We start from the raw sequence: 206,869 nt of genomic DNA, 5'->3' as shown, positions 1-206,869 counted from the left end.
TTATCAAAGAAACTTGAACCCAGTTAATAGTCACTTTCCATTCTTGCTTCCTCCCAGCCCCTGGCAACCACTAATCTCCTTTCTATCTTTATAAATTTGACTATTCTGGGTGTTTCACATGAATGGAATCCATATAAACAGTCTTTTATGACCAGTGTCTTTCCCTTAGGGTAATGTTGTCAGTGTTCATGCATATTGTAGCATATACTGGTACTGTTATTCCTTTTTATGGTTGAATAATATTCCATTGCATGGATATACCACATTTTGTTTACCCATTCTTCAGTTGGTGAACTGGATTGTCTCCAGATTTTATACATTTTATAATATATAATATAGTATAATAGCCAAAAACTATATTATATATATTATACTGTACTGTTATGAACATTTTTGTATAAGTTTTTGTCCTCACCTGTGTTTTAAATTCTCTTGGGTATATACCTGGTGGTGGAATTGTTGGGTCCTATGGTAACGCTAAGTTTAACTTTTGAGGAACTGCCAAACTATCTCCCAAAGTGGCTGCATCACTTTATAGTCTAACCAGCAGCATATGAGAGTTATGATTTCTCTACATCCTCCCCAACACTTGTTATTGGTTTTTTAAGTCTGTCCATCCTAGTGAGTGTGCAGTGGTATCTCATGGTGATTTTGATTTGCATTTCCCTCAAGACTAATGATACTGAACATTGTTCCCAGGGCTTACTGGCTATTTATATGTATTTTTTTGGAGAAATGTCTGTTCAAATCATTTGCCCATTTAACAAATTGGGTAATTTTTCTTGCTATTATTAGTTTGTAAGCATTTTTTATATATTCTAAATATTAGATTCTTATCAGATGGATGATTTGCAAACATTTTCTCACACTCTGAAGATGCTTCTTTTACTTTCTTGATAGTGTCCTTGGGAACATAAAAGTTTTTAATTTTGATAAGGTCCAATAAATTTTTTTTTCTTTTGTTACTCGAATGTTTGGTGCCCTATCTGTAGAAACTGTTACCTTACCCAAACTCAGGAAGATTTACTTCTGTTTTTTTCTAAGAGTTTTATAGTTTCAGCTGTTACATGTTGGTCTCTGGCCCATTATGAGTTATTTTAAATATGGCGGGGGTCCAATTTCCCCCTTTTGCAGGTGGATATCCAGTTGTTCCTTATCATTTGTTGAAGGCTATGCTTGCCCCCATTTAATTGTCTTGACACTTGCAGAAAATAAATTGACCATAAATGCAAGGGTTTATTGCTAGGCTCTCAATTCTATTCCACCGATTTTTATGTTTGCCTTTTTTTCCAGTACCACAGTCTCGATTACTGCAACTTTGTAGTAAATTTTGAAATTGGGAAGTATGAGTTCTCCAGCTTTGTTTTCTTTTTCAAGAAATTTTCTTTTCCAAAACTGTTTTGGCTATGTAGGTCCGAAATGAATTTTCATATCAGCTTGTCAATGTCTGTCTGCAAAAAAGGCAGCTGGGATTTTGATAAGGATTTTTATTGAATCTGTAGTTCCCATTTGGGGATTATTACCATCTTAACAATTTGCCTTTCATCCATAAACATGAGATGTCTTTCCATTTATTTAGATCTTCTTTAGTTTCTTTCAGTGATGTTTTGTAGCTTTAAATGTACAAATCTTATGCTTTTGTTAAATTTATTCCTAAGTATTTGTTTTCTCAATTTCATTTTTGAATTGTTCATTGCTAGAGGGTAGAAATACAACTGATTTTTAGATTTTGATCTTGTATCCTGCAACCTTGCTGAATTCATTCATTAGCTCTAATTGTGTGTGTGTGTGTTCGCACGCACTTGTGCACATGTGTTTCCTTAGAATTTTCTATATATAAGATTATGTCATCTGCAAATAGTTTCCTCCTCCTCCTCCTCCTTCTTTTTTGCAATCTGGATGCCTTTTATTTTATTTTTTTTTATTTTTCTTGCTTAATCGTCCTGGCTAGAACCTCCAGTACAATACTTAATAGGAATAGTAAAAGCAGACATTCTTTTCTTGTTCCTGATCTTAGGGGAGAAGCTTTCAGTCTGTCACCATTAAGAATGATGGTAACTGTGGGGCGCCTGGCTGGCTCAGACGGAAGAGCATGTGACTCTTGATCTTGGGGTTGTGAGTTTAAGCCCCACATTGGGTATAGAGATTACTAAAAAAAAAAAAAAAAAAAAAAAAAAATGGATGTTATCTGTAGATTTTTCATAGATATCGTTTATCAGGTTGAAGAAGTTCCCTTCTATTCCTACTGAGTGCTTTTATCATGAAAGGGTGTTGGATTCTGTCAAATGCTTTTTCTGATTCTATTAAAATGATCATATGGTTTTTGTCATAATTCTATTAATATGGTACCTTGACTGATTTTTGGATGTTAATGCAACCTTGCATTTCTGGGATAAGTCCCACCTGGTCATGGTGTATAATCCGTTTTATGTATTGCTGGATTCAGTTTGCTAGTATTTTGTTTAAAGTTTTTGTGTCTATATTTATAATGGATATCTTTGTGGGGTTTTTTTCTTGTGCTAATTTTGTTTGGTTTTGATATCAGGGTAATACTGGCCTCACAAAATGAATTAGGAAGTGCCCCCCCTTTTTTATTTTTTGGAAGAGTTTGGATTGATTCTTCTTTAAATGTTTAATATAATTCACCAGTGGAGCCATCTGGGTCTGGACTTTTCTTTGTGGGAAGATTTTGACTACTAATTCTTTCTCTTTACTTATCATAGGTCTATTCAGATTTTCTATTTCTTCTTAAGTCAATTTTTTTTTAAAAGATTTTATTTATTTATTTGACAGAGAGAGACAGCGAGAGCAGGAACACAAGCAGGGGTAGTGGGAGAGGGAGAAGCAAGCTTCCCGCTGAGCAGGGAGCCCAATGTGGGACTCGATCCCAGGACCCTGGGATCATGACCTGAGCCGAAGGCAGACACTTAACGACTGAGCCACCCAGCCGCCCTTCTTAAGTCAATTTTGATAGTTTGTGTCTTTCTAGGAATTTGTCCATTTAGTTTAAATTATCTAATTTGTTGGTATACAGTGGTTGGTAGTATTCCCTTATAATCCTCTTATTTCTGTAAGGTTAGTGTTCTTGGTACTATGTTCTCTCTTTCATTTTTTATTTTAGTAATTTAAATATTTTATTTTATTTTTCTTGGTCAGTCTAGCTAAAGGTTTGTCAATTTTTTTTTTTTATTCAGTAAATATTTATTGAGACCTACTCTGTGTCAGGCATTATTCTCTTTCTTTCTTCCTTTCTTTTTACATTTTTTCCTTTTTAAAAAAATTTTAATTCTGGTATAGTTAACATACAGTGTTATATTAAGAAGCTTGTCAATTGTGTTATCTTTTCAAAGAATCAACTTTTGGTTTTGTTGATTTTCTGTATTGTTTTTCCATTCTCTATTTCATTTATTTTGCTTTATTTTATTTATTTATTTTTTATTTTGCTTTAGTTTTTATTGTTTATTTCCTCCTGCTTGCTTTGGGCTTAGTTCGTTCTTCTCTTTATTATTTCTTTATTTTTTGATTGGGATATAATTGATATGTAACATTATATCAGTTTCAGATGAACATTATAATGATTTTACATATGTATATATTGTGAAATGATCACCACAATAAGTCTAGTTAATATCCATCATCATACATAGTCACAAATGTTTTTCTTGTGATGGGAACTTTTAAGATCTGCCCTCCCAGCAACTTTCAAATATATAATACGGTATCAGTAACTATAGTCACCAGGTTGTACATTACATTCTATGACTTATTTTATAACTGGAACCTTTTACTTTTTGACCCCCTTCACACCAACTTCACACATTTCTTAACTTTTCAAGGTGGAAAATTAGGTTATTTATCTGAGATCTTAGTTCTTTTTAAATATAGATGCTTATAGCTGTAAATTTCCTTCTAAGCACTGCTTTAACTGCATCTCATAAGCTTGGTACATTGTGTTTCATTTTTACTCATTTCAAAGCATTTCCAATTTTACTTGTATTTTTTTCTTTATTTCATGGGTTAAGAGTGTGTTGTTTAATTTCCATATATTTTCTTCTGTTAATTGATTTCTGATTTTATTCCATTGTGTTCAGAGACCATACTTTGTATTACTTCAATCCTTTCAAATTTACTTGTTTTATGGCCTAAAGTATGGTCTGTCCTGGAGAATGTTCCTTGTGGACATGGGAGGAATGTGTTTTCTGCTTTTTTGGGTGAAGAGTTCTTTAAATATGTTAGATCTAGTTGGTTTATAGTGTTGTTCAAATTTTCTATCTCATTGCTGATCACCTGTCCAGTTATCATATATCCTTGTTGAAAGGGGGTTAAATTCAATATCTGGGCTTCCTTGGGGATATTTTTGATTGACTGCTTTTTTTTTTCTGGGTATGGGCCAGACTTAGTGTGTCTTGTAATTTTGTTGTTGTTGTTGTTGAACCGTAGGCATTTTCAATAATACAATGTAGGAACTCTGAAAATCAGAGTCTATCCCATCACTAGGGGTTGTTATTGTTGCTATTTGCTGGACCAATTCTGTGAAGTCTGCAATCTTTATCATGTATGGCCCCTAAAGTGTCTGCTTGTTAGGCTATGGGTCAGCTAATGGTTGGACAGAGATTTCCTTAAATGCCAGATCAGGTAAGTCTCTCAGACTTTGACAAGGGGCTCTGCATGTGTGTGCTGGGGCATGTGTTCAGTGTGCTGGTAGACAGTTTACAACTTGGCCTTTAGCCTTCATTTCCTTGTGTGGAGGCTCAGTGTCAGCCAGAGGAGAGAGGTTAAGGCCTTCTTAGATCTTTCCTGGGTGTGCTCACAGCCTTCTGCATGTATATGGAATTCTAGATTCCCAGGAATATATCGGCACTTTTCACAACCCTCTATGGACGTTTCATTCTTGTGTCTACTTTTAAGTTTTTGGCCCTGAGTGGGGCTGGGAGAGCAAAAAAGAGGAGGGAAAAGGAGCTAACATTTGATGAGCACTTACTATGTGCTAGGCCCAGTGTTAGTGCTCTCACCATGAACCTCTTTACCTGATTCTTATAAGAACTCAGCTTATTTTTAAAAAGATTTATTTATTTATTTGCGAGTGAGAGAGAGAAAGGGGGAGGGGGGAGGGGCAGAGGGAGAGGGAGAGAGAGAATCTCAAGCAGACTCTGCGCTGAGCGTGGAGCCCAACACAGCGCTTGATCTCATGACCCTGAGATCATGACCTGAGCTGAACCCAAGAGTTGGTCGCTTAACCAACCGATCCACCCAGGCGCCCCCAAACTCAGTTGATTTTTTTACTGGAACATTTACTTTATGGATAAAAAGGCTGGGGCTCAGAAAGGTGAAGAAATGTGCCCAAGGGCACATAGCTGGTCAAATGGTGACTTCTTTTCTGTTTCTCGTGCTTCTACCATACAGTGTTTCTCCATCACAAGATGATTTGAAGTACTATATAGATAATCACTTAACAGCTTTAATTGCATATTTGTGTGTATATAATTTGTATACCCAATCCATGCCTTTATGTTTAGGACAAGGCATAAATCTACAGGGTGCTTAGGTGGCTCAGTCGGTTAGACATCCAGCTCTTGATTTTGGCTCAGGTCATGATCTCAGGGTCCTGATATCAAGCCCCGTGTTGGGCTCCACACTCAGTGCAGAGTCTTCTTGAGATTCTCTCTCTCCCTCTCCCTCCGCCCCCTTCCCCCACTTGCATGCACACATGCTCTCTTTCTCTAAATAAATAAATAAATAAATAAACAAGTAAATAAAATCTTTAAAAAAATAAAAACTAAGAACAATTATTAAGTAAGACATGGTATAGGTGGTGTATGGTCTAGGTGGTATGCTGTCAGGGCAAATTTGAGCATGTTGGAAGTTGGCATGATACCACATTCTACCCAGAAGCCCTCCACTATGACATTGGGAGTTAGGGTGGGGGAAGGCAGGAAGGGTTGTCCAAATGGCACCGTCCAGTAGGATTTTGTGCAATAATGGAAACTTTCTTCTCTCTGTGCTATCCAATATGGTAGCCACCGACCACATCAAATACTTGAAATGCGGCTAGGATGACTGAAGAATTACATTTTTACATGGTATTTATTTTTAATTCTTTTAAATTCGAATTCAAACAGCCATGTGTGACTAGTGGCTGCTCTAATGGAGAGATCAAGTGCAGCTCAGCGGCTCCACAGGTCTGCCAGCTTCGCTGAGCCTAGAGTCGTGGTACGTGGAGCCTGCGCCCAGGAGACAGCAGACAAGGGTTCTGCCCCTAACCCTGGGCTGTGTGCTTATGCAGTCTTGCCCAAGGGACTTAGCCTTTCCATGCCTCAGTTTCCTCATGTGTAAAATAGGACTAATAAATCCTGCCCCGTATATCACGTTGGCTTGTGATGAGGGTCATGTGACTAACACAGGAAAGAATGTTTTATACATCATTAAATAGTAGAGAAATGGAAAAAATTGTCTAAAACTATTTTCAGAGTAGATGAGTTTCTTGGAACCAGTGTGGTCTGGCTGGGCTGAGTATGGGGATGCAGTGTGAGTGAATTGGGGGTCGTGGAATCTGACCTGTCATACAGCCTGGACCTAGGCTTGTGCTCTTGGCCACACAGCAGGGGGCTGAACTCACATGTGGGCTGTTCAGGCTCAAGGCACCAGGTGATCCGATGAGAGGCCGTCAGGGAATGGGTTCTGACCTCAGGCTGGATCCACACACTTGTTCCACGGTCTCCCCACCTCAGTAAATGGCAACTTGATCTTTTCACGGGTCCTCCTTGAGGCCTTTCTTACCCTCCCAGCCCACCCCTGTCCCTGTGGGCTTGACCTCTACCCAGAATCGGCCACTTCGTATCATCCTCACAGGACCACCCAGAGCCACATTACCACCACCTCACCCTGGGGGTAATGCAATATCTCCTTTCTGGTCCCACCTTGACCCTCTACAATAGCATCTTTTCCACTATAATCAGAGAGATCCTTTCCAATGCTACATCGGATCAGGTCTTGCTCAAAACCCTGCAAAAGGCTTCCTGCCCCATGGGGGAAGCCTACGTCCTCCCAGTGGCTGACAGAGCCCTCCTGTTCCCTCTGACCTCATCTCCAAATCCTCTACTCCAGCCATAGAGCCTCTTGCTGGTCCTGGAACACATTAAGCCTCGGGGCCTTTTCACTTATGATTCCCTGCCAGTCAGCCTCTTGGCTCACCCCTACTGCCTGCAGGTCTCTGCTCAAATGTCACCTGAACAGAGAGGCTTTCTGTGTACACCTGACAAAATGGTCAGCTCCTGCCCTTGTATGCCAACTTCCCAAGGACAGTGTCTGGGGCATAGCTGGTGCTCAGTCATTCTTGCTGGATGAATGACATTCTGGCAGATGAGATCACTGGCAGCTCGGGACACTTGCTATGTGGTTTGGACGCACTGCTTGCCCTCTTTGGACTGCAGATGCCCCATCTGCACTATGAGGCCTAAATAAAGAACTGCCCAGTTTTGAAGATTCCTTATAGTTGGAAAGAGTCTGTGGCCCTCAGCGCCTTAGGGCCCCCTGTTCTGCTTACTAGCTGGTCTGATGGCTCAGGGAGGTGGCCCTCCAGAGGAGTGTTGGACCTTGGGCTGGCCGAGGTGTTGCTTAGGAAGGAGAGGGATGGGGTCTAAATCGGGGTCCCTTGGGTGGGGACTGTAAGGGCAAGAGGACAACTGCAGAACATGGGTCTCTTGGAAGCAGCTCCGTGGGCCTGGGTTCCTTTCAGACACTTAAGTCAGGGTCGCCTGGGCCTTGGTGTGGTTTTGTTTTGTCTTTAATGTACTCAGGGGCTCCTCCTGTCTTTCTTGCGTGGAGGCCCTGCGGCCTGCCTCTCCCCTTCTGGTTTATCAGAGTCTAGCCCCCAATACTTCCTCTTCTCACTCCCTGAGCAGTATTTCCTTAGGGTTCTCTGGCTTGACGAATTTGTGGAGTCCTGATCTGACATTCCTCCCTCCTCTTTCCTGCTCAGACCCCAAATTGCAGAGCCCCGCTCCCCCTGTTTCTCAAGAACATGGGCAGGTGTCCAGGAGCCAGGACCCCCCCATCCTGTCCCTCCCTTTTCTTCTCTGGGCCCCAGAAGGGACTGGCTGCTGCTTGGCTATTTTTACCCCAGGAGCTTTCTCAAGGAGAGAGCAGCGTGGTCCCTGAGCCAAAGCATGGGACTGTGTCCCTGTGGAAAACCTCCCCTCATGGGGAAAGAATCCGGATTTTTTTGTGTGTGTGTGGGGGGGTGTCCTGGCTTGAAGCCTTCAATTTTTGTGCATTCCTTGCTAATTTATCAGGGTTTCAGTTGTTGATATGGTTTGTTTTTATAGGAATGAAAGCAGCACCAGATTATGAATCAGGCCTGGATGTCTTGTGCAGTTGTGATCAGCCTGGGTTTGGGGTTTTAAAAAAAGCTTCTTACCTTATTTGTGTCTTCAGTGGAATGGAGCGAGGAGGTATAATGAGGCAGGGGTGGCCGCGCAGAGCAGAGCTAGTATGTCCTGAACACCCTCTAGCACCAGATCCTATTTTCTATGCCTATAAGCTCCCTAGGAAGAAGGGACAGCTAGTGTCTAGGTTTTATATGGGGGGCAGTGGAGACTCAAAGAAGTCAAGGAACTTGCCCAAAGTCTTCCAGGAACATGTGAAAGCGCAGAGATTTACCCCCAGGGCTTAGAAAGCACCTGATTGCTCAGCTTCCCGGGTTTAAATCTCAGCCCTGCCACCTGGTAGCTATGTGACTTGAGGCAAGCGGCTTCACGTCTCTGAGCCTTGCGTCCTCACCTGTAAAGTAGGGATCATATGCTGGCCTAATGGGCATTTGGGAGGATCCAGTGAGATGCTGTGTAAAGAGACTGGGGCAGAGAAGAAAATGAATGTTAGCATCTTTCCTTCTGGGGACGCTCCCAGGTCACGTCAGTTCCTGAAGAGCCGGGTGTCTGTCAGGCTCCCCAGGCGTGTCTGAGGAGGTTCCTCCACCTTGTTTTTCTTGTCCTGGGAGTTGTCCTTTTCAGTGGCCTTAGAAAATCTGAAGCCTGGACAGTCGTGCCCTTTGAAGATGCCTCTTTTTAAAGAGAGAAAAAGAGTAGGGAAAGAAAGGGAAGTGTCGGCTGAGGTTCCAGGGTTTGAGTCTCAGACTCATCCCTGTGTGAGTCCACGTCTTCTGAGAAGCAGACGCCACAGTGGGATTCAAGATACAACGTATTTGTTGGAGGAAACACCTGTGAAGCATAAGGGGGAGGGAGCGGAAGCAGGGGGAGAGCCTTCAGGTGGTGCCATCCTGGTAAAGAAGAGAGAACGAAGGGGAGTTGGGGCAAGAAGAGTCTTGCATTGCAACACAATTCCAAGAAAGGCTCAGCCAGGCCGATGGGGAGTCCTTGAGCCAAAGCAGACTGATGGAGGAACCCCCACGTCTCCCGGGAATGACCCCGGCCGGTTCCTTGGTACTCCATGGACTGGGGGCAGCCTGGGGGGAGGAGAAATGGGCCACAGGGGGAATGCACTGGTCCAGGCGGACAGGAGCTGGGGCTGTCAGTCCAGTAAGCCCCCCAACAGGAGATAAGGGGTCCTTCTCACAGCCACCATGCTCGCTTATCGCTGTGAAACCTTGGGAAACACACCGAGGCTCCCTGAAGCTCAGCCTCAGCATCTGTGAAATGGGGGTAATAATAATAGTATCCAGGTCTTGGGGTTTGTTTCAGTTTTCTACCATTGTGTAACAAATCATCCCTGGCATTTTTGGCTTAAAATGATGATTTATTATTTCTCATGATTCTGTGGGTTAACGGGGCTCAGTTGGGTAGTTTCTTCAGCTTCATACATTATTGCCAAGATTACTCATGGGGCTGAAATCAGAGAGGCGCTCCTGGCTGGGACTGGAACGTGCAAGATGCCTCTCACCGCCCAGGCTGTCTCTCCGCATAGCCTCTCCTGACTCCATAGGCTAGCCTGAGCTTCCTTACAGCATGGCGTGGCTTCTAAGGGCAAGCCTTCCAAGAGGACGAGCCCCAGGGCCTGGGCACTTGTCATGCCCCTGCTTATATCATGCTGCCTAATGTCCCAATAGCCAGAGCACATGGCATGGCCAAGCCCAGAGTTGGCACAGGAGGGGACTACACAGGGGCATTCATCGAGGCCACCAGTGTTACTCGCTGCCCAGGGCTGTGTGTGTGCAGGAGGGGGGCGGCGGGGGCGGGGGTGGGCGGGGAGTGATAATGTTGCTAAGTGCCTCAAACATGTGCCCAAAAACCAGTGGCTGGAGCAGGATGAAACTGCTCTCTGAGGGGCTCAGGGGGTGGAAGGAGCCCTCTCTGGCCCTGAGGGGAACTTAGCAGAGTGGGCTGGTGGGATGAAGGATGCCAGAGCCTTGTACCTGTCCAAGAATTCCTAGGAAGAAGGGAGGTGTAGGGACCAGCTTCAGGGAGTCTGGGTATGGAGGGAGACCCAGGTCAACAGAAGCTCAGCAAGTCAGGGCAGGCCTTTCAGGGGACAAGAGGACTTCCTGCCTAGAAGTTTCCCAGTGGGAAGGATATCACACATGTGGTGTGACTGGAAGGAAGAGTCCTGTGGAAGCTCAGCTCATCGACTCCCAGGTCTGCTGGGAGGAGTCGGCTCCCTCTGGAATATTCCTTGTAAAAACTTCAGTCTCAGGAGACTGGCGATCGTGCAGTGGGTCTTAATAGCCATGGATTGAAAGAATGGAAGTTTAAATAATCGGGCGGAAGAATGGTCTGGTGGATAGCTGGACAGAATTTGGAAGGGGGGAGGCTCAAACTTATATTCGTTATTTCCTGTAATCCCCTCAACCTCCTTCCCTTCTGTCTTCACAGATGAGCAACTGATGCCCAGAGATGCTTAATAACTTAGAGCCACACAGGGTGGAGGTGGCTGAGCTGGGACTTGAACCCCAGACCCCTGACAATAGCTCCTTATAGATCACACCCCACCATACCCCATCCAGAGAAAGGGACCTCTCAGGGCATCACAGCAAACGGGGCCAGAGAACAGGCAGATGAGCTCAGTGCCTGCCGAGGCCAGACTGCACCGCACCCCCCCACCCCCGCCAGGGAGCCAGGCCACCCAGTCACCCCACTGCTGTCCGCCAGCACACCCAGGACCAAGGTCACTCTGTCTCCCTCCCAGGACCTGGGCTCTCAAAGGGGGCCCCTTCCACTTTGAAGTGTGGGTGACACTGGAGCATGAAACAAAACCCTTTTCTTTGTGCCCGAGGCGGGATACTGAGCCCCAGGGAGGGGGAGAAAAGGGTGACTGGGACAAACTCCTCTTTGATGACCAGAGCGGGAAGACCTTGGGGAAAAGCAAACAGAAAGGGCCCAGAAGAGGCCGACTTCACTGAGCCACAGCTATGGCAGGGAGGACAGCGTATTCGTGTTTGAAGAGGTATTGAATGCTGGTGGCGTACTAAGTGCTAGAAGGAAGGGGGGCGCTGCCATCCAAAGAAATCTAGGCAAAGTAAGGAACCCGAGGAGCCGGAGGGGAAGGCATTGGCAGGAGGGGGTGGGTGGGGAGGGAAGGAGCAGGAGGGCCAAGGGGGCAGCCAGCATGCTGTGGGCTATCATTGTGTTTTTCCCTGGCAGACCTGCTTTGTTTGCCTTGGAATGTGAATCTCGATCTTTGGGGGAGTCTGATGAAAGCTGTGATCTTGATCATCCCTTTCCCACCAAAGGTATGTGGAGATAAAGTGTGGGGTGGGAGGAGAGGCCCCCTGAGGCCCATCCACAGCCCCTCGTAGACAGCGGTTCCTAACGAGTGGCATTCATCCCCAGGCCCACCCCGGAGACTCTGGGTCAGCAAAGGCAGAGGTGGAACTCGGCACTGGTTTGGGGAAAAGCTTCCTGGGTGATTCTGACAACATAGCCCCTGGTTGAGAATGTGGTCCGGGGGCTTCAGGAACCCCGGATGAAGACCTTGGGCTTTCAAGGAGCAAAGGTGTTCTAAGCTAGCAATGAGAACAAGTGAATCCAAGCCAGGAAGGAACCTCAGACAGCCGGAGGTCCCCTTCCTGGTTTGGGATCCCCCAGCCAGCTCTACAAGGCAGTTAGTGACTCAGATACCAGCTCTGGAAGAGCTCTACTGTCTTCCCATCATGCTCAGATTAAAACCCAAGGATCTTAACAAGGTTCACAAAACCTTACGAGGTCCTTCCCTTAAATACAGCAAATATGTGCTCCCACCTCAGGGCCTTTGCACTTGCCATTCCCTTTGCCTGGAAGCCCATGTCCCTTTGCACGCTGTTCCCCCAGAGATCCACACGGATTGATCCCTCACTCCCTGTGGGTCTTTGCCTAATTACCCTCTCTAAATAGCATTCCCTCTTGCTCTGGATCCCCTCCCCAACTTGGGTCTTCTTCACAGCACTTACCCAATTAGATTTATTTACATATATTGTTCATTTTCTGTCACCTGCTTGAGAAGGTAAATCACAGGGGGGCGTATCTGTTCTGTTGCCTTCTGTGTTACCAGCACCTAGAAGAGTGGCTAGCACCTGTCAGGTGCCCAAAAAATATTTGTTGAATGAATGAATCATGTGAATTTGCTCCTCCCTGTTGTCCAACAGGACACAAATGTTGTTTTCCAGGTTCCTCAAAAACTCCTCAGAAACAGAGAGCTGCTGTTTGGATGTATTTTCCCATGTAAATAGTAAGCAAGTAAACACAAAGCAGTTACTTGACACCTACTGTATGGTCAGCCCCCATGGGCTAAAGGGAGGTATACGCAAAGAGTTTCTCTCTTCGAGGTCTTTATGAAGCAGTCAGGGGGGAGCGCTAAGGTCAGAACACCTAGGTGAGCCGCTGCTTGGGACCTTGGACAGGCGTTGTTGCCCCGAGGAGCTGGAGCGGTCAGCGGGGCTTTGTGGAGGTGTGCCCTTTGGGGAACAGGACCCAGGAGGCAACCATGTGGGAACTGGCCTCAGGTCCTGTCAGAGGAAGATGGGGTGAGTGGGCCAGAGCCACCGGCCCCCAACATCATGGCATTCCTCCTCCTCAGTTTCCCTACTCCAGGTGACCTCATACGACCTGGAGACTGGGCCGAACCTCCCAGGACGGTTAGGGTCCAGGTGCTGTGGCCCAGGAATCTGGGAAGAGAACACACTAGGCCTAGATTCAGACATCCCTGGAGTCAGGCCAATTCAAACGGCATGAACTTGGACAAAGTTGAGGAAAACTTGCTGGGCCTCAGTTTCCCCATTTTTAAGGTGAGGCCAAGGACACTTTCCTCCCTGGATTGTTGGGAAGCCCGGAACGTGGGCCTCTGGGCCATGTCAGCAAAGAGAGCCTCTCATTGCAGACTCCCGGGTTCTGGCCACAAGGGTGCATAGGCCAAAGTCTTCTCAAACCTTCTGAGACTGTGTTTCATCACTGTCAGGGGTCCGGGGACCATTTGCAGTCTCCTCCCCCTCCTGCCCTCCTCTTTGTGCCTGCCAGGCTCCTCTCTCTGAACTGGATCTGCATGTGGCCAAGTGGCTCCTTGGGAACTTGGGGGGACTGAAATCAAGGGAACAAGAGTGATCCCAGCCCAGAGGTGGTGGGGGTCAGGGCAGCTGGGTCCGGTGCTTGGGGGAGGAGCTCTGCCTTTCCCCCACCTCCCACTGCCTTCCTCCTCGCTTTCCCAACCTGGAAAAAGAACCCCAGGGCCCTCTAAGTTAGGCCAAGCCAGACACTGGACTTGGAATCTTGCCTTTGCTTCTGGAACAGAGATGCCAAAAGGAGCTGGGGAGGAGGAGTGGAGGGAGGGAAAAACAGGGCTCCCCACATCTGGATTCTAATCCTACCACTGATGTTTTCTAGTCGTGTGACATTGGCCAGGGCACCCCACCTCTCTGAGCCCGGGGTTCCTGTCTGCAAGCTGGAGACCCCAGGCGAGCCTCGGAGCACAGGGCTGCGGTGGGTTCAAATGGGTTGTGTGGCCCGCCCCTGGCTCGGTACCCAGGCTTCACGGGCGCACACTACGTGCACGGGGCCTGGCTGCTCTCGGAGGGCACGGCCCATAGCCCACCTTTCCTTGTCCTCTCACCCCAGCTTCGCTGCTGCTGTGGAGGTGGTGGCCCTGTTTTCCGTGCCAGGAAGGAAAATAAGGGCTTAGTGCCCCCTCTTGGCGAGTCCTGGTTACAGCTGCTGTGGTCGGAGGAGGAGGGCACAGGAGAGGGGCTCCAGCTGTGGCAAGTTGTGGGCGATGAGGGTTTTCCTCTGGGCAAGTCTTCAGTCCACCGTCAACATTCACCTGGTGCCTACAGTTAATTGATTCCCTCAATCCCGCCTCAATTACTGATAAGTTGCCAAGAACATTGAACAAACAATAACCAAGAACCAGCCTCCCCCCGACCCCCGTGCCTTGGAACTATGGCAGAACCTGAGAAGCCTAAGTGCAGAGGGGGAGCCAGACCTTAGACAATTGCATTATGGTACTCATCCATCCATCCACTCCTTTATCCATCCATCCATCCATCCATCCATCCATCCATCCAACCATCCATCCACCCATCCATCCATTCATTCATCCACAAATGTTACTGAGCTTCCCTAAGGGCCAAGCATGGTTCTTTGCATTTGAGAAACATCAGTAAACAAAACAACTGAAGACCTTTGCCTTCACGGAGTTTATGTTTTAGAAGGGGGACTGAAAAGAAACAATGCATATAATGAATAATAACGTATATGGTACGTTTGGAGGGGAAAAGTGCTGTAAAAAATGGCAGGTAGAATGGGGGAGGAGGCACCACGGTGTGGTAAGGGTGGACGCGGCTTGTGAAATGAAGTTGGTGGTCATACTAGGCCGCTGAGAGAAGGTGACATCTGAGCAGGGACAAGGAGGTGAGAGAGTGAGCCAACAGGGTTTTAGGGGCAGGGCAGTGCAGGCCCAGCTGGAGCAAAGGCCCTGAGGCATGCTGCCTGGCTTATGTGCTTTTTACCCTCTGTTTGGGCAAAATGCGTGGGGATATAGGGCATGGGCTCCTCAACCTACCTGGGGAGTCAGGGAGGGAAGATTCCTTGGAGGAGGTGACACGCATGTGTAGACCTGAAGGAGAAGCCGAGGTCTGCCGACCAGGTGAGTCTGTGAAAGGGCTTTCTGATTGCAGGGAACAGTAGGTACAAAGGAGGAATGAGAGGTCATGGTGTTCTGGGAGAGTTAAGGAGGGTCAGTGTTTGGGCTTGTCGCAGGCAGTGGGAGTGGGAGGGGTGTGCAAAGAATGAGATTAGGGAGGTAATCTGTGATTGATGATTCTAGAGTCTGATATGCCACATGAATGAGTTTGGATTGTGATGTTGCAGACTGATGGCTGGAGCTCTGACAGAATCTGGTCAAACCATGCTCACAGTGCTTACTTTTTTTTTTTTTTTTTTTAATTTGATGCACGTAGGGAGGTTATGCCGGCTGCATTTAGCCAATGCCCCCAATCTACCCTTTGCCTTAAGCCAGCTTTGTGCATTTGTTACTGTTGTGTCCCTGAAGATATTTGACTTTATAACCCCTGTAGGGTGAAGGGGAGCCATGGGAGGATCTTGAGCACAGGAAAGATGTGATCAGACTTTTCCACTGGGAGGTGTTCTGGGGCTCCTTGAGGCCAGGGACCTTCTCTTTCATTCTGAGAGTCTCGGGGTCTAACACAGTCTAACACAGGGTCTAACACATGTAGTATGGGTACATAATAAGTACCCGGTGAATTGGTTCTAGTTTTGTGCTTTAATGAATGGGGAGTGAACAGATAAATGACAGAAGGGATGGGCCGTCAGTACAGGCCAGGCTGGGGGATACATGAGGTCCTAACCCTCTGGGATAAGGTGCCCACCCACAGCTCAAACTTCCTCTCACGTGGAGTCCGCTAGGGCAACGTCTCTCCAAGAGTAGTCCATCATCACCTGCCATGCTTGTTTTAGAATGTAGGCTACTATGCCCAATTACAGACCTACCGAGTTGAAATCCCTTGGTGGAGCCCAGGCATCTGTGCATTAGACAAACACCCACTGAAGTTGGAGAAGAGTCACAAGGCAGGGCATTTTCAGACCACAGGCTGCTTTTGGCCTTGTTTCTGTTTGTTGACCCTCAGGGAAAGTGGGACAGAGCTGCCCAGGATGAAAGCGATAAGCCCACACAAAGAGTTATGTGGTAGTTCTACCTACCCTACCATCCTCCCATTTAGCCTTCCCACCACCCTCCATGAGGTAGGTTTCATGACCTCCCCCTTTAACCAGGGAATCACTGGAGACCAGCAAGACCTGGCAAGAAGGATGCAGTCAGGTAAGGCTGGGGGGATTGGGACCAATCTTTCTGGCACTCATTCCAGGGTGTCCTTGTCAAGTTGTCCTTCCTGCCCTAGGTTAACCCACTTCACCTTGTTCTCAATCATGGCCTCTCCAGAAGTGGGGAAAGCTAGTAGCTCATTTGTTCTTTAATTGAGATTTGATTGCTCCAGTGGTTCTCAAATGCCGGTAGTATTTGAATCACCTGGCAGCCTTGAGCTATTACAGGGGCCCAGGCAGTAGCTATTCCTAGAGCCTCTTGCTCTTTAGAAGCTCTCCAGGTGGTGCCAATGCCTCCAAAGTTTGAGAACCTTGGCTCCAATGGATGGCCCTTCCATGTTTGGGTGTCGCTGAGCCTTTCTCTGTAGACGCAAAGAAAGGCCCTTTTAGGTAATAGAGAATGCTTGGGGAGATCCCCTTGGGAAGGAAAAGGTGGCTCTTATTATTGCCCTGGAAACCACCTTGTACTTAAAAGCAGAGCATGGGTGCCCAAAGCCGTAAGCAAGCTTAGTGAGAGGCGGAGGGTGGTGGAGAGGTCTCTGAGCCCTGATGATCAAGGGTAGTTTCATCAGGCACAATAGGGATTTTAGACTGGAGAAGAGATGAGTGGAAATAGAGACAAAGGTAAATGTGGGATAGTGGGGACAGGGGAGCCGCGGCATGTGGAGCGGGAGAGGGGCTTTGGGGCTTCAGCTGGGGCTCCTGAGCCCCCTGGTGGGGTAGGGGGCTTCTGGATTCCCACAAGTGAACGCCAAACTTTGAAGGTATGTGCAGCTTTCCAGGAAGAGGCCTTGAGGAGGGATGGTTAAGAGGGCAGTTGGAGCCTGGGGTTAGCAGGCTTGGGGTTAAAGCTCCCCTTTCCCATCCTACTTGTGTGAGTCATCTCCTTCTTTGGGGCCTCTGTTTTCTCATCTGTAAAGTGAGGCTAATGGCGGTACTCTCCTAACAGTCGTTTTGAGGATTAAATCACCCAGACCAGAGCCTGGTTCAAGGCAGTGCTCAAGCAGTGTTAGCTGTCATTGATCATATTGGAGTTTTGGAGGGTCATGTGTCCCCCCAAACAGCTTACACCATTCATACCTATTCTGGATATATTGGGGGGCCTTATTAAATTCAGTGGACTGTAATAAATTATGCCCTTAGTTGGTCCTTCTGAAGGCTGGGACTAATTCTTACTTCCTAGCAGTTAGGATGAAATGCTGCATGGGGCTGGGGCTGGGGCTGCTGGGCAGTTGTTAGGCGCACTCACTAGGTAAGTGACCCGGGGTTGAAAGTACCGGTCTAGTGTTTACTACCAAAGTCTGGTTGGCATATATGTGCAACAGAGGTGTGGCTGTGTTCCCATAAAACTGTATTTACAGAAACATGGGTTGGGCCTCCATTCTATAACTACACTAAATTCTCTTGTAGATCATCTGCCAATTCTCTAGTGTCTTCCAGGCAGAGAGTAGTAATCTGTAGATAGCAGACCTCCAAATTCCCTTGTTCTAACTCTAGTTTCTTTCCTTGCCTAATATTCTCAGCTGAGACCCCTGGTACCATGTTAGATGTTTAACAGTGACAGTGGGTAGCCTTTTCTTTTGTTCAGGATTTCCAACCTTTCAGAGTTTGCCGATTGAATAGGAGGCTGGCTTTTTGGCTGAGATGTGTCTGATGTTAAAGAGGTATCCATTCAGGGCGCCTGGGTGGCTCAGTCGGTTAAGCGTCTGCCTCCGGCTCAGGTCATGATCCCAGGGTCCTGGGATCGAGCCCCGCATCGGGCTCCCTTCTTGGCAGGAAGCCTGCTTCTCCCTCTCCCACTCCCCCTGCTTGTGTTCCCTCTCTCGCTGTGTCTCTCTCTGTCAAATAAATAAATAAAATCTTAAAAAAAAAAAAAGGTATCCATTCATCCTATTGTCTAAGTCAAGAATGGGTGTCTGATTTTGTCAGATGTCTTTTTAGTGTCTATAGATCAAGTGATTTTTATCCCACTAGGATCTATTAACTATAAACTATGAACTTTATCAAATCCGTTATTGTTTAATTATAAAATGTGGGTATATTTCCTTTTCTCTAGAATAGTTTAAATAGCACTGCAATAATGTAGAGTTTCTGATGAGACTGTCTGGGACCGGTACTTTTTTAGGGAATCAGTTCTTTGATAACTTCTATGTAAATTGTTTCGACTTTCTCATCTGGAATTAGGATTAATAAACTACATTTTTAAGCTAAATTGTCAATTTCATCCAGACTTAAACATTTTCTATATGTGCCTTTTTGTGTGTGTGTGTGTGTGAATTGGCTCTTCGTTTTTTTTCTACTATAGATAATTCTGTAAATATGCTCCTGTGTACTTGGCACCTGCCCCCGTATTGGTCTTCCCACTCGATGGGCTAGCATTGGAAACAAGCTTCACTTTGCTATTCATATCCTAACAGTTTTAAGTTAGCTACAGCTGCATTTAAAAAACCCAGTTCCTAAATATAGTAAAATTCCTAAGTGTACAGTTTGAACTATGACAAATGGTTATGGCCATGTAACCACCACCTCATTAAGTTCTAGATCACGTCATCTCCCCAGAAAGTTCCCTGCACCCCATTATAGTCAGTTTCCCAACTCTCTCCCCGGGCAACCACTGTTCTGATTTTTATCACTCTTGATTACTTTTGCTAGTTCTATAAGTAGAACTGTACAATATGTACTGTGTCTGGTTTCTTTCACTCAGTTGTCTTTGAAGTTTTTAAAGGCAAACCTACTTGTGCAGATTAGTAGTATTCTCCACACAACTCCAGTTCCTCTATGGGGAGGAATTGGTACTGCCTAATGAAGTATTGATGCTTTGATGGCTACAGGTTTCTAGGTTGGGAGCTATTTTCTTTCTGTATATTGAAAATAACATTTCATTGTTTCAGGTTTCCCCTGTTGGCTGAAGTCAGCTTCTGGTCTGTTATTCCTTTAAGGGTAATTTTTTTTTTCTTGGCTGCTTTTGAGATGTTTGCTTTTTGTAGATGACATATATATATATACATGTATTATCCTAAATATATATGTATGTACATATATGTATGTATATATGTAGATTTCTTTATTCTAATTTGCATTGGTTGGGCTTCTTGAATCCATGCTTTGGTGTCTGATTATTTGGCACTGATAAAACATCTTATTCAGATTGATTCTGCTCCATTTTTCTCTTCCTTTGGGACTCCAGATGAATATGTATATGTATATTTTAGATTTTCTCATATCTTCTCTTAACTTTCTTTTGTGTCTTCATGTCACATTCTAGAAAGTTTCTTCAGCCTCTTCTTCTGGGTCACTAATTTTCTCTTTACGTTTATCTAATATGAGAATAAACCCTTCCAGTGAGGATTTTCACTTTTGGTCATTGCATTTTACCCTCTAGAATGGATTATCAAAAGGACAGATTTGAAAGAAAACAATTTCCAATCTGCCAATTTTCAGACTTGGGTTTTTATCTCCTTGAACAGAAAAGTGATTATTTTACAGTCTACCATTAGTAGCTGGAGTCTAGTTAGTCTTTCTGTTGTCTGCACTGGTCTTACCTCATGCTCTTTGTTCATGTGTTTGGATTTTGTGTTTTGGACACTGTATTTGAAAAGTGATCCTCTGAGAAATGCAAGTCTAAGGTAACCACATCCAGAGTATTTATTAGCTTCTGCCCGGGGAATTTGAGTCACGAACAATAGAGGAGGACAAAGTTGTTGGATGAAGTTAATCCAACTCCAGAAATTGAGATCTCCTGGGCGTTGTGACATGAAGCCCAGCTGCTGTCCATTCAAGGACTGGTTTTCAGCCAACTTACGCTTGTTCCCAGAAGTTCTGGACTCAAGTGGGAGGTCTGAGGTTTAAAATCCTGGCTCTCCTGTGGGACCATGGAAGTGACTCATCTTCATTAATCTTCAGTTTTCTCACCTTGAATTGAGGCATCTTCCTATCTAACATATGGAGAAACTGATGCCCAGACAGGAAGATAATTCTTGCAACATGCTACAATTGGTGAGTAGGAACTCTAAAATATAACCTAAGCTCTTCAAGCCTGCTTTTACCTGAGATTTCAGTTTTGCAACTTGTGTTGAGGGGTCTCTCTTCCCAACACCTTGCTTCCCAAGCACATAGAGGAGACTCTGCAATCCTTATCCTACTTACCATAATAAGAAGGAAATATCTGAATTAGGTCAGAGGACTGGGACACCAGGGGAGGCTGGTACATGGCAGAGGGAGGGAAGGTTGGAGGGCAAGACAGAGCTACAAGAGCTTGTAGGGTACTAGGAAAATTGACATAAAAAATTTCCTGCTGTAAAGGGTATACCCATGTACTGGCATTGCAAACAAACAGGAGACCAGCTTGTTCCCAGCTCATTTCCTGTGTTCACTCCTTCTCAGCTTCTACTATTTGCCAGCCTTTTCAGAGGGCTATTGCTGTCTGCTGAGCTGGCTCTGAGACACTGCTTCTAGCTGTTCTAGAAGGTCCCTGAGTGTGACTTAACAGGTAGATGGTTGGAAGCTGGGGAATACTGAAACCAAAGGTACGTACAAGAGGACTTGAGGAAAGGGTTGGTATACCCCAGTACAATTTAGGGACATTATTGCCTTTGTGGGCCAACGTCTTTCACAATAGACTTTTCCTATAGCAAAGACAAGTCTTGGCAGAGGCCTAACTGCCAGGTTTCCTCCTGGCCTTGCCACATACTTCCTTTTTTTTTTTTTTTTAAAGATTTTATTTATTTATTTGACAGAGAGAGACACAGCGAGAGAGGGAACACAAGCAGGGGGAGTGGGAGAGGGAGAAGCAGGCTTCCCGCCGAACAGGGAGCCCGATGCGGGGCTCGATCCCAGGACCCTGGGATCATGACCTGAGCCAAAGGCAGACGCTTAACTCAGGCAGACTGAGCCCCCCAGGCGCCCCAACACATACTTCCTTCCTTATTAGAAAATACATTCTGCCAAGAAAATACACTTCTTTCAGGTACTTGCCTTGGCACCTATTTGTTGTTCCATAAGCCTGTCTGAGAGGTCCTCATTCTATCTGCTGTAAGCAGTCTTTCTCCTCCAATGGCTTGTTGGGCCGCACTGGCCTCCGGTTTCCCTACATGATCCTGATTGCTATTTTCTTTGGTCCTAGAGTCCCTGGCTGAGAGCTGGGTAGATGGGGCAGAATCGTGGAACTTTGGTAACATCAAGGACTTCCAGGGCAAGGAGTCCAGCAGTGCCCCTAATTACTGCTTAAATTCTGGGGCCATGTGCTGGTCCAGTGGATACTATGGAGCTGTGACATCTTTGATTTTGTTATTAAATTGACACAAGACAAGACCTTTAATATGTGAGAACCCAGCTCTGGAAGAAAGCAGACCCGCCCCCCCCCATCGATAACTTCTTGCCCATTGAAAAGAGATCTTGTCCACCATTGTGACCTTCCCACCAGCACTCCCCAGGACCAACAGAGATGATAGGCACCACTTTTTGAAAGGCAAAACCACAGGAATCTCTCTTGACCCTTAACTACCCCTCTATGCGATCCAAGTATAGATCCCTCTTGACTTATGAGGGGGTTATGTAATGATAAACCCATTACAAGTTGAGAATGCATTTAATTAATACACCTAAACTAATGAACATCTTAGTTTAGCCTAACCTACCTTAAATATGCTTAGAACACTCACATGAACCTACACCTGGGCAAAATCCTCTAACAGTCTACTTTATAATGAAGTGTTGAATATCTCCTGTAAATTATTGAATACTGTACTGAAGGTGAAAAACAGAAGGGTGGTTGGGTCCGGGATAGTTGTAAGATGGTTGTTGACCTTCGTGATTGTGGGGCTGACTGGGAGTTGCAGCTCACTACCAGTGCCCGGCATCATGAGACAGGATCCTCCCACATATCCCTGGCCCAGGGATTCAAATTCAAAATTCCAAGTACAGGGGCGCCTGGGGGGCTCAGTTGTTAAGCGTCTGCCTTCGGCTCAGGTCATGATCCCAGGGTCCTGGGATTGAGCCACTGCTCGATCCCTGTCCTAAAAGCCCGAACGTCGGGTTCCTTGCTCCGCGGGAAGCCTGCTTCTCCCTCTCCCACTCTCCCTGCTTGTGTTCCCTCTCTCGCTGTGTCTCTCTCTGTCAAATAAATAAATAAAATCTTTAAAAAAACAGAAGCAAAATTCCAAGTACAGTGTCTACTGAATGCATATCATTTTTGCACCATTGTAAAGTTAGAAAAAAAATCATAAGTTGAACCATCCTAAATTGGGGGGATGTCTGTATCCGGAAGGACAGCATGACCTACCTACCTGCAGAGTGGAGAGCCCCATTAAAATGACCTTCCTACTTTTAAGGGAGGGAGTTTGGGCCACAACAAAGCTTTTGCTTGTGGAACAAAGGGTTAGCCTAGGCATGAGGGCTTATGTTTGTTCCATTTCTTTCTAAACAGTATGCATGTTCCTAATTCTGGTGAGTGAAGTTCTTTGTATCAGTGTTGATGAGAGGTTGGCACCCTAAGTCAAGACTTGGTACGACTTTGTCCTGTGGCTGCATCTGGTCATTGCTCCATCTTCTATAGCCAAGTCCTCAGTTAGGGCTCCTGTCTTCATGGACTCGGCAATATCCCCGTGGTTGTGCCTCTCCTACTAGTTAGCTAGGTGCTGGGCACTGTGCTAACGATATCGTGATGAAGGCTGCCCTGGGGAGACCCTGAACAAGGAACTGTATTAAGTGTCATTCAGCGGAAGTACTAGTTGCTCTGGGAATATCACAAGCTGACTGAACATGGTCGGAAGAGGTTGGGCAGAGTGTCCAGTATTTGGGTTCACTGAGGCTTTAAAAAGGTGTTTCTTAGGTCCTACCCATCATTTTGACTTCTCTTCAGAGGAAAGGGTGGTTTGAATGTTAGAAGTTCTCAAAGCAGAGTCTCAGGAACTCATTAGAACCAAAAATTCCCAGCCCCCACCTACTGAATGAAAGTCTGGCAATGAGGCCTCGCCATCCCTGTCCTAAGTCCTCCAGGTGATGCTGGTGAAGTCTGAAGTTCAAGAACCATGTATCACGCCCATGGTTACTAGTGATGAATGTCTAAGGTGGCCGTCCCAGTGAGCAGGTTGAAGGCATTTATAAGGAAGGGACACAAGGGAGGAGTGGAAGGACCGAGCTTTGAATATCTGGTACGGCCAACTTAGGAAAAAGAGAGAAAAAGAAGGGCTGATTCTAGGATAAGGGATGGCAGACTTTTTCCATACAAGGCCAGATGATGAATATTTCAGACATTGTGAGCCATATGGTCTGTGTCCCAGCTGTTCCACTCTGCCATTGTGACGTAGAAGCAGCCAGAGGTGATACATAAACCAACAAATGTGACCGCGTTCCCATAAAGCTATTTACAAAGAGGTAGCTGGATTTGGCCCTTGGGCAGTAGTTTACTAACCTCTGTTCTAGCAGAATAATTTACTGAGGCTTTTTATTTTCTGGGTGTCCAGGTGTTTGGGTCTCTCCATCTCTCTCTCTCTCTCTCCAGCTCTCTCTCTCTCTGTCTTCAAAATCCCTTTTTCTTAGAACCCGTAAAGCAGGAATTGCTCTAATTGAGGCACAGGGTGGAGCCCCCAGAGCCTACCTGTTCAGTTTCCCCTTTTTCTCAAAGTGGGTCCTAACGCTTTTTCTCAGGACACATTTTAATGTCATTGAAGTACAGTGCTCCAGTGTCTGGGCTTGGGGCCACTTAAGCATTGCCGTTGAATGAGTCGGTAATTCTTCCTGAACCAACATGGGCCTGTACCCCATGCGTGGAAGTAGGAGGAGGCAGTGAGGAGCCGGAGATCAGGCCTGAGCCTGAGGGTCGAGGAGAGTCTCCTTTGCTGCAGTGCATGGTCTCCCTCTCTATCTGCAGGTTCCAGCCAGCCTGCTGAGGCCGAGACAAAGGCCCAGAGCATGAGTCACCAATCAGACACCCTCCATCTGCCCTGTGGTCAGATGAGGGGTCAGGGCCTCGGAAGCCAGGGCACCCGCACCCAGCCCATGGAGATGATGCACTTGCAGCAGACCATCGAGAAGCATATCATGCAGTTGGCCACCAGGCACCAGCAGCAGGATCTGGTGCTGGGGGACCAAAGGCATCATCAGGCCACCGGGGAGCAGGAAGCCCTCCTGGGCAACTTAATGTCCCAGTTGGTCAATCTCCTACAGTCTGGGGCCCCGGGTGGCCTGGGGCTCCAACCGTCTTACCCTCCCCTGGATGTGAGGGGGGATGTCGGAGGTGGGCAGGGGGCCCAATCAGCTGGGCAGCCTGACCAGCCAGTTCACCAACTGAAGGATCCCGAAGCGACATTTGTCAGCCAGCACCTGTCTAACCGTGGGATCGAAATCTCTGCGTCATACCAGGCCAGCTTCCAGGACTACGAGATGTACCAAGGAGACAAATACCATGAGGACAAGAACCCCTTGGTGAGGATGGGGGTTGCGGAGAGACACCTCCTCGAGGGCCCCGATCACTAGGATTTACTGAGTCCTGTGCCAAGTACTGGGCTCTCTCTCACTCTTCCTAGTTCCATGAAGTAGACACTATTGTCATCTTAGAGATAAGGGAATGCGCACAGGAGCAAGGTGACAATGCCAAGAAAGTTAAGAGCGGTGTCTGGGTCCTTCCCGCCCCCCTCTTCCGCATGCTTTCCCTCAGTCCCTGCTCTTGCCCACTAGGTCACAGTGGTCACAGTGCTAAGCAAACCCACCCTCATGGAACTGAGTCTAGTTGCTGAATATTGTCTGGCACTGGGGAAAGGAACATTGATAATAACAACCTGAGAGAAGTAAAGGGAGGCCTGATTGGGTGGTCTGAGGTGTCTTAAAGGCTGAATCAGCCAACCATGTGGTAGGGGCGGTAGGGGGTGGGAGGGGGGTCTTCCAGGTAGGAGGAACTGCAGGTGTGAAAGCTTTAAAGTGGGAAGGGCTTGGAGTGATGGGAAAATGAGGCTCCTGAGGCTAGATTGGGGAACATGAGTGACGTGACAAGAGTTGTGAGGTGTTAGGATGGTGAGGTTAGGATAGGGAGCCAGTGAGAGGCTCCCAGCAGGAGCCGTTCACAACACTCTCTAGCCAGAAGGTGGAGGACAGCCCGAATCCTACCTTCTTTTCTGTTTCTAGCTAAGTGATATGTGGTCAATGGTCATCAGCTTTTTCTGGGGACCAACTGAGTCCTGCATCTCCACTGGACTCTGAAGAACTATATCTCCTCCAGTAACTCGAAGGGGCCTCATATTGATATGGAAGTAGCAGAGATGGGCATGAGGCAGGCCCTGGGGCCAGGCAGATGGCGTTCTGCCCGTCCCTGAGGTCATGTGGCTAGTGGGGCAGTCCACATTTCGGAGCCTCCCTCTCTTAAAGTGAGGATCATAATAGAACCTTTTTCTCAGGAGTTATGAGAAGTAAGGCCACTGCATGAGGCACTGAGTCTAGGGCCTGGCACATAGTAAGAACTCAGTGCCTGCTCTCAGGGATAGAAGTACTGGGTAGCTCTAAAGGGGGAAATTGCAAGCTGTACGATTTTTGAATCTATGGCAACTTTTCTAACACTTGAAGCTGTTAGACATGGAGTGAACTGCCTCGTGGGGTAGTGAGATTTCCATTTGAAATAATCTAAGATGAGTCCTTACTGGAATGTTTAAGGAGGTCCCTAGAGGGCAGGGCAAGTGGACTGATCGATTCCTTCCATCTCCAGGGCTTCGTTAACCTTGACATCAGTGAGAATAAGCTCTGCCTTGATCTGAAGACTGAAAGGGTAAGCCAAGTCTTGGGCCATGCTGGGACCCACCATCAGGTCCAGTCCCCCTAGACTGTTTCTTAGCATGTGGTAGATACAGGAATGGGACTTAGGAGTTTAGGGAAGGGAGTGGGGAAACAGCTTCTTGAATAACACCTCTGACCTCCTGGCTTGCTGTGTTTAGGGGTGTGCTCTGGATGGGTATATGGTGGGTAGGCTGCCAAGGGAGACTCTGGCCCAAGTGTAGGGTTGTGGAGGTCATCCAACACTCCTCAGTGAATTCTCTTTGTGTAACCTATGACAAGGAGACTGGGGGCTCCATTCATGAAGGGGCATGTGGCATGTTTCCCTATTCTTCTTCCATAAGGCCCTGGGTTGTAGGGCAAACACCCATACGCATCCTAGCAGTAGGATGAGGCAGGTTGGTCTTCCCTGGTCTGGCTGTCCTCATGCTCTGTTTGTCAACAGTTGAGTCAGAGTGATATGAACTTCATTGAGGATGTCCTGCTGCAGTATCCTGATTGGTCAGGGCAACCATTGTAAGTAATTTCTAGATCTAAAGTCTCGTGGCCCCCAGACACCTATTCTCAGGGAGGGAAGGACCCCTGGCACCAGATTCTTGGTTGGCTACCTCCCTATTTCTCTGGGTAACAACTTCCAGAAAATGTCTAGAGTGAAACCACCTCAGGAGGGAGCCTGGTGTAGTAGAAATAGCACCTCCCTGTATTCAGAAGGCCTGAGTTCTAGTCCAAACTCTCACACCTATTGTCTGCATCACCTGGAGAGTTGATGGCGTCAGCCAGTAGCCCTGTGACATGAGGTTGGATGCCTTGCTCTTTGGAAACGACCGTAGGCTAGACCTTGAATAAGGAAAGGTCCCTGGGCCTGGGCACCACACAGTCTCTCTGGGTCTACCCACAGCCTGCGGGAAGAGGTGGCCTGGTTCCTGACCTACTACTGCAAGGTACCTGCTCAGCTCGATCCAGAAAATATGAGTCCATTTCCAAGCCTCACTGCCACCCTGGTAGAGGACTGTATTCTTGGGGGACTCGCTGCATTTTCTAGAACCAGCAGAGACCCTAGGGCCAGGGCAGAGCCAAGGCCAATGGGTCACAGAAGAGGAGGTTCCTGGTGCCTGTCCCTCCTAGGGGGAGGGAGACAAAGGGGCTAGACCTTCTTACATGGGGATTGGTTTTTGACTTCTGCCTTCTGTGCATCTTCAGGTAGTTGTTCTAAATGGCTGCTCCTCTGTATTCTCCACACTGGCCATGGTTCTGTGTGATCCAGGTGGTAAGTCAGTGGGCTCTGCTTTCCCTCAGGAAAAGAGCAGCTCGTGGGCACTGGTCCTTAGGGAAGAAGAATATCTTGACTCAGAGGCCTTTCCCCTAAAGTGCTGGAACTTCTACCCTGATTAGAACATCTTCGTACTATTTCCATAGGAGTGACAGATTTGGGTCCCCATTTAATATGGAAGGAAAACATGGGACAGTCCTCAAGGAGGTATGCCTCAGAAAGAGTGACAATTGGAGCCAACTCATTATATTATTAGCTGGGCTTCTGGACTCAACATCAGTACAGAGAGCCCTGGTAAATTAGCTTAGAGCAGTTAGATTTCCTAACTCCTGTATCCCCCTCTGCCCACCCCCCAAAGGCAAATTAGTTCTAGATCAAATAAGGCCAAGGGATCTGTTCTCAGTCTCCCTCCTAACAACACCCAAACAAGAGTCTCCGGTCTTAATGAGCTCTTGCTGCGTAGAAGGAAGTTACCCAGATGGCCAGTTTCACTCAGAGGAGTAGTTGCTTGGTTGACTCATCCGTGAGGCCAAAGGAAGGGGAAGGAAAGAACCCAGGAGCTCACCAGGTGCAGGTAGCCTGGGCCATGCAGAGAGATGAGTGCCCTCTCTTGGCACAGACCTCAGCTTCTAATGTTTGGACAGGAGCTGGTGAGACCTGCTGGATGACTAGCGCTCTACCCGCTAGCAAGCCCGTTTGGGTTTGTAACCTCAATTCGGAGCCATTCCTAGCAATATTCTTCCCCTTCTCTAGTGTTTCCCCACATAACATTTATAAGAATGTAACTTTTATAGAGCCTGAGGCCAAAAATTAAGCCCCAAGTAGGAGGGATTGCCAAACTAACCTTCTCTGTCTGTAGTGTTGCTACTTGTCTGTGGGGGGGCACGGCTGGCAGGTTCCGACTGAGATGCCCCCCCCCCGACTGACAGTGTTGTCTCCCTGTGCTTCCAGAGGCCTTGCTGACCCCCACCCCCTTCTATGGCGGCTTCGTCTTTAGTTCCCACCTGTATTCGAAAGTTGAGCTGATTCTCATCCACCTGGACAGTGAGGTCAGAATGGGGCCCCTTCCCCCCCAGACAATGGACCGTCCTAAGGGCATTTGGAAGGGGTAGGGGACCTCGCTCTCCTCCCATATAAGTGACCCATATAAGTGGGGGAGGATGGGGAAATTAGGGCAAGGAGGGGCGTGTGGGACTGCAGGCCTGGGTGTGAGGTGTTGGGCGATGTGTAGAGGAGCGAGGGACCAGGGCTTAGAAGCTTAGTAGGCGGTGCTCAGGCAGCGTGTTTGCCTCCAGAGCAGGGACGCGAACCCCCGCCCGTTGGAGCTCACTGTGGACAAGCTAGAGCAAGCTCTGCTTGAGGCGACGCTTACAGTAAGGAGGGACCCATGTCTTCAGGGTGGGTGCTGCTGCCCCTGAGAGGGGCTGGGTCCGGAGATCCGGGACAGTGTTCTCACCAAGGTGTTGTGGGCTCCTTTGAAAGGGGCTGTGTCCCAGGGGCGTGTCCCCCTAGGAGCCCTGAGCCCCTGTCTCTGGGGGCAGCCCCCAGAGCTCCTCCTTGCTCCCCCTCTGTGGGTGCTAAGAGAGCTGAGTGTTCCAGATCCTACCTAAGTTGCTGAGACCCCAACTAAAGGCCTCGGGGGTAGAGGGGATGTGTCCAAAACTGGGTATCCTGACTTGACCTTTGGCTGAACTTGAGGTAGACGTGAGGGACCTATTATGTTCACCTCAGTGATGTTTTGGGGGTGTTTTGTTTAATTTGGGGTTTTTTTTTTTTTTTTTTTTTTTTAGGGGAAAATGGTCAGAGGTCTCGTGCTAATCAACCCTCAGAATCCTCTGGGGGATGTCTACTCCTGAGATTCACTGAAAGAATACTTGGAATTTGCCAAGACGTAGGTGTTTCACCCCTTGAGACTACACGAAGTCCCTGAACAAGGTTCCTAGAAGTCAGAACCAGATGTCATTTACCCCAGTATTTTTACTGCATAGTATACTTTGCAAAACTATGTACAACTCACTGAAATTGAAGTAAAAAAAATGCACCCACATGCTTCAACTGAACGTTTTTTGCCATTTTGCCTTTTTTTTTTTTTTTTTGGCCCAGGTACAGACACCTACATAACAATTGTGATCTGGCTTTTTTGCTTTTCCTCTTCTTGTCATGTAACCACTTTCTCCCAGCATCCGTTTCCCAACTCCTTGGCCTGAGGTACCGAGGCAGCCAAATTCTCAGACTTTGTGGGGTGAAGATGTGTTGCCAGAGAACCCTTATGTCCCACTCCCACGGACATGTTAACATCAGTTATCTCTGGAGTCTTGAAATAGCCCTATTCAATAGGGGGTGCTAACCTCCCCATTTTCTAGAAGAATCACACTTATCCAAATTTGATAACTCTAATCCAGACCAATTCATGGCAGAGCATGAGGACAGCACTGCTTCAGAGGGCTGTTGGGAGAAAAAACAACCTGCATTAACACTTAGCCCACTTAATGCCACTATTCAATCTGGACCCTGGGTGGGAGCTCCTGCCTGTACCAGATATAAAACTCTTTGGGACACGCAGCCCTCCCCATTGCATTGGTCTCTGCTTGACGGCTGAAGGGTTAGATGTTCTGTTGAGTGTCTTTGGGTCCTATTCCTTCCTACCCCCGAGCCAGGTCTAAGGTGTATGCCCCTTCTGCCTTACCATGCCCCTTGGAAGGGTTGGATGGGCTGCCAGAGCAGTAAGAGTATCTGAACTGTATCCAGAGAAGCCCAAGAAAGAAAGGGAGTTGAGATGAGAGAGAACCTAGATAATATTCTCCCTCTTTTGCCCAACTTGCAGGTACAACCTACATGTGATTATAGATGAGATTTACATGCTGTCTGTGTTTGATGAATCCATCACATTCCACAGCATTCTGAGCATGGAAAGGTGAGTTTGTTGGCCTCAATTGGAGTTTGGAATGCAAGCCATGAGGTTCCTGCTTTTGCAGGGTGTATTCATGGGCCATAAACTTAATTGGCTACGTGCTAGGAACTGGGGCCAAGTGCCACTGGGAGTGTGAAAATGAGCAAAGCATCCTCTTTCCTCCCACGTGTCTTTTTGCAATGCTGTTTTGTACATGAGATAACTTGAAGGCAAGGTAGAAAGTGCACTGTCCCACGTCTACATAGAGCCCCACAGAAGGTCAGGGTAGGAACTTCTTTATAAGTAGTGCATAGGGAAAGAAGAGAAATAGGGCAGAACTTTCTTAAGGGTAGCATGTGGCCCTAAGATACGATCCCAGCAGCCAAAGCAAGGCAAGGCCATGCCGGGCAGAAGGAACAGCTTTATCTGAAGTGGGGCAGTTAGAAATAGGTGAGCATATTTTAGAAACGGTGGGTGGCCCACATGTGTGAAGAGCTGATTGCCAAGAAGGTGGCTTTGGACCAGCTGCAGGAAGGCTCTGAGCCAGGCTGAGGGGCCTGGGCTTCATTCGGTGGGCACTCGGGAGCTGTCCCATCTAGTTCCCCAAGGATACCTTTTGCTGACTCCCTGGCTGTTAACTGGGGCAACTGTTTCTTGAACTTTGGGCCCCATAGGCTCTTATGTCTAGGAATGACCTCAAGTCTGTTTTCCTCTCTTGCCCTCGTTGACCCCAAGTTTTCATCCTTTCAATATGTCTTTATACCCTTGATTGTACTGTCTCCTCTCCAGTTTGCCTGACCCCAACAGGACCCATGTGATCTGGGGCACCAGTAAGGTAAGCCCCAGCTTCCTGTATTTGGGTAGGAAAGGAAAGGGGGCCAGGAGGCGGGCAAATTGGGTATTCCTCCCTCTACTTCCTTTCCTCTAGGATTACGGCATCTCTGGCTTCCGCTTTGGTGTTCTTTACACGCACAACAAGGAGGTGGCCTCTGCCGTGAGCTCTTTTGGCTATCTCCACAGTGTCTCTGGCATCACCCAGTACAAACTGTGCCGGCTGCTTCGGGACTGAGGTAGGCAGCGAGTCCCATCCCGGGCTGGGATCGTGGCTAGGCCTCATGGCCATGGGGGAGTCCCTGGGTCTGCTTGGGCCCCTGACATACCTCTAATCCACTGAGACCCTGTTTGTGGTCTTGGGTTTAATGGAGGCAGGACAGGAAGTTTGAAGGCAGGCAGGCTGTAGCTCAGCTCGCGCAGTAGGCAGAGACAAGACGAAGCTGCTGGCCTGAAACACAGATGGGCTTTCATGTTCGGGAACTCGTGCTGTGCCTGGAAAGGCAAATTGTTCTCTAAGGCTTGAAAGACAGAAACCAGTCTCTATGCAAAGGTCAGTTTTCCCTCCCCAATGCCCGGCTTGCTGTAGGCAAAGATGACCCAAAAATGCCATGACTCCTTGAATAGGACTTGACTTCATCTTCCAAGGTGGCCGAAGGAGAGCTGCCATTTGGGCAAGTGGGTGTGGCTAGATCTATGGCACCTGCATTCAGTTTCCTCCATGGGTCACAAGTGAATCCTGGCTTTAGAGGAGACCTCCCCCAACCCCCTCTATTTAAGGCTATCACCCAAACTTAGATAAGGCCCCCCCCTTCTTTAATTCCCTATAACAGGGCAGATGCCAGGCTGGAGGATTTAAATTGAAAGCTGGGATATAATGATACAAATTAATGTAATTTGATAATCTGGTTTAGAAACAATTTGCTTTCAGCTTTGGCAGGGGGAAAGGGGTCGATAGGAGAAATCCAACCAGATGGCTCCGTGCATGGTGCCAGGCCCTCTGATATGTGGCAGAAACCAGGTTCTTAGCCCTTTGGACACGAGTTCTCCACCTTGGACACATGGGAATTATCTGGGGAGCTTAATGCTGATACATGGGCTCTATCCCCAAAGATTCTGGTTTAGATGATCTGGAGGTATAACCTGGGCATCGGGACTTTTAAAAAGCTCCCCAAGTGGTTCTAATGTGCTGCCAGTGCTAAGAACACCTGGGCTAAGGGCCTCCCCAAGCATATCTAGGTTTCTCGAAGTCCACTATGTGAGGCTCTGAGTATCTGCCCAGTTGGCAACAGCAGCATCTGTCCCACTTTGGGGGCACCCCGACTCTTTGTATCAGAACATTCCTACTGGACTATTGAGAAGGTGTGCTGGGTATGGCTACCGTCAGCGCAGATATAACACAGAGCCCGGCTTGGATAGAAAGAGCTGGTACAAAGCCCAGGGAGGGAGCCTTTGATAAGCCTGCAGATCTCTGCCACCAGACCCGTGACGGCTATCTTCCCCCGACCCGTCCAGAGTGAATTGACGGAGTGTACCTGCCCACTTACCACTCCCAGCTGCAGAGAGCTCACAGATATATCACTAAGAAGTTGAAGGCATTGGGGATCCTTTTCTCAACCGTGGCTCTGGCCTCTACGTCTGGATCAACTTGAAAGTGGTGAGCTCTGGGAATGAGGTGTGGTATTCTTGGGCAGCCCTGCCTGATGTGTCTTTGGCTCAGCCCTGTCCTTCGGCCTTCCCTAGTACCTGGATCCGTGCACCTTTGAAGAAGAGCTGCTGCTCTGTCACCGCTTCCTGGATAACAAGCTGATCTTGTCCCGAGGCAAGACCTACATGTGTAAGGAGGCTGGCTGGTTCCGCATGGTCTTTGCGGATAGGCCCCTCCAACTAAAACAAGGTGAGTGGTCCCGACCTCCCGATCCTGGCCTCCTTCAAAGATGCCCTGTCAACTCCTCTATCGCCCAGTTCCTGGATCTTCTCTTGTTTTTGGCCTTCAGCAGCCTGTAGCGCCAGCCCTGCTATGACATCTGTTTCTACCTTCACGTCCTCGAGCTCCTTTGCAAATAGGAACCCATAGATAGGCCCGTGAAGAACACCGCACTCTTTGGGTATCTGTTCTGTGGCTGCCTGGAGCAGGGCATTGGGACTGTGCACTAAGAAGAAGTGGTACACTGCCCTTTGGGGCTAGCGGTACGGCAGGGGAGAGAGGCCGGGAGGGCCGTGGGGGTCCCTATATATTACACTGCGGAGTTCAGAGTCTCCTCTGAAGGTTTTAGAGAATCTGACCTTCATTTTGCCAATTTTCTATTGCGTCTCGCCACGTGCCAGATACTGTTCTCCCTCTGGGAATAGACCTGTTAACAAGAACATTTATGTCACAGAAATACCTTTTGGAGAATGGACTGAGCAAATAGAGGCAGATAGAAAACCTGATGAGGCCAAGGCCATGAGCCAGGTTACAGGATTTGATATGAGAGCTGAAGGTGTCCAGCAGGCAGATGCTGGGATAGTGAAGCTTCATGAGAGCAGGTAGACTTGGAAATCCATCCCAAAGAAGGGAGGACTGAACGTCAGCATCCCTGAGAGAGGGGCTCTGTGGTGGTCTGCCAGGCTCTGGGGATGTCTAGGGCCCACCCACAAACCCACTAAATCTTCATTTCTCTGTCCGTGTTTGGACCCTCTAGCCATATATTGGTTCTACCAGGTGCTGGAGGAGCAGAAGAGGGATCTGAGAGTGAAGCAACTGGAGAGTGCACAGAGAGAGTGAGTGGTCTGCTTCCCACCCAGTGGCTGCAGCCAGTCACATGCTCAGGGACTCCCTGACATCAGCCTCTGGGCCAGAAGCCTGGGGTTTGGGCCTGGTGTTGTGACTGAACCAACAGTGGGCCCCTCTGGGAATGGGCTCCTCTGACCCAGTCATCAACCTTCTCCAGCTGAGCATCTGTCGCTTTGGAAGCTTTGCATCTTTTTAGTCTTTGCTAGCCATGTATGTGTACATGAAATGTTTTTATGGGGGTTGGGGTGGGGGCTTGCTGGGTCCCGATTTTATGGTTTTATTTTTGTAGTCCGCATCTAATAAATTTCATATATTTCATATAAATTTCATATAACTTAAATTCTAGGCTTATTTTCTTTTTTACACTCTTTGTATCACCTCTGGGAGATTTTTTTGGGGGGGTGGGGGTTTCTTTTAAATTCTAAGGCAAATTGTATGTGAAGAATACTGTCCAGGGAAGGTGAAAAAGGAAGGAAAAAAGTGATCCCTAATTGACAAAGCACATTCTAGATGTCAGGATCCTATGGGACATCGTATCCCACAAGATCACACCCACCTTGCTCATGTGTGGCTGCAGTGCAGGATAAGGGTGTAATGCCAGATGTTCCTTCTTCCAAACAGGAGTTCTTTGCGCTTTTTCAAAAGGCTTTTATTAATTAAAAAAAATTTTTTTTTAAGTATTTTGAGAGAGAGCGCGAGAGCGCACAAGCTCGGGGAGGGGCAGGGGAAGAGGGAGAAGCAGACTCCCCACCAAGCAGGGAGCATGACATGGGGCTCAATCCCAAGACCCAAGATCATGACCTGAGCTGAAGGCAGATGCTTAACCAACTGAGCCTCCCAGGCGCCCCTCAAAAGGCTTTTAAAATGAATCTCTAGTGATAAACCTGAGGTCTTCCATTTTCATCTCTAGTGTTTGCAGCCATTCAAATCACAACACCTGGGAGTTTCTCTGTAAAGCTCTTGCATATCTGCACTTCAGTCGGAGGACTGAGGCTGTGACGTGGGCCTGGCACAGATGACCACATATTATAGATGACGAAAGAGCTTTTAGCACCAACTGATGGCTTTGGTCAGTCACTTGGCTTTGTGACCATCCTCTCTCTTGGGTCCAGATTTGGTGGTTCTTGTTCTTCAATGACAATCTTTTTCTTTTCTTTTTTAATCAACAAAAGCAGTATTCCAGCAAATCCTGAGTCTTTAGGTTTTTTGTTTTGTTTTGTTTTATACCAGACAGTGTTCGTTAGAAGTTGACTAATAGGGTAACGGACACAGAGCGGGAATTCGCTGGATGAATGAGGGAGCTCATGGGACCAGAGAGAAGATGCAGATGTGAAAGATGAGAGGCAGAGGTGCTCTTGGGATCTCTGTAATGGGGCCTAATAGTCTCATCAGGACACTGCCCTCGGTTGAAAGGGATGGTGCCTTCCATGGAAGGGATAGACTCTTTTGTATTCCATTCCCGTCAAGATTTGAATGGTTGAGTGGAGAAAACTTAATATCTCCCTATCCATGAGCATGGAATCTCCTTCCATTTATTTAGGTCTTTAATTTCACTCAGCAAGGTCTTTGTGGCTTTCAGAGAACACAATTTCGTCCTACACACATCTTGTTTAGTTTATCCGTATACTATGCTTTTCATGTTCTGCTAAAGGTATTGTTAACTTCATTTTCGAATTTTTTTTGCTAGTGTGAAACAATTGATTTTTGTATCTTGTATCTATCAAGAGCTTTGAAGGCTCTTGGCAGAAGGCATGAGAATTCTGGGTCAGAGAATTACTACTCACAACAGTAGGAGGAATCAGAGTATCAGCTTTTGATTCCCCAAGCCCTGATTACTGCAGGGAAAAGTGAGGAGGACCCTCTGATGACTGCACCTGCCGTGGGGTGTCCTGCAGAAGAGCAAACCCAAGCTTAAGGAACAAGATTCTTTTATGGTGAGCAGTAAGCTTGCCTGAACTCTGGCCCCCAAAGGAGACATTATCTTTATTATATTGAGTAATAAACCTACACTTTGCTCTGGAGAGACACACTATTGCTATCATCCAATGCTGTTCACTCTACACATGTGTGTATATATGTGTGTATGTACGTGAGTGTGTATCTCCTTGAAGACAGCCTAGAACAAAGGCAGTCAGTGCCCCTCCTTGTAAGACAGGCAGAAACATGAGAGACCCAGGAAGAATCCTCTCCTGACAGTATCTTGTGAACTTGCTAAACTCATTATTAGCCCTAGTAGCATGGTGGGGGGAGGGGATTTCTTTGAATTTTCAATGTATACAATCATGTTGATTGTGAATAAAGGTGATTTTCCTTCTTCCTTTTTAATATTTCTAATTTTTCTGTTCTAATTGCATTGCCTAGAACCTCCAGTACAATGTTAAATAAAAGTAGTGAGGGAGGACATTCTTGTTCTCAATCTTAGCAGGACTGAGGTCACTCTCGCCTTTTTTTTTTTTTTTTTTAATGAGGGGGGTGGGGAGCCAGAGGGAGAGGGAAAGAGAGCATCTTAAGCAGGCTCCATGCCCAGTGAGTAGCTGATCTCACAACCCTGAGATCATGACCTGAGCTGAAATCAAGAGTCAGACGCCTAACCGACTGAGCCACCCAGGCACCCGACTCTTAAGTACAATGTTACTGTAAGTATTTTTCATACTGCCCTTCACCAGATAAGAGTTCCTTCAGTTCCTAGTTTGCTGAGAGTTTTTCCCATGAATAAGGGTTCAATTTTTGTCATATGTTTTTATTTATACCTCTAGAGAAGATATAATTGTTTTAAGTGTTAGTGTGGTAAATTACACTGAATCTTTTATTATTATTAACATAATGTATTATTTGTTTCAGGGGTACAGGTCTGTGATTCATCAGTCTTACACAATTCTCAGCGCTCACCATAGCACATACCCTCCCCAATGTCCATCACCCAGACACCCCATCCCTCTCACCCCCACCACCCCAGCAACCCTGTTTGTTTCCTGAGATTAAGAGTCTCTAATGGTTTGTCTCCCTCTCTGGTTTCGTCTTGTTTCATTTTTCCCTCCCTCCCCTATGACCCTCTGTCTTGTTTCTCAAATTCCTCATATCAGTGAGATCATATGATATTTGTCTTTCTCTGATTGACTTATTTTGCTTAGCATAATACCCTCTAGTTCCACCGTCATTGCAAATGGCAAGATTTCATTTTTTGATGGCTGCATAATATTCCATTGTATATATATACACCACATCTTCTTTAACCATTCATCTGTTGATGGACATCTACGCTCTTTCCATAGCTTGGCTATTGTGGACATTGCTGCTATAAACATTGGGATGCATGTGCCCCTTCGGATCCCTACATTTGTATCTTTGGGACTTACATTGAATCTTTTAAATGTTAAGCCAATGTCCTATTCCTGCAATAAAGTGCACGGAGGATGCATCCTCCTCGTATATATTGTTGGATTTGGTTTGATATTAAGAATTTTACATTGGGCGGTGGGCTCCCCTCCACCAAAAGAATTTTACATCTGTTTTCATAAGGAGTATTGTGCTATAATTTTCTTTTTAGTAATGCATGGTTGGTTTTGGTATCAGAGTAATACTGACCTCATAAATGTTTTGGAAATCTTTGTTCCTGAATTTTCTGGAAGTTTGTGTCAAGTTAATTTTTTTTTAAATTTTCAAATATTTGGTAAAATTCACCTGTAAAGCCATCTGTACAGGAGTTTTCTTTACGGGAAGGTTTTTACTCATAAATTTAATTTCTGTAACAGATATCAGGCGATTCACATTTTCTATTTCTTGTGTCAGTTTTGGCAACTTGTGTCTTTCAAGAAAATGTGTCCATTTAAGTTCAATTCCTGAGAATGTTAATGTTCCAGACTGACCCTGACCTTCAAGGCCCTATCAAATGCATCCCTATTTCCAAGACTCCACCCTCTCACCAGCTAGCCAGGACTTACCTTTCAGAACTCAGCCATCATTTCCTTAGTGTTTATAGCAATTATATGTGTGTAGGGCTTCCCATGTGGGGCCAATGCATGTATTGGGGTTGGGGGTGAATCTCCCTGCTGCTTGCTTCCATGGCACGGGTAATCTCTTTAACAGTCCTCCCATTTGGGGTGCGTGGATGGCTCAGCCGGTTAAGCGTCTGCCTTCTTTTCTGGTCATGATCCCAGGATCCAGCCCCGTATCAGGCTCCCTGCTCAGGGGGAAGCCTGCCTCTCTCTCACACTCCCCTTGCTGTGTTCCCTCTCTCACTGTCAAATAAATAAATAAAATCTTAAAAAAAAAAATTAGTCCTCCCATTTGTATGTCTGCCTTCCCAATCAACCACAGGCCCACTGTTTGTTTTGCTTATCACCCTATCCCAGCACTTTGCAGAGATCTGGCACAAGACAGGCATTCATTAAGAGTACTTAACCAGAATTACATAGAATATGACTTAAATGGAGAGAACTGGCTTGTTTTACAGAACATCACACAGAGGACCAACAAAGTCATGAGAGCTGCTTAAGGTCACAATGTTCCTGGCAAGGCCAAAGAGAAAAGAACTGGAGTGGTCAGAAGACCCCTAAGTCTTCCCCGCCATACTTGTATTGAAGGATCCTGCTTATTTCATGGGGAAAGGAGACTTTTTCGACTCAAGGCTCTGCGCAGGCTGGGGCCTGGGTAGCCTAACTCACTGCCGAAGCCCCAGAACGTGTAGGGGTCTGTGGCAGAGTTCAACAAATGTCCCATGGAGCGAAAAGAGAATTTCAAATGCCAGTGGAAAAACTCTCCTAGGGGAAAGATGTTTTAAGGATGCCCTCGCTTTAACCAGAAAGGCTTCTCCGTGGGTGCAAGCAGGCATATGTTTGCCAAGTAACCTCCGGCACTCGAACTGCTTCAAACTCGGGAAACTGAGGCCGGGAGGCAGAGGGAGGCGCCCCCACGTGCCAGCCAGGAAGACCAGGGCCCGCAGGCCGACCCTTCGCCGCCGTGGTCTTCTCGGCTTCTGCTGCCGCCGGGAAAGGGGTTGGCACAGGGAAGAGTGGGGGCGGAGGCAGGGATCCGGCACCCGGAGCGGCTGGACCCCCCTCCCCATCCCGCCAGCGCGGGAGTCACGCCGGGGCGTCCAGGAGGCCGGGTCCGGGCAGCGGAAGGGGCCCGGGGCGCACGGTTCCGCCGCGCCGGCGCCCGCCTCCCCAGCGCGGCCCGGGGCTGCGATCCCGCTTTGCCGGGCAGCGAACGGGGCCTCCGGGCGCGCGGGCGGCCCGGCCCCCACTTCCCCGTCCCGGAACCGCAGCCGGCTGGTCTCGCGAGGCTCAGCCGCCCGCCGAGGCCTCGGTCGTCCCTCCGCGGCGCCCCGCCCCCGCGCAGTGCCGCAGCCCCGCGGCCGGAACCCGGAGCCCTGCGTTCGCGCTCGGCCTCCCTCCCGCCGCGCCGCCCGTCCGCCGGCCTGCGTGTCGCTGGTGGGGAGCGAGGTGAGCGCCCGGGAGAGCCGGCCACGTGGCGTGGGGCGGGGAGGGCGCTTCGGGGAGCAGTGTTTGCCCCCGGGAGCGCCCCGGGGGTCGGGGCCGCTGGCTGTTCCCCGGCGCTCGGTGTGTGGGCTTGCCTCAGGACCCGGAACTCGGCGAGGAGCGAGCATAACCTACTTTACCGAACTGGAGCCACGAGCCCGGTTTGGCTCTAAGCGCTTTCTCTATCTACGGAACTCATACATTTATAGCCTCCGGTGCCCTGCGGTTTTACGCGCGCTCTGCCCATGAGGAAGGTGGCTTAGAAAGTGGAGGAGCGCACAGCCGCCGGCAGGAGACCACCCTCTCCTGACGCCTGGGCCTCCCTCCACCTGCGGGAGGCCGGCCCCTGGAGCTCTGCCGGGGTGCCTGCCCTTGGGAGACGCCCAGTCGTCCTCCCCTTGGTCCCCACCCACCGCCCGCTCCCGATCACCAAGCGATCTCCTGCCCTTTAGCCCCGCTGACATCGATCACCGCAAGACCCCTGGGGCTCCCGGGCTCTTTCTGCTTAAGTCAGAACATATTACCCTGGTGTTTTGAAGTTGAGGTCAGCAAGAATGGAAAAAGAACGTTGGTGACCCCTCAGGCTGCAGAATGAAAAACTCCCATAAATGTAAAACAAGCGAAAGCAGCTGTACGTGACATCATATAAAAGTAGCAAGCCCAGCCCCTGGGCCTGAATAGATCCTTAAGAGGATTTACTTGTTGACGCCATTGTACACATGGTTACGACTAGTAAGGGACACAGGAAATGGTGATACATAAACATAAAGGAACGGGCAGACGGAGAATGGGAAGGACCTCTTGACTCCCAATTCAGGTTTGCTGCTGTGAAAAGCCCTTCTTTTCTGAATGCTGAATTCAGGCCCTGAATACTTTTGTCCTTTTGCAGATGTTCACTCTGCCTCAGAAGGAATCTAGGGCACCTGCCACCTGTCCGGGCCCAGCCTCCACACAGGACCTGGACAGTAACTACGAGGATGGTCTGGAAAGAGAATGCTCCAGAAAACCGGACCGGAAGGTGCCAGAGTTCTGTGGAGTGGGTGATCCCACTGCCATGTTATCCTCAGACAGCTCTTACCTGTCCTCTAGGGGAGACATCATTAAGTGGTTCTGGGACTCGGCAGAAGAGGGCTACAGGACCTACCACATGGACGAGTATGATGAGGATAAGAACCCCAGTGTGAGTGAGACCCCTGTCCCCACTGGACCCCAAGGGAGGACTGCAGGGTGGGATGCCCTACCTTGACCAAGAGGTTGTTCTAGATGCTGGGGTTACATCCGTGAGCAAAAGCAAAGTTCCTGCCCTCATGGAGTTTTTGTTCTACTGGGGGAGGCAGATGGGGAACAGACCAAAAAAAAAAAAAAAAAAAAATCCCTGTAATAGATGGTGATAAGTGCTGTAGAGAAGATAAGGCAGGGTAAAGAGGATAGAGAACGATGGGGCGGTCTGGGGATGTTGCGGTTTTATGTAAGGTGGTCACAGAGGGCCACTTTTCTAAGGTGACGATTCGAGTAGAGACCTGAAGAAAGCAAAGGATTGTATAGTTATCTGTTGCTGTGTAACAAATTACCCTAGATTTCAGCAGCTTAAAAGAAACATTTCATAATTTCTGGGATTCAGGATCTGGGTGGGTGCCTCGGGCTCAGAATCTTCTGTGAACTTGCAGTGATGCCAGGGTTGTGGTCTCATCTTAGGCTTGACTTGGTGGGGGGCACGGGAGAGGATCACTTCCAGGCTCGTTCTTGTGGGTGTTGGCAGGCCCTAGTCCCTGGTCACATGGGAAGCTCCACAGGACTGCCTCATGACATGGCAGCGGGCTTCCCCCAGGGCAGGCGATCCAAGAGAGAAGGAGACACCATGAGTACCCAGGATGGAAGCCAGGGACTTTATAACCTATTCTTGCAAGATGTCACATCTGCATATTCTGTTCGTTAGAACTGGGTCACTAGGTCCAGCCCACACTCATGGGAAGGCCAAGGAAGGGTGTTTGGAATGGCAGGACCACTCCCGCTTTGCCTTTCTGCCTCGGTGTGCATCTCGGGCCTTCCTTTGGGACCCCTCGGCTATGCTCACCGTGCCTCCGTATCTCTGTCTCCAGGGCATCATTAACTTGGGCACCAGTGAGAACAAACTCTGCTTTGACCTGCTGTCCAGGCGGGTAAGTCCTGGTGCACCTCTGAGTGGCATCAATAGCTCCCAGGGACTGTCTGCTCTTGGACTTCCCTTGAAGGCTTCCCTGACCAGAGCCTGCCGCTTGCCTCCGCAGCCCTGGCCTGAGTCAGCCCACCCCGGTTCCAGATCTGCCTCAGGGACAGCTTTCTCTGTGGTCTTGGGCGAGCCACTTCCCTGTTCTGGTCCTGCTTCTTCACCTCTTCCCCATACTCAGTCCCTCCTGCTCTCACGGCTGGGGAGGGGGGGAGCACTCAGTGGGGTGTGGTCAGTATTTATCAACCACGTCTGGGGTAGGGAGGACTCTGATTTGCAGCTTTTGCTAATTCCCGTAGTGTAAATACTCCACCGTGGCTGATTTCAGGCCACGGATGTGACATCCCTGCACACAAAGTTGGGCAAAGGGGGGTTGTGGCACCCATTATGTAGTGTCCCCACCATGTAGACACAAGATGGAAATAGCTTCAAGAACACACATAAAATGTAATAATATACATTATAACAAGCGTCTTCCTTCGGCTCAGGTCATGATCCCAGGGTCCGGGGATCGAGCCCTGCATCGGGCTCCCTGCTCAGTGGGGAGCCTGCTTCTCCCTCTGCCTGCCACTCCCCATGCTTGTGCGCACTCTCTCGTAAATAAATAAATAAAATCTAAAAAAAATGTAGTAACATAATCAGAGGCAGTGATGTTTTAGTTATTACCTTTGTTTTTAGTGTAATTTACTTATTTATACATTTATAGAATTTAATTTTTTTAAATGGCTGTTTTTTTAAAACACAGCATATAAAATTCCTGGAAACTTAATAGTTCGAGCCATTTCTAGCAAACCAGTGAAAATGCCTGATAAATGTGTCTCCCAAGGCCACACACTCAAAGTTTGGGATGGTAGAGAAAGCGACGGCTAACCCAGAGGAACTTATTTCCGAGGTGACAAATCCAAGACCCAAGGGGAGAGGGGTGTAGGAAGGGGGCTTAAGATGCATGTTCTATCTAGCCAGTTCCCTGCTGCACTGTCCAATAGAAGTAAAACGTGAGCCACGAATATAACTTAAAATTTTCTGTCAGGTAAGTAAAAAGAAATTGGTAAATTCATCTTAGTAATATATTTTATTTAGCCCCATACATCCAAAATAGGACCGTTTCAACATGTAATCAATCTGAAAAATTAAGATATGTTACGTACTGTTTTCATATCAAGTCTTTCAAATCCAGTGGGTCTCAGTTCAGACGAGGCGCGTTCCAGGTGCTCAGGAGGCACGCGTGGCCACGGCCTTGCTGGACGGCGCGGCTCCCTGGGCCGAGGGAGAGACAGAGAGGCTGGCGTCATAGACGAGTGGCTGACCGCCCTTCTCCTTTGGTTCACTCCCCCAGACTTCTGCCTTTCCTTGACGTCGTGTCTGTGATGCCCAGCGAGTTACTAACCCAGCACCTGGTCAGGGTGGGGACGGTGTAGAAATGGCCACACTTTCCGAAGCGTAAGGTGGAGCCGAGCCTGTAGGAACACAATGGCCCGAGTCCCTCCAGAAGTTGGAGCCAACACCGAGGTGATGGCACCCAATTCTGGGACGCCTTTTGTCGCCCCAGGGAGAAGCTGAGCAGCATGGTCTCTATCCCTACCTCTACAAATCCACCCCTCTGGGTTGTTTATGTATTTATCTATTCAAAAGATTTATTTATTTATTAGAGAGAGAGAGAGAGTGTGCACAAACATGGACGGGGCAGAGGGAGAGGGAGAGAGAGAGAAGCTCAAGCAGACTCCTTGCTGAGCACGGAGCGCAACATGGGGCTCAATCTCACGACCCTGAGATCCCGACCTGAGTGGAAATCAAGAGTCAGATGCTTGACAGACTGAGCCACGCAGGCACCCCCACCCCTCCAGGTTTTGAGATGGCAGTGTTGTTTAAAGAGCACTGGATTAGGAGTCAGACCTTCTGGGTTTTGTCTCAGCTCTGCCACTTGCCAGCTCCATGACCTTGGCTGCGTCACCTCACTTTTTTGAGCCTCGGTTTCCTCATCTGCAAAATAGGCAGAAGCCGTGCCTGTGCTGTCTTTCTGCTGGTTTCTCTGATGAGCGGACCGAGGCCGGGCTTTACTGGCCTGGGTGCAGTGTGGATGCGGGGGCAAGCGCCGGTGGTCACCAAGAGGGTGTGTGGCCCTCAGCCCCGCTCTTCCTCTGTCCCCAGCTGAGCCAGAGCGACATGCTGCGGGTGGAGCCGTCCCTGCTGCAGTACCCTGACTGGAGGGGACATTGGTTGTAAGTAGCTGCCGTGGGCCGGTGGGTCTCAGCCCTGGGTGGTCTTGCTCCCCAGGGGACCTACGGCATCTGGAGACACTTCTGGTTGTCACAACTGGGAAGGGGCTGTTACTGGCATTTACTGGGTAGAGGCCAGCGATGCTGCTAAACCTCCTACGGTGCCCAGGATAGCCCCCCCAACAAATAATTATCCCACCCCAAATGTGAATATGGCAGGTGGAGAAAGCCTGCCTTAGGCCGAGGGCCCGTCCTGGGGGCCTGGCGATCCTGGGGTCTCCTGGAGGGTTTGCAGGGATCTAGTCCCTCTGCTGTCCTCCCCAGCTCAGGAGCTCCGTCGCTTGCGTTCCCTAGGTCTGAGGCCTGCGGAGGGCCTTCAGGCATGGAGTCCTTGTCTCCGCTCTCTCAGTAGTTTTACAGGAACCAGGATCAGCCTTGGGGGGCTGCTGGCGAGGGCGTTTTCCTCCTGGTCAGATGGGGTGTGCTAAATAATGCTAATTGGAGTTGGTACTTAGTGAACACCTGCTGGGGGCAGCCGCTGTCCTAGGGGCTTAGTGGCCAAACAGGACTTGGTTCCAAAGCGCATGTTCCTATAGTGATGAGGATGGAGGGCCCTGGAGACAGCCTGCTGGCTCGAGTGTGGACTCTGCCACTGACCAGCAGGTGACTTAGTTCCTTCAAGCCTCAGTTTCTTTGTCTGTAAAATGGGAATAATAATGGCATCATAGGGTTGTTATAAAGATTAAATGAGTAAAATTCCCCAGGTAACTCCTGCATAATGCACATGCTCCAACAGTGACGCTGACGCTAGTTACTGTTACAATAACATTATTGCTATTAGCTAGATCTACATGTAGATGGAGCTGCTTTTGCTATCCCTGAGGCCTGCGGACTAGGTGGGTCGGGCGTCCTGGAACTACAGAGAATGCAAGTCTCCGTGTGTGGGTAGTGGTGGGGCAGGGGGCTGGTGGGCCCTGCGACGTGGAGGCCACGCTCACCCCACTGCCCTCGTGGGAAACCAGAGAAGGTTAATGGCATCCGGGTGAAGGTTCACCAGAGGAGCTTTGGGATGGACCGTAGGTTGGGGATCATCTGACAAGCGCTGCCCATCCTCTGTCTGATCTCTAGCCTCCGGGAGGAAGTGGCCAGATTCCTGTCTTTCTACTGCAAGAGGCCTACACCCCTTAAGCCAGAGAATGTGAGTAGTCCCCTCCTTGGCTCTCCCCTGCTCTTCTGCCCACCTCCCCCAACCCATGCAGGGGTAGGGTGGGCTTGGGATCTGCCTTTCACTCGGTTTTGACCTGTTTCCAGGTGGAATTAGGAACACCCCCTCCCTTTGTGTTCCTCATCCTAGATATTTAGGATATAATTTGGTTACAATTTCTGCTCCAGTTTGTTCTGTGGTCCCTCGTTGCCTTCATACCTTCAGGCAAGACGCTCTGAGTGACCAGCTCCCTCTTCCTTGCTCTGTTGATCCAGAGCGTGGTCCAAAGAATAAGCTACAGATGCACTTGGCTGTTAAGAGAGGCCTTTGGCTTCCTCTGGTGGCTTTGCTGTGACAGAGGGCACTGTCCCTCCCTCTATGCCAGCCTGGATACAGCTGTAGGTCCTTGCTCCCTCCTGGACGGATATTCATTTTTATCACATGGATGTGTCACCTGCAGGTGGTTGTTCTGAATGGCTGTGCCTCTCTCTTCTCGGCTCTGGCCACAGTGCTGTGTGAGGTCGGGGGTAAGTGACCCATGGCCTGCTCAGCTTTGGGAGCCGCCCTATGCCTGCAGGGTCCACAGTTACCTGTCTTTGCGGGCTGCATCAGAACGCCTTTGGCCACAGTAGACTACGAGACTGCAAGGGGCTTAATGAGTGGCTTGACCAGATACCCGGATGTCGGCAGTTTCAGAGGTCAACGTGATGCCAGGGTTCGGGGCCTGTCTCTGGGATGACCTTGGTTTTTCCCTTCCTGTGATGGCTGTCGCATCCTTACATGACAGTGGGTCCTAAAGCAGGACAAAGGGGGAAGGCTGTGCCTTGCCTGTGTCTTTGTTTTATTGGGAGGGGGCAGGGGAGATACTCTTTCCTGAAGAAAGTCCCAGCAGAGCTCCCCTTACGTGTCACTGGCCAGAACCGCCTCACAGACCCGTTCCCAGAGCAGCCCCTGGTAGACGGGTAAGAACCACAGCGGACTTCAACCAAACGTGGTTCATCCCCAGGGGCTGGGGGAAGAGGCCCTCCGTCCTCGGACTTAGTGCTGGTCATCCCTGGGAAATCTGGTGCTCTCTTAGCCAGGAAATTGGAATGGCTGTAGAGTAGGCAGCCAGCACAATCTGCTAGAGGAGCCATAGTGGGACTGAGAGCGGGTTCCGGTCAGGGGTTATTGTCACCAGAACAGAGGCCCACTCACACCAGCTTTGCTGACAGTGATCATATGGGTGAGCTTTACTGACCACATGCTGTGTTGCAGGCACTGGCCTAAGGCTTTATACACAGGCCCATTTAATCCTCACTTCTCCCCTCTGAGGTAGGTCCTGTGCCATCCCTATGTCCCAGATGAGGACATTAGGGCACAGGGGGTTAAGTGACTTGTCAGATTCACACACAGAGATAAGAACCAGGATTTGAACCATAAGAAGAAGATTCATCGCAAGGATAGGATAGGCAATTTCCTACCCATTCTCGAACAGTCAAGAACGGGATTCAGTGTCCCACTCTCCACCTCTCAAGGGGTTAGACAGTCCCTCCTCCCCCTCCCCTTTGTATGTGCAGACCTCTCTCTGGACCTTCCGCAGCTGCCCCAGCTCCACCTGCTCATGACCTTTCTGCTCAGGTGCACGTTCTCACCCCCTGAGTGTCTGTGCTTCCTGGAGCGAAGTCGTGAGAGAGAGCATGCACGTGACGGGTTTCTGGCCAGCTGGTGGTTGGCTCCCTCGGGTCCCTTGTTTCCCTCTGGTCCACTCCCCGTGGCTGGGGTAGGGAACATGTAGGACAAAGCTGCCCCTTCCAGAGCTGTGAGTGGGGCAGACTGGGGGAAGGGAGGGCAGCTTGACCTCGCATCCTCTTCGGAACTAGGGGAATGCCTGCCTCTGCATTAGGGTACACCTTGGAGGTCATCAGCCCCCCTCTGCCCCTCCAGCTAGAATCTTCCGCATGACATGCCTCCCAACCAGATGGCCTCAGCCTTGTGTTTGAATGTCCCCAGGGAGGGAGAATCCACTCCTCCTGAACACACTCTATCTCTGGGCAATTCTGTATGCCGTCACGTTTGTCCATTTGTTGAGCCCAGATCACCCCGCAGCTTTGACTCACTGGATCCCGGTCTGTCCTTGGAGTGAGCGGGCACGTGGAGTGCTTCAGAGGGATCCTCTGAGGTTCAGTGTCCTCATCGGTAAAGTTAGGGTGACAAGAGTACTGATGTCCCAGAGCGGTTGTGAGGCCCAAATGAGATAACACACAAACACACGTTTAGCCCAGTTCCCAGCACGTAGTAAGCATTCAGTACATGTCAGCTGCAGATGATCAGAAAGGGGACTCATACCAGTGGATCCAGGTGTTAGTGAGAGCTTGGGAGTTGAGAGACGGAGTGTAGCCCCGGTGTTCCCCCAAGGGCATGGAAGGCTGGGAGGGGTGTGGAGCCTGTGGGCGGGGTTGGCTGGGTGTTCTGGCCAGAGGGTGACAGGCCCTGGCCCGTTCCTGCCCTCAGAGGCTTTCCTGATCCCCACACCTTACTATGGAGCCATCACACAGCACGTCTATCTCTATGGCCACGTCCGTCTGGTCTGTGTCTATCTGGACAGTGAGGTAAGAGTTCCTGAGACCCTGGTGGGACCCGGGCCTTCCCGTAGGGGAAGACTTTCCTCTCTCCGAGTTTGAGGGCAGACATGGGAGGAATCCGTGCTGCAAGGGGAGTAGACCCTTCTGCTGCCCAAGGCTGTCCGTACCTGGCTTCCCCTGGGGCTCCCCAGGTCCCGGCTCTGAGATCTGGGGTCAGTGTAGAAGCCAAGGGCAGCCGCAGGGAGACTACATCAAAATGGTGGGGTGAGGATGGGGCAGAGCAGACCTCAACGTGTAAGTTCTTAGGCTCTAGTCAGAGGATCTGTGGGGCCTCTTCCCGACTAAGAGTGCGGAGGTGTCCCTGATGTGATGGGGTGGGCAGCAAGGAGGGGAGTGACCCTGCCAGAGTTTTTTCAGAGACTGTTCTAAGGAGGCTAGAGATGATGGGTAGGAGAGGCCCCAGAAGCTCAGGTTTGGGGGATCACTGAATTGGGCTGGTGGCTTTTCTCCGTCTTTTTCCAGGTCACTGGGCTGGACACACGCCCCTTCCAGCTCACCGTGGAGAGGCTTGAGATGGCCCTGCAGAGAGCTAATTCTGAGGTCTGGCGGTCAAGTCAAACCCAAGGTTGGGAGTGGTGGGTCTGAGCAGGGCACGGACTTCCTGTGGCTGATCTCATCCCCACCGTGGGGTTGGCGCTCCTTGATGCAGTTGGGGTGTCAGATGGTCACAGGGAACCATTCTGGGGGTCAATCAGGAGCCTGTGGAAGGTCTTCCCACTAGAGAAAGACTCTGAGACCTGTGTACAAAGAGTCAACCAGGGAACTCGATGAACACCCCCCACCCCTGCTGCACCCGAGTTTGATTCAGTGGGTCAAGTGTGGAGCTTAGTGGTCTGACGTTCAGTGGTCTCCCTGGTCATTCGAGGAGGTCATTCCCTTGTCACGATCCCCTTTGAGGACACCTCCTGGAGAAAGGCAGAGACGAGTACCACTCCCGTGGTTCCTTTCCAGTCCGTCCGTGGCCCTTACCGTCATATGTGCCTGCTGTAGGAATTCTAAAAGTGCAACCCCCGCCCGTTATTCTACCAACAGAGGCAGCCTTTACTGCCATTTGGGCCTGTTGGCCTCTGGGCTTTGTTCTCTGCCTCTGGTTTCCTTCCCGGTTGACGCGATGCACATATGGATGTCTGCTGCAGATACGTGATTCTCTGCCCTTGCCGCTTCACGCTGGGTCGTGGATGTGTTCCCATCCCATTTCCCCAGGGGCCCGCCCAGCCGCAGGCCCCATTCAGTGGGAGTGTGTGGCTCTGGCCTTCAGGAGCAGCTGAGCGTTTCCTGCCCCACTGATGGTTTCAGGGTGTGAAGGTTAAAGGTCTCATCCTCATCAACCCCCACAACCCTCTGGGCGACATCTACTCCCCAGGAGAGCTGCGGGACTACCTGGAATTTGCCAAGAGGTGAGGCCCCCCCACAGTCACCCCACAAAACGTCCTGGCAGACCAGGATACCGGTGTGGGCTTTGGTACAGACTCTTCTACCCTGTCCACTCCCCTGTGGGCTCCCGCCTGCTTTGGCCCTTTCCCAGCAGTGGGGTGGAGGGGCCAGGGGTTTGTGGGGTGCTAGTTCTCTCTCTCCCTCTTTCTTTTTAGGACAACAGCTGTCCTATATTGTATCCCCCCAGGGGCCGGGTACCCTGCTAAGCTCTTCACATGCCGTATCTCATGCAGTCCTCCCAGTCACCCTATTAGTCATCATGCGTCATTGTCCCCAGGTTGCTGAGCCTTAGAGTGAGCAGTGGAGCCAGACTTGAATCTGGGTCTGTCTGTACATACCTGTGTGGCACTCAGTTGGGCCCTTCTTCCGTGGAGGTGCCCGAGGCCTCCGCCTCTCCTCCACAGTTCTTCAAAAGCCCCACTGTCATCTGCTTTGTGTGTGCGGCTTCCTGTGTGAAAATTGAGACATGAGAAAGGTGTCTCTGGAAAAAAGTTTGGTAGCCCTGGGCTCGACCCTAGTCCCATTGGGTTTCTGAGTCATTGCTTCCCCACCATGGGGGACCTATCTGGCCTGCAGAGCAAGCCGTCTCCTCCCCGGCTCTGCCCCCCCAGGCACGAGCTGCACGTGATGGTGGATGAGGTCTACATGCTGTCCGTGTTTGAGAAGTCGGCGGCCTACTGCAGCGTCCTGAGCCTGGAAGGGTGAGTCTGCCCTGTCACAGCCAACTCTGCCAAGCCCCAGTCCCTGGGCCCCTGTGGCTCGGCCCACAGGGCATGACCTGTCCTGGGGCAGTTCCTCTTCCATCCAGCTGGTCCCAATGTCCTCAGATCCCCTAAAGAGAAGATGGGAGGGCCGGGCTGCATCAGGGGTTTTCAAGTTGTTCTGTGGGGTTTCTGAGAGAGCCGTAGGATTCCTGGGGGTGGGGTGGGCTGCGAGGGTGGGAACTGGCCGGTGCTGTCCCCCTCATTTCCAGAGTAGCTTCAGCTTCATCATCCATCTGTCCACTCACTCACTCACTCACCCATTCAGCAAATCCTTCTGCAGCCCCAGGCATGTGCCAAGCACTTCTAGCTGTTTGGGCTTTTTCATTAGATTTAGTCTGAGCCAAGAATCTGCGGCTGCAACAGCTTTGGAAACTCTTAGACCAGATCACCTGTGAAGTCTGTAAATGTGACATTGAGAGATTCTAAGAATTCCTGTTACTTGTTCAGAACTTTGGACCCCGTGAAGTCCTTTCCATTGGTTCTCTCAGCTGGTCCTTATGAGGCTCTGCCAAGTGGACGGTTGTTACTCCTGTTTGTCTATGGATTAGGAAAGTGAGAGGCAGAGAAATAGCGACTTGTCATCTACTCTGTGCCAGACATGCTCGGTGCTGGGATCCAACAGTGAGCGAGAAAGACATAGGCCCCCCTCAGGTGGAACTTTTGTTTCTAGCCAGAAAAAACACTTTAAAGATTTTATTTGAGAGAGAGAGAGTGAGTGAGCAGGAGGGAGAGGGAGAGAGAATCTTAAGCAGACTCCATGCTGAGGGCAGAGCCTGACTCGGGGCTCAATCCCACAACTGCAAGATCATGTCCTAAGCTAAAGCCAAGAATTGGATGCTTAACCGACTGAGTCACTCAGGCGCCCCCAGAAAAAACATTTTAGCAGCTAAATACACAGTCATTTGATTGTGGCTTTGATAAGTGCTAAAAAGGACAAGTCTGGGGAGGCATGAGGGGATCTGCTTGGGGTCCCCAATGGGCCCAGTCTACTGGGAGGTGCTCAGAGAAGATCTGTTTGAGGAAGTGGAATTTGAGCTAAGCTCTAGATTGGGGGCCAGCAAATATTTTTGGATCAGATGGCAAATATTTAGGCTTTATAGGCCTACGGTCTCTCACTCAACTCTGCCATATAGCACAAAAGCGGCCATAGACAGTATGTACATGAAAAAGCATGGCTGTGTTCCAATAAAGCTTTATTTGCAAAAACAGGCTATGGGCCGGGTATGGCCTGCAGGCTGTAGTTTGCTGACCCTGGCTCTAAAGGATGTGTAGGAATTGGTGATTCAAGAGATGAAACCAGGGTTTCACACAGACCCAGAACCAAATCCATCCAAACACGTATGAGCTTTTGTGGATCTGTGTTGCCTCCGTTCCCACACTGTGTTCTCTGCAGGTTGCCTGACCCCCAGAGGACCCACGTGATGTGGGCGACCAGCAAGGTAGGTTCCTGGCTGGCCTCGGGATGTCAGGGAGGTGGGAGGGCAGAGAGGTGGGTGGAACCAGCTTCCCCGGTGGAGGGCTGGCCACTGCTCAGGCTGCCTTTCTCCGTAGGACTTCGGGATGTCTGGGCTCCGCTTTGGCACGCTGTACACGGAGAACCGGGACGTGGCCACTGCGGTGGCTTCCCTCTGCCGCTATCACGGCCTCAGTGGCTTGGTCCAGTACCAGATGGCGCAGCTGCTCCGGGACCGTGGTGACTGCCTGGGCCTGGTCATTTGAGAAGTGGGGGGGAGGTTATAGTCAGTCGGGGGCGGGCCAGGGATCATGGGTGCTTCTCTCATGAGAAGAATTTAGGGTGGTGTTCGAGAACCCAGGGCCACGACTGGGTTCATAGCCGACTCCATCAGTTCCTGGCCGTGTGGCACATTCCTTCACCTCCCCAAACCTCACTTCGTGTGATTTGTCGGTTCGAATGATACCTGGGATATAATAGGCACTTAGTCAACACAAACTCATCATTATTAGCTGTGAGTCCTTGAAGAAAGAGAGAGTAGAAGCAACAGAGGGAAAACGGTTATAATGGAAGTATCTCTGCCGACGAGGATCTCAGATAGTGAGTCTGGATAGCAAAGGCGATCTGTAATTGCCACCTTTTATTGAGCCCTGCTAGATGTTCTCATTGCACCAACTCATTGGTCCCTCCCCAGAATCCTAGGAGGCAGATATTCCTGTACTTTCTCCCGGTGTTTTATAGATGTGGAAATGAGGACTGGATACTATCCACCTGCTATAACAGCTAAAACTTAAAACAGTAGTGACACCGTCATGTGTTGGCAAGGATGCGGAGCAGCTTCAACTCTCACGCTGCTCTGGGAACGGAAGGGGGCGCGGCCCCTGCGGAAAGCAAGGTTGCTTGCAGAGTTAAACACATGCTTCCCAAATGGCCCAGCAATCCCACTCCCCGCTGTTTACCCTTATGGTCACACAAAACCCACCAAGTGAGTCTTTATAGCTGCTTTGTTCATGATCACCCCAAATGTCCTTCTGAGGATGAAGGAGGGGACAAGCTGGGGTGCATCCACACAGTGGAACACGGCTCTGCAGCGGGATCCAGGGCCACACAGAGTAAGCTCATTGTGCTGAGTGTAAGAGGCCAGTCTCAAAAGGTGACATGACGGTATGATCCCACTGCTGTGACATTCTGGAAAAGGCAAAACCGGAGTGACGGAGAATGGACCCCTGCTTGTGGGGAGCAGGGGAGTGACATGACTATGAACAGCACGAGGGTGTTCTTTGGGGTGAGGGTGAGGGAACAGCTCGGTGTCCTGCCTGCAGGGGGTGGGTTACACAGATGTGTACATGTGTTAAAACTCATCAAAGGGGGGTGGGGGCGCCTGGGTGGCGCAGTCAGTTAAGCATCCAACTCTTGGTTTCCAGCCCAGGTCATGATCTCAGGGTTGTGAGGTCCAGTCCCGCACTGGGGTTAGGGTTAGATTCTCTCTTTCCCTTTCCCTTTGCCCCCTCCCCCTGCTTGCACACTTGTGCTCTCTCACTCTCTCAAAAAAAGAAACATCAAATCATTTAAAAAAAACAAAACAATTAAGAAACCCTCATCAAATGGGACACCAAAGAAAGTTAATAGAAAAGCTGAGGATGGGGAGGTGAAGTTGCCCCAGGCCCTGCGTCTTGTCTTTGCCTGGGATCTGAACGGCAGCATCTGTGGCTTGGAAGCATCAGTGTGTGAGTGGGCCATCCTTCAGTTAGGATATGCACCCTGAGGGACCCTGTGTCCGCGGGCCTGGGAGCTGTGAGGCCAGGTATCTGGATTTCTGGTGCTTTCTACCGGACATGGAATATTCCTGTGGCCCCCATCCACCAGCTGGGGAAAGGGTCTTGGCAGCTCGTGGCCTTTCTCTTGTCAGCATTTAGACTCATGGGACAGCGTGGAGGATTGGTGAGAGATTTGTTTGTTGGCTTCTCTTTTCACCCAAACAGACTGGATCAACCAGGTGTACTTACCGGAGAACCATGCCCGGCTCAAGGCTGCCCACACCTATGTGGCAGGAGAGCTCCGGGCCCTGGGCATCCCCTTCCTGAGCCGCGGGGCGGGCTTCTTCATCTGGGTTGACCTGAGGAAGGTAATGCAGGTGGGACCGCAGGCCTGGGGGTAGTTGAAGCCTTTCTCTGGCAGGTGAGGGGCAGGGGTGTCTCGTCTGCAGCCTGAGCCCCTGCCCACCCTCCCAGTTCCTGCCTGAGGCCACCTTTAAGGAGGAAATGCTGCTTTGGCGCCGCTTTTTGGACAACAAGGTGCTGCTGTCCTGTGGCAAGACCTTCGAGTGTAAAGAGCCCGGCTGGTTCCGCTTGGTCTTCTCGGACAAGGCCCACCGGCTTTGCCTGGGTAAGTGACCTCCCCACCCCGCCGCACCCTTCATTCTGCGCTCCCCCTTCTCGTCCCACTTGTGGCTCTAGCAACCTCAGCCTGCCCAGCCTTGCCCTCTCAGCCATCCGTGCTACGGGGCTGTCACTTCTCCTTCCCAGGGATGCAGAGGGTCCGGCAGGTGCTTGGGGGCAAATCCCAGGTGGCCGAAGAGCCCCGTTCCTGTCAGACCCAGGAGCCAAGGAGCCAGCGCAGATGAGCTGGTCGTCGCTGGGGGACAGCAGGGCCTGGCAGCCACCGCCAACCCGAGCCATTTGGGGCTGTGAAGACTGACGGCGGATGGGCCATTTGTCAGGCGGGTACCCGACGTGACCTCACCCCCGAAGAAGAACCATTCCTGGCCCCTCTTGGGCAGTGAGAGACTCCTTTGGCTGTGCTCTGCTTCAGCCCCTCCCCCTCTACTAAACAAAACTGGGAGAAACTAAAAGCCTCTGTGGTGAGTAATGTACAGAATGGAGGAGTCGTGACTGCTCTTAAGCACAACCCTTCGCCCCCTGAGATCATGAAAAGAAAACAACGTGTACCTTCTTTTGACTGTACCGTCCTTCCTCCTTTTTTGCCAAAGAAACAAGTCAGAGGAACAACACATGTAAGAGAGAACATGCCCAAGAAATAAACAAGGGTGATAATTCCCAAACTCCAGGAGGAAGGAGTTAATTCTGTGTGTTCCGATTGTTCTCCCCCCATGAGGGTGTGTGGGCCCACAGGACACCTGGGACCTGGGACAAGCCTCCGCTTGGGCTGCGGTGGACAAGACCCCATGGGGGTAGTCAGGAAGAGCTGCCCTGTCTCTGGGATCCTCTTCCTCCTTCTTCCTGGCCAGGAGCTGCCTTCACCGACATCTCAAACCCCAGTGATCTAGCCACGACTACTGGGCGGGGAGATAAGGGCTGGACTTTGAACCCAGGCTGGCCTTTCCACCCTAAGCAGGCAAAGGGCCACTCAGGCCATCCTCAGGGCTGCTTGAGTGAAGAGCCCAAGTGGGCTTTCTGAACTGACCTTAAAGCTGTGTGCGGAGGACCCTTCTCTGGGGTCTCCACTCTGGTGTAGAAAAGCGGTCTCTTTCCTTGCTTCTGTTTTAAGATAATGTGGGGGCAGTCAGGGTGTACTTTCTGCAAACCATAGTATTTGATATAGGATTTGCTTTCCTCTACCTTTCTGCCTTTCCTCCATTCATTCCTTCTCCCTGTCTTTTCTTGAATACCTTCTATGTGCCAGGCACTGGGCTGGTAATTTCTGTGCATTATTTCTAACTTCGACAATCCTGGGAAGCTGACATTATCATCCACCACTTGAGAGATGAGGCCATGGAGTCTCAAAGAGCTGGAATGACATTCTCAAAGTCATGTAGCTAGAAAGTGTCAGAGCCGGGATTCAAAGTCGGGTCGGTTTCGTTGCGAATCCTGTGGTATTTGTACCCTGCCCAGGTACCAGCAGGAACCAGCAGGATGCTCTGACTCTTTCCAGTCCTGAGAACCAGGCTTTGTGTTGTCGTTGTCAGCACCTTTAATTGTTGTTCAGTGCCTTTGGCCAAGTATCGCTCCTTTCTATTTCCACTTCCAGGAAACACTGGTACTAGGATTTGTTGGTTCTGGAAAGCTTTCAGGTTTTATGGGTCAGAATAAGAACGGCCGCATCGCCTTTGCATCCCCTTTAAAAACCTCTGTTGTGACGCTGCCGTTGTGGTTCAGAGTCCCCCAGGGAAGGACCCCTGTGATATATTCTGTTTAGAATTCTCAGAAGAAGGCCTCCTAGTTCTTCTTTAGAGGGAATCCAAGCTGGCTCCCTCGCAGAGGCGGACCGAACCTGGGATCTGAGCCTGAACCGAGTCCGTACGAGCCCAGCTGGCTGGTGCTGTGTGAGGGATGTGCTCCACATCTCTCTCTGTGGAGTCTGGGTCTGGCGTAGTCTATACGCATCTCAGGTCCCCCTTTGTGCTCACCTTTCTGCTTTTGCTCCTTACGACAACCAGCCAGCCGTGCGTGAGCATCGCCCCGGGGGCCCCTCGACTGCTCCAAATGTCACTTTCTGTCCCAGGCTTCTCTGACAGCCTCATGGGGCGCGTGCAAACTGGGAACGCTGAGGGAGTTAACACGCCTGGGGCGATCCTTGAACAACAGGGGACGGGAACCAGGTCCACCTGCGTGCAGGTGGACCGCTGTGCAGTAGACAATTCTGACCTTCTGCACGGCTCCTGGAAGAGTGCCGCTGGGATTGGGCCCCAGGTGCCCAGGGCAGCAGCCTGCTCTGTAGCGCACGCTGGCCAGGCTTTCTTTGTTCTCTTCGACTTACTCCGATCTCTCCATTCCCTAGGATTGCTTCCCAGAATAGCTACCTGCATCAAGACTCAGTCTCTCAGGGAACCATGCAAAGCAGAGTATACATGAAAGGTCAACAGCATCCACCGTGTGTCTCCTGAGCTCAAGCTACTTTCCCCAACAACTCAGATGCAGGTCCCGGTTTGGGCACCAGAGTGATCGAATGCTTACCTAGTGATTTCTGTGAGTCTTTTCAGGAACCATCTATTGTTGGCAATTACAAGGGGAAATGTTTTTCATAGGGAAATGTTTCCCTTTTCCGATCAATGAAAATTCCTAAGCTATTCTATTACTGAAGTCTCACTTACAAATGACTAAAAATGGTAAACAGAGCTCACGGGTTAAACAAAAGGGGGGTGGGTTTATTGAATTAAGCAGGAAGGGGAAGGGCAGATGTTTCAGGCAGGGCTCTAGCCCGGAGTTCAAATGATGCCATCGGATTTTGTGCTCTCTCTTTCTGCCTTCCTCTCTTCATTCTCAAACATGCTCCATTCAGGGGGTGGCAGGATGGCTTCCAGACCGCTCTGAGCTCCAGAGTCCTTGTAGCAGACACCTACAGGGTATGGGAATGATAGAGAGACACCCTTTCTTCCTCAGCATTCATGTCTCTCCTGTTCCAGGAGGCCAATTGGCTTTACCTCAGTCATCCGCCCATTCAGGAGAATGTGGTGCTTGGAACCGGGGTTTTCTTCATCTGTCCACTCTGCCGTCCTAGTGTGTTGGACTTTTCCCCTTCGAGCTTCCTTCCTCATGGTCTCAGTACAGCTCCAGAAGCTCCACACATCACCTCCTCACCAAACACTTCCAGAGACAGGAAAGAGAATATGGTTTCCTGGGCCTCCTTTTCATTTTATTGCAGTCATTTATTCCCTCATTTATTAAAAAAAATATTTGTTGGGCCTCACATTTCTAGGGGTTCTTTATATATTTTCCAAGTGAGCACTTTGCCAGATACTCTGAAATTATTCACATTCATACTTTGAGCATTTTCTTTATCCTCCTGAACATGGAAATGACCTGAGAGCATTTAACTCTTACTCCTTTATATTCATCTCCTGTGACATTGTCAGCGAGCATTTTAGTTCATGCCTAGGCTGTTTGTCAGTTTGTTTGTCCCTTCTTCCTCCAGAAACTGCTTTGAAGAGTCATAACTACCCCAGTTTGGGTGAAGACTGGGCAAAATAGAACCTCCACTTTTCACGCTAACATTTTTAATAACAGTGCTAATGCTACACAGCTATCAACAGGATGTTTCATGTTTAACGCCGTGTTTCCTTGGACTCCGTCACCCTAGTAACAAGAGCCAGGCCGTCCTTCAGAATGCTGGGGAGGTAATGGTAGTCCCTCCAGCCACGGACCACTTCAGCAAGTACGCGTGTGAGCAGACCCATCTGAAGATACCCCAGCTCCCAGCCCCTCCAAAGCTTAACTTTCACATCCGGGAGTCCTGGGATTCAGGCATCACGATGGTGAGGTTAGCCCTGTTGTTGGCTCCCTCCAAGGCCCACGAGTACTCCAGGGAGGGCTGGGAATTCCAGAAGGAGCCAACCAAGTAGCCTCTCAGAGGAAGCCACCGGCCCCCGTCAGGAACAGGGACAGGGACACCATAGACTGGGACCCCGTTCCAAGGGCAGCTCCCAGCCTTGCCGACTCAATAAAGGACTTTGGAAGTGTTAAAACAAAAAAACCTATGTAGGCTACATCCCGAGGAGAGTTACAGATAAATTTGGTCTAGTACTGGTCTCAGACATCTCTTGAACTTCTGCTGAAACACTGCTTTCTATTAATTTTTAAAAATGGAGGTAAAGTTGACATACAGTGAACTGCACAGGTCTTCATCGTAAGAGGCAATGACTTTGGCCAATGTCCCCATCAAGGTGTACAACAATTCCATGGTTCTGAGTCTGCCTGTAGGTAACTGCTATTCTGGTTTCTCTCTCCATGAAGCAATTTCTCAATCAAAGGAACCGCATAGTTGTTCCCTTTTGTGTCTGGGCTATTTTGTTCAACTTAATGTTTGGAGAGTCATTGACATTGTTGCATGTATCTAGTACATTCTTCCTCTCTTTTTGGCCCTATCATAGTAATATCCCCTTTTTCATTCTTGGTATTAGTAGCTTTTGCTCTGTCTGCTTTCATTTTTGTCATGAATAGTCAGCTTTATGATGATTTTATTGATTTTGCTGGTTTTATTGGTTTTTTTCAATGAACTGTTACTTTTGTTAATGCTTTCTATTGTATATTTGCTTTCTAATTTAATGTTTTGTTTTGTTTTGTTTTTGCTTACATGTGAACTATGATTTTTGTATAAAGGGAAAATGATTATTTTTTGCTCCTTTCTTCTGCCTTTATGTTTTCCTCACTACTGGCCATAGTCATTGTTATTCCCTGATATAAAGAAAAAATGCAAAATGTGTGTACCTTATTGTGCATAAATTTTACCTCATTAGAAAAAGGGAACTGGAAAATATTGATCTGTAGTTAATGACATGCCTTCGATAAAATATTCAGATGTTAGCTACTTGATAGCTGCAATTTATTTTGCAATGCAGCAAAAAATGAGGGGTCAACAATGGGTGGATCAATATGTGATAAGTACCGTAAAATATTAATTACATAGTAGAGATGGTAGATATGTGGGTATTCACCGCAAACTTCTTTCAACTTCTTTCTTTTTTTTTTTTTATTAAAAGATTTTATTTATTTGAGAGAGAGAGAATGAGAGACAGAGAGTATGAGAGGGAGGAGGATCAGAGGGAGAAGCAGACTCCCTGCCAAGCAGGGAGCCCGATGTGGGACTCGATCCAGGGACTCCAGGATCATGACCTGAGCTGAAGGCAGTTGCTTAACCAACTGAGCCACCCAGGCGCCCTCAACTTATTTCTTTTTTTTACCTTTCACCCCCTTCACCCATTTCTCTCACCTCCCATCCCCACCTCCAGCAACCACCAGTCTGTCCTCTGTATCTATATGCTTATTTTTCTAAAATTTGTTTGTTTTTGTTTTTAGATTCCAGTATAAGAGAGATCACCCAGTATTTGTCTTTCTCTGTGTGACTTATTTAGCATGATGTCCTTGAGGTCCATCAATGTCTCTCTTGTTATGGCGGAATAATATTCCATTGTAGGGGGGCACCTGGGTGGTGCAGTTGGTTAAGTATCTGACTCTTGGTTTGGGCTCGGGTCGTGATCTCAGGGTCATGAGATCTAGCCTTCGCATAGGGCTCCGTGTTGGGTGTGGAACCTGCTTAAGATTCTCTCTCTCCCTGTGTCCCTCCCCCTGCTCTCTCTCTCTTTCTAAAACAAACAAATAAATAAATAAATAAATATTTTCTTTTAAGATTCTATTTATTTATTTATTTAAGATTTTATTTATTTGACAGAGAGAGCACAAGCAGGGGGAGTGGGAGAGGGAGAAGCAGGCTCCCCGCGGAGCAGGTACCCTGATGCAGGGCTCGATCCCGGGACCCTGGGATCATGACCTGAGCCGAAGGCAGATGCTTAACCGACTGAGCCATGCAGGCACTGCAAATAAATACATCAATCTTAAAAAAATTTGTTATAAAAAATATTCCATTGTATGTACCATATCCCCTTTTCTTTATCCACTCACCTGGTGATGGATTGTTTCCATATCTTGGCTATTGTAAATAATGCTACAGTGAACATGGGGATAAACATCTAGTTTTAAATTTCCAAATTTGTCATTTTTATTTTTATAGTTTTATACAGTCAGTATTTATAGTTGTTGTTGTTTTAGTTGGTATTTGTTTTGATTTACCCTTGAGTTTATCAGTTTATTGTTTGCCATTCACACCTCATCTCAGTACTTTCTTCTGGTTCTAACATTCTTTTTCCTGAAGTACATCTTTCAGAAATTCTGTTAGGAAGGGTTTATTGATAGTAAATTCTTTCTTTTTGTGTTTGTCTGAAAATGTCTTTATTTCTTATTCTTGAAAGATGGCTTCACTGAGTCTACAATTGTACATGGACTACTAGCTTCTCTTGGCCTTCTTATGATTATCTTAATGCTTTCTGTGTTTTGTTTTTGTTCTTATTGAGAAGTCTGCTGTTAGTCTTCTTGTCCACCTGTTACAAATGGTCATCTCTGCCCAGTGATGGAAAATTCTCAGCTAATCTCTCCCTGGATACTGCTTCTTCATTCTCTCTGTTCCCTCCTTCGTGATATATGCTGGCCTTCCCGCCTCTGTCCTCCCTCTCTTTCCACATCCTCGTCCATCTCTTTGTTTTCTCCTTGATCTGCATTCTGGGTAGTCTATTCAGATCTATATCCCAATTTACTAATTGTGTCTCATCTACTGCTTAACTTAGGCATTGAGTTCCTGATTTTTATGTTTAGTGCTTTTTCAAATTTCCTCGGTCTTTTCAGAAAATATCATCTTGTTTCTTTCTAATGTTGACATTCCATTTTTCAAGTCTTTGAGCACCATAAACTTACTTATTTTTTATTTATTTCTCATAATCCAATTATCTGTGGTTCTTGGAGGTAAAATTTGTGCTGTTTGTAGTTTCTTCTGACTGGCTTATTTATCATGTGCTCATTCTGGATTGTGTGCTTACATTTGTTGGGGTTTTATCTGTTGGGATCCTGAGCAGGCTGTGTGTGAAAGCATGACCCTCCAGCTGGGGGGGTTCATGTGTCCTTCTTCAGATGTGACCAACCTGTGTTGGTAATACTTTGTGTTATTCTCTAGGCTTGGAGCTTTCTGGGCCATGCTGGTAGATATAAATTCAAATCCCATATGGTTAAGAAGCCTGATGTTAAAGATTCTCAGCAGAGACTACTGTTCTCCATTCTCTGGACAAGACAGACAGTTTTTTGGTTTGTTGTTACTGATGTTGAGTTGGTTCCCCAGCCTTCCACCTCAGTATCCTGGCTTTCTGTGAGCCTCTTGGGATCCACTCCCCCACCTCGCATGCCCTGTTGTCGCTTCAACACTCAGTTTTCTCCCTGTAGCTTCATTTCTGGCCCCTGTATCTTTTCTTTACTATTTTTGTGAGCTCAGCTACCCATCAGACAGAGTGTTCATTATATTTGATCTGGGCTTGATAGGTGTTTTCTAGTTCTCCAGGCTGCCCAGCAGTGTCATTTAAGCTGAGCCAGCAAAAAATACCATACAATGATTCTTTCACAGAGTCTTTTTCCTTGGAGATTATACCTTTCTCCATTCTTGCAAACCACCATCATTTAAAGGAAGCGGTAAATCTGGGATACCACTGCACGCTAGCAATTCCTCCTGCCCGTAACCTTGCTTTCCCTTGATGATGCCACTTGCCTGGAAAGCCACGCTTTGTCTAACTTCCACTTTTGCTTTTCCTGACCCCCTGGGTCGGCAGGGATCTGCGCAGTCTCTGGTTTTTTCTGTGCCTTCAACGTGAGGAATGAAACATCTTTCTACAGCCTCACCTCTTTTAACCACTGACCACTGAACTTTTCTACCTTCTCAGGGACTGTGGGTCCTGGCTTCTAGTTTTCTATACCAGTCTGCTCCGCTGTCATCCTCAGCTGCTTTAGCATCTCTACAGCTTCTACAGTCATGGCTCTGTGCTTACTTACCTCCAATCACTGGCATGGTTTCTACCCCTGGAAATGTAGCCACATCGTTCTAGTTAGACTGGATGAAAAAAAACACTTGGTCTTTCTGATGGCTTCTTCTTTACATCCACTGCTTTTGCTCATGACTTTTTCTCTGCCTGGAATGCCCTATTCACTTCTCTACGTGCCAAAATCCTAACTATCCTCCAGGACCAGCAAAGATATTAACTATTGTGTGTGAAGTCTTCCCACATCTTTGCAACTGGATGTGATTGCTTTCTCTTTTGAACCCCGTAGCACTTTATTTATATTCTCCCAGGCTACATTTCATCCTCTGCTTTGCCTAATATTACTCGTGCATTTGTCTTCTTTCTACGGAGCTCCTCCCAGTGTCTGGGCACCCTTTATTCATATTCCTAGAGCATTTAACTATGTCCAGGCACTATTCATGTCTAGGGTTATAAGAAGTAAATAAGATAGGTTCCTCTGAGGCGGTGCCTAACACAGGTCTTTAACAGAGAAAGTCCTCATTTAATGAACAGGTGAATGATTAATGAAGATATACATATATTTATATATACACACAACATATATTTAATTCAGAGAAAGGCAAGAAAACAAAATACTTTCCATCTATCCTGTTACCAAATGGGGTGAATGTGTGGTAAATTTCCTGTTGTCTTGGGGGCATGTGGATTTGGAGGGCAGGGCAATGTTCTCTTGGATGTGGAGAAGCAAAATGTAGGTTTCCCATCTCCAGAACACTCTCATCCCAATATCCCTGGATCAGTAGCCAGCAGGCATTAACTGACAAGAATATTCCTGGAATCTCTTGCTGCTGGAAACCTCAGTCTCCAGACTCAGAATCTACTCCCTGATTACTTAAGCTGTAAGTAACAGCTTCCACTAGATGGCGCTATGGGATAGCTGGGCCCAGAACGGATTTGGCTTCTGCGGACTATTACCTGCAAACTGCACGGGCTCTGTGGGGTCATCTCATTAACCTCCCAATTACAGCACTCTGCATTTTGATAGATTTTTTTTTAGGCTTCACTTATGCCTTATGACAGGGGTTTTGCTGTGCATATGTGCATATGTAAGGCTAGATCATGTGAATAATACGGAAAGAAACAAAACAAAATCTCTTTCCCCCATTTCTATCTCCACCATTATTCCTCCAAAACTGTTCATTGCTTCTTGGATTCCCTCCAGAAAAAAATATTATACATACGCTTGAAATATAAACATCTGCATGTATATTTTCTCTCTCCTAATTTTGCATATACATAATTTTATGGAAAAGACCATATTTACTCAGTTTTAGAGCATGCTTCCATATTCACACACCTTCGAGATATTTCTGTACCGACATATATATGCATTCTCACATGATTCCATTTTAGTCATAATTTATTTTGATTACTATAAATTTTCCCATAGTTCATTTTGCTTGTTTCCAGTTTTTAGCTATTATTTGGAAAAACGCTGTAATGAGTATTTTTGGTAAACGCTGTTGAGAATATCCGTAGGGTAAACATACAGAGGGATTGGTGGAAAGGTTGCGGGCATTTTACATTTGATGGATATGGCCCAGTTGCCCTCCGGGAATGCTGCACCACTACTCACTGTAATAAAACGTTTACATTTGTGTCAGTTTTATAAGTGAAGCACGGTGCTTCGCTGCTTGGGCCTGCAGTTTCTTTAATTATGAATAAGGCTGCAGGTCTCTGCGGGACCAAGTTTTAGGGTGGAGCCTGAGCTTCGCGCTCCTGCCTGGGAGAAACCCTACGCGGGGCCCTGGCTCCTCCTGTCCAGCAGGGGGCGCGGGCCCGGCCGCTCCCGCACGCGCAGTGCGCTCGGTGTCAGACGTCGCCGAGCCCGGTCGCTGGCGCCGCTCTCCCCGCTCGCTCGCGCAGACCCGGCGCCGGCGGCCGGCGACTCGGCGCGGTCCCTCCCGGGCGGCCGTGGCCCGCGCCCTGCGGCATGCCCCGGTGACCGAGCGCGGGGCCGAGCGGGAGGCAACCGTGGCCGAGGTGAGCGCGGCGCGGAAGGGCCTCCGGGGCCGCGGCGGAGTCGGGCCTGGCCGCCGGGAAGCGCGGGCCGCGCGGAGGCCTGAGGGCGGCGAGGGGCGACCCCACCCCCGCCGGGGCCGCTCGCGGCGTCTCGCGCTGTGGGAGCGCTTGGATCTCCGCACCGCCTGGTCCCTGGTAACCCGGCCCGCCCCGCGCTTTGCGGCCCACTTGCGTCCTCTGCCCCCGCCCGCCCCTTTCCTCTCTCGCGGGACCCCGCAGCTGCCTTTCCCGCGGGGCCCACGCTGCCCCGGGACCTCTGCCTTCCCGCTGCCACCTCCTTCCCGCGAGCTGCGGGGATCGGGTTCTCCCCGCGGCGATTTCTGGCGCGCTGGGCTCTCCCGCGGCCGGTGGTAGCCCGTGCGGCGCAGGATGCCAGGGCAGGGCTTGGGGCACTGTGCCCTCAGCGCGGAGAAAAGCCTGGGTGGGGAAGGTGGTCCGGGGTGCCCAGGCCCTGGGCATCAGAGCTCAGAGGCATTTGGAGGTTTGCTACTGGCGGTGGGAGCCAGGTCAGTTTTGAGACTCAAATGATTGCTTGGTGTAACTTGTTGGGAACTGCTAAGCTAGAAGGGTCCTTGACTGGCTGGTCTGAAGATGCCTTTAAGTGGAAATATGTCAATTTTAATTCTTCGGAGTCAGCTGAGTGCTGTAAGGATTTGCACTGGGCTCGGGTTTGTGAATGTCAGGGCTCAAAGGCTGTTCGTGTTAATATATGACTCAGTTTCCAGCATTCCTCACTTCCGCTGTCTTAAGCCTCTCGGTTGCATGTGCTCGTATGAATAGATAAATTTGGATCCGTCAAGTTATGCTGCCTTTGCTTGTTGAGTGAAAAAGGTAGATCTAATCTAGGCTTTCGTAGGTAATTAGGCGAGGCTTGGAGGTTAGTAGCTGGGGCTCCGGAGTCAGACTGCCATCCTCCCAATCCTAGCCTTGGCATTTTCTAGTTTTGTGACATTGTGCAAGTTACTTAGCCTTCCCCTTGCACTTTCCCTATCTGTAAAATGAGGATAATAATAGCTTGTCACATGGCACTGTTAGAAAGATTAAATACGTTAACACAAAGTGCTTAAAACAGATGCATGTAGTGAGTCCTCAGTATAGTTTAGTTATTAGTTGTTATATACATTATATTAATTATAGTATAATTCTCACAATCAAGGAAACACTTTTTTTTTTCCCCATTGGAAACCATTTTTAGGGATGGTTAGTCATCATATAACTTTAATTATAAAGAACCCTATCAAGGAAGGCAATGAATCACAGATCTTCCTTCTTTTGCTAATATTTGGTTCCTTTGTTTTCAGGCACAGCGGGGTTAAGTTCCAGTATTGCAGTGGCCCTGGGAGTTCAGTTGTGAGGGCTTTTCTAAAAAGGTTAAGACGAGATTGTGATTCAGAGCATCAGACTAAATGGATTGGATATAGCCTGAAGCACCAAGGATAGATTTTCAGGCACATTTTCGGGATAAATAATTCCAGGAACAGAAAATGCATCTCATCCTGACAGTAGAGAGGAGTTAAAAGATTTTTCCAGTGACTCAGTGCTCGACAGTTAGACAGATGATTCCAGTGTTTTGCAGGGACAGGTTTGATGTGTTTCAGGGAGGTTAAGTTTGTAAGGCTTTGCTGTGAAATTCTCGTTTCATATGGGTTATGGTATTATGTGAAACATTAATTAGTAGAAGACTCCTTTCAGTCCTCTTCCGAGAGGCTCAGTGTCAGGGGCATTGAACATGGTGGTGGTAGCAAGTGTCCTCTTAGGATGGGAAGATTATGACTCGTTTTCTTGGATGATGGTTTTGGGGACATACATCTTTCTGTGCTTCAGTGTGTGGAAATTGACTACAAGAAAATGACAACCAGTAGAAGAGACAAACTTGCAAATACTTAATATAACATGGCAAATGTTGGGATGAGGTATGTGAAAGGTACATGGATGCTCACCAAGAAGGTTCTCTATCTCTAAAGCACCATTTAGTAAGGGACTTTTTTCCTCTCATCTCTCATCCTTTGCTTTCCTTTTTCATTTAAGGCTTTTCCCCTCCCCCCCCTTTTTTTGTTTAAAGATTTACTTATTTGAGAGAGAGAGAGAGAGAGAGTGTGAGCACGCAAGCAGTGGGGAGGGGCAGAGGGAGAGGGAGAGAGAATCCCAAGCAGACTCCTTGTTGAGCGCAGAACCCTATAACCCTGGGATCATGACCTGAGCTGAAACCAAGAGTTGGACGTTCAACCAACTGAGCCACCCAGGTGTCGCTCCCCTCGTTTTTAGTTTTACTTCACCTCAAATACTCACCATATCTCCCACCTGTTTGGCAAAGGCTTGTGGGAGCTTGCTTTGGCTGTGTAGGCGTATCTCAAAAATGTGAGTTTACATCTGGGAATAGCCCTCAGCCAGTAGGGGATGGGCTTCAGTGGATGAATGCCATCATTTCCTCTCCTTCAAAGGGACAGTTCTGAGGTGTGTTCTACATAGTTCTGCAGAGGACTGAGCCCCATTCCTCAGCTCAGTATGGTAATCCTCATGGCTTTCCGTTCTTCCCTGACTCCCCTCCTTCGTCCCTCACTCTGGCTCTCTGGACTCATCTTCTGCAAGCTCCCTGCTTTCCAGTTGTTTTTTCCTAGTTTGGTGGAACATAAGCTAAGACAGTTGGTACTAGAATGGCTCTGGAAAGCCGACCCTGAGAATAGTATTGTAAAACTGGACTCCCTCACCCTCAGATGGCAACAAGGGCCCCTATGCAGCTGTTGATAACCCCTGGTACTCTAGCATCACAGTTGTGTGACTCTTGCCAACGGTGGGTGGGATGTGACTCAGGTAGAAGGGAAAGCATTGGCTAGTACAGTAGCTCTAGCACGTGGGCAGGATATGGACCATGGGAATGATAAGGCTAGTGGAGCTGGCTGTCTCTTGTCATCTTTCTTCGAGCCTTGAGGTAAGGTCAGGCTCAGATCAGCCAGGTATCAACCCCAGGACACACTGTGAGCGACAGAAGGCTCTGTGGCAGCATCTCCTGCAGTCAGAAGCCAGACTGTCGAAAATCAGGCGCGGAATTTAATCATAATTATGGCAAAACTGCAGAGGAGGCTGAAGGCGCAGCCTGGGACAGGTGGCCTCTGCTAAAGTCAGGGGTGAGGCCTGAGATGCAGCTGTTTGGTAGAAGCATGGAGAACTCTGAACTCCCAGATTTCCTTAGATCCTCGGGGCTAGTGGAAGTATCCTCTGGACACTCTGCAAAAACCTTGCTGAAGGCTCTTGCCTTGCAGGATGGTACTTATCCTCTCAAGATCTGCCTCCCCCTCCCCTCGGATCTCAGCATTGCCTAAGCGGGGAAGTACAGTCCCTGCTACTGGACAAATAGCTTTTGTACTGGAGTTGTAGGACCTGGCTCCTGGGAACCAGCGGGAGCTGAGGGCACACATGTGCGAGTGAATCTTGAGGGTGTCAGCTGAAGAGTGGGGTAACGGTGGACCATAAAGCTGCTTGGGAAAGGCTGTGTCTCTTTAGGAGCATTCTCTCAGGATTAGGGGTTTAATGATCTTGCAAGAACAACTGGAGCAACTGGGCAGATTCCTTGAAACTTGGACATGACCATGATCTGCACCACTGGTTCTCAGGTAGGGGTGATTTTGGCTCCCCCGGGGGTATTTGGCAATGTCTGGGTATATTTTTGGTTCTCAAAACTGGGGGTTGTTTCTGGCTTCCCACAGAAAAGGATGATCTGGCCCGAGATAACAGGCCAGAAACTGCTGGCCTGTAGGAAATGAGGTGGAGATGCCAGAGCTGTCTGGGGAGAGTGTTGAGGAAGGGATCAGAGGTATTGGGGGGTGGAGATTTGAAATAGATTTATTATTTGAGGCCAGAGATGTACACCTGCCCATGTTCCCGGGAGGGCTCACTCCTATAATTCTGGCAACATGGAATGCCCACTGGAGGCCAGCATCTTTGAGAAGCTCAGTGTGGACTGTTTCCTGTAGGCCAGAATTGGCTTTAGATGTGATTGGGGAACTGGGTTCCCAAGTATCTGTGAGGGTGATAGGATTCTGAAATAGCGGAGGCTGGGTGGCATTGACCTTCAGTGGCATGGTAGACACAGTCCCCACAATGGCCAATAAAGCCCAACTTGCTGCTGATGTGTCTTGATCCACAGTGATGCTAATAGAGTATAGTATCCTTAAGGACAGTATAGATGGGCAGCTAACTAAGGTATTGCTTGACTTGTATAACCAGAAAAAAAAAACCAAGAGCGGGCAAGTAGAAGGCTGATGTCAGCTGTTGCAGTGGAAAAATCACTGTTCAACCCCAGTTTTCAGGCAGGAGCTCAGACCCATATCCCATGGATTGAGAGGGAGCCTGGGTCTCTTTAAAGAGGTCTTTGAAATGTTCCTGCAGGTATAGACAGACGTTCACCCAGTCCTTCCTCCAGGAACTGCAGCTCTTTATCAGACTAATGGTACATTGAGGAAAGGATAAGATCCAGACCTTTTGAGGGTTGTTGAGTACAGAGTATGAGCTGATAATAGTACCAGACAATCTCAAGCAATAGTGGGCGGGAGTTGGGAGATCAGTGCCTTGGCTTCTCATCCTTCTGAGGGACAAGTTTAGTTTTTGTGGTTTTTCAAGAGTTCCTAGCACTCCCAAGAGCCCCTTTTGCCCACCTTACTGGCTGTCCCTGGTTCTGTGTCTCTCTCTCCTTGCTGTTTACTCTGGCCTTCTGAGATCACCTCCCAAGTAAGGAAACTCCCTGTACCTCCATCCTTGTCTCTGGTTCTTTTTGCAGGGGGCCAGGGGGACCAAACTATGACAAGTAGGAAGCGCAATGTGATGCTTAGGACTCTAACATAGGGGCATTAGCCCCTCTTCTTTCCAGCCCTCCTGCTGACCACTTGGGACTCAAGCCTGTTCATATACTCCTACCAGCGGAGTTCAGTGGCTCCAGGCCCTGCCCACACCGGGTGCTGTTTGACTCTTTCGTTTTCTTGTGTTGGCGGCTGGATGGTGTCTCATTGTCGTTATACGTTCGCTGACCATTGATGAGACTAAAGGTGGTTTTCAGGTGTCGCTGTGCTGATTTTGTGTCCTCTCCTGTGTAATTCCTGCTTAAGTCTTCTGTCTGGTTTTCTCCTTTTTGTTTTCTTGTTCTTTGTTTGTTTTTATTGTTTTGTAGGCATTCTTTATTTGGCTTGCTAGTCCTTATCAGTTATATGGATTGCAGGTCTCTACTAGTTTATTGATTGTCTTTTTACTTCTATATGGTATCTTTTGATGAAGAAAAATTCTTAATTGTAACACAGGTTTTATCATTTTATCTTTTTGTGGTTTGCACTTCTTGTATTTTGTTTTAGAAATCATTCTCTGCCCAGAAGTCATAGAGATTTCTAAGTATTTTATAGTTTTGCCTGTTACACGTAGTTTTTTAATAGACCTTGGATAGATTTTTCTCCCCTCTGGCTGCTTTTAACATTTTTTTCTTTAGCTTTCTTTTTAGTTGTTTTACTTCGACATATCTAGGTGGCTTTTTTTTTTTTTTTTTTTTTTTTGTATATATTCTGCTTGGATTTGAGCATTTTTTTTTTAAAGATCTTATTTCTTTATTTGAGAGAGAAAGAATGAGAGAGAGAGAGAGAGAGCATGAGAAGGGGGAGGGTCAGAGGGAGAAGCAGACCCTCCGCTGAGCAGGGAGCCTGATGCAGGACTTGATCCTGGGACTCCAAGATCATGACCTGAGCCGAAGGCAGTCGCTTAACCAACTGAGCCACCCAGGTGCCCCAAATTTGAGCATCTTGAATCTGTGGGTTGATATCTTTCATTGAATTAGGAAAAACTTATCAGAAGACAGCTGGATTCTCATATCTACTTCTGCAGTCTTTACAATAACATGTGTCACATGGCCTCAAAAATGAAAGTGAAAAAATCCTGTCAGTGTTGTTCAGAGCCTTTGAAAGGGTCATGGGGACTCCTGGCATCAGACGTACTTTGAGAACCACCAGTGTGAGATTTTGGTATTAAGGTTATGCTAGCCTCCTAATAGAAGCTGGGGAGTGTTTCACCTTTCTTTCTGGACTTGGAAATAATTTGTGTAAAATTGGAATTATTTCTTGAATGTGCAGTAGAACTTCTGGGCCTGAAATTTTCTTTATAGGAAGATTTTTAAAGTTTTTATTTATTTTTTAAAGATTTTATTTATTCATTTGACAGAGAGAGAGACAGTGAGAGAGGGAACACAAGCAGGGGGAGTGGGAGAGGGAGAAGCAGGCCTCCCACCGAGCAGGGAGCCCGATGCAGGGCTCAATCTCAGGACCCTGAGATCATGACACGAGCCGAAGGCAGACAGACGCTCAACTGACTGAGCCACCCAGGTGCCCCTAAAGTTTTGTTTTTAAAGAAGTTTTCTAGCTCATCTAAGTTTTCAAATATATTGGTGTAAGTTCATTGATATCATCTTTTAACTACAGGCAGCATTTAGAGTTTTCATTCTAGATATTTATTTGTGCCTTTTTTTCTTTATCTTGATTAATTCTACCAGAGTTATATCAAATGTCAATTTTATTCACCTTTTTAAAAAAGCAACTTTTAGGGGTACCTGGGTGGTGTAGTTGGTTAAGTGTCCGACTTTTGGTTTCGGCTCAGGTTGAGATCTTGGGGTTGTGAGATCAAGCCACACTTTGGGCTCCATGTTCAACACTGAGTCTGCTTGTGACTCTCTCCCTCTGCCCCTCCTCACTGCTCACGTGCATGCTGTCTTTTGCACGCTCTCTTTAAAATAAATCTTAAAAAAAAAAACTTTAAAAAGCGACTTTTAGCTTTGTTGATCCTTTCTGTTTTTTTTTTATTAGTTAATTACTGTTTTTGTTTATTACTTATTTCCTTCTATTTGGGTTTATTTTGTTGTGATAGTGCCTTTTTCATAGTCTGTAACTCTTGAACATTTGTAAGCTCACGTGGATTCTATTTTTGTTCCATTAATCCCAGTTTTATTATATATGAAATCAGTTTTTTTCCAAACTGTGCGTGACCCATTATCAGGTGATATAATTCATCTCATAGGTAAGGCCAGCATCAGTAGAATAACAGAATAGAAAAATACCATGTTTGTTCCATGTTCTATGGCTAGTATTGTATACTAAGGTTAAATACTTTTTTGTGAAGCTTTTCTTTCTTTTTTTAATTAAAAATTGTTTTAAAAGATGTATTTATTTATTTGAGAGAGAGAGAGAGAGAGAGAGAGAGAGAGCGCGCGCGCGCACGAGCAGGGGGAGGGGCAGAGGGAGAGAGAGTCCTGAAGCAGACTCCCCGCTGAGCAGGGAGCCCAACGTGGACTCCATGGACCCTGAGATCATGACCTAGGCTGAAATCAGGAGTCAGCTGCTCAACCAACTGAGCCACCCAGGGGCCCCTGTGAAGCTTTTATTTAAAATACACACACACCTATGTCTGTATTGGGTCACAATATAAAATGTATTTCTTATTGTAGGTTTTAGTTAAAAAAAAAAAAAAAGGTGTGAAAGCTACTGTGTTAAAAGGTAGTTTGTCTAATTTCAGTCAAGATTTCAAACCTGATGACACAAAAAAACACTGAGGAGCCTGCTAAAATGCCCGATTCGGTGACCCTATTTTAGACGGGCTAGTACAGACCTCCGGCACCTGGGCCAAAGACTCTGGTTCAACAACCTGCGCCTGTGATGCTCACCCTTTGGGTGTTTGAAAACCACCGATCCGGGGATAAATGTACCTGGAGAGCCTGCTGGGGAGTTCTGACTTGCCGCCGTGGAGCGGGTGGCTCCTTGCCTGCATGTGTGCTGAGCCTTCCTATCTTCTAGCTCCCGCAGAGACAGAGAATGCCAAGAAAGCTACCTGGGGGGGGAGGGGGACTGGAGGTAGTAGGGAGTAGGGGCAAGCTGGTGGTTAGAATGACAGAAACACTGAAATGGTTCTCATGCCCATATTTCTGTCCTGGAATCAATGAACATATGTGAATGGTTGGTGATGTATGTTCCCCAAAGATGATAATTTTTAAGCTTAAAAATATATGCACCTTCATGCAGTCATGTGTGACCAGCAGATTTCTTACATTCCAACTGATGGTCACAGGAGATACAAGTTGAAATCTTTTGTGACTGTTTACATTTTGCCCCCAAAGCTGGTGCGATTGCAACATTCAAGGCTTGGCAGCGCCCCGCCAGCTAGGCCGGAAGCCGTTTTGCCATGTGGGCAGTGATGCGGGAGAGCGCCATTTAGCCAAAGTAAAAATGGTTGCTACCCTTGAAGATGGTCCATGAACTTTTCAGTTTTTTCCCTTTTTATTAATAGCTTTTCTGAAATACCAGTGAGTAGAATGAGACCATTTTGTAGGTTGGGACTTTGACACGTGGCTTGCCCGAAGCAGCTTACCGCAGTGACATGGTGAGTCTGTGACACGTGGTGCAGTCCCACGGCTCTGCCCTCCCCACACAGTATCCAGGCATCCAATGGGGCAGGCTTGTTTGGTAAGGATCTTAAGTTGTGATCTACAGGGAAAGTCCGTATTTTCAGGTGAGGACTAAGAATATCTTTGTATCATTCAGAGATGCTTACTGGCTGTTTCATTCAGGTATTGCTGTATAACAAACCAACCCAAAATTTAGTGACCCAGGCAACAATAACTACCATGTATTTGCTCAGGATTCTGCAGTCTGTGCAGAACTTGCTGGGGATGGTTCCTGTCTGTTTTATTCAGTTTGCAGTGGGGTCTCCCTGGCGTTACCTTCAGCTGGGAGCCCAGCTTCCTGATGGCACGGCAGCTGGGTTCCCAGAGGACAGAACAGCAGCTACAGGTCTCTTAAAGCCTGAGCTCAAAAGCCCGAGAATGTCACTTCCGCCACATTCTCCTGGTCAGAGCAAGTCACAAGGCTAGCCCAGATTCAGGGGGGAAGAGGAATAGATTCTGCCTTTTGATTAGAAAAGTGGCATGCACATTCAAAGATGTGAAGAATTGTTGGCATCAGTCTTTGGAAATTGATCCACCACATTGACCCTTCTTTCCCTCGCTCCCTATCTCCCTATGCTTTTCTACTTTCCTTCCATCTAAATGTGTCAATTTGTCACCTTATGAAACATCACTATATTTTATTTAAAGAGTAATCTAGCCTAATAGTCCTTGGCACCTTATTGATACTTTCCTAGTGATATTTTTACATTTTGCATTTTGTCATAGCTTTGTCTTACCTCCCTCAGTAGAATGTAAGTTCCCGTAAGGTGGAGTCTTTGCTTTCTTCCTCGTTTCTTTTCTTTTTTTTTTTTTTTAAAGATTTTTTATTTATTTATCTGACAGAGAGAGACACAGCGAGAGAGAGAACACAAGCAGGGGGAGTGGGAGAGGGAGAAGCAGGCTCCCCGCAGAGCAGGGAGCCCGATGCGGGACTCGATCCCAGGACCCTGGGATCATGACCTGAGCCGAAGGCAGTCGCTTAACCAACTGAGCCACCCAGGCACCCTCTTCCTCGTTTCTTGCACAGTGCGTGTTCGGTGCTCGCTCATCACAGGGTTGACTGAATAAGTGACTGAAAACAGATTTTAGGATAACCAAGAGCCAGTTTGTCCAGATGAAGCATCAGTTTATGTTAGGCAAGTGGTTTTTTTTTTAAAGACTTTTATTTATTTAGAGACTGGGGGGGAAGGGCAGAGAGAGACTCTCAAGCAGACTCCCTGCAGAACGTGGAGCCCGTGGGGCTCGATCCCACTACCCTGAGATCATGACCTGAGCCGAAACCAACAGTCGGAAGCTCAACCGACTGAGCCACCCAGGGGCCCCATATGTTAGCCAAGTGTTTAAAAACGAAATAAAACAACTATCTTTATTCTACTTTTGACTTTCTTCCTTGGTCAGCGCCCCTCTTCCTAGGCCCCACGCATTTATGACTTATGCTTTCATTGAATATATATTTATAGGATATAGTTAAATTTATCAACATTTGTATTTAGTGTGTACAATATGAAATACTAAATATGGCGTATAGCACACATTTAATACACAAATATATATTCGAATATATTTACGAGAAGGGTCAAAAATCCCTTTTCATTATTTCCTCAAACCGCTTCAGGGAAAGAAATAGGATGCTGAGGGTCAGACAGTCCTTTCAGGGGTCACTTGCCACCCTGCCTGCTTCATTTTTCTTGTGTCTCCCCCTGGAACTAGGAGTGGGAGGAAGAGGCTGTCTGTGTCATTATGTGTGCGTCGGTCAAGTACAATATCCGGGGTCCTGCCCTCATCCCAAGAATGAAGACCAAGCACCGAATCTACTACATCACCCTCTTCTCCATCGTCCTGCTGGGCCTCATTGCCACCGGCATGTTTCAGTTCTGGCCCCATTCCATCGAGTCCTCCAGTGACTGGAACGTAGAGAAGCGCAGTGTCCGCGATGTGCCGGTGGTCAGGCTGCCGGCCGATAGTCCCAGCCCTGAGCGCGGCGATCTCAGCTGCAGGATGCACACGTGCTTTGATGTCTACCGCTGTGGCTTCAACCCAAAGAACAAAATCAAGGTGTATATCTACTCTCTGAAAAAGTACGTGGACGACGCTGGTGTCCCCGTCAGCAACACCATCTCCCGGGAGTATAACGAGCTGCTCACGGCCATCTCAGACAGCGACTACTATACCGATGACATCACCCGGGCCTGCCTGTTTGTCCCATCCATCGACGTCCTTAACCAGAACACGCTCCGCATTAAGGAGACAGCACAGGCACTGGCCCAGCTCTCTAGGTGTGTAGCCCGTTTACAGACGGGAGCCAGGGCCTTGGGGGAGCTGGAGGGAAGGGCGGGGAGAGGGGATGGGTCTCCTCTTGAGCTGGCCTCCAGCTGCTGTCTCTTTCCTCGTGGGAGGGCATGTGTATGAGCGACCGACTTGGAGCGTGAAGCTGGTGCCGGAAGCACCTCGCCTCTGTACCGGTGAAAAGCCGTCGGCCAGCCGACCTGTTGCTGTGGGCTCCCACCTGCATGGAGTTTAAAACCTCGGGATGGCTCATCCTCCCATAGCTTTCCTGTTATATTGAAATCTCCCCCCACCCCTTACTACTTACGTAATATATTAGCATGTTCACTGTAAAAAGTCTGGAAATACAAGTAAGCAAAAAGAAGCATGTAAGATTCGTTCCATGATGCCACCTCAATGATGTTACTTCCCAGTCATTTTTGTAAAAAAAATATACACGTACGCATGTGTATATACATTTTTGTATGAAGTAGGCATATGCACGTGTACACGTTTCGTCAGAAATGGGATTACACAATTCTATACTCTTGTGCTGCCTTTTTTCCTTAATACATTGTGAATGTATTTCCAGATAACTTCATGTTCGTTTACTATATAATTTTAAGGGTTGTATAGCCTTCCATTTTATGCATGTTCCATGATGTACTTAACCAGGCTTCTATATTCCTTTTTTGTTTCTTTAACCAAATGGTGAACATTCAGATCGTTTTTGGGTTGTCATTATCATAGGCACACCTGTAGTGGCCAAGCTCGAAGTACACATCTACCTGTTTTTCCTTTCGAGGAGCCAGCCTAGTGTCTGATGTACTCTTGGGATTTCTAGGAATTCACTTGGCACCCCGGAGAAGTAGCCCTAGTTGGGGTTGGGGATACTTGCTGCTTGTCATCCCAGTAACTGATTCTTGTTTCTGTTCCTTCGTAGTTGACATATAAATTCAACTACATGTACATGTTTCATTTCTTAATAGGTGGGATCGAGGTACAAACCACCTGCTGTTCAACATGTTGCCTGGAGGTCCCCCAGATTATAACACGGCTCTGGATGTCCCCAGAGACAGGTAAGTGTATTTGGGGCTATCCCAGTGATGGGTTTCTGAGGGTTAAGGAAATGCAAGACCCTTTCTTTCATGTGAAGTCCTATTTCCAAGGCTAGTGGGGCAGACTATGTAATCAGAATTGTCAAAATAAAACATTGTCCTAGGCATTTCCCTCCTTGAGACATAGATGTAGTGAGACTGGACCTGCTTAAATCTGTTACGGAGAACCGACTAGAACTTATGTTATAGCAAAGCATTTTATTTTTTTTTAAAGATTTTATTTACTTGTCAGAGAGAGACAGACACAGAGAGAGCACAGGCAGAGGGAGCCGCAGGCAGAGGGAGAAGCAGGCTCCCCGCTCAGCAAGGAGCCCGATGCGGGACTTGATCCCAGGACCCTGGGATCATGACCCGAGCCAAAGGCAGACACTTAACCAACTGAGCCACCCAGGCGTCCCTAGCATAGCGTTTTAAAAAACGATCTTTTTTTCTCAGTCTGAGTTTTGCTCTCCTTAATGCAGCACCCCCAACCCCAAGGCCCGTTTCATGCCTGGCTTGTGTCGGCTCTGTCCGAATTTGGGAGCATTTGTAAAAAGTGAGCCGCAGTTTGCTGTGGGAAGGGGGCACGGAGGTGTGAAAGTGACACCTAGAGCCTGTCATGTCAGGGGAACGAGAGCACTCTGGTTCATTTACTCTCCATTGTCTCGGTCAGTGGGGTCTTTCCTTCTGTCCTCCCATCCCTCCTGGCCCCCACCCACTTCTTTCCTTCCTCTCTTCCTAATGAAACCTTCCAAACAGCACGTGTGGTGTGGGGTGGTTGGGATTGCGGGATTATGATTGAGTCTGTTCACTCTGTTAATCACCCCTTTTCCACATCGACTGAACTGCTTGGGCTGAAGGCTTCCCAGAACGCTCAGGGATGGGGTACCGCGTGAGGTTCCTTTCCTAGTACTGGGTTCAAGGCTTTGAGGAGAGCAGAAAAGTGAGGTCCATGGTAGGGGTCCCGGGCAATACTCAAGGTACAGCAGTGTTGTGAGTTGACATCAGAACTCACTCATAAGTCATTTTATTACAGTTGATGTTTCACTCGTAAAATCACTGTTACGGGTTAAAGGGTAGCCCGAGGCCAGTGGTGTTCTCAGCTCGCTAAAGGCTGACACCAGCATTTATGAAAATCTGCACTTGGGACTACTTTTCCCTGGAAGATTAAATCCAAGCCTCTTTACCTTAAGTGGTTATTATGTAGGGTCATTGTTGTGTTTCTATCTGGAAATACAATTACCACTAGAAGAGACCTACACTCCAGGACCCCCCTCTCACCTTTGGTGTAGAAAGCGTTTTGGTCGATAGAGGGCAGTCAGGCTACACAAATTCTATAGAACCCGGCTAAACACAAGGGGAGCCCTGGTTTGGCTGTCAGCCTCAGTGTTCCTGAGTGGGCTACTGTTTTATGGATTTGGTTGCTCTGGGAAAGTGAAATACTTTAGGGAACAGAGAAGGGAGGAAAAAGCTGTTAGGAATGCTGTGTCTTCACCTGCTGTTCTGGGTTTATTTTGAGAAGGGCTTATTTCTGTTTGGGACATTTCACTTTTTGCTGACATTTTGGTATATGTATTTGCATGGGAGAAGGATTTTATTTTTATCAAGTGCACATGTTAAATGGGGTTTCACTTCTCTGCGGGGAAGTGTCAAGTAGTCAAGAAGAAGTTTGAGTTCTTGCTAGTGCTTAGGTGTTAAGGATCAGGAGGGTTAAATCTTTTTCCCTGTGGATGTATTTTTGTAAGTGATTATAGGCAATCCTATAGCAAGTAATGAATCACTGTGTTCCTTCTTTATCTGTGCATGTGGGAAATTTCATTTTGAAACCTAGGTGGTCTTCTGGTTGGAAGGAAGAGTAGATTTTTTGTGAGTTTTTCTTATCATTTGTCCTTGTTCCTGGATTCAGAGGAGGCAAGAACCATGAGGACAGAATGGTTTTAGCAAGAGCTGCATATCAGATTATTTGGAAATTAGAAAGCAGACAGGCTAGATTAGACTGCGTCAAGGGTCTGCTGAAATCTAAGGTCATAGGTGAGATTGCTTGAGAATGATTTTACTCGGGGAAATGTAAGGACCAGGACAGAAGGAAATGTCTGCTCAGCATATATATCTTTTGTGCTGCTTAAATCTGTTTTTATTTCTCTTCCAATTTTTAAAAATCCTACACATGCTGCGGGTATACTTTCTTTGTACAAGATTGCAACAATGTGCAAGCGTATAAAGAGTAAAATATAAACATATGCTTCAGATCCTCCTCTATTTTCCTTCCCTACTGAAAGGTGGTCATTGTCCTCAAATACTCTGTATTTTTCTAGCCTTTTCTTCTATGGATTTATACACAACATGTATAAATATGTGCATGTGCATGTCTGTGTGTGTATATATATATATGTATACACACACACATACACACACACAGACCCATTTTAAGTGGGAGCAAATTATACCTCTTCAGTGCCTTACTTTACCAATCTTTGTTTTCTCATATATGTTCTGTAATACTGTTACTATGCCGGATTGTTATTGTGTCTTTGCACATCTCTCACAGATTTCTACTTCGTGTGGGTTTTATTTAACTTGTTATAGAAAATTTTAAACCTGTATAAAAGAAGAGATTAGTATGGATAACTCATGCCCCTCTGTCAGCTTTGGTAATTATCAACTCAGGGCTGGTCTCCATTGGTTTGTACTCCTACCCACCCCCTACCAGGTTATCTAGAAGCAAATTCCAGATGTTATATCATTACCTCTGTAATTATTTCCGTTTGAATCTCTCCACGATAAAGGATTTTTAAAAATACAACTATAGTACTATTTTCACATCTAAAAATTTAATAGGAATCTAATATCATCAAATATCTAGCCATTGTTCAGATTTACTTGGCTCATACATATTTTTTAAATAGTTTGTTTGATTCAGTAAACAAATAAGGATGATTAATAGAATTGGTCAGCTTTTTTTTTTTTGCGAAATTTGAAGCTTTATATTTGAGGAATTTGCAAGCCTGATTGCATGCATGGTTCAAAAGAAAGCAAAGGATGTGCTTGCAGACGAACTGTGTTTAGGCCCTGTGGACACTCAGATGGGAGGAGGACTGGGAGAACATCTGAGGACAGACTGGAGCAGCGATGGTGGAGTGTGTGAGGCCGTGCAGAGGGCTCTATGACAGAGGACGTGTCCTAGCGTCAGGAAGGCCTGCAACGTGCTAAAAATGCTGCAGGACACTTCGAGTGACGTGATGCTTGACCTGGCATAAGTCTGATCATCAGATTAATGCTTTTTTAGCTGCAAGTTTTCTATTCAGTCTCTTGTAGCTTTGGAACTGATCTCTGATTTGGGGATACATAATAGGAAAGCAGAATGTGCTTTTCAGAAATGCATTTTTCACTCAATGCAAAACGTGTTCTGTAGAGCAAGGGAAGCTCACGCTATTGTCTCCATTATCATGGTGTGGAGTCCTTGGCAGAAGAAGATACAGGGACTTGAAGTCGAAGTCTTATCAGTAGCAGGGCCGGTGTGAGGTCTGTTTGACTGCAGTCCTGGCCCTTGCGGAGGTCACAAGTAGAGATCTCGAGTGTATGATCTGTGACGTAGGACGTGCTTCCGAGTGCATGCTTTCCCCCTACCAGTGCATAACCCCCAACCTACTATCCTGGAACAGAGTAACAACAGTTGGGGCCCCAGGGACAGAATTATAGTACAAGTTGGTGTGATACACACCTGCTTCCTTTCTTGCCCCTTGCTCGTTCCCCTTTCCTTTGGGACTGTGAGTGTAATCACCTAATCACCCACCACCCTGGCTTACCTGAATTGCCTGGTGTCTCTATATTGGATCCATGTTTGTTTCTCTGCACAGAGGTCACAGGGTCCCCTGCAGTCTGCCTGCTGTCATGGCATCGGCCCAGATTCATGGTGGATGGATTCACTGCTAAATGCTGATCAGGAAAAATAAGACCGTATGTTGGTATTAAGGATAGTCAGTAAGTTTTACAGAGTAGACTGGCAGCTGGAGAGGTTTTTAGCCTGCACTTTACCTCACTAACCAATTCTTGGTCTCATAACGCTTAAAGAAACAGATTGGGTTTTCCAGGGGTGGTTGGAAAATCTTTGAACTTCAACTGGTCATGTTCGAAGGGAATGTAGGTTGTCATCAGGGCAGGGCGAGGATTGGTAGCAATCAATATTGCAAAAAATGTGGTTTCTCAGTTGAGACATTTTGGCTCAGACAGTGCGATGCGTGAAACTGGCAAAACTCTGCCCCAGTAAGTGATTTTGATGGATTTGGGGCCCCAGGGATAGAATAACAGTAAAAGTTGGTGTGATCTACACCTGCTTCCTTTTTCTGATGAAGTGTCACTGTACTGTTTGCTGGATCCAATTAAAACAGTATGTTCACAGCTTTCTAATTAAGGAGAAAAGCTAGTGCGTGCAAAGTGCAGGTGAAGCACTAACAGTCCAATTGTGGATTCATGCTTCCGGTACGGGGACTGAGTAACTGCAATGCAGGCGAGAGCTGGTGGAGACCACATGATCCACACGCAGCTCTGGGACAACACGGAGGGACCTGCCGGGGTGGGCATTGCAGAGAGGCTGGGGCGTGCGCAGCACGGGATGAGATACTTTGCTGTCCCCACTGCTTTCTGTGCCCATTGTCACCTAAGATTCGGGCCAGAGGGTCGGTGAGCGACTGTCTCAGCAGGCTTCCTGTGCAGACCTGTTGTCTGTTCTTGCTGGTGTGAGTGTTGCGGAACGAGGTAGGACTTTGGGGAGAGGTGAATGGAATCTGAATAAGGTAGCAGAGGGGCTGTTCACAGGGTAGCCTCTGGGCTGTGATGTGTTTTAAAAAAATGGAAAAGAAGGAAAGACCACTTAGGACCCCAGAAGAAGGCTGCTAACTCAGGGATCGATGTCCAGGAGGTATGACTGTGAAACATTGAGCACAGTGTCTTCAGAGACAAGTGACTCAGGAAACAGGCCTTTGTTGATATTATTGTTGACCCAGTTACTCCTATCCCTTCCCACGAGCTTATCAGAATGAAGACCTTTCTTTCTCATTGTTTGACAAAATCCTTTGCTTTCAGGGCTCTGTTGGCTGGTGGTGGCTTTTCTACGTGGACTTACCGGCAAGGCTATGATGTCAGCATTCCTGTCTACAGTCCACTGTCAGCGGAGGTGGACCTTCCGGAGAAGGGACCAGGGTAAGGGGCATTCAGCTCAGCCAGGTGTGCTGTGAGATGCTGATGAGGTTCTGCATGCTGGGTGTCCCAGGAACCGAAGCCTTGGTGACAGGCCAGGGGCTGGGAGTCTGCCATCTTCCCCACCCCACCCTACCCCTGTTTATCCTTCAGTTTTCTCTGGCTCAGTGAATGTACAGTGCTGTCTACCCAGCTTTCCAGATCTGGAATCCCTTTGGTGTCCTTAATTCCTTCCTCTCCCTTACTTCCTGTACCAGAAGAGTAAGTCCTGTTGATTGTCCCTCCTGAATATTTCTTAGATCTGCCTACTTTTCCATCTCCTCTGCCCACCCCCCGCCGCCCCCCGCATACCAGCTTACTGTCATCTCTCCCTTGGATCCTGGAAACGGGCCCCTGTTGGGTTTCCTTGCCTCTAGTCTTGCTGCCCCACAACCTGATTGTTAGTGATTTCCCATTTCCCTTCGGATAAAGCCCAAACCCCTTAAATGTCTTTCACGACCCTCTGGCACGTGACTACTCTTTCCATCTCTAGGTTGTTGTTTTTTTTTTTCCCCTTTTAGTTTTTAGAATGAGCATTGCTCTTTCAATTTTTTGCGGGGGCTGCAAATACTTTCCATGGTCTGGAAGTCTTCTTCCTCATTTTCATCAGACTGATGACCTGCCTGTCCTTTAGGTTTGAACTTGAGTATCTCTCACTCTAGGGGCACTTTCCTAGGCCCCCGGAGTGGTTCTTCTGTTTTATGCCCCCATAGCAGCCTCCACTTCTCCTACTGTACCAGTCACTGGGCTGTGTTGTTATGACTTGCTCACAGCTTCTCTGCTTGGGATTGTGGATTTTGCAGTGAGGCTGGTGCCAGGTCTGTTTTTCTGTTTTTATTTTATTTATTTATTTATTTATTTTAAGATTTTATTTATTTATTTGAGAGAGAGAGAGACAGCACGAGCAGGAGTAGGGGCAGAGGGAGAGGGAGAAGGAGACTCCCCGCTGAGCAGGGAACTCAACGCAGGACTCGATCTCAGGACCCTGGGATCACGACCCGAGCTGAAGGTAGACACTTTACCGACTAAGCCACCCAGGTGCCCCCCAGGTCTGTTTTTTAACTGCCATGTTCGCTGTGTCTGTCGCATATGGGTTCATATTGTTGACATGTGAGTGAATAAACGAGAAGAGCTGACAGCTTGGATGTGTAGGGCATTTTGTCTAGCCTTTTTTGATGTAGTCTGTTTAAAATTGTGCTAATTCACAGTGAGAATCTCAATAAACTTTAAACAAATGTGATGATAATGGTAGTATTCTTGTGTGCCATGTGCTCACTTATGAAGGTGACTGATTTGTATATTGCCACACTAGAAATATCATAGAGGGTGAGATTTAAAAATCCACACATAGGATTTGGTCTCAGAAATGAGTCTTAAGGAAATAGTTTGCAAAGCATCCCAAACTTCCCCTTGGATGCCTTTATGGATTCTTTGAGAAATCAGAGTGTGTTGTACTTTGTAGCCTGGTGACCAAATTCTGGAACTTATTTTAGATGTAGCAGATTTTGTTATTTAGATAAGGGGAGATTGAAACATTTTTCTGCCGTTAGGCAAATACAAAGAAAGACTGAATAGTTCATGAACTTACTGCCTAGGTCAACTTTCTGGATTTTTCTGTTAATGGACTCCCAGAGTTGACTTTTTCTTTTGTTATTTTGTTATTTTTTAAATTGAGATATAATTGATTTACCATAAAATTTACTCTTTCAAAGTATATACTCCAGTGGGTTCATTTATTTTTTATTTTTTAAAGATTTATTTATTTATTTTAGGAAGAGAGAGAGAGAGAGAGCCGTTTCTGTGTCGTCTTTGGAGAAATGTCTGTTCATGTCTTCTATCCATTTCTTGACTGGATTTTTTGTTTTTTGGGTGTTGAGTTTGATAAGTTCTTTATAGATTTTGGATACTAAACCTTTATTGGATATGTTGTTTGCAAATATCTTCTCCCATTCTATAGGTTGCTTTTAGTTTGTTGATTGTTTCCTTTGCTGTGCAGAAGCTTTTTATCTTGATGAAGGCCCAGTAGCTCATTTTTGCTTTTGTTTCCCTTGCCTCCGATGACGTGTCCAGTAAGAAGTTGCTATGGCCAAGATCTAAGAGTTTGCTGCCTGTGTTCTCCTCTAAGATTTTGATAGATTCCTGTCTGACATTTAGGTCTTTCATCCATTTTGAATTTATTTTTGTGTATGGTGTAAGAAAGCAGTCCAATTTCATTCTTCTGCATGTTGCTGTACAGTTTTCCCAACACCGTTTGTTGAAGAGACTGTCTTTTCCATTGGATATTCTTTTCTGCTTTTCAAGGATGAGTTGGCCATAGAGTTGTGGGTCCATTTCTGGGTTTTCTATTCTGTTCTAGTGTGTCTGTTTTTTGTGCCAGTACCATACTGTCTTGGTGACTGACTACAGCTTTGTAATAGAGCTTAAAGTCCAGAATTGTGATGCCTCCAGTTTTGTTTTTCTTTTTCAGGTTGCTTTGGCTATTTGTCATCTACCCATTTTTTTTTTTTTATATTGGGTTTTGTTTTTGTTGAGTTCTAAGGATTCTTTATATATTTTACTTACTAGACGCATATCAGATATATGATTTGCAGATATTTTCTCCCATCCTGTAGGTTGTCTTTTCACTATCTTGATGGTGTCCTTTGATGCACAAAAGTTTCTTCTTTTGATGAAGTCTGATTTATCTATTTTTCCTTTGGCTGCTTGTACTTTGGGTGTCATACATAAGAAATCCTTGACTAATCCAAGATCACAAAATTTAAACCTGTGGTTTCTTAGAATTTTATAATTTTAGCTCTTACATTTTGGTTTTTGGTCTATTTTGAGTTTATTTTTATTTTTATTTATTTTTAATTTTTAATTTTTTAATTTTTTTTTTATTTATTTGACAGAGAGAGACACAGCAGAGGGGGAACACAAGCAGGGGGAGTGGGAGAGGGAGAAGCAGGCTTCCCGCAGAGCAGGGAGCCCGATGCGGGGCTCGATCCCAGGACCCTGGGATCATGACCTGAGTCGAAGGCAGACGCTTAATGACTGAGCCACCCAGGTGCCCCTTGAGTTGATTTTTAAAAAAAATTTATTTATTTTAGAAAAAGAGAGAACAGGATTCGGGGGAGGGGCAGAGGGAGAAGAGACTCTTCAGGCAGACTCCCTGCTGAGCACAGAGCCTGATGTGGGGCTCGAGCTCACAACCCATGAAATTGTGACCTGAGCCGAAACCAATAGTCGGACACTTAACCAACTGAGCGATCCAGGCACCCCTATTTTGAGTTAATTTTAATATATGGTGTGAGGTAGGGGTCTAACTTCATTCTTTTACATGTGGATATCCAGTTGTCTTAGCAACACTTGTTGAAAAGACTGTTCTTTTCCCATTGAATGATGTTGGCATTCTTGTTGAAAATCAACTGGCCATAGGTATTTAGGCTTATTTCTGGACTCCCAATTCTGTTCCATTGGTCTATATGTCTATCCTTATGCCAGTACCACGCTGTCTTTTTTTTTTTTTTTTAAAGATTTTATTTATTTATTTGATGGAGAGAGAGACAGCGAGAGAGGGAACACAAGCAGGGGGAGTGGGAGAGGGAGAAGCAGGCTTCCCGCAGAGACGGGAGCCTGATGCAGGGCTCAATCCCAGGACCCTGGGATCATGACCTGAGCCAAAGGCAGACGCTTAACAACTGAGCCACCCAGGCGCTCCCCCGCTGTCTTGATGACTGTAGTTTTATAGTAAGTTTTGAAATTTGGTAATGTGTGTCCTCCAACTTTGTTCTTTTTTTAAGGTTTTGTTTTTTGTTTGTTTTGGTCTATTCAAGGTCCCTTGCATCTTGATTACTTTTTAAATAATGCAACTGGAATAAGTACAGATAAAAAACAATTTAAACTCTTTGTGCTTATAGGAATTCAAAATTAAAACAGATTTACAAATTAAATGCAAACAAATCTACAAAACTAATAATATTCACATTAACAATATAGCTGAGGCTTTTTCTTTGAAACTGGATTGTGTCTTTTAAGGTGAGTGTAAAGTTAATTAAGGTTTTGGGGGTTTGGCATGCCTATGGGGTTTGCCAGTGGGGTGATGATATACTTCTCTCTACCACTTTTTCTGTTTGACTAGGAAGCTTCCCTTTGGCATATTGTGACATCATTTATCTTCATCTGGTACAGATGCCTGATTCATATTTCTCCTCACCATTTTGTTATGACAATCTTAAAGCCAGGCAGCAGTGTTTAAAAAATTTGACAGCATAGTGAATATGTGTATGCCCATCACTTAGGTTCTGCAATTAGCATTTTACTGTACTTATACATGATTTACATTTTAAGTCTTCCTCTCTTCCTATTAGCCCACTAAATACAAACTTGGACATTGAAAAACTCTTAGCAGTATTTATCATTAAATATGAGCTAATTTTTTTTGATCATCATCAAGATGAAAATACAAAATAATTCTTACAGAGGAGACTGGAGAAAAGGATATGGTTCAATGCTGTGTTTTTTTTAATTAAAATTTTTAAAATTTAAATTCAATTAATTAACATATAGTGTATTATTAGTTTCACAGGTAGAGTTCAGTGATTCATCAGCCTTACACAATTCATAGCACTCACCATAGCACATACCCTCCCCAACCACCCCATCTCTCCCACCCTCCTCCACTCCAGCAACAGTTTGTTTCCTATAGTTAAGAGTCTCTTATGGTTTGTCTCCCTCTCTGATTGTGTCTTGTTTTATTTTTCCCTCCCTTCCCCTATGCTCCTCTGTTTTGTTTCTCAAATTCCACATATGAGTGAGATCATATAATTTTCTTTCTCTGATTGACTTACTTCATTCAGTGTAATACCTTCTAGTTCCATCCATGTTGTTGCAAATGGAAGGATTTCATTTTTTTTGATGGCTGAGTAATATTCCATTCTCTGTATATACCACATCTTCTTTATCCATTCATCTGTCGATGGACATCCAGGCTTTTTCCATAGTTTGGCTATTGTAGACATTGCTGCTATAAACATTGGGGTACATGTGCCCCTTCAAATCAGTATTTTTGTATCCTTTGGATAAAATACCCAGTAGTGCAATTGCTCTTTTTTCAACTTTTTGAGGAACCTCCATACTGTTTTCCAGAGTGGCTGTACCAGCTTGCATTCCCAGCAACAGTGTAGGAGGGTACCCCTTTCTCTGCATCCTCACCAACATTTGTTGTTTCCTCACTTGTTAATTTTAGCCCCAGTGCTGTTTTGAGACTAGATTTCTGTAATGAGAAAGGGTGATCTGTGTCAGTGTGCCCAGCTGGTACCCTTTGGGGTGGTACAAGTTTCTGTCACATATCTAGGATCTTAATTTGGCATATTTACATAGCATTAGATATAATAGATATTATAATGTAATATAAATACATTATAATAGGTATTATAAAACTGTAATAGTGGAGAAAAGTCAGTTAAACTTAGAAAAAAGATTTTATTTCTCTACTTGCTGCTTCTGTGAACATTTACTTAAATTTAAATCAGTTGTGTGATTTTTGAAAGTTGTTTTTTAACCTTCTGCTTTTTTTTCCCCCGAAGTTGTTCTGGAAATTGTTTAATTCAGTTCACTGCAGTTCAGATCAACCCTTTATTGAAGGCCTGTTTGGACCAAGCCTAGCTAGGCTGGTGGTTCTCAACATGGGAGGGGGTTGATTTTATCTCCCCAGGGACATTTGGCAATATACGGAGCCTTTTTTGACTGTTGTGAGTTAGGGTGTGTGTGTGTGTCGGGTCCCCAAGACCACCTCCAGTTTCGATGATTTGCCAAGAAGCTCAGGACTCAGTATATAGTCACACTCATGGCTATGATTTATTGTTGCAAAAGGAGACAAAGCACAGTCAGCAAAGAGAAAAGGTACACGGGGTGAAGTCCAAGGAAACTGGGCGCAGGCATCAAAGGTCCTGTCCCAGTGATGTCACACAGTCACACAGGATGTGCTTAATTCCCCCAGCAGCGAGTGGTGACAACATGCATGAAATATTGCTTATCAGGGGACTCGTTAGAGACTCTGTGCCCCCAGTTTTCATCGGGAGCTAATCACATGCGTAGGCTCTGCTGGGCATGTGCCAACATTTCAGATTTCCAGGAGGAAAGTGAGTGTTCAACATAAGCCATATTGTTTGTACAGACAGTTTGGGCACAGGAAGCCACTCTTATCAGTTCTGGGGAGGCTAGGAACTCCCCTAAAACTGAAGTTCCCATACACCAGCCAAGAGCCAGCCTCTCAGAGGAGAGCGGTCAGACCTGGTGTGTTCGCTCTGTTCTGCACAGGGTGCTCCTGGCATCTAGAGGGTGGAGGCCAGGGGTGCCACGAAACCTCTGTGGTGCCCAGGGCACAACAGAGAATTGTGGGCTCCCCATGGCCCCAGTGCTGCGGGGGAGGGAAGGGGGAGGGTCAGGGCTGTCTCTTCAGCTTGGCTGCCTCTGGGCCTTTCTTTCTTTCTTTCTTTTTTTTTTTTCTGGGCCTTTCTTTCTTAAGAGTGCTTAAACTCTACCCCCTTTCTTACCTAATCTCTCTAGTATAATCTAGCTCTCTTGTGTTGCTTCAGGACTCTTCCTTCCCTTCAGGTTTGACCTAGGGAAAATACCTACTGAAAAGAAAAGATTCAGTAAAACAGAGAAGAACAAACCGCCTCTGAACAGTAAAAATTATTTTCAGGCAGTTTCTTTTAAAGATTTAAACTGCCATAGTGGTGGTATTTTCTTAGTAACTTAATCTCCCTAGTTTTTATGTATAATTAGCCTGAAATGAAGATCTCTAGCTAGATCACTTAAGGTCTCAGGCTCTGAGGTTCTGCATCCAATAACTAGCCAGAGGAAGAGTCAGCCTACCAGGACGGGGAAGACAGCTAAAGGCTGCCTGGGGCACCATGCTCCCTCTGCTGGCCAGTTGGTGGATTTCTACAACTCAGCTGGACCCACACTCCACTTCCCTCCAGCCTGCAGTTTGGCCCTGAAGTTTTGGTGTTTCTCTTATAAGCAACACTCCCTTCTCTCTAACAGAAACAAAAAAACAAGAAGAAGAAGAAGAAAAAAAAAAGGGCAAAAACAGACTCCAGACTCCTGACCCTTTCCAGGGACTTGGGAGGAGGCCGGGTGGGTGACCTGATGGCCGTGCTTTGGATTTGTTGCGCTTTGTGAGAGTTGCTTTGTGAGGGAATTCCCACATCTCTTGAGGGCTACAGAGAGTAGTGAGAGCTTGGTTTTTATTTTTATCTTAAATCTCTCTCAATATTTTTTCAATGGGAAGCTGAGGGTTGTTGCTATTGATAGCTTGTTCTCACAGCTGTGCTGGTCTCAGCTGGAATTCTTGTCATTGTCTCTACGAGGAACTAAATTGGGAGTTTACCACTGTTCCTATTGAGGGAGACTTCAAGTTCTCAGCATGATTTTACTTAAACTTCGGTTTCAGCACTGCTGGGAGGAAACATGAAAGTCCTAGCTAGTAATTTTAGTCCTTAAAAGAAAAACAAATCCACCTTACAATTTTGTTTGCTTAAAGCTAAAATGGGCACACTCCATCAGCCATCTGTCAGGTCAGGGAGAACCAGCATGCAAGCAGGGGGAATGTTTCTAGACTCTTGTGCACATCTGCACATTTATGCTGAAAATGGAGTAATGGTAGAGTAGGGATCCAGGGATCCAGGGATCCTGGCGACCGAATATCTGAAATAGAACTTTGTTTCTCAACGGTGAAACTCGACCGGAGTCCTTTACTCAGGAACTTCTTCGAGCATTGCACATGAACATCTGTATTTATTTCTGTATCTGTGTAGATGGATAGTCTCTATATTATCTGTGTGCATTGAGAACCATGCATTCATATCACCATCTGCAAATCCATCCAGCACCACAGGAGCATTCTGGTTTTCTCCCTTTGCATATTTGTAGCTCCGTTCTCTGACAGTGAGAAATCTGGCTCCCATTTATCCTCAGTAGTTTTGCTTACTTGCTCAACCCTCTTGCACTGTGTTGCCCCTGCCTCCATCACCCCCACTCAGACTCTGACTCCCCCACATTGTGCTCCCGCTGCTCACCACACTGGGGCGCTGGTACCATTGCTCTCACCCTCCCCACGACACGGCATCTTTCTCAGCCTGTCCGGGCTCTAACACTCTGCCCTGGGATTCTCACATGACCTCCCAACCGCACTTGTTCTCCAGCATCCCGCTGGGTTGCCATGCTACTTTTACCCCTGCCCCCAGTGCCGAAACCTTGGGTACCCTTTCAGGGCTCTCACACCCTGCACTGGGCCAACTCCCAGATCTTTCCCAAGTAGAATCCTTCATCCTCAAAAGGCATCCACACTCTGGGTGGGCCATTTCTGTCCCCACCCACGCCATGCAGTACCACTCTTTTCTCTCTGGAACTCCAACACTCTGTGCCCTTCTGCGTGGACACCCTCTTGGGTACTGGCATGTCTGTTCTTATTCTAGACAGCGTAGAGCATCGCCAGTTTTATGGTTGCAGCTCTACTTAAACAGAAGGTTTCCAGAAACATCCAGCAAATACCAGTGCCCCATGAGATCCATCATAGAACCAATGTCTTAGGAATTGGAAAGACCTTTAAAGGTCATTCAGCCCTAACTTGACGCATGGCTGATTTCATTATAACTTGTTAATGAGAAGTTTTCTGATTTGAAATAAAAAATAAAAACCAAACCCAGTCTATTTCATTTCCAAATAGCTTTCATTGTTAAGGTGGTTTTAAACCCTGCTTGTCTTGTGAGTTTGCCTATAAGTCTTTCTCTTGTTTAAAGAGACAAGTTTGACTACAGAAATTTTTTTTAAATATTTTATTTATTTGATATAGAGAGATACAACGAGAGAGGGAACACAAGCAGGGGGAGTGGGAGAGGGAGAAGCAGGCTTCCCGCCGAGCAGGGAGCCCAATGTGGGACTCGATCCCAGGACCCTGGGATCATGACCTGAGCCGAAGGCAGACGCTTAACGACTGAGCCACCCGGCGCCCTGATTACAGAAATACTTTGAAGGGAGATGGTATTCGCTTCGAGATGATCTGCAAGTGCTCTTATGTGTGATCTTTCCATCACCAAGTCATCCCTCTGTAAACTAATGTTTTTACATAAGAAAAATTATTGAGGCTCAGGGCTGGGAATAGAATCCAAGAGTCTATTTCAGTGTCTAGAAGGACTGCTTTTAGCTATAAATATTCAGCATATTGTTCAGTAAATTGTAACTTAGGGGAAAGTTGCCCAGCATGAGAGGAACCCATCTGTACAGCTGATCCAAACTGACTCCCCGATGGGTTGCTACTCCATGTCTTTCTTATCTCCACTTACCTTTACCCTGTGGTCTGGGTCTGAATGACCCATCAAGGACAGCTCTATCAAACAGACCTTTCCGCGGTGGGAGACCATCTGTATTTCTGCTGTTAGGTACCCCCTACCTTTCATATGGCCATTGAGAATTTGAAATGTGGCTGGTGTGAGAGGAACTGAATTTTAAGTTTAATTTAAATGGCCTCATGTGGCTACTTGCTGTTAGACAGTGAGGTTTTGGAGAGTGTGCACATCTCTTTCTTTCTTAACCGTGGCAGGGAAGTACCTTTTGCTTGTAGTTCAGCCGCTTAAAGGAATTACCAGAAGAAAGGGTCCTGAGGATTTGCAGGCCATCTGGCTGTGGGGTGTGTTGCTGTGTTTTCTGGAGTTTCTGGAGCTGAGCTGGCTGGAAAGGGGAGCATTCCCCTTCTCCACTCATTGTTCAGTGTGTTCGGGACTTGAAGCTTAGTGCTGGATAAACCGTGATGACCTTTTCAGTCAGAGAATGGTTGTTCTTTGGCTATGGATGTATGGGTAAGGTGATGTTCACCAGCTAGAACCCCCAAATAAGTCTAAGAAACTAAAAAAAAAAAAAAAAATTTACCGTTCCTTTCTCCCAAGGCAAGAAAAAGGAAGAGAGAGAGCTGGAGGTCACACAATATAGGTTTCGGTCCTTTCTTATGTGCGGACTCGTATCAGCTTGTCTGATGGCATTAACTTTCCCTGGTGCAGACCAGTGCGGGGTAGATCCCTGTGAGTACTGCTTCGAGGTCTGATGGGTATTTCACTTCTTGCTGGAAGCTGCTTTGTATTACTCATCTCTTTGACGGTGATTGCTAGTGGCCCTCAGCCTGTGTAGAGTTTATGAGCTGTAACCTCTCCGCCCTGTGGGGATCTTGCCTTCCAGGGCAGAGTTACTTACCATCTGGTCCCCCCCAGAACTCCCCCTCGACTTCTGGCTTACTAACTTTGTGTTCGTGTGTTTGTCTTGTGGAGATCTAAATGGCACTAGACCCATGGAAATGCTTTCTTCACTCCATTTTCTCTTAGACATCCTTGCTATCCAGATGTTAAGACTGGGTTCCCTCCTTTGGTGAAGGCAGTTTTTTCCACGTGTTGTTCTCAACACCAATTCAGTCTTCCTGTGTGCGGGTGGCCTTGAGGATGGGGGCTCTCTTCCCTGAAGTGTCTCCGTAGCCTGAGGAGGCCATTCAGCAGCCAGAAGCAGTCCTTCACCTCTTCTGGTTTTACCACCGGTACTGCCCATCAGCCAGCTCTCAGTTCCTTTTCAGATTAGAGACCTCAGATATAACTAATGGTGGTAACACGTTGATGTTTCTTCCAAGTAGTCAGCCGGTTGGTTTCTCTCTTTGTCCACGCACGCACATACATATTTATAGCTTGCTGTCCAAGCTTGGCATATTACAAGCATTTCCTCAAAACCTGAAGAACTTCTCCCCAATAAAATCTTTAATGATGGCACGTGACTGAGTCATACCTTACGTTCCTATGGTGTATAATACTGTAAATCCTAAGCAATGCTGCAGAGCGTGATTTCCCAGAAAATCGAGAGATGTGAAGTCCGGTGAGAACCCACTCCCTGCCGTAAGTTGAACGTCCGGGTTTGTTGTACCTTGACCAGCGAGCCGGCGGCAATGTTCCAGTCACGCTTCTTGCTCTCTTGCAGTCCCCGGCGGTACTTCCTCCTGTCCTCTCAGATGGCTATCCACCCCGAGTACAGAGAAGACCTGGACGCCCTGCAGGCCAGACACGGGGAGTCGGTGTTAGTGCTGGATAAATGCACCAACCTCTCAGAGGGTGTCCTGTGGGTGCGTAAGCGCTGCCGCGAGCACCAGGTCTACGATTACCCCCAGGTGCTGCAGGTGAGTGTCTGCCCTTAGCCGCCAGGCTCGGGAGAGGTCCCTTCCTCGAAGTAGCACGCACCCCAGCAAAAGGCCTTGTTTCCCACAAGCAGCCAGGGAATTACCCAAGGGGAGAAGAGAACGTAGTCCTGCTCTTTACCAGCCACGCGGGCCCTCAGGTGCGTCGGCGTCTGGCGTCTGCTGTTTGTGCAGAGCTGCTTGGCCTCTGAGTACTCCTGCCCCTTTCAGACATCCGTTACCCTCCAGAACCGCAACTGCGATGGGTTTGCGGAGAAGTCACATGGACAGTGGGCAAACGTGTTTTACTTTTCCCCCTGTATTCCTAAGCCCATGCAGAGACATCTCCTCTTCAAGGTGGCAGCTTGGAGCCTCTGACATGCGGGCCCACGAGGCCGCAGTCAACTTTTGCTGGGAATGGAGGGTTTTCGTTTTTTGTTACTGTTTTGTCTGTTGGTGTTTTGCCACCCTCGGCATGTCCTACTGGTAGTATGTCCTTCGCCTGAGTCATGGGCATGGCAGTATTTCCATACTCGAGCGTAAGAGTAGTCCTTTGGGGGATATTTTAAGCATAAGCAGGATGCTTGGCATTCCAAGGGCATGGGGGCTAGGAAAGGAGAAAGTGAGTTTTGTTCCCTGAAATATTTAAAATAGTTCAAGGGGAAATAGCAAGGAGCTGGTGTGATTCTTTTTTTTTTTTTTTCAATCTCCAAAGAGAACTGGCCCATGCTGAGATTGTTAAAATACTTTCTCTCCGAGAAAGTGCTGCGTGGCCTCTGGAATGTCTGACTGATAACAGTGGTGATGTGAGCAGGAGTATTTATAGTAACCTTTGTCTAGACAGGAAAAATGGTTATCAGCACGTGTGTCCACATCTGGATGCTGACTCTTCAGGGCAGGCTGAGCTGTCCACCTGCACCTCTAGGCGCCATGACTGATTCTCTTCTTCAGCCCTTGCTGCTTTCTCATGTATCCCTGGAGGAGTTTGGCATATTGAGTTTCTTTACATTTTTTTCTGAACTTTCCTTTTCTCTAGCTGTAAAGATGAAACAGTGGGTTTTGGGGTTTTTTTTTTAATCTTTTTTTTTTTTCCTCCTGAAGAGGCAAAAACTGGGAAAAACCGAGTGTTGGAGAGAGGGTCGTTTCTTATTTTTGCTTACCTGTCACAACTGCTTGTTCTCCTGTACGTCTCTCATTTTCTGAAACGTTCCCCACATTGACTAGGCTTGAGGGAGGGAAGGGAGAAGAAACTTGCTTTCTGTTTGATTTATTGTTCTAAGAAGAACATATCTGCGTGTTTTCAAAGGCACTGCATACGTGAAATGAATATCTTCTATGTACAGAGCACACTGCTCAGTGCCATGAGGAGTAGAAAGATGAGAGTTGATAGCTTCCCTCTAGGGGGTCCTCTAGAAAGCCTGAAATGCCCAGACAAGTAATTCTGTTGTGAGGTAGGCTGAGGTAAGCGCCGTAAGTGATGCTCAGCCCCCGTGCCTCGGTGTGCGTGCGTAGTGTGGGGCTGGAAGGAACCCGGCTGTGGGAGGTCACATCACTGAGGGCCCAGAAAAGACTTGGACGTTGGCTCTGGACATTTCAGATGCCACCAGTAGCGGCATCGAGGTGACACTGAAGAGTGGAAGCACCAAGCGTTGCAGCCAGTTGAGCTTTTCAAGTTCCCCTGGTGTGAGCTTTATCTGTTCGCGTTTTCGGTCAGGGTGTCTCAGTAGCGCTTGGCTTCAGCCCTCAGGAGAACATGATGGTCTGCAGTGACCAGAGAGTGGGTCAGCGAGACTGGTTTGTGATCCCCTGCCTCTGCTTGTGTTCCCGCAGGAGGCCACGTTCTGTGTGGTCCTTCGTGGTGCTCGGCTGGGCCAGGCGGTACTGAGTGACGTTTTACGCGCCGGCTGTGTCCCAGTTGTCATTGCAGACTCCTATATTTTGCCTTTCTCTGAAGTTCTGGACTGGAAGAGGTGAGTGTTACCTTGTAATAAACTTCACACCAGTGGTTCTGTGTGCATTAGATTTTGAAAGCCCCCTCAGTAATTGTAATGCCTACCTAGGTTTGAAAACTACTCCTGCAGATTGTTTTGCTGTATTTTCCATCAGAAGAGTTAGTCTGTTGGTCTAGAGCAGAGGTTCACAAACTGAGGCCTTTGGGCCAGATATGGGAAGCTGCCAGGTTTTGTAAATAAAGTTTTATTGAAACACAGCCATACCCATTCACTCACGTATTATCCCCTGGCTGTGTCTATGCTGCCGTGGCGGAGCTGAGTAGTTGTGACAGAGATGATATGGCCCACAAAGCCTGAAATACGTACTGTCTGGGCTTTTACCAAAGACGAGAGCAGTGGTTCTCCCTTGTAACTGCAGAGTATAGTCACCAGAAGGACTTTAAGGAATGCTGCACTTAAGAGCTCCGTGGGTGTGATCTGCAGCCACAGTGGTGAAGTGCTAGAGACTCTGCAGAGTTTGCATGATGTTACTAGCTGGAGGGGGAGTGCCGCCGCATGCGTGAAAGCTTAGAGACATTCCCAGGGCACAGAAGGGCAAACATGGGTCCCGCTTGGTTATGGCTGTAATGGACAGAAGAGCCCTCTGGTCTCATGTTGTTTCATTTCCCCAGGACTTTGGCAGTTAAAGATTATTGAAAATTAGCTCCCTTTGTGTATACCTCTCAAGCTTGACTCCGCCTCAGATACTTAATTACTTTCTCCTCTCCCACCTGTTCTGATATTTCTGTTCGTGTCTGATCACCATAGGTATTTGAACAATGCAAGTAACATTCATTCTTCTGTACACTGATTCATCTCATAGTTATTGGAAAGTCTCCTGTGAATAATGCAGTCTCTGCTCTTAAGGAGGCTGGGATCTAGTGGGGAACAAACCAAGCGTTCTAATAACATGTGATAAGTGCCTTGTAGATGCCTGCACAGGGGGCAGTGGAAGCCCAGCACAGAGGGGTAGCCTCATTCAGCCTGAAAGACGAGGCTGTGTAATTCTTTTTATCTTAAGAGAAGTGCTGAGCCACCTCCAGTCATTTAAGCATCCGTGGAGACATTTGTTGAGGCCCTTTATTTGCGAGGTACTGTGTTAGGTATGGGGATACAAAGATGATCGGTCAAACCTTGCCTCCAGGAAGCCACTAGCCTACTGGTGGAGGATAGACAGGTGAACCAGCCGTGACCGACTACTGCGATGAGATGCAGCCGGGCTGGGTGGGATGGTAGGAGAAGCGCGAGGAGGAGGCGCACACCTCTGCCGGCAGTGGAGTTGGTGAGGGCTTCATGGAGGCAGTGACCCTGAGCCACGGCTGGAAAGATACTCCTGTGAGAATCCAGACCGGCTTGGGTAGTTGTCCTTATGGGTAAGTGGTGGAAGGGCTCTGGATTCGGAGCCAGAAGGCCCAGGTTCAGGTAACCAGCTCTGTCCCTGGCTAGCTTTGTGATCTTGCCAAATCGTTTCTTTCTTTCTTTGAGCCTCAGTTTTCCCATCTGTACAATAGAAATCGTGCACTTATTTAGCAAATATTTACTAAGTGCCAACTATGTGTGCTAGACAATGTACCAGGTGCTCAGGGGCTGCTGGGGAGTGGAACCAGGCGTGGTTTCCGTCCTAACAGACTAGTCTTGCTGGGGAGCGGGTTTCAGATTTTCATAAGTTAATTGGTACAAATAAAATGGGAAACCCTGCTAAATGCCCTGACGGGTGGGTGGTTGCTGAGCCCTCTGTCTCCCTCACCCATGTGTCTGACCTGCGGGCAAGTCCTCACCACTTTCCCCGGCTCTTCTACTGTATTTTGCGACCGTCTCCAGCCGTTCTGCTCCTGCTTTCTGCAGTTTCTTCCAGCACTTTAGGCAGAATGGCCCCGTTGGAACTTAATCAGATCATGCCAGCTCTGCCTAAAACCTTCTAATGGCTTTCTGTCTCAGTTAAAGCCGAGTCCTTACCACAGCCTGCAAGGCCCCGTGCGCTTGCTGTTCGCCCCCCTCCCCTGTTTACCTCCTGGTTTTCTCCATCTTCTTTACTCCAGCCACGCCGGCCTCCGTGCTGTTGCCAGAACATTCCCAGCATGCTGCTTCCTCAGGGCCTTCTGCCTAGAATGCTCTCCCGCAGGTGTTCCCGTGGTGCTCAGCCCCAGCCCTTGTCTGATTCGGTCGCTGTCGTAATCCCAGCACCTGGCACGTGATAGCGGCTCCGTAAATACGTGCTGAGTGAGTGAATGGCTTTGAGTAGGGAGCTAAATGAGGAAAGTCCTTGTTCGTTCAGAGCAGGCAGTGAAGTTAAAGAGTATACCAGGGAGCAGGAAGTTCACACCCACAGGCCCCGTGGTGGGCAGAGCATGGTTTGCTGGAGTACACGGGTGGCATGGAGGGAGGTGAGGAAACGCAGCAGGCCAGAGAACGAAGGCCTTTGAGAAGGGGGGCCCTGAGGAGAGGATGGGGAGCCACTCGCCGGAGGGAATGCGGGCTGAAGGAGGGTGCAGGTGTGTTGTTTCTGCTCGGGAGAACGCAGCGGGACAGGTCTGTCAAGGTGCTTTGTGTAGAGCGTTGGGTGTATAGAAACTGTTTTGGTGTCTTCTCTAGAGCATCTGTGGTTGTCCCGGAAGAAAAGATATCTGATGTGTACGGTATTTTGCAGAGCATCCCCCAAAGGCAGATTGAAGAAATGCAGCGGCAGGTAAGAGGCCAGGCAGGCCTGCTTGGGGGGGTGGGGGTGACACGGGTGGTACGGAAGGGTGGCCTGCACGGTGGGGATACACATCGACAGAGCTGACTGAGTGAGCGGGGCGATTTCCTCCGCTAGATCGACTCACCAAACCGGAGAGAGGAAAGCGGACTCAGGTGAGTCGCATCAGATAAGGTTTGAGATAGTAACTATCAGAGGTTTAAAAACTCTCCTGAGGTAAGCCTCTTTTTATGTTTTAGGGTCATAGCGTAGCAGTGTGTTCAGGATGCAGAGCCTTTTTGGATGGCTGTTCTCACAGCGGGTGATAGTTGTCGTGACTAAGGCAGCTCAGGAAGTAGGGACATTTCAGGGTGATGCTTCTGAGTAGCTGTTGACCAGGAGAATGTTGTCATATCAGCAGGCCTAGGTTCCCGGTTCCAGTGGCCTCCCTCACGAGCGGTGCTCCCTGTCCCCTGGAGCAGGTGCTGCACCCCTGCCTCACTGTCTGGTGTCTCTTCCACCTTCTGATACCCCTTCCCCTGGGCTGCTCTCCACGGTCTGCAGCATGCCACTCGGGGCCACAGATAGTCCTGCTTCTCTTTCTTTTCTCTTGCCAGAGAGAAATTTAGGTGGGCGGAAATGTTAATAAGCAAGCTAAAAAAAAAAATTAAAAAAACTACCCCAAATTGGTACTATGCTTGTTGTTTCTTTTCTTTTTAGTAGATTCTTAAGGTTTTTATTTTTGTCAAAATTATCATTGTAGGAGATGAGCAGGAGAGAGGTTGGAGGGGTCTCAGCATTAAGTCCCTCATCTTTGCCCCCACTTGGGGTTCCACAGCGGGCGACCTCGGGTTTTTCTCAGCTGATTTTCCTCAGCGGCTGCTTGGGCCCGGAGAGTCAGCCACCACGTCTCGTTCTGCTTTTCAGCTTCCCCATTTTGTTGCTTCAGCTCGTCTCCCATCTTCTTGATCTTAGAGTGACGATGCCTTCATTTTTAAAAATTTGTCGTAATCGTCATTTTAGGGTTTTAGGAGGCAGGGAGAATTAGCGGATGTGTGGATCCACCACTTTCTTACTTTAAACCACGGAGACGGCCGCGTCACGCGGTACCGGTCGTGCAGGTGCTGACCTCAGACTGCCTACGCCCGTGCCGTCTCGGCTGGGCACCGACTGTACCCGTGGCCAAGGCTTCGCCTTCTCTGGACCTCAGTGACCTCACTGGTAACACATACGGGCATTGTGATTGGAAGACAAATCACAGGGGTGCCTGGGTGGCTCAGTTGGTTAAGTGCCTGACTTTGCCTCAGGTCATGGTCCTGGGGTCCTGGGATCGAGCCCTGTGTCCGGCTCCCTGCTCAGCAGGGCATCTGCTTCTCCCTCTCTGTGCTGTCTTCCTCTTTCTCTGTGCGCATGCTCTCTCTCTCTTAAATAAACAAAATCTTAAAAACAAAACAAATCACAGTCGGATTTTAGCCTCTCCATTTTTTTTTCAGAGCTGTTCATGTTCATTTTAAGTGTTTGGGCTTCTCAGTTATCACTTCACTACTCACCTCGTCTGAGTTTCAGTCAGAAAATCCGTCTGGAGATCTCTAGATTCCTCATCTCAGCCTATGGTTCTTACAAGTCGTATAGAAGAAAATGTTCCTTTTCACAGAAGAAGAGTCCTGGTGTGTGAGCTCTGGATGTTTCTTTTATGGCATCTTGATTTATTAATGTAACTAAGTAGGAGTCATCTGCCAAATCAGATACCATCTTAAGATTCCAGTCTGACAAGGCCAAGTAAAAACCTGGCACCATCCTGTGGAGGAAAAAGAATCATTGGGTTTTTGGAGCCGAGCTCCCACGCTAGCTTATGGAACGCCATTGTTGCCCAGAGCCGGCTGGGGAACCACAGGGCTGAGGTAGGCGCAGCTGGTCGTTTCTGAGTCCGGGCTCCGAATCGTAGAGCTGTTGAGATAGAATGAATAGAGGTCATTAAAAATTGAGTACTTTGAGGTTATTTGGGTTCAAAGAGATATCCTTGGAGTCAAAAGACTTGGATATGAGCCCTGGCTCTGTCCCTGTGAGTTAATACAACAGTGATAAGTCACCAAAGCTCACTAGGCTTTCATTTCCACCTTTATGAAATGATGGGGATGGCTAGATCCTTTCTCATGTTCCATTCAGCTGTTTAAAACGTCTGTGAACCTCTTGTTCTTAGCAAGAATATTACCGTCCTTGACAAAATGAATGGCCCAGTGGCCATCTCTTCTCTGCTGCACGCCTCTAGGCCCAAGGGCCAGTCACTTCCTCGGGTGGTGAGTGCCCCACATTGTGTCAACTTGGACAGAAAGGCAGTCTTGGCACTTCCCCGCCTCCTTTTCCAAGTCTTCCTTCGGCTTTCTCATGTCCCTCTTCTCTATTGCTTTCAGACCTTCTAAAGCAGTCCACTGCAGTGCCCCATGGAGACCTGCTCCCCTTTCCCTGAATATTCTGTATGCCCAAAATGACCTCTTTTCTTCTCCCAATCTCAGATTTCTAGACTGAACTCTACCAAAGGTGAGATTACCTGGTTGAATTAATTCCCAGAGAGGTATAAGGTTGACCAGGTTCAGCTGATAGACGCTAATAGCACACCCTTCTCCCAAGGTGTGATAACCAGAAAAGACTCTAGATACTGTTAACTGTCCGGTTTTGGGGCAACATTGCTTTGATTGGGAACCACCGTCCTATTGATAGTGAAGTTCTCATCTAAGATTAGAGAGAGTTTTTTTGTTCTATAGGATCCTTTGCAGAATCTGCTTGTCATTTTGCCCTCTGGTTAACCCATCGATTTAACCTGACCTTGGCAGGAGTGCCTGAAAAAATAGTACACACTTGGTTCTGGAAAGTTTTTACACCTTAGTGAATTCTCTTTATGGAGGTCAAATTTGGATCTTTTTGTCAGACAGGTATAAATTTCCAGGGAAATCCTGTTGTATCAGTAGTTGATACCTTAGAGCCCCTGGTTGATAGGTCAGAATGAGCTGAGCCTGAGCAACAGTTGAATTTCTTGCTCAGCCGCTGAAAACTAGCTTGAGAAGCTGCAGGGACAATTGCAGCCAGCAGAGGTCTCCATCCACTTTTAAGTGACTCCTTTTCCTTTGGACCCTGTCAGTGTTTCCAAGAAATCCTAAGGTGCTTCTTACTGGCATTGTCTTCGTAGTCAGTCTCCAGAGACTATTTCTTTCAGGTGAGGAAGAAATAGTGCTGAGCACAGGATTTTTGCTGTCTGTAGTTGGAAGAGAGCTATGTTTCTGAATTGACCCCAGCGGAGTGGGGGTGCAATCTTGGTGATGGAAATATTTTAGTGACATTTTGCAGCTTAGAGCTCGGGATGAGGGAGGCTGCAGTGTGACTGGTGAGGACCACGGTGAAAGTCTTCATCGTGACTTGAGCAGTAGGATGCACCAAGGGAGAGACACTTTGCCTAACAAGGAAAAGTAGGTAAATTTGCCTCCTGACCTTAGATGTGATGTCGAAGCAGCCCTAAAGTTAAGTACGAGGCTAGAGCCTAAAGACAATAAGTTATCTACTCCTGAAAGCTGACGAGAGTATTGGACAAGCTGGGGGTGGGGAGAGCTTAAAGGTTTTCTTTGTGGGTAAATTAAAAACCAGTTCCTTCAATTAGTAGAGGGTGAGAGTTGTAACAGTATAAAGCCAACTTATCAGTTGGCCTTTTATCATCCCACAAGCTAAATTAACTAGTTAACTTAGTGAAGCCCTAATTAAGTGTTGTTTTTTCAAGGGTCTCGAGATGGCGCGAGATAGTAATAAATCTGTGATCCCCACTCCAAAGGCCTAATTGTTATCTTGGTGATGTGTGGGTATAAGCACAAAGTTGAGAAAATGGTGCACATTTTCCAAAGTACATTAGGGATCTGAAATGGAAGGGAAAAGTTATGGGCTGAAGTTGTCAGGGACAGATTTATTGGGGGGGTAGCATTTGAGGTAGGCCTTAAAGGTGGAGAGCCCTATCAACCACCTTTCTTACATTGGAAGACAGGAAGATGTATGCAACTGAATATTCTTCTGTGGTCAGAAGGAACATTCATATTCCTAGTCTCTCTTGAACGACAATAGAAAAGAAAGCAATCTAGGATCTTGGAAGGCTGGGTAGACACGGGACTGTATAGTTGGAAATGTTTGTGTGGATAGGGAGAAAGGCGTAAATGGATCCTCGGTTTATCTGTTGAGTGGAGTTTCCAAACATTCTTTTATTGGTCAGTGGCTCCACCGGCAGTGACCTCTAACCTCAGCCACACTAGGAGGTGGAAGTCAGGAGCCTGCCTTGCCTTTGAACTCTTCTTTGTACTCAATTGACTGGGAGCCTTTGAGGTGGCAGAAATAGTCAGCATCTTCTTTTCTCCCTGGCCTGTAAGCTTGGGTGAGTTAAAATAGCAGTTTCTTTTCAGTCTGTTACACTGACCCATCTCAGTTTACTTTCATATTTTCCTGCTAAGCATACCGAATATTTGTGCTGCTGAGGAGTACTTGAAGATATAATTGATTAGGAAAAAGACAAAACACTTGTATTTAAGAAAATAAAACCCCAGGCATGTGGCACCCGGACCGACCAGGACTATAGTTAGGTCTCGCTGTGATAAAGGAGAGAGCAGAACAGAACTCACAAGAGCAAATGTGTGTGTGCGTACCAGAGGTCACGCACTTTGTCTGTGGGTTGGCCCCTAAATCGAGGCTTGTATTTTATTTTACTTACAGGTAATTTCAACACAGTGACTTACCCAATTTTCACAGAGTAGCTTAGAAGTCACTAATTGGAAGGGCAGAAAGACTATAAGGGAGGGTCTCTGAGATGGGTCATCTGCCAGTTTGGCATGAGTAGCGAAGATGGAAAAGCTGTTTGAAAAATAAAACTCTTGGGGCGCCTGGGTGGCTCGGTTAAGTGACTGCCTTCGGCTCAGGTCATGATCCCAGGGTCCTGGGATCGAGTCCCGCATCGGGCTCCCTGCTCGGCGGGGAGTCTGCTTCTCCCACTCCCACTCCCCCTGCTGATGTTCCCTCTCTCGCTGTGTCTCTCTGTCAAATAAATAAATAAAATCTTTAAAAAAAAAAAAAAAAAGAAAAAGAAAACTCTTAGTACATTGGATATACGGCCAACAGCTTTGCAGGCTTCACTGTATCCTGGGTGCATCATTGTAAGATGGCAGAATTCCTCAATTCAGAGAAGTACACATTTGTTTGTTTGTCATATTTTGGCTTTCTGACATCCAAATGAGACTTGCCATCAGTTTGAATTGGTTTGTTTTTTCTCTTAAAGCTGTTATTGATGGGGTGTCTTAAAATTGAGGAAGTACAGAAATTGCTATTCTTGGTGATGCCCTTGAATCTTTAAGTGAAGGTTTAAATTTTGTTTAGCACATACATATGTATATTTTTAAAATAGTAGCTCTTAAAATAATTTATAAAGTTTTTATAATACACTTTTATAAAGTTTTATAAAGTCTGTCCAAAATGTTTGTTTTTACAGACTCTTAAATACAGAGAACAAACTGATGGTCAGCAGAGGGGATGTGGGTGGGGGCATGGGGGAAATAGGTGGAGGGGATTAAGTACACTTACCATGATGAGCCCTGAGTAATGTACAGAATTCTTGAATAACTGTGTCGGACACCTGAAACTAATATAATACTGCATGTTAACTCTACTGGAATTAAAATTAGAAACTTAGTAAAATTGAAAAAAAGTTTTTATTTTTAAAAGTGTTCATGATTCAGTGAAAGGTAAACCCTTAGATGTCGGGAAGCCTCAGCAGTCCCGTTCTCTGAAGGTTCCCCGTGCTGGTGGCTTGCCTGTCCTGTCCATCGACAGTCCGTGTCCATTTCCCCCTCCCTGCCTCACACCGAGCACACGGTTTACAGAGCAAACTGTTTAAACAGAGTAGTGAGATAGGCAGGCAGACGGGTAATCTGAATGTTTTCACGTGAGGATACTGAGGACGAAGGCACGCAAAGTAATCCTCCCAAGACCGCACACCATGTGAGGGACAGACAGGGAGCACACTCTCTTTAGCTGCCCACAACTTTATTCAAATCACAGAGCTGTGTGGCCTGGATTGAGGCAAAAAAAATCAGATGAACTTGCCAATAATTCAAGATGACTGATTATTGGATAGTCTTCCCAAAAAAGCGGTCGCTTGAGACATTTAGGGCTGGTTGGATGCATCCCTGGAAATATATTATGAAGAATATGGAAAATATTTCACTTCTAATTTCCAGAATCAATATTGTAATGTCTGTCATTTTTATCCCCCTACCTGTGAAATTGAAAATTTTTTTAGTATACTTAAACTGAATTCTCACGGCTTTTTAAAAAATGCTAAATATTCCCTGCCTCCTTTTCTCCCCCAACTCTCTGGCCCCGACAAGTCACTCCAAGCTGTGTTTCCCGATCTCTGCTTTTTTTCGTCCTTGCCCTTTCGTACTGCATTGCTTGCCCAAAACACATTGACCGGATCCCTGCAGTTCTTCTGTGAAACAGACAACCATGGTTCTGACACAAAGCTGGGCTCTTTGGCCCATGGGAGAGCCATGGGGATTGAGTGGGATTGCTTTATGGGATATTCTGAATTTCATAATTTCTTTTCAATAGCACTGGATTCTCTGTGTTTGAGTTTTTCTGAATGTGTAAATCCATATTGCGAAAGAGATTGGTTAATGTATATTGTTTAAAGCAGGATAAAATAAAGACTCATTTAATTGGAACTCTTAAGGAAGAGCATTTTTTTATGTGTTCCACTTTTTTTTTTCTCCCCCAACTTTAGTATTAAGAACCTTATTGGAAAAAGACTTTTGCCAAGTATCTGATGGGAAGCCAAGAAAAGCATTTTAATAGAACTGTCTCAAATTTATAGTGCACCAGGGCCTGCAAATAAATTTTCCTGTCTTTAAGGTTTGCGCTGATTTGCAGTTACTTTGTATAGCTTCTGAGATTTAAATCCTCACAGTCCAGATGGAGAGACCATAAAGCTGCTTTCCTTGGCAGCCCTGGCACACCTTGTCCCCAGGCAAACAGAAGTGAGTCGTGTGTGCAACCTGGTCTGGAAATGCTCACTTATCTTATTATGGTACCAGCTTTAATGAGTTCAGTGGCTCTTCCTAGAGCAGCCCACCTAAATATTCTCCAAATGTAGGAGAATTAGAGTCTTTAATTTCATAATGCAAACCCATCAAATAAGTATGTATTAAGCACCTGCTCTATTCCTAGTATTATACAGGCATATTGAGGGAGACTTTTTTTTTTTTTTTTTTTTTTTACGAAGCAGGGTGAAGGGCTCAGATCCTGTCTTTAAGAAAGGCCCCGAGGCTGCTGGGGAGAGTCCTTTCAGTAATACACCCACTACAAGGCCAGAAGTGCTGTCACTCAGGTGTGCTATGGAGAGTCAGGAGTCAATCGGAGGTGAAGGGAATCTTCACAGCGGCTAGGCTCGGGTAGGAAGATGGGATGCTCTGGGAGGGTACTGACCTTCGCCCAGAGGTGGCTTCTGTGAGAAAGACTCGGCAGGTAAGATGGAGCACAACGAGCAAGGGCTTTGTTTTGTTTCAATTTATTTATTTTCAGAGAGAGAGAGCACAAGCAGGGGGAGTGGCAAGCAGAGGGAGAAGCAGGCTCCCCGCTGAGCAGGGAGCCCGACGCGGGACTCGATCCCAGGACCCTGGGACCATGACCTGAGCTGAAGGCAAACACTTAACCAACTGAGCCCCACCCAGGCGTCCCTGAGCAAGGACTTCGAATAGCAGCGGCCTAGGAGGAAGGGGAAAGCAGTATTCATTAAGGAGATTGAGAAACAAAATCAAAGAAGGGACCTTCGAAACTGTTCAACCTTTCTTCGTATTTTATAAATGACACATAAGCCCTAGAGGTCAGGTGATCTTTTTTTTTTTTTTTTTAAGATTCTATTTATTTATTTGAGAGAGAGCGAGTGTGTGTGTGCGCGCGCGCGCACGAGCAGGGGGAGTGGCAGGCAGAGGGAGAAGTGGGCGGGACTTGATCACAGGACCCTGGGATCGTGTCCTGAGCCAGAGGCAGATGCTTCACTGAGTGAGCCACCCAGGCGTCCCAAGTTCAGGTGATCTTGAGAATGAAGTGTTAGGGCCAGGGTTGAGCCTGACTGGATCCCAGGTCTCCTCACTATCTGTCTGATGATTTTGGGTGGGGGTGGGGGAGCCCGGACATTGGGTACTGCAGTATTTTCCAGACCAAGGGTCATGATTCGTTAGTTAGATCATGAAGTCAATTCACTGGGTGATGACTGGCATTTAATTTTTTTAAAAATGAAATATAATAGAAAGGACAATATCAGCATATTACCCAGTAAAGATAAATACTTTCAGAAACCTCTATTTCAGTTATATATGTGGATGAGCTATGAGCTCAGTATAAAATATGTTCATTTCTTAGTCCAAAAAGTTTGAAAAATGTTGGCAGTGGCAAGCACGTGGGTTTTTGAGTTGGAGAGACCTGAGTTCTAAATCCTAAACTGTGCCACAAATCCTAACCTGTGTCTGTGGGCCAGTTACTTAACTTGTTGAAGCTTCCCTTTCCGTACTTCAGACCTGGGGCTAGTACCACTGTGGAGCAGTTGTGTTGATTACATGAAATCATGGAAGCATCTGGGTTCTGGTCTGCCTGCTCCATGCTGGCAGTCATTTGGGATTGCTCTGCTTGGGTTTGGGTTTGAATATTGGAAGGAGCCTTCTGGTATGGAGTTTGGTCTTAAGGAACCACAGTGAGTTACCAACATGGATGTATTATGCATTTGCTTCTGGGCTTGGAAACTTGAAACAATTTATTCCTGTGGGTCTGGTGTACTTTCTACATCTTGGCATGGAAGGCAGTTCACCTCTCTGTTTTTCTGTTAGGATCCGAATGGCTGATTAAAATCCGTAGTTCTCGGGGCGCCTGGGTGGCTTGGTCATTAAGCGTCTGCCTTCGGCTCAGGTCATGATCCCAGGGTCCTGGGATCGAGCCCCGCATCGGGCTCCCTGCTCGGTGGGAAGCCTGCTTCTCCCTCTCCTGCTACCCCTGCTTGTGTTCCCTCTCTCTCGCTGTGTCTCTCTCTGTCAAATAAAAAAAAAAAGTGTTTCGCTAGCTAGCCTTTAAAAAAAAATTCATTGGCGCGTTTGGATAAAGCACTATTACTTTTTCTTCTTTCCAGTGAGAAAAAAATTTTGTACTGAGTTTTTTTTCCTTCTTCAGATGTGTTCTCTGCCAAATGATGATTTTATTCATTTTTTGAACTGAAAAATTAAAAAAGAAATGAACTTAAAGAGAAAAGTTACGATCAGAATTGACGCTGGGGTGGTAAAGGGTTGAAGAACTTGAGTTCACTGGGTAAGAACTAAAAATAAAGGGAATTTTTATGAGCGTTTAAGAGGACCGGCCAGATAGCTTTTAGAAATAGCTGTTGTTCCCATCTCACTGAAAAGAGACTGAGTTCTGTTCTATTTCCCAGTACTCTCTGCCTCTTCCTTTTTCCTCTCCTCCTCCTGCTACCTCTGCCTCCCTCCCCCCATTACTTTCTGGCCAGCTCTATCCCAGATTTAAAATCACTCTGGGGAGCGGGGACGGGAGCTTCATCCCCCAGATGATGTGGGCCAGGGGCTAAAACACTGCCATAAATCTGTAGCTCATTTTAATGCCACGTTAAACCAGTGTGAGCGGCTGGTTTCCGTGGCCCCTGCCCTGTTTCTTTATGGGCGTCTTTGGCTCTTCTTTCTAAAGAGGCCCCGCGGAGTCATTTTAAAGTTCTTATCAGTTTGCTGACAGCTATATGGGTCTTTCTGCCGAGTCCAGGAGCTCAGGCAGGCGTGTGAAACTTCTGATATTAAAATTGAAGAAAAATGCCAGGCAGGAGGGATTGGGTGGTGTGGCCGTGATTTGGAGGTCAAAGACTAGCGAGCTCATTAACCTGTGCAGATCCAGAACCCTGCCCTTGGCTGGATGAGTCGCTTTCTTGGTTGGTGGAGGCAGCCATTTTATCCCTCGATTAGAAAGTGCCATTCCACGGGCAGTTTGTGCTTTCGAGCTTCGGCAAGTGAGTTGGGCAGCCCCGAAGGGCTAGGGGAGCCAAGTTTACCATGTACGTGTTTTCTAAAGGCCGCCTGACTGGCTGGGCGTCTGCTCACACGTCTTTGCCCGCTCTGGCTTGCCGTGTCTTTGCCCACAGCATCACTTACCAAATTTAAAGGGACTCTCCTCAGTCTGCTTTGCTGCCCCTTTTAGACCAGACTGCTAACCCCCAGTAATCCTCCCAGAGTGCTTCATGGAAACGCCAGGCCCTCTATAAATGTCAGCCTGCAATACCTGGCCCTTTTTACCCTCTCACTTACAGAGAAGTGGACTGGAAGCTGCTCCTCCCTCTTCCCTACCACTTTTCCTTTCTTTCTTTGCTGGAAAACTCCCGCAGCAGACAGCTGAGGGGAAGGAAAAACCATTACCTGGATCAAGGCCAGCAGCTTGATGGGAGCTTCAGAATCTCTGGCATCTCCAGACCAGAATGTTTTTCCAGGCGTTTCAAAAGGTGCTCCCCTGCCCTCCTTCTCCTTTCAGTTTTCCAACCTTGAGTTCCAGAGTGGATGGAATATGCCCTCAGGATGTGCTTTCTATCTGCCTGCTCTTCTCCTAACTGAAGCCTTTAGGAAGACATTAGTAGAGATAAGCAAAACCCAATGGATATGTATTTTTAAGTGCTGCGTACCCTTTTGGCACCAAACACATTATTTTTCCCTTTTCAGATAGTTTTGGACATGAGCAGTTTTGCAAGTGTGTTCAATTTAAAATAGCCATTTAACTTGAGGTTGAGGCAAAAGCAAGGAATTTTTGTAGTAAGTTAGTCAAATTATATGGCTGTTGATCTAGGATTAATGATTTTCATTGAGTGAACAGTAAAAATATACTGGTTTGTTTTATTGCTCATGTAGCTCCTGTGGGGAGAGTAATTAGGTATAAAAACCAAACGAGCAATAAAACAAAATGTCCCAAACTCCAAAGCGATAGAACTGCTTTTTTATACATTTTTTGGGTGGACTAAATTGATATCTGGTAATCAGTTAAGAAGTTTAACAAACTGGGTATTATTGTTTATGGTGTAATTTTAACAAACTTACTGAAAAAATATGTAAGTTATGAGACTAAGTTACATAAAAATAACTTGAGTATATTGGAAGTTCTCCGTAAATACGTGATTATGAACAATCATTGCACAGCCTTTTCATGATGGGATGGTCAGTTTCCTCTTTGGGCATTAGTTGGAGAGCTGTCTCTAGAGTTAACATGGGTTAATCCCTTTTAATGAGTCCCCAGTATGGGACATTACTTCAGGAAATGGCCTCTCTAATAAAAGTGTTAAATATTAATTTGCAGCCTATATAAAAATTGTCTGACTCTTTGGGGCTGGTTTCCCACAGAGTGGGACTATTTGGAAGCATTTCTGAGAAATAATTGCTCATTACGGGAAACCCAGTGCAGCTTTTGTAAATTTGTTATATGCTTAAAACATATCTAGGTTTGTTTACAAAACAATAACCTGTCAATTATCAAGTATTTTTATGTTTGGTAAAGAATTTACTGTATTCAGGGGCACCTGGGTGGCTCAGTTGGTTAAGCGACTGCCTTCAGCTCAGGTCGTGATCCTGGAGTCCTGGGATCGAGTCCCACATCGGGCTCCCTGCTCAGCGGGGGGTCTGCTTCTCCCTCTGACCCTCTTCCCTCTCGTGCTCTCTGTCTCTCATTCTCTCTCTCCCAAATAAATAAATAAAATCTTTAAAAAAAAAAAAAAAAAAAGAATTTACTGTATTCAGGATTTAAGTGATCCGTAGGATTTCTGTCTATAAATATTAATATAAGTTATATATTTTTGTATATGTATATTCTGTCTCCCTCAGCATTGCGGATGTTGAAAAGGAGTTAGGGTTGCATAATGATTTTTGGCCTGGCATAGTTTTTGGCTTTATAATAGCACAATTAATCTTATAATCCCATGCTATTTTCCTTGGGAAGATTGTTGTAAGACTACAATCACATATATTTATTTCATGCTAAATCAGATCAGGATTGGTACAGATGTAAGTCCATGTGAACCATTTCTGGCAATATGGTTATCTCTGTCCTTGTAACTTAAGACTAATTTTTTTTTTTTTTTAAGATTTTATTTATTTGACAAAGAGAGACAGTGAGAGAGGGAACACAGCAGGGGGAGTGGGAGAGGAAGAAGCAGACTTCCCGCTGAGCAGGGAGCCCGATGCGGGGCTCGATCCCAGGACTCTGGGATCATGACCTGAGCCGAAGGCAGACGCTTAACGACTGAGCCACCCAGGCGCCCCGTAACTTAAGACTAATTTGTTATATTTCAAGGTGTACTTCCCATTTTGATGAGGACTTTAATAGGACAGCAGTTCGTATGTGATCTTTCATATTCTAATACTTTTCATTTAAATATTTCAGATATTTGAAGTACATACGTATATTGAAGTATTGTTAAATTTCAGGTTAATTTGAGCAGGTCTTGATGATCTTATATATGTATCAAAGATCTTTGAGTGTTTCTTTTTGTTCTAAGCTGGAGACTGAGGGTTGAGTTTAGCAGTGAGTGAGGCATTTTGGCATTTGACCAGAATGGGAAGACCTAGAAGTTGGCGACACGTCTGAATAACACACTCATGGATTGTGGGGCAGTGTGTAGGGAGCAGTGGACCCAAGTGGCTTCCCTGGAGCCTCGAATAACCACAGATCCGTATTCTCCATATCTCTGCCTAGCAAGTTGTAGGTAACTTTGAATATGATGCAATAGCAAGCATAATCTTTGGAAATCTTTTTGGTATAACCTGCAGATTGGAAAATATAGAGTAGAAAGATTTTAACTGTTTCATCAGCTACCATAGTAATTTTTCACTGTGAGGCAAGGGAAGGATCCGAATTCCCCGTGGGGATTTTCAAACTTCACATACCTTTCCCACTCCCACTCGGTTCTTAACTGCTTTCTGGCATGGGTGATGGGGGGGGCGGTGGAGGTGGGGAACAGGGACATGGATTTCTCTCGGGAGTCCCTGCTATGATGAACTTCAGCTACTCTTACTCATGGGTGTATATTATCCTTCAGGTGAGAAGGGGCAGGAGGAAAAATTGAGGACTACCGACATAGCAAGTGTAGCTATTTCAAGCTTCCCCTCTGTTCAGAGTCCCAAATTGGAGAATGTACATTGGGGTTTTCCATTCAGGATCAACAGGAGAGCTTGTCTTAATAATCCTTAGTCAGAAGATGGAGCTTTCCAGCAGCAAGCAGCTTATAGAGGACTCATGCCCTGGTCAGGTGGAACAGTGATAAACAGCATTGGACCCACACTCTTCTCAATTTCTCTTTTTCTGGGAATGTGTTGGCACAGTGGAAGGGCTCCCATATGACCTGTCTGTTGAGTTAGTATCCACAGCCAAAAAAGAAGAACCGGCCAAAGAAGATCTCCCTAGTTTTCTCTAGTTGGATTGTCACTATGTGGGGGAACAGGACAGAGGAGAGATCATCGCCCTGAAATAAGCCTTCACGTCTGTCCTCTTGGTCCCTTCGCATACTGTGTTTGTGTGTGTCTTAATTAAAGAGGGGCAGGCCTTTCCAGTGTGCCTGGTTGGAGTGAGGCTTGTTTTACATTTGCCTTCTCTAATCCCACAAACTAACATTTTAGCATAGCAAACACGGGAAATCTCACCCCAGGCAGATTTTTGTCCAAGTAGTTGGCCCGTGTTGCCTTCTTATTTATTTTTGGTGACAGATCTTGATTAAAGTTTTCCAATCTACCTTTCAGCTATTTTATGGAAGCAGCTGGGAGAGAGAACTGGTGAGCTGCTAATCACGAAAGAAGCTCCCTGATCTGACCTAGGGAATTAGGGATTCAGAGGCGTGGATAGCTCAGAAGATTGGGCACAGCAGAAATGAATCTCTAGTCTCTTTGCTGAGAAGGTTTGACCAAGCACTATTTTATTGGTCAGTGGCTCCTGCTTTAGTAACCTTTCACCCCTATGGCTCTTGGAGGTACAAACCACTGGCCGGCCTTGCCTTTGAACTCCTCATGGCTCCCTGCCGCCTCAAAGGCTCCCAGTCAGAGGCTTGTGTTTTGCTTGGGATTGCTCCTCGCAGCAGGGCGTCAGCAGTTGGGAAAACTGATCCACCCTTAGAACATTGATATATTTGAAGGTGATACCCCTGAGACTTGAAACCTATGGCTTTCTATTTCAGGAGCTGTCTGTCATATGTCAAAAGACACGACTCAGACTACCCCTTTTTCTTCCTGGATCCCTTCTTGTTTGCCATAGGATAGGCGATCATAACATGGAAGCATTCCCTACAAGTATTCACCAGGTCTTCCCCCTACTATCAAGCTCTTTTACCCCTTTTTCTTCCAATTTGCTCCAAGTAGCATTTATTTTGGAAGACTTTTTCTTTTAAATTGTGCTAAAACATGGAAATCAGAGCCGTCTTTGGTGCCTGGGATCGTAATTAATGGTGCAGATGGCATAGTACAAGCGTCACAGGGCTCAAATGTTCAGTCTTTGCTGCCAGATCTCATGAGGCCTACTTGTGAGACAGCTCAGCTACACTCTTCACTGTCTTCTTGATCCCATTCGACCTTCTGGGGAAACTAGATCTTGCAAGGAGACAGAGTGTGGATCACCCTCCCGCATCTGCTTGGCTTCTCGTTTGAGGAACAGGAGTAAAAGCTTTGATACTGAGAGGCACATGCAGGGACCCATGGATGTTAGATGATTTCAGTATAACTTCTTTGGCGAGAAATCAAACTTCTCATTCTAAGAATATTGCGTAGAAAATGCCTCTTCTACTCAAGATGCCTTTAGCCTAGGAAAGGAGCAAATGATCTCTCTTGAGGTCCCCTGCTTTTCTAGAATTCAAATAGAATATTACTGATAGTCTTTTGCAGGAAGGACCCTCTGGCAAGGTCTTCTTCTGCCTCAGTGCAAAGACTGGGTGTTTAGCAGGTACTGAGGCCTTAGAAGATCCTGGCCTGATTTTACCACTGTCTTGTTCTGTGGTCATGAATATGGTCAAGAGCTTACATTTCCTGATTGGCAAAGGGAAGGGGAGCATTTTTATGTTAACACATGTGTGTTTGGCACTGTATTAGGAATTTCCTTCTGAAAATCTGATGAGGTAGCTGTTGTTCTTCTCATTTTAATAAAGGAGGAAGGCAAACCTTGGAGGCTAGTAGATGGCCTGAGCTTACACGGCAGATGTGGCAGATTTGGGCTTGGGAAGAATTTGTGGCATGTGATTGATTGAAAAGTATGAAGTTTATTTACAAAGCTCTAATGTTCTTTGTTTAAAGCACCCTTCGAACTCTTACAATAATCTAAAATATTTATCAGATGCCCATGTTGGGTAAGATACTGCACATGGCTCCGAGCTGTACCCGCTGTGGCGCCTGCCCTGGGGCAGCCAGCAGCCCTGAGGGGGAAGGTCTTTCGTGTCTGTGGAAGTCTATGTTAGTTTGCTACGGCTGCTGTAACAAAACACCCCAGGCTGGGTGCCTTACGCAACAGAAACGGATTTTCTCACAATTCCTGAGGCTGGAAGTCCAAGATAAAGGTGTCAGCAAGGTGGTTTCCTCCTGAGTCTTCTCCCTGGCTTGCAGATGGCTGTCCTCTTGCTGTTGCCTTATACGTCGTCCCTCGATGCATTTTGAGGGGACGTAGTTCTGTCCCTCAGTGTCTATATCAGGTACAAGAGCCCCAGTCAGTAGTTGTCATTTAAGTGGCTCCATTGAATTGGGTTTTGCTCCTCACTGTGAATCCACTTCTGAGACGGTTTTTTCCTAATCCTGTCCTCAGCCCCTGACCAGGTCAGAGTGTAGAAAGGGGGTGTGCGAGGGTGAAGCGTAACCTGCTTCAGGGGCCACCTGCCTGCACCTCCGCATCACCCCGCTGCACACCAGGACACGAGGAAGGGGCCTTTTTGGCTCCACTCAGAATTTGGAGCGTCCCTCTGCTCTGGCCACCACCGGTCAGTGAGGTAGGACTTATGCCGTGCTCTTTCATCACAACAGGGTGACAAGGATATTACTAAAAGACTTTATTAAGCCCTGTAAAAGCTTGGTTTTTTAGTTTGTTTTGCTGTGTCAGTGGAAAGATTCTTAGTGGTGAGATTGGTTTTTTTTTTCATTGAAAATTTGAGTATCACAATTCATGTTTTACCTGTAGAATGGAAAGGTTAAAAGTGCGGATTATGTACTAGGTTGAGAACTTCCGGACTTTAAAAATGCTAGAGAATTTGAAAAAGATTTAATAATGCAGGAAACCTCTTAGTTGTGCTAAAAGTGAGTCTTCATTTTTAATAAAACTTGTGTCACTCAAGATGGTTGACTTGGGGGCAGGAGGAACAGAGTGTGGCAGAGGAGACAGGTGTATGAAAATAACGGATTCCTGTCCCTCAGGAGAAATTGTTAATTTATCCTCATAACCGTCCCTGCCTGCTGTCAGTTGCCTCACCCAAATACATCATTGGGATCAACGCCAACCCCACCTCAGCTCACACATGCACATCCTAGCCTCGGGGTCAGGAGGATGGTCTGTTAGTTTAGTGGTGAATTGTAATCAAGAAGATATTTGTCGAATGGTGCTTTTTCGCTTTTGTTTTTAATGATGGAAACCTTGTCTCCTTGGCCAAGGTAAGTTCATGGCCTTTAACTACATTATTTGTATGTTTTTCAGAGCATTGGATTCTCCTTGGCTAATAACCAGAGCACACGTTGTTCAGAAAACTAAGGAGACACCGAGCTTCTAAGTTTATCTTTTGTAAAGCACGTAAATAAGCTGTTCAGAAGTTTGCTTTGTTGATCCATTAGTAAGCCAGAGTTTGCTGCTACCATATCCCTTTAAAGCAAACCATACTAAGTGCATTTATCTCCAATGGGTTAGTCCTGGGAGGGAGGAGATTCTGGATTTTATTGACTTTGCTTTTTTTTTTTTTTTTTCCCTTGTACTCGGCATTGTTTTTCTATAGCAAATTTGTTGACATTATTGGTGCATTTAACATCTTATGTTTTGGGACCTGAGAGATGATGTGTCTCTTTAATGAAGTCGTTTATTTCTTCTGAGCCTCTAGGCTACTTTTCAGGTGATGTGGGGCCCACCCTCCCACCTCCAAAGGAAGTAACTCTCAGGGGAATTGTGAGCTGAGCATCAGACTTGGAGAAAGGCACATCTGGTACCAGCGATAGGCAGGAGAGGTGGTGGGGCAGTAGTTGTATGCATCTGCCTTCATCCTGTTCTTTTCACTGATGTGTGTGACTTTGAATAAGTCACTTGCCTTCAGAGGTCTCATTTTATCATCTGTTTGTTTTTATAATCTCTAGTAAGGACTAACTCTTGACTGTGTTTTATTTTCACCTTATCCCACATTCTCAGCCTGGATATAGTAAGTGCCTGGTTTCATCAACAAATATTTCTGAGCTCCTGCTTTGTCCGAGGTGTAGATCGGAGTGTTGGGGATGCAGCAGTGGACAGAACAGGTGAAACCCCCTGCCTGCATGGTGCTTACATTGCTCCGTGGGTGGGATGTGTTAGGTGGTGATGTGGGGATGAGCACCATCTGAGGTCAGAATTAATGGTGAGCGGTCACTTCACTTTTCTCAGCCTTTCTCCTGGGGCACTTGCCTTTTATACTGGGAAGTATGTCTTTTGGGACAACCTTGTATTGATGGGGGCTTCTAGGTTTGTTTCTTGTCTTCATTTTCTGTTTTCCACCTAATTGCGAATTTACTTCTTTCTGAACCCTACTGCGTGACTTAGAGAAAGAAAGGGGTTTGGAATCTCTGTTTTTCATTTTCTTCTCTTCATCCCATGTTCTAGTTTTTTCTCTGTATCCTTTAAACTCTGATAAGTCAGGCTTTCAACTCTTCCTAGGACTCAACCATGTAACACGATGCGAGGTGAGCTTATAAAGAGCTTGTGAATAGGTGTTGGCCCTTGAAGAAAACACCTTGTATAATGAAAAGCTCTGTGAACTCAAGTGAGCACCCTGTTTTGCCATCAGAAAGTATTGCCCCGGACTTCAGCTTTCAGACCTCTTCCTTGCATTTTTTTGTGACTATTGAGGAGTATATGCTGTGGCCATTTTCTCAGGTAACTACAAGGGGAGCTAACTGTGTTCTCGGTCTTTAGTCAGTGCCCATTAATATAAATACTGAGGCTGGAGATGAGCAGAAGGAAATCTGTGCTTCCAGGGGATGATGCGCTTGTATGCAGGCCTTTGGGGGTTCTCCAGCCAGCTCTGCTGCAGACCTAGGATTTGAGTACTGGTGTGTGTCCTTGCTTGTTTTCCTGACCTTCCAGTGAGTGGCTCCGAGTTTTGGGTGTAAGAATGAGATCTAGAATTTTTAGAAGTCAGTTCTGTGAAGGGGAAGTTGTGTATTCGAGTATTCACACAGGGATGGGGGCTACCGCTGCTGTCCTTCAGAAACTCTTGGGAGCGTGCTGGGAGACATGGCTTGGAGGGATGTGCAAAGGCCTCTTCGTCTCCACGCCAGGAGGATGGGGTTACATTTAGAGATGGGTCACAGAAATGCTAGGAGTGGAGAAAGCTAGATTTAAAGGAGTAAGTCCTCTGCAGCCCGCCGAGGGGAAAGGTTGTAAGCAAGTTTTCAAAGCCTTGAGAAGGGCAAGAAAGAGAAGAAAGGGTCCATTTGGTTTGGCAGAGTTTCATGACTGTGTTTCTTAATATTAAGGTGATTTTTTTTCCTTTTCACTATCTATGCGCCAACTGGGTAGAGACTATTTTAAACAAGAGAAAGCAACAACAAATCTACTGTGGATGACAAAACAATAACAAATCCTAATGTTATTTTTAGAAGGCTGAGAATGTGGGATAAGGTGAAAATAAAATTGAGATTAATTCCCAGCAAGAATGAGTGGGCTCTGTGTGAGATCTTAGAAGAGCCAAAATTTGTTCTTGAGGGTATGATATCTGAAATCTTGCATGGGGCAGTGGCCACATTTAGAATGGTTCTCAGCTGTTCCCCTGGTTAACCCTGCTGTTTAAGTCAAGCCTAATCCTGCTTTGTCGCTGCTGTTGGGAAAAAGGAGTTGTGACATGGTGAATGGCATTCTGTGTCCTTAATCTGTCCCAGTTGTCCAAGATACTTGGGCCCTCCTGCAGGATACCAGTGTAAAGAAGCTATGAGAGCCCACAGAAACCTACCGTCCTAAGTCTGTAGGATTTATGGGCTGATTTCTTGAATGCTTGCCCGTAGATGAGGGCTAGTAAATTTTGCTCATATTGTGGGCCCACCATCAAAGAGTTTTTAGTCTAACTGGGAAGATAAGGTTTTTCCCTCAATGAAATAACAATGGGGCAGAGAATCGATGCTGACTTTTGTGTAAACATTGTCAGATGAATTAGAAAAGAACAGCCTTGTGTAGTTTCAAAGAGGAGAGGAACCTGGAAAGATTTTTTTTTTTATTAATAAATTTTATTTTTTAGAGCAGTTTTAGGTTTACGGGAAAATCGAGCAGGATGTAGAGAGATGCGCAAGCTCCCCCATATGGGCATTCTGCCCCACAGTGGTCTGTCTGTTATGGTTGAGCCTATATTGATACTTCGTTATCACTGAAAGTCAGTAGTTTGCATTAGGGTTCACTCTTGGTGCTGTACATTCTGTGGGTTTTGACAAATGTGTAATGGCATGTATCCACCATGTAACTATTTCTAATTTAACTCCATTGTGATATAAGAGCTGACTTATTCTTTTAAATTTGTTAAGGTATTTTATGGCCAAGAATGTGGTCTGTCCAGGTGAATGTTCCATGTGAGCTTGGGAAGAATATGTAGTCTGCTATCGTTGGAGAAAATAGTCTTCAGATGTCATTACATGGTGCTGTTAAGTTCTGCTGTGTCCTTACTGATTTTCTGTCTTCTGCATCTGTCCATTTCTGTTAGAGGGTGTTAAAGTTTCCAACTATAATAGTGGATTCATCTGTTTCTCCGTGAAGTTCTGTCAGTTTTTGCCTCACATATTTTGGTGATCTTTTGTTGGGTGCATATACATTAAGGAGGGATTGTTGTATTCTTGGAGTAATGACCCCTTTATCATTATGCAATGCCTTCTTTATGTTCTCTGAATTCTACTCTCTCTGAAATTAATACAACTATTCCCACTGTCTTTGGATTAGTGTTAGCATGGTGTATTTTTCTCTGTCCTTCTACTTTTATGTGTCTTTATTTCTTTTTATTATTTATTATTTATTATTTTTTTTGAGAGAGAGAGAGGGTGCACACAAGCAGAGGGGAGGGGCAAAGGGAGAGGCAGAGAGAGAGAATCTTAAGCAGGCTCCATGCCCAGTGCGTACAGCGCGACATGGGCCTCGATCCCAAGACCTGGAGATCATTACCTGAGCCAAAGTCAAGAGTCAGACGCTTAACTGACTGAGTCACCCAGGTGCCCCGTTTATGTGTCTTTATATTTAAAGTGGCTTTCTTGGGCACCTGGGTGGCTCAGTTGGTTAAGCGACTGCCTTTGGCTCAGGTCATGATCCTGGAGTCCCTGGATCAAGTCCCGCATCCGGCTCCCTGCTCGGCAGGCAGTCTGCTTCTCCCTCTGGCCCTCCCCCCTCTCATGTGCTCCCTCTCTCTCATTCTCTCTCTCAAATGAATAAAATCTTTAAAAAAAATAAAAATAAAAATAAAGTGGCTTTCTTGTAGACATAAACAGTTGGGTTTTATTTTTGATCTACTCTGACAATCTGTCTTTTAATTGTTAATATTTAGACCATTAACATTTAAAGTGAATGTTGATATATAATTGGATTCATATTACCATATTTATTACTATTTTCTATTTGTTGCCCTTGTTCCTTGTTCCTGTTTCTGACTTCCACACTTTTTAAATTTTTATTTAAAAAATTTCTTTTTAAAAATATTTATTTATTAGAGAGCATGAGCAAGAGCACAAGCAGGGGGAGCAGCAGAGGGAGAGGGAGAAGCAGGCTCCCCAGTGAGCAGGGAGCCAGATGTGGGGTTCTATCCCAGGATCCTGAGATCATGACCTGAACTGAAGTCAGATGCTTAACTGACTGAGCCACCCAGGCACCCCATCCACACTTAAAAAAAAAAAAAGATTTACTTATTTGAGAGAGAGAGAGGGAGAGTGCATGAGCAGGGGGCAGAGGCAGAGGGAGAGGGAGAGAAAGAAGCTTCAAGCAGACTCCCTGCTGAGCATGGAGCCCGATTTAAGGCTTGATCCCAGGATCCTGTGATCATGACCTGAGCTGAAATCAAAGTTGGCCACTTAACTGACTGAGCCATCCAGGAACCCCAGACTTCCACACTCTTTATATAAAGTCTTTTGTGGTTTTAACATGATTGCATTTTTTCTACTTTCTTAACATATCAGTTGCACTTATTTTTTTAAACATTTTTAGTGGTTACCCTCAAGATTGCACTATACATTTACATCAAATCCAGGGTCACTTTCATTTAACGCTTTACTGCCTCATAGATAGTGAAAGTACAGATCTTCCTTGACTTACAATGGGGGATATGTCCTGTAAGCCCCCGGTAAGTTCAAAGTATCGTAAGTTGAAAATGCATTTAATATACTTAAGTTACTGAACATCATAGTTTAGCCTGGCCTATCTTAAATGTGCTCAGAGCATTAGCCTCCAGTGGGGCAGCATCACATAACATGAAGCCTATTTTATGTTAAAGTGTTGAGTATTTCATGTAATTTATTGAATCCTGTAGTGAAAGTGAAAAACAGAATGGTTGTAAGTGTATTGGTTGTTTACCCTCATGATCACATGGCTGACTGGGAGCTGGGCTCCCTGCTGCCCAGCATCGCTAGAGAGGATCAAATCACACATTGCTAACCTGGGAAAAGATCCAAACTCAAAATTCAAAGGACAGTTTCTCCTGAATGTCTGTTGCTTTCACACCATTGTAAAATCTAAGTCAAACTACCTTAAGTCAAGGAGACTGTGCCTGGTATTAACAATATAATTTTAATTCCTTCCACTTGTCCCTTGTATCATTGCTGTCATTTTGTTTATACATAAGTATATGTAATGGAATACATTTGTTGATATCATTATTTTGAACAAATTGTTAGATGAATTAAGAATAAGAAACAAAAGTTTTTATATCACCTTCACTTATTTCTTCTCTGATTCTCTTCCTTTCATTATGTAGATCTGCACTTCTGACCTGTATCATTTTCCTTCTCTCTGAAGAACTTCTTTTAACATTTCTTGCAAGGCAGGACTATGGGCAGTAAATTCCCTCAGTTTTTGTTGGAGAAATTTTTTCTTTTTCTTTTTCTTTTTTTTTTTAAAGATTTTATTTATTTATTTATTTGACAGAGAGAGACACAGCGAGAGAGGGAACACAAGCGGGGGGGAGGGAGAGGGAGAAGCAGGCTTCCCGCCTAGCAGGGAGCCCGATGCGGGGCTTGATCCCAGGACCCTGGGATCATGACCTGAGCCGAAGGCAGACGCTTAACGACTGAGCCACCCAGGTGCCCCGAGAAATTTTTTATTTTTCAAAACCACTTTTGAAGGATAATCTTTCTGAGTATAGAATTTTAGCTCCGTGGGGTTTTCTCACTTTGAATATTTCTCAGGAGAAGTTGGATGTAATTGTTCCCTGTGTTCCTCTAGAGGCAAAGTGTTTCTTTTTTTTCTCTCTTCTTCCAGGATTTTTCTAATATTTGATTTTCTGAAGTTTTAGTATGATATGAACAGGTGCAGTGTTTTTGGTGTTTATCCTACTTGGTGTTTTCTGAGCTTCCTGAATCTGTGCTTTGGTGTCTGACATTGATTTGGGGAGAAATTGGTCATTATTGCTTTAAGTATTGCTTCTCTTCCTTTCTTTTTTCCTCTGGTATTTATGTTGTGTATATGTTACACCCTTTATGGTTGTCGCGTAGTCCTTGGATATTCTGTTCTGGGTTTTTGTTTTTGTTTTTTTGTCATATCCTCAAGCTCAGAGATCCTTTCCTCAGCCCTGTCCATCCCATACTGATGATCCTGTCATAGACATTCTTCATTTCTGGTACAGGACTTTTGAATGATTGTCCAGCATTTCTTTTCAATTCTTTTTTAGAATTTCCATCTCTCTGAATATCAAATGTGGAAAAGCCCTTAAGCATCATGTGATCCTGTCTCGATTGTAAAGTGTGAAAATCGAGATCTGGAAAGTTAAATGGCTTGTCAGCATTTATTTACCATTTAATGGCAGAAGCCCAAATTAGAATCAGATCTGTTCCACTCTAGTACTCTTTTTACTACGTTTATTAAAGTTGGTGCTACAGAAAAGAGCCCTAAGTTGTGGGCCATCCTCCAGCTGATATGTCACTAATTACACAGCACAATCCCTGGTTTCCCTGGGAGACCTATTGCTTTCATCCACTTTGGAATCATTTAGTCATTCTTAAATATACAAGGCCTCTCTCACTTAATTTGAACATGTGGTATTATTAATGATACTGCCTTGGTGATTGAGAATCATGTTCTGTTTCGTTAATGACGTTCAGAGAAACCTATATTGGAGAAAAGCCTTAACAGGTTAAAGCCAACCTGATTCAAAGCCTAGCTGCAGTTCTGGATTTATCCTTTGAGGCAGTCTGTGGTTTCGATAGTACCATGATGAAAAGAACACAGACTTCAGAGTTAGACAAAGTGGTTTTGAGTTCTGAATCTGTCAGTTAAAAGCTTTGTGACCACAGACAAGTTAACGTTAATCTTTCTGAACCTTGTCTTCTTGTCTGTAAACTGGAGATATGTTAATTATAGGATTGTTGGGAGGGTCAAGTGAAACAGTATATGCCATATTTAATTGCCATAGTCCCATATTTTTCACATTTTAAAATCTCCGATGTCAAGATTGTATTATAATTGATATCATTTTGGTATTGTGCCATATCTTAATTGAGAGCTTTTTCTTTCTTAGTGTTATATAAAATAATGGTGCATCTTATAATTATTGGTGTCAGGCAGCTATCCCATATTCACATAGATGCACAAATCCTAAACAAAATGGTAAAATTGAATCTGGTAGTATATAAAAAAGGGATACTATATCATGACTAAGTGAGATCAGGAATATAAAGTTGGTTTCGCACTGAAAAACTTAATGTAAATTACCACAGTAACAAAACAAAGGAGAAAACCCATCTGATCATCTTCTAAATATAGAAAAAAAATCATTAGATAAAATTCAACAACCATGCTTGAGAAAAACTCTCAGCTAAATGAGGAATAGAAAGGAAATTCTGCAATTTGATAAAGATATTTATGAAAAATCTACATCTAACATAACATGTTACTTACTGGTTAAATATTGGATGCTTTCCCCTACAGTTGGGGTCATGTCAAGGATGCTCACTCTTACGATTTGCATTCAATATTGTACTGAAGATCCTAGGCAGTGCAAAAGGAAAATAAATAAAAGGCATAAAAATTGGAAAAGAAGAAGTTAACATGTCTTCGTTTGGAAATGATGTGGTTGTATACTCAGAAAAGCCAAAGTAATCTACAAACCACTGTACTAGTAGGTGAATTTAACAAGGTCATAGAATACAAATGATTTGGCTCTAATGAAAATTCAAATTTTTACTTTGTCAACTGTTTTCTTGTTGTGGTATAGGTGGTGATCTTTTGTGATCTTCTATAACCTAACTAGAGGTGGAATCAAACTATTGATTTTATTATGTTTATTTCATAATTATTGACCTTCCTGGATTTTGTAATTACTTCGCAGATTTCTAGTTGATTGTCTTGATTTTTCTAGATATAAAATCCTATCAAATAATTATTGCAAATACTTACTGCTTTTGTATTTAAAGTAATGAAATCCATATTATGGTCTTCACATAAGAGGACAGTATCAGGAGGATATTTAGATGAATATAAAAGAAAACTCCACTAACAATTGCTTTTTTTTTTTTTTTAAGATTTTATTTATTTATTTGACAGAGAGAGACACAGCGAGAGAGGGAACACAAGCAGGGGGAGTGGGAGAGGGAGAAGCAAGCTCCCCGCTGAGCAGGGAGCCCGATGCGGGGCTCGATCCCAGGACCCTGGGATCATGACCTGAGCCGAAGGCAGATGCTTAATGACTGAGCCACCCAGGCACCCCTCCACTAACAGTTGCTTAAGGAAATCAGGGTTTACATGTCTCACATTAAAAGAAACCCAGAAGTTGGTCATCCATGGCAGGTATAGGGATTCATCGATGCCATCAGGATAGCAGGTTTCTTTCTATATTTCTGCTCTGTCACCTTCAGCATGCTGGCTTTTTCTTTTCAGTTACGATACATCTACTTCAATCCCAGCCAGCCATGTTTGCATTCCAGGTAAGCAGAAGAGAGAGAGCAAAGGGAAAAAACCAGAAGGCTTGTTGTAGTGGGGCTTTATCTTTTTATTTAGGAAAGTGCATGTTTTTTTGCATTGCTGCAAAAAAGGCTGGACTATTTAGTATTTTAAGTTTGTTTTGTTAGTAAAAATGAGGAAGGTAATGGATGTTGGGGAGGCATTTATTGTCTGTCACGAGGACTGGGTATCATCTGTACTGTGAGAAGTTGGGGTAATGGGAAGGGCCCTGCCACGAGCTCATGTGCGTAAAATCTCGCTGAGTATTGCTGAGATTTAACAGTTTGGGATTTTGTTTTATTTGTTTATTTAAAAAATTATTTTGTAGCCCATTACTTTAGTGAACTTCTTCACTAGCTCTGATAGGTTTTTAGCTGATTCTCTAGACTTTCCTTAGTAGCCAATCTATGGAAAGCTCTTGGATTACTTTTCAAATTCCTTTCTTTTTTCTTTTTTCTTATTAATCACTTCTGTTAGTTTTCTTTGTTTCATTTTTTTACATGATCAGATTAGGTGCTTTATTTTTGAGCAGTAATTCTGTGTGCACATCAGAGTAAAGTTAAATATGAGACTAGAAGCAATTGAAATTTAGAAATATTTGAGGGCTCAGGAGATTTCATCTCTGAGCTTTTTAATAAAAAGTTGCTATGTGCTTTTCTGTTTTAAATAAGTAAGATATATGATTAGGCATCCACTTAACATTTAAGGCAAATGTCAATTGTTTTATTTAGTGAAATTATTAATGGGGAAGAAAATGCTTTAATATTTCCACAAGCCACAAATCCCCATAGGTTTAAGGATTGTAATAGAATGCCACACCGTATGTCTGTAAACTAGGTTTAAAAAAAAAAAAGTATTACTGGGTGAATACAGTTTTACACTTTTTAATTTTTTCAAAGAATACTAAAAATTCTTTGATACATCTTCCTCTAGGAGGTGGAGCTTAATTATCCTCCTTGGGAAGACAGTCTAAACGTAGTGACTTGCTCCTAACCAATAGAATATGGAATGAGATGGTAACTATACAGTGGGGAAGCCAGCAGAGCCCCCTCCCCAACCAGGTGATCGGGGTTTACTTCCCCGTAATATGTCATGTTGATAGCATAAGTCCCCTGATAATGATGAGAGAAGGGCATATCACCTCCGGAGTATCCCAAAATCCATAACCTCAGTCTTGGTGATTAGAAAACATCAGACCAACCCAGAATGAGGGACATTCTGCAAAATGCCTGCCCAGTACTATTCAAAAGCGTTCAGGTTGTAAAAGACCAGGAAAGACTGAGAAACTGTCTCAGGTTGGGAGAGACTAGGGAGATACGACAACTAAAGGCAGTGCAGTCCCCTGGACTATATCCTGGAACGGGAAAAGGACCTTAGGGGAGAACTGGGGAAATCTGAAAAGAAAAAGTCTGTAGTTTAGTGAATGGAATTACCTACATGTGAACTTCTTAGTTTTGATCATTGCACCACGGTGATATGGGGGTAAGCTAGGTGAGGGATGTTCGGGAACCCTCTGAACCACCATTGTTTCTCGAAGCCTCACATTATTTCAGAATTAAGTTTTTTGTTTTTTGTTTTTTTTTTAAAAGCAGTTACCACTTTGCATGGTAATGAAACAAACAAACAAAAAAGATGGACACCTGCCAAAAAACTACACATTGGCCTCTGCTGCAGAGGTGTGTGATTTTGTGTAAAATTCCAGTGAGTGTGACAGTGCCGTGTGCAGGTAACTGAAATGATGGGACAGGGAAGCTTATAGCTGGTTGGTGGAAAAGTGCCCCAGAGGATCAGACTTTCAGGCGGAGGATGCATCTGAAGAGGGCAAATAAAGTAGCTCAGGATCAAGGGAGTGAAAAAAAGCACTCTCGTGTTTTCTGTTGTAAGGTAGTCTAAATGCAATGAAATTAACAAAATAAATATTTTAAGCACAGGAAAAAATGGATGCTGATAAATCGTAGGTATATTAACCTTTTTTGCTTCAGAAATCCCTTTTTATTTTAAAGAAAGTAAATTCTATTTATTATGGTTTGTTGAATTCTTGGGCATAAAGGTGTATTACATGTTTATGACCTTCCTCTGCTCTAGAAAAGGCTTCAGTCCATGAGAAGAGCCTCTGAGCGGTTTGGTTGATATTTTTTTTCATGTAACTCTTACGGTTAGAAGAATGGAGTGAGCCAAAGAAAAAACAAACCCAGCAAGCTTGCAGTAATTCTCAACTAGAAATTAGGATGCTTGGATTATAATTTGACATCACCACTGAGTTTTTATGGCTGTCAGGTAGAGATGACCTGAGGGTCTCCGCTGCCGCCAGGATTTGATGAGGTTGTCCAGCAAGGGCATCAGGCCCCCTGCTCTGGCACTCTCCCCTTTCCAGAAAGGCAGTGAGGGAGAGAACCACTATAACCCTGAGCGTGCTGCACAGCAGGTTTGGGAAACCCATTTTGTCAGAGTGAACAGATGAGAAGGACATAATGAGCTTTGGTACGTGTGTTTGGAAAGACTTGGAATCCCTTCGGAAGTTTTCAGATTCATCTTCAGACACGGCTTTGAGAGATTAATCCCTGAGGTGTGGAAATATCTTCCAGCCCTGCACCTGAAATAAATGGTTCCATCGATGCTCGTATGTTAAGGGGAAATTTCCCAAATCTCCCTGGTGCTCAGACGCAGAAGTGCCTCGACATCTTTAATGGTAAGGTTGTTCCTTTAACTTGTTGAGGGAGAAGGTGAATGCTTTATTTAATGTCTTGGTTCTCTGAGCTGCTTGAGTTGGTGTTTTGTTGTTTTTCATTAATTTTGGGAGATTCTTAGCCATTATTTCTTTAAATATACCTGTTGACTTGTTTTCCACCCCGTCTTCTGGGACTCCAGTTACAGGCATGTCGGAACATTCGATGCCTTCCCATAATTCTTGGATCTCTCTTTTCTTTCACTCTTTTCCTTCTGTGTATTTCAGTTTGGATAATTTTCTTTTTTTTTTTTTTTTAAGACACAGCCTTGGTATCTTTTATTTATTTATTTATTTTTAAAAAGATTTTATTTATTTATTTGAGAGAGAGAGAGAATGAGAGAGAGAGAGCACATGAGAGGGGGGAGGGTCAGAGGGAGAAGCAGACTCCCTGCTGAGCAGGGAGCCCGATGCGGGACTCGATCCAGGGACTCCAGGATCATGACCTGAGCGGAAGGCAGTTGCTTAACCAACTGAGCCACCCAGGCACCCCAGTTTGGATAATTTTCTATTTCAAGTTCACTATTTCTTTCTCCTGCTATTTCTAGTGTGCTGATAAGCCAGTTGAATTCTTCATTTATGAAGGAATTCTTCATTTATGATACTACATTTTTATTTCCGGCATATCATTTGGTTATTTTCTTATAGTTTCCATCTCTCTATTGAATATTCCCATCTGTTAATGCAAGTTGTCTACCTTCTTCACCAAAGATTCTTTAACACATTAATTACAGTTATTTTCAAGTCCCTTTCTAATAGTTCCAACAGCTCGGTCATTTTTGGTTTGGTTCTGTTGACAGCTTTATATTATGACAATGGATTGTTTTCACTTATTTTTTTTGTTTCTGGAAAATTTTGATTGAATGATAGACATTCTTTATAGAAAAACCACCGTAAAGTAAATGTCACGTGCATAAATGGGCACAAGGCTGACTGGCCTAATGTGTAACAGGCCGGGTTTGGATTTTCTCTTGCCTAGTTCACCTTCAGCACACCTCGGACTTCAGCTGCTGCCTTGTGCTCTGTGTGGGGCCAGGGTACAAAGGGGTTCCTTAGAGTTCCGCCTCACCCCCTGCTTCCAGCAGGCCCTGCCCTGCCTGTGCCACACAGGAGGCCTTTGCCCCAGCGGTGGACTACCACTGCTGCACGTGGTGCCGGGTTCTTGGTGGGGACAGTGGGATTCTCCCTTCCCGTGGTCCAGTGTCAGTCTGGGCAGGCCTGTTTGCCGGGCTGTTGGAGGTGGGGCTTCTCAGGTTCTGCTTCTCCCCATGGCAGCTCTGTTCTCTTCTTTACTGCGAGGGGGCTTGGGTCGGAGAGAGTTTCCTGCCCCTCTCGTAAGGGCAGGGGCTTTTGCTTTGCCCGCTCCCTCCGGGGTGGTCTGAGGAGAGCTGGGAGGGTTTGTCCCCCGCCCCCAGTGGCGGGCTGCCTTTCCACCCCTGTCCCACAGCTGGTACTTCTGTGTCTGCATCTCGAGGATGGGAGGGTTTCCTGCTTCTCTCCCAGCAGTTGAAGGCTTTGCTTTAGATGAAAAAATGTCCAAGAAATGGGCAGAGTGTACCTGTGTGCCGCTGAGGGGGCCTCTCTTTGATTTCCTTCCCTGCCCCAGTCTTTCTAAGAACATCCAGGAGAAAAGAGCTTGCAAGGGAATGCAGACTTCCCTCGTGTCTAGAGCTTCCAGATGATCCTGCTAGCCCACACTCAGTTTTAAGAATTCGTTTTTAGTTGTTTTCTTTGGCTGTCTTTACTGCAGCACCTCTGCCTTCTGTGATCTTCCAAAGCTGTCCCATTGCTCCCAGAGGAGCTTGTCACCCTTTGAACTTCGGGCTCCCCTGATTGCCTCATGACCACAGCTCTCTGATGGGCCTAAGACGGTTGTGATGTTAATGGGTTATCTGGTAGCTTTTTGTCATTGTTATGGTGGGGTCCATGTTCTCTGGAGCAGAAGCAGATGCTTTTTGTTTGACCAACCGGTGGGTTGGGGGCAGGGAAATAGAGCAGTATTCGAGCAAGTACTGATCCACGGGTACATGTTATTGTCAGGTGGTTGGACAGCATTAGCACTTGGAATTCAGGACAGAAGCATAACTACCTGGTTTATTGTTTGCTCTGTGTGTGTGTGTGTGGCGGGGGGGTTTCATAACGAAACTCCTTTAATAGGCTAAAATGAGGCCATTGATGCAGATCACATTCAGGAGGTTCTGACGAGAAGGGCAGGGCAAAGTTGGCTGGTTGCTGCGAGGGCCTCGGAGAGCCATCATTGTTCTTTGGGGATGAAGATGCTCTTGGACGACTCTGGGGTAGTTGGCATTCTTATATATGAATTTTGCGCTATTAGATATCCTGACCACTCTTAGGTAGCAAACTTACCTAGTGTAGTTTTAGAAACTATTTATCTCCTTCATGGTCTATACCTAGTCTGTACTAAACATAATGTGAGGAACACTCTTGGTCCTATTTCTGCCTTGCTTCCCCCTAGGAATAGATTTGTCTTCTTCTTCTCAAAGCCATTTCCCCCATCTCACACCTTTTAAAACTCTGTATACAAGATGTGATCATTATTATTAAAAGATGGGTTGGTACTTAGAAGATTTGGAAATTTCCATGAGATGCCTGTGGTGCCTGTCCTGCCTTGTGCCTTTGAGGGAGTGCTGTTAGGTGGGTTCGCTCTTTCAACAAGGGTCTTGACTGCCTCCTCTCTGATGGGCACTGTGCCAAAGGCTGGGAGTCCGTGGTGAGCAAAACCAGATGGTGCCTACTCTCCCGGTTTCTGGAGAAGTACTGTCCTCTTCCTTGGAAGCTTGGAGATTAAGCTAGAAGGGACATGTTATTGGTTCTCGTACTTTTCAGGACAAAGTTCTGTCACTCCCATTTGATATGTTTGTATTATTTCTAACTCTGTTCTCTTACCGGTTGGATTTCTGTACTGTTTTCAAGAATTGAGATGAATGGGGTGCAACTTTGGGGTCCCATTCTGTCTCTCCTCTTCCCCTCCCTCCATTCTTACCCCAAAGCAGTGTTGAATGTATTCTAATGTAAGTGACAAAGACCCTAAGGGGACAGAGTGGATATAAGTATTGAGGACAGAGCTAACACTTTCGGATTGTCTATGCTGCACTGGTACTGAGTGAGGAGCTTTATAAACCTCATTGAATCTTTGCAGCCTCATGAGAGAGGTGATATGCTCTCCAGCTTGCAGATTGACTAAACACAGAGGCTACGTAATTTGAATTGTGCAAGATGCACATAGCCTTTCTACAATACTGCACTGGCTTTCTTTAAATACTTGTTACTGCTCATCCTGTTTGGCTTTATGTTACTGAAAACCCAGGAAATTAATGACTTTTAACTGATGTATAAACTGAGGTAGCAATTTTAATTTGAGATACTTATTTGCTTATGATAGCTTTAAGTTGGCCCAATTCCTGATCTTTAGGAGCTTTATAATTCTCACGATTGAAAGTGTTAGGAACTTTGTGGTTCTTATGCTTTGAAATCTGCATGTTTTATAAAATTATGGTGGCATATGTTTAATGAAGAAAGGTTAGATGCTTTGTTCAAGATTATGTTGGTATGACCAATGAGTCTGTGACTTACCTCTTCAGCTGTGCAGCTTCCACAACGTAAGTGACTGACGAATTTGCATAGCTGCTGAAGACGCCCTCATTTAACTTCTCAGGAAGTGATAAATGTGGCCCATGTTTTAGGGGGAAAAAGGAAATCAAAACATAATACGCATTTGCTTATTGGATAGGAACAGCGGTGCTTTTGTGCATTGACAGCATAGCTGAAAACTCCTTCCTTTCTGCCAACGAGTGGCTGATACTGAATCCTGGAGGGGCCATAAATTACGATGCCTTCTAAATACTACAAGGTGTTACCGAGGTCCTGCAGAAATAATTAAGCCTGAGAAGTTCACTTATCCTCAGGTGGAGATACTTGAGCTCCGATTATTGGCGAAGCTTGCTTCCTTTCTGAGTGAATTGCAATTTGGTGGGCAGGACGAGATGATTTGAGACATCTTAAAGTGGAAGCATTGTCGTCCAGTTGTGCCTTTGGCTGGTATGCTAGGTGGATTTGTTACCAGTCATTGTTTCCTCTAAATCCGAAAGGCTGCTGTCTCCATTGTGCCGGACTGTGAACATAAAGCTTTGGAATGCTCAAGTTTGAGTGCGGCTTAATTTGGTATGATTTAAAATAAAAGAACATATGATGGATCCATGTGGGTGGAAAAGGGGGTAAATGTTTAAGATGTGTGTGTTTATGTGTGGCTTTTTCACACCTTTTTAGTTTCTTAAGGAAGGACCATTTCCTAAAATGGAGTGTGGTTGGTACTCCTTGTATTCTAGAATGAGGTGGGAAAGATCCTGGGTTTGAGTTGTGACCCTGCCACTTAACATCTTTGTATCTTGGTTTCCTTGCATAGAAAATGAAACTGCCCCAGGTAAGCGACAAGCTGTTTTCAAAGAGCAAATGAGATCATGCATGCAAAAGTCCATTTGCAGCAGGTCATCCTGACACCTGCAAGGATGCTAATAATTTTAAAAAAGCCAGTTTCCACATCCATGAAACTCACAGTCTAGTTGGAGAGAGAAAAGTGGTCATCTGAAATAACGGGAAAACCGTTCTAGAACAGTATATAGCAGAAACAACTTATAAAGTAAAGGGTATAAGTGCTGGGGGATTTCCTGGTAAGGAGAGATTGTTGGTATTTGGGGTGATCAGTAAAGGTTTCACAGGGAAGATAGATTCTTTCAGGTCTCATAAAATGTCACTATTTTGGCTAGATGACAGGCAGGACAGCAGCAACGTGACTAAGCGGGAATGAGATTGGAGTGAGTAGGGTATATCTAAGAAGCAGTGGCAGGCAGCCAGCCACCAGGCCGTGCCCAGATGGCACACAACAGGACTGCATAAGCCAGATGCCCTTGGTTGCTAAATCTGGGTCAGTTTCTTTGAGTAGGAGAAATCCTCATTGTGAGGCTTTGCCTCTTTCTTACACTTCTTGGAGAGAGTAGTCATCACACACCTCAGCAGGCATCCCAGGCTTTCCCTCATGAATGGAGGACTTGCCTGGGGAACAGAACCAAAGCTGGCAGGTGTAGACTCGAAAGTATCTTTTTCCTCCACCTCTTTCGGTTATATTTCGAATTTCTCATGTTACATTTTCACATGTTCACTTCCTTGCAGAAATCCTCATAGCCTCTGATTTTGAGTGGAATCACAGGTCTGAATGAAGCTGGACAGACAGGTCACCTAGACCAGGATCTCGCTTTCTTGGGGACTGAATCCAAACTCTGCTTGGATAAGAAACTGTCTTCTTTCAAAAGATTGTGTTGGGCTATGACAGAGTAGCTGGTATTAGAGTAACCCTCCAGCCACGGGGAAAAAAGAAGCATAAAAGCTTATTAAAATAGATAAAGCAGCAGTATAGAGGAATTCGAGAGCAATCCGTGCAGTTGGTGCTTAAGGGACTGTGGTTCCTGAGAGAAGGGAAGCATAGCATGCTGAGCTGCATGTTTCCTCTGGCTTTTTCCCTGAGGGCTTTTCTAATTCACAGTCTGGGCATCTGGAGCCTTAACGGAAAGCAGTAGTCCCATAGGGCTGAGAGGTTGGAATTTGGGGCTACCCCAAAGTATCCAGGATTTGAACGACAAAATCCCAGGAAGATGGGAACCACAGGGAAGTAAGCAAAAATTGGGCATGCAGTCTTCCCTTGAAGTGTTTGCCAACTCCTGAGGTGCACGGGATCAGAACAAGACTCCAAGACTCCCTGCAGAATGAAGCAGCTGGGAGCCTAACAAGCTGTGCAAACATTGTAGCAACCATATATAGTGCTGGTGAAATGGAGTTGGTGTTCAAGGGCCTGCCAAGGTCGAGGGGTCCTGGTCAGTACCCCAGGCTTTGCCTGAAGGCCCCAAAGGGCCAGACTGCAAGAGTAAGGGAAAGCCGAAAAAAGTTGGCCCTAACAAAACTTAAAACCAACCACTGATAGGATTAAAGTGGTCTGACTGCATTCGTGTCTTCTGGAAGAATGTTATACTCTTAGGCGGAAGATAATTTGGTATATCCAGAACCTCTGCAGTTTTTAATATAGAATGTCTGGTGTCCAGTAAAAAATTAAGAGGTGTGCTAGAAATGGAAACCAAATGACCAAAATGAAGAGTAAATACAGATAGTAGAAAGAGACCCACAGGTGATTCAGATATTAGGGTTATCAGTCAGGAGCTATGCTTAATAAAATAAGAGAATTTCAACAAAGATGTGAAATCTGCTTTTAAAAAAGTCAAGTAGAAATTTTGTGAGGCACCTGGGTGGCTTAGTCTTATAAGCATCTGCCTTTGGCTTGGGTCATGATCCCAAGGGTCCTGGAATTGAGCCCTGTGTCAGGCTCCTTGCTCAGCAGGGAGCCTGCTTTTCCCTCTTGCTCTCCCTCTGCCTGCCGCTCCCCCGCTTGTACTCTCTCTCTCTGACAAATAAATAAAATCTTTAAAAAAAATTTTTTTTTGTAACGGAGCAATACAGGAACTAAGTTGAGAAGTCAATATGTGGATTTAATAGCGGTTTAGACACACACACACACACACACACACACACACAAAATAGAGGATAATTGGGCCAGGAGAAAAATTAGTAGAAAATACCCAGACGGCAATGCAGAAAAGAGAATAAGAGACATATGGGGCATGGTGAAAACATTTCTGTATGTATATTTAGAGTCCTAGGAGAAGAGAGTGTGACAGAACCAATATTCCAAAGAAATACTGGCTGAGAGTTTTCTAAAAACAGTGAAAGACATCAAACCACAGAGCGAAGAAGCTCGACAATCCTCAGTGGGATAAATACAAAGAGCCACGCCTAGGTACATCAGAGTGGAACTGCTGTATGATGAAGACAGAGAAAAGCTTAAATGTAGTCAAGAATAAAGGGCAGAGTTTTGAAATAACACATGGTCTCTGACTATAGTGCAATCAGAGTAGAAGTCAGTAACAAAGATAAATAGAAAATCCCAAAATGTTTGGAAATTAAACAGTATACTTCTAGAAAATTAATTGTTTTACCTAAATTATAAAGAAAATGATATGTAATTGTGTAGGGCATGTTTAAAATAGTACATAGAGGCCAATTTGTAGCTTTAAGCATATATTAGAAATGAAGAAAGATTAAAATTAGTAATCTAAACTTCAGTCTCAAGAAACCAAATGAAAGGTGGATTAAGGTCCCCCAAAATAGAAGAAAGGAAATAAAAATAACAGAAAGGAACAAGATAGCAAAAAAAAAAGTATGACAAAGAAAATCAACAAAACCAAACATTGGTTTTTGAAGAGATTAAGAAAGTTGATAAATCTCTGGTAAGACGTGGCGAATACAAAGAGAATGTAGATTATCAATATCAGGAATGAAAAGAGGTATATTACTACATGTTTAACATGCATTGAATAGATGTTAGCACACATTTAGCCCAATAAATTTAACAGTTTAGATGAAATGAATACATTCCTTGAAAAATACTTTCGAAACCGACATGCTCATTAAAATATGTATAATCCTGTGTCTATGAAAGAAGATTAATCCATGATTTAAAATCTTCACACACCAAAAAGCACCTAACCCAGATGGCTTTTAGGTGAATTCTTCTAAATCTTTGAAGAAAGAAGTAATGCCAACCTTGCATAAAATTTCTCAGGGAATAGAAAAAGAAGGAACACTTTTCTATTCATTTTAAGAGGCCAGCATAACTTTGACACCAAAACCTGACTTAAACATTAGCAGTGTTGACAAAAGTAGTCAGACACAAAAGAGTAAATACTGCTTTGATTCCATTTGTATGAAATTCAGTAGGAGGCACAGTAGAAATCAGAATGGTTACTCTTGGATGATTGAGAAAGTGCCTGGGAAGCAGAAGAGAATCTTCTGGGGTGCTGGAATGTTTGGTATCTTTATTTTGGTAGTAGTTGTAAGAGTATGTACATACCTAAACATTTGGTGAGTTATACACTTAAGATTTGTGCACTTTATGTATATGCAAAAAAAAGGACTGTAACTTGCTCTGGTATAACATTGATATTTTCATCAAGACATAGTTTCTCTTCTACCCAAATCGAATCCAGTGTGCATTTTACTTGCTCCCACTCTCTTTTGACTGCATTTGATAAATGCACACTTCTGATGCAGCTGTCTCGAACAGCAGGGAGCATTAGCTGTAGGCTCCCTCCCTGCGGGAATAAAGGAATTACCCTGACCCAGAGTTGGCTGTGATAGAGCATCTAGTTCTTCCACTGTGTCTCACTTGCTCACTGAACACAGCGTTGTTTCCTTTGCAGGCACGGTGGTTCTGGGAAGCGTACTTTCAGTCAATTAAAGCCATTGCCCTGGCCACTCTGCAGATTATCAATGACCGCATCTATCCATATGCTGCCCTCTCCTATGAAGAATGGAATGACCCTCCCACTGTGGTAAGTGAATTCCGGTGCTAACCATGTCAGCCACGGTCCAGATGTCAAGATGGGACAGAGAAAGACGTCCTGAGTGTAAAGTTTATTTAAATTCTAGCTTTCTAAGATGAGAGTGTGCTAGCTGACAAAGTCAGCTCCATTTTGAAATGATAACAAAAGTAAGAAATACAGAAGCAGCAGCTTCCAGTTTGTTTTGAATGTGCTTAGGAAGACGGTATGCTTATTTATTGCAGAGATAAATGGGGAGGCCTGGCTCTTGGTGGAAATCAAACACTTCCTGATGACTTTTGCAGTTGTAATGCCTAGAACTCTTGAAAAGATTCTATGAGCAGCTTAAAAATAATAGCTTGTATTTTGAGTGCTTACTCTGTCAGGGACTGTACTCAGTGTTTCACGTAGATGATTTCAATGAACGCTGCCATCACCGTGGGAGGAAAATAATCAGCAAAATCGATCTAGAGGCATTATGGATGGCCACAGTCCACACTTGCTCCAGACCAGCTGAGGCCCCTGGGTGTTTCCAGCAGAGAGTTGGGGTGGTCGGAAGCTGCTCTCAGGACTTCCTCCTTGCTTGAAGGAGTCCTAAGGCACTTGTGGCCTGGTAGGGATTGTCAAGGCAGTGGCCACACCTTCCTTCTCACGGAAAGTGCCTGCGGCGCTGGGCCTGGCAGTTCTGCTTCCTAGCCGCTCTGGAGCGTCCCTGTCTGCCTCATTCGCACGCCTCAAGGCTTTCCTGTCAGAGAACCAGATTTGAATCCATTCTTTGTTCTAGATCAGTGCTGTCTTTCTGGCCAGCCCTGCTGGTCTCCTGATTCCACCTTCTCTCAATAGTGTGTATTCGGCCACCTGGTTAATCTTCATGTAAGATCCTCCTTCCCGCCCTCCTGCCCTTGCTATGTGTCAGGCACCCCACCAGGTGCTGGGCATGCAGAAAAAGCAGCCAAGGCCCTCGCCTCAAAGGAGCTCTCCGCTAACTTGGGGGGTCAGCGAGTATGCCACGTGGTGTCCAGAGTGCCGGGGGCACAGCAGGGAGGTGGCACCCTCGCTGGGAGGGGCCAGGACGCTTCCTGAAATGGGTTGTCCTGAGAGGAAGTCAATATATACTTGTGGTAAAATCCAGCACAACAAAAACAAACACCTTTCTATTGTGCTTGAAGGGGAGTTTGCTTCTGTCCATCTCCTCCTTAGAATCCATTACTGGAGGTAACCTTCCAGAATGTTTCTATTCATATATAAGCATAAGTATATAATTTTAGAACACAGATGAGATCATGTTACACATAGTATTCTGTACCTTGCCTTTTTTACTTTAATAGGAATAGGTCATGGACTTACTTCATTCTCTATAGGTGTCCTTCAGTTTTAAGGATGGCTATAAAGTATTCCATTGTTTAGGTCTGTCTTACAGAACAGATCTATTATTGATAGAAATTTAGATTGCTTTTATTTTTTTCTATTTTCAAGTAGTAATACAAAAGATGTATTTTCATATATGTTTGCATAAGTATGGGAATATATCTGTAGAATTAATTCCAGCTGAAAAATACCACACATTTTGAATGTTACTAATTTCAGATGAGAAATACACATATTTTGAATGTTGATAGATACTAGTAAGTTGCCCTTTCAAAAGACTACCAGTTTATAGTTCTGCCAGTAACATTTTGGTTATTTGGACTCTCCATGCCTTCAGTAACCCTGAGTACTTGAGTTTGTGTTCATCTGCTTTTTACCAGGTAAAAGGTCTTATGTGTGTGTTTTTCAAGTGGAAGGTTGATATCTCTGTCATTTTCTCCCGGAGTACAGTTATAAAGCCTATTTGTATTTTATTAGTCACATTGAATTTTTAGTTTGTTTTAGGCATTTCAGTAGTTAGTTATTGAGTGCCCACTACGTTCTATCTTCTAAACAGTGTTCTTGGTACTTGAAGTGTATCAGTGAACAAAGCAGCAAAGATCCATGCCTTTGGGGAATTTAAATTGCAAGGGGTCTTGCTATCTGGAAGCAAGATTTGTCTTTCTAGTAGAATTTTAAAGTTTTCTTTATATTGGCCTTTCACAATTCCTGATTAATTTTTTCTTAGATGTTTTACCTTTCTTATGCTCTATAAAGGAATGCTTTCTGATAGTATAGTTGCTAACTAGTTACCATGGTGTAAAGACACATTATTGGCTTTTGTATATAAATTTTGTTAACTACTCTTTTACTGAATTCTACAATTATTTCACTTTTTTAAAGTTGATTCTCTTGTGTTTTCTAGATATACAATCATATGTACAAATGCTAATTCTCCCTCTTTTTTCCAGTACTTGAACCTTTTATTTTCTTTTATCTAAATGCATTGGCTAGTACTTCCAGCACAATGCTAAATGATGATCTGAGTGTTAAAAGAGAAGGAAGTGTTACCTAGTCAGAGAAAGGGGTGATGTTGGTCCTATGCAGAAGGAATAGCAAATTCAGAGGTGCAGAGGGACTGGATAGCGTGTAAGTTTAAGGAACTTCATGGAGGTGAGTGTGGCAGGACTGAAGGAGGCTCATGAGGGAGAGGCAGAAGATAAAGCCTGGGGAGGGCCCCGATCACAAAACACCTCATATGTCACGGAATGTGTTGGCGTGTTATCTGTGTGTTATTTAAACTGGGACATAATGTGGTGAGTTTGCATTTGGGTCAGTCAGATATCAGTGTGGAAAATGGATCACTTGCAGCAGAACTAGAACAGAGGCAGGGGCCTATTTCAGGAGTCCAGGTGAGAATTAGTAGGAGGCCGATTTGAGGGATGGTGGGGAGAACTGACTATGCTAATTGGAGATTGAAGGCGGTTAGGGGGAGTGAGGCATATGGGGCATTTTATCCAGGTAGGGAGTGTGGGCACATGGGGGTCGTGGGCCAGGGTGATGCTGGCGTCCAAACTCAGTCTGACTGCAGGGCCTTTGACAGTATGGCTCCAGCCTGCTTTTCTGGTTTCATTCCCTTGTCTTTCGGGGGTTCTGGCAACACAACCTTGTCCTTCCTGTGTATGCTCCATGCTTTGCCTTCTCTGTGCTTTTGTGACTGTTCGTCCTTTCACTGAGATGCTTTACTCCACCATCACCTCCAGTTGTCCACATTTTATCCACATTTCAGTGACCTGCTCATATACCCCTTCCTCCATCAGGTTTTCCTGGACCCCTTAAATAGGAAGTAATCTTTCCTCTTTGTAACTCTTCCAGTGTGTTATCTGTGTTTCTTTCCTATCACTTAACATGCATAGAAGCACAATTCCCTGTAGAGTTTTAAACTTCTTAAGGGAATTTCTGAGTTATCTTGGTATTTCTTATAATATCTAGGATAATTTAATTCAGATAGGAGGGCCTTAATGTATAAAGGAGGGAAGGAGGGAGACAGGCAGGGAGACAGGGAGGGAGGGAGGAACATTGGGATCCCAGGACTCACCCACCTGCTGATATGACATCCACTGGTTTTTGTTTTGTTTTGTTTTGTGTTTTACGTAAATCCTGTTGGGAAGGTGTGGAACGTGATAGATTCTTTCCCATCTATTAGGTGGTCATAATGAGGCTTAGTGCATAAGGACTTGTCTAAGGTCATATAATTGGCAAGTTGTATAAACAGGTGAGAACCCAGGTCTTCTGATTATCTTGAATTGCTTCTGGAGTTTTGTAGGAGCCATTGAGCTTCCTCCTCTGGGCTGAAATATTTCCACTATTCCAAGTATATGGCATAAGCTTGAGATGAAGAATACTCATCCCTGTTCCTCTGCAGGAGAATACATGTAGATGGGATGGCCATGACCCAGCCAGAAGGTGTGGAAAGAGTGGGACTTTATTCTGTACTTTTACCTAAAGCTCTAAGAAAAGTCTAATAAGAATAAATGGTTGGAATTTTGGTTCTCTGTCTTTCATAAGACTATGGGCCAGGAGAAAATAGTACATGAAAATTTGTAGCTATGAAATAGATGTGTTTTAATGTAGGACAAAATGGTCAAAGTGCTGGACTGTCAGTTTGGGAAAGAACGTAAGTACAAAAAGCTGAAATCTGGATATGCAAATGGAAAATATAGTCTGTGTTTTTTCTTTAACTTCTTAAATTGTTCTTTTCAGGCTAATTTAGTGCTCACCACGTTTCTAGGAGCTCAGGTGCTGAGAGCCCTGATTTAGATCAGTGGGTTGTACATTTCTGCATCTTCAGTGAAGGCAACTGACAGGAGGTCTGAGTAGCGCTGATTTATTTATAGTTAACTTTTCCCCTCCCCTTTGGAAATATTTAACCTACTCTAGATGTGATTACTATGAGCCCAACCTGCAGGGGAGTCTCCCCTCTAGATTCCATCAAATTTACAATATCAGACACCCCGAGGTAGGAGTAGGTGTGAATCTTGGCCAGTAAATCAAGGGATGGTCTGGTGTTTCCAAAGATACGCTGTTAGGGCTTCCAGCCAGCCACGCACTCTGCTTGCTCAGAGCAGAGAGTCCTGTTTTGCCAGATGCTGCTGCCTTGGTTTAATGTAAAAAAAAAAAAAAAAAAAAGAGGACCTCTGAGTGTGTGTAGATTCTGAAGATAGCAAGGGGTGGCCTTGCAAAAACCAAGTGTTTGTGTCACCAGTGACATTTGGCATTTCTATCTCTTGGCTGGTAGGAGGAGGTTACATTACCCACGTTGTGCCACACTCTCAAAACTTGAAAAAGTTTGACAAGATAATTCTTGAGCATAACTTTAAAGTAGCAGATCTGTCTGGTTTGGAGAGATTGGCCCTTTGTTTTGACTCTTGTCTTTGGAAGGAATTTCTCAGCAAGTTAAGGTTCCTTATGCAGGGACAATGAGTTTGCTTTTACTGATTAATTTTCTTAGTTCCTTATGGCAAGGGTGCCTGTCTTTCACTGCCTTTTTGGTCTCTCCATGCTTTCATTTTTCTCCCTTTTTTGTAGATATCAGCAAAACTATCATCTCCCCAAGTACTCCACACCTGTATCACTTCTAACGTTCGTGTCATTTCTGGTCTTGCCATCCTTACATCTGGGCCTCGCCTATGGAGTGGGGGAGCTCCTCAGACACCCCGTCTTGCCTTACCTCTGGTTCTCTGCCAAATATGAGCACATCTGGAGGACAGAGACGGAGGCAAGTGAGAGTTCAGTGTGTTATGGGGATGCAGCAGGCCAAGAACTGTGAATCTTGGGTTTCTGATATGTGCCGCCAAAACCATATCCTTTCACTGGCAGTTATTTTAAAACTCAATATAATATGGGCCTAAAATCATGTTGGAGAGTAGAATATATTCCCAGGTCATGTTTTTACGATGTGATTTGAAAGATTGTACCCCACCTTATCAGTATGTCATAATTTTATTTATCCAGTCCCTTTTGACGGACACTACATAGTATTTTTTTCAAATTTGCTGTCCTAGATAACACTAATCAAGAGACCTCAGATTTTTCCCTTTTCTGCGTTGACCATACTGGACCTAGAGCAGAAAGGAGAGATAGCAGGGGTCCCATGGCCTTTGACAAAAATTGATGACGAAAATGGCGAAGTGACTTAAAATGGATTATCGTACCCAGCATAAGAAAGAGGTTAAAAAATAAGAGCTTATTCCTGTGAAATCTAGCCGGAGGGGCGACTTAGCTCTGAGCAAGACCTCAAGACCTGGAGTGTATACTTAGCTGGACTTCTAGGAGCCTCACGTCCAAGCCTTATTAGCAAGGGATTGGTAGCGGGGAGTGGGCATCAGAGCACTTGATGGGCACTTTTCACCCGGGAGGAGCAGGAATCAGAGCTGTGGGTAAAAGGTGGCACAGCTTGCCACTAGCTCCCATAAGTTCTGAGGGAGGTGAGTGCATACTTAGTACGCATCAGAATCTCCTGGAAAGCTTGTTAAAACATAGATTGCTGGCACTCCACCCCAAGTCACAGATTGAGTAGGTCCGGGTGGGGTCCTAGAATTTGCATTTCTAGCAAGTGTTGGTGCCACCACTCCAGGGACCATACTTTGATGTGGGATTGATTCACTGTGTGTGTCCTGACTCACCCACCAGAGAAGGCTCTCCCTCTCCTCCTGTCCAGTTCCTCTTCTGGACCCCTCGGGCCTGGGTCCAAAGCATCCAGAGCCGGCTCAGAGTGCATCTGTCTCCGCCCCATGAAGTACTCTGGGCTGGCTGCACCATGATGGCCAGACGGCAGCCCCCACTCACCAATGTTGTGGTTGTACAAGCAGCTGAAAATTTCACTCAGCTGTAAACACCATCAAGCAATAAATCACTCTGCAGGCTGAAGAAGTGCCAGCTCACATGCGTGAAAGAGAGCTCTGAGTTGAAGAGATACCATGTTAACAGTCTGTTTAACTCAGCTCCGTGCCCTTTAACTTCCAGGTTGTGGAATGTTTCTCTGGAATTTGAAAGCCTACCCTGCCCCCAGGAGGCCTTCTAGGCTTATTCTCCCCTTCTTCCTCCCACTGCCTAGATAGGACTAAAGTATGTATGGAATTTAGAAATTTAAGCTTGAATTTTAAGTACATACATGTAAGCTTTTTGAAGTTTTGTTTTTAGAGGTATCACGTTTGTCGGATCTCAGTTACACAAGGGCTCCAGTACACGGCCGTGAATTCCAAACCTTCCCTTGTGTAGACTTTGAAGCTGAACTGTTCTGTGGAAACAAGCTAGAAAGTCTCAGATGGTCAGTAGCCGGGGAATAAAGAAAGCTGAGTTAGGTCTGTGGGTGGAGAGATGCAGGAAGATCCAAAGAGCTTGATCTGGGGCCCCAAGCAAAGAACTTGGCTGACTCTGATGGTCAAAAAATGGAAAAGACGAGGTCACAAGCCAGATCCAGATGGGGAGGATGTGTAAGGAATATAAAGGGACGAGCCTGGGGGTGTGGCTAAGATGATTGTGTCAATGAGATCCTTTGCACGAACACCCTGCCTTCTTCCTAATAGAGAGAGACTCGTACACCTGTGTAACGCAGGCCCACATGGCCGCTGCAGTGGAGGTGATGGGTGCATTAGCACACACGCTTTCCCTGGATGCAGTCTTACCTCCATTGCTTTTATAGAGGCAGTTGTATGGCTCTTGCTTTCATGAACCAAAACCTGACTGCTTCCTTACATCATTCAGCTGGTAGGAGGCAGTGACTAGAATAGTTTTTTGGAGTCTTGTGGAAGCTTGATCTGGCAGCAGATTGATTAAGAACATATCGAATGTTTTGGCACAGTCATCCTTGGCACCTGCCCCAGCTAGCACTTATTGGCACGTAATCTCTTTCTCCTTTTTGGGGGACCACTTTAATTCGCCCTTGATGTCTGCTTAAATGATTCAGTAGCAGAAGTTACCAGGAAAGTATAGTTGCTGGGTATTGTAACATCAGGATAATGAAGTTTGTTTTCATTTCTAATATCCTATGGTAGTTACCTGCCTCCCAATTAATGAATATTTGGGTGTAATTTTCTAATAAGTGGGTTTGTTGCAGCTGCAGCATAGAAAAATTTCCCCATTCCTCCAACTAGAGGTTGATTCTTGATTTTTCGTTCTCTTTTTTTATCTATTTCTTAATTTTATATTTTTAAAAGTTGTGTAGTTTAGCCTGTGTATGGTTCAAAAATTCAAATGGTAAAATAAAGCATATAACTAAAATTGAAGCCTGTTCCCAAGGGGCAACTGCTTGCAACTCTTGTAGCTTTCCTCTGGGATTTATCTTCCTATCTCCCCATCAAATGCTTAGGGTGCTTTTTTTTTTTTTTTTTAATTTCTCAATCATAGACATACTCTTTTTATTTCCTTTGGGTCAGCAGTTTGTCTCTTGTTCTCTCTTCTTTCTTTACACATTCATTTCTCCCCTTCTTTCCAGTAGGGCTGTATCGCCGTTTTTCATTAAAGCAATATTTATTGTGTGCATTATTAGGACTGAATAAATATTGTTTTTAGCTGAATGAAGTGGCAAACCATGATTATGTGTTTTTTTCTTGTACAACTTTCTATTTGTCCAGAGAGTTAATAACTGCTTTTGTTTTTTTCTCTTAGTGTTCCATGTTCCTATCACTAATTGATTTTTACTCAGTTTTCCAACAAAAGAGTAAATGGTCAAGCATAGGTAAACTATAGGACTTCCCTCCCTCTTTCTTTTCTTTCTCTTTTGTCTCTTTCTCTTTTGTTCTCTCCCTTTTTCTTCTCTCTCCCTCCCTCCCTCCCTCCCTTTTCTCCTATAGCAATTCATCTTAAGCTCCAGTCTGGATTGATTGCTCTCTGGGTCTCCTATGCAGTGGTCATCTTAAATTTTCAGTTCACCATGATTCTGGGAATTCCCTTTTTTTCTCTCCTTTGTTGGATTCCTTGTTTCCAAGGTCTAACATCTTCCTCTTTTTTGGTTTATTTTTTCTAACAGCTTCTGGAGAAAGGGACCATTGGGAGACAAATTTTCATGTCAGAAAATGTGTTTATTCTATTTCACATTTGAGTAATAATTGGACTAGTGTAAACTTCTGATTGAGGTGGGTTTTCTTCAGAATTTTGAAAGCATGGCTCCATTGCCCTCGAAGTTTCCCATTTTAATTTCAAAAAGTGGGAAGTCATTCCTGATCCTTTTATGTGACATTTTTATCTTCTTGGAAAATTCTGTGTTTTGAAATTTTATGATGTGCCTTGGTCTGAGTGGGTTTTTTTGTTCAGTGGATACTGATTTGGGCCTTTTTAAGCTGGAAATTCATGTCCCATTCTGAGAAATTTTCATGTTTTATATCTTTTATTCTTCCCATGTTTTCTCTTTTTTCTCTTTATGGAACTTCTGTTACCTAAATGATGAATATGTTAGATTGAGCCTTCTTTTCCTTATCATTTCTGTTCTACTAATCATCTCTTTTTATTTCAATAATCTTTTTGAGTTTCTTAGGTATTTTCTCAGTTTTATCTTCTAAGCTTCTTTTGATTTTAAAAATTTTGTTCACTTTCAATTTCTAAGTATTTTCATGATTTTTTTTTAAGATTTATTTATTTATTTATTTGAGAGAGCGAGCGAGCATGAGCCAGTGGGGGAGGGGCAGAGGAAGAGGAGAGAGAAAATCCTCTAGTAGACTCCCTGCTAAGCACAGAGCACAGCTCAGGGCTTGATCCCAGGACCCTGAGGTCATGACATGAGCCGAAATCAAGAGTAGGATGCTTAACCAACTGAGCCACCTAGGTACCCCTTTTACTTGATTTCTAATTAATCTTTTTTTTATAACTTCTTATTCTTTTTTTTTTTTGAGATTTTATTTATTTGACAGAGTGAGAGAGCACAAGCAGGGGGAGTGGCAGGCAGAGGGAGAGAGAGAAGCAGGCTCCCTGCTGAGCAGGGAGCCTGATGTGGGGCTTGATCCCAAGACTCTGATCATGACTTGAGCCGAAGGCAGATGCTTAACTGACTGAGCTACCCAGCTGCCCCAATAGCTTCCTATTCTTATTGTAAGAATACAGTACTTTCTCTCTCTGAAGATAGCGTGATTTTGTTTTTATTTTTCTTTAGCTCCTTTTCCTTTGAACTCCTTTATCAGTCCTTCATTTTCTCTCTTTTATATTGGCAGCCTTCTTCAAATACCTGATGTTTTCAGCAGTCTTATTTAAAAGTGAGACTCTGAAAGCTGATTGGGAGTTCTCTGTAAAGCTTGTCAACTGGTGAGCTTTACTTAGGTTAAGAGGATGGGGACCCAGTCGTTTGCCCAGATGTCAGTGTTCATGGGTTATTTCTATTGGATTGATTCATTGATCAGAGAATAATCTTTCTGCCTTTGGGAGTGAGGGAAGATGGATAATGCCTGGGTTGCAAACATTTGAGGAGCTGAATAGAGGGGAAGGAGACAGGTTCTCATTCTTCATTTATAGATGATCACTTAATCCACTATATTCAGTGTGGTGCCTCACCCTGCTTTCCATGTATGGGGTCTCTGACTAAGCAGTCTCTCTAATTCATTTTCTCCAGAGAATAAACTTCCCTTTTCCTGCTAAGGTGGCAGGGGGGACAGGAGGACAGGGAGAGGATTGGCCTGCCTGTGACTATCAGTTTCAGGGATCTTGGCACCACTGTTCTTTATTTCTGTTTTCAGAGTCCCTTCTTCCTGGACACCTAGTATCTCCAATTTTTTTTTTTTTTTTTTTTTTTTTTGCGAGAGAGAGAATGAGAGACAGAGAGCATGAGAGGGAGGAGGGTCAGAGGGAGAAGCAGACTCCCTGCCGAGCAGGGAGCCCGATGCGGGACTTGATCCCGGGACTCCAGGATCATGACCTGAGCCGAAGGCAGTCGCTTAACCAACTGAGCCTCCCAGATGCCCTCCAATTTTTTTTTCTTTTAAAGATTTTATTTATTTATTTGACAGAGAGAGCACACGAGGGCGGGGAGGAGCAGAGGGAGAGGCACAAGCAGACTCCCTGCTGAGTGTGCAGCCCAATGTGGGGCTCTCTCCCAGGACCCTGAGATCATGACCTGAACTGTAGTCAAGACATTTAACCAACTGAGCCACCCAGGTGCCCCCTAGTATCTCCGGTCCTCCAATTTCTGAGTCTTCTAGTCATTCTTGGAAAGCTTAGCTTTTTTTGTTTGCTTCACTTGGTAGTTTATGTTGCTCTGCCTTTTGTTTGTTTGCTTAAACAGCCCTAAAATTCTCTATATTTTGTATTTTGACATAATTTCAAACTGAAAGTTCCAAAAATGATACAGAGAGTTTCTGTATGTGTTATACCATATTTGTCAAATATTAATATTTTAGCATATTTCCTTTATTCTTTTCTCTGTGTGTGTGTGTGTGTATGTACTCATTTGTATTTATATATTTTTTCCTGAGCCATTTGAAAGTTGCAGATATGATGCACCTTTACTCCTAAATATTTCTCATAAAGAAGTCACAGTACAATTATCAAAGTCATCTGAAATAAACATTGATATAATATTATTACTTAATCTACAGACCTTATTTAGATTTTGCCAATTATCCTAAAGTCCATTATAGCAAAAGAAAATTCCAGACCATGCATTACATTAGTTGTCATGTCTCCTTATTCTAGACAATTACTCAGTCTTTCTTTGCCTTGCATGACATTCACATTTTCAGAGAATTTGTTACTTATTTTGTAAGATGTCTCTTGACATCTCTTGATTTGGGTTTGTCTGATGCTTTTGTATCAACTTCTGCATTCAATTTAAAATTGTTGAAATTCAAATTATGCCTTTTTGACTGGAATATCACAAAAATAATATGTTCTCAATGCATCATGTTGGAGGACACATAATGTCAATTTGTCCTATGACTCGTGATGTAACTTCAGTCACAGGTTTTGGCTGGATTTCTCCAATGTAAAGTTACTGTTTTTGTTCTTAATGTGTCTTGTGGGGAAATGCTTTGAGACCATGTAAATACCCTGCTGCTTCTCAAACTTTGCCTGGCTGGTTGTAGCCTCCACCAGTGATTTCTCACCTGAATCAGTTGTTGTAATGGTTGCTAAATGGTGATTCTGTCATTCCCATTCTCTATCTGCTTTTGAGAGTGATTATTTTATCTTTGACCTGAGAGTTCATGTCTTTAATCAGTTTTGGAAAATTCTCCATTGTTTTCTCTTTGAATATTATCTATCTGTCATTTTCACAAATCTTTCCTTTTCCTGTTAAATGTATGTCAGATCTCCTTCATCCTGTTGTTATGTCTCTCAGGTATTTTTTCCTTCACGTTTTCCACATTTTTATCTTTCTGCAACTGCACGCTTGATAATTTTTTCATATCAGTTTTGCTGTTCTCTTTAGCTGTGACTGATTTCTTTTTCACCCATCCATTGAGATTTAAATTTCAGTGGTTATTTTTAGAAACTATTTAATTATTTTTCAAATCTGTCTGCCTGGTCTTTTTTTCATAGTGTCTTTTTTAAAACTGTGTTTTAAATTCATTCTTTTATAATTATTTGAGATACTTTGTCTTTTCCTATTATCTAATTTTTAAATTTCTTGTAAGGTCTACTCCTGTCATTTGTCTACTGCCTGTCACTCTTGTTGCATTGATTCCTTATATGTTTTATAATTTTGGGATGTGAGTTCATCTTCAGTAAGCTTTCTGTGGTAATCGTTGCCAACTGGGCGAGGGGTATTACTCCAGAGGGTCTGTTTGTTCTTGTTTGTTTGTTTTGGCTTCTGCTGGGTGTTCCAAAGTTATCCTGGAGATAAATCACTTTTTAACATTAATTTCTCAGTATGAGGTTTCCATACTCCAGACGTAGATTTTGTTTAAATCCCAAGCCTGTATGAGGGCTAGTCTCTGTTGGAAGCACCCCAACCCAAACTTAGGTTGAAAAAGATAAATGTATTTTATTACCTGCATCTACGAGGGGATGACGTTCTGGACCACCTTTTCATGGAAGGATTCTGCCTTTGTGTGTATGTCCCACTTCTGGTTCCCTCACTTCCTGTGGCCAAAGCCGTTGTCCCTCTTCCGACATGGATGTCAAACCTGTGTGTCACTAAGCCCAAACTACCTTTGCCCTCCTCAGGGTTCCATAGTGCCAACCCTCCTGTGCGTTCAGCTCTCAATTGCGGTTTCTCTTCATTTTTGGTGCCTGGGACTTCCCATTTCCCCTGGCCTCAGCGATATATTTCAAATGAGTTTTGTTATATTTTATCCTACGTTTCTGTGTCTTGTATAGCAAGAAACGTCCTCTGTTTCACTTCCCAAATGTGTTGAATTCTTGTCCACTGTTACCTCCTTGCCTGTTCTTTTTGCCCTTGTCGGCTCATGCCTTTCCTTTTTCCAAGAGGAAGCAGAGATAAAACAGAGTAGACAAAGCATATGCCTTACTGGAATTCCAGAGAAGTTAAGAATTAAGAAATGACTACATTTTAGAGGTTGTTCTTTCCACGTTGTATCAACTTTAATGGTAGTGTTAGACTCCTGTCAGCTCAAAACCACACAAAAGCTTTGGTTTTCTTGGTCATACCCTTGTTGGTGTTTTGTGCTTAGATGCCATAAGCTGTAACTTAATCTTTTTCAAGAGTTTCTGTTTACCAAGCCGGTGAAGTCTTCCTCTATACCGTAGTGGCCAGCAAACATTTTTATGCCTGGGTGAGAGAATGAACCTCTCTTTCTAACTACCAGAGTAGTTCAATGACAGGATAGTTAGATGAAATCATAAATTTGTGTTCCCTCTTGTGAGAAGTGGTAGTTTCAGCACCATTGACATTCTTGAACACTTTGGATTATAGATCAGCCTTATTTATTTGAATCAAATCACTGGTTTTTTCATTAAAGGATAACTTTTAAGAGTTTTCAGTATACTTACTAAGTAACAGATCCAGGGATGATGATTATGTGTTTAAAGACTATGTTCTAAAAATAATCCAAATCTTTTGAACTATCAAGCAGCTGAACTGTTCTTTTTAATATATCGAATAAAATAAAGCAATAAAATCATTGATGTGTTATTTTTGCCCCTACTTTATTGTATTCACCCACTTAATTGATTAGCAGTATCTTAAACTATCTTACCATGGATATATTTAGTGAAATTTATTACTTGCAGACTGGTACAACTCATGAATTATTAAAAGCATCAGCATATGGAACCCACTCTTTCCTCATTCCAAATTCTTTTAATATGGCTTACGTTGAGCCATTTAACTGGCTTCTCTCCATCCCACTGATGGAAGCTGCAGCCAGACGAGGGTTCTTCTAAATGATTGGCTTCCTTTCCAAGCAAGAGGAAGATGAAATGTCAACTTTTTCCTCTACTACCTGAAAAGCAATCAGTGGCAACCCTTCCTGCTCTTCTTGACAGTAGTTTGGCTTTACAGAAGAGGGTGGGCATTTAGCCAAATGTGCATTTCAGTGCTATATAAAGGAAAAATTTAAGTAGCTGAAACTCAGATAATAGGTGGAATTTTCAGAGAGGCATGCAGATGGGTTTAACCTGTGAGTCTTCAGTAAGCTAACAATAGCTCAGAAATTCCTGAACTGCACGTTTTAATCCCTTCTTTCCTGGTGATGAGCCGAGTGACTTGAGGTTACTGACAGAATCTCTCTCTTGCAGCAGTTTGCTCATCTGTAGGGACTGGGTTTAGGGATAATAACAGCTTCAGAAGAATAGTGCAGCATAGTGACTCATTACCAATAACTAATCAAGACCACTGAAAAGGACATTTTGGAATCATACCTTGGGGTTCAAGACCATTTTATTAACTTGACCTTGTGCTTTGAAATTTGTTATCCTTATCTGTGAAATGGGGCTTTTACTTACTTCACAAGATTATTATGAGATCTTAATGCTTTGTCACGTGGAAACAAACTTAGAATTCGATAGGACTCTGGTGGGGAAAATTGAAATTCACAGGACAGTGGTTTTTGTTTTTGTTTCTGTATGCAGATAGGCTCCATTATGTATTTTCCATTGCTCAATACTTAAAACCCTAAGAGTTAACATTCTGTGAGCTCCATTCTTACAGATAAAGAAAGTGTGACTTACTTAAGATCCACCTCCCCATCATTCTATCTTAGAAAAGAGGAAGTGGAGTCTGAAGAAGATTCTCAGTCCATCATTCCGTCTATTATAAGATATCGCCATATTTTCACAAGTGTTTTTATCTTGCACACAAACTTGGCACCCCACTTAAATAGGAAACACAACAGCAAAGAGTTAGATTGACAGTGTGAATAGGGAAAGACTTCTGTCCCTGGCTTTATGATGGATTAGACATGCTAAATGACCTTCCCAACTAAACAGCTAGGATACTGAATGAAGTATTACAAAACAGTTTTAGCCTGTTGCTAAGCTGGCAGGAAAGTGAGATATTTGTTGACTCACTAAACAGAGTGAAACTAGGTCCCCTGGTAAGTGAGTAAGAACCAGAGGCAGCTTTTGCTGTGGAGAGTTTCGCAGTTTGATGACCCGGAGCTTCTGCTGTGGAGAGTGGGACAAGGGAGCAGGCTGGAAAGCCTGTGGTCTCTGCCTGTTGGGGAATCTAAAAAGAGCGTCCTAGAGAAGCCAGGAAACTAAACCGCTATATTTTCAGTGAAAGGGTAAAGAGAAGTGGGTCTGTGGATCTTGCTGCTGAGAACTACAGTTACAAGCCACCTTCACATGGTTTCTGGTCCAAATTCATACAATAGGTGTGGTCCAAGGAAACCTTCAGAGCATTTCATTAGAAGTGGCCCTGAATTGATAGGCAGCAGCAGAAGTAGACACAGACCCTCTCTTGAGTAATTTGTCTTCAATCTGGGTCTCAAATAATTCTTACAAATTAAGTATCTAAGGAAAATGAGCAGCTCACAGTTAGAACCCACAAGACCATAGAGAAGTAAGGCAATATCATGAATGAGAACCAGCAGAAACACACCTTCAAGGACTTTGATTATTGGATTAGGTTGGATTATTAGATTCAAAAAAATTGTTCAGATGCAGCCCAAAGAGACAGGAAAATGAAGTGATGTGGAGAACGGAGGGACAAGGTCTAATCAGTTCCAGAAGGAGAAGAGAGAGAGAGAGTGGAAAGAGGTCCTTTGAAAATGCAATAGCTGAGAACTTTCCAGAACTGTTGAATGACACCAGACCTCAGATTCAGGAAGACCTAGAAACTACAAGCAGGATCATCATAATGAAACTGAGGTACACCAAAGAAAAAGAGAAGACCTTAAACTTATCTAGAAGAAAAGGGCACACTAATGGTAGAAATTACTTGCCCCATGCTCCTGTGACCCTGAGTTATGTCTCTGGCTCGGTTTTTTTCGATGTCAGCGAGTCCCAGTGCCTGTTACCCTGGTACACCCAGATGTGGTTAGACCCATTCCAGGTCCACCATATAGAAAACGTATTTATGAACCAATTAGTCTAAGTAAGTTATAGGAATTCTAAGCTGATAATTTACTCTCTCCCTTAGTTAAGTCTGTAGCACGAAGGGGATTTCTAGTCTTTGATTTTCTTCATCTTTCATGTGTTTGTTTAATGGGAAGTCAGTGAAATCTAGCCATCAGTGTTATCCTTGTTTTTGTGAACAATCCGTTCTTTTTTGTGGGTGGAATGAATTAAAGATATAACACAACGAGTAGACTTCAGACTTGTTGCGAATCTTTTCTCCCTTGAGCTAAGAGAGCCTGCTTGAAGACGGGCCTTGGGTCTGCGTGCTTCTCCAGTTTCCTAAGGCAGTGCATGCCCAGTGGAGGGTGTGCTGCCAGTAGTTAGGGCTGTAGAGGCTTAATGGTTAAGGTAACATGGGCCACATTACTGATTGCCCTTTCAAATCTCCCAGTAACCATTAACATAAATATCATCTCACCATTTCGGACAGAGGACACCACCCTTATGCACGTTAGTAATATGATGCTAATGCTTAACCCTTTCCTGGCTTGGTTTGCTTCAGAGGCCCTGCCCCACATCCGTGGGTAGGGAGTCTGTTTGAACCTAGAGGAGAAATGGAAGGGTTAACTCCTTTCGGTTTTGCCCTTTGACCGCTTCAGGATGAGAGGCATGATGAAATACTTTTCAAAATCTTCAGTGGAAACACATCATGCATAATTGGAGCAAAAAAGAATAAATCAAAGCTTTTCCCCCCTTTTAGTCTGGTAATTCATAATTGAAAGCACATTGAGGAAGGGGCTGATAACTTCAAAACAAGCAGGAAACTGCCCTTTCTGTCAAGGTAGGGACAGGTAAGGCTTCTCCTTACCAGGGGCTCAAAAGCTTCTGTGTAACAAGCCTGTCCTCTCCTCCCTTCCTCTCTTCTCTGAATTCTCTCTTTTCTGCTCAGGCAGATACCTTCAGTTAAATCACATGTGGGTTCACTCCAGGATGCTTAGGGCTCTTCTTGTCACTTGAATTTATACGTGGTGACATTTAAAAAAATCTCTGATATGATGAGTAATAGGAATTAAATTTTGAACCATCCTTCGAGGTTGATTTCTTCAGTCTGGAATTTGGTTGGTTTAGGTTGAAAGAGCCCTTTAGTTGGTAATGGAATGTGGTTTTCCTCACTCCTGATTTTATAATCCTCGAGTAGTTCCAGCAAGAACATTTCAGGATGCTTAGCAAAGGCCATTTGCTTCCACCTTCCTCCGCTCTCTGTATGGTAGGTAACCTTGGCTAGCATGGTTTTGGTTAGGCTCATATAGGGCTGCCATGACCTTTTAACTAAAAAAAAAAAAAAAAAAAAAAAAAGGCAAAATGAGATTGCAAGAAGGGTCCAGACAACTTTCTTTGTGTGAGATTGCCAAAGGCACACCTAGTTTGAGTTTGAATTTCTTTCTTGAAGGAGGAAACCCCTTTGCACTGGAAGTTGACTTTAGGCCCAGCCTCCCAGGGCCTTTCTTTCAGGCATCCTGAAACCCAAACCCACGACTTTCTCTCGCTGCTTAACCTGCTCACTGCTTGCTCATTCACCAGAGCTTTCCAGAATAAGCAATGTGAAAGAACTTTCCTAAAGCTGATACTGTGACCTGGCAGTTATCGTAGCTACTATGGATTACTTTTATGTGATTGCAATTTAACAATCTGGATTTCTTATTGAAGCTTCTATAATGAGTATCTGTTGTGGGAGTGAGAAGTGAAGTTTGGGAGGATGGGCGAGAGATGGACAAGGTATTTTGGCCAAATGCCAGAACTCCGTCAGAATGATACACACTTCTCCTCCCATCTTTGAGTGAACAGTTTTACTGGGTGGATTTGAAAGTGGTATTGGTAGCCAAGATTTGGACGGTGCAGCTGTAATAAGTGGGTTTCACCTCTTTTTCAGGTTGCCAGTGCTGGGTGCCTGGTTTCATGCCCTGTCTTACCACGATGGAGATCTCATCAGGCAACAGAGTTAATTGCCAGCATTGTTTGCCTTTTCCCTGGCAGAAGTCAGAGTCTTGAGTAAATTATGGAGGTTTAAATTTGCTTGATTTCCTGCAGAAAGTGGGGTCAAGAGGTCCCAGACTGTAGACACTCTCTTTGGTCAGCCAGCAGGGGGTCAGTTCTTAAAGGTATTTCAGAGGTGACTAAATGCTGTTTTTGAAACGTCCTTCTCCACTAAGTTTTTTTCTCTGGGGGTTCGTTTGTTGACCTTACCCCGTGGAGTGGAGTGTCTGTCTGAAGGCACGTACCCCAGTTAACGCTGCCTTTCTCCACGCTGTCACTGTGCCCCAAAGGCAAATGGGATTATGTTCGAGGAGGGAGAAGGCAGTTGGCACAGAAGCCTAGTTGCACATCAGCACTTCCCATTTCTGACCTTTTGAAATAGAACATAAAGGTAGCCATGTTCACTTAGCAGCAAAACAATACTCAGGAAAAGAAGGTTACGAAAGAACTCCACAGAAAGCTTGCCGTGTGACTTACAGAGCCTTCCCCTTTCGTGCTGTGGCTAGGCCTGCCTGGCCCGTCCCTCTCACGTCCGCTCTCCGTCCTTCGCGCCCTGTCTTGTGAGCGTGTGTTAGCAAGGCTGCTCGCTCGGGTGCTAGCACTCACCTGCTTGCCCTTGCCCACGACACAGCGGCCCCTCCTTATCTCCTCCAGGGAGGTCGAGGCCGCTGTGTAGACCTTTACGTTCCCACAGGACTGGACTACCTTGTGTGAGTACGGTTATTTTCTTGGGCCGACCTCCCCACCAGATGATGAGCATGTTGAGGGGGAAGGCCTGTGTTTGTCTCGGCATCTGTAAGACTCTTTCAGGCGAATAGTATGTGCTCAGGAAATGCAGACTGAGTAAATGAGCACCAGAAGCACGATTGGTAGGGATGATTGCTGAAGAATTGCTGATACCGGTGTTTTGTCAGGCAAGGAGGATACGAACGGGGAGAGCTGGACGTTTTTGTGTTTGGTTTAAACTGTAGTTCCTGGAGCTCTGTGCTGAGTGCTCATTGCTTTTGTGCTGGATCTCATTTTGTCATCATCCCCTTAGGAGACAGGTACCATCATGGTCCCCATTTTACAGATGAGGACATTAATACAGAAGTAGCTTTACGCATCACAAAACTAGTACATGGCAGGGCCTAAATTCAAACTCTCTTCTGTTAAATATTCCCATCCTGCCCTTCAGAATAGTTGGCACACTAAGATTCTAGGTAAGTGCTTTAAAATGAATGAACTCAGTTGGCAATGAACTCACCTGTTCACGTACATACAGAAAGAGGACAGAAAGAACATGACCTGGGTCATTTGGATTTAACTTACTCACTTTTAAACCAGGTTTTTATTGAGTAGTGCTAGGCGCTGGCTAGGTGCTAGCTGTTCGGACAGTTGTGGCTCTTGCTTTCATGGAACTTTCAAGATAAAATACAAAGATCAGGAAGGAAAAGAGGAAATTGTGAAAATAAAAACAGTCTATTTGGAGAGGAAGTAGAGGTAGAGAATCCAGATAAACTAGGACCTTAAATCATGATAAGGTCAACGTAGAGAGGAAGAAGGATTTCATTTAGACTTGTTGCTGGATTGCCACCCCACTTGTAGGAACCGTGGAAAGTAGAGCCCAGAGCAGTGATTACTCCCACAAGATCAGCCATTGGCTACCATTTATTGAATGTTTGTAGTGTGAGGTACTTTACATATGTCAACTGTTTACTTTTAGTAACAATCTCTGGTTGTTAAGAAATAATAATTAAGAAATGTTAATAATCAACATTATTAGAAATTGTTACTATCATTTTTATTTCTCATACCTGCTAAAGTAGTAGTATTATCACAATTACAGAAACTGAGGTGCAAGAGAGGTTTAGTACTTTGTCCAGGTCACACAGCTGGTAAGTGAAGGAGCCTGGATTCATGTTAAGGAGACATGATTCCCAAACTGACCCCGAACATGTCCACTCACTTTTTGAAGTCATTTGCCCCAACCCTGTCGGCATAGCCTACAGTAAAGCACCAAGCCTGTGTCCTAGTAAATAGCTGCTCAGCAGCTTCTGTGTTACGCCTGTGTTCATCTCAACATCTGTATTTTATGGGGAAATGTTGGTAAGATTTCAGACCTGGTTATGCTCCTTTGCCTGCTCTGTCTCCCCTTCATGCTGCCTTTTCTGCTTCCCCAATTTTCACGACCTATCTGGTATGCAAGTGAGTAGTGTGGAAAAACTGAGCACCAAGACAAGTTACTGTCTGTTTCCCACCCACCCATTCCTACCTCTCCTCCTCCCCTTCCGCAGTCATCCGCTTCCCGAATGGAGCTGGCAAACGGGATGAGAACAGATCGGTCATCTTGCCAGAGACTCTGGTTCCTTCTCCTGGCAGTGTCTTGAAATCAGAGCTGTGATGCCCTTCAGGGGGTGCCTCCGTTTAAATTCCAAGGGATTCGTTTTCCAAAACCAAGCTTCGCAGCTCTCAGGGAACTTTCCTCTCCTTTTAATGTCATACAGGCATTCAAGTGTGTTGGCATTCCCCACTTCTCCCCAAGAACAGACCCCATTTTGTTGGAGTTTTAATAGTTTTTCCTTCTGTGTTAGAGGTGTATTTACCTTTTTTAATTTATGTGTTTCCTTTGTGTCAGTGTTTATATTCGGTGTGTTTTAGTCCGCGTACCTTCTGAAATCATAGTGTTTGGGGCGGGCTCTTGCTTATTATATGGCCCACATGTGATTGTGAAGGGTAAAGAACTTCCAGCGTTTTTGTCTCAGAGAAGGGTTAGAAGTAATAAACTCTGGCGTTCCCCACAGCTCCAGTTTCCAGAGTATAAAATGATGATGCGTACCTCGGACTCAGAGTCAGAGGGCGTGAGGATGGGCCATGGGCCTCCACCATCCGGTGTTCAGAAGCCAGACCTTGAACATCATAACATCATTCATTCTTCCTTCCCTTCCTTTCTTCCTTTCTTTTTTTGACTGATAAAGCAAATTATTAGGCATCATTTACTATTTTTAACCCTACGGTTTGATCATCTGTAAAACAAGGATAACTGTATCTGGCCTGGGAGTTGTTGTAAGGCTCAGAAGAGATATTACATGTACAGCCTGGTGCCTGACACTTAGTAAGTGCTCAGTAAAGCTTTCACACACATTACAGTACCTCAAAAACTCTGTTTTTGTGTCTTTTTCATTTAAAGTGGTGTTTTCAAGCATAAGAGAGTACTGTGTTGGGAGGAGTAAATGGGTGGGCTGGGATGGTAATGGCGGAGAGAACGAGCACCTTCGGGATTAACTGACTGAAGCACAGGGCTACTTATTGACCTCGTTTCCGTAAAGGTCAAGAAGATATAAATAAGCTTTGAGGTAGAAAACTAAAAGGGGTTCCTACCAATGTGATGAGCTGCTAGGGTACCAGCGCTAAAATCTAGGTACGTTCCTGAGACTGCAACTTAAAGTCAAAGCGTGAGGTCATGGAAAAACAGAGTCAGCCTTTCTCATTGTGTCTCCTGGCTGTGAAATCTAATTATGGCCTGTTGTGGACATTTTGGCTTTAATATCCTGATTACATTAGGACTCCTGGAATCCCATTCAGTCTCTTTGAGTTCCCATCCCATGTGTATTCCATGTGTTTGTGTACATTTCCTGTCCCACACTGTTACATCTGGCAGACAGCTGCTGTCCTCTCCGTGGTGATGGGTGTCCATCAGTGATAAGGGTGAGGCTGGTGGGGGCCCTGGAACTACCAGAGGATGGGAGGGTGAGCGGCCAGAAGAGCAGTGGGACATTTCGTGTCCAGCCAGCTTCTGGAGAGACGAAGTCCGGTCCTGGCCTTTTCACGTAATAACATACAAACGTGCAGGTAGTTAATGCCACTGAAGTGTATACTTAAAAGTGGCTAGAATGCAGGTTTCATGTTATATTTTACCACAGTTTTAAAAAATTTACGTAATATACCCAAAACCATTTTCTGCTTTAAATGAGTAGTTTGTATATTATATGCATTGTATCTCAAAAAAGTTGTTTAAAAATATAAAAATGTTTTAACAATCTTATTATCAGTACAAAAATATTTTTGCTTGTATCACTGCATTGAAATTTACTTAATATTTTAATGGTAGCAAAGAAATGGAATTTCCTTCATGACTTTTTAAACCCGATTTTGAGAAAATTTCGAACTTAGAAGTTGCAAGAACGTACCGTGAACTCACGCCTAGAACTCATCGCCTGGATTTATGCATTTTATATATTCACACTCTTTATTCCCAGTGTCAGAAGTGATGTGCTTTGATAGGTTTTATTTTATTTTGCTTTTTGCCTTTTTTTTTTTTTTTTTTTTCAGATTCAGTGTGCGAATTACTTATTGGGCCCTTTCAATCTGAAAATTCATGTTTCTTCTATCTTATGTCCCAAGAATTTATTTAATTTCTTTGATAGTCTTGTTTCTTCTATATTCTGTTTTCTTTTTCAGGAACCTCCTATTAGGTGGATGTTGGACCTCTTGGATTTTGTCATCTTTTCTGAGCTGTTTTTCATCTTTACCTTTTTGTTCACTAGACTGGAATATGTTACCTTTTTCTTTTAATCCTGCTTTTTTTTTTTTTTTTTAAAGTTAAGCTATCCTATTTTTTATGTCCAAGAGTTCTTTCCTGTTCTTTGATAGATCTTTTTAAATAAAAAGTTTATTCTTATTTCATGGATGAAGAATTCTCTTCCTGAGGATATAATTTGTTGTTGATGTTGTTTTAATTTCCTTCTGCTGCTTCTGTTGTCTCTGTTTCGTCTGAGTTCCTGCTTTTCTATTTGTTTGTTTGGTTTCTGTCATTATGCTGACGATGTTCTTGAAATGACTGTGATTCTAGGATCTGTTCATGATTACCAGGGAAGCACTGAAAACCTGGTTGGAAAGCAGCTCTGGGTGTGAGGGCAAGCCTCCTGCCCGGAGGGCGTCACAGTCAGATGGCAGAGGGGCAAGCTAGCCACATGGCTGCCAGTGTTTGGGGACTTGGAGGGGAAGAAGTGGGCCACCCCAGAACAAGAATGAGATGACTGAGAAAACTGGGGTCATGCTGCCTCAGAAATGGCACTGTTGTTGACAAAGCAGGACAACTCATTTAAACCTAAGGACGCAAATAATTTGGCCATCCAAAATCGATCCAGCTGAGAGTTGCGCTAAAATCCAAACCAGGCCTTTCCTGAACACACCATTTTCCCACTCTTCTTACCTTCTGGAGGAAGCGTGGCTCATCATTCCCAGTATAGACTTTGCCCTGCATTTTCCTCTCTGCTGTGGCGATGTTTCCATGCCTAGAGCTTCAGTTCCCCGGAGAATAGACCTCCGTCCTGCAGGGGTGGACAAGAGGAGTTTTCTGGCTGACTGGCTGAATGAAGGGGAGGTTTGTAGATCTGGGTCTCTTTGCTCCTTATACATATTTTTAACCAGTCTTCCTGTTTTCAACCCTGCCCCTCCTCTTACCCCATAGGATTCTCACTGAGCTTATTTCTGAGCCTTTGTGGGGTTCTGTGGTTTGGACTTGTTGGCTTTGTTGGCCCCCTCTGTGTGGTTACTTAGCTTTCTCCCTCATTCTCCCGCTCCCGCACTTCTCTGGTCCCTCCCAGTGTTTCTGAAGCCTGTCGATACTGCTCATCCACTGTGGTGTCTTCTCTCATTTCACTGGCATTGTCCATTTGTGTTTTGTATCTGCTGTCACTCGAGTGGGCTTGAGGAGAGAATGGAGATCAGTGTACGTGTTTAATCTGCTCTGTTTAACTAGAAATCTCTTCTTACTTACAAAAATTCTCTGCTCCTGTTTGAGTGGCCTTCACAGCTCAAGTTAATTAAAGAGAGTCAATACAAATTTGGGGGAAGGGAAGACTTTAGCTCTTGGGTTGGTCATGGTGAAAGTCACCAAATCTCCCATGTTCTAGTTTATTGACAACGTTGGAAAAGAGATCGGCCCCATTGTTACTAGATCCTTTGCTGACCCACATTAATCTATTGCCTTGCAGAAATGGAGCAGCGTGAGCAACCCACTCTTCCTCCCGCTGATCCCACCACAGTCACAAGGTTTCACCGCCATCGTCCTTACCTACGACCGAGTGGAGAGCCTCTTCCGGGTCATCACTGAGGTGTCCAAGGTGCCCAGTCTATCCAAGCTGCTAGTTGTCTGGAATAATCAGAATAAAAATCCTCCAGAAGGTAAGAAGAGTGGGAAAATGGTATGTTCAGGAAAGGCCTGGTTTGGATTTTAGCGCAACTCTCAGCTGGATCGATTTTGGATGGCCAAATTATTTGCGTCCTTAGGTTTAAATGAGTTGTCCTGCTTTGTCAACAACAGTGCCATTTCTGAGGCAGCATGACCCCAGTTTTCTCAGTCATCTCATTCTTGTTCTGGGGTGGCCCACTTAACTCCAAGCCCATGGCATGCACTATAGCCCCAAGTGTTTGGGAGCTTAGGAATCAGTGGGATCAAAGGCCAGCAGCCTTGGGAAAACAGATCTCAGCTTCCCTCAGCCATCACAGCTGATTTGTTTACATGAAAACTCAGTTTAAAAGGCATTAGTTTTCTCCTTCCTTATCTGGGCTCTGATACTGCACTTTTCTTCAGGAAGAAAAAAAAAAAGGATGGCTTCACTTTCAGTTGGGAAAGTCAGCAGAGCATGCCCTCTTCAGGCTTCGAATCAGTTCCTTAAAGTGAGCGCTCACTCAGGTTCACATTGGTTCCTTCGTAATCGCTTTGTCCCTTGCCTTGCCCCCCCCCCCCCCCCCCGCCATAAGCTGCTGGCTGGCGCTGGCAGTGAGGGTTGAGGACTGTTTGATTAATTGGATTTGTGTTTCATTCAAGACGCAGAGAGTATGTTCCACCTGCATTTAGTTTCTCATTCAGTCTGTCTATTACTGATCCTAATCCCAGGGACTTCAAAGCTCCTGCCCTTTATAGCCTATTAAAGCCAGGAAGTTTCTGATGGATTAGAGCAAGGAATGAGTTTGAAGTTTGTCATGTGCACCACTATCCCCGATAAGGGCTAGTTTATTGCCTGACAGTAGTATCTGCACTTTTTTAGGACTATTCCCTTTTAATTGGTAATACTGAAGTCAGGACAGTCAGCCTCGGAAACTGCCAGTAGTAGATCTCTGGGCTGGAAGAAGAACGTTTTCTGTCTGTTAGGCAAAGCAGAATTTGCCCCAAGAAAATTCTTTAGTTCCTCTTGAGACATTCAAGAAATCTTCCTTTGTGAGATTTTTGTTCTCTGAGAGGATCATGTGCTTTCTCTCTATTTAGGGGAGCCATAGTTTAAGTAAACAAAATGGCTACTTTAAACGAAGGCCCTGTTTTATGCTCCAGAGAGCAGTGCTTTTTCTTATTAACTGTCTCTTTATGCCAAGTTTGTTTTCCTCCCAACGTCTAGTTCTCTGGATTTTTGTCTGTTTGTTTGTTTCATTTATTTGACTCTCAGAAAAGGAGAAAGAAAGGGGTGGAATGAAAGGGCAGAGATAAATAAACAGGAGCTGTGCGGGGAGGGCCACGGAGAGGTGCCACGGAGAGGGCCACGGCCGGTGCCTTGCCCAGAGGGAAGTGGATCGGACGGTTGGGCGCTGCTCGTTAGTCTCTCACTTAAAAAGGATGAATCACGTTGTGAGAAGGAAGGCCGTGTATCCCTCCTCGGATCTGGAGTAGCCCGCTGCGTGGCGCCGCATTCACACTCGTGCATTTGTTCCCGCGCCCAGAGGCCACCAGCTTTCAGAGGGAGCCCGTCAGCACCCCACCCGCCCAGAGAGGCACAGCTCAATGCAAAAGACTCCTTTCCTTCCTTATGAACCCTGGCTAGCCGCTTTGGGCTTCAGGTGAATGATTTATTGGGACTTGGAGTCACTTCTTTGGGGCAGGTACCATCGAGGACAGTGAGAAGGAAGGTATCGTTTTCTGCTGTCTTGGTCAAAGTGCTGACACTGGGGTGGCAGGAGGCACGAGCATGAACCTCGGTTTTGGAGCTGGATGTTCAGGTTTAGTTTTTGGTAGACCCTGCTAAAATGTAGTGGTTAATTCTATGACCAGAAGCTTAGTTTATTTTTGAAATATTTTGGCTCTAGGGAGGAAAGCGAGCCCTCAACTGACGAGGCCCCAGTTTTGACACGTTTAGAGACTGAACCAGCTTTTTTTTTCTAGCAGTGGTTTTGAGGTCTCAGCTCAGGCTCTGGCGATGCGGTTGTTTGAGGGGAGCATGAACCATGTTTAGACCTCTGTGGGGTGTTTTGTTCAGTTGGTAAATGGGGCTGTCGGCTCTGGCCCTCATGCCAGCAAAGCCGTCTGAATCTGTATGTATGGCATTAGTAGCATATATATTTTTTAAAAAAGTAAGTCCAAGGCTTTGAAATATTAGAGGCAAAAGTGATGTTTTTCACTTTCTCTACATTTGCTAAAATAAATATTGTGGTGAACGTGTCTGCTGCTGGGAGGGTTAATGCAGGCAGAAATCCTCCCCCTCCCCCCCCCGCCTTCTTTTTTTTCACTCTCCAACCAAATACATTTTTCTTTTTGGTTACATTTAAGTCTAAATTGCTGGGTTTGAAGTTTAAGTAAATACTTAGACTAGGCAATAGAAATTTCCAGTGAGCTTTCGTCACATTGGTTTTGAGCTCTTTCAGAAAAAAAAAAGGCAAGCCACTGCCTTCCTCCTCCCCAACTCTTCAATTTCCAAACTTGATGGATATAGAGGTTGTTTGGCTTGGCCCCTGGCCTCCCTGTGAAGGAAGCTATTACACTGTATAGCTCAGATAGGTTTAACTCAGGCTTCTGGTTTAGCTGATTTCAGTGTTAAATTTGAATTGACCTCAGGAGCTCCCTGGCTTCAGATTGTGACTTTCATAGTTGTTAGCAGGCAGGAGGGGACGGGCCGAATGTGTCAGGACGGTCATCCCAGAAGAGGCAACGGAGTAGTAGAAGCCACAGACTCCCTGCTTTCGAGCCGAATTCAGGGACTGTGGGGAATTAAGGTCATGCGGACCTGCTGTACACCAAGCAGCCTGAGCATTCCTCAAGTGAGCTCAAGGTTGGTATGGAGATAATCTGACCATTTATTTTATTGATCTGTGGTTGTGTTTGTGACAGTGATTGCCAGGATGGGCTTGGGGTCATCCTCAGTCAACCTCACCGTTTTATAGTACCTTTGCCAAGTTGGAGGAAAAATTCTCTTTGCTCACATCTTTCTTGGCATCCGACGTGGAGAAAACCGTTAATCAATACCCATTTTTAAAAAATCCTTAACACAAGGAGTTCTTTTTCTCCTTCAAGCTAGACTAAAGTTCCTGACTGTGAAGTTATCAGGTCACCTGGCTCAGCTGTTTGTTTTTCATAAACTCAGCAATGTGTTTAAAAAACTCCTGTTTTTCAGACTACTTTGTGTGAATGGAAGGTGACATTTTTATTTTGCCAGCCACAGGTTCACAGGATGAGACATAAGGTACAAGGCCATGCTGTTTTACTTTGAACTCATTTAGAATTTAGAGTTTCACTAGAATTTAGAAGGAGTAAGGAAAAAAGAGACCCCATTTGGCCTTAGCAATGGAATTAGAGCCTAAAGTTCTCTAGCTATGAATTGTGTCCTTCTGCATCCTAAGGGGCCACCTCACAGCCTTCTGTCTACACCTTTTCAGGCTGTCAGGAGAGAAGTGAGGTCCGTAAGACTTTACAAGAACCCATTTATGAAGATGAAAATAATACGATGTTTTTATAGCCATGTATTATATACCTTTTAAATCCCAGGAATAGGAACTGTGTTAAGTGCTTTACATATATTATCTCGTCCTTCTGACAGACCTGCAAGGAAGCTGTTCTTACTCCCATTTTATAAAACTGAAGCTCAGATTAGTTGTGTAATTTGCCTGAATCACAAAACTGCAAGTGGCAGAGCCCGAAATGAACACAGGTCTCCAGGGATCCAAAGCTCGTGCCCCTTGCACGAAGGCCCCCTGTATCCACTTAGATTGCCATTTAGCAGGAGGAAAATCATGCTTTGTCTGTTCTCTGATTTGGGATTATGTAGAAGAACTAGGTTCTTCCTTGTCAGGGACTCAAAGAGAGACAGGAAAGTAAATCTGTTCTTTTGAAAATACTAATGGAAAGGGGGGAAAAAAAGTTCTTTTTTTCTCACCCATATTTTTCTTTCCCACCTCATGCTTCTGTCCTAATTTTTTTAAACAGTCAACATCCCATATCAGAACTCCCTGCTTTAGAGCAGGGAGTAATTATAATGCTTATTTTTGATTTCTGCCCTCCACAGAAGGAATGCTGAAGCCTGAGAGAATGGTAGTTCCCTTTCTTGGAGTCCTATTTTATTTGAAAATGTGAAAACAAAAAACTGGGAATTCTCTTTAGAGGCCTGTCTTGTGGTGACGATGGTACATAGACAGCTGACCGTTGAGGTGGAGACTGCTTTTGCCCTGGCTGACTTTCAGCTACCCAGGCCTAACTCAGAACAGGGAAGGACAATCCCATGTCCATCTTCACCCCATGTCATCCTCTTTGGCCTTCATCATTCCCTAAAACCTCTCCATCAAAGACTTTACAAGGCAAGGGCAAGTTAGTTGTCTGTGGATATTGATCGTCTCAAGTAATTCTTTGGATATATAGGTGATGATGTGGAAAGCCATCTGTGGGTGGAACATGCTGTACCCACTCACCAAGTGAAAGTCCAAATCCCATCCAGGGTAGAGGAATGTTCATACTTAACCAAAGCAGCTAGCCTATTTTCTGTACATATTGCAAAAAGAGGAGCTGTTTGTTACTTTGTGAGATTAAAAAAAGGTTCTGTGTTCTTTTGTTTTATTTGTGTGTTCCATTGTCTCCATTCTAGAGGGTTATTGGTAGGGATCCTGTTGACCTAAAAGTAAATATGGAAGGTGCAAGCTGGGGGCATGCTGCTGGATCGTCAGAGTAATGTGCCAGATCTAACATGTCCCACTTTGCCTCCCTTACCCCTAAGGTTCGGAAGAAGTCCTTTGATTCTGTAAATAGACACAGACGTTCAAAGGAAGGCCCCGCTGACATTTAGCGGATGTCTCCCGTGTGCGAGGCGCTATGCTGCTAAGTGCATTCATGTTCAACCTCACAGTCAGCCATGGGAAGATAGTGTTATTATTCTGTCTTCACAGTTGAAGAAACAGGTTGAAAATGATTGACTTGTTCAAGAGCCCATGGCTAGTAAGGAGTACACCTGGGATTCAAAACTCTTCCTAAAGACTGTTCTATATTCTATGACTGCCTCATGAAATCCTGGACCTCAGAGGCATCTTGTTTGGTCTCTCAGATGATGTCAAGTAGAAATCTGACCTAAGTTAGTACATTTCAAGTAAAAGCACACATTGTATTGCTAAAGGTATTTCATTATTTCGTTTTATCTCAGTTTTTCCATCAGAAGATTCTTTTTTAAAATTTATTTATCTATTTATTTTTAAAGATTTATTTATTTGAGAGAGAGCATGCGCACGAGCAGGGGTGAGGGGCAGAGGGAGAGGGAGAGAGAGAATCCTTAAGCAAACTCCCTGCTGAGCACGGAGCCAAAGGTGGGGCTTGATCCCATGACCCTGAGGTCAAGACCTGAGCCAAAATCAAGAGTCAGACGCTCGACAGACTGAGCCACCCCGGTGCCCCACTTTATTTATTTTAAGTTATTTCTACACCCAGTGTGGGGCTCGAACTCATGATCCTGAGATTAAGAGTCGCATGCTCCTCTGACTGAGCCAGCCAGGCATCCCTCCATCAGAAGAGTCTTACCTATTTTGAGTCTAAATTAGTTGCCTGTAACTTTTCACCCAGCCATTCGTCATGCTTCTGACTTTAGAGGTCATAGAGAATAATTCCTCTTTCATCTGATAGCCCTCCTGATAGCCCTGTGTATTAGTCAAGGCCTAGGTAGGAGACAGAAACCACACCGTAACTTGAACAGGAAAAGTTTATTATAAAGAATGATTAGTGATAGGTGATTGGTGACTAAGGGGTAAAAACTTTAAAGATAGCAGGAAATAAATTTGGGAGAACCCCTTCCCCAGCTAGCTCTGAGATTCAGGGCTTGTTGGACAGGATGTGACTGTAGCTCACTGCACAGTGAGGTTTACGGAGGTGCCACAGGCCAAGTCTGGCAAACAAGAAACCTCCCGTTCCCCTTCAGTATGCCCAGAATTCAACAAAAAGTGACCCGGGGTGTGTTCTTGAACTTGCTGGGAAATGGAGGGCTTCAGTGGAGCTCCCTGGGAACCACCCATGGGGAGGACCTCAGCTGAGTTCCTCTTGGCAGTGTCTGCAGAACCTGTTGCAAAGCTGTCGCGGGGGGTACCACTTAAGCTTGAGGGAGAGAAGTGCCCCTGCCTGCCTATCTTCTGGTCAAGTACGGAAGGAGCAACAAATTAAAGAGGTATGCGCGAACCAGCAAGAAAAGCCCCCTTCCTTCCAAAGTGTCCCTCTAGCACTCTCTACTGACAAAGCCTAACATCAAGCTGGTTGGCAGAGGTGAAATGTTCACAGGATCTAGTTCCAGTATGAGAAACAGGGCAGTGAAGGGTGAAATTGAAGCTGAGGCAATACATTGACAACTGGCACCGTGCGTTAGTCTCTTTAAACATTCTGTGGAAATCCTGGATTCAAGTGCCTGTACTGTCCTTGGAACGCCTCCCAAAGTCTTTTCCAGCTTGTTGGAACTTTCCCCATCTTATGATACCCAAATCTGAACACAAAGCCTTTCAAAATGTGGTCCAGGGAGCCCTGGACATCCATGAGAACCTTTCAAGGGGTCTGTGAGGTTGAAATTATTTTCATAGTAATACCAAGTCACCTCCATTCCCCACTCTTTGTTTTTCACAAGGGGACAGAGGAGTTTTCCAGAGGCTACATGACATGGGATAAATGGCTAGTGGGATGTGTGCTTATGTATTCTTCTGTTTTAAAATTTCCTCAGTTTTAATCTCACACAAACCGTGTGTGTGTCCCACAGAAAGCTTCTTTGGGGTTCTCAACAATTTTTAAGAGCATACAGAAATCCTGACACCACAAAGTTGGAGAACTGGTGGTCTAGTAGATGGAGTTATAACCTCTTGCATTTTAGATCTTACATTCATGTTTCATAAGGATTTGGACAGTAGATTTATGCCAAGGATTTTATTTATCTGGAAGAGGGAGTAGGAAGCCAACGAGAATAAGGATTGTTGGAGAACATGTTGAGCTTCATTATTTTGTCCCAGATCTAGAGAAGCATGAGGTTTTCATACTGCAGTAGATGGTACATGTTCTGTTTGGTCTTTGATGCTAAACAGACTTAGATTCAATCACTTGCCTTATCATTTAGGAGCTCTGTAAAATTATGTAATTTTACATACTGCCAAATTATGTAATCTCCCTGAGCCTTGTAACTACTGCTTTGTGAGTAATTTCTGCCCCAGGGGGTTGTCAGGAGGATTGGATAACATTACATCTACAAAGTGTGTGGCATATATTAGTTGCTTAGTAAACGTGTCTCTCCCCGCCCCCCCCTCCCCCCCGCTTATTCTTAGAAGACAGTGAGAGGGACTTGCTGACGCCCCATAAGTAACATGGGACACAGGTCTTCACTGTCTCAAGTCCTGTGCCCATCCACTTATTCCAAAGCTGTTTATTGATTATGTGCTTCTGAGCCAGGGATGAAACTATAATTAACTACTGTTACTGATTAAAAGTCAGTGAGTGGCCCCTAGGATCATTTCTTCGGTGTTCAGTTCAGTCCTTCTTCCCAAACATGCTTCTTTCGGAGTTGACCGCTTTTTTAGGCTCTGTGTTTATTTAAGACTGACTGTCTTCCTTAATTATAGGGCCTCCACTTACGCAGGCTTCTTCCAGGATCCTGCTAGTGTCCCAACAGTGTGCCCCACGGACACGCTGTACAATATACAAAAGGAAGATATTTCATCTGCAGGCCGTACCGACAGCCTTTTCCCTTCTGACTCTCCCTTGCTGTACTTCTCTTCAGTATGGTGACTTTGGAGTGGCCACAGGCATTTGGGGCTTCAAGATTCACGCGAACTAGATTTTTCCACAATTACACGATGGGCTTTTTGGAAGCAGTGTGATACCTAGCTTTCCCGTTGTCACTTGACAAATGTTGTATGAAGAACAAAGTACCCTCTGTAAAGAACCCTGAGGTCTATGGATAAGGGTACTGTACCAAAGAGGTACTAATTTCATGCTGGGCTAAATGCAACATTTTAAAATAAGGAACCTGCGGTTGAATTGCTTCAATCATTTCAAAGTAGAATGGGAAAAAATGTAAGGCAAGTCATGGGTTGGTATTTCTTCAGTATACTAGAAAATCCCACATAATTGGACCTAGAAACTTGATATTTACTCTGTAAATTGTTCATGATGAGAAACCAAACCCAGTGAATCAGAGGGAAGGGGCTGTCGAAGGGATAGCGTGCTAAGTTAAGAAACCCATGTCGTTCAGGGAAACCGTTTTTGCGGGGTGGATTTGAGCAGCTTTGGTATCTGTTTGCGATTGCATGGTGGAGGTCGGCACACTGGGGCGAACATCTAGAACACATGCTTTGTATTTGCCAGCAGAGCAGAGGCATGTCTTGAGCTGGGGTGTACCTCACTGAAGGTAGTCTGGGGAGGTGGCAGAGTTCTGATATTAAACCACGGGCCTGAGAATGAGACAGTGCAGACTCCATCCCTCCTGTTGTGATTTTGGGCAAGTCCTTTTGGCTTCTCTGTCCCTCAGTTGTGAGTTGAAACCATTTGTACATTCTAGTTAAGACAGTATTGAGAATTAGAAGTGTCGCAAGGACTTGGAGAGGATAGAAATACTTGAAGTTTTTATAACCATGCATTTGTAAGAACTCGCGCTTGAACAGTTGTACGTGTAGCTTTAATGGGAGCCACGGAAGTGAGTGCCATCTCATTTGTGATGTGGTGCTTTTACCACTTTATCTCCTCACAGAAATCAGGAGAGTAATACATGCCTGTTTTTCCCACCCCAGATTCTCTCTGGCCCAAGATCCGGGTTCCATTAAAAGTTGTGAGGACTGCTGAAAACAAGCTGAGTAACCGTTTCTTCCCGTATGACGAAATCGAGACGGAGGCTGTCCTGGCTATCGATGACGATATCATCATGCTGACCTCTGACGAGCTGCAGTTTGGTTATGAGGTAAGGAGGTTTCAGACGGTCTATTTACATATTTGGTATTTCTTGCCTAGTGTTGCTTGTCTTTCCTGATGAAGAGTATTCTATTTCATTCTCTAAAGTCATAATTTCTAAATCCCAGTAGAGCCTAAAAGCGGTGCATAGGAGCGTGGGTTATGAAGCTGTTCTTTAAAACTTTGGAGAAACCCTATTCCAGAATGACAACTGTGCCCTCCACTAGTTTTGAGAACTCCCAAGGAGAGTCCCAGGGGATATTTTCAAAAGCGCATCAATAGCATGTAACGAGCACTTAATTGATGTCTCCTTGAAGAGGGCTTCGCCTGACTCGAGCAGCTGGGCACGGCAACGATAAAAATGTCAGTAAGCGAAGACGCTGGCGACGCTGACAAACAGAAAGCAGACCCTGTTGATGGCTTTCTTTCTGAGGTTTAAGTAGAGAGGTTGGCTGCCTGTCTTTAGGGAGAAACATTCTCTCTCACCGTTCATTCAGTGCGGCTGATGGATTAGGCTGGGTTCAAGGGTTAAGTATGGAGACCAGTAAAGGTCTCCCCAGGGGAAAGTGCCAGAGCCAAGGCCCGGTGAAAAGCAGTGGGAATTGATGAGCTCTGTCAGGGAGGATGTGCGGGAGATGCGTGACGGCGGCGGGCAGAGGCTTGCGGCTGCGGGGGCGTGCCGGCGGCATCGGACCCAAGCAAAACGGAGAGCATGCGTCACTTAGCCGCAGCCGGCACGGGGAGAGCGGTGAGAGCTGCCCCCTGCGCTCGTCGGGCCCGTCAGACAGAGGCAGCCATCTTCTCTAGCTGACTCAGTTTGCTGAATCGGAGGTTCTAAGAAATCATGAAATGGTATTATATGAGGCCATCTGGTACTCAGATTTTATTAAGTGAATACGTGTTGTGTATTCTATATTTACTATAGAAATTTATTTTCTGGGGCATCTGGGTGGCTCAGTCGGTCGAGCATCCCTCTTGGTTTCGGCTCAGGTCATGATCTCAGGGTCGTGGGATTGAGCCCTAAGTTGGGCTCCGTGCTCGGTGGGGAGCCTGCTGGAGATTCTCTCCCTCTTCCTTTGCCCCTCCCCCCCATGCTCTTGCTTACTCTCTCTCTCTCTCAAATAAATAATCTTAAAAAAAAAAGAGAGAGAGAGAGAGAGAGAAATTTATTTTCTAACCCTTAAACTAAAAGTGGATTTTAAGGCGAAGAAATAGGAATCCCCCTAACCATCACCACCACCAAAAATTAAAAGCTCAAGTTTTCCTGGGTTTGTTTGTTTGGGTTTTTTTGTTTTGTTTTGTTTTGTTTTAATGTGGCTCCATTTGAGTGGAAAAGAAATTGTTGTGAACGAGGCTGACGTGTGACACCCTTGGCCTGTATAGTTACTGGCCGCGAAGAGCGTGAGAGTGGCTAATAAAATATGTATCATCTTTTTGGGTTTATTCTCATTCACAGAGATGTCTTTTACATGATCACATCTAGAGTATTGGATGATTTTTAGCACACTATCATTCCCATTTTTTAAAAAAGCAAGTTACCTCCTTGTTTCTCTAGCCAACTCATGGCAAAAAAACCCAGTTTTTCTGCCAGTATTTCCTCTGTTGCATATAGTGGTTTCAGACTATACTTATGTGTTTATTTTTGTGGTAAAAGGGAAGTGAAAAAAGGGAACATTCAGGACGATATAGCCAAGATGGACAGAGTGCTCCCTCTTCAGTGGGATCTTCTCAAGATGCCATGGAAGGAAAACTTTCGTAACTACCCTCCATGTTCCAGTGAATGTTCTGGGTGTTTACAGGCATTACTTATGATCTTTTCCCAAACCTGCAAGGTGGTTATTTTCTCATTCTTTACTAAGACGAAGCAAGGTGAGATAACTTGCCTATAGTCAAACAGCTAATGAGTGGAAGAGTTGGAATAGAGGTCCCAGTATGTCTCCGTTATAGTGTCTGCGTTGGGGGGGGGGGGGCGGTTTATCCTGTCAGAGACCACAGGCTCATAAAACTCGCACTAAGAGCCATGAGCGTGTCAGTTGTCTCTCACGGAATTATCTTGATGCTAAGGATAACAAACAGGTTTCTCACGCATCCCTACCATTGGTGCTTTAGGGTAATTTTGTAAAAGTTATTTCCTGCATAGTAATTAATATAATGGACAAAGTTAGGAAAGCTCCAGGTCCAAAGTGCTGCTCTTTCACTGACCAGTTAATGAGCAAGGACAAGTTATTTAATCCTTCGGGATATTAGTTTGTTCTTATATGAAATGGCAGTAATGATACTGACTTCATTAGGTTAACATGTACATTAGAAAGTTACACGTGCCTCCCACATAGAAGGAAAACGCTCAGGAGCTGCACTTTCTCTGTGGTGGGCAGGGCGCTGTGCACGTCACAAGACGCCAAGTCAGCTGCCGCTGCCGTCAGTCTCATGACTCTGCTCGAGATTCTGCCGCGGTTCGTGAGGAAGGGGGCTTATTACTTCCATTCTTCACAGAGGACAGTTCTGTTCTAGAGAGGGTACCCACTTTTGTGCTGAGTCAGAAGACAGAAGATAATGGTGTTCCCAAATCCTCTTCTTCATGCCAAAGCCTAGGATTATTTCATGCGGGAATTGGGAGCAGGCTCGACTGATTAAGTGAATAAATAAATCTGTTAACAAAAACTTATGTCCTAGGGGAGTTATGTTGGAACTCAGAGCTACTTTGTTGTGTTTAGCACAGTGTGTTAGGATTATATCTATCTTGGTAATTGCTATTCATCCTTCAGCATTCTACTCGAATGTTGCTATCTCCTCTGCTTTCATGAGTTTGAGTTGCTGTTATTTTCCTAGTCTTTCAAGTGATAGTTTAGATCATTGATCTCACTATTTATTTTTGCAATGTATGCATTTAAAGCTGTAAATTTCTTGGGAATTACTGCTTTAGGTATATTCCCAAGTCTTGATTTGTCATATTTTTATTATCCTTAAGTTTAACATATTTTCTAATTTCCATTGTACTATCTTCTTTGACTCATAGTTATATAAAAGTATATTGCTTACTTCGGCCAGTTTTTAAAGTTTTCTCTTTTTTTATTGATTTCTGATTTGATTCTACTGTGGTCAGATACTCCATATGGCTTCATTGTTTTGAAATTTACTGAGACTCTATGGTCCAGTGGAGGGTCTATTTTGGTAAATGTTCTGTGTGCACCTACAAAGAGTTTACACTCTGGAGTTGTAGATTTAATGACCTTACGAGGTCATCTAGGTAAGATTTTATCTTGGCACTTTTAGTTTAATTTAAATTTTTAAAAGTTTTTATTTAAATTCCAGTTAGATAATACACAATGTAATATTATTTTCAAGTGTATAATATAGTCAGTCATTCCACACTTCCATAAAACACCCGGCACTCCTTAATCCCCATCACCTATTTCCCCCTATCCCCCCAGCCACCTCCCCTCTGGTTACCACCAGTTTGTTCCCCTTAAACTTTTAATTTGAATATAATCAGTATATCCCCCTGCTTGTTCTTCTCCAAAATAGGCATCTCCATTTCTTCTGTTATTTTCCCCCCATGGCCTTTATGAATTCTGTAGTAAATTCGTTATCCTCATTTAAATTAAAAAGATAGTTTATTTAATATGTGAGAACCAAAGCAAAACCATGCAACAGACCTTTCTTACTTTGGCTCCAAAGAATTTTTTGAGGAATCTGGAGAGACAGAAGCATCTGCCCATCTGGGAATTTTTCAGAAAGAGGGAGCCAGCAGCCTTTCCAGTATCTAGAGTGGTTTTACTAGTGCTGCCAGGAGACAGAAGAATAGACCAGAGGACTTCCTGAAACCCCCCTGGGTGTGATGAATCTGAGAGCTAACAAGTACAGACACTGGTACGCTGTGGTTCCATGTGAAAAAGTGTCAGAGTCCTGTGCATCTGGAGTGGCAAACTCCTTCACTTCCCTGTGAAACACGGCAAGATTGCATAATGAGGATGTAGGGAGGTGATGGGCAGCACGTCAGGAATCGAAGGGAGAACCCAGCAGTTACTTTCGTGGAAGACAGCCGGAGGCTGGTGAGCCCGGGCCTGTTCTGGTCATGGTTCTGCTGATGAGTCTTCTGAGGACTAACATGTACTCAGGCACAGAGTTCCGGCATGGCTTTCACAGACGTGAGGGCATGCTAAGGCAGTGCTTTTGTTAGAGGGGGGCAGGCATCGATGTCCAGGGACCATTTTAAAGTGATGGGCTCCAAGGCCTGCTTAAGGAACATAGAGCAGAGACCAAAGGGAGCTCGCAGACTGCACGCTTCCTGAAGTAAGAGAGGGAAGCGTGCCACTCGTGTATGAGGTAAGAGAGGGTGGACTCTAGAACCCCTCTCCAGAGGGTGGTTTACTAGAGCCCAGCTAGGTAACGTTCGCCATGTCTCCTGAGGCCCGTAGACTGGCTGAGAGGACCGGGATCGCTGTGGGCCTGGTGACTGTTCACAGCACCCCCTCTGGAAGGCTGTGGAAAAGAAACACGGTGTCAGAATGTGAAGGGACCTCAGAGATCATTCTGTCACTTGATGCTTTATAGCTTAGGAAACCGCGGTGCAGGGAGGCACAGTTACTTCTTTAAGGTGCGAAACGGACGTTGGCTGTCCCCGAAGGTAACCACAGCAAGGGTCTGGAGATAAGAGGCCAGGCCACGGAGGAGAGACCTTTTGCCTCCCAGTGGCTGTCATTTGAGCCCACAGAACATTTGGATTCGAGACCTAATACTGGGGATCATTATTTATTTAATTGGACGAAAACACAGGGGTCATTTGCCTGTTTATATGGGTCATATTCCCTGTTGGAAGGCAGAGAGTTTGGGAAATGTTGCATTCCCTCTCCAGCCCTGAAATCAGGAGCTAAAGAATGCTCTTCTCTGGCCCTGCGTGTTTCTGACTTGTTTGACAAGCTCTAGTGAGCTACCAGATGTGGAATTTCTTTTCAGCCTGGGATAATTTATTTATCTGTTTGTGTATTTTACCGGGAGAGTATCTGTTGAGTTCTTGATACTCATTTGCAAGGAACTCCTGGGGGGGCGGTAGCAGTGTATAGTGTTACTTGAGTGTTGGATTTTTTTTTTTTTTTTTTAAGTCTGTCTGCTTTTACTCCAGACCTAAAGAGCTGGGAAATAAAATGCAACTTGTGCCTCCTCCCCTCCCCCGCCTTTAAGAGAGTTTAAAACATGTGGCAGAAAATGAGCCAGGCGGACTTGGCTGAGTGTATGAACCCGTGAATTTATTTTTCCTTTCATACTTTGATCCTCATTTCCAACCATAAAAATTATTAGTAGCACTTAAGTGTTGAACATTTTTCACCTGAGAGATGTGGAATGCTCTTGGCTAACAGTACTAGTTATAAAGTCAGAACTTCACATGGGGATGGGAATTGGCTTAGAGCGACTGTGTGTTGTTAGGCGCACAAAAGGCTGATGCCTTCCTTTTACTGCCTGGGTATCCTATAGGTGGTAGAGGCTGGTTGAACCTCTTGGGTGCTAATAAATGATGAGAATTTATATTATTTTGTTCACAACTCTCTTAGGTGATGGCAAGTATATACTTTCAATGGATCATGGCAAGGCAGCAAAATCGCATAGAATGCCCCACTTTTTTTCTGGAGAACATAAAACCATTGATTGCCAAGTGAGTTCTCCTGGTATAGGAAGAGCCAAGAGGGATGGTCCCCACAAGAGAATGAGCTTGGTGTGTGTGGTCGCATGGGGCAGTGAGAAGCGGATCGAGGAGGGGAGAAGTTGTGTTTGGGTTAACAGCGGAAGCTAGGTTGGTCAGGCAATATAGGGGCAACTGAAGAGCTCACGGCGGTAAAAAGATATTATAGGTTTGTAGAAAGGTGTCTGGTCCAGGTGAATTCAAACAACAGACACTGAAGACAGGGAAAGCCAGGTAGGTGGAGGTGGAAAGTGGATTCAAATGGATTAAAGAACCAACGAGAAGGAAAAGACAGGCTTACCCATTAGCTCACATTTATTTTGTGATGAGGGACCTTGGCTAATTGGAGAAATCCAGAGTTAGTAAAATTTAGAGATACCTATATACTCATCCAGGGAGAGCGGCGAGATGATACAATCTGTGATTCAAGTAAACTCTTACTTTTTCTCTCCTCACTAGAGGAACCAAGAGGTGAAAACAGCCTATCAGAGAATAGACTTCACAACCACCTCTTTCGAAAGCTAGCAGATAACTAAAAAAAAAAAAAAAGACTCTCTGTCCTGTTCGTTTCTCTCCCAACCTTCTGCCAGTGAAAGTACCACAGAGACTGGGTCTGGGGAACAAATAAATGTAAAACAAGTGTTGGACTGGGTCTAAAGATGGTTCCTCGCAGGCTTGTGGTTATGATCCTTCTGATGGGAAATTAGCTGCTTTCCCCCCTAGATGTAAGCCAGGTACTACATCTGAAGATGTGTTCAGGTTTGTGGGGAATCCAGGAGGCTGTCTTCAGAGAAGTTTTTCGTGGAACTGCCTATCTCATCCTGCCATGGGCTCTAGGGCAGGCTTACTCTTTGGGTTCAAACAGGGCACCAAGAAACTCAGTTCTTACATCACCAGGACTAATTAAAAGGGAGTGTCCCTAAAGGAGGGCTCAAAATGCAAGGAACATCTCTGCAGTGGGTGGATAATCTAATCATCGGAAGTCTCTCAGCCTTCAGAAAGAACCAGTACCAGAGGTTTCCATTCTTTGACTTCTTGGCTGACTCAGATCCTTGAGCCTTCACAGAGTCTGACTTAGTGGGAGACTGAGACATTCCAGCATTTCTTTCTCTTCTCTGAATGATGGACTGTCCACATGGCCCCCAGCGCTAGGATTCACAGTGAGCCGGGCCCATTTTTGGCATGCCCAAAGTCAAACCTTGCCAAAGCTGTTCTGGGTCAGCGTTTGTGCCGGGCCTGACATTAAAGCTTTGCGGTGTACCTAGAGCCATTTTGCCAGAGCTGAGCTTTGTAGAATTATTCGTTTCTTAGGACTTGTGGTGTGCCCTCCTCATTAAGTATCTGGAGAAGTAGGTGGCGGTAAGCTCTTTGAACCTTGTGTGTTATATCTGAGTGAGCGATAGTACCTTTCCTGAGCCTGGCCGTAATATCCGTACAGTATCGAATATTGAAAAACGTCTGTCTGTCTTTCCTTCCATTTTTCAGTTTTCTTATGTACCCAAAGAGTGGGCGTTATAGAAACTGTTGTCTTCAGAAGCGGTGTGGGCCAAGCGGCTCATTTCAGTGAGTGTCCCTGCCCAAAAGGTACAGTCAGAGCCTCCCTCAGAGGAGACATGTGGGGGACTGTGGGCAGAGGCGAGCGGCTCTTTCTCGAGAGTGCTCTCCCTGGGGTGTTGCTCATTGCCGCGGGCCCCCTGTTTTCAGCCTGGAGGAGACCCCAGGGATGGGTTAGGTCTGTGCTATCTCCAGCTTGCACTGATTTACACCTGGGGCTCCCGGGAGCCGGGGCGGCCGCGCCTGCAGGCCACCACTCCAGCAGGAGCTGAAAGAGGACCCGAAGCCGAGGCCGGGGGCCCACGGAGGTGCTGAGAGGAGCCGCACTGAAGTTTGACCCTTCAGAGCTTTTCTCAAGCACCCAGTGCTCGCTGGAGAATAAGTCAAACAAATATTAAGGGAAGGAAATCGAATATGTATGCTGAACATGGAAGCAACATCTGAGCATTTAAAAAAGTACCCCGTTGGGAATTACAGTAGAGTGACACTTTTTTCTTCCCCACTGAGCAAATTAAAGTTACAAGCTCAGCATTTATTTACCTAGCCTTTAATGAAACGTCAAAAGCTCCCCGTCCCAACGAGGAGGGAGTGGGCTTCCTGCTGGCGCATCTTACCGTGGAAGGGTGACTCCCCCCGCCCCCCCCGGCCCCACGCAGACTTCCGTCCCAAAGGGGTCAGGTGCGTGGGTTCCACAAGCACGCATTTGTTGCTGGGCAGTGTGTTGGTGCTCTGCCGCCCTTTCTGCTCCCGACCCTGCGCGCTCCCCACTGTGCCCCACAGCTTGCCTGTCTGCAGCCAGTTCGGGCCCACCTGGCTTTGGAGCTCCGCGCTTCCGGAACTAATGCTTATAATGTGGGATGGTTATTTTAAAGAGGTGTCGGTACACTTGATGGTTTAAAGAGTGCCTCCTCGCCCTCCCCCCCATTCAAAAGGAGACAGCTGCCAAGATGTTCTAACCTGGAAGGACCCATGTGTTTGAGGGTTATTATTCCAAACGCCGCCTGTTGTCTTGTTGGGATTGATCACAGGCTTTGGCTGCTCCAAGAATTCAGAGCCTCGGAATTCGGCTGATGATTTGGGCATGTGGGGAATTTGTCTTGCGCGGGCTGCTTATCTGCCTTGATTTGGATAGAGTTGCTCCAGGGAGGTGTGTGGGCAGGACTTGGCCTCGGGCCAGGGGAAAAGAAAGCCCCAGCGGCATCCAGGCGGTGAATGGCCCTGGCAGCTCCCGGGGGACAGCGTCTGTAGCCTCCGGAGAACATTCTGTGGTGTTCCCCAGTGGGACGCTGTACTCTTCACTGCCAGTTGTAAAATGGCTTTTGCAAGATCATGAACGCAAGGCGGTGCCGCTTGGTGGCACTGGCATTAAAGAGCAGTTGCACATTTTGGAAGAATCAGAAGAAAGCTGGAAGGATCCGAGTGGCCCGCTGCCTTTGGAACCGTTGTGACTGGGAACAACGAGTCTTTAGAAAGCAAGGTGGACCAGTCTGTATGATGTTTACAGCTCCCCTCCTAGGTCATACTTACTGCTGGGTGCTCGAAAATTGGTGCCTGGGGTTCACGTTAATCACAGTTGCAGTATGTTTGCTCCTGCCTGTTGACTGGTTTAGATGCGGAGTTGGCAGCCTTAATTTCTGGGTTCCCAACCAGCCTTTGAGTTGGATTGAAGAGCTGAGGGATGCAGCAGAAGTCCTGCTCTCATGCTGACACTCTGGTCGTTTTGTACAGCCGGGCCACTAATTACACCCACGGCCTAGATCTCCGGGGCTGGATTGCAAGCTCCCCTAACTTAGAGCAGTCCATTCGGGCAGGATTGTGGCTGCCCTGTGGACTCCTCTGTGCTTAGTGCTGAACACAGAGTGGGTGCTCGGTAAAGATTTATTGATTGAGTGAGTGAACTTAATGTGTTCGGACATTGAATTTTCTTATATATAGTTTCTGTGAGTAAAATTATAAGGAGTTGTTCAAAGTTAAATGATGCCGTATTCTGTATTCAGTGAGGGAATCCAAGTAGAGGTCATCTACTTGCTGGCCTGCCAAACACATAGCAAAGGGTAATTTTGTACTAATTACTTACTTTGTTGGGGGCAGGGGGAATCGCAACCCTCACTTTGTAATTTAACTTTGTTCTCTTAAAATGAAATCCATAAAGCTTTTTCCTTTTTTCCTGCTTTCCCACTCCCAACCCATAAGTAATCTTACCATCCTCTTCACTCTTTTTTTTGTGCTTTTTCAACTACATCCTTGCTTTCTTTCATGTCTAGCTTTTTATGCATATGACATTAGTTTTTCTAAATGGTAATCTCCTTAGTAACAAGATATATGCTTTATTTTTGTATTCACTCTTTGAAGTGTGTAAGACAGTCCCTACAAATTATGCTGAGTGAGGGGCACCTGAGTGGCTCAGTCAGTTAAGGGTCCAAATCTTGGCTTTGCCCCAGGGCATGATCTCAGGGTCGTGAGATCAAGCCCCACATCAGACTCCGCACTCAGTGTGGAGTCAGCTTGAGATTTTCTCTCTCTCCCTCTGTCCCTCCGTCGTGTGTGTGTGTGTGTGTGTGTGTGCGTGTGCGTGCATGCGCTCGCTCGCTCTCAAAAGAACTGAATTAATTTAAAAAAAATTATGCTGAATGAAAAAAGCCAATCCCAAAAGGTTACATGCTTTGTGATTCCATTTATATAGCCTTCTTGAAATTATAAGATTACAGAAATGGAGAATACATTAATGGTTGCCAGTGGATGGAGGGTAGGGTGTCTCTAAAAGATCAGCAGCAGGGAGCCTTGTGGTGACGGGAATGCTCTGTGTCTTAACCATGTCAATGTCAGTATCATGTTGTGATGTCACGCTCTAGTTTTGCAAGATGTTGTCATTGGGGGAAACTGAGTGAAGAGTACACGGGATCTCTATTCATTTATTTCTTACAACTGCTTTTGCATTTGCAATTATCTCAAAATGTTTGATGGAAAAAAATAGTGGAGGCTCAGTAAGGATCTGTGAATTGAATGCATAAATGAATTAATAAATAGGAATACTCAAGTCTCTCCATCCTTAAACTTCATGATTTTAGCTTGCTGTTGGATCTCCTTTCTAAAACTTGATATTAGGATTAATATATATATATATTTTTTTTGACAGAGAGAGACATAGTGAGAGCAGGAACACAAGCAGGGGGAGTGGGAGAGGGAGAAGCAGGCTTCCCGCGGAGCAGGGAGCCTGATGTGGGGCTCGCTTGGGACCATGACCTGAGCTGAAGGCGGACGCTTAACGACTGAGCCACCCAGGCGCCCAGGATTAATATTTTTAAGGTAGATGGAACAGCTCTGGATTTAAAAAAATATATATATATGCCATTGAAGACATCCTTCCTTTTGATGGTTTGGACTTGATTCTAGTTTTTGCCTTTTATTGTAAGCCACCCCAAGTCATTTTTTGGACATGCGTGGGATATAAATAAATAATTTGAAAGAGTCCCTCAACTGCTTGATTCCCCACCAGGAGATTATGGGGTTTAAGCATACATACAGGGAGGGCATTGTGATGGATGAACTCATTTTGGAGCTGCATCGATGCTTCAGCCAGGATTACGGAGTTTATGGTCAATGCCACTTCTTCCCTTTGCCCGTTGGGAAGAAAACGGACTTTTGGCCATTTTGGAGTAACATCCCTGATTGCAAGTGATGGAAGTCACCAGGGCAGTGGCTTGAAGTAAAGAGAGTTTCTCCCCTTGCTGGACAGGGCTCACATCTTTGGTCCCCAGTCTTTTAAATTGAGCCTGACCAAAATCAACTTGAAATTCCAGAGGCTCAGTAATGGTTATTTATAAAAACTAAAGTCTCTGTTTCCACTCGTGCAGGATTTAAACAGAGTAGCCATTTGACTTATGATCACTATTCTTCTTTTAACTTCATTGAACAATCCCCTGGGACCAGACTTAGAAATAGTATCCCCCTCCCCAGAGTTGAGGTTATGGAAATAAAAGTGATTTCAGGTTTAGTGGGTCCTGAGGAGTGCAAGATTGGAAAACACACGACCCAGTCCTGACCCATCCCTTCTTCCTCCTGTTGCCTCAAACTCACGTCTCTCCTTCCCTTTGTTATTATCTCTCAGGAGATTCATTGCCTCATGAAAAATAGTAGTTGAGATTAATTTTTCATTCAGCAGCTTTTTGCTTGTATTCCCTTCTCTGCCCTGGAGCCTCACAGATTACAAGGTTCTAGCGGGCCCATGGATGTCATATATGGGATCCCACTAGACTGTTACACCACTGGGGACAGGGGTTCCTTCTTTTAATGGTGCAAGCATGTGGCTTTCTTTGCTAAATGGGAACCACATTCACGAAGAATCTTCAGCTTTTAGAAGACAAGTACCGGGGGGAGCAAGGGTTTTGCGGGTTTCCCCACCTCCTCTCCCTACCCCGTTCTACTCTCAGCTTGGTCGGTATGCATGTGTGACTCTGCCCACGTCTGCACTAGCCCCGGTGACGAACACGGACACAGTGATTTCACACACTACCACCTGACTTTGTTTCCCAAGTGAGGGACTGAGCTTGGGGAGAGGAGGTGCTTTTGAGACTCAGAGAAGTGGGGAATCCTGCGACTTCACGAACAGATGTCCAGTCTGGGAGTTAGGACCGAGCTTAGGCTTGAACTAACCACGTAATATTCGGAGAGCCACTTCCTCTCCAGCTCTGTTTTCTCGTCTGGACCGTGAGGGAGCTGGACCGAACAAGCTCAGTCTTCCAAATGGTCTCTAGCTGCAAATCTCTGAGGTCGTGTGGGCAGGGGTCAGCAGCTCCGACTGGCAAAGTGTGAATCTTCTCCTTCCCATCCGCAGAAGGCATCTGGTTGTGCCATCTGGTGAGTTGGTGCTGATAAGGATGAGAATGGTTTAAAGCCACCTTCTCCAGCAGTGTCTTCCTAATGTGGTTACCATTGCAAGATTTAACCGCACACGTTCCTCCATCAACTCTGGCCCACCCCAGCCTGTCTCTTTTGCCTTCATTACCACTCTGAGCCTGAAGAAAGAACTTGAAAGGAATGGAGAGCATGTCTCCCAGAACCAAGGCACTAACCTTCAGCCAGACTGGGGCAAATAGGATTGCTGCCCAAATCCCAGAAGTCTTCCCATGATCCTGGTTTTCCTGCTTGGCTTATTTTAAGCAGACTGCTGCCTTGGGTTGGAAAGGTCTCTCAGGCAGACTGAAGTGATCTAACAGGTAAATCTTAATACTTAACATAGCGTGTACCTGTATTTGTCAAAACCAATCAGCATTAGGGAACTCGGGGTGACAGCTTCAGGGCTCCCTTGCTCTCGATGTCTAGCATTAGCATTTAATTGTGTCTCAGGCGTGGACAGAGGCTCTTCGGCTTTTTGCAAAGCATCCCCTTGACAAAAACTACCAACCACCAGTGTGATTAAAAGCATGAGCTGAGGGTGCCTGGATGGCTCAGATGGTTAAGCGTCTGCCTTCGGCTCAGGTCATGATCTCAGGGTCCTGGGATCGAGTCCCGCATCGGGCTTCCTGCTCCTTGGGAGCCTGCTTCTCCCTCTGCCTCTCTCTCTCTCTCTCTGTCTCTCATGAATAAATAAATAAAATCTTTAAAAAAAAAAAAAAGCATGAGCTGAAAACGAAGCCAATCAGGCTGAAGCCCTCTGTTCCACTTCATTTCAGGAAATGCCAAATATAAAAGGTGAGCTCTGTTCCCAGTGGCCTGAGAGTGAATCTGATAACAGGCTCCTCTGTGGAAACTAGCTAGGAGTTGGAATGCAGCCAGCTAGCCCTTTCCCATCTGGGCAGCATGCAAGACAAGCCTGAGGGAAGAAGGGCCACTGATTCAAAGACGTTCGCACGTTGGGATTCTTGCAGCTCTGCCCCCGCTGACCCAGGCATGTGACCACAGGGTTTGGGCTGGCTCCTTGAGTTCTGTTCTACTTTGATGGTTAGGGATTGATAAAACCCAGGGGGCGTGTGCAAGGAGAAAAGTGAAACCCCGGCCCGGTTTGATGTGCCTTGGATCCATATTCCCCGTATTTCTCTCACCACTTCTTAGTCTCCCTGGGCTCCTGATTCCTGATACATATGGTATCCCTCTCACCCAGTAGCAATATCCCTGTGGAACCGTGCCTTTGAAAGTGTGATGATTATAGCAGCCACTTCAGAGAGTTACTTTTCTCCTAAAGCTGACCCATGATTTCATAATTGTATATCCCAGATGGACGCCACCTGTTGTTACACCTTCCCCCCCCGCCCCCCGCCCCCCCCCCCCGGTCTGTTTCCTGAATCTGACTATGCTTAGCACACACCCTGGGTTTAAAATGCACTCTCCAGGCTGGCTTAGAAGAGAGTGAATTAGCTAGCCTCTTTTCAGGAACATTTATTGGGTACCCATATGTGTATGGCATTTCAAACCAAAGTTAATAATGCAGGCCATGTACTTTAGAAATGTACAACTTGGAACTGATCACAGTTGATGAGTTAGTTCTTTGGGAATACGTTAGTAAGGAAAAAGATACGAGATTTTAGGCCTAAAAGGACATTAGAGGGCACTTAATCCAAGCCCTCTTTTGCAGGTGGCAAAATGAAAGCAGGGTAACTTGAGCAGGTGGCTTGCACGACTCCTCAGGGGCAGAGCTAGTTCTGGCTTATCCACCTTCACCAGGCACCTGTGGCATACTTTTTCATAGCATGTAATCAAGGCTGCTGCCTGTGCCTTGAAACCAAGGGAGAAGACCCTAGTTTGATCAGCTAGCTTGGGGAAGCCACAGAACAACTCGGAAGTTGAAGAAGAGAGAGAGAGAGAATAGATAGATAACTCTGAAAAGAGTCCAGCGAGCGCAGCTGGGAGTCCAGAGAAGAGCAAATTTCCGTAAGTGGTTAGGACCAAGATTGTAAACATTCGAGTGGAAGGAAGCAGTTACAGCATGGTATTATGTTGTTACAATCTCCGTTTGAATAGTGATGTGGAAATAGCCCCCAAATGTAAGGAAATAGCCCCCATTAAATTATTGCTAAGCCCCTAACCAAGGCATAGAGTTTTAATAGAGGCTCTGTCTTCAGAGTTGCGCGTGATTAAAAATAGATGAGGATGGTGTATACAGAGGACTTGAACAGAACAGACAAACAGTTGAGTAATGGCATAGTGACCCGAGCATGGCCAGTGGAACACTAGTACTAGAACTCCAGGGATAGAATGTAAGGTTTCAGATGCCCGCACTGCAATATATAAAGGCATCTGTTAGTAATGACAAAAGGCTGACCCCAGAGCATTTCCATGAGGTAAAAAGAAAAAAGCTGAATTAGAGTGGGAGGGGGGTAGTCATGAGGAGAGGGGGTGGAATTTGAGTTCTCGCTCTTCTGGCTGGGAAGATGCTTTACTGTCTACATAATCGACTTCGTGCTACACTGGGACTCGATTAGAGAGGGCCCATCCTGCTTGGCTCTACTCCGTTTTGATCCCGTAGTCAGCTGCAGAGTTATAGATGAAGTGACAAGGATGGTATCTTGATTGTATCCAGCTGCCTGGAGTAAGTCAAGGGCAGAGAGGCCCCGCCTGAGGAACAGCGCTCACTAACGGCTCCGAAGGAGTCTGAAATTCAGGACACCTCTGATGCTTTTAGAACAGCATAGTTTAGCATTCTGTGACCCAGTGTCACCCAATTAAGTCCCTGTGGAGAGAAGTCTGATAAGTGGCTTCAGCTAACAGGAAGAAGACTGAAATCCTAACAGGGTTTGACCCTAAAACGGAGCCTGTGTTGTTAGGGTTGCTGCAAACAGGGGCTTGAAAAGAAGGACCCTTGGGAAGGTGCACAGATTGGAGACTCAAAAGTAGCCTCGGGGTGGAGGAAATGCGGCTTCCGTCCAGGAGGGGTGCCAACGGAATGGATGCCTCCCTGTCCCACCCAGCCCTTTCCCCCCACCGCGCCCATCCCTGGTGGGTAGTGTAGTGACTTGTGCTTGGAGCCTTTCAGAACCTCTGTAATTCCACGCAGGGGAACCGTGCATTGTGGTACCAGTGTGACTTGAACGGGCAGGTGCTCGCTGCTGACGAAAGGAAGCTGGCAGTGCCTTTAATGGAGTATGCCCGGGCCCACAAACCAAACAGAAGCTACGGCTCCCATACTGTGTTGTCGCTCTGGGCTCTGTAAAACTGTAATAGTATCATATTATTTTAATCTACTGAAATCCAAACCCCGGAGTAGGAACACAGCAGTAGCCTCACGCATCTGAGGAAATGTTTGACATGGCTTCGTTTGTCTGCAGCTCTTCTGATGGCGGCTGTGGCTGATTAACTCTGTTGGGTACAACATGGTGTTTAATGAGGCCAAGGCTGTGGGTTTGAGACGCCTGGTACGTGAACTGGTTTCACGCAAAGGAAACCCCAGACCACGCTCAAGACCCAGGTCAGATATCCCATAAAAGCATGTGGACGATCACAGGAGGACTAAGGGAGGGCGGTGTAATGACTCAGCGGATATCCCTTACCCGCTTCTGGAAAAGCAGTATAAAACATGTGCTTTAGCAATGGTGAATTATTACTGTGATCTTCACGTGCAAAGGATATCACATTATTATTAATGGTAACCGTTGATCAGTACTGTCGCGGACTTCCTTTCTGAATTAAGGAGAACACTGGCTCGGCCTGTGAGGGAAAGAGAAAGCATCTTCAGTCCCTTCTTTTAGTCTCAGCTTTTTTGCCTGCTGAGATTTTGCCCATTCGTGCATTCCATGAGTGTGTATGGACTGCTATCCTGTGCAGGCACTGCTCTTTGTGCTTGGGAAACTGCAGGGAACAAAACGAAGCCTCTGTCTTCATGGAGATTAAATTCTGTGGGAGGAAAATAGGTGATAAATAAGGAAACAGTAAATAACCAAAACAATTCCAAAAAATGAAAGTTTGGTGAAGGAAAGGGTGGGGTAAGAGGATGTGATGAAGAATGGCTGGGAGGGAGACAGTGTTCACCTTGGGTAGGAAAGGCTGAAAAGGCCTCTCGAAAGTAGGTGACATTTAAGCAGAGACCTGACTGATGAGCAAGAATGAGCTTTCTGAAGAGCTGGGACAACATTCCTGGCAGAAGAAATAGAAGCAGCGGTCATGATTCCAGAACAGAGAGTCCACTGAAGTGTGGGAGAATGTGGTAAGAGGAGAGGTTGAGGGAGTGGCTGGGCCCTTTAGAGTACGCTAAGGAGTTCGGCTATTATTCTTGGTCAGCGGGAATCCATTTTTTGTTTTGTTTCAGGGGTGGAACAGTTCTTAAAGATTTTGGGGGATATTGGCTGACGTGTGTCCCCCTAAAAAGTTATGTTGAAATCCTCACCCTTAGTAACCTTATTTGGAGATAGGATCTCTTTAGAGGTAATCAAGTTAAAATGAGGTCATTAGCGTGGGCCCTAATCCATTTTGACTGGTATCCTTGTAAAAAGGAGAAATTTGGACACAGACACACACACAGAGGGAGGAAGGCCATATGAAGACAGAGGTTAGGAGTGATGCATCTACAAGCCAAGGAATGCCCACGATTGACAGCCAACCACTGAAGCTAGAAAGCAGCTAGGAAGGATCATTCCCCTGTAGGTGTCAGAGGGAGCATGACCCCGCCAACACCTTGATTTTAGACGTCTCGATTTCTGTTGTTTTAAGCCACCTGGTGTGGTGACTTTGTTACAGTATCCCTAGCAAACTACAGAAGGGAAGGGGTGCTGGCAACTGGCTCTGCCCTGGGGAAAGCAATGATGCATCGTCCCTGGACTCAGTGACATGTGGGCGTTGGGGAAGCCTCCACTTGCTGCAGCGCATGACCATACGACTTATATATATGTGGCTAAATATGTGACAAAGATAATACTAATTTAAAATACATATATATATTTATATACACACACACACACACATAAAATAGGATACAGCCTGTTCATTGAGTTACCCTTAACCAGATCTTTCTCAACTTAGCAGAGGGTTACCCGATAAACCCATTGTAAGTTGGGGCACCTGGGTGGCTCAGTCAGTTAAGCATCTGACTCTTGATTTTGGCTCAGGTCATGATCTCAGGGTCATGAGATTAAGACCCGTGTCCGGCTCTGTGCTCTGCTCCTCTCCCTGCTTGTATGCTGTCTCTCTCTCTCTCTCTGTCTCTAAAATAAATAAATTAAAAAAAATCTTTTTTTAAAAAAGTGCTCAGAGCACTTACATTAGCGTACAGTTGGGCAAAATCAAACACAAAGCCTATTTTATAATAATAAAGTATTGAGTATCTCCTGTAATTTATTGAATACTGAAAGCCAAAAACAGAAGAGTTGTCTGAGTAGAGGTTGGTTTTAAGTGTACTGATTGTTGACCCTCGTGATCGTGGGGCTGACTAGGAGCTGCTTCGCTGCCAGTGCCCCGCATCATGAGAGAGGATCGTACCACATACTATGGGCCCAGGAAAAGATCCAAATTCAAAAATTCAAAGTAGGTTTCTACTGAATGCATATTACTTTTTTACCATTGTAAAGTTGAAAAATCGTAAGTTGAGCTATTATCAGTTAGGGACCATCTGTTCTCTAATATTCTTTTAGGAAAGTCCTTTTAGAGATACTATGTAAATAATGGTTTGGAAGGGCGAGAGTGGAAGCAAGGACATGAGTTAGAGGCCTGATAACAACAGTCTAGGTGAGAGATGATGGTGGTTTGAGCTAGAGAGAGGGGTGGGAGAATTGGCCAGAGGTGGTCAGAAGTAGAGCCAGCAGGACTTGCTGATGGATGGGGTGTGAGGAAGAAGGAAAGGAAGGTATAAAGACTGACTTGTAGCTTTTTGGCTGGGGCAGTCAGGTAGATGATTTACTGAGATGGAGAGGATTGAGAGAATGGCTTATCCAGGGATAGGGACTCGAGTTACGCGTTGGACATGTTAAGTTTGAGATGCCTATTGTTTATCCAGTTGAAGGTATTAAGTAGTTGGTTTTCTCAGGAACATTCTGGGCCAAACAAATTTAGAGGTCAGTATAGTAGAGAAGTTATTTAAAAGTGATTGAAACTAGTTGAAATGACTCAGATTGTTTAAAGAAGAGACTAGGGCACAGGACTGGACCCTCAGGAGCTCTGTTGTTTAGAGGCCCGGTAAAGGATAAGGAATCATGGTTGCTGAGACGTGGCACCATGAACAGCTGCTAAGTTGTCAATGCTCCTTAAAGGCACGAACTTACTCTTCTTTCAATTAAGGTTGAACTAAATTATACAGAAATACATGGGGAAAAATACTGGAAGTACCCCACCCCCAGTATACCAGATTCTGTTTCATAAAACTGTATCTTAAGAGCCTTCCCAAATATGGAGATCAAGTCTTTGTTTTCAGTATGTTACAGATTATAGGAACAGACACGTTCTCTATACATGAGGCTTCTAAAAGGTCATGAAGATGACTGTGTGCTCCAGGGAATTAGGGTTTTAAAAACATTTGTTTTAGAAACAGACTTTCTGGGGCATCTGGATGGTTTAGTCGGTTAAGTGTCCAACTCTTGGTTTCAGCTCAGGTCATGATCTCAGGGTAATGAGATGGAGCCTCACATCAGGTTTTGTGCTGGGTGTGGAGTTGGCTTAAGGCTTTCCCTCTGCCCCACCCCACCGCTTGCTTGCTCGCTCTCTCTAAATAAATAAATAAATAAATAAATCTTTAGAAACAGAGACTAAGTTTTCACAATCGCCAAATTTACTAGAAATGGGGACAGTCTGTTAAGCATCTGCCTTCAGCTCAGGTCATGATCCCAGGGTCCTGGGATCGAGTCCCGCATCGGGCTCCCTGCTCCGCGGGGAGCCTGCTTCTCCCTCTGCCTCTGCCTCTCTCTCTCATGAATAAATAAATAAAATCTTAAAAAAAAAAAAAAAAAGAATGGCACCTGTTTCCTTCATCATTAGTTAAGAGAGTACGTACCTTGGCCCAAATAAGTGAGCTGTTACTACATGACTTGAAATTTCCCAGCAACAGCAGGAGGATTTGGAGTAAATTAGAATCCACATCTGTCTTTGAATATTGATAGAATACCTAGCCCCTGTTTAAGGAAACCTCTTCAGAAGCCCATCCCAACCTTAGCTGGTGAAGAGCTGGCTCTGGGAGTTTGTACCGTTTGGGTGACGGAGCACTATGTTTGGTCTCTGTCTGAACTGGATGTGTTTCTTCCTCAGGTCTGGCGGGAGTTTCCTGACCGCTTGGTGGGTTACCCGGGCCGTCTGCACCTCTGGGACCACGAGATGAATAAGTGGAAGTATGAGTCTGAGTGGACCAATGAGGTGTCCATGGTGCTCACGGGGGCAGCTTTTTATCACAAGGTAAGGTGGGGGGGGCAGGCTGGGTAAGTGGATCTGAGGTGACAAAACTGCACGCATGACACGTGTTCTGTGTGGCCCAGTTGAATTTCTGCTGAGTTTAGGAAAAATGTCCTCCTCAGAGGGCCTACAGAGACCATGTTGTCGAGTGCACCAGCTATGCTGCCGTTAAAAAAGAAAGGTTATGTTGTGTGATGGTTTAAAGTTATTTTTCTTATTACATAAATAATGCATGCTCATAATAGACAATATGGAAAATTCATAACAAATGTTACCATATAAGAAGAGTCACACACACACTCAAAAGTCACTCATAGTCCTATTACTTAGAGATAACCATTGTTATTGTATAGATGTTATCTTCAGTTTGCCTTTTATTCACTTATTCACATGTACAGACAGTTGTAAACATGCTCATTAGCCTGCTTTTTCCATGTATTATGAGTTTTTTAATAGCATTCCTTCATAACATAATTGCTAATATGCTGTGGTACTAATATCCATAAATCATGTGTAACTATTTTTCTATCACTGGATATTTAGATTGTCTCAAAATTTTTTGGCTATTTAAGATAATGCTTAATAGCTAACGCTTAAGTAGTGATTAATATCCATTTTCATAACTGTTTGTACTTGTGATCATTATGATAGATTTCTAGAAGTAGAATTATGTCAAAGGGACTGAACATTTTGGGGAGGTTTCGAGATATATATATGTCCCTTGTTTTCAGTATTGTTTATGCCAGTTTATACTCCCACCAACAAAATATAGAACTGTCTTACTATAACCCCTGCTTGCATGAAATACGTAAAAAGGGAAAATCAGACTGAGCTGTTTCGGTAAGTGAAAAAGGATCCTAACTGTTTCCACTTTGATTTGAGTACTGTGGTTGAAATTCCTTTTGTGTATTTCCTCTCCTGAGAATTGTCACTTCACGTTTTTGACTTTTATTCGGGAGGGATTGAAAGAGGATGCTTGGGACTCTAGAACATTCAGGTTGAGGCTGGAGTGCCCCTGGCAGAGCGTGGCTGCCTTGAGCTGTGATGCGGGCTCCGTTGTCAGTGGCGGCACGAGGTGCTGCCGGCTGGAGTCTCCTCTGCATCTCTGGCCGCCCCAGTGCCTTGCACGGAGCCGAGCGGTGGTATAGTGATGCGTGTTGGTTTCTCAGCCCTGCTCTGTATTTTTAACAGCTCTCAATCCAGAAATGGGTTTTTGTTCTTAGCAATAGTAAGTGAGGTTTATAATTCATGGGGTTTATGGATGTACACTGTGTACAGTCCCCCCCTCCCCGAATTTCTGTACTATCTCATACATATAGGTTATGGCAGCTTCAGAACTGCCTCATTTTGGGGCACCTGGGTGGCTCGGTGGGTTGAGCGTCTGACTCTCGATTTCGGCTCAGGTTATGATCTCAGGGTCCTGGATTTGAGCCCCTGCATCGGGCTCCACGCTCAGCTCCATTGCCAGCCTACTGGTTTCTCTCCCTTGCCCCTCCCCCTCCTCACGCACACACATTCTCTCTCTGAAATAAATCTTTAAAAAAAAACGGAATTGGGCCTCATTTTACTTTAAAAAGCACACACCTTTGCAGTGTCAGTGCATCAGGAGTTTCTCTCTGTTTCTCTTTGCGGTCTGTTTTCTCCAGGACAGAACGTAGAACACAGGATTGAGCACTGTGGCTCAAGAGAAGAACAGAGTAGAGATCAGTGTGCAGTGTGTCTCTGACTGAGATTTTATTTATTAAACATATGATACACGAGTCCGGAAGGCCTGCATCCTACAAGGGCTTCACACTCTGTCTCTCCTCTGCTTATAATAGGTGATTTTTAAAAGAATGACAGTGTGAAAGAATCTTGGTCATCTGACCAAAAGCATTCTAATACTTCTTATAGCCTTGTGATTAATCCTACAAGAGAAAGCTTGTCCCCATGCCATGATTAAGTTGTCCTTTGACTGTCAACCACGGGGCACTGCTATTTGAATCTTTCTTCTTTTTGTCTCACCTGACAGTATTTTAATTACCTATATACCTACAAAATGCCTGGGGATATCAAGAACTGGGTGGATGCTCATATGAACTGTGAAGACATTGCCATGAATTTCCTGGTGGCTAACGTCACGGGGAAAGCCGTCATCAAGGTGAGACATCCCGGTCCAGGTCTGCCACTAACTTCATGATCTTGTGCAAGTTTCTGTTTCTCGGAGCCTGAGACGTTCTCTGAAATATAAACGAAGCGTTGGGTTACATGAACTTTAAGCTCCCTTTTAACTTTAAGATTCTGTGATTGATCCAGTCACATTGTAACATTAAAGCTAGGCTTTGATAATTTAAACATATTTTCTTTTTTTATATGGTTTCTTTAGTTATAGTTTTTAATCTCCAGTATCAGAGATAAAGGCTGCGATGGTCAATCTACAAATCATGTTTTTAAAAACCTTTAATAGTATTCTCAAATCTGATTTGGAATCTAGATCTATTAAAGAATGCAACTTAAATCTCTCTTAAGGTGGCTGGTTTTTATTTTTAAAGACATTGAGAAGATAAGTACACCTTATCCAGTTACAACTGTAGTTTTTCTAAACATTGTTTTTAAATATCAATCACCAGTTTTTGAAAGTACCTTTCCCATAACAAATTAAAAGCTGAGAGTACATAAGGATCACATGGGGATCTCTGTATCTGTAATGGGTGTCTATTCCTGAAATGTAGATTTTGCTTGAACCAGATCCCCAGATACAAAGAGAGTTTACTTCTTTTTATGAGTGGAATTGTCCTGACCCTTTTTCCGTCTGGATTAGGATTCCATAAAAAATGGGCAATGCTTCTAGGCCAGATTCCTATACTGGAGTCTTCCCATACTGGAAGCTTACATTGGAAGTGTGGTATGGCATTCCCCACTGATTGTTCATGCTATGAATTGATGGGAGAAGTTGGATTAAACCAAAGTGACCGAGGAAAGAGGAAGAGTCCCTGTCTGTGCTCTGCAAACTTGGTCCGGGCCTCACCCTGCCCCAGCCCTCTGACTCAGCACTCACTGCAAGAAAAAGTGAAGCAATGTAAATCACAAACCTAGTTTTAAAGGAACCCCTCTTATCTTCAAAATTGCTTTTTGATATGCTTCAAGATATTTTTAGTTGTGCCTGCTTACTCTGGACAGTCCTTCCGCCATCTGTGTACTTCTTAGCCTGGCCTTAGGTATCTAGCTTTCTCTCTTTCCCCCCACCCCCCATCCGCTACTATTTACTTAGCTTCACTAGGTTAGGATAATGGTCTCCCTGGGTTTGCTAAGAAAATCATTAGAAGTTTAAGGTCTGGGAGAGCAGGAGGGAGAGTCAGGGAAAAGAATTCAGAGGGTGAGGGGGACCACTGGATTTTTTCCTGATTGAAAGGAATTGCAAAATAACCTGGCATCTTCAAGAGCATGGCACTGCTCGTAGCATTTGCCATTAGCTGGAAGAAGGAAAAAGAGTGTCTGTTGGAACTAAGGTTACGGTGAAAGTTATGGGAAGCTGTATTTCATCGCCCTTATGGCTGCAAGAACAAATGGTGTTTATACAAGGACCTTGGCAGTGAGAAAACAGTCATTAAACAGGAATTAAGGAGCTTGTCATCACCACTTCTTTCTAGTTACAGAAGGCAAAAGCCCTCCAAGCCTTTTTTATTGGGCCCTTGTGAGTTCTGCTGTTGGCCAAGCCAGACAGAATTGAATGGAGGAATGGTGAGGTGTGTGTGTCTGTGTGCGTGTGTGTGCGTGCACGCACACGCATGCGCGTGCCCATATACGGGCGCTTGTATGCATGTGGAGGGAGCAGGCAGCTCAGCTTACAGAACAGAAGCGTGCACAGTGGTGTCACAAGCATGATTTTATTGTCCTTGGCACTGACAACCAGGTATATTTTTGTACTTCTCTGGCAGGTAACACCACGAAAGAAATTCAAGTGTCCTGAGTGCACAGCCATCGATGGGCTTTCGCTTGACCAGACGCACATGGTGGAGAGGTGAGTGAGCTCTAACCAGAAGTCTGCCCTAGCCTCTGATCCCCATTTCCTGCCTTGGGCCTGTTTATGGGATTTGTTGGAGATATAAGGACAGCAGCTGGTAGCCATAGTCACCTCCTTTTGCACTGTGGGAATTGGGTTAGTTCAAGCCCAGGTCACTCAAAGAATTAATTTGGAATGCTACTCACTCGATTTGTAATGGCTGGAAGGGTCTTAAAAATATAGCTGGCCTTAAGCTCCAGAAGTCGGATTCTCCATGTGGACTAAGCAGTTAACCGTCCACAGTCATTTGAGTGGAAGCTAGTTAATTCCAAGAAAATACTAGATTGTTCTGCAGGATAGTATCTCCATGTGACAGTAAAAGTTTGGTTAGAAAGAATTTAGCCAAACCCAGAGACAAATTACCTTTGCTGACCAAAACACCTACCAAGAACAGAATTGAAAGCACAGCTCTTTCCATTATAGAGTGAGAGAGAGAGCGGGGGGAACATGGCAGCTCTGAGATACTCCTTTTATTTCAGCCTTGTAGTGGTGTAAAACAAACGGGAGGTGTACATCCTCCCTCAGGACCCTTATAATCCTAGAGTAGGCCTCATCGTTCTCACTTGTACCCCAAGGGTCCCCAAGCTTGGCATCTCCTGAATCAAACCTAATTCTCCCAAAAGGCAGCTCCTTATGTGAGACAGCAAGCTCGGACATCCAGTGACACTGTTGTCAAGGGACCAGGGCGCACTCAGAGAGTGCTGGAGTAGCCCTTATAGAATAAGATATCTAGTCAGGTGTCCACAGGCTCATATGGATCTTCTTGCCACGTCCATTTCTAAAGCGTATCCGCCCTGTTCAAGTCTTTAAAGCCTGGAGGATTTTCTTGTACAAAAAGTTGTTTCACTTGGCCTGGATTCTTCTATGATGCTTTCCTCCTCCTTATTTCTTATTCTTACCCTCTAAATAATCCTTTACTCTTTTTTTTTTTTTTTAAAGATTTTATTTATTTATTTGAGACAGAGAGAATGAGAGACAGAGAGCATGAGAGGAGGAGGGTCAGAGGGAGAAGCAGACTCCCCGCCGAGCAGGGATCCCGATGCGGGACTCGATCCCGGGACTCCAGGATCATGACCTGAGCCGAAGGCAGTCACCTAACCAACTGAGCCACCCAGGCGCCCCCTTTACTCTTTCATATATAAATATCTTACCCAAATGACATGACTTTTATCAACTGTCAATGTGAAATAATATATGATTTTAGAGATATCTGTCACTGGTATCATAGGAATTACACAGTCAAGGGCAGTGACATTAACTGTCATAGCTCATTTAGAAGAGACCCCGATTATAGTTATATTGGAGTACCTGAAACTGTTACTAAACCTACCTCCATTCTTTGTGTTTGGGAGAACTCATGGCATTGAGCTATTGGGTAATTGATTGGGCTGAGTTAAAATGGTGTTATATTGTATAAGATAGGAATCTTAGGGAGAAAGGTTGGCCTGATGGTGGCCTTGCAGTTCATGCTAAGGCTAAACAACTCTTCTCTAGCACCACTGAGATAACAAATGTAAAGAGACTTAACATGCAGTGAGAGAGATTTAAGTTAGACAGAATTATTATTGAACATTGAAGAAAGTAACTAAGGGAGATGTGGGGGCTTCCTCTTGGGAATAGGCTTTTGAAAATAGAATAGGCCACTGCCCAGATGTCGTTAGGCTTTGAATAAGATTCTGTCAGAGTTTATAATTAACAACAACAAATACGCATGTTAACAATCCAAAGCTAGGGGCACCTGGGTGGCTCAGTCGGTTGGGCGGCTGCCTTCGGCTCAGGTCATGATCCCAGGGTCCTGGGATCGAGCCCCGCAATGGCTCCCTGCTCAGCGGAGAGCCTGCTTCTCCCTTTCCCTCTGCTTGCCGCTCTGCCTACTTGTGCTCTATAACTCTCTGTCAAATAAATAAATTTAAAAAAAACAAAAAAACCAAAACCAATCCAAAGCTATATGTGATAAGTGCCTTAAGGGAAGCTCCAAATGTTATCGTTGATCAGGGGAAAGAGAAGTGACTTCTCGCTAGGTTGATTACTAGGAATAATTTTGTAAAGAGATGGCGCCTGAAGTCAGCCTTCAGAGATCACTGGGATCACTGGGCAAAAAGAGGAGATCGCAGGCAGGGGAGACTGGGTGGCCGAAGGTTCCAGTCATCAGGATGAAGGTGAATCTGGCAAGCAGTCAGGAGTCCAGTCTGCCTAGAGTGTAGAATTCTGGCCTGTTGGTGCTGGGCCCTAAAGAACTGCCCTTACTTCTTCAGGCTCTGATACACCACTGAAGGTTTTTGAACCTTCAAGGGGAGCTTGATCAAAGTATTGTTTTGAGATTCACTTAGAAGTAGTGCACACAATGGAATGAAGCTAAAGAAATTGAAGAAAGCACGTTTGGAAAGCTTGAACTAAGTTGAGTGTGGAAAGGAAGGGATGGATTAAATTATAAGACGTGGGTTTTTGGTTTTTGTTTGTTTTTTTTTCCAACGGAAGATATGCTAGAACTTGAGGTTATGGGGAAGGAATTGACAGAGGGAGCTTAGATCTCAAGTCAGGAAGAATGGTAGTACCATCAACAGTGTGAATGATAGAGTTAGGAGGAGACGCCGGTTAATGAGGAGGGGATGTGGATGGTTGCACCTTTAGCAGTGTACTTAATGAGGACAGGGGGAGATTTGAATCATGGGTGAAGTGGGAGAGCAGTAAGGTAGGTGAAGATTTGGGGGTCTTTCCCTCTGTATGTGCAGATGTAGATACGGAGCAAGCGTTTGGAAACATGGAACTAGACCTTCAGGAAAATGATGAAAACAAAGGTAGATATTGGAAAGACATCTGCCCAGAGATGGCCATTGCCTGGAGAAAAGGCAAGGGCAGAATCTTGAGAAGCTCTGACATTTTGGAGACAGAAAGAATAACTGAAAACAGAAGCAGCCACTGGAGAGGCCAGGAGAGAAGCAGGATCTACAGTGCACGGAAGCAATGGAAGTGCACAGAACATGCAGACTGGGGAAAGGGGCTTTGAGTTAAGTGGTCAGTGGTGACTTAAAAAAAATAATGCCATAGAGTAATGGGGCCTATGGGTTATGGAGTGTGCGTCTGTGTGAGGAAGTGGAGTTAGTGAATGTAGAATACGCTTTTGAGAAATTTGATTACGGAACAGAGAACATCAGTCTTGAAATCAGAAACTGGGAGCAAAACTATTTGGATTAAAGATTAAATCACTAAATTATTAAATGAGGCACTTAGATCGGGAGGGAGGAAGGCATGATTTAAGCCATCTTGGGTAGACCAAGAGATGGAGTTACAGCTGTAGAATTGTTCATTTGTTGGTTTTTGTTTGTTTGTTTGTTTTTTAATAGTTCCCTTTGCAGAATTCCCATTTTGCACAAAACAGTGAAAAAAGTTAACCACTTTGCAAGTTAGGACCTTGTGTTAGGTTTTGTGGTTTAATAAGCTTATTTATTCTTATATTTGGGGTCTTGGAGCAGAAATCTCAGTTGTGTAGGAGTGTAGCTTTTACTGCCCAGCATCCATTTCCAGGATCTACTGTTAATTCTTTAAGAACCAGAAAACCAGAAGTCTTTGTAACTGTTCATTTTGACCAGTCGTTTCACCATGTTAAGGCAATATGGCAGACAGACAGTGCTGATCTTAGGAAAAAGAACATTGTATTTTGATTCAGGCCCATCTTTGTTCAAATTATGGGTTTGCCACTTAGTAGCTATTTGACTTAAGAAAACTGATTTGCCTTACCCTGAATTCCAGTCATTTCATCTCCTAAAATAGGTATATTAATATCTATCAAATTACAGTATCCATTCATGGGTTCAACAAATCCCTATTGAGCATCTTTGTACCAAACACTGTGCTATGTGCTGGAGATGAATGAAGTAATAACATTGGAAAGCCCGTAACCTGATGCCGGGCCACATGAGTCTCCTTCCCAGTTTCCCCAGCATTAGTCCTCAAGGCTCCAGGTTACTTTAGGTGATTGGATGTGTTTACAAGGAAAACAGAAAACCATGAGTCCTTTCTCCCGCAGACACTTCTAGCACTTCAGAGGTAGACACTGGCAGTTCTTAGCCCATTTGTACTAGATTAGAAAACCAACCTGGGGGAGCATTTACTGACAGGGTGGCTGGACCCCTGACAGAACAACTCAGGTGAGCCACCAGCAACCAGCCCAGCTCACCGTCTGCCCCAGCCTGTGGCCCAACCCAGACCCCCTGTGTGAAAAGAAGGTAGGAACTGTCAGTACCTGGCAGGAGCGTTAAGGACCTTTACCCCTCAGTGGCCAGCGGCTTTTCCAGTGCAGGCTGTGTGGAGAGAAAAGAAGCACTCACCAGGCCTGGGTTAGCCAGGGGCAGTTGTCAACAAGTCAGCTGGCCTGAGCCCCAGTGGCCTCTTGCCCATGGCCCGGCCCTGTTGGCAGATCTGGTTACAGAGGAGACATTGTCCTCGCTGCGCTCCAGCGGGCTGTGGAGCCACTGTCCTCTGCCAAGAACCATGGCTCTTCTTTAATACATGCTCACTGGTACTTGTGCTGGACATGGCTGGCCTTTGCTGGCCAGTGTCTACAGGCACGATGACTGGAAACTAGAAGAATCCGTACATGTTTGTAGACAGAACAGCTGCCAAAAGGAAGACCTTGGAGGGACTGACTGTGTCTGCCACTGCCTTGACCCTATCCTTGGAGGAGTGGGGAGTCGCTGTGCTCACTCGGTACCCCTTTGCGGACACTCCTCGGTCTTTCCCGGGATAACCTTGGACACCCACCTCCTGAGTCTCACAAGACTGCCGGCAGGAGGGAAGGTCCGTTACCTGTGAGTTATAGTAGTGTGACGGAAAGCACAAAGGCTCTCTTGCCAGTGTAGACCTGCGTTAGAGACCCAGCTCCAGCACTTTCCAGCTCAGGGGCCTCGGGCCTCAGCTTTAACTGCTCAGGCGGTAAGAGGAAGCTACTGTAAACCAGCCCTTGGGCATATCGAGGGGGCTGCTTTAAGGAATCCATGAAATCATGTTTGTAAGTTATCTGGCACGTAATAGGTGCTCAACAGTTAATTTCCAGCCCCTCCACTTGGACTCTGGAACTAGGTTGACAAATAAATTCGTATCATCTCATCATTAAGATTTTTTAGTCTCAGGAGCCAGACTACCTGGGTTTGGCTCTGCGTCTTATTGTTATTTGACCTTTGGATATGTTACATGCTTCTCCATGTTTCAATCTTCCCAGTGGAAAATGGGAATAATCATAGGACTTACCCATAGGGTTGTTGGCATGATGGAGGGGGTTCCTAATCTACGTGGGGCACTTGTAACACAGCCTGGAACCTCTGATACATATTCACTGTTGACTTATGGTGGTGGACACAGTGGTGTTATTAGCTAGAAGAGCTCCAAATGAAATGGTAACACATTCTTTTAGAAACATAAGGACCAAGAGAAAAGAATTGATGACTGGCTTCTTTATTAATTGGTTTCTTCCTAAAGCTCCAGAGACTCAAAAACTTGTGGATTAAAACAATTGGAAACAAGGCTTCCAGGATCTCAGGACAGAAGAGACTTTTCTGGTCTGTGTCTTGAAATTCAGCCCTTCTTGGGTAAATGGTTCTGCCTGATTGGCTTGTTCTTACTGTAGCTCTCGGGTGCCTGGGCCTGACTTGAGGGGAGACAGTACTGACCTTTTTGAAATCCATCCTGGAGGTCCCCTTAACTTCAAAAGCCATGTTTACGGGCTTGTTTTTCCTCTCTGGTCTGGATGCGTCCTCCCAGCTGTCACACTCAGTTGGCCTGATTGACCAGAACCCTTTCCCGCCAGCGTGCCTGACCCGCTCACCTCTGAGGAGGTTGCTCACGGGCTCCAGGGGTGGTTTGGAGGCAAGGACAGTGCCGTCTCCCCTCCCACAGAGCTGTGGGGCTGTTCTGTCACGAAGCCTGAGGGCGCTGCTCGCTCTGACATGGGAACGGCAGCTCTCCGTTGGCTGGCAGTTCAGGGATTGCCCTCCATGACTGTTGGTCGAGTGAGTGAGGGGTTTATTGTTTGGAGGTGAGGTTCCCCGCCTGTTATCTTCATCTGCCTTCCACTGCTCCAGGTGTAAGGTCCTCCTCTCAGCCTTTTAAACTTCAGTAAGCTGGAGCTCAGATCCAGGAGCCTCTCCACCCTTTGCCTTCTCAGTTCAGCTGGCAGACATGGGGTTAAGAATTGTTGGCAGCTAATCCACCTTGGTTTGAGGCCTGCTTGTCCTGAGGGGGGAAGAATGAGTGGAATTTGAGGGGGAAGGGAAAAGATACTCTGACCTCTGCAGGCCCGTGGCCTCCAGACAGCATCCCCTGTTCACTTTCTCCCCCTGAACAACAGTCCCAGTCCCCGCAGATCATTTCTGCTGTCCACACCCTCCCAACCTTTTGTAAGAACCTGGGAGCAGGCTGGGGACTCTTGGATTTCTTTTGTTGATACCTAATAGTATGTGTTTTGCTCTCATCTGTCAGCCTCTTGAATATTTTCTCTGTTTTCTTCACTCCTTTCCCTCTCGTCCATCACCTACCTCCCCTCCGCAAACCCCTCAGGTCTGAGTGCATCAACAAGTTCGCTTCCGTCTTTGGGACAATGCCTCTTAAGGTCGTGGAGCACCGAGCTGACCCTGTCCTGTACAAAGACGACTTTCCTGAGAAACTGAAGAGCTTCCCCAACATCGGCAGCTTATGAAACAGGCCGCTAGCGGAGGTCTGAATGTTAAGCTTGGACAGAGGAGAATACGGCCTCCCCGACACTCTGAGATCAGCGTGTGGGGGACCTTTGATTGACAGGCTGGACCGGGACACCTAACCTGCTTCCTCAAGAACCGGAACCTAAAGAAAGTGTCTAAGCACCTTATTGGTGTGTGCCCTGTTCTAGTGTTTCTTATGACCTCCGATGGGTTCTTGTTGAAAATGCCAAATTTTCAACCTTTGTGAAGCCTTTGTGGCATGCTCTGGGTTTAAATCCAGCTCAGACTCCCTTTGTTTGCAGTTCCAATAAAACGGTCTGGGAGGAAACGTCACTGACCCTAAGACTGCGGAGAAGACAAACCTACTGGCCATATTAGATTAGGGGAATCGTGTAGATCACGCCCATATCTCACCTTTAGCTGTTTCAGATCAGTGAGATTTTTTAGGCGGAAAAGTCAAACCAAGAACTTGGTGCAAAATTCCAACATCTTCGTGGGATTTGACATCTGCCCTGGGACCGGGGGCACTGGGCCCATGCATAGGCAGAGCACCGAGTGCTGAATTGGGATCCTGTAAGTTCCATGAACCATTCCTCTTTGGTTTGGCTTGTTGATATGATTAAAATTTTTTATTCCTTTTTATACTATGTTTGAAATGCTGATTATTGGTAATCCAAGGAACGTTCTTTTTTGTGTGTAGTTAACCCCATCTTCTGGTTAACTTCAGTCTACCGTCCATGTCTAGGAGGATACATAGCCAGGAGGAGTATCCGGGGCCATGTGTGTCAAGTAGAAGATCCCCAAACTATAAACATTCTGAGAGAAGATGTCTCCCAAAACCTCCAAAGGAATCTGTTTGCTTCTTGATTAGATCCAGTCCATTTCCCTGAGTATTCTCAGGGAAAACAGAGACCTTCTAAAGCCATACCCTGAGATGCGCTAGCTGGTGCCATGCTGTAAATGTTGAGGGAGTTGTGATTCCCCACCCCAAGGGGATGCCAGAATTTCCCTCATTCTTTCGGTGTAAACTGAACGTTAGCCAGGGAGGTTCTGGCTAATGTTAAATGCTACTCTAACAACCGCTTTACAATAGTTGCCGGTATATTTAAATCGTTAAATTTTAGCATTTAGTAATATTGCACATGTGTGAAGTATACCTCTTTAAGCCCCCGTTGATGAACAAATCTACTCTGGCAAATGTTAGATGTTATGGATTCGAAACAGATTTATCTGGCTCTAATATTAAGATTAGCCACAGTTTGGGCTTTAGCCATAACATATGTCCCCAGAACACAAAATACATAACAATTTGCCTGGAATATGGTTATAATTACGGAAACCTAGCTGTGTACCAGTCGAAGTCACTCATACACTACCCATTGTTCTCTCGAGTGACACGAAGGTGCATAGTTACCAAGCTACAGTTTTTAAACTTGTAGTTTTAACAAGAGTCACTTCAGCTGTGTTCCCATAGACTTTGAGAGGTCAAAGAAAACTTCAAGAAGTAGCAGAATTGACAGCGGGAATCGCGAGAGTTTCATCTTCTCTCGCAATGAGGAGTGAGAGCGAGCACTGGACTGTTCCTGGTGGAAGGGACGAGATGCCGCCTCCTCCTGTATGTTCATGTTGCAGGTGCGGACACGGAAGCTGTGATTTGTCCAACATGTTGCCTTCAAACACTGGTGCCTAAGAAATACTGTGGATTTGAATAATTACATTCTCGCCAGTAGGGGATATGGAAAGGTGCTTAGTCTCATATTCGTAATCTTGGGGATGGTAGGATAGAAACCAAGAGAAGGGGCGTTCTGTTGTCACTGACAGTGAGTACTGCTGCCCTTTCTGGGGTTCCCTAACTTGTCTCCCAAGATTCAGGGTGGGTGGAGGGGTTGGGCCTCACGTTTAAATTCTTGCCAGCAGCCGAGGACTGCGCCAACGTTGTATGCATGTCGTCCCCTCAGCCTGGCCCCCTCAGGTTTTCTGCTCTTTTTCATGTCACTGAATCCACCGCCTTAGTGGCTGCCTTGTAATCCAGGTCTCCCTCTCTGAGGATAAATGTTTTCTCTTTCTTTTTTTAAAATGTCGTTAGCCCTTTCGTTTTGGAAGAGAAACATTTCAATCTGAGATGATTGGGAGCCCTGGGGGGCAGTGTTGTGTGACTTTATCATCTTCTTAGGAGTCACTGGACTTCTCGGGGCATGAAACTCCATGCAAGGCACCTCACTACTCCTAGAAATATTGCGGGTTCAATCTGGCAACATAGCATGGAACGATTTCTATTACAGAATGAGTAGTATATCCTTGGCACTTGAAACCTCAACGTTTGTATCCTGTGAACAGACAGGTGGTACAGGCCACAAGGAGAAATCCGGGGCAGGGATACAGCCAGTGGTCATGATGCAGGGGTTCCGAGGGGGCTGGGGACTCCACCCCCTTCTCCGTGTATTTCTGAGCTGCTCACCAGCAAGCCTCACCCATAAGCTTGGGCTGGGATCATCTGCCCTTGGGATGCCACAGAGCCTGGTTTCAGAAGCGGAACAATAATGCTAATTAAAATGTCATGTTCTGGCCTACAGCAGACAACAGCTGGTTTTAGATTAAGAAATCTTTTTTAAGAAATTGCATCTTGCTGGCCTGAACAGAAGATGAACCTGAGCTGGCCCTGGCTCTGGCCCAAATGTGCACTTGAGTCACTCGCCTTTGCCCCCAGGGACCTAATTGGGATGAGCCATCTTGGAATGCAGGTTGGAAACCCTTTTTTGCTGGTTAACATTACCTAGTTCTTCATATTCTTATCTTGTAAATCTTAGCAAGCCTCACATGTGTTTAGGCAAGAACCTCCCTCTCTAGGAAAATTAAAGAGGAAAATCACAGCTTCTGTTCTCTGAATCTCTGGTTCGTTCCCGCAAACGATGTGCTACTGTCTCTTCTCCGTACTCAGTGTCGTGAAGTTCACAACTCTGACTACCTAGCTCTTCTGCCAAAGCCTCATGTCCTTTCAGCTGTGCTTCCAACTTGTGGTTTTCCGGGCTAGTTTCTCCGCTGCTTTTGGAAAGAAGTAGGCATCATCCTGGTGTGTGCTGACCAGGACTGGGAGCTGGACGGGGCAAGCTGCCTCTTTGCTGTGATTTGTTGAAGGATCTACTAATCACCCTGTGGTGCCCCCAGCGGCTGCCTGGGATGGTGGTCTCTGGCCAGAGTGTTCCTACCACTGACAGATGCAGGTTTCTAGCCACAGGCTCTGAAGGTGTGATTGCCAGGGTAAAATCCAAGACCCTTTGATGGTAGAAGTAACAAGTAGCTGAAGGCAGAGGCCACTTGGGAAGTGGCTCAGGTTTGGTGAGACTTCGTGGCTGGCCAGTGAGAGGGTCCCATGGGAGCCCAGCTGGGAGGGAGAGGTTTGGGCTGACAGAGGTTCCCCGTCAGCCACCCATCCTGAGCCTAGTGGGTCTCCTTTGCTTTGGGGCCATTAGCTTCTTGTGGGGTAGGCTCCCTTTTCCACCCCTTGTGGCCCAGGTAGCCTGTTGCAGCAGCAGAAGCCGTGGCAGGCTGCTCCCCAGGCAGCCCTGGCACAGAAAGGCAGGGACAGAGTGCTAAACTGGCGCCCAGCCTCTCAGCCACTTCCTGTGGGGCCATTCTGGCAGGGGTGCTCACCATCCTGGCATGCAGCTGCCCTCCAGGAAGACTCTGGAAGCAACCTGAGCTTTCCACTGCAGGGCCTGCAGGCATATGAAACCAGGGGCCTGTCTACTCACCTCAGCCCTGCTCCGTTCTAAGCCCTGGGGCTCCTATTTGAGGCCAGTGTTTGATACACACCGTTTTCTGAGTATAATCAGGGACAGCTTGTGGCCCCATTGTGCCCACTAAGCATCGTCTGACGACCTGGGAACAGATTTCATTGATCTTCTCCTGGCAGAGAAAAGTTAGGTAGGACTCTACTCACAGTGTTAAGGTTTTCCCCTCTCTTTAGGGTGGGAGCATTCTAAGCCCAACCCACAACCTCTCATCCACCTTTGTCACTGTCAGATGGACTAGTCAGGGGTTTCAGTCTCAGGCTTTGTGACTTCCAGGTTCCCGGGGACGGGGTGTGGGTCTGCACAGGCAGCTCCGTGCCACGGCTTTTCATTTCAGGCTCACCATTGTTGACAAGACAGGGAAGATGACTGGGCAGAGTTGGCCCCCCACCCTCCCAACTTTCCAGGCCTCTCTCATTTTCAAGAAAACAGTTGAGTCACCAGCATCTGTGTCTGGCATTTTGTTCCCACAAATTTACAACCTTTTCAGGGTAGAGTTTTCTTTGTTCTAGTCCCAACTAGTTGGGCCCCTGATTGCATTTCTTCCCAGTCCCCCTGAAGGGTATAGAGCTGTCAGGTGGAAGACAAAGAAAGGGAGGGATGCCTGTGTGGCTCTCGAGAGCTATCAGGCAGCTGTGTCTGCTAGAGGTTTCTTAGCAGAGCTCCATCTTGTCTGCAACCTCTCAGGAGCTGCATATGGGGTGAGATCTGCCAACAGAGCAGGGACTGGAGTCCATATGTCTTAGACCCAAACCACCAGCCACTCCATATAGAGTGTTTTCTTATGGAAGCCACCGTAATAGCCTTCCCTTCAGAATATATCTACTTGGGCTTTTATTTTTAGCCACCAACTTATATCATTTGCACCTATGCCCAAGAATAAACTCAAGGAGTGTCTGGTTTTCTGGTAATCACAGCTGAAGGACAACCAGCTACTTACTTGATCCAGGTGAGGTAAGAGAACATTTATTCAGTTGTTTGTTTTTTCTAATCATTCATTCATCAAAATACACTTGCTAGACTCTGTGCCGGCTCCAGGAAATAGAGAGTTGAATAAGACACTGTCCTGAGCTCAGGGCGCTCCAATTCTAGTGGGAGTTCCTGAGCTCTGTAAGATGGTGGGAACCCGTCAGTAGCCGAGGACTCTGCACATACTTTTTAGTCCCAGCTGTAAGTGAAGAATCCATTAACACTATCTTTTCTGGTGCCTGGAAGATGCAAGGATGTTCCCATTTCCTCTTCTCATAGCACCTTCCCTTAAGTTGAACCCTGAGCCTTCCTTGGCCTCGAGAGAGTCCATTCCCATGCCTTAGTTTCTTCAACCCGAATCTGGAGGTAGCAAGAGCACTTAGGCCCCGGGATGGTGAGATGGAATGCATGAGATCTTTTCTCCTTCTCTTAACCAGGACCTTTACAGAGTTGTACCTGGTGATGCTGGCCGCCAGCCCTCTTCCGGCCCCTATTTCTGCTCACCCTGTTACTAGAGAGCTTGGGGGTCTGGATCGTATCTGGCCCCGTCAGGGTGGATTACCAGATGAGTGGTTCTTTTGCCCCAGTCCCTTTCCTGTGCTATAAATAAGCCCCATGTTTATTTTCTTATGTTATTGAAATGAGCACTTGGGATCTGGGCCTCTTGACGAGTCCAGAGAGCGTCCATCCGGTGCCTGGTGAGGGCCCTGCATGGCTGGCTGCTGTCTGAAGCTATTTGGAGTCCTACCCCCTGTGTTTTGGATGTGGCTTAATTTCAATAGTAAGGTCTGTATGCAGCCCTGTATCTGCTGATTTTCAGGTTTCAGCTTTCTGCCAGCCTCACTGCCTGCTTAGAAGTAAAGTTGTGTTTCTCATTAAGGGGATAACAGCCACAGTTGAGGTAATTAACAAAAATTGTGCATTGGTGGCAGCAGCTCCTATAGGATTTCCAATAGTCTTTTTCTAGTAGATCCTGAAGGGTTTACCTTCATCCCCTCCCTTCTGCCTACCCTGTGCCCAGTCTCTGTTCTTGTTCTCTGGATATAGTCCCAATAACTTCTCTTGTAACAGCTTTGTTCTTGTCACCAGTTGGGTTCAGTGTATTGACAACTTGGCCAAATGAGGATTCCATTAACTCCATCTGCTCCAATTCTTGGGAGATGCAGGGTTTTTTCCCTCTCTTCTCACAGCATCTTCCAGTTGCCAGTTGTATGTTGGCCTTTCTTCAGCAGTTATAAGGATGAATATCCATGAATATCAGATTGATGCTCCTTTTAGTCCCATGGCTACACCATCTCGCTGGAGAGGGTGACTTAGGGACAGCGTTGGGATAGAAAGGAAACATCTGGCAGCCCAGTGCAGTGTGTTACATGCTGTGTCTGGGTCTGAGAACTAGGAAATGTTCTGATTTAGGACTTCCTCAGGAGTGATTTCTGCCTCCTTCAGGCTTTGACAACACATCAAAGGTACCCGGTAAGACTATGGCCAGGACACAGCCTTGTCTATCAGAACTTGGATTGAAGAGCATCGGCTACTCAGGATGGATTAGCCTGGTAAGTCAGTAGAGAAATCTTTTTGTAGACACAACCCAAACCTGAAGTCTGTTAATGAAGAGAATTGTGCCTAACAATGAGATTTAATTCACTTTCAGAGAAGAGACCAAGAGAAAGTAAATTTTCACTCAGGTGTTTTTAGTCTACTGACTCCTAAAGATTCTTTTCCTTTAAAAAATAAGCCTGATGTGATGGATTCATTCAATCAGTTCAACTCATTGAGCACTTACTAAGTACCAGATACTGTTCTTCATGTGAGGATGCTACATTGAACAGAACAAAATGCCCACTTTTATCTAAAAGTTTACATTCTAAGAAGGAAGACAACCAAAACAAGTAAATGAATATAATTTCAAATGGTAATAAATGCTGTGAAGAAAATAAAGCAGAGTAAGGGGAGATAGTGGCTTGGCATGAGGAGGTATTTAGATGGGTTGGTCAGAGTGACATTTAAGCACAGATGTAAATGTTGAGAAGGAGGGTACAAGTCAGAGGGAACAGCTAACACGAAGGCCCTCAGGCAGGAGCAAGCTCAGCTTGTTTTAAGAACAGCAAGAACGCCTGTGTATTTAGTGTGGAGAGCATGGTAGGGATGACACCAGAAAAGTAAGCCAGAGCCGAATTGTGTTAGGGCCATGTAGGCCAAAAGGATTCTAGATTTTTATTCTGTGTGATTGGAAGACACTGGAAGGTTTTAAGCAAAGCAGTGATATCTGAATGGTATTTTTCTAAAAGATCATTTCGGCTACTGTGTGGAGAGTAGGCTACATGGAGCAAGAATGAAGGAAAGGAAATCAGTTAGAAGGCTTTTTGAGGGAGCCCAAGTGAGAGATGATGGCTTAGTTAGATTTGGGTGGTAGTAGCAGAGGTAGTAAGAAGTTACACTGGGAATACAGTCTTACTGGACTTCTTGATGAATGTAGGAGAAGAAAACAATAGAGGATTCACAGCCAACTCCTAAGTTTTTGTCCTGAGTAACAGAGTGATACCATTAACTGGAATATGTCGACTATGCAGGGGTGAGGGCAGTCAAGTGTTCAGAGTGAAAATCAAGTGCCTTACTGCAGACATGCTAAGTTTGAGATACCTTTTGGACATCTAAGTGGTAGTGTCATTTAAGCAGTTATATATCTAGAGCTCAGGGGAAAAGTTAGGACTGAATATATAGATGGGATTTAAAACCCTTAGACTAGATGAGATTGCCCAGAGAGTCAGTATAGGTTGAGAAGATAAAAGGACTAAGACCTGATTACTAGGCCTACTCTAACATTTATAGAGAGAGAAAAAAAAAAAAAAGGAAATCCAGAAGAGGAGACTGAAAAGTTGCTGGTTAGTTAGGAAGAAAGCTGGGAAGGTATCTGTAAGATAGACTGATAAAGATGCACATTGTAAACCCTAGAGCAACCACTAAAAACCTTTAAAAGAGGCATAGCTAATAGGCCAATATTGAAGGTGGAACACAACAAAAGTATTTAATCAAAAAGGCAGGAAAAAGAAGAAAGTAAACAAAGAACAGACAGGACAAATAAAATAATAGAGTAGACTTAAACCCAAATATATCAGTGATTGCATTAAATGTAAATGGTCTAAACATTGTAGGTAAAGGGTAGAGATTATTCTGAATTCAACAGCAAGAGCGATTAAATGCTATCTATAAGGAAAACACTATAAAATATAGGTGGAGTATACTAGACAATCATGAATCATAAGAAAAGTGGGGATGATTAATTCATAAGGGGCAAAATTAACTTAAAAACAGGAATATTGCTAGGGAGAAAGAGAAATGTTTCATATGATAAAGGAATCAATTCATCAAGAAGACAAAACAGGTAGTCCTAAATTAGGCACTGAGTAATGATGCTTCAAAATATATAAAGCAAAAACAACTGAAAGTGAATAAGAAAATCTACAATTGTATTTGGATGTTTTAACATTCCTCTCTTAGTAATTTTTAAAAAAGATTTTATCTGTTTATTAGAGCACGAGCCAGTGGGGGTGGGTAGAGGATGAGGGAGAGCAGACTCCCTGCTGAGCAGGGAGCCTAACATGGGGCTCGATCCCCAGACCTTGAGATCATGACCTGAGCCAAAGATAGATGTTTAACCAGCTGAGCCACCCAGGCACCCCACTCTCTTAGTAATTGACAGAACAAGTTGGTAGAAAAGTCAGAAAGATACAGATGACTTGAATAATACTATCAACTGTCTTGGCTTAATTGACAGTTAAAGAATACTTCATTCACTAATAACTGAATACACATTCTTCTCAAGTATACATACAACATGCACCACAAATGCTTGCACCATAAAATAACTCTCAGTACTTTTTGAGGAAACAAAAACATAAAAACTATGTTCTCTGTTCACAATGGAATTAAATTAATAACAGATATTTGTGGAAGTCCCCAGTAGGTGGAAATTAACATATTTCTAAATAATGCATGGGTTCATAAAGACACAAAGGAAATTAGAAATATTTGGGGCTAAATGAAAATGAAAACAATGTATCACAGTGTGGGATAGAGTACTAGGAGATCTATAGCTTGAAGTGCTTATGTTAGAAAAGAACTAAAATCAGGTCACCTGGCTGGTTCAGTTGGAAGAACATGTGACTCTCGATCTCGGGGTGGTGAATTCGAGCCCCACATTGGGTGTAGAGGTGACTTAAATAAATAAAACTTTAAAGAGGGTAAAAATAAGGGTGCCTAGGTGGTTCAGCCAGGTAAGTGTCTGCCTTTGGCTCAGGTCATGATCCCAGGGTCCTGGGATTGAGCCCCATGTCAGGCTCCCTGCTCAGCAGGGAGCTTGCTTATCCCTTTCCTCCCCGCTTGTGCTCTCTTTCTCTGTCTCTGTCACTATCTCTGTCTCTCTCAAATAAAATCTTTTTTAAAAAAGTAAAAAGAAAAAAGAAAACTAAAATCAATTAACCAAGCTTAAGAAACTACCTTAAGAAACTTGAAGAGCAAATTAAGTCCAAAGCAGAAGAAAGAAGGAAGAGTGGAAATAAATGGAAAATGGACAAAGAATGGAGAAAAATAAATTAAAAACTGGTTCTTTGAAAAAATAAGTGCTCTATACTGTTCAAGGAAAAAAAGAAGTTATAAATTACCAATATCAGGAATCAAAATGAGGACAGATTCTAAAAATATTAAAAGGGGAATACATGTGAACAACTTTATACTGATAAATTCTGCCACATAAGTGAAATGGACACAATCCTTGAAACACACAAAGGGATGAAACTGCCTCAAGAAGAAATAGAAAATCTGAATAGTCTTATATCTGTTAAAGCAATCAAATCCACAATTTAAAACTTAACTCAAAGCAAAACCCACATACTTTTACTGGCAAATTCTATCAAACAATTAAGGAAGAAATAATACCAATCTTATATAAACTTTTTTCAAAAATAGAAGAGGAATAAATAGGTATAATTTACATAATGTATGTTTTAAAGAAACATAGAAAACACAAAGACATGCACACAAATGTTCATAGCAGCTTTATTCAGAATAGCTGAAAACTGGAAACAACTCAAATGTTCAACAGATAAGTGGATAGACAAATTGTGGTATATCCATACAATGGAATACAATTAAGCAATAAAAGTAACAAATGACTGAGACACACGACATGGATGATTTTCCAAAACAGGTGAACAAAAGCCAGAGACAAATGAGTACATACTGTGTATACATACAGTATGTATTCTTTTTTTTTTTTTAAGATTTTATTTATTTGACAGAGAGAGACACAGCGAGAACAGGAACACAAGCAGGGAGAGTGGGGGAGGGAGAAGCAGGCTTCCCGTGGAGCAGGGAGCCGGATGTGGGGCTCGATCCCAGGACCCTGGGATTATGACCTGAGCCGAAGGCAGACGCTTAACGACTGAGCCACCCAGGCACCCCCATACAGTATGTATTCTTAAACACACACACACACACACACACACACACACACATATATGTAGGCCAATATTGAAGGTGGAACACAAGAAAAGTATTTAATCAAAAAGGCAGGAAATATGTGTGTGTGTGTGTGTGTGTATAAAACTTTGATAAAGCTTTACAACAGGTAAAAACTCACCTGGAGTGATAGAGTAGTTCAGTGGTTGCCTGAGGCTGGGGATTGACTGGGATGAGTCACAGGGGAACTTTTTGGGATCAGGAGAATATGGTGACGGTTACATGTGTGTGTATGTGTATACATATATATATTTGTCCAAGCTCATCTGAATCTACACTTAAAATTTATTATGTAAATTATACCTCAATAAAGATTATTTTTTAAGTGGTAATGAAATACGGTCACTTTTTACAGCTCCT

General features: G+C 45.3%; 3 protein-coding genes and 1 long non-coding RNA gene across 8 annotated transcripts; all 4 read left to right on the top strand.

Moving 5' to 3' along the window:
• Window positions 1-11,527: 11,527 nt before the first annotated feature.
• Window positions 11,528-38,765, top strand: LOC123857215 (probable inactive 1-aminocyclopropane-1-carboxylate synthase-like protein 2). The gene is given in 17 exon segments (XM_045893867.3): window positions 11,528-11,680; window positions 16,206-16,251; window positions 24,124-24,677; window positions 25,948-26,007; window positions 26,458-26,528; window positions 26,911-26,984; window positions 27,217-27,279; window positions 28,234-28,331; window positions 28,578-28,655; window positions 29,073-29,173; window positions 30,107-30,196; window positions 30,962-31,007; window positions 31,101-31,242; window positions 32,519-32,605; window positions 32,608-32,660; window positions 32,747-32,900; window positions 33,688-38,765. Coding segments are annotated over 17 exon segments (1,839 nt in total). The 5' UTR covers window positions 11,528-11,641; the 3' UTR covers window positions 33,771-38,765.
• Window positions 38,766-39,261: 496 nt separating this feature from the next.
• On the top strand, window positions 39,262-58,557 carry ACCS (1-aminocyclopropane-1-carboxylate synthase homolog (inactive)). Of its 3 annotated transcripts, XR_006793811.3 has the most exons (16): window positions 40,149-40,439; window positions 41,359-41,418; window positions 43,614-43,684; window positions 44,810-44,879; window positions 45,346-45,412; window positions 47,379-47,476; window positions 47,972-48,049; window positions 48,806-48,906; window positions 49,555-49,644; window positions 51,101-51,146; window positions 51,259-51,400; window positions 53,143-53,285; window positions 53,392-53,545; window positions 53,686-54,020; window positions 55,898-56,085; window positions 57,032-58,343. XR_006793811.3 is itself a non-coding variant. In XM_045893866.3 (15 exons), the coding sequence occupies exons 2-15, from the start codon at window positions 40,149-40,151 to the stop codon at window positions 53,781-53,783; spliced, it is 1,509 nt and encodes a 502-aa protein (XP_045749822.1). In that variant the 5' UTR covers window positions 39,262-40,076; the 3' UTR covers window positions 53,784-54,101. The 3 variants fall into 3 exon arrangements, 1 of the variants encoding a protein (XP_045749822.1); XM_045893866.3 differs by lacking the exons at window positions 55,898-56,085; window positions 57,032-58,343 and adding an exon at window positions 39,262-40,076 and having other exon boundaries at window positions 53,686-54,101; XR_010406885.1 differs by having other exon boundaries at window positions 55,898-58,557.
• Window positions 58,558-63,313: 4,756 nt separating this feature from the next.
• On the top strand, window positions 63,314-196,874 carry EXT2 (exostosin glycosyltransferase 2). Of its 3 annotated transcripts, XM_045893863.3 has the most exons (15): window positions 63,314-63,491; window positions 73,702-74,267; window positions 75,246-75,335; window positions 80,436-80,552; window positions 91,587-91,782; window positions 93,610-93,749; window positions 96,363-96,456; window positions 132,895-133,026; window positions 156,816-157,005; window positions 165,811-165,977; window positions 185,358-185,501; window positions 187,510-187,638; window positions 189,416-189,498; window positions 195,016-195,095; window positions 196,093-196,874. In XM_045893863.3, exons 2-15 carry the CDS (start codon window positions 73,732-73,734, stop codon window positions 196,200-196,202), a joined length of 2,208 nt encoding a protein of 735 aa, XP_045749819.1. In that variant the 5' UTR covers window positions 63,314-63,491; window positions 73,702-73,731; the 3' UTR covers window positions 196,203-196,874. The 3 variants fall into 3 exon arrangements, with proteins under 3 accessions (XP_045749819.1, XP_045749820.1, XP_045749818.2); XM_045893864.3 differs by lacking the exons at window positions 63,314-63,491; window positions 132,895-133,026 and adding an exon at window positions 66,065-67,141; XM_045893862.3 differs by lacking the exons at window positions 63,314-63,491; window positions 195,016-195,095.
• On the top strand, window positions 101,728-108,225 carry LOC135362320 (uncharacterized). Its single transcript, XR_010406884.1, has 2 exons — window positions 101,728-103,913; window positions 104,044-108,225. It is a non-coding gene; the product is annotated as an uncharacterized LOC135362320 (long non-coding RNA).
• Window positions 196,875-206,869: the final 9,995 nt, after the last annotated feature.

This window comes from Mirounga angustirostris, unplaced genomic scaffold (assembly GCF_029215605.1).
Source record: "Mirounga angustirostris isolate CCGP_5_RB_7025 unplaced genomic scaffold, mMirAng1.0.hap1 SCAF_13, whole genome shotgun sequence".
Taxonomy (NCBI): Eukaryota; Metazoa; Chordata; class Mammalia; order Carnivora; family Phocidae; genus Mirounga; species Mirounga angustirostris.
This window is presented reverse-complemented; position numbering and strand designations above follow the sequence as displayed.

Coding starts and splice junctions, on each gene's coding strand:
- ACCS (XM_045893866.3), top strand. CDS start 40,149: ATGTTCACTCTGCCTCAGAAGGAATCTAGGGCACCTGCCACCTGTCCG. Junction 49,645..51,100: donor AGCGTCCTGAGCCTGGAAGG/GTGAGTCTGCCC, acceptor TGTTCTCTGCAG/GTTGCCTGACCCCCAGAGGA. Junction 53,546..53,685: donor GGCCCACCGGCTTTGCCTGG/GTAAGTGACCTC, acceptor TCTCCTTCCCAG/GGATGCAGAGGGTCCGGCAG.
- EXT2 (XM_045893863.3), top strand. CDS start 73,732: ATGTGTGCGTCGGTCAAGTACAATATCCGGGGTCCTGCCCTCATCCCA. Junction 96,457..132,894: donor TTGAAGAAATGCAGCGGCAG/GTAAGAGGCCAG, acceptor TTTCCTTTGCAG/GCACGGTGGTTCTGGGAAGC. Junction 165,978..185,357: donor AGCTGCAGTTTGGTTATGAG/GTAAGGAGGTTT, acceptor TTTCTTCCTCAG/GTCTGGCGGGAGTTTCCTGA.